At 41.5% G+C, this 288358-nt stretch overlaps 3 protein-coding genes across 7 annotated transcripts; all 3 read left to right on the top strand.

Moving 5' to 3' along the window:
- The first annotated feature begins 18229 nt into the window (after positions 1–18229).
- Positions 18230–19172, top strand: LOC126053227 (claudin-8-like). The gene has a single exon (XM_049835145.1). It carries the CDS (start codon positions 18246–18248, stop codon positions 18918–18920), a length of 675 nt encoding a protein of 224 aa, XP_049691102.1. The 5' UTR covers positions 18230–18245; the 3' UTR covers positions 18921–19172.
- An 18496-nt stretch (positions 19173–37668) lies between these two features.
- On the top strand, positions 37669–38664 carry LOC126053226 (claudin-8-like). Its single transcript, XM_049835144.1, is given in 3 exon segments — positions 37669–38255; positions 38551–38618; positions 38621–38664. Coding segments are annotated over 3 exon segments (699 nt in total).
- A 74391-nt stretch (positions 38665–113055) lies between these two features.
- GRIK1 (glutamate ionotropic receptor kainate type subunit 1) lies at positions 113056–285832 on the top strand. Of its 5 annotated transcripts, XM_049835115.1 has the most exons (18): positions 113056–113302; positions 207037–207204; positions 209606–209863; positions 217610–217791; positions 226734–226787; positions 228497–228670; positions 232741–232884; positions 248143–248250; positions 249007–249051; positions 252055–252168; positions 253350–253553; positions 254192–254415; positions 259682–259800; positions 264568–264785; positions 269950–270175; positions 274568–274818; positions 277212–277377; positions 285343–285454. In XM_049835115.1, exons 1-17 carry the CDS (start codon positions 113164–113166, stop codon positions 277359–277361), a joined length of 2778 nt encoding a protein of 925 aa, XP_049691072.1. In that variant the 5' UTR covers positions 113056–113163; the 3' UTR covers positions 277362–277377; positions 285343–285454. The 5 variants fall into 5 exon arrangements, with proteins under 5 accessions (XP_049691072.1, XP_049691071.1, XP_049691075.1 ...); XM_049835114.1 differs by lacking the exon at positions 277212–277377 and having other exon boundaries at positions 285343–285832; XM_049835118.1 differs by lacking the exon at positions 249007–249051.
- The last annotated feature ends 2526 nt before the right edge of the window (positions 285833–288358 follow it).

Here is a 288358-nt window from a genome sequence, read left to right as displayed (position 1 = left end):
TTCTGCTTCTGCTCTGAACGGCACACTGGTGAATCACCTCCAATGTTCAGACTTAGCTCTGAAAACCAGTTGCTTGTCCACCAGAAGAAACTCAAGTGGCAACAGAAAATGTGAAGTCTTGATTGTCTTATAAGGAATTTATGATTGAACACACGTTCTGTGGTATTTGGGGATAATGCGAATTAATATTCATCAACAATCTTAAATGAGGATTTGTAACAAAAAATAAAAGTGGTTTGAGATCTGTAATGATAATGTTCTTTCACAGCTGCTTTTGTGAGCAGGGAATAATTTAGCAACACTATAGCTGATGTTGACTTTCTAGTTTGTGGTGAAATTATAAAGTAAATGTTTCCCCCAAAGCACTCCAGAGCTGTTTATGGGAGCTAGAGGCACACTCTTGAGACAGCATGCTGGAATCTGATGCATTGCAATATTGTAAATTGGTGTAATTTCACTGCAATGCCCGCAGCGTGGCTTCATCCTATGGAAAATATCATTATAAGAAAAAAATTATGTGACTTGTCTTTACCTTTTAGGAAAATTAATTTGTGCTAAAAATGTCTATATCTTCCCGCCCCACCCCTGCCATATAATATTAGATCCTACATGCTTATTTACCCACAGAAATACTTATATTTTTTCCTACTCCTACTCTTAATGGGAAATTTCTGCAGAAAGAAAATCCTTAAATGTAAAAAAGCCAGAGGCTGGTACAAGCTAAACAGAAGAAGATTAAGATCAAATACAAAAACATGGTGTAAAAAAGATAACAGAAAACATAGTTTCAGAATAAAGTCTTTAGATAAGGTTTATTTGGGACACTGCAGAGGAGGGAAGAGAAAGGGTTAGAACTAAAGAGGTGTGCTTTTCATCACACTGAATTCTTCCCCATATTTCTCATTCCCCTTCATGTTTCTGTATCGCATTTGTTTGTTTAGTTGCCTTATAGCTACACATGGTGTCTGTCCGTTAATAAGGACAGTGCTGCAGAAGGTACCATTGCAAAGAATTCCGACCTGGCTTGTTTTTCACAAGAACAGAGTCATAATTGTACACTCCTTTCCGACAGGGGGAAAATTCTGGTTTAACAACCCGTGTTTCATACATTTATTGTAGAAATACAAAAACAAGATAGATGAGAATTTGCCATCAACACCACTGGGCACAGGCAGCTTTTAAAAATGTTTTTCAGCCATTATCTATTTCATCTTTAATTTCTGGATAGAAGCCAAGACTATTGATTTTGCCTAAGGTTTTTGGTCAAAAGGTACATAATTTTTTTTTTTTAACTGCTCAGGAAACTGATTTTAGGGGTAGTACTTTTTTTTAAATAATTTGAATGCAATTTGTTAGTCAGTGTTGCCAGACTAAGTAATCTTATCATTATTATTTGATAGTGAATTGCTCTAATATTTGAGATGTAACATTTCAAGGCATAGGAATTTTTACTTGTAAGAGACTAATCTGATGGTCAACTTAAAAGCTAATAGTAATTTTTACAGCTGCAGTATAACATCTTCCAAGAGCCCACCAAGAGCCCTGATACAAGATTTATTTTGTATTAAATGGTTGTGTATATATAGTACAAATGGGTGTAGTTATCAGAGGTTTTAGATGCAATCAACTATTATAAATTCAAAAAAACTGATGCAAAAATCTTGTTTAAACTGTCAGTCATAAATACACAATGTAGTTCAGTGGGTGTAGAGTGGACCCTTAAAGTATTTGCTCATGTTTTAAGCCAATCTTTCCCAAAGACACAGTGTCTGAACCTGGTAACTGAGTTACCTTTTTTTTTTTTTGCCAAGTTAATTATTTGTGCTGGCAAAGCAGTTCATTGCCACGGCCAGTAGCACTTTGCCTAATCAGGCCCTTAACCCCTGCAAGGTCCCAAGCCCCGTCAGCTGAGCCAAGCTAGCGCAGCCCTGAGCTGGTTGCCCTTGAGCACACCCGCATGTCACGCACCCTGGCACAGGGCAGCTCCTGGCTGCGCGTTAAGCGTGTCGGCGGGGAGGCCAGGAGGGCTGCCAGCGTGGGTTTTGCTGCCTGGCTGTGCAGGGGAAGAGCTCTAGAAATTTCGTCTGGAGGACAGATTTTGGGAGATCTGGTGGTGGCCGTCAGCAGGGTGGTGGTGGTGGGAATGGCCAAGTCCTCTGCGGTGACTCCAGCGGTGCCAGGTCGCAGAGCTGGAGGGAGCTGCTGGGGTCTTTGCCCGTGCCCGGAGGCAGCAGGAGCAGGCGTGCTCCCTCTCCAGGGCTTTTCTCATGGCTCTGCCCTTCATCTCACCCTGTCCCTTCCTTGGCAGGAGAGTCTCAGCTCCATCCTCATAGGCTTGAACTAACCCCTTCTGCCTTGGTAAGCGTAGCTCAGGCTGCAGCAGGATGCCAGGAACAGCTGTCAGTGACTGCACGAGCCCTTCTAGGCTCTTGTAGAGCGAAGGCAAAAAGTTAGCTTAAATCGCTGCTGCAGGGACACTGTTCAGTGTCCTGTCTTTGGGATTGTAAGGGAATGCTATTCTGTTTTAGGTAAAAGTAAAAAGTTATCTCTTTTCAAGATTAACTTCTCTAAATATCCAATGTGCAATGCTGCATTTTGCTGAAGCTGCTGGGTGCCTTGAAACAGTCAGAACAGGGGAGGTATTCAAAATCTGGAGACATTTCAGCATATGGTTCCTAAGACTTTTTTTCCCTTCCCCCCCCCCAAAATGAAGAAATAGAAACAAACAAAAAACCCCAACCCCCAAACCCCATAACGGATTCCACCAATGCGTTTTGTGCAGAAAGGCAGGAATCAAGTGATGCCTCTGATCTTGCCCTGAATAGTTTGGGTTACGCGACGCTTGCCCTGTTGGATGCCTTGTTCAAAAACAATTTGACTTACTGAAGTGCATGCCCCAGTGGATTACACTGCACATTTGCACGCTGACTTGTGTGCAGACTTTTTGGCCCATTAGTTTTCTTAAAAGTTACTAGCTATTGCCTCCAGACGTGTGCACTCCTGTTCTCTATGTGCACTTCCCATGCCCAGTCCATAAGGAGGGAGCTCAGCCACTCACTCTGGTTTACAGGCACCATGTAGCATTTTGAACCTGAATTAGCAGAAACTCTGAAGAGTAGCATGGTCCTTCTCCCTACTCCCGTGTATGGGCTTGGAAGTCTGTTTCACCAATGTGTTCAGAGACCAGGCAGCCAGTAAGCAATTTTTATATACTAATGGCTTCTAAATTGCTGATGATTTAACGGGAAGGGAAAACGAGCTGGAAATGCTGACAGTGCAGGTATGTATTTCAGGAAAGCACAGAAGAAAAGCTTTTCAGTTCTTGAAAAGGATGATAACCATGATGTAACAGAACACTGAAATTTTGAGGCGTGAACCACATACATCATTTTCTGATGGCTGGACAGCTGTAACTGCGTTAGTGTTTTTTTGTCACTGAACAGAGGTAACCGTACTGTACTTGGCAACCTACATCTGATGAGTATCGCAAAGACTAATTAATAAGAAATTAGAAAGGCAAAAGCTCAGCTAGAACTAAATCTGGCCACTATTGTAAGGGACAACAAAAAATGTTTTTTACAAATATGTTAACAGTAAAAAGAATTCCAAGGAGAATATCTACCCTTTAATGGATACAGAAGGGAACGTAGTCACCAGAGATGAGGAAAAGGCTGAGGTACTTAATGCCTTCTTTGCCTCAGTCTTTAATAGGGAGACCAGTCATCCTCAGGGTACTCCACCCCCTGAGCTGGAAGGTGAGGATGAAGAGCAGAATATACCCCCTTAATCCAGGAGGAAATAGTTAGTGACCTACTACGCCATCTGGACACTTGCAAATCTATGGGACCCGATGGGATCCATCCAAGAGTACTGAGGGAACTGGCGGAGGTCCTTGCCAAGCCACTCTCCATCATCTATCAGCCATCCTGGTCAACAGGGGAGGTCCCAGAGGACTGGAGGCTTGCCAATGTGACTCCCATTTACAAGAAGGGCCGGAGGGAGGATCTGGGGAACTACAGGCCTGTCAGCCTGACCTTGGTACTGGGGAAGATTACGGAACATTTTGTCTTGAGAGCACTCAGATGGCAAGTCCAGGATAAGCAGGGGATCAGGCCCAGTCAGCATGGGTTTACGAAAGGCAGGTCCTGCTTGACCAACCTGATCTCCTTCTATGACCAGGTGACCTGCCTAGTGGATGAGGGAAAGGCTGTGGATGTTATCTTCCTTGACTTCAGCAAGGCCTTTTGACACTGTCTCTCATTGCATACTCCTTGAGAAGCTGGTGTCTCATGGCTTGGACAAGTATACTCTTCGCTGGGTGAAAAACTGGCTGGATGGATGAGCCCAGAGGGTTGTGGTGAATGGGGTGAAATCCAGTTGGTGGCAGGTCACAATTGGTGTTCCCCAGGGCTCGGTGTTGGTCCCTATTCTGTTTAATATCTTTATCAATGATTTGGATGAGGGGATTGAGTTCACCCTCAGCAAGTTTGCAGATGACACCAAGTTGGGTGGGAATGTTGATCTGCTCGAGGGTAGGGAGGCTCTACAAAGAGATCTGGACAGGCTGGATCAATGGGCTGAGGCCAATTGTATGAAGTTCGACAAGGCCAAGTGCCAGGTCCTGCACTTCAGTCACGGTGACCCCATGCAGCGCTACCGGCTTGGGGAAGAGTGGCTGGAAAGCTGCCCGGCAGAGAAAGACCTGGGGATGCTGGTTGACAGCTGGCTGAATATGAGCCAGCAGCGTGCCCAGGTGGCCAAAAAGGCCAACGGCATCCTGGCCTGTATCAGAAATAGTGTGGCCAGCAGGAGCAGGGAGGTGATTGTTCCCTTGTACTTGGCACTGGTGAGGCTGCACCTTGAGTCCTGTGTTCAGTTTTGGGCCCCTCACTATGAGAAAGACATTGAGGTGCTGGAGCGGGTCCAGAGAAGGGCAACCAAGCTGGTGAGGGGCCTGAAGCACAAGTCTTATGAGAAGCGGCTGAGGGAACTGGGGCTGTTTAGTCTGGAGAAAAGGAGGCTGAGGGGAGACCTTATCGCTCGCTACAACTACGTGAAGGGGGGTTGTAGTGAAGTGGGTGCTGGTCTCTTCTGTCAGGTGGCTGGAGATAGGATGAGAGGAAATGGCCTCAAGTTGAGGCAAGGGAGATGTAGGTTGGATATTAGGAAAAATTTCTTTACTGAGAGGGTTGTCAGACATTGGAATAGGCTGCCCAGGGAGGTGGTTGAGTCACCATCCCTGGAGGTATTCAAAACATGCATAGACAAGGCACTTCAGGACATGGTTTAGTGGGCATGGATGATGGTTGGACTTGATGATCTTAAAGGTCTTTTCCAACCTAAATGATTCTATGACTTTATTCTATAATTGTAATGTGCTTACAAGCTGACATGGGCTGTTGACAAGTGCTAGGTATTGTCATGCTTAATTGAGGGGTATCTAACATTATAGCCATAAACTGGAAGATGCTTAGATGCTACTGAACTGAGAAACACGTGAAGCAGCTGGACAGATTGCTATCACTTAAATATTGCTGAACTGCACATTTAGGGGACCATTTATGTCTCTAATCTGTATTTTTCTCTTTTGATATTGATTAGAAGAGGTCACCTATTACTGACTGTAGACTTACACAGCTCCCTTGCCCTACATGTTTCCAAGCGTGGACTTAAGAATATGAGTATGAGAAATACTGTATTAATTAAATCCAGCAGTACTGCATGAGCTCTTCTGTTTATCTGTCAGTAGATATGAAGGGGTATGCACCTGAAGCATGTGCATAGCCCCCAGACTGACAGACCACATGGAGACAATTTTATGTGCTCAGCAGAGGAAGCAGCTGAGTCATAACAGAAATCAGCTCACCTGGAGCTGCTGGGACACTCAACCTAATTTGCAGCTCCATTGGCTCTGTGCTGTGGTATGTGAGTGGAGATATATCCTAACACTGGACCTTGGGTGATAATGTAAGGCCTCACCCTTGTATCCCTGGCTGGGAGGGGAGAGAAACAGCAGCTGACAGAGATGTAGTGAATCCAGGCAGGACTGAGGGCAGGAACGCTCCTGGGACAGCAACTGATGAATTCAGAAATCTTTTACCTTCATCTCCTGGGACATTGGTTGATATATGTCCATTCTATGAAAATTATATTGGTCAGGGGTGCATTCAGCCCTTTGGTTTCTATGTTGGTGTGAGCACCAGAATACCACTGTTCTGGGGCTGAAATAGCTTCTGTAGCTGCAAAGCTGCAGCTGCAGCTGGCTATCACCAACATCTACCTGTGGTGCTCCCCTCCAGCAGGGGAGCAGAGCACTTGCATATGTCATGGTGGCTTTCCTTTTCATCTGGAGGCATAGACACATCAAGCATCCACTAGGATGGCTCTTGGTATGGGTTCACCATCTATGCTGGAGGAAGCTCCTGCTTGCCCTGGCATTGTGCTGGAGGCCACTTCCACACAACCCTGTAGTCCCTGGGCATTCAAATGCAGGAGTCCAGGGGGCTGAAAAGGATGCAATGCCCCTCCGCTCCATCTGTGCTCCTGGGTGACAAAATTGCTGTGCTCTTTTCATGGGCTCACATGTCACTGTCATGCTTGTTTCCGTGGAGCTCCACAGTACCCAGGCAAGTTGTGCAACGACAAAAAATGATCCAGCCTGTCCTCTGGTCAGAACTTGAGAGGCTTCTTGTTTTACTTTCTTTGGAAATAAAGATTGCTTGTATTAAAACAGGGCAATGGGAGTTTTGCATATGTCTTCAAGAGGCATGGGAGCCAGACCCCATAGGGCACTTGGTATTGGGGAAATTTTGTAATAACTGATCAGTAACACAGTATTTGATACTCTAATTGAAACTCTATGCCTTATTCTCACTTGGGCTATTGCAGAGATAGACTGGACATATATTCAAAGCATTTATTTTTAATAGATTTTTTCCTCCTTTTGGTTTTATACATTAAGTATTAATGTTCAGAATAATCATAGAATCATAGAATGGTTTGGGTTGGAAGGGACCTTTAAAGGTCCTCTAGTCCAACCCCCCTGCAGTGAACAGGGACATCATCAACTAGATCAGGTTCCTCAGAGCCCCATCCAGCCTGACCTTGAATGTTTCCAGGGATGGGGGATCTACAACCTCTCTGAGCAACCTGTGCCAGTGTTTCGCCACCCTCATTGTAAAAAATGTCTTCCTTATATCTAGTCTAAATCTACCATCTTTTAGTTTAAAACCGTTACCCCTTGTCCTGTTGCAACAGGCCCTGCTAAAAACTTTGTCCCCATCTTTTTTGTAAGACCCCTTTCAGTATTGAAAGGCCTTAGTAAGGTGTCCCTGGAGCCTTCTCTTCTTCAGCCCCAACTCTCTCAGCCTTTCTTACTAGGAGAGGTGTTCCATCCCTCTGAGCATTTTTGTGGCCCTCCTCTGGACCCACTCCAACAGGACTGTGTCTTTCCTGTGCTGAGGACTCCAGAGCTGAACGCAGTACTCCAGGTGGGGTCTCCAGAGCGGATTAGAGGGGCAGAATCACCTCCCTTGACCTGCTGGCCACGCTTCTTTTGATGCAGCCCAGGATATGGTTGGCTTTCTGGGCTGCAAGTGCACATTGCTGGCTAATACCCAGCTTTTCATCCACCAGTACCCCCGAGTCCTTCTCTGCAGGGCTGCTCTCAATCCCTTCATCCCCCAGCCTGTACTGATACTGGGGGTTGCCCTAACCCAGGTGCAGGACCTTGCAATTGGCCTTGTTGAACCTTATGAAGTTCACATGGGCCCCCTTCTTGATGGCCAGGTCCCTTTCGATGGCATCCTGCCCCTCAGGTGTGTCAACAGCACCACTCAGCTTGGTGTCATCTGCAAACTTGCTGAGGGTGCACTTGATCCCACTGTCCATGTCATTGATGAAGATATTAAACAGTCAAGAGGTGTGGGAAGAAAGGTTGCCAGTGAAGACTGAGGCAAAAAAGTTGTTGAGTACCTCAGCCTCCTCCACATCTGTTGTTACCAGTTTCCCAGTCATGTTCATCAGGTGGGGTACACTTTCTTTGACCTTCCTTTTCTGGCTGACATACCTATAGAAGTCCTTGTTACTACTCTTTGCTTCTCTTGCCAAATTCAGCTCCAGCCACGTCTTGGCCTTCCTGACGCCACCCCCACGCAACTGGGCAATGTCCCTATACTTTTCCCAGGATATCTGACCCTGTTTCCACTGCCTGTGCATTTCCTTCTTGCCCTTTAGTTTGACCAGCAGATCTTGACTCATCCATGCTGGTGTCTTGCCTTCCTTTTCTGATTTCTTACACCTTAATACTGAAGAAAGAATATTCTGTGACTGCAGATGGCTCTGGGTGGCTGAAACCAAGCAAGGCTCAGTCTGTGTCTTCTCCACTTCCCTGTGCTGGGGGCAGGGCATAGTTAATGTTTTGGGTTTTGTTTTTTTTTTTTTCTTCTACTTAAAGCCCAGGACATGCATACACCTGCTGGAGGCTCAGAATTAGATAAATGGCCCATAGTTTCAGGCCTAAGGCAGTTGCTTTCTCACTCAGACCTGCTGCGCAAGGCAGGGACGTGTCTGTGGCCCTGTGTTACTGCTTTCTTCTTCCTTCAGCAGACATAACCAAGAGACAGCAGCTCTTACAGCCTGCCTTTCTAAAGGAAAAAACATGTGTGTGTGTGTATGTGTGAGAAGGGAGGAAAACACTGTGTGTGGCAAATTGCTTACATCTTTGGAAAAAAGGATAAGTATCTCTGGGAAATAGATGGAGAAATGTATTTTTAAAAATTACTTCCCTTTAAAAAGTTGTGGGTTTTTTTAATGGGAATTTTCATATAAAATTCAATTCAATAATACTTCTCTCAGTGTGCAGAGAGAAAGGTTTTGGCTTTTTAAATAGATCACATGGAGACAAATGGTGGATTTTTATTTAACAACTTTTTAACTTACTTTCACTGGTGACACTTCTAAATTAAATATTTAGAAATTCTGTCATTGTTTAAATATTTCATTTGGAAATTTCATCTGATAATGAGTTACATTGACAGAAAAGAACATTTGCTACAGCATATGTTGTTGTTAAAAGCCAAACCCTGCTTGAATTGAAAAATATTGTCCTTGAAAAAATTGCACCCGGCTCTTCTTGCATTCCATGTGTGCATCCCACTCTTGCACTCTGACAGAACAGGTCACAGAGCCGAACCAAGAAACACTGGAGAAAATTGAACATTTTCCCAATGAGGATAAATTTAACTTTTCAGAGGAGGTGCAGTGTCATAGCACTGATAATGTTGCAGGATGATTGCTGTATCTCCGAAAAGTATTTTTGTTCAGTACTTTCATGAAAGTAAGAGTGCATTGTGCCAGCTGAACATGTGCCATCTGATGGTTTACATTTTAATAGACCAAATTCAAATGTGAGTTTGCTGGCATAAGCTTTTAGCACAAATCTGGGGGAAGGTGGTGATCTAAAAGACACAGTTGGGAAGGCTGCAAACAAATATAAAAACCATCACCAAATGTGCAGACGCATTCCACATTGCTAAAGTGCTGTTCATAGATGCTCTGTAATATCATAGGTCTGACTCACACCAAGAAGAAACAAAGACAAATCTGGGCAGAGACTGTCACTTCAGGCAGAGTGTGCTTTCTACCTTGGTACACAGAGAGCAGCCAGATCAGGGAATGAGGGAGATGGGAAACTCTCAACATCGAGCAGTCAGTACACATATGCGGGATAGGGGGGCAACAGCTGTATATTGAAATACAAGTGAGGTGAATGACAGTTTGGGTACCTACCTGCAGTTGCTTGTAAGCAATCACCAAGAGGGTATCTCCCTAGAAGCCAATGATTTCCCCCTGTGGTTCAAGTAAGAAAACTAACAACCCAGCACACTTCAGTCTTCCCAGGTGCCTTCTTTTCCTTCTCTGTCTTTGTTTCCAGCTGTTCTGCTGGCCCCAAACTACATCTTTTTTTTTTTTTTTTTTTTTTTGTGAGCAAACCACTTTGCTTTGAAAATGGTGATCACTGTGGCTGAAATATCTTTCAGAAAATTTCTTTTATGTTTGATTAAATACTATGAATAGTACTGAAATGTCAAGAAAGTTCTTCCTTTTTCTTGCCTCCACTCATCTGTTTCATCTAGAGCTTGTTTCATTTAGTCATGTAGGTATTTCATGGTAAATTTGTAAAGATTTATTGTGCAGCACCCCAACTAATTTAATAGCATATTGGTCTGTGAATAACATTGCAGCTGGAACACTTTGCCTTGATCTTGAAGAGTTTTGGCATTGTAAGTGGGCTTGTATTGCTGTTACTCCACGAGTGGATCTCCTACAGGATTTGGGAGGGGTCCACCATGGGAAAACTTGGTATATGAAGAATATTGTCTTCTCCCGGCCCATGTTACTAATGGATGCAGCAGTGGAAAGCCAACAAACAAGGAGAATTTGCAATAAAGGAGAATGTTTTAATCCAGAAGCAAACTAGGGTGTATGGCTTCCCAGTCAGGTTGGAAAAGAAGTGGTTAAAGGAGAAAACATTGAAATCTCCCTTTATATGATATTTTGATCCTTCCTCCAGTTTTTAAAGGCTTCCCAGTTATATGTACCTGCTTTAGGTGCCTCTTCCTAGAGCGCCACTGACAATTACGATGTTTACAAGGAGAAAGCTTTGTCCCCTTTGAACTTTGCAAAGTGCCTTTGCGGGGGGTGTTGCACCCACATATAAAGAGTATTTAGAGTATGAGTCTAAGTTTGTTCCCCTAGGCCAGCACTCAGAGCAACCCTAGCTGTGCTCTCAAAGTGCCTAAGCCTCGATTCATGAGCTGGACTATTTCCCAACTGTGTTGTGTTCACGTAAAAGAAAGGAAATGGTTGCTGTCCTTTTATTATTGAAGTGATGAGTCCCTGTGTGTGGAAACAGCAGCTCCTTCCTTCCTGCCCCTGGAACGCGGGACCCCGGCCAGGGTAGGCGGTGAGTGGAAAATGTTTGCAAACAGCAGTTGCCTCCGTCATGTCTCTCATCCCAGAGTTCAGGGTGATTTCTGAGATGTGGCCAGTGAAAGATTGCAGCTAGCACACACTTCATAGCAGTGGAGTCCGTGCTCTGCAATGTTATTGCAGGCTCAAGGGGCTTTCTTTGTAAAATGACTTGCATATCTATGCCACCTTTCCTACCATCAAAAACACACCCTGGAGACTGAATAGGGTGTGGAAGGACTTATTAACACTAGAACACTGCCTGGCACCTGGGTGGGCTTAACACATAAGAAGAGGTAAGGTTTGGATATGAGTCGATGCTGCTGCATCCGAGGCTGAAGAGAGCTCAGGCACAGCTGCTGGGAGGAGCAGCAATGCCAACAGCGCCAGGCTGTGCTTCGAAAGATTTGTGGGAGCACTCCGAAAACCTGCCAGCTGCTGACTTCTGGCACAAAATGTCTATCACGTTACAGCGACTGCCATGCAAAGACTAAAACTCTAGAGCTTCTTTTGGCCTGCTTGAGGATATTTATTGTGTTACTGATTTGTCTGTTGTTTTTCCAGAAACCATGGCAGGCTGTGATGATCTGCTTTTGAAGGTGTTATTTTGCTCATCCACAAAAATCCACTAGTTCTAAAACCAGGTAAACTATTGCAGAGGCAAAAGCATGGTAGAAAACCTCTGGGGTACCAGCCTGGATTTTTTCTATCAATCAAGAATAGAAAAGGAAAGTCAAGAGAAAGAGTGGGGAAGCCTATCCAGAAGACAGAACACCACAAGCAGGAAATACACGCTGTTTGTATTTGTGTAAGCATTACTGCAGCATTACCTCTAAAGCATGCATGTGTTGATTCCATGGGTTGCAGATTAACAAACAACACTCTCCCTTCAGTCTTGTTCTAACTTCACACAGGATATATTTTGAATTTGTGGGTTTGCTTGTCTGAGTCCTCCTTTCATTCCTTCCCCTCAGGTAACTACAAATAACTGCAAGTTTACTGTTGTGCCTCAAAAATGCCAGACTGTTTCTACAATATATACATTATCACCACAATGATTTGATTACACCAAAAGATTAAACATTATTAACTGAATTGAAAACAATCTTCATCTCCTCTGAGCATTTACTCTGTTAAATTCTTAATATAGATTCTAGGTAAGCAGGTAAAATGGAAGTTTTGCTCTCATTTCCACCTGTGAAATCCTGCCACAATCATTGAGGCATCTGGGGTATAACAGAAGACAAGTATTGGCCAGTTGATCTTATCTTTAATGAACTATCATGTCACACTTGTGAAAGTCTTATGATTCAGGATGGGCAGCCCTTCACAGCAAGAATGTTAGGAATGCTAAAAATAAAAGCCTGGGGAACTTTTAGAAAAGAAAATTAAATGTAATATGATGATGCTTCAATGGGGTTGGAGCAGAAATGCCACAAATGATAGGTTTTGTTTGGAGATGTAAAACCTTTAATCAAATCCGCTTAGGCAACATTTCATTTTAAAGAAGGTCTGGCATCTGTAAATTGTGGGCTAATTGCAGGAGATGCTAGAGAATGTTACTGAGGCAACCACCTGAATGGAATAAACTGGCATTTAAATTTTCTTTCAAACACATCAATCACGGAACTTTTTCTAAAACAATGAAGAAATATATTAATCTCAGACCTTCATATTAGCAATCTCATCTCTTTCTCTGCGAAGAAAAAAGGAACTTTATACAAAATACTTCATGTTCCTACTCATTTCACAGCAGAGGGGTGATGGGTTTCAGTGAGTGTAAGCTAGGTATCCGAATTCAGAAGTCAGCTTCCTGATATGACCCTTTCTATCTTGCAGGGAGAACCTGCACAGCAAATGCTAAGAGTTTGGGGCCAGATATGTCCTATAGCCTCCCTAAGGTGAATCTGTCCTGGTGCAGAATGATTCCTTGACATCTGCCTATGAACTTTAGTCCGTTTTCCAAGCTGCCAAGTGGATAGCTTTCCACCCCTTCCTTTAGCATAGCATTGTCTGCTATTAATTCTTACAAAAATTCAGCAACATAATAGGTCAGTTCTTTGTATCCAACTCTTCATGAGGTTTCGGCTGTCTCTAAAGGTGTACAGAGGTAGATAGCATAGGAAGTTGCTGCCTCTGATGCTCTTCAGCCACTGGGTATGTTCAGAAATCCTATTTTTGAACTGTGTGTCCCTGTTCCAAGTTAGGCAAATTTTCTGCATTAGCATTTCATAAAACAAACAGAAGTTAAAAGCAGGGAAATTGAAATTTCTGCACCACATGTTAATCCAAGGGGAACATCATCACATTGTCATGGATTTTATATATGGGATTTAAAGCGTGGGGAGCAAGAGAAGCAAATGCATAAAGTTATTTGGGATATTAGGCAAAAAAGATTTTCTGCAATGCTGTTACTTTACTAGCCAAGTATTATTTTTTTTGCCTTTCTGTCATTGCCCCTTTTGCCATCTAGACAATGGTGTCTTGTTAGTGGTAATTGATGGACAGAGAAGGTACAGGAGTAAAAGCTACCTCAACTGAAAAGAAGTGGCTCTTCAGTGAAGCTGATAATGAATGTATATGACTCTTTTTGCTTGCACTAGATATGTTGAACTGGCTTTTCATGTTCTGCCACATTAGGTAAAAGATCCTGCAGAAAAATAAGGGCCAGGTTACAGTATACCTGGGGCAAGCCATAGAGCAGTGCACATCCACTGTCACAGTAATAATAGCCTTCCAAGAAAGAAAATGCTGAACAACTTGTCTAACATCAACACTCCTCTGTTTTTCCATAAAAGCATCAATAATCAGGATTCTTTTCAATGTGCTGCTGATGCAGGGTAAGATTTTTGGAGGTGTTGAGCAACCACTTCTTCCCCCTCTCCCCACCTCCCCCTCAGCATCAGTGATTGCTGTTAGCACTTCACAGCTCTGGAATTAAAAAAATGCTATATGCTCAGGAAGAGGAAGGACATTATGCTTAAAATGTATTTTCCTGGTGTATTTTATTCCAAAACACTTTTAGTGGCTGAAAATGAGTCACAACAGGGACTTGGGGGCTGTGGGTTCCTAGAGAAGCTGTGAGAAATGGTGCTAAGTGGCAGCTGAGCTAATCATGGGGTTACCATCTCCTCACTTCACCTCCTCCCCAAACTGTGAGCAACATTCAGAAGGAAAGCCATGTAACAAGGGTGAGAAATCCCTTCTTGCTCTCACACAAGGGGATTCATTGGAGAAAAGTGCTACCAAAGTGTCAAAGAGACAGGGAAGCAAAATGTCCTGACCGTGGGGTCCTGTTTGAAGCTAACAGGCAGACCAACCAAGCCCAGTCCTGAAATGTTACATATTTTCTGCTCAGGCAGTGTTGTAGTTTCTTTAGGTCCACATTATTCAAGAACACAGGACAACGGGTGCTTGCAACTGACTTACTCATCTGCTCTGGTGAGGAGAAAGGGGAGAAGGGCAGAGCTGGGAACGCCAAGCAGGAAAATACACAGGTCATGCAGAAAAGCTTGATACTGATTTTAAGGATATTAATTCCTTAGCATAATGGGAAAAGAAAAGAAAAAGAAAACAGAAAAGAAAAGAAAAGAAAAGAAAAGAAAAGAAAAGAAAAGAAAAGAAAAGAAAAGAAAAAAGAAAAAATGAAAAGAAAAGACAAAATTGGTTACATTATGTATGTGCATATTTGTTTTGTAACAAAATAATAGGATCTTGTGGCCAACCGTGAAATATGATTAGCTAGTCACAGGTATTTCTGATATTTTGCTATAATGAAATGGCATGTTTGAATACAGAGAAGAACAAATAATGAGATTCTTGACTTGCCCCCTTCCTGTGCTTTAATTGTAAACACGCAGATGCAATCCATAATGCTAAATAAGATTTTCCCACATTTCCTTCTGAAAATGGTTTTAAGCAAGATCAGGCACTAAAATTTAATCCTTCTAAGAATGTGCAAATACTGAATCCTTGGTGCAGACACAATCTTACCATGAATTTATATGGGAGCTTTAATGGTTTTGTAAATTAATCAATAACGTGGTTAAATTATATTTGCTCAGCTAATTATTTTCCATGTCCTGTAAATTAGAACTTCTGTAGTCTCTAAGAAAAATCAGTCCTGCTGCTTGTATCACACTTGTGTTTACTTACTGATATGTTATTAAAGCACTTGTTTATTTGTTCTGCTATAGACTGGTAGCTTTTTCTTTGCTGTTTGAGTGGCAACCATGGGGCTGCAAAGTCATGCAATGATAATTACGTTATTATATATTTGATATGCCAAATCCATTTCAGAAGAGGAATTCTGTGCATATATAGCCTTTCCTTAAAATCCTCCATGTCTCGCCCTTGGGGGAACAGGTTTTAACCACCCTCTTCCCCCAAGAAATCTTCGGGACTTTTTTTGATGGCTGAAATGGACCTTGATTGGATATTTAGCCTTGTGACTTTGAAGGGCACAGCTTCAAGCATGGGTTGGATCTGCTCCTTCTAGCTTGAATTACTCTGTGATTCCATGAATCCAGTCATCCAAGAAGTTTTCCCCGCTCAGTTTTCACAAAGTCCTGTACCCAGGCCCCCATCACTTACGGGTCTGTACGACAAGGCTAGTTTGCAGCATGCACAGCAGCAAATTGCAATTTCAGTTACACGGACTCTTTCAGGCTCTAGCAGTCTACACAGTTCCTACGCCAATACAGTAAGCGTTAGTGTGGCCTCTCCAAATTAATGCATTGGGAACGTATACATTCTGCCCAACAGAATCAAGTCCCCCTTTCTCGCTGGCCAGAAAATGACACCCTTCACAGGAGACCAGAGGCCGCAGCAGGAGGCGAGCTGTTACCCCCCAGCGCCCTTGCACCTGCGGCACACCTCACCTTTGGGGGGGGGCACTGCCCTCTCCCCCGCGCACGCAGGCCAGCAGAGGCAAGGAGCGCAGCAGGGCACCAGCGCATGGGGCTGCGGAGTGTAAAGCCCAGCCAGGGGCAGTCCAAAATGACACGGGCCTTCCGCTCGCATGGCCGCCGTGGTCCCTAACCCAGGAGGCCACAGGGCCCCCTCCTTGCCTTGCTCACAGGCGTGGCAGAAGGGGCTCGAGCTGCCAGGGGAGGCTGGCTGATGGCGAGCAGGAGCCAAACCGGCAGGTAAAAATGTGTGGCAGGAGAAATGCTGAGCAGGCAGCGTAGCTGTGGCGGGATCAGACACTGCTGAGCAGTAGAAGCAAACCCCAAAAACCAGACTCCTGCTTGGCTTCTCATCCCTTAAAATGCTTTTGGAGCTGCCATCGGACTAACTGTACTTTTCAGGGCAAGGCTCTCAGTGCCTTTGGATTAGGAAAGGCCTGCAGACAGCAGGTTTGATTTCAGAGATATAAACAAAGCCAAAAGGGCATAATGGAAACCTGCCTGGCCACAAAGCAGGGCTCAAGGGACCAGAAACAGAAGGAGAGGTTACCTGTCTTCATCATTTTAGCATGTCTTCATAAGCAGCACCCTGCTGCAGAGGTTGGAAAACCAGGTGGATATGAAAGCCAAACTGAATATGAAAAGATTTGTGGAGTGCTTCTTACTTTCCCTTGCCTCCTAACCATAGTTTTACGCACACACACAGAAACACGCTTAGGGAGCATTAAATATCACATGTAAGTGGGACTTCTATCTTTTCTCTATCTTTGATATGCCAACAAGACGGCATGTTTAGCACTGCATTGCTCTGTTTTTTTGCATTTGCTTTCTGTTTTTAAAGTTATATAAATGGCAAGAAAAAGAAAGAGAGGCAAGAAAGTACAAATAAATAGCAGGAGACTAGTATTTCAATATCTAGCTAATATCCTAAATTGATCTTTTATGGTGTAACAAATCAGTTCTTGTCTTAACATATGGAGAACTACTTTATAACAAAAGATCCTAGTTTATGCCTAATTTTTTATTTTCCATGTTAAGGCACATGCAGTGATCAGGTTGAATATTTCATGCATATATTTGTAGCTATATGAATTTATAAAAAGAATCCACTGTTACATGCCTGGTTTTTTTCCTAGGTTTTTGACTGTGATTTCTGTTGCTCTGACTTTCCCTAATTTCTTCACCTGACATTTTCCAGGATTGTCTGCTGGTCACATCACACAAGAGCTCTTGAATGAACAGTTCACCTGCTCCCCATACTTATTATGTTTGAACTGTTTTTTTAATTAAAATGATGTTTTTCTAAAGTATTTGTTTGTACATGGATAGCTCTAATAGGTCTTTACTTGGAGAGGCAATGTTTTCCATTTCACTAGACTACATCATAGGGTAATTGCTGGGTTCACTTTTGCACAGGAAAACAATTTGCTACATAGCTTAAATCACCATTCTGTAAACCTGATTGTGCAATCATTTAAGCATGTGGATATCTCCAGAAGCCTGCCTATTCCCATAACACTCGGTAGAGCAACAGAAATGTATAAAGCTCTATATTTGTACAGGTATTAGCAGGATTGAGGTCTGTTAATTGTTCCTTCTACCTCTTAAATGGTCTTTTGCAGCTTTGATTATCCTCTGCAGAACTGTTTCAGGTTCAGAATTACTTTATCTTTATTCTTTTGATTTGGTTTTTTCCTTGATCCTGTCACTGCAGTACTCTCCTTCAAGCTTCAGAACAAAAGTACTTTTGGGAGCAGAGGCCCTGTGGCAGGGAGCACGGCTCTGCTTTCCTCCTGGCAGTTTGCCACCGAGCCGAGCTGAGGCAGAATATTCTTGCTTATTCAGTGCAACAGCTTCAGTACAGGACCAGTGCATACCTAAGTCTCCCTATCGAGACCAGTCCATTTCCTTAGCACAGACAAACCTGTAGAGTTAAGCTAGAGTTAAGGGTAGGGCTTTCTTTTTTTATTATTTTTTAAATAAGAGACTTCAATGCAAAGCATTTTCCTCAGAAGGTGCATTTATCCTAAGTGGCTCTTGCTGGTTTACACACACCCTGTCCTTTCTCTTGCTTTGGAAAGTTGTTCCACTTGATTGCTCAGTTTGCCTCTTTGAGTCAGTGGTGGCAGGGGAATTATAAAGGCAATGAAGGAGCAGCCAAGTCCCAGGTAGTGTGTGCCAGATTTAAGCTGATTTAAAGTTGTGCAGACTGACTCTGAAACTTTCTTTGCACAAGGGACAACGACTTTCAGAAAAAGTTGCGCTTTTTTTTTTTTTTTTTTTTTTTTTTTTTTTTTTTTTTTGCCAGCAGTGTGCTTCTGGCTCAGGGAACCTGCTGAGGTGTGCTCACCTTGTTTCAAAGGCAGCATGGTCGGCGGTGCTTTGCAGATTGCTGGGCTGCTTGTTGGTGGTATTGGCATGATCGGGACGTTTGCTGTCACAGGCATGCCTCAGTGGAGGGTGTCTGCCTTCATCGAGAACAACATCATCGTGTTTGAGACCATTTGGGAAGGCCTGTGGATGCACTGCATCAGGCAAGCCAACATCAGGATGCAGTGCAAGGTCTACGACTCCGTGCTGGCGCTCTCACCGGACCTGCAGGCATCCAGAGGGTTGATGTGTGCTGGGTCAGTGCTCTCATTCCTCGCTTTCATGGTTGCCATTATTGGGATGAAGTGCATGCAGTGCGCGCAGAGCAGCTGGCAAGCCAAGGGCTACATTATTCTGGTGGCCGGGCTCCTCTTCATCCTCTCGGGTGCCGTTGAGCTCATTCCAGTCTGCTGGGTTGCCAGCACCATCATCCGTGACTTCTACAACCCCATGGTCAATGTTGCACAGAAAAGGGAGCTTGGAGAGGCCCTCTACCTGGGCTGGGTATCTGCCTTCTGCCTCATTGCTGCTGGAGCCATATTCTGTTGCTTTTGCCGCTGCTGCGAGAAAACCAGAAGCTATGGATATTCCACACCAACCCACTACCCCACTCACAGCCAGCATTTGTACAGGAAGACTGAAAGCTCGTACTCCAAAAGTCAGTATGTCTAGATGCCTCCTGCCTTCTCCTATTTTTGAAGCATTCAATTTGTCTGGATGGATTTCAGCTTCTGCACAAAAGGGCAGCTGGAAAGCTGCCTTTGCCTTCTGCCCTGTAACTGCTGCTGCTGGGGCTGCATTCTGGAGCTGCAGTTAGCCTGTGTGGGCTCTGCTGTGGCTAATGCTGCAGCAAGGACAATTGTAATGCACGGAAAGGTGAATGTTTAATATTATTTTAATAGTAACTTGGAATAGCTTTTGGCTTGTGTGGCTCTGCTCTGGGTTGCATTTTATGTGTAAAACAGTAATAAAAGCCTTAAAGTTCCACTGTAATATGAAATTCTGGCCTGTTGCAAAGAAGTGGGGAGTTCAGTAGCTGGGTTTTGGGTTTTTTTTCCCCACCTTGGAAAGAGGCAATAACAGTGAATAAGGATAAGACAATAATGGTTTAAAAGAACAGCATTCACTATGGGATTGTGTAGGTTTGTAAACTGTAGGTTTAATGGGAGGTTGCATGAAGAATTTATTCAGTAGAGGAAGGTAAGCTGAAATATATGAAAAATATCCCTTATTTCAGAGAATAAACATAGTTCTATGTTCATCCTAAATATCATCTTTTTGGTGAAAGTTAATATTCCTTTTGTAATCCATATAGGTCAAACTCATTCACATTCTTCTCTTTTAGAAGCAGCAGTATTCCTTTGCAAACTCCTCATGGCTTACAACGTTTTGCAATATTTCACGGATCACAAACACTGTGTTAGTTACTTGCAGCAGGACTCTGTGATAATATATATTTTTAAATAAGAGTATTTTGTACAATCAGGCTGATATTTTTGCTGAGACCCACTCACACCAGCATACTTTATATGCATAAAGAACATAAACAGTGATAGTATATTCTCCTAGTTCACATTAAAAGAAGCTAAACAATATTTTTAATAATAAGATCATGCACCCATGATAAGCAACAATGTAAAGAAGCCAAGTCTACTGAAAAATAAATAGTTCTATACAAATTAATCTAATAAATTACCCAAATTAATCAATAGTGGTAATATTTTAATAGAATTTTGTAACCAATGATTAAGTGGTAACTCCAGACCCACAGAAATCAATGGAATTTTGCCTTTGACTGAACTGGGAACACAATTCAATTTGTGGTTTAATGGAAAACAACATTCTTGTTCTAGACTTTGATTGACTTTTAAATATTTTATAGAAAGTTTATTATGTGATCTGTAGTTCTCTAGCAAATTCCTTGGACAATTACTAATTGAAAGTTTGGAAGCAAATTCTTCACTTCAGAAGATGCAACTCTGAACAAACTAGAAGAAACCAAAATCTGCTCTGGAACTCTTCACAGTGTTTGTAAGATGTGCTTGATTATGTAATTTTATTTTTCTTCCTTATTTTTAAGCAAATTATTTCTACATATGTATATGTGTAACGTGCATGAACTTTTTGTAATATAGCAGTATGTGGCTGTATTTCCTCTGTATTCCTTCATTAATGTTTATGCACCAGCTCAGTGTCTTTTTTGGATGGAAGAGAGTGGAGGAGAAAACCTGTTGTTAGTGGCATTTTGTGAATAACCTACGCAGAATTCATAGCTAGACACCAGGTCTTATAACAGTGTCTATAATAGTCACCTGCCTAGTTCAACCCTCTAAAAGGCAGGTACAAGATATTAGTCAGAAAACTACATGTATATGTACTAGTGCATTGTAGTTATCTCTGCTGTCAAAACACAGAGTGACTCATACAGTATTCTACAGGTCTGAGGCAAGCCTCAGTGAAAAGTGAGATAAGCCTGACATCTCTGAAAAAGCCTGTGTACATCGAACACTACAGCTACATTGGTAGTATTGTCTGTTCCTGGTAAAGCACACACTGATCTACTTGTACAAACAAAAGAAGATACAAGAAGACTATAAAAAAATCTTCCAAAACTATCCACAGGACTAACAGGAACACAAATCCAATGGACTGTGGATGGGACCCTGAATTTTTTGAAAATGTCCCTTACAGATCCTGTATATGCCGCAAACAGTTCACCTTATTGTAACATACACATATTCCCGCTTAAGTGCCTCCCATGCACAGCCAGCCATTTCCTTTAATTGTATCTCACTCATATACTGTATCTTGAAACGAACTGAAATGAAAGCTTCCATTTTAAACAGAACGGGGCTCCCCAGGTTTGTGCATTAAATAAACCCTGAGTCATCTGAGCAGAGGGTCCCATCTAGGGGTGTATATCCAAGCACAAAACAACTGCCTGAAGCAATAAACTTTCAAATATTGTATCCTGTAATTTAGAACTAATTTTTGTGCTTACAGACAAGAGACATTATTTGGGAAATAAGCAGTATTGCCTCCATAAATGAAACCAAGGGTGTCTAGCTTGTTCCCCTTTGCCCTGCACTTCGAGTGCTTGTATGCATTCCTGCAACGTAAAATGGATGTGGAGCCTTTCCAGGTCCACCTGGTGCCTTCTGTGCTGTGTAAATGAATAAACAACTGGCAGGTCAGAGGAGAGTAATGCTTGTTTAACTCAGATGAGTGAAGGTTCAAGATTTCTACCATTGCTCTGTTATTGAGCAACTGGGCTTTCATTTATAATGTGCCTCTTCTGAAGTTCTCCCACTGCTGCTGCAACTGTTGTGGAGGTCTTGAGTGTAGAGCTGCCACCGGCATTACTAGGCACTGCTCTCATTAGAGCTAGACAGTGAGGTGGTAAACATATGGGTGGCAGCAGAGCCGCAGTTCAGGAGCTGATTTGTGCAGGCAAGGCAGAGCCATAACAGAGCCTGAGTGTGTGTGAGCTCCTGTTTCGCAATTTTATATGCGAATGAATCATCTGACACATGAGGTTATCACACATCTGCAAATCCAGTAAGGTCAGCTGCATATAATGGATTTGTCTGTGTCTTTAAGGTGCAGTCCTGAACAGGTGTTGTACTCCCCCGTGTTTTTGAATATACATGGTGCCTATATGTGAGAGTTTATCTGTAGGCTGCTTGCTTTCTGTTCAGCTCTCAAACATGACTGGTAAAGAAAATGGAGCAGGGAGAGATTAGGAGAGGTCATATCTTGGGCCTCACAGCCAGGAAGGCTCATTACTGAAATACAAGAATGGCCTTACTGCGTCAGGCTGGAGATGTATGGAGATCCGCTGCTGCCACTGTCAGCGGCAGGTGCCTACAGAACGGCAGGAGACCAGGGCCAGTGGACAGTTGTGCTTGGAGGTACTGTCCCCACTTCCAGCCTCCTGTATTCAGGTTATCTTTGTGCTTAACAAATCAGCAGGCTTGTCGGTGGATCACACCAAGGGTCATACTCTGACCCCGCACAGTGGATATAGTGGGTTTGCTAAGCATAAGGCATGATGCCCACCTCTCCTTTCCTGCTGAGCTGGAAGAAGGGCAGTGCTGGCTAACTCCAGCCCTGTGAGGGTCCAGTACTTACAGTCCTGACACAGGCATGTCCACGACCCCAGTCTTGCCTTGCAGAGCAAGGTTGAGCCCCCAAACTGAGGCCCTCAACAAACACCCGCCTCCGTTCTGCATTTCGTATGCTTCTAGCCTTTGTACTCTGCCTGTGACTCTACCACGGATCAACCCTTTCTAACCATGCTGCCTCCCCACTCATCCCACTGCCCTGTGGAGCTGATGGCCACAATAATTTCCTGCAAAGTCTCAGCAAGGAACCAACACCTAAGGGATGTAGGCCATTGGCAGTCCTAAATATGTGTTGCTTGAGAAATTAGGAAAAGGCTGATGCCAAATAGTTTACCTGGGTACCATCAAGAGTCCCATCAGCACCATCAGTTCCTTTCACTAGTGGGAGGTCATCCATGTAGGGCCAAAGAGGACAAATAGGAGAAGATAGTGTGAGTGGAGTTCACTCCAGAAAAGGTGATATCCATTAACTACTCCCTTCGTCTTCTCAATGAACAAATACCCTAAAATTTTTCCTGAGAGATGTTTGTGCAATAAAATCTTCCAGAGGTGGCTATTCTGCAATGTCCTTAGCAATCTATCCCGGTACTTAATTATAATTTTCATTAAAAAAGGTTTTCATGAAGCTTAAACTAAATCTCCCACTGCAGGGTAAGGCTGCTCCATTATTTCTTGTCCCATCAACAGCAGGCATAGAAAACAGGCTACTGCTTTCCTTTAAAGCAGAGAGCCTTTTCCGTATGTCCTGGGTTCAGCTGGGATAGAGTTAATTTTTACAGGAACCTGGGAGGTGGGGGCATAGCCGGGGCAGCTGACCTGAACTAGCCAAGGAGCTATTCCATACCATGGGACATCCTGCCCAGTATATAAATGGGGAGCGGGCCGGGGGGTGGTCTCTGTTTTTTTCGGTGGGGGAAGTGGCGGAGCGTCGGGTCCCGGGTGGTGAGCAGTTGCACTGTGCATCACTCTTTTTTTTGTATACCTTTTTTCATTAGTGCCGTTGTTGTTGTTGTAATCTCTTTTGTGTTTGTCCCAGTAAACTGCCCTTATCTCAACCCTCGAGGTTCCAGTTTCTTTTCCTTTTCTCTCCTCCGTCTCCTCCCCATCCCACCGGAGGGGGGCGGAGGAGTGAGCGAGCGGCTGCGTGGTCCTTTGTTACCGGCCGGGCTGAAACCACGACAGTCCTTTTTGGCGCCCAACGTGGGGCAGAAGGGTTGAGATAACGACAGATCTGGCCAGAGCGTGTTGAAACAAATTTGCCAAACGCATTTCTTAGATATATAGATGTTAGTCACAATGTTGTTTCATTTGTTTACATGGTGGCGTTTTGTAAGCTCTTACATGCTCTATGTATTGCCTGTAGTTGCGTATCTCATCTCTGGGAGAGTGATTGGGATTATCATTTTGCTGTACTGGGCAATGTCGACTTATGAAATGATTACATCACTGGTCATGAGGTTAAGCTGGTATCTGTATGAGGCAGTGATATCATTTCCACACTTTGGGCGCCTTCTGTCGGATTTTATTGGTAATTACACCCAATCCATGGGGAAATTAGGGGGGGATACCTCCCCCCGTCCGTTCACCTCCCTCTTCTCCTTCCGACTAATTACAACAGCTTTTGAGAATTTTGAATATCCTTGGGATGCGCAAGCCAGTGTGCTGTTAGTGCTATGCCTCCTGAATATGTTTCAGGTCTTGTTTAGGGCTACAAAAACGCTCTTTAAGAGTACCACTCAGAGATCTCCCCCAAAGCTGGAGACTCATGGGTGGCACGGCATGTGGGAGCATATGGGCAAGTATCTAGAGAACTTCTCACCGCCAGTGACTTGGAAGTTCACTCCCGAACAACTACAGAACCCTTATGAAGTGACAGAATATTTGAAAGAAAAATGCTGTGGCTATTCCAAAGACATACAACTCGCTGCACTGTGCTGGGCTCTGGCCAATATCTACCAAACACTGCTTGATATTATGCAGCACCCTCGGGGGGAAAAGGGGGAAAAGATGGAAAACAGGACAACATGTACCGTGGCTACCCAAACCCTGACAACAGACACCGTGGCTGCCCCTACCCCGACAACAAGCACCGTGGCTGCCCCTACCACGACAACAGGTACCATGACTACCCCTACCCCGGTGACAGACACTGCAGCTGAACCAGAGAACCAGCCTGTGCCAGTATCAGTCGCCCCTGTACAGAAAAAGAAACACACAAAGAAATCAGTTCGCTTAGCGAGAGATGAAGATGAACCAGGGTCATCGCGAGAACAGGAGGTAGAGGCAGAACCTGAAATAATTACCCGATCTCTATCCATGAGTGAGTTGCGTGACATGCGAAAAGATTTTAGCCGCCACCCAGGTGAGCACATTGTTACCTGGCTGCTCCGATGCTGGGATAGCGGGGCTAGTAGTGTGGAATTAGAGGGTAAGGAGGCCAAGCAGCTGGGATCTCTGTCTAGGGAAGGGGGCATCGACAAGGCGATTGGGAGAAAAACACAAGTCCTCAGCCTCTGGAGGCGACTTTTGTTAGGTGTAAAGGAAAGATACCCCTTCAGGGATGAAGTTACATGTCACCAAGGCAAGTGGACCACCATGGAGAGAGGTATTCAGTACCTGAGAGAATTAGCCGTGCTGGAGGTGATTTACAATGATCCAGAAAATGCGCAGTCACCCACAGATCCAGATGAAGTCCAATGCACACAACCCATGTGGCGGAAGTTTCTACGAAGTGCACCACCAACCTATGCCAACTCATTGGCAGTAATGTCCTGGAGAGAAGGCTATGGACAAACGGTGGATGAATTGGCTGTCCAACTCCGGCAATACGAAGGGAGTCTCTCTTCCTCCCTACGGGCCTGTGTCTCAGCTGTGGAGGAGTTGTCCCGAGAGTTCCAGCAATTCAAAGTGGATCTGTCCTCCTCCTCACCTGTACAGGCCCGCATCGCAGTTATTGGGAGTAAGCGTTCCTCTGCCCAGGAGAGAGGAGAGAGAAAGTACACTCGACGGGCTAACCTGTGGTTTTACCTGCGTGACCATGGAGAGGACATGAGGAAGTGGGATGGAAAACCCACTTCAGTCTTGGATGCACGGGTACAGGAGTTGCGAGAAAAAGCAACCAGAAAAGAGAATTCTTGGAAAACTGCTGCTCCAGTTTCCCGTGAGCAGTCCCCCAGACGCAGTAGATGGGCTGATCTCATTTCCGATCCCCTTGAAGGGACTTCCGATTTACGTGTGCAGAAAGTGAGTAACGGATGTTCTAACCAGGATTAGAGGGGCCCTGCCTCCAGCCAGGTGGAGGAGAGGGACAACCGAGTCTACTGGACAGTGTGGATTCGATGGCCTGGCACATCAGACCCACAGGAATATAAGGCTCTAGTGGACACTGGTGCACAATGTACCCTAATGCCATCTAGTTATAAAGGGGCAGAACCCATCTGTATCTCTGGTGTGACAGGGGGATCCCAAGAGCTAACCGTATTGGAAGCTGAAATGAGTCTAACCGGGAATGAGTGGCATAAACACCCCATTGCGACTGGCCCAGAGGCCCCGTGCATCCTTGGTATAGATTATCTCAGGAGGGGGTATTTCAAGGACCCAAAAGGGTACCGTTGGGCCTTTGGTATAGCTGCATTGGAGACGGAGGAGATTGAACAGCTGTCTACCCTGCCGGGTCTCTCCCAAGACCCTTCGGTTGTGGGGTTGCTGAAGGTTGAAGAACAACAGGTGCCAATTGCTACCACGACGGTGCACCGGCGACAATATCGCACCAACCGAGACTCCCTGATCCCAATCCATAAGCTGATTTGCCAACTGGAGAGCCAAGGAGTGATCAGCAAGACTCACTCACCCTTTAATAGTCCCATATGGCCCGTGCAGAAATCCAATGGGGAATGGCGACTAACAGTAGATTATCGTGGGCTGAATGAAGTCACGCCACCGCTAAGCGCTGCTGTGCCAGATATGTTAGAGCTTCAATATGAACTGGAATCAAAGGCAGCTAAGTGGTATGCCACAATTGACATTGCTAATGCATTTTTCTCCATTCCCTTGGCAGCGGAGTGCAGGCCTCAGTTTGCTTTCACTTGGAGGGGCGTCCAGTACACCTGGAATCGACTGCCCCAGGGGTGGAAACACAACCCCACCATTTGTCATGGACTGATCCAGGCTGCACTAGAAAAAGGTGAAGCTCCAGAGCACCTGCAATATATTGATGACATCATCGTATGGGGCAACACGGCAGAAGAAGTTTTTGAGAAAGGGAAGAAAATAATCCAAATCCTTTTGAAGGCTGGTTTTGCCATAAAAGAAAGTAAGGTCAAGGGACCTGCGCAGGAGATCCAGTTCTTAGGAGTAAAATGGCAAGATGGGCGTCGTCAGATCCCTGTGGACGTCATCAACAAAATAGCAGCTATGTCCTCACCGACTAATAAAAAGGAAACACAGGCTTTCTTAGGTGTTGTGGGTTTTTGGAGAATGCATATTCCAAATTACAGTCAAATTGTAAGCCCTCTCTACCAAGTTACTCGGAAGAAGAACGATTTTAAATGGGGGCCTGAGCAACGACAAGCCTTTGAACAGATTAAGCAGGAGATTGTTCACGCAGTAGCTCTTGGGCCAGTCCGGACAGGACAAGATATTAAAAATATGCTCTACACTGCAGCTGGGGAGAATGGCCCTACCTGGAGCCTTTGGCAGAAAGCACCTGGGGAGACCCGTGGCCGACCTCTGGGGTTTTGGAGTCGGGGATATCGAGGATCCGAGGCTCGCTATACTCCAACTGAAAAAGAGATCTTGGCAGCATATGAAGGAGTTCGAGCCGCCTCAGAAGTGGTTGGTACTGAAACACAGCTCTTCTTAGCACCTCGACTGCCAGTGCTGGGCTGGATGTTCAAAGGGAAAGTTTCCTCTACGCATCACGCGACTGACGCCACGTGGAGTAAGTGGATCGCACTGATCACACAGCGAGCTCGCATAGGAAACCCCGGTCGCCCAGGAATGTTAGAAGTGATTACGGACTGGCCAGAAGGCAAAGATTTTGGAATGTCGCCAGAGAAAGAGGTGACACGGGCCGAAGAAGCCCCGCTGTATAATAAACTGCCAGAAAATGAGAGGCAATATGCCCTGTTCACTGATGGGTCCTGTCGCATTGTGGGAAAACATCGAAGGTGGAAGGCTGCTGTATGGAGTCCTACACGACTAGTCGCAGAAACTGCTGAAGGAGAAGGTGAATCGAGTCAGTTTGCAGAGGTGAAAGCCATCCAGCTAGCGTTAGACATTGCTGAAAGAGAAAAGTGGCCAGTGCTCTATCTCTATACTGACTCGTGGATGGTGGCAAATGCCCTATGGGGGTGGCTACAGCAATGGAAGAAGGGCAACTGGCAGCGCAGAGGTAGACCCATCTGGGCTGCCGCACTGTGGCAAGATATCGCTGTTCGGATAGAGAAGCTAGTGGTAAAAGTACGTCACGTAGATGCTCATGTACCCAAGAGTCGAGCCACTGAAGAACATCAAAACAACCACCAGGCAGATCAGGCCGCCAAGATTGAAGTGTCTCAGGTGGACCTGGACTGGCAACGTAGAGGTGAGCTATTTATGGCTCAGTGGGCCCACGATACCTCAGGCCATCAGGGAAGAGATGCAACATATAGATGGGCTCGAGATCGAGGGGTGGACTTGACCATGGACACTATCTCACAGGTCATCCATGAATGTGAAACATGTGCTGCAATTAAGCAAGCCAAGCGGCAAAAACCCCTGTCACATGGAGGACGATGGCTGAAATATAAACAGTGGGAGGCCTGGCAGATTGACTATATCACACTCCCACGAACACGCCAAGGCAAGTGCCATGTGCTTACAATGGTGGAAGCAACCACTGGGTGGCTGGAAACATACCCTGTGTCCCATGCCACTGCCCAGAACACTATCCTGGGCCTTGAAGAGAAAATTTTATGGCAACACGGCACCCCAGAAAGAATCGAGTCGGACAACGGGACTCACTTCCGAAACAACCTCGTAGACACCTGGGCCAAAGAACATGGCATTGAGTGGGTGTATCACATCCCTTATCACGCACCAGCCTCCGGAAAAATTGAACGGTACAATGGACTGCTGAAAACTACATTGAGAGCGATGGGGGGTGGAACTTTCAAGCATTGGGATACACATTTAACAAAAGCCACCTGGTTAGTTAATACTAGAGGATCCGCCAATCGGGCTGGCCCCGCCCAACCAAGAGATCCACATACTGTAGAAGGGGATAAAGTCCCTGTAGTGCGCATGAGGAGTATGTTAGGAAAGACAGTCTGGGTTAGTCCTCCCTCAAGCAGAAGCAAACCCATTCAAGGGGTTGTTTTTGCTCAAGGACCTGGGTACACCTGGTGGGTGATGCAGAAGGATGGGGAGGTTCGATGTGTACCTCAGGGAGATTTGATTTTGGGAGAGAATAGCCAGTGAATTGGGCTGTATGATATTTAACTGCTAAATAACCTGCCAATGCATGTCATTGTATCTATAGTGTCTATATGCCATATCAAGGGTATTATTGTGAGAATTATCCAAATGACTACAGGATGGACTTTTGAAACTGAGCCAAGTACAACAGCGATAGAACTTGAACTGGCACCCACCAATTTCCTCAAGATCAACATCTTCGACCTGCAGACCAGGGGCATGAGTTGCACCAAATGTACTAGCCACAAGTTCCAGAGGCAGCGTACAACAACCCAACATCTCACACCATCTCTCTCTTATCCTGAAGAACTGTTACAACAGATAGAGCCCCAAAATTGATGGACACATTAGAGGGATAGCCCATAGGCTAAAGGAACACCGTGTGTGTGTGTGCGAGGTCAGGGGGTGGAGTCCATATACTTATATATAAGACAAGGAAAGTTGTAGTGGTTGATTGGAAAAAAAAAAAAAAAATAAAAAAAAGTAAGATCTGGGCATGATGTAGATGGTATAGAATAAGGGGTGGATAATGTCCTGGGTTCAGCTGGGATAGAGTTAATTTTTACAGGAACCTGGGAGGTGGGGGCATAGCCGGGGCAGCTGACCTGAACTAGCCAAGGAGCTATTCCATACCATGGGACATCCTGCCCAGTATATAAATGGGGAGCGGGCCGGGGGGTGGTCTCTGTTTTTTTCGGTGGGGGAAGTGGCGGAGCGTCGGGTCCCGGGTGGTGAGCAGTTGCACTGTGCATCACTCTTTTTTTTGTATACCTTTTTTCATTAGTGCCGTTGTTGTTGTTGTAATCTCTTTTGTGTTTGTCCCAGTAAACTGCCCTTATCTCAACCCTCGAGGTTCCAGTTTCTTTTCCTTTTCTCTCCTCCGTCTCCTCCCCATCCCACCGGAGGGGGGCGGAGGAGTGAGCGAGCGGCTGCGTGGTCCTTTGTTACCGGCCGGGCTGAAACCACGACACCGTATTTCAAGACTGTTACATTCTGACCTCTTGAACCTCTCTTGCTTAGCTTAATCATCTCTAATTCTTTCCTCACTGGCATGCTTGTTAAATTTCTTCCCATACTTGTTTACCTCCTCTGGCTGTTTTTGACTGCTCCACCTCTTTCTTTAAGTTTGATGCCCAAAACTGGAGAAAGAATCCGAGAGGAAGCCTCACCACTGCTGAATACAACCATCACCACGCTGAATATACTTATTGCAGGTTGTCATAGCATGGGGTAAATGATTCACAAAACCAAGCAAATACCTTCTTTGAATATGTCAAACACATTGCATTTCTATTATTTCAGGTCTCAAGATCAAAATTTCCTGCACTGTGGGACTTAATCATTGACAGTACAATAACCAACGGGGTGTCTAATGCAAATTTCCTTGCTGCGGTTCCTCCTTTATTGCTAGATCTCTGAGGGTACTAAGATGAGACCCCAGAGAAATCCTTGGCTCCAACAGTGGCAGAAATCAATGCCTGGAAATAGGAACATGATAGTTTCCTTCCAATATATCCTTTTGTTATTGTACTCACTCATAGATTCTGCATCCACATTACATTATTTTTACTCTTCTCCATCCCTTCAATGTCTCTGTTAATTTCCCACTGGTGTCTCAGATGCTTTAATAAGGTCCAAATGGATTAGAGTTTCTCAACTTTTATTTTCTATAAAATGTTACCAAACAAAAAACGAAAGCTGCATTTTATTTAACCTTCCATTTACTTCTAGGTATTTATTCTTTTCTTCATAATGGATTTTAAATCATCTTATACCATTAGACTCTGACTAATGGGTTTCTAGTTGTGCACAGGGTTTTCCACTTCCCTCCTCATTCCCTTACTTTCATTGTTCTCCAGGCACAGAGTATCACTCCCAATGTGACACATATGCTAATGGTCCTTGTTACCAGATTTGGAAGGGCACATGCTGAATTTCCTACAGTAGAAATTACTCTCATTCTTCAGGTTGTACTCACAAAGATTTGGAGTTTTTTATCTACCTTGGATCAAGTCTTGTAATTCTGTCATGCTCTTCTTGTATATCCTTGTTGGTACTTAAATTCAAAGAAGAGGAGGGCTAACTACCTTTCTCAGACTCAAACTCACAGCCTAGCATGCCTCTTCTCTTGCTGTTCTGTATTATTTGTATGCCTCTAGCACCTTTTATTATTCTATTTTTTGAAAAGCCTAATTTGGATTGACTTTTATTGAGCCTCATTTTCCCCTTAAATTTTCTGACCTCTTAGATGTATTTTCTTTGAAGGTTCATTACCTTTTCTGTTCTTCTACCACATACCTTCTCTTTGGAGTTATTAATCTAGCTGAGTATCAACCTACAAGTCTCTCCTTTCCTTCCTAATGGGACTCACATTCCAGACACTTCCTAAGGAATTTTTAAGCCTCATCCACATTCACATCCCTAAGATGTTCAGTTTAATTAATAAAGAATAACATGATTAGGATCAGAGGAGTTGTTCTCCCTCAATTCTCCAGGCACTTTCACCTCATTGGCAATGGTCTTCTACAGAGGTACAGATCCCCTTATCTTAATGATCCTTCACATACCATTTACTGCCTCAGGATGTGAGCCCTGTTCCATTCCAACCCAAAAGCATCAGATTTGCTGACGCCTTTCCCACCTCCATTTTATACTTGTTTTTAAGTCAGTTTGCACATATCAGACTGTTTTCTATCTTTTTTCCCCTTCCCTTCCCTAACATCCAGCCCATTAACTCCCACCGTGTGGTTGGTAGAAATAGTTATTAGACATTCCTCCTTCTGAAGTATTGCACTCTGTGCTAAACTACACATTTCAGATCTGGAATGAAAGCACCCACTGCTTGATCGTGGACAAAGAAGTTCAAATTTTGACTGGCTGCACAGTATGCTGCAATTAGGAACAGCACTGGATTGTCCCTGAGGGGAAGCAGTGTGCCCACACTGGTGAATCATTTGTGCCCTTGCAGGCTATGGGCTGTCACTGTGCAGAGACACATCAGCCCCCAAACTACAGTGACAGTGGTGCGTCCTTGGGGCTGCTATGATTCACGATGCTGGAGAGGGTGTTCTGAGAGAAAGTGACAAAAATTAATTGCTTCCTGCAAAATACTCCTGCTTTGGTCTCTGTGCCAGCACAAATCCAAAGTGATTTATGACTTCCACGAAGAGGTTCTTTTGTGTAAGTGCAGGAACAGCTGGTTGGCTGGGCAGGGCTTCCCCTCTCCTCCGCATCTTCTCTCCCTCTGTTTGAAGGGGAACTGAGGTAAATCGGGAGATGAACTCTGCCAGCTACACAGGCCCAATGGGCAGGGGCTATGCTGCTGCTTCCTAGGGGACACCCAGCTTGGCAGCTGGGGAAAGTCAGCCAGGGTGTCCCAGGGAAGAGGTGAATCCCAGTCCTAAGGAGAGAGGAGTAATGGAACATCCTGGCCAGAAGCACAGAGGTTTGATAAAGGACTCTGGATTTGAGTACGGAGAGAAAGGTGAGAGTGGGGGGGTAGAGGGTGACCCTGGTGTCTGCTGAGATGACAGGTTTAGGGGTGTCATTGAGGGTAGTGGTGGTGGACCTCACGCTGCTAGGGTTTATTCTGGAGCTGGAAATGAAGACTGTAGTTAGTTACATTCAGGAGGTGGGGTTTGGGAGAGGACAAGAAGCGAGTGGGGCAGGACTGGACAGGGAGGAGCCCAAATTATAACTGGGAAAGATGGGAAAACCCCCCTCTTCTTCAGAGTTCGAGACTTACTTGTTTAGTTACCCACACTGCTTGGTTACTGGAAAGCTAGTTCAAGGGTGTACTGTTATGCTGTGCTCCAAAAGCCATCTTTCTTGGGATTCTGAGCCTAAGAACTTGTTTCTAACAGTATCAGGTAGTGTAATAAAAGCTATTACCTCCTTCTACAAACCTTGTCTCTCATCTATCTTTAGGCCACCACTGCCACAATATACCTTCTCCTCCTCTTTTATTCCATCATAGTAAATCATGTAAATAAAGGAGTTCCCCTGTGCTTCATCCAGTAATAGCCTAACTGTATACCCTGCTGCTAACTCTTATGAAAACAATCAATACTGCCTTGGGAATTTGCCACTGTTACACTTCCAACAGCTTAATGTGAGCTGCACAATCAAATTCCCCCAAGTATTTTCTAAAGGAATGCTTTGAGGTCCTGTCATTAAACAGCAAAGTAAGATAGCATATTTTCTGGCAGGTTCTATTTCTGTCAGGATGGCTGCTCCCTGTGCGCAAGGTATTGAGGTGACAAATACCTTGTAAAAGCCTGAAGCAGTTTAGATGGATTAAATACTCAAAGGAGTATTTAATATTTTATTACTGTAGGGTTTTATTACACTAAACTCGAGTTCATTCACAGTGTCCAGGAGACAGGCTTCCTCAGACATGGAATATCATTAAGAGTTTGGCAGTTTTGTCAGGCTGTGAATTTCAGGCATGCTGAGGAAGAAGGTGGAAGATAAATATTAGTTCTTTTCAATTCAACTGTCAGTCATGGGTTGCCTCAAAGCTAGAGTTAGAGGTCAGCACCCAAGTACAGTGCCTATCATGTGGCTGGTGGAAATCCTTTTCTAAGCTACACTGAGCAGATGTTCCCCTCATTCCAAAATATGCCACGCTTGAAGAGAGGGGGAAGGAGATGTGCCTTCATCTTTTAATATATGTGCAGGCAGCAGTATTGAAGTTCACACAAATAAAAAGGCCTCTGTTGGCTTCAGTCCATTTTCTCCTGAATTAAAACAGAATCAAAGTAACCTTTTGCTTCACCAATAGGCTCAAAATACAGTAGTCAATCAAAATATGATAGAAAGTAATGGAACCATTAACTCAACTTCATTGACCAGACCTTGTAAATAGTTGAAAACAAAGTTGTTACCCCAGCATGTAATGAATGGACTAGTGGAAGCCACAAGTAGGGAGGAACTGATGCCATTCACACGTGTTTCCAAACCAAATGATCTGCAGACAATCCTAACCCTATCTGTCGTACGCTTAAAGCAAATTTTACGTGTAGAGAATGATCTAGGTCTACCTAGGTCCCCAGAGCCTCTGCCCAAGGGGACAGCATACAGAGTGACTGCAGAGCCACAGCCTGCTGCACTCCACATTGCCAGACTTTGCAGGTGGTTAGGCAGCTTTGCAGCCTTACTGGAAAACTGCAGCCTCTGGGACATTTTGAGACTTAACCGTAACTCTTAGTAATCAGTAATCTAAAGTGTGCTTTTGATAAATCTGCATATTTGCCTGTTCCAAAAATGTTACAGAACCTTAAATTTAACTCATTAGCCTGTAGCATAACTAGCCTACCTATTCTCAACGAGAGCTCATAATGAACTGTGTACGTTATAGTTGTACATTTGTACAAGATTAAAGTCTATTTGTCTATATACAGGTGCATGTATATGTATAAGGACTCTAAAATTCCATGTACATAGAAGATATACAAAGAGGAATGAAACCTGCTTTCTGGGAGGCAATTAATTCTTTACATTATTGATGCCTGTAATTAAGTAAGCACTGGGGATCATTGACAGGTTCTGTTATCATATGGACTGGAGATGCTCTACTTCCCCCTTTTCAAGGGGCATCAACTTTTTAAAAGCTAGGCAGGGAACAGAAGATAATGCCCCAGGAAAAGATTCAAATGAACATCCTGATTTGAAGGGAAGAGAAAATGTAAATCTGAACAGAGATCAAGGTAAAGATTAGGTGTAATATGGTGCTTCTTCAGTTGCCAATTTTCCTCTTTGAAGGCAAATTTTGGGGTGGACATCTTTGCATAACAACTGGTATTCTCATCTTGAGGCAGGTAATCATCCAAATAGCATAACAGATGGATGATACACAGAATGAGGTGACTTCTAAAGTCTAGTCAGGTGTGCATTTGATTTTCCTTTTATTTCTTCTCACCTGACACTAAAGCCATTGTATCTGCTATGCCCACCATGTAAGCATGTATTTAATTTCTACTTTAAAAGCTGTCTGATGTTGAGTGATTTTGAAGTAACTCAGTCAACTAAGCATTTCTTTCTGAGAGGCGAGGTGAGCATTTAAATGGAAGTAGAGTTCTCTAGGGTATACAAGGGCATAAGAGCTCCCTCCAGGCTGATTCAAACATAGGAGTTTTCTGCAAAAGATAATTCTTCCAGTGATTAGCAAAGCCAGGGGTTCATTGGCATTTAAGAGGTTGATGAGATTTTCCAGTCCTCATGAGTTTCCAAGATGCTGGTAGTGTTTCTTGATTTATTTTTTTTTTTCCAGTCTGTGTCCTGTAGCTCATTTTTATTTCTGAAATTTATCTTCAAGTTTCAAAACTGCCATTTATTGTTTTTCCTTTCCTGCTTCCTTCCCCTCAGGTTTCAATAACAAGAACCATCCTGCCAGTGGACAGGACATGCAGCAGTGTAGCCTGGATGTTCCTCTCTTACGCCTACATCTACACTGGATGTCACTCACCATAGGTACTACTTCCAATTAAAGATCAAAAAATCACTCAACCATTTAGCACTCTCTGGATCTATTGCTACACAATCAGCATGTGATGCATTTTAATAGTATTTCTGCGAGCAGTTAATCTTCTATACAAACCTTGCCCTGGCTGTCACAGAGTGTAATTTTATGCATGACCTCAATGACTGACCCTCCCAGAGTCATGTAAGGAAAAATGATTTCAGGACAATCCTGCTAGATAAGGTAGTCGGACAAACAGATTCAGGGCATTAGGCATGGTCTGTTCTCCAGCTGTGTACACTGTCAAGAGCTGGCTGCCTGAAAATGTTGCACAAAGAGTTTTTCTGTTGAAAAAATGACATTTAAATGCTAGTTTTGAGAGGGCTTTGCCATAATAAATTGATTTCTTTTTTGAAGTTAAAATAACAAATCAAAAACCAGTTTTGAGAATTCAGAGGTAAAAAAGTCCTACAAGATGAATGGAGACTGTACTCAAATAGTACAGGTCTTGTGTGCAGTCTTCTAAGGGAACAGTCTCCTGCCAGAGAAAGGAGTTTCTTTTAGGCAGGTAACCATCTATGACTTCTGATTTTATCTCTACACCTCCTTCTTTGTGACATCTAGCAAAGTGCCTTAACTTTTCAGCATCATGGCATTCTTTTTTTATGTCTGCAGAAGAGTGATGTAATATTCATCTCTCTGTAAGAACAAATCTGATAATGTATTTAGTTTCTAAAGGTTACATTTCACATCTTAGCTGAAGACATTTTTTCTCTCCAGATTCCTGCTGGCAGCCTTGAAGGCAAAAATGAATTGCTCAGATCCCTTGGGAGTATTTTCCGCATGGACATGTAACATTATACTATATATATTGCATTATCTGGCACTCCTTCCTTGCAGTTAGTAACTGTAGGAAGGAAGGGATTTTGTGGGTTGTGAGTGGTTTAGATGGGCAATTCACTTTTCATGTGTTTTAGTGCTTACTTTGAATATGTTGTGTAGGCACCTAAAGCTGTAACTAAATTAATACCATCAAAGGCAATGTCTGATATTTCCAAACACACAGAGCCCACAACACTACAACCCACAAGTGACTGAAGAATACAACTTTCTTTGACAGCACTTCTAGAGGTCTTCATCATCTTTAGTAGGCCAATGTTGTTTTTTTTTACTAGCCCCATTGGTTCAAAGAGCTGGAGTAACCAGAAACGCATCAATTTCAACACCACCCATGAGTTGTCATCATATACTATTATCTCAAGGTAGGGAGAAGAAAGTAAAAAAAGCATAGTGCAGCAGTTATTCCTAACTTGCCCAAGGCAAATCAGACTTTGGCGTGCTTTTTTGTCCGGGCTTGTAGCTATCTGTGCAGGCTGAGATACGTGCTTGTGGGAGGGATCTCTGACTTCTTTCAAGGTGCATTGTATGCTGAAAGAAAAGCTTATCCTTTTCATATTAGACAATTACCCCCAAACCCTCCTAATGTTACCGGGAGAAGATTATTAATATGGAACATAATGACAACACTACCCTTCTAATGGGGAGAGAGTCTCATAGAGGATTATTTCCTAACAGTGACCTCACTTGTGGATTCAAAAGCAGAAGCTGTGAAACTCTGCCAGCTATTTCCTTTGTCATCCTTGTGAATTATGCAGCTGGTAGAGTAAAGCTTTGATGTTGATTGGAATACTTGACTTTCCTGTACCTGTCTAATATCATGATTATACTTTTGTATTTGATCAAAATGAGGAATCTACATTAAAGAGCTACACCAAGTACCTCCTAGCTTGATTTTTTAAAAATATCAGATGTTTTCCCAGGGCTGTGGCACTTAGAAAGTAAGTCCCACTCCAAGTCCAAGTTTAGCTTTTGTCGATAAGAACAACTGTAATAACGTATTTTACATAATATTTTAACAGATGGAAGTTCAGACTTTCTGTACTAAATTTCAACATAGCTGCAATCTTGTAGTTAAGAAGTTATTAGCCCTGCAATTAGGTTCCTTCAACTGAATCCCTGACACTTACTTAATTATAACATGACTACAGACAGACTATGAGAAGCAGTAAAATCAACTATGACACACACCTCCTAGTTTCCCATTGGCTGGAAACTTGTTAGGCTTGATGGGTAGGCACTGTAGTCAGAGAGGATTTCAAAGCAAATAAATAGCAAGTCCTTCTAGCCAGTCAGAAATGGATTTCCACCTGTCTGAACCTCAGGCTGGAGTGAGCTGCTTTTAAAACAACCCAACAACTTGCTGTATGAGGAAACTACTGGAGAAAATATTCCCTCTCATACTTTATATTTCTTCTATGAAAAAGTGATTTTGGAAGACTTTCTAGGCCACCTCACTTGAGGTGTCTTTTTCAGAAGAAGCATGGCTTGCTGTGTGTTACAAATCACTGGTCTAATATTTGGAGGTGTTGGCATGGTCGGGACTTTGGCAGCCACAGTTATGCCGCAGTGGAGAGTTTCTGCCTACATTGATGGCAACATCGTGGTGTTTGAGACCATCTGGGAAGGACTGTGGATGGACTGCATCAGTCAGCTGGGCATCAGGCTGCAGTGCAAATTCTACGACTCCATCCTGGCTCTCCCCCCACCCTTGGAGGTGTTCAGAGCCCTCATGTGCATTGCAGTGGTCCTGTCAATCATTTCCTTTTTGATGGCCATTGTTGGTGTGAAGTACACTCACAGGACCGAGGAGGATGCCCAGGGCATCAGTATCTTTATACTGGCAGCTGGAGTTGCCTTTCTCCTGACGGGCATCCTCGTCCTCATCCCTGTGTCCTGGACTGGAGGTAGCATCATTCACGACTTCTATGATCCAAAAGTTCCTGTGCCACTGAAACGAGAGCTAGGAGCTGCTCTCTATGTAGGCTGGGTGAGCACTGCACTTCTCATCACTGCAGGAGCAATGTACTGTAGCTTCTGGTGCTGGGCTGATACATCCTCAAAATCCAGGTATCCGTCACTTTCCTGTCACAGGTTGCACAAACCTGACTTTGCAGGAGGGCCGTCCCTAAGTGTGCATGCCTATGTGTAGTTGCTACATGTGATCTTTCTGCTTAGCATGTCGATATGTTCCGATTGACTTCAGTGTCTAATTAAACTCTGCATCTGTAATGGAGGAACAGTTTTGTTCATTTGCTATTTACTATTGACATATATATCTGCTCTCTAACGTGCTTACAGGAAATGTTATTACATGGGCATTATGTCTGAGCACAGTCAGAAGAAAAATCTCACCATTTTACAGGAATGAAGAATGGTATAGGAACACCAGCAGCCAAGAGTCTCTCAGAGAAGATGAACAGCATATGGTTGGGCTGGAAGGCAGCTGCTGTGCAATAGCACCATTGCCCTCCCCTAAACCCATGATGTGCAAAGAGAACAGGGCATTTTACTCTAAGGTAAAGTCTTCATAAGGACTGGTCTAGGACAGTGGTGAGAAGCATCAAGTTGGCAGCATGGCTGAAGCAGCTGCTGAATGAATGGAGAAACCTCCAGCACTCTGACTTCCAATATTGGCTCATAAATGTTCATGCTCTCCCATCAGAGGCCTCTATGATTGACTATGGATTTCGCTGATGCTTGTGGAATTGATGTATCCTTCTTACCTCTTCTGCAGGGCACAGAATCCAGCTCATGGAATAATAAAATTTTTAATCACTTCACCAGACTTTGTATTACATTTCCGTTGCTTGCTACCTCTTGTTTTTTTATGACTTCTCCTGTTTTACAGGTAGCACCTCCTCTTGTATGAAATTCAGGACAGACCATCTGTCTTTATGCACTTCAAAGCACCATGCTAATGTAAAGTATAAGTAAACAAGCCAGGCAATGTAAATGCGTAATCCCTACTTGCCTGTTGGAGGATCAAGAGTTCCTGCCTACATCTTCCATCACACCCACAAAAGCCAAGCCCTGATGTTGTTCTGACTGTTTTGTGTTCACAAGATTTATTTGAAAATGTAGACTGAGCAGCCTTATGCCTGTCTGTACTTTGTGCAGAATTCAACAATATTTGCAGCTGTGCATTTTTTTTTTTCACAGCTGAAAACTTGGAACTTGCTTTTGACAGCGTCCGTGTCACAACGTTGATAAGTGACCAGTTCAAAACATTCTTTCCAGTTCTTTACACAGTAGTAATGGATAGTATAATTTCATTGATAATTTAATGACACAGGCACTCAGTTTGATCCTTTTCTGTGTCTGCGACTGGTATCTAGAAAAAAAAGGGTGTAATGACTTTTTGCATTGAGCAGAATAATGCCTCTATGTATTCATTTGACTGTTCAATCTGAAGCAGAACGTGGAAAGCTGCATTTAATTAAACAAGCCTTTTATTGACTTCAGATGAACCTAAACAAAACAGTGCCGTTGAACACAGGTATTCATTGCATATATTAACTAATGTGCATTTACATTTAAGAGAACCAGCTCAGATCTTTTAGTGGGAATTTTCTAGTCACCAGAAAACAGGTTTAATGCATCTTGCTCATCACTTGAGCAGTCAAATCAGCACTTATTAATTCCAGATGAGCCTTTAAGAGAACATTTGTAAGTAGGTTTTCTAGTACTAAAACATATTTTTTATGTTGTCTTATAGCTGCCAATGTCTGTCACAGCAGCTGTCAATGGGTCAGACAACTCATTTCACTGGAGTCATTCTGTTGACTTTGGTAATAATTTATACTACCATGAGGACCTTCACCTATTATTTTATTGTATTTATGTCCTATTGCCTATTTTGTTTAATAAGGAACTATTTGGTGAGTAAGCTAGAATTGCATTTTTTGGGTTTATTCAGGTATGACATTTGTGATTAACAAAGCAGAGGATGAAGACATTTGCAATGCAAATATGATACATATTTATATGTGGGTAATGGATTTAAATGATGATGTATTCAGTGTAATGCAACTTTATGCAGATGTAAGTGCTGAAGAAGTAAGTGCAATTTTCTATAACATTAATTAAAGGATCCTGAACGCTTTCAATATCAGTGGTTTCATCTAGAAATCAAATTCGAACTGGGTGTGCCATTTACACCAGTAACTTTATTTTCAAAGTGTTAAAAGATAAAACTGCTTTATTTGAGCATTTAACATTCATTTGACAGAAAACCTAAGCTCTTTACATCTAACATTAACACCTGATGGCTGCATATTGCTCCATTTCTCTCTTTTACCAGTTGATCAGAAGATGAGCTCAAACAAAATCTCTAAGCTCAGACAACCTTGTGCTTGCATGTGGGTTTGGAATCTGACCTTGATTCCAAGCATACAGCTAGGCTGGGCTGCTGTTTGGATGTCTGGGGTTTTACTGACACAAACGGCAATTTCTGGTGATGTGATTTAGCACTTATAGAGTCACCCAAATATGTTTAAGAGTCTATGACATTAAAATATCTGAATTTGATGCAGGAACAAATTTCTCATAAGAAGCTAATCTGCAAGAGATGTAACACACTGATCAACCTTCTCCCTTTGAACAGAACAGAAATTCCCTTATTGTGGATTCTGGTGGGGAAAACCCCATAAAGATGATTACTAGACATTTTACCTCTGTATGCAAGGAATGCATTTGGGTGAGTAAACTGTATGGGTACATTTGCATCTGTTAAGGGAGACAGATTTTTTTCTTCTTCCTTTTCCCCTATTCAAAACCCGTGGTGCTCAGAACTGACTAGTTGGGAGCTGCAGTTTGGAGGTATGAGTAAGAAAAGGAAGTTGTAAGGGCTTTAAAGAAAAACTATGGTTGAGCTTTGAAATTAAACTGCTGCTGTTCGTAAGTTTTCTGAGGGTAACAGGAAGAGCTTGGCTTGAGGGGAGTGATGGAGGAGCTTGCACAGATCTCTAGTGCCCAAGTCTGCACCTTCTACCCTCTGTCTGCTGCTCCAGGAGAGCTCCTGCCCCTTCTGGGTTATATCCAGCCAGACCCCGTCTCAGGTAACCCCAAGTGTCTAAGGTGACTCTTGAAGTTTATTTAGGTGGCTGAACATGTCCTTCCCAAGTGAGATAGGTGAGGAGAGGATGCTCAGGAACACGTGTAATGAGGCAAAGACATTAGGGAAAGGGCCACCTCTTCAGGGCACAGGAGGGCTGTGGAAACAGAGCATTGGTTACACATTACATGATGGAGGACCAAGAGGAAGCAGGGTGTGAATAATCGCTATTGACCAGACTTTTATCTCAGAAGAAAAGGCCTAGCATGTGGGTGTCATTTGATGTGCGTGGGCCAGGGATTATTAAAATGTTGTGTCAGGTTTTTTGTGTACTGGAGCTCTGCTTTCATTGAGGAGTGGAGGCGGTAAACTTGCTTGAGTGATGTTATGTTCACATTAAACTTCAGGCCTGCTGTTTTTGTTAATAACAGCTGATTAAATATTATGGTTAAATATCAAGTTTAATATCCTGATGCTATCATATACTTTAATATTTTGTGATTGCAGGACAAAATTACTTTGGAAATAAATGTGAATAGCTGAGATTCTGTTGTGTATTTGAAATAAACGTATGAACCCTTTAGGTTTTTTTTTTACCATTGTATCACTGTTTCTTTTCTATATTAAAGTGAATGAATGTATTTCCCCATTGCCAGGGAAAGACAGCTTCAGTATTTTTATAATATCCTTTTCTGATTCAGTCTTGGTTTTTACATTATGCTTTGGGTTTTGCTAGATAATAAACAAAGTGGGTCTGATTCCGTGGGAAACAAAATACACAAAACTGATTTAGTGCTGACTACCAAGACTTGCTTATAAGAAGTTTCCTGAAGCAAATTGATATTTCAAAAGCTGGTCCCAAAATGTATATTCATCTCTGAGATGAAAAGAAAAGGTTCTGGAGCAAATAATCCACCACTAAGATGCAGCCAAGGGAATATATTTATGCCAGAAATGACAGCTTAGCAAAATATTTCATTATAACAGAAGCATGAATCAGACAGGTTTTGAGACAAATAAATACATGCAGTCATCAGTCCTGATATGCAGAGACAATGATCTGTGTGAAGGACATTAAGACTAAATGAGTTTATGGTAAAAAATGTTACAACTCTCCTGAAAATCAGTGTGAGGACTCACAAAGTCAGAAATGGGAGCTTGATTGTGTCCTTCTGATTGACGGTAACCACCCTTTTGGAAAAAGCACAAGAGATCTTTTCAGGGAAGTCCTACGTCATCTTTGAAAACTGGGACAGAGCTAACCCACCAAATAAACAATTCCTTTCCTTTGTATCTGGTATGGAAATGCTCTCTGACTTACTTACACGCTTTGCTGATTTAAGTCTCAGAGTCTAAGACTAACTTGACATTTTATGGCTACTTGAAGAAACAAAGAGCAAAAGAAAACAAGAAATACCCTGATAAGGGTAGGACATTTTCAGCTGAAAAGGTCTGTGTCAGTGCTTCTTGTGTTCAGTTACCACTCGTAGAAAATGTTCCAGCTGTCAATGAAGACAAACAAAAAATATTCAAAAGCACAAAGATTTTGGTTTTAGCAACATCAAGGAACAGAACCAGCTAGGGAAAGGGGTTGTGACAGCGGTATTAACAAGCCATGTACACCTGCAGAGTCAGCATCAGAGAGTTTGTTCAATTCCGGGGATCAGAATGGATTGAAGCCAGTGTGTCCTCAGTGACAAAACAACCAATTGCATAATTTTTAAAACAATTAAAGGAAAAAGAGAAAATACTATATTGAGCTCAGCTGTTTGTACCAGAAGAAAAGCAGAACACAAAAGGTTACCTGAGATTCTCATCCCTACACTTCCAGCCCATTAAAAATGAAAGTGAGCTAATTTTACCATTAGACTTTTTATTCTTTTATCTAGTCATTTGCCTGTCCCTCCAAAAAGGCTTCTCACTTGAATGTGTCATCACCTGAGCAGTGTGGAATTTTGAGGCATTATAGGAAAGTAAACTTTACTGTGCTTTAACTTTCTGTTATCAGCCAGTTCAAGCAGTGAGCCCAACGGTGTGCGTGTGCTGATGCAGAGATTCTGTATCAAAGTGATGCTGCTCTTCAAAGTGCCTCCTTCATGTGGGCCTTACAAACCAGAGCAAATCTTGCTGGTAAGATGAGTTTTAAGAAGAGGTGTCATTTTAATCAAGGATTGTGGATCTGTCTGTTATCCAGGAGCACTCACTGCTCAAGTTGTAATGATTGCTGCAGTGACAAGGGAAGCAAAGCTAGAGAATCTGGACGCAGTTCTCTGCTCTGAGGAGGGAACTGACAGAATTGCCCCAAGATGTTTGAACTAGTTATCATTCATCCTAATGCATGTACACTTCCCTTGCCCCAATAATTTCCAAGAAAACGCTACCTGTGTATCAATCACTAAAGATGAATTTATCATGCAGTTCCCTTTATCATCTCCTTTTTTTTTTATTTAAACGTCGGACTTATTTAAACAACAACAACAACAACAACAAAAGAGCTCACAGCAATTTAACTGACAAATCCAACACCTTTGTGCAAAAAACGCACTTCAAAAATAGAAACCACAAAACCATCAAGTTCTGTTCCCTGCATCAGCATCAGTCAAACTGAATAATACATTAAGCTTGCTAAATCTCTCTTGCCCACTTCTGCTATGGACCTTAATCTGTGGTCTTTGTCTCAGTTACCGTGAAGTAGTCCCTGATTGCCAAATGACAAAGATGATGAGTACATTAGCGTTTCAGCTTCTGTCTGATGGATGAGTGACTGACAGAATGATAAGCAATGTTTATTCATTCAGAGTTTCCACTGTAATGCCAGATGGTGCTGGGAGATAGAAAATAATCTCTAGACCCCAACAAACATTGCCTCGCATACTGTCACATTCATTCTGAATTTAGCAAAAATTGGCAACATAAACTCCACGTGTTGAAGAAAAGTATATTGTTAGCTAAGTACTTTTTGTGAGGCCAAGTTTCACAGGTTAGTCTGAGTCCTGGTCCCTCACCGCCACATCCGAAATGCTGACCGCAGGCTCTACTTACACCAACCTGGTGGCTGCTGCAGCCACACAATGGGAGATGCAGGGAAGACCAACGCTGGTGCTAGAGCTCCTGCCTGCAGCCCCAGGACAGAGGACACACAATGGCAGATCGCCTTTACAGGGGTGTAAAGGGAGACCATGCTCCTTCCCTCATCTGAACGTGCCCTTGTGGTGGGTTGGGTTGACCTTTGGCTGGCTGCCGGATGCCCACCCAGACGCTCTCTCACTTCCCCTCCTCACACTCTTCCCCTGCTCCAGCGTGGTCTCTCCAGGGGCTGCAGGGGATCCCTGCTGGGGTGACTGAAGCACCTTCTCCCCTCCTCCCCCTCTCCCCTCGGTGCCCACAGGGCTGTTTCTCACACTTTTCCCCTCACAGCCGGGCAGCGTTTTGCCCTTTCTTACACAGGCTTTCCCCATGGCTCTGCTGTGGTGGCTGTGGGGCTCAGCTGTGCCCTGCGGTGGGTGGGTCGGAGCCGGCTGGAACCGGCTGTGTCTGGCTCGGGGCAGCCCCAGCCTCTCCTCACAGAGGCCGCCCTGCAGCCCCTGCTTGCCAGCGCCTGGGCACCTACAGCCAGTACAGCCCCACTGAAAGTTTCCTCCTGGGGTGCAGCAGCGAAGGGTGGCTGCGGGGTCGTCAGGGCAGTGTGGTGCCCTCCCTCCCTCCCAGACCTCATCCCACAGCCTCCAGTGAGGTAAGCCGCTCTGGGCCGGTGATGGTGACTGGGGTTGGCCGCAGCCCAGCTATTACCAGGTGCCACTTGGCCCCAGTCCTGGCTGGGATGACAGCCCTCAGGGTGAGGGCAGCACTGGAGGGAGACAAGGCTGCAGCAGGCTGTGTGGCAGCACCATGTCAGAGCTGCCCATGGGCACTGGCAGCCAGACCCTGGGGGGAGTGGAAGATGTTGCCTCTTGGTGCACTGTCCAGACGTTTCCCACCAGTAACGGTCTAACCCAGGTGCCTCATGTTTGGGCCTGAAGACCTCCTGGAGTCCTCCTGCCCTCTGGCTCAGCCACAGCTGGCCAGGATGGGAGCAGTGAGTGGGATCGAGAGGTGTGCTGCTCTGCACAGCACCAGGTGGAAAGCTCTGATGAGATGACCAGCTCATGCCATGGATGCACGCAGCTGCCTCTCACACTGTCCCCTCTGTCTGCAGCAGAGGGACTGCATGGGTTTCCAGATGTCCGTGCTGCTGCACTGGGACATGCCTTCTTTCCAACAGTGTTTGCCCCACTTTCCAAGTCTACTTTTGTGCATGTTTCTTCAAGCAGGAAAATGCAGTGATTATCAAAGTAATTATCAAGAAATGGAGTTTGTAGAGTAAGCAACGCAATTTGCCAAGGGATGTGTACAAGGTGATGAAGTGTTGGCTAACAGAGGCAACAAAAAACACTGACCTGTCTCCAAGCAGAGCAGCAGTGACTTCCTCTCTCTGGACTCACCGCACCCATTTCCTGGTTTATGTGGTTTGTGTGCCACCCAGAAAGCTCTTTGACACCCCACAGTTTGGAAACACTCCACTGCCAAGAGCTAATTACATACTAATCTTTCTTTGAGTGGTGCCCATGACAAATTATCTTTCAATAGAGACTGAACATTCCCATGTCATGCACTGTTCATAAATCTATGGTTCACCTGGCCTTACGGTACAAGCATGTCATTTCAGACCAATACTATTTCACATGGAGAACTAAAACACCCTTAAAGCCTTTCAGGGTCAAACAAAGGTAAGGGATGAGAGTCTTCGGAGATAAATGTCCGAGTTGTTTTAGTACACTCATGAGTTAGGAGTGAGGGTACAGTGCAAAGTTTATTGAAGCCAATAGAAAGGTTCTTGTTATGACCCATAGATCTTTTATTCATCAGACATATTAGCATCAGTTATAGTTACTCAGAATCAGCTGTCAGTGGTCCTTGGAGATGCTTGTTCAGTTGCTCAGAGTTTCATATAGGGTTGGATAACATCCTGCAACTGCCTGCTGAAATTCGTTGTTGGGTGTTCTTTCCCCTTTGGTATTTCTGGAACAACCATCCCAACTCCTCATGTATGCAAATGCACATCCATGCACGCGCACACACACACACACAGCGGTAGACACATGATGGCCATATACACTGAAATTATTTTCCATAATTTAAAAAGTGTTTCCAGGTTACACAATCTGTTACATCATTGGTAGACTAAATGTTGCTAAACATGGAGATTTTCCAAAGATTAAAAGGACATACTAAAGTACAGTTTACTCACTATGTATTTACTTCCCTAATTAGCGTCTGAAATTCCACCACTCCCTTTGAGATACATTTTAGGATTTTTTAATTATGTTGTCCTGTCAGTGGGAGTTAATGAATCCAGGTTTCATCCAGGTTGGCTTACTATTCCCCTAACAGCAGCTTGCACTGTGGGGCAGATTGAAATTGACTGACAGATATTAGAGTTACTGGGGGAGCGGACAGACGGACAGAATAACTGCAGAAGACTAATTTTCATGAGAAGGAGAGATGAAAATGTATTTTTAATGAGGTTTGACAGTACCATATTTTCTTACGTTATTTATGTGGTATAATACATAGTTCCTAGCACTTCTATGAGAATAGTCCTAGTCAGTTAACATCAACCTCCAAACCAGCAGACAACAAAAAATAATCTTTTTCACAGGATCTAGATTAGTAATGGTTATTAGTGTGGTCTTTTCCTTTTCTAAATGATTTAACAAGAATGGATTCTTTTTTAATGCCAGAGTATTGTAGAAATCTTTTCAACAACATGATGTAAAACTCTCACATCTAAGTTTTTTTATCTTCCCATCACATTTTAAATAATATGTCAGTGTATTTATTATTAAACTTTCATTTTACATTGTGTGCCTGTGAGTGTATGCAGTTGGTTGCATAAAAAGTTATCAGCTGGCATCAGCAGAATAGAATAGTGGTATCTACCATAGTCCTGGTTTTGACTATGCAGCTTGCTTTACTAGCAGAGCATTGCTGCTCCAGGAAATCAATGCAGTAACACTTTAAAAAAGATTACCAATATTCTATATTAAGAGAAGGGAATACAGAAATAGAAATGGCCAGGTTTTTATTTTATTGGGCATGATCTCTTCAGGTGAAGAAAAAATTATGCCTTGATCAAAGTCATAAAGCCGATGATTTATGTAAGACTTGATGACCTAATAGTACCATCAAAGAAGAAAAAAAAAAAAAAAAAAGAAAGATCAAATGATCAGCTGGATTGGGCTAAAGACTGTTTAATAAAGTGATTCTAGAACAGCCGAAATACTGGATTTGTACTGCTCTAGAATATTTACTTTCCCCCCCAATTCTGTACAAAATGATTAATTGTTCTTTAATTAAGGGAGAAAGTAAGATGACTTGGGGGAAGGGCAGAAAAGCCAATCTCTTTTAAATATTCATAACATTCTACATGATAGTCAAACTATGAAATGCTCTTACCCTTTATAACAGGTAACCATTAAATTTTACTGGGACATAGTTGTTTTATTTTTCAAGCTAATTACAAGAACAGAGACCATATGTGTAGTTGAATGAATTCAAATTGCTATTTATTATTTCAGAAACATGTTTAGCAGTAGCAATAATGCAATTGCTAGCCACAGGAAGTGTATTGAGGTCTAAATCAATCAATCAATCTTAATAATGGCTGAAAAGAAAATTCAACTTTCAATATACTGGAGTTCTTGTTAAAAAAGATTAATTTCCTGCCCCTTTTCTAGCTAAAACCCCACACCCATGTTTTATTTATGCATTTGAATATTTATTTTTATATTTACTATTAGCATTAATTTTTAATACGTCTTGTCTCTCTGTTGTCAAGTCATAAAACTTAGGTCCCCCAAATTCCCAGTGCAACTTTTTATTCAGGAAAACCAAGTATTCTTAGATTACTCTGCACTTCTATTTTGTGATAGACCGGGTGATCAGATTAGTTGCACAGAACAATTCATTTCTGCAAAGCATCTTCTAACAGAAGTATTGTAGGATGCCTTAGACTTCCCTGAAATCCATACATAAAAATAAAAGCAGAGTTTGAAGGTAGGATATGTGATATGGATAGAAGCAATAATTATGAGTGGGGTAAGGACAGAGAAAGGCAAAAACCAATTTTAAAAGGATAATGACTGAGCAGAGGGAAGCTGGAAGGTTTTGAGAGTGCAGAAAAACAACACTGGTGGCATTTGGAACACTGTAATAAGAATTACAGTACTTGCACTTGAAATGTCAACACATACACAGTGTTTTCTAGCAAATAGCAGCCAGACTTCAGAAACACTGCAAGCACCTGAATTAGAAGAGTCTGTGCTAGGAAACACAACCATCCAGACCATACCAGCAGTACGGGGTGAGACTACTAGAAATTAGTGCTTAGTCATTGCTTTGTGTCTTTAAATCACTCTCCATGTATTATGTAAAGTAATTTCTGTGTTTTCTGTGAGACCAGGAAGATATGTGATTCTGATTTTGTAAATGGAGGAAATTTTAAGGCCCTCGTTATGCAATGCACACAAGCACATGCTTGCCTTTGCTAACTTCTTCCGTGCCTGACTAAACTGATGCCTTGGTGATTTCTTAGGTTTCAGCAGCTAGGAAGCATAACAATGTTAGCAGTTCCAGGGCCAGATTCCTCACATGCACGCTGTCAGCTCCATCAGCCCAGTGAAGCCTGAACGTTATGTACCACGCAGAGGACATGGCTAAGAAATACCTAGTTCTCAGCTATAAGATCAGACCACTCGGATATGCTCATAACAGGTAACTAGGAAGAAGAAACAGTATAAAAAACAAAGGTGTGAGAAGAGAAACATTTCTCTTGTATTTCCAACAAGGAGATAAGCTAATAGCATCTAACTAAGTTTTTGTTGGTGGCTGGGAAGCTGATGGGCTAGAGGAAATTGTGCAGCAGCAAAGTGGCTCACAAAAGTAGGAATGATTTAAAATATGCACATGTTTGCCTGGGATTTAAACACATATACAGATCAGTGAATGCTGTAGGACCTCAAAACTCCGGGAAGCCTATACACTCTGATAATATCTGTGGATGCTGCACAGAGTCTTCAGTTTCTCATGGGACTGTATGGGCTCTGTCAGCGTTGAAATGTCTTCATCAACATTTTGTATTTTACATCTTGACCAGCTGCCAATTCCTGATGGAGCTACATGTGAGTACATGTGAGAATAGGATATAACTACCTCTGTCAGCAGCTTTCTGTTGGTGACTTTATCAAATGCTTTTGAAAGACAGAAATAAATCATAAAGGATTGCCTTTCTCTTACATCTGTATTAGCTCAAAGAATTCTAATAAACTGGGAAGGCTGGGCATATGTTCACAGACTTACACAGGTTTGTCTCTGGCAGAGGACATTCTTGTTAAATAATGCAGTAGTGAAACAACAGTTTAAGAATATAGATGGAGAGATAAATAGATGTTTCATGACTCTCACCTTAATTACCTATACATCAAATATAACTGATCATGCAGAAATGCCACCTGGCTTGCAATATTCTGGATGAAGGAACACCGACTAATCTCCAGTCTGCAGGACTGGTAGCTCTCTTTAGTAACAGATTAAGTATTTCTGTTAATATTCCTGCTCCTTCATTCTTAATTTGCTGCAAAGCACTTTGATGAAATCTCTGGTCCTGGTGACTTGTTGCAGTGTAAAGGATCACTTCTGCTTTATGTCTTTTCCTGGGGCGCTCTGTCTCTGACAGTGCCTTACCCATGCTGCTGGCCAACAGTAGCTCTGAGGCAGGTATCTCCCCATTTGTTCTTCAGTAAGTCATTTATCTTTTGGAGGGCTTGTTTTTCCTTGAATTGGGCTGTTTATTTGCCAGTACTTTTACAGATTTTCAACTTCTGAGACGGATAAAGAACTCAACATTGCAGGTTTAGTGGCCATCTGTATATCCATTTTATCTTTCATATCTGCTTTGGTACAGTGTCTCAAATGGACAGCACATACTAGATGTCTATCTAATCTCTCTTTCTCTAAAGCCCTGCAATGGACACAAACCAATTCACTCTTCCTGTAGTATTATGTTATATACTGAAACTTGACTGACGATAATATTCTTTCAGAATATTCAGAGCTTGCTTTTTATATTTCATAGGATCCTTTCTCTTGCTGTAATGAATTCTCTGTATTTGGCCAAAGATTGCATTTGTTATCTCCCTGAGCATAAAAGGTCTATTAATATGTAAATTAGCAGGTTTTAGTTTTCTTGGAGCATAAGAACTTTTTAACATTTTAATGATAAGTTCACAATAGTGGTCCCTGTCTATGCTTCAAAAGTGTAAGTTTTGCTTAAATTTCACTACAGAATGCCAAAGTAAAAATCAGATTTCATTACAGCAGGAAGATTAATACTGGACAGCCTAGTTCTCGGCCAGTGGCTGTGGAGAGTTATCAGCAGAAGCAGGCATAAATGTGTTTGAAATGAATGAATTTAGGGAGTTAAATCCCAAACTCTGTGAAAAAAGAGCAACATGTGTAGTAGCAGTCAGAATGATCCAAGAAGACAGAGTCACCTGCCTTGGTTATATTATCTACAGAAGTTGGCTTTACATGTGCAGTTGTATCTGTTGTGGGTATCACACACACCACACACACCCCACCACCACCCCCTGCCCCAAATTGCTGGCAGAAGGCGTACAACCCACAGACTGAAAAAGAAAAATGCAGGCTCCATCCACACTGGGCATCTAGAGGATGTCTGTAGTTACCAGGAATATACATCAGTGCAGCTTTATGGAAGTTAGGGGAATTGAGCATATACCAGCCAAATGTCTGGCTCTTGGAGGGGACATTTTCATGAGCTGTGAAAGGATACTTTATGGATAAAAAGAGGTCTTTTCCTTTGACTGCTTCCAATATAATAGAAACTTTCAGGCTTATTATATAAGAAAAAAGCTGAAAATTCAAACAGACAGCAATGCTTAGCCTGGAAATCTGTTTCCTGGAAAGTGTTATAGTTTCTAAAAGGGTGTATTTAACCCTGCTGCATGGAGGCCCAAAAATGTGTGTGGCTGTGGTGCACCATCTTCTTTACCAGAACATGACGAAATGGGAAGTTAGGTTTCTACCTGAATACACGCTGTGAAGTTTCTTTTCTGGTAAGATTTCTATAACCCTGTAAAACCCCCGCCAATGGAGTATGGTTTGCACTGGTATCACTTCCTCCAGGTATGAGCTGGCACAATCCATGGAAACACTGGCCTGCTAGCAACAACATTAAAGAGGTACAAGGCTGCGCATGGCACACCTCCGCCTTGGCTCAGCAAAGGACCAAAAGCAAGGGCAGGGGCTGAATGGGGGCTCCCACTAGCAGTGGCAATTAGGGAGGCTGTCAGTGAGACAGCTTGCTAGCTCACTCTGTTGTCATCTATCTGGCAGGGGGGCACAAAGACTGAGAGAAATTTCTGTAAAGACAAGATCAGCAAATGTGATTATAATTGCAGAAGACACATTTTTTAACCTAAATTTGACGCATACCTGTTTAGGTAACCTTGCTACTTATATTCTAGGAAATTCAAAGGATAGATCCTTTTGCATGTACAGCAATTCTCAAAATCATTTTCCCATGTTTTAATATCTAGCCAAACTCATCCTCATGACTTTAAGATCTTGCCAAGACAGGAGAATTTGGCCCACTAGGAAAGTTATAATTTAGTAAGTTTAATCTAGGCTACAGACATATCCAGCTTTGTTCAGTCTTCATCATTTAGCTCGGAAGGTGATTGGGGCAGGATAACATAAATACTGTAGTTATTACAAGTGCTGTCAAGTGGAGACACAGGTTTCAGTCATGGATTAATAAACGATTTTTCTGAGTACTTCTGTATGATTAAATACACTTCCATCTGTTTTGTATGTTGCACAAAGAAATGTGTGCAGGACTCCATTTTCCTCGGGCTATTGTCTTCCTCAAAATACATTTTTCTAATCTTTAAGAAGTATTTTGCTCCACCTGTGCCAGAAGCCCCACTGACATGGTTGACAGTTAACTATTTCTCTGAGTCTTCTCTCTCCCTGCATGTTGAAGAAGCCATGGCAGCAGCACTGCCAGGGGAAATAAATAAAACTGAACACCACAATTCACAATTCTCCAACACGCTGAATAGGAGACTGTGTTGTAGTATCTGGTCTACCAACAAGGCTTGCGCTCAGCCGATCCTGTTATTCATTTTCTTTAATTTGACAGCTGTGACTTAGCAGTGCATGTCATGAGCCAAGGCAGCCCCACTAAAACAAATATTCAATAACCTTAGTTATAGAAATGCATCCTACTATGATGAAGGAATTTTTAGAGCAAAGTTTATGCCTTATGGCTCTACACTAAATAGCTCTAGATAGCACAAGCTTTGTGCTAGATGACTCTCCTCTAAAGACTCAGAAAACCTGTGGTATTCTGTACGCTTTGACTTCTGGAGTCTTGCTGCTGGCATTTTCCCTAGCTGTCTTCCCCTTTATTTCCCTCTCACCGTTTGATTTCTCCTCCCCCTCTGCCTTTCAGCCCTTCCTCAAATTTTGTTTTCCCATGATCAGAGATGGTGTGACACCTTACACCCCGCTGAGAACACTTGCTTTCTGAGAGATGGGGAATCCTAAAATATCTGTTTAATGTCACACGGTCTCTGGAGGCCCAGCAGTTAAGCATGTGCCCTATTTCTGTGTTGCAAGCCAGGCAGTTACCACTGGCTACTGAAAGATGATTCTGATTTTCCAGGCCCCTGTGATACCAGCTTGCCATTTGGTCCCTGCAGCTGCAACAGGATGCACTCTGCTATGTTTTGAATGCTCTGGAGTATGTGATGGGAAGCTATAGAAATGCATAAAGTGCCCTTTTGTCCTGTTTCTTGGTATGAAATACATTTGGTTTTTACCCAGTTGCCTTAAAAAGAATCGTAACTCAAATAGGGTAGGGGAAATGCAAACTAATGCATTTATTTATGACATATAGTAGGCAACAGTTGCAAATACTTATAAAGACCAACAAAAGAAAATAACATGCTCAAGGTGTGTTCTGATAACACAGATAAATCAGTCACATGACAAGGTGCCATCAAAAGCTCTTGTGTGGCCCCTGGTGAGCCTGTTCAGGAAGGTCATTGAGCTGAAAGCTAATGCTGAAGTTAATCCAGAAAAAAAAAAAAGTATCAGTTTTCAGCCAGATCAGCTGTCTGAAGTGGCTCACCCTGAGGTTAAATTCACATGAATTCTAGCCCAAGAGAAGGGTGGAGGGTTGGGAGAGACTGAACAGCCCAGATTTCATCATCCTAAGCCACTGAGAACTGCACCTGCATGTGTCCATGTCACTGCAAAACACCTGTGTCATTTTTACAAGTTTGTACAGGTAATGTAGTTAAATAAACATCAACATGGAGTAATAATACGTAGTTCATCACTAGCATTTCACTGGGGGAGGATACAGAAGTCATCTACTCTGGGATGACTATAGGTTTCAGGTGACCGAACCTCGAATTCTTTCTTTTGGGCATTCAGTATTGGAGAGATGCAGAGCAGTGTGTCAACTGAGTGCCTCACTTTGAAAGTTCTGACATTAAATTGAATTAAAGAAAATTGGTACCATTAAATATGGTAGTTTCTGAAGTCTGTGGATCAGAACCTGGGACCTGATACAAACTTGCCAACAACAAAATGTGTAGAATTATTTGCCACTGCCATGTAATTGTTCAAATTGGCTTAAAATCATATTTTAAAACAAAATGACTGATTTGGGTTTTTTGTATGTCTCTGGATCTCAAAGTCCTTAGGTTCTTCTGCATGAACTCTGCATTGAAATCATAAAAGCCAGAATTGTGTTTTAAGTCAGGAAGAACTTCAAAAGCTGGGATTCTTCCATAATCCATTGACTCAAGGGATTTTAAGAACATCAAACAAATCTAGACTTTCAACTAAATCCTAATAGCTGGCATACTAAATTCATATATATATATATATATATGCATATGTATTTGCATATAGGCGCATAACTACAATAAAAAGACTTATTCCCTTCCTTAAAGGAATTTACAGTTCTTATGAGTTTTAATTCCTGTAGGCCATGTATGCAATCTCTGGCATAAACAGTCCATGAATATTTGAAACAAGGTCCTTTGATTAGTTCTTGATATTTTGTTTATTTTCTTCAGGGTTCATTTGTCTTTTGTTGTTGTTGTTTTGTCTGACATTATTCCTGTCTAACCAAGAAAACAGGAGTTTTAATATTAGTTAATTCTGAAGTGGCTCTGGAGCTGAACAAGACTTCATGGAAGAGTAGATCTACAGCTGCTCTGGTGCCTGGAGAAAGAAAGATAGGAAAAGTTATTTCCCTTGTGGTTGCTCCTTGGACCTGGTTGGGCCTGTCAGGAAAATTTTTCTTAGTTGTTAATTCAGATGAAATGCCATATCATTAGTCTTAAATCACCTCAGGAAAGCAAGTAAGGAACAGCTATCTGTTGCTTGTGAAATGTGCAGCCACCTCGGTCCTTGCTGAGTTTTGGGAATGGAAATTCTTAGTCAAAGACCCATTTTAAACTTATTTCTACTGGCAACTTAAAATTTTCAAGTTCTGATATGAAAAGGTGAAATATTTGGAAAGCATTAAGAAGGTAGAAGGGCATGTACTAAACCTCAGGAGAAATGATAGCTGCACTTGACGCTTTTTCGTGTTATAGTGCTTGTTAATAACACTATTTTTACAGCTGAGAAGACATCCCTATTCTAAAGTTCTCACATTTCTTCAGATTGCAAGTATTTTCCTGTATTCTGCACGTGTACAGAATAGTCAGTTACTAGTTTCTAGCAGAGTTTAATTCTCCGTGAAAGTGTTGGCTGAAACTTGTGGCTAGGGACATGTTAACAACACAATGAAAATAAAAACCAGTTTTGCCTTCCTTAGTGACCTCCAAAAACCACTCGGTTCCTGCAAAACAGAAGGCTCTTTTTAGTCTGTGAGCTCTTTCATATGCACAAAGAATGTGAATGGTGGTATGAAATAAATAAATCTTCAGTCAAATCAGATTACTTAAGCTTAGTTGGAAAGCAGAATGTCATCTATGGTTTGGCACTAAGCTCACTTTATTAAAAACTGCTTTTTCCTTTTCAGTGTGTTGCCATAAAAATACATCATATTTGTGAGAAATAGTAATTTGTCAATATAAGATCTTGAGTCAAGTTTTCAGTCATGCCAAAGCAATGTGGAGAGCTGAACTCATTAACAAAAGTGATTTAGGAAAGATTTTCAAAGGTACAAATGACACTCAGGAGCTAGGTCTCAGACAGATGAGACCTAGGTCTGCCCAGGTCCTCTGCCACAAGTCGGTGCCTTTGGGATCAAGTCTGCAGATGGGAATGTGCATGCCCGTCTGGGGTACCTTAACTAGTTTGGCACCTTTGCTGAAACCAGCAGAACTGGGTTGACTGGGGCACTGGGGATCTGTAGTGCTATGGAGCCGTAATCTGCAAAAGAAATGCAGCAGCAACCAGGTGTGAGGAGGTAACATTGCACACTGCCCTGGAGCCGGCTGAGGCAGTAATGGGGGTCAGAGCCAGCCTCTCCCTGAAAATCAGTGGATAGGAATTTCTCTTCTAAGTGAGAACCTAAGAGTTTGAACCATTTCTGATCCCTGGCTCATTGCTCCTAGGGCAGTGGTGACGTCAGACTGAGATAGGCACCTGGTGAAGAAGCGATGGCTTGTAGTAGTGATGTTAAACCACAGCAAAACTGATTTCTAGACTCAGATTGTGGCGCTGTGGGACTCAATGTACATTTGCTTCAGGAAAGATGAACTGAAGCTTGCTTTGGTGCATCTGCTTGGATGAGTTCAGCTACTAGCCTTCCCTGGCACCTAAACATTTCAGTGTTGATACAATAAAATAAGAATAGGATATCACCAATTGAATAATTGCTTCCCATTGTGTTTAATAATTTCTGCAGGTAAATATAAGGGCTGAATCTAGCTAGAATGACAAAGTGATAAACAAGAAAAAAAAGCAAAACCTTTGTTCTAATTAGCAGTTCTGCAACCAAATATGGCTGCTGGGAATGAACAAAGAAAAGGACTGCTTAGCTAGAGTTTCATTTTGAGGCTGGGTGTCAAGAGAGGGTAATTTGATACATTCTGCCAACCTGACAGTAATTTGTCAGACATGTTGCAGACCTGTACTACTGTCTTTGTTTAAGACAAGATGTCCTACTTTCCTGATGAAAATGAACTCCTGATTTGCAATTCTGAACTAAGATAATTGCTTCAGCAGCATTCCAAACTGGGCTACAGTTATGGAGTGGGCATGCATTAACAGTAGTAATTTAATTTCTGTGTCCATTTGTTACACAAGTAAAGAGTCTTTCAGGCATTACTGTTAGTGATATTTTTGCCTCTAATACATATTGGAGGCCACATTCACAAGATATACTTTCATGAATAAAACATAGGAGAACCAATTCCTCTGTCTACTGAAACAAAGAAAACAAACATCGCCTTTGGGAAACCGTATACAAACAGAGATGCATTCAGGCTTGCACAGAACTGGCTTACCTAAGAAGGGGAGCAGAGCTGCCTGAGACAAGTATTTCATTTGGCTAGAACTGCCAGAATTCTGACAGAAAGTGGTCTCGAACATCAGCTAATTGAAATAAGCGCTAACCAGCTCAGTAGAGGAGCTTATAATTACCATCATAATGAAACTTGCACACTAGCCTTCCACCTTCCTCTCTCCCTCTGCTTCTTGTGCTTAAAGGAAAAAATGCCTTCAGTGGTCAATGACATCTATTTTTTTAAACAGATGGGGATTTTCAAAGGTGCTGAAGGGGATTTCTTGTTCACTTCTATGGAGAATTGCAGTGATGGGTGGGCATCTGTCTCCCAGAGACAAATGTAATGCCTGTTTCCCACAGACCACAACTTAACAAAACTCTTGCTCAATTTCTTCTGAGTATTCTAGTTCAAGTTGACTCGGGTTTTTATGATTTCTGAATTATATGTTTTTTTCACCCCCGAATGTATTCTGACATAGCTTTATGTATAGTGTTCCACAGAGATTTTATAATTGCTTGTTTCAGTGGTCTCATTTTCTGCTCTTCAGCCAGCAGATGCTATCCCAAACAGGCTGTGAATTCGGCCCTCTGTCATATTGATATTAATCTGAGATAATTCCCTTGGCTCTTAGCTATCTAGTTTGCCAAGCACCTAATCCAGTAGCTTCTGAATTCATTGGTAGTTTGGCATAAGAATAGGTCTTTGACTGGATCTTCTACCTTCATCTGATTCTGATGAAGGTAACGACTTTGGAGTCTAGGTTTTCCAGGGAAACTTCAGCTTAGAGGCAATAAAATAGCCAATGCGTTAATGACTGGCTAAATTCCCCACTCAAGTGCCTGAAGCAATGAGTCATTAACCCAACCATGTAATTAACTTGGACAAGGGATACATTGCCTTTAAACTGATTATGGAAAAAACCCCAACCAACATATGCCAAGTAATAAAAAACTTTCAAGGATCTAGGCAAGGACATGATATGAAATAAAGCAGAATGCAGTACATTTTACCCTGAAGGATACCTAAGTGCTTTGCAAGTGATATACAGGCAGTACTGTTGAAATAAATCCACCTTGAGGTGAGATGCAATATTCACCTAGCAAAAAGCACATGCTCTACAATATGGGGAAAAGACAGAAAAAATTATTTTAACTGTAGGATGCATGGAAAAATCTGCACTGTGAAAAGAACCCTTGGATCTTCAGAGTAGATAGGATCTCTGTTTTTTTGTGTCTTTCAGAACATCCCAATTAGAGTAAAGTATATAATACCCCATATTAAGGGATAGGAGTAGTGTTATTCCAAGCAATAGGGTCAGTGAAGGTGCCCATGCAGCAATACCAGAAAGGAAATTAGTTGCTGCTGACAGGACAAACACCAGCTGCCCTGCATTTCTTCTTGTCTTTGTTTCTAGCTCCACAGCTATAATTAGGGAGACTTATAATGCAGTGAAGTATTTCCTCTAGTGGAATACATTTACCTTTGTCAAATTCTTTCTATTTCCAAGGAAAGTACAGAGGGATAATATCTTCCCTCAGATCGGAAGCTTAGTTATGCATTTGCAGTAAGAGTGAGACAGTGTGTCAGCCTCTCATTACCTGGCTGTCATAAAGAAACTGCCTTTCTTATTCTAATTGGCCTTTGTGGATATGTGGATGGACCGGAATTGATAATTTCCTACTTTTCCATCATTTCTCATTGGAAGTCTCATATTGCAGAAGAGCATGATCTTCAGAGGACCATGCTGCTGGGAAGACTCTCCATTCCTCCTTGCTGGAGTTTTCTGTGGACGAGAGCCAGCTTGGACTCTGTAGGATGTCTCAGTCCAGACTCTTGGAAGCAGTAGGATAGTTTAACTAAGCTGGGCACATATTACCCACCAGGCACAATCTTCATGCCACATGAGCCCACGGGCTGAGCAGATGGGCACCTCTAATAGCTTCTGGATCTCCATGGCCCAGTGTCTGGTGGCAGCTCACCCTTTTGTGGTGCTCAGCCAGCTACCAGAGACCAGCTCCTTCTCTGTCTCCTCTGAGCACCCAGGAAAGGGACACTCCTTCCCACCTTCCCACCTAGGCATTATGCAAGTCCTTGGGTGAGCTGTGGAAGAGAAGACAGTGAATTCTGATGTCACTGTGCTGAACATCTTCTGGACTGGGGGATGTGAACAACTTGGTCAAGGTCCCACAGCACTGAGCTTCCAGGAAAGTGAGGGATGCAGCCACCATCTCATTTCTCAGTGCTGTGACTATAATGTAGGTTTTTTTCAGAACACCAGGAAGATAAAATGCCCCAGTGAAGTGCAATTTCTCTATTCCTGTTTCTAAAACTCACTGCATCACAACTTTTCCCAGTGGTAGGATAACTGGCTCAATTTCCCTTGTTGTGATATGCTATAAGCCTTTGGCTTTGTGATTTAGCCACTTTGAAACTGAATTACTGTCTCATTAAAGTGTAAGTATGAGCACTTAACAGAAGTACCAAAAATAAAAGTAGCCTTTATCAAAATGATCCCATTGGTTAACTGTAGCATTCTTCCCAGTACTTTCAAAATTAGCCAAAATAAAAAGAAGCTCAGTGGGATCCTGAGTCTTCTTCGACAGAAAATTCATCATAATCTTAAGAGTATATAAAGCAGATTTTGGGAAACATGGCAAAAGGAACTTTTTGGTAACTAAAAAAAATGAAGCAAAGTAAGAGTGGGATTCATGGACAAGGCTATATATAAATATAAGTGTTTATGTATTGTTGTGGTTTAACCTGGCAGGCTAAACACCACACAGCTATTCTCTCACTCCCCCTCTCCCCCAGTGGGTTGGGGAGAGAGTCAGAAAAAGAAAAAGGTAAAATTTGTGGCTTGAGATAAAGATAGTTTAATAGGACAGAAAAGGAAGGGAAAATAATAACAATAATAATAACAATAATATAATTAGAATATACAAAACAAGTGATGCACAATGCAATTGCTCACCACCCACTGACTGATGCCCAGCCAGCTCCCGAGCAGTGGCCCCTGGCCAGCTTTCTCCCCAGTTTATATATTGGGCATGACATCACATTGTATGGAATACCCCTTTGGCTAGTTTGGGCCAGCTGTCCTGGCTGTGTCTCCTCCCAACTTCTTGTGCCCCTCCAGCCTTCTTGCTGGCTGGGTATAAGAAGCTGAAAAATCCTTGACTTTTAGTGTAAACAGTACTTAGCAATAACTAAAAACATCAGCATGTTATTAACATTATTCTCATCCTAAATCCAAAACTTAACACTATACTAGCTACTGGGAAGAAAATTAACTCTATCCCAGCCAAAACCAGGACATGTATATATGTATATGTACTGCATTCAAAGGGAATTGGAGATGACAACTATGGAAGAAAAAAGTATGCATAGCTTGCAAATGCAGTCTGCTTTACAAAGTAAGCCAGAGTATTTTCTGTGCATTTGTGTTGGACAGTCATCTAAAAACCCACCTTAAGCACAACACTTTCAGGTTGATGTCTGAGGTTTACCACTACGTCCTAGCATCTGTGTTTTGAACAAGCTTCGGTGAGGGGGAGAGGAGATGGGCCAAAGCCTCCACAAAAGGCAAATTTCTGCCACAGGAATGACATTTATTTTCATTGTATCTATTTAAACCTGGTTGCATTCAGATCAGCAGCAAAACTGTCACTCATTTCTACATTGATCCTTGAGATTAAGTGGGGAGGTAAAATGGTGTCTGTTAGAATTACTGCCTCCAAATCCTAACCCACATACTACTCACCTTTCTCTACTGATGCATAACTGCTAGCACTTACCCTTATGGTCAAGGTCAGAATAAAACCCCTGTCAACATCCAAGGCTTTAGACTAAAGCACACACAGTTAAAATTGTATCATGCAAAGGGTGCCAATAAATTCTGCTCTTTGGAGCTATGGAGCAGGGCTGCAGTAAAAAAGTAAAGTAGAAGTTGTTGAGTATTGTTTTGATACTATCTATATAATTATTGTAAACCACGTGTTTTTCTAGTCATATTATGAAAATGAATGAAGAAGAGTAAAAATAAATTTGGAAGTCATGCCTGTTAAAATCACAGTCTGATTCTCAGAAAATTCTGGGAAAGCATGTATAATTGCAGTAGATGAAATAACAGACCTCTGCCAAAGAGCAACAACATTTTTAATTGCAACAGATAGATAATGACAATTCTTACTGGATTGTACTATATACCCCTGCACTATGTTTGGGTCATCAAAGCAACAATTAAAGATACCCTGGTTTCTAAATCCTAAGAATTACCAATTGTTGTACACAATGATCCAATGGTATCTTTACTGTGGTTGACCATCATGTAAGTTACATTTGCCTGATTGCCACAGGAGAAACCGAAGAACATTGCTTATGACTATTGGCAAACTCTAATTTGGACACACCCAGACACCAGGAAAAGACATATTTAGGAAATATTTATTAAGAAAACACCATACTAATTCAGAAACCACTTGCCTGATGCACTGGTGATCCATGCATCACTGTGTTACCAGGCCTCCGTTTTCCTAACCAAGATGAAATTTCCACACCCTCCTTGCAGAAATATTAGATTCATTTTCTATGATCTGCATTGTACTGAAATTGAGGTTATAACAAAAGATCCTGAAATAAAAGCTCAATTTTGAGGAAACAGGAGTGCAATGGGAGAAATGTTTTATTTTTTTTCTAGAATCACCTTGAACAGAAAATTCAAGCTGGAGCAGGCACAGTCCCTGCAAAACTCAGAGAAATCAGTCAAGATCTTGAAGGATATTGCCTTCCAATTTGTCACTGTGCCTTTCTCTATAGTACAGTGCTCTGGTCAGTGATGCCTTAGAATGAATTGGGATTTTGGGTGTGTTTCTTACGGCAAGACACCTAGTAGCATCACTTTTTGCTAGTGACCCAGTGTTATCCACCTCCAGACCATTAGTGGTGCCGCACTGATTTACAAATTGTATATAAACCCAAGCTATTGTGTAGTGTGAAGGTATGTTAGCTGGATCTTGAAACAGATACTCTGTCTGTAAAAAAAAATATGTGTGTTTATCAAATGTTGCTTAATGCTGGTTTGCCCAGTGCTTGTGTTTCTTTCTAGGAGTAGAAGAAAAGGTGGACAACCAGTTTAACACAGGAACTCTAAAAAATAGGTTTTTTCACTTCTAGCTTGCAAGAAAAATTGTGTTGCCTTTTTCCAGGATAAGAACCCCTTAATAAACCTGGAATTTGTCACCTCTGGGAATGGTTACTGTAATTCACTGTATTTCAAAGCTGAACAAGAAGACAATGCACATGCTGTGGGTTGGTCTGGAGGGCAGCTGTCTCCTCCTTCCATGGTCTGGGCTGCTGCTGGGATGTTGAGCCTCATTTGTCCCCCTTGTCTTGCTTTTTGTTGGAGTGTGATGCCAGTTTGCAGTCTTAATCTCCTAGTGTCGCTGGCATATATGTGCCAGCAATTGGAATTCAAAACACAGTAGATTTGGAAGGAAGGGGGATTAGCACTGGTATGTGCCTCTGGAGGAAACATCCAGCACTGCCCCATCAACTTCATGCCAAGGCAAGAACTTGCCTCTATGAGAACAGGCTCGCCCTGGGACCTGGTCACAGCTAGAGCTGGGAGTCCCAGCTGGAAGACATCGCCTGGAGGTGATTTCTCAGCTCTGTAAGAACATACCTACCTATTCAGGGTTCATAAAAGCAGTAATTACATATAAAAAAGTGGTCTGCCAGTGGTAATGCTGAATTTACTCCCTACAAAATGAGTAAGTGTGGATTAACAGACAAAGTGTCAGGTCCGTTAAAAAAGTGGATTTTTGATGCAAGAGTCATCACATAATCTGCAGGTAACTGGGAAAACACATGAAGACCAGGAGAAAATTTATGGCAGATGAGATGGAGTCTTCTCACTCCACCTGAAGGAAGTTCCCAAGGGAGAAACATTGGCTATCTTTAAGTAACACTGTACACTTTGCATTTTCCAAAATCTTCCCATTTTCTACTGTAGATATAACAAACCAAGTATTGGTGCCCTTCTGTTCCACCAGGAAAACTACAACTAACCTAAATCAAACACTCATCAGAAACAAAGAACACCGATCAACTATTTGCCTATATGAGAATGAAAATATGAAAAATAAACTCCCTCAATTTAGTCCAAAGTGAGCTTTTACCCAAAAGGTGAGAAGCGTTAGAGACTCAGGCTCATAAATTTATGAATTATTACTGTTGATTTGATGTAGGAGCTGCTAGAATGCAACAGTATTGTGTGGCAAAGTGAGACAAATATTGAAGGAAATGCTGTCATTCCAGACTTAAAAAATGACAGTAGTAAATTACTGGTTATATTCAATTTGCATGAAGTACCTTTGATAAAAATCTTCCCCAAACTACAGGCATCTCAAATAAAACCAAAAAGAAAGCAAGACTTTCAGAATGAGAAACCAGTAATCTCATCAATGGTTTTACCTTTCAGAATGAGTTTGACTTATTGCCATATCCCCATCAGAAGAAAAAGTCAAATTACTATTCCAAAAGCATACATGGTTATTGAGAGTTTAACATAGTCAGTCTTGCAAGCAATAACAGACATGCTAAAGGTACTCTAAGAAGCGCAACATTTTTGAAAGGTTTGGATGTGTAGCAAGCAATTATTGACTTTATTGAGTGGGCAATAACTAGAATACATTAGCAGTGAAAACTGGGTGAATATATGCTAAAGGCAAACACTCTTAACTTCTAAAAAAAAATGCTTGATACTTGTTTTCAGAAGGTCATATTAATCTACAGTGCAGGGATATATTATACCAGAATTGAGGCAAACAGTCCTAGCTGTCATCGAAATCAATATATTTTCACTGATCCCTGAAAGAGCTGCAGTTCAGAGGCTGGTGGAAGATGTGGGTTTCTGTGCTGAGTGAAATGGTAACCAGCGCTATGTGAATTAGCTGCTAAGCTGTTAATTCCAGCCAAGGAGTGGTGGCTGGGATTTGTGTGCTGGGCTGGTGAAACACAGGAACAAATCCTGTTCTAGCATAGGTGGCCCTCAAGTACGAATGTTTAAATCTTTAATTCTCCCAGACTACACTCCTATGGCTTTCCAGGGGCACATGACAAGACAAGAATAAATGAAATGCTCCTGTTGCCTTTTTCCAAAAGAAAAGCTTCTCTTGCTTTTTGTTGAAAAACAAAAGCACTCATTTATTTGAAATAGCTGTCATTTTATCTCCACTATTACTAGGAGAATAGAGGTGTGAAAGAAGACAAAAACCAACTGACTGGTTCATCAAAAGAGGCTGTAGACTGCATTAAAAAGAGAATAAGTGAAGGATCATGTTCTCTATCTGGAGAGGCAGATGGGATCTAGGCTGGCATAGAGGGAGACATCAGCTGTTGCTAATGGTTCTGAGGCCAGCTTATATGTTGTTCTATTGCTATATTACTAACATATTATGATTTCTTAGTTGGAATGATAAAAAGGTGCTTAGTCTTTTATAGAACAGTGAGCAGATAGTTAGAGTAATCAGAAACATTAGTAATTAGAAAAGCTTGTTCTAAAAAGAGCTCAGCAGCACTTCTGTCAACCAGCTGACAACCTCTGGAAGTTAACTAAATGGTGCTTCTTTAATGCTGCTTTCTCAAATCCTGCTTTGTTTCCTTCAGCCCTCTGCCTGACTGACAGTGCAGACTATTAAACCTTGATTAGACCAAAGATTGCCACTGTTTTTATCTTGGAAATCTGTCTTGCTAGTAGATGTAAAAACCCCAACATTGTTGCAGGTGTTCTGTTTCCTATAGTACCTCTTGAAATAACAATATTTTTTTCCAAGTACATTATATGTACTGGTTTCAAAGGCCACCTGAACAGCTGAAAAAGGTAACAGTAGAAAGCAAAATCAGAATCATGCTGCAAAGCAAAGGGAGGACCAGTTTCCTTAAGCTAAAGCAAAATTTCTGGAGTAGAGCTTGGAACAAGCATTCCTTTTCTACTGTGAGTCCACATACAACCCACGTTTTTGTAGGCATACTCTCTTTTTGACCAGAGACAAAGGGCCAATTTTCAGGAAGCATGTTTGCATACGCTGTGTGTTTAAATGAACTTTAAGCAGGCAGACAATATTAAATCTGACTGGAAAAAAAATAGTCATTGAACAGAACAGAAACATGTTCTGAAATTTCTCTTGGCTTTCTTTGACTGCTATTTCACAGCCAAAAGCTGTAATATTTTTGTTTACAACCCCCACCCCACTCCAAAAAAGCCCTTATCAGCATTCTTTGTAGGGAAATGAAATGCAAGCATAGGTTTCTCTCTTAGGCGTTTACTGTCTTTGTTGCTCCATTTAACTTTTTAAAGAAGCTATATACAGATTGTCAGCTTGTTTTTAATTCCATCTACTTCATCTGTTGGTTTACAATATAATTGTCTTCAGCACAAACATAGTAAATTTGATGTAAAATCAACCTTTCTGAGATCAGCTACACCATAGGAAAAATCACTGTGGTGCTATTAAGTACTTCAGGGGATGTCTTCTGCATACACAGTCAGAAAAATTAAGTCTCAGCAAGAAGCTGAAATGACATACAGTTGTAACCATCTTATGAATGACTTATGGCCCCATTTTGCCACAGATTTCATTTTTACTTACACAGAACTTATCAAACACAATGTACAAAACCAGCATTGAAATGAATGAGTCACAGAGCATTTGGGGAGGAACTTTCCCAATACCGCAGAAGTGATGAGCCTTTGTGTTTATTTTTTGTTTGTTTTACAGCAGTCTAAATACCACTGCCCATTTTTCTGCGGATGCTGAAAGTGTAACTAAGAGATAGTTTTAGCCCAAATTATTTACAGTTGGATATTCAGATGAGGAACACTGAATACAACAGAATGGGAGCACATGAGGTAGCAGGAAGGGAGCACATGAGGTAACAGAGACACTTGCGTAGAGCAGCAAAGTCAAAGCTGTCATGGTTCAAGGCACAACAGATGCCTAATCGTTATCTGTACCCTATGACCTGAAGGAGAGGTTAAAGGATGGCGAATGAGGGACGAAAGGCTATTGAGATGCAATTATCTTTACATTAGTTTTAATTTGCACACTTTAATCTGCATAGGCTTTCTATCTAAGTAGTCCTCCATCACCTCTTTGCAAGGCATAGCAACTGCAGGCAGGCTCAGACTTACTGGTTAGGTAACACAACTGAATTAGAGAAAAGGGACAGAGAGATTACACAGGAGCAAAGGCAGTGCCTTACCTCCACTGTCTCTGAGGTATGATTTTTTTCCCCTCTGCTCCTGAGGATCCTGTACCATGAGAAGGAGTGTTTGGAGCCCATGGGCAGCTGCAATGCACACTTGTCTGCAAGGGCAGAGGAACATCAAGGGAGGTCAAACACCAGTAAGTACTAGCCAGGGGAACCAGTGATCAGGCTGAAACCATTTCAGGCAGGTCAGGTGGAATGGCCAAAAGACACAACCGGGCACAGCTTTGCAGCAGACTGGAGGTGAGCTGGGTCCTGCGCATGGGCTGCTTTCTGAGATCAAGACATTTTTGTCTGGGCTTTCTGGATGCACAATGAAAACGTGACGTGGGAGGAGATTTCTATCTGTTGAAAACTGGTGTGGAGATACAGTTACCAGCTGCCATAGTTGCCACAGGACTCATCACTTATATTTTCTGTGTTGTCTCTTTGACAGATTCTGTTTTCTGCCTCCATTCGTACAGAAATTAGAACTATGCGGTTGTGCTATCCATATAAATGTATCTGTTAGTGCCCCCTAAAAATATTGAATCTATTAGCCAGTTTCAACCAAATTTGACAGAGGGGTTTTTTCCAAGTTTTTTAAACCTCAGTGGTTGGGTAGAGAGACAAAGTCTTATTAATCCTTTTTTGGGGGGGAGAAAGGCAGTAGCATAAGATCAATTATATTATTACACAATGAAGAATCCGTATTAAAAGAAGGGGCTTTATGAATATCCAGTTGCAGGAAGCTTTTTGATGAGAGCTGGTACTTTTAAGTCCTAGGAAATACTACTGCTTCACAGCAGTCCATCTGGAAGCAGGCTTCATTAAGTTGGCTGCTCATGGAACTACTTATTTTCTTCACTGACCCACTGGTGCTCATAAAATGAGAAGTGCTATGGTTTCAGAGTGCCCTAGGGCAGCAGAGAATGACCTCTGAAGACCTGGAAAGTCAAGAGCAAGACATATTAGGCATTCTGCAAAATTAACATAAACAGGACAGCCAGTGGCACACTGAATTGTGAAGTTGTGACCTGATCAGAAAAATAGAAAGGATTGTAAACTTTGCAGGTCACTTGTAAAAATGTCATAAGGAAGGCTAAAGAAGATCTTGAAGAATAACTTGCAAAAGCATGACATTTTTTTCAGCCACAGCAGTTGCAGGTTCAACAAGGCCAAGTGCAGTGTCCTGCACCTGTGTCGGTGCAGCCCCCAGTATCAGTACAGGCTGGGGGATGAAGGGATTGAGAGCAGCCCTGCAGAAAAGGACTTGGGGTACTGGTGGATGAAAAGCTGGGTATGAGCCAGCAACGTGCACTTGCAGCCCAGAAAGCCAACCGTATCCTGGGCTGCATCAAAAGAAGCGTGGCCAGCAGGTCAAGGGAGGTGATTCTGCCCCTCTAATCCACTCTGGAGACCCCACCTGGAGTACTGCGTTCAGCTCTGGAGTCCTCAGCACAGGAAAGACACAGTCCTGTTGGAGTGGGTCCAGAGGAGGGCCACAAAAATGCTCAGAGGGATGGAACACCTCTCCTAGTAAGAAAGGCTGAGAGAGTTGGGGCTGAAGAAGAGAAGGCTCCAGGGACACCTTACTAAGGCCTTTCAATACTGAAAGGGGTCTTACAAAAAAGATGGGGACAAAGTTTTTAGCAGGGCCTGTTGCAACAGGACAAGGGGTAACGGTTTTAAACTAAAAGATGGTAGATTTAGACTAGATATAAGGAAGACATTTTTTACAATGAGGGTGGCGAAACACTGGCACAGGTTGCTCAGAGAGGTTGTAGATCCCTCATCCCTGGAAACATTCAAGGTCAGGCTGGACGGGGCTCTGAGGAACCTGATCTAGTTGAAGATTTCCCTGCTCATTGCAGGGGGGTTGGACCAGATGACCTTTAAAGGTCCCTTCCAACCCAAACCATTCTATGATTCTATGACATCTGCCAGAAGCTGTGAAGACCTAACAGACAGCAAAGGCATAAAAGGAATGAATACTCAGATAAGATAAGGACAGAACAAAGAAGTGAAATTATCTTTCTGCATCTGTTTATCATTGAGAAGCTTGAGGCGTTTCCCATGCTGAAAGTCTTTGTGGGGGATGCACCAGAGGGTCTATCTCAAATAAGTGCATTGCACAAGATCAGAGGAAATGGATGAAAAGAGCAGACACAAATGTCTTGGACCAGGTGGAGTTTCTACCAAATTTTATGATGAAACTGGGATGTGAAACTGCTTGCATGAGACTGTCTCCATATCACAGAACTGCAGGGTGCTTAGCAAAACCCCGTGTGAGAGAGGAATGTGATCAGAAAGCCTGACACCTTGGCCAGGCAGCCTGGTCAAGCTAGACTAAAAAGAATCAGTGGATGAATAAATACACATGGGGTATTGTGAAAGCTCAGCAGAGCTTTGGCAAAGGAAAGCTAGGCCTTACAAACCTTTTGGATGGAGGCCTCAGAAGGAGCTGGTGAGCACGTACACCAGGAACAGCCTGCTGATGAGGCTGGCATGGATTTACAAAGGGAACAAGTTTCCTTGCCAGCAGCTCTTCAACAAGCCAAGCAGCCAGCAGATGGGAGGGGAAGTTTGCATGCCTGGAGATCCACTGAAAAATATAGGAAATGGAAGGTAGGAATAAGTGGCTGGTTTCACTCTAGCAGAAGGTCATCAGTGGAACCCTTCCTAAATGAGATGGAAAAGAAACAAATAGGGAGATGGCAAAAGTTGCTGATGCTAGTAGCTAGCTTTATACTAACGATACCAATATTTGCATCTCCTAGAAATCTGCTATGCCATATTCTCTCATAATTGCTAAGTTACTTTGGGTATCCTTAAATGTCCCAAGAAACAGAAGCCAAAACAAAGGCTTTTGAGGTACAGTATTTTGTCTTTTCCCCAAGGCACACCACAGTCTCACTCAGAGGAGGAGGATTATACAACAGGAGCTACGGAAGCATAATAAGTAGAGACCTAATGCTCCAGGGTCTAGAGAAGAAGAAACACTGATTTTTTGTATGTGAGAATCCTCAAGGTTATAACTTATTGTGAAGATGACTTTCAAATCATAGAATTTTAGGAAGCATAGGCTGGAAGATACCTCCAGAGACCGTCTAATCCGGCTTCCCGCTCAACACTGGATTGGGTCAGGTGGCTTTCTCTAACCACATCTTGAAAGATGGATATTCTACAGCTTCTCTGTTTCAGTGCTGTGCCACTTGTGTCAGGGAAAAAATAAAATTAAAAAAAAAAATGCCTGAATCAAGTTCTTTCTACTCACTTTTTGGATTCTGATCCTTGAAGGGTCTCATATTAAAGCATCTATTTGCAATGCTGAAGGCTAGAACCAGAATTCTTCTTCAGAAAAACACTTCAGCTATTCCTGCAGAGAGGTGACTTCAAAAGCTAAGCCTCTGAGAAGCACGCTTATGACCATGAGACTCGTGAAATGTTGCAAGACTTTGCAACCCCACTTCTATCAAATGTTATTTTTATTCATACTTAGTCGAAGCAATATAAGCCTGGCAGAAACCGCTGCTGTTCTGAAACAGTCTGAGCTAGAATTTCACCTCTACAGCCTCACCAGTCAGACAGATAATGAATGACTGACAGATATCTCATGTCACAAGTAACACACTGTCGGCATTGTATTAAAAGTCTTACGAATTTTAAAGAGCCTTTTCCAAGCATCAAGAGAGTGGTTTATAGCTAAAAATACATCAATACAAATTAAATATTTGCATGACAAGGGTGACTTTAATTAAAAACCTTTGATATAATTTAAATCACATCCATGAAAATAGTAATTGAAGAATGAAATGTCTTACAGCAATTGACTCTTACAGTTCAACATAATTGGAAGGGAATGTCTGGGGCATCACTCACTGCAGTGGTTTTATTTTATACCTCTGTGGAAAAGCTGATTGTAAGATTCTTTTAATAAACAGTAACATAGCTGAGACAAAACTGATATATAATTCTGAAAAGCAATAGATTTATATTTGCTTAAAATGAAAATTATTTCGATATGGTACCGATGGATTTTTTGCATGTCAAATAAAAATCCCTCGAGTGCAATGGAAGTTGCCATGTTCCCATGAGGTTCCCGGGATGTTCAGGAAATCAGCTGGATGAAACTCATGAATACTCACAAGTTCCCTTCTTTTCAATCACACTCCCAAAGGAAAAAGAATTCAAACATCTTGCATTTCCTAACTGTCTCTTCCAGTGTTATACCTTCTCTGCAATATTGCATTTATAGGTGATATGGTAATGCTTTGGTGTGTGCACTTCGCTTTTCCTTCCCAGAGCTAATCATGGTCTGTCAGACTTACTCGAGAATGTGAGCAGGGGCAACGATCCTAGATCACATTCAGGAGCTGACCTACACTTGTTTGCCATAATTCTGTTTTATAGCTAACAAATATCCTCTTGAGAGATAATATATATTCTCCTTTAAAGTTTGGGCCAAAGGCCTACATTTTTAAAGCTGGTTTTCTTCAGTATAATCCCCTACTGCCATCTGCAAAACCTTGGCAGTGAATGTGTGTGGAATTGAGTAACAGCCATGGAGCTGGTGGTGTTAAAATCATTATACACACAATTGTAGAATGTGTTAGAGATCTGAAAAGGCCCTGCTCAAGTTCAGTGTGTCTTGAGAATAAATTTAATGGCTATATATTCCTCAGCCAGTCATGAGGAGAATGTTATTTACCCTTTCCTCCTGTCTGACAAGCTACCGAATACTCAGGGAAAACCGGCTGTGGGAACCTGGACCATGTACCATCACTAAAAAGCGGTGGTTTCTCTTAATCTTCCTCTCTCCCCTGTGGCCACAGCATTATCTCCCCATCTCTGGCCTCCTATAGCTTGATAAGCTTTAAGACTTGAGCAGTGCATAATAGCTCAGAAGAACATGCACCCTGTCGCTGGTGATGACAATGTAGGAAACGCCGCAGTACACGGAGGTAGAAAACAAAGCAAAGCATGTTGCTGTATCCAACGGAATAACCCAGACTGTTCAGGATGCAAATCAGGGAAGAAAAGGACAATATGTTACTGTCAGTACTCTTTTGAAGAGTGTATGACTGCAAGAGATTATAATTATTTAACATTTTGATTCCAACTTTCCTCAAGTGGTAAAGCTCTTACTGTCTAACCAGCTGCTGCAGCTCCACAGCAGATTCAGTACAGCAAATTTCGACTCAGCAAAAGCTGAGAAGTCACATGGTTATCATAACTTTTATTAATCTGTTTGCAAGTCTCTGCATGCATTCAGGAATATGAGCGTATGGTTTGTGTGCAGACTGTTAACATACAAGTACATAGATAGCCCCATTTTCCAGTACAGGCAGAGCCCAAAATATCTACATTGATTTTCAAAGGTGAGGAGCAGTCCTGAATCCTGCTGAAGCTGATGGAAATGGCAGCCATTCAAGGCCTGGAGCAGAGGTCTGTCCTGCATGGGGGACAGCAGGCGCTCTTTAAGACAGCTGCTTTGGGGGTGGAGGAAAACATTCAGAGCCCCGGTTCTGCTGCTGAACTCCTGGGCAGTGTTAGGCAAGTTGCTAATGTCTACATCCACAAAAGGGTTCAAGCCCCTAACTTCAAGGGCAAGAGGAGGGCCTTGGTTTTGATTTTAGAAACGGGATGTTAGTACTATGAGGGTAAAGGCACTGAAGAATAGGAGGTGCTCAAGGACCGGTGTAACAAGGAAAGGATAAATACTTGAAATTGTCAGCATGCTGGTATCTGAAATGGGTATTGAGTCATCAAGCTCTAGTCTGCAACCCTTCTTGGAAAGCTGAAGGCAACCGTGTCTGATATTACATACAAATAAACACAAGTATTCTTCACATTTAATGAAAAAAGGGAACAGCATCAGCTATGAGAAGCCATGAGGCAAACAGGACATCCTAGAAATGAAGGTCCGTGCCCATATTAAGAATCAAAGAACCAGTCCAGTATGAACAACTCACAACTACACCATCCCAATTAGGCACTCATTTAGGAAGTTGTTCTAGAAAGCCTTACAGCAAAAGCTGGTTCATAGGACCTGTAATCTCTGCATTGGTCTACAGTGCAATCCCTGGCTTTGGCTGAGCTCTGCTCAGATGCAGTAACTGATGGGAGTGAGACGTAGGACCACTAAAATCCTATTTTCCAGGGCCACAGGTCAAATAGCCTGTCTGCCTCCTTCAGAAAGGGAAAAGTTGTGTTTCCCATTTCTAAGAGAGACATCTAATCACTCAGCTGGGGCAAACCTGGAGTGCATCTCAGTCTTTCTTGGTTTAGATTTTCCATTTTTTGATAAATAACTGCAATTTTAATTAGGACAGGAAGAGGGCCTTAGGTCTTCTGTCACAAATAGTTCCAGAGCCCTCATTGCTTTTCTGAGAGTACATGATCTGCCAAACGCAAGACATAAGACAGTTTTGCTAAGTTGTTTTAGAAGGCAAGATCATGTTGATAGGCCAGTGGTACCATAACAGATCTCAGCAGCTGAGGAGGACTCTGGCTGAACTGCATGTGTCCTTACAGCTAACCCCCTTTAACTTCTTCTGCTAGGCAATGCAGTGGCCCTAACTGCATTGGCAAGGAAGGGCTTAACTTCTGTTGTACCAGCAACTGCATCTAATGGTTTGTAGCTGAGTCCTAAAGGGGACCCCTGAAATCTTACAGGGGTGCCCCCAACCCTTGGACAGTCCAATGCCAATCCACATACTGACATTCTTTTTTATCTCCTTGTTAGTTGCACCTTCCATATAACCCAGGGAAAATGGAAAAACCACCAACACCCAAAACCCGGCAGCAAATGGAAAGCTTCTGCCTAATCCGAACTTTTTTCTTTCTTCTTTTCTTCCTTATTTTCCCTCCCTCCCTCCCTCCCTCCCTTCTTCCTTACCCTTCATATTTTTCTTTTCCCTACAACTAGTTAGGCTAGAAACACAGTTAAAAAGCAGAAAAATAATTGCATCTATTGCACCTTCAGTTACTAGCAGTATTAAGATGCCTGTTGGACTAGTCTCCCTTCACTAAGCTAATCGCCTGTCTTGGTACATGCATTTCTGTTGAGTTATGAGTACAGTCATACATCAGTACAAGATGCTGCTTGGTATAGTTACCTTTACACGGCGAGGTGGAAGGTTTTATTTTTCCTTCAAGAACTCAATTTGGTTTTCCTGGTGGATAAACAGTTTGTATGTGAGATTGTTTTTATTTATTTACATTTCTACAAGTCTCTCACATTCTTTTTAATAAAAAGGCAGTAAAACCTAAAAAAAGGTATCTTCCCGTCTGCATAGCTGTCAGCTCCCCCCCCCCCCCCTCCCCTCAGCTGCCTGTTGTTACCCACCAACCTTCCCTCCCTGCTCCCTCGAGTCTTTGGGCTGCCCCATTTTCTTCAGAGGAGGAATGAGTCGAAGCTGCCACACTTAACTTCAGGATGTGGCAAGGAGGAGACAGAAAATGAGCATGTGCTAAAAGCACTGGCTGTGAAGATGCCAGGAAAACAAATGCTGCTGGATTTTCTTGGAAGTGAACAAAGTGGACACATTTTTCAGTGAGCACTTCATAATCCCTTTCATTAAAACAAATTTCCTGCAATTGAAAACAAGGCTTTATGGAATGATTTTTACTGTTTTGTACCTTTACAGCACCCAGCAGATGGGCAACCTGAGCACCATCTGGGGGCACTGGGTGCTACTGTAACAGAGCCAGTAGCGTCATCACCAAGGTTTCTGTTGTCATGGTCGTAGTAAAAGCACAACCAATTGAATGGTTCAGGTCACAAAGCAAATTTTAGATCCTTTGAACAGGACAAAAAGCGGAAAATGTGACTATTACCACTTTATCATTTAGTTCTCTAAAAATGGTAGTTTGTAAGCTTATAAGGTTATCCCTTCATTTCCCCTAAGTGTCCTTCCATTTCTAAATGGACACCCTTATGCACGCCTTGCCCTGGCTGTCCTTGCTGGCCAGTAGAAAGCTTCAGATGTGGCTGCATTTCAGGATTCGGTGATTTATCACCTGTGTATCCTGTACAAACCTCACAGGCTTGCTGAAGACCTAATATTTTCAGAAGGAGGACAACATGCTTTTCAGTTTTGCTAAATGGTAGGGATCAGATTTGACATGTATCTTTTCTGAGGGAGTCGTTAGCCATTAGGAAAAATCAAATTTCTTCTCAGTGAAAAGCCATTACTTAAAAAAAGACCAATATAAATCCATATGCAGATTATGCATCAATTCTGCCCCAGGTTAGCTTCTGGATTTGCTGACCCAGCTGCCCACTTATTTTAAGTGACATCTAATAATTTAATTGATTAATATATACAATAATTTAATTGATTAATATGTAATATATGTAATAACTTAATTAATTCTATTTTCTTCTTGCATATGCATAGATGTGCTACAGTTCTGCAATCTTGTTTATGCGAAAAAGTAAATGCCTGCTTGTTAATGAAAAATGTTGCTAATTTTAGACTGAAAACTCTCGATATCTCCAGCATTAGCAATATCACACTAGTCCTGCCTGTCAGAAACAAACCACGAATATTACCATGAAGAACTGGGCGCTGTCTTGATCCAAAGGCATGACATGCAGCGAGTCCGTGGGGTTGGCACTCCCTATGTCATCAAAATCCAAACAAATACAGACATATCTACCGCGCACATGCTGACAAACTGCTTTGCCTCCCAGGCTGAGCTTAGTGACAAGCTACCTGAAACTAATAAACTGAAAGACCTTTAAGACCCAAGCGTTTTGCTGCCTGTTGGTGAGCTCGCCATTTTACTGGGGTCGTGCAGCTCAACACTGACATCCGATGGCTGGTCCTAATAACCCCAACCGTTCCCGCTCCCCAGAGGGACAGTGGTCTGCAGCTCCAGAACTGCTGAACAGCACACAGACAGCAAACGTCAGCACAGGTGACTTTCTTCTGTATGGATTACTATGGGGTAACTTTTCTGTTCTGGCTGCTATTTGAATAGGCCGTACTTGCTGCTGGGTCTACAGTTGCCCTAGGGTCTACAGTTACGACACTGGAAACTTCAGCCCCATTTAAACGAAGAGGACTTTTGCCACTGAAGGACTGAGACCAAGCAAACATCCTCCATTCCACCTTTCCAGTGTGGTTCTGCCCAGAGCTTGCAGCCGTGCAGGAACACGTTAACCAGTTTCTATCAGCATGGCCCAGGTCTCTCGGATAAGGGATTTGAAACAGAGGCTCAGGGATGCGTGGCTTGCAGAACAGATACATCTGTGAATATTTTGACAGTCGTGCAGATTGTTTCATGAAGATATTTCTTTTAAGTGCCACATGTAAGAATCTAAACAACAGATATAGAATTTTAAAGACCAATGTAGGCTGATCAAAGAGTGAGCGACGTAAAGCAGCTTTGAGAAAAAGTAATATCCCATCATGTTTTTCACCTCTGATTATAGCATATCAAAGGCTGAACTTACTTGAAATGGAGTAGGGCACTGTCCAACTTTTTGCTTCTTTTTTATGCAATCAGTTGCTTCCTTGTTTGGCTAAGGAATGCTGTACAAATATATAAGAGTAAAATGATAATGAGGGGATTTTAGAAAGAACGTAGATGCAGCTGTAAAAAAAAAATCATAGGCTAATTCAGAGTTTTGGGGAAAAAAGCTACTTTTTTTTTTATTATTATTATTAGTATGTCACATTTGCAAAAGAATTAGGAAAGTGAAAGGATCTGACAATAGACTGGAGGTCCTTATCAGCTATTAAGGCAGATTAACTCAATTTTTCCAGTTGTTAATTAAATATCTACAATTTCTTGTGCTAGGACAGAACTTTGACCCAAGAAATAAGGATGTAGTCTAAAGCAAACTCAATAAAATGGACATACAAGTCTGAAAAGAATCTATTCACATCCTAAAGAAGTTAGGAGACATTCAGACGTGGTATCTTGGGCTGATTTCAGGAATCAAATTTACAGCATTTAACCTAATTTACTAACTTCATATTTTCAACAGATTTATATAGGAAGTATTGAGGGCTTCTGGGCACTGAAGCGCCTGGGTCTTCCACTTTGATGCATATTGATAACATGTTAAAGCAACTGTAGAGTTTCAAGCAACAAGGCAGTGCACACAATTTGGGGATTCTGGTGAGATGTGATGTGTGATATTACTTGATATCCACTAATGGAATAACTACAGTGGACCTAGATCTCTCTCAGAATTGCACTCTGGTAATTTTTTTATCCAAGCCAGACCATAGCTGACATTTTCTGTTTGAAAGTCTGAGATGCAGTTACAAATATGATGTCCGACAAATCAGTGCTTCTCTGTTATTTTAGAAAAGAAGTAATATGATTATGACTGAGCAAGCAGCCCTTTTCACTGTAATGGAGATTACTTTACTTATACATCATATCTTGAAAGCAAAAAGTACAGCTGGTCCCATTGCTGGCACTCTTAGTGAGGAGGTATTATACCTAGTGGGACAAACACAGAAATTTTGCATTTCTCTCTCTCCTGTATCTTTTCAGATATGAAAAGCCAGATTTTCTGGAACATGGAGCTCCAGAATCCCAAAGTGGATTTTTTAATGTCTGAAAGTCACCTACTGTCAAGAGACTGTAACCACAAAACTGAGGTACCCTGTTTGGAAACCATGTTTGATGATAAGGGTCCTAAAATAGATTTTGATAACAGTACTTTCCATATCACATTTATTTTATGGATTAATGGAAGACTTTTGTCTTCAGGAACTTCTAGCTGACCAGAGTCAACAAGACATGGGTGCCCACTTCTCTCCTCCTTCATGAATTTCCACATTTTTGGTTTTTATGTACTTAATAATATCTATTATATAACACTGGTATGGCAGAAAGGATCAGGGGAAAATAAAGCATGCATGATCCAAAAAAGACCCCCAGAACTCTGCTATTTTTTCTCATAACAGCTGAAATAAAGGCTCTAAAAGCAACCATAAAAAACAGAAGGCAGGGATTTTTTTTTCATTTTACCTAAATCAAAATGATGGAAAAATCTAGAGGAGTTTGGCTATACTCAGGGTAAGCAATGCTTGAAAAAGAAATCTGAGCTGCCTAAATGACATTCAGGGCTGCCAAAAAGGAATTGATTGTGTTAACTACTTTGAACAAGTAAATTGATTCCTATGCGGTTTCACCTTGGACTGGTCAGGAACATGCAAGGTTGCCTTCTGCGGCAAGCTCTTCCCATGGGACGTACTTGTGTACAGGGAAGAGTACTGAAATTACTGATCTGAAGTTGTCTCACACCTATTTCCAAAGCTTACCCCTTGCTAACCTCAGCTTTTGTTCAGAGCCCCTGTGTCTACGAGACATCTCCTGGGCATGAACATGGGAAGCACCAATGGCTCCCTTCTAAGTGTGCTCGGGACCTTTCAGGATGAGCCTGCTCTTGTCCTTGATGCATTGACAGCTTGCATGAGACCCTTGAATCTTATTGCTGGCTACAAGACCAGTAAAATGCAGTAAAATGAATCTTCTGGAGTGCCTTTTCTTTTTTTTTTTGGTCGTACGATCTTTTTAGATCTAATTAGCACTGCATGGTTCATGCCAGAGAGGATTATCTATTCTACCTGAGTAAAAAGGAATTGAGATAATTTAAAAAACAACTTTAAATCAAAGTAAACATTGAGTCATTAAAATGCGACAATGAATTAAGAAATTGTTTGCTTAAATATATTGAATTTTGTGGTTTACTAAATCAAGAGTTGTTGTAGTGTCCTTGGAAAAACAAGCTCCATTTGTCGACCATTATATTTATGTGCAAAAATATTGGAAAGGAACCAAAACATTCTCTGCCTGTAATTCAAATTTTTCTCATTTTAACTTTTACAAATGAAATACATTATTTTGACACCTTTTGTATTTATTATGGTAATGAGTCCTGCAAATTCCTTATGCAGTCATAAATTCAGGATACAACAGCTAAAGGCAAATACATTTCAGGCATTTCAGACATTTTAGGCTCCTCAGACCTGAGACAAGCAAATACCTGTTCAGAAGAGACCATGCTTATGTCCATGGTCAAAGATACTGTCATCGTCAACCTGCTTTAGGAACTCTTGTTGAAGGAAGTCAATTTTTCTTTTTGGTGGACCTTCATAACAGACCTGCCTGACTCAAGAGGTGGCAAACCCCAAGGACCTTAAGCATACTCTTCCTCAGGAGCATGAGAGGTTTGGCAAGCTGCTCATGCATGCATGGAGGGACAACCCTGTTCTGCACTGCATAATCTCTTCACCAGCGTAACTCCTGCCGCAAAGGAATTTGGGCCGATGTCTCATTTTAAATCATTCCATCATCTTGAATACCAATTAGGACTTTTTTTTTTTTTTTTCCCCCCTTTTTTTCCTATTCTCCCTGTTCTTTTTATTTTTCTGTCTCGGTGCATGTATGACTATGTTTGTCATATCAAAGCTACTACAGAGGACTTCCTAAGGCAGGGCCTGGGGCTATTCCTTGAAGTTTGAGTCTGCAATCTGAAATAATGTTGCCTGCCTGCATGTACATATCAGTCTGCTCACAGGTATAGACTGTGTATTTCATAGCTTTATCCAACATAACCCTAAAATAAGCAGAGAGTCCTCTAGGGAAACAGAAAGACAGTTAGCACTGCTTTTCTTGTAATGTACTACACAGGGAAATATCCTTTAAACACAAAGTAAAAATGTGATCCAGACATTATTTCTATTTCAGGTTGCAATGTTCCTTTCTTCTTACACAGCTCTGGTCTCTGATGACTGGGGTTTTTTTTTCCTTCTGTTTGCTGTGGAGGCATATTGCATTCAACAGCAAGCATCAATGGAAGAATAACTTTAAACTGTCTAATGTGCTTGCTGAGAAATTGAATGGTTGCAAAGCCAGTCTATTCCTTCAATTGCCAAAGCGCATTTTCTTCTTACTGCTTTACCTATGGAGGCATTATTCTTCCTCGAAGGGGGACATTTCTCTAATCAGCATCAGTGATTTGTTCCATTGTAGGCTTAGTAATCAAAATAGACTTAGAAAGAAAAGAGGAAAAGGACGCGTGCCTACTTCCTGCTTTTAAAAGTATTGGAAGATTTTTTTGCACAGCTGGTGATGGCACTGTGATGTGGTGTCCGCGCAGATATGGCTAGCCACAAGTCAGTGGTGAAAATACGGAACTGAGAATGATTACATTGACGTCTTCTTTGGCACAAGGCCTGTCTTTTCCTGCACATGGATATTTGGCAACTAGTATGGAAGAGCTGTCTTTTTATAAATGATACTGTGTAATGTATTTCCTAAATAATGTGAGATAGAAGATAGAAAACACTGGGCTCAAAGTTCATTAAGTTTGGCTAATACTGTCAGGCTAACATGTTTCATACTTAAATTCTAATTTAATGCAGGAGCTTTGGGGAGGGATAGAGACATTTTAAGTTCAAAATCACATGCTACAACATTTGAAGCAGTAGAAGAAAGATGACAGTAGGAATGCTGCCTTAGGTAAGTGGAGATTGTGGAGACTGCAAGTGAATGGTGAACTAGAGATTTGAGGGGCTTATAAAGTCACCTGCAGCTCTTGAGATCTTGGCTGCAAATCTTTCAGGCTTTTTTCAGCCTCTGGTATGTCTGAATTTCTCCTCCTGATACAAACAACCCTACAAACCCCCAAATTCAAATCTCCAGACATCCAAATACAGAATCTCTGAAAAAGGATATTGGAAGAGTTAGGCTGTGGCTTTCAGGAGGCTGAAAGAAATAAAACCAGCCAATCACTTTAGAACTAGCTACGGGTGAAACAAGCCACGGCAAAAGCAGAAGAATTCTTTCAGGCATGTTAGTAAAAAACAGCTAACAGTCTTTCACCAATGATCAAAGTGAAATCAAAGTGTTGAATGTACTATTTTCACATTTGCCCACAACTTCCACTATAACAATGACTAAAACCCGTCATTAGGTTGTTTAGGTTGAGACTAAAAAAGCACATAATTGTGCTTGACATAAATTACAGAATGGCACTCCAGGGAAAACGTGTCATTCAGCACTCTGCGACAAAAACATTAGTATCGTTTGTAGCACTAATCGCAATTGAAGGTCTGTACCTGGTAGAAATAGTCAGGTTATTAATAAGAAAGGTGAAATCTGTTTCAGAACACAGGCTTTGCTATCTACTAGCCTTAAGGAATTTGGACATTGTGCATGAGAATACTTGAGTCAACGCATTTTTATTAATTGCAGCTTTTATATGAGCACTTAGACAATGCATTAAAATAATTACTTTCAGTGAAGCAGCATCTAACATACTTTTCACTGTTGTTTTTGTGCTAGAAAAGTCAAGCAGCTCACTAACAGCAAGTAATCAGAGCTCTTCATAGCATCATTTCCCTAAAAGCACGAAAAATAGTGGATGAAATTATTTTAAAAAGGGTAGTTAGAGGAGGAAACTATACCCATCTTTTGTGCTTTGAGGCCCACTTCAGCAAACATTTAACCACATGCTTAACTTTAAGTACATGCTTGCATGCATTACTGAGCAGGCACAGATTGCTTTTTGAGTGTGAAATGGAGCAGCCGGGCTCTCAGCTGGTGTAAATCAGTGCATCGCCACTGTCTGCCGTCAAGCTGAGAGCCCACCACAAGGTAGCTCACAGTGCAAGACTCTGCCAGCAAAACTCTGCCCATGGCCATTTAACAATATGATTCTCACCAACTTCAACAGGGCAAGAGTTTTGTCTGACGGGTCTAACTCCTGAAAGCCCCTTTTAGTCTCAGGGAGACTTCCTACTCAGAGCAATGAATAGTTTTGCCTGAGTGTCACTCATGGTAGTGAGACTTTCATGCTAATAAATGTATCATTAAACTATACAGATGAGATCAGACCTAGCTGCACACATATGAAAGGAATAATTACATTTGTCATGAGGCATTCAACCAAGTCAAGGAAGGTACCAAATGACATCTGAATGGAAAAAGCACAAAATACGTGCTCACACAAGCCTGCCAAGAAATTTGTCAGCTTCTTCATCAACTGGGAATTTCAAATCTTGATTTAAAACTCCAGACTATGAAGAAACAAGCTTTAGGGGCTCATATTTAATGAAACTCCAAATAGAAGGTAGTTTAGTTCATAAAAAAAAGTCAGCAGGAGCCCAGCTCTGCCTATTGCCATCCGGGATCTTGCAGGCAGTTTATTTTTTCTTCCCAAGGTTATTGTGTTCAGCTTGTGTTTTCTTCCTTGTTGAACTAGAAACTAATATTGGAACTAATTTGAACTTCATTACTAGTGAGCGATGCAGAGCCCTAGTGGGTCTGCTGCTTTATTGACAAGAAACAAATTGTGGTGGCAGCTGCAGTGCAGACTTTGGCTTGCAAATGGACACCCTGCCCATCAGAGACCACCATCTGGGTGTGTGTGGGGGTGGGAGCCAGCACACACGGCCCCTCCACACTGCTTCCCAAAAACAAGGCGCTGTCGTATTTGCAGTCCTTCACTGCTGGTACTATGGCGGATTTATTAAGCGAGTGCTTTTCAGCGACAACTGATTTGAGTCAGTTGCCGCCCCTCAGGCAAAGCAAGCCCTAAGGATGTGCTTGGAGGTGCAACTGCTCACCGGAGATATGGCATGAAGGGCAGAGGTGTAGCAGTAGAATACTTCTGAGGTTTCTCCAAAGTATGTTTGTGACCAGGCCTGTCTAACAGTAGGTAGATCCCAACGAGCATCATCACTCCAGCATTTTATGACTATTTTAACAGATTCTCCCAGCCTCATCCTGCTGATTCCCAACATCCCAAGTGAGGTTTCTGCCTCTCCAGCTGTGCAGAGGCATTGTCTCCTCTGCTTGTGTAGCTCTTTCATTTTTAACTGTTCCTCATTTCATTTCCCAGTTTGACTTCAGTAGTACCTTTCCAGGCAAAATTAACAGCTCCAGTTGGGACCTAGTATAATGGAAAAGCAGCTCAATTAATCTTTTATAGCCCAATTTTCTCATTTCCATACTGTGATACAGGTAACAGCTGAAAAAACAAAGCTGTATATATTTTTTAAACACATTGTAGGATTAAAGCTCCTTTTCTTTCCTTTTCCATGTACAAAATGTTTAGATGGAATATTTTATAAACTATAAAGGACCTAGCAGAGGAGAGGCATGACAGCCAAAAGAGAAGCGTTAGTGCCAGCAAGCTTACTGTTTCTGTGAATCTAAACAACTGCAAGCCCTTCTCAGCTCACAGGTGGCTAAAAATGTTTTAGTAACCAGATTTACTAGAAAAACTAAGGAGACTACAACCTTGTTTATCACCTCAGGGTCTTGCATCAAGGTAGTGTTTCTGTGGCTGGGTAAACTCACCTAAGTGGGTTAGTGAGGCAGTTTTGAGTACCCATAGAAAATTAATGTCAGCAACATGGCTGAAGTCCCAGCTGTGTTGAATTCAAAGGGCATATTGACTCCTATCAGGGGAAGGTACTGGTCAGTGTGTTCTTGCTAGCCTGAGTACAGCTGTGATTTTTCAAAGGATTTGATTTCAGAAAAGAGCAAATTAAAGAAATATTTAATATTTTCCCCTTTCCAAAAGCATTATGTTCACATCTTTTCGTATTCCCACATTTGTCTAAAGATGGCCGTAAAACTAGTCTTCATTTTAAAAACTACCTTGGGTTTTTCTGATTATTTCCTTTGGGTGTATCATGTTTGTTCTATTTCACTAACTTTTTAAAGCATATTTTTAACTAGGTGCAGGTACATAAAAAACATATGTTTTGAATAAATGGAAGGATAGCTCTTCATCCCTGAAATATTCAGGTGTGTTTTTCTAAATGCTCATGAATGAACAGAACTCCAGAATTACCAATGGGGTCTGAGGCATGTGCAACAGGTGCTAAGGTATGTTGCTCATACAGAGAAGTAGGTAGGATCTACTATTGCCTGATGACATGTGCATTGCTGGGGAGACCTTATAGCCTGCTCCAGTGGCAAATAGCTCCTCCACACTGGTAATGACTGGAAACTGTCACTCTCACATTGTGCCCAAGGATAGGCAGTGGGAGACCTACAGCTGGGGAAGACTGGTATACTTCTTTGAGGCTGATGGAGTTGTGCTAATCTACCAGCAAAGTATAGACATTTTTTCTGATAGGAGTATTCATTCCTTCAATCAATGTCCAAAGACTTTGCCATCATATATGATCACATAACATGCAAACCTAGCAGCCATAGCTGATATGAGCAACGATTAGCATAAATAACCCATGATCAAAGCCTCCAAAATAATGAGCAGAGTTGCTGCTACTGTGATTTTGGACTCCCTAAGCAGAGCAGAAAGGGAGATGGAAAGTGAAATGATGCCAACTGCTGAATGGGCAGAGACCAAAGTACTCTCTTACTCCCAGGTGTAATCGTGAGGACAGTCACTAAAATGACATGGAGTGACACCTCCTAAAGGGTCTTTCATATACCCTCTACTTCCTGCTCTATGACTATTTGTTCTGGTTTCGGCTGGGATAGAGTTAATTTTCTTTCTAGTAGCTGGTATAGCGTTATGTTTCAGGCTCAGTATGAGAAGAATGTTGATAACACGCTGATGTTTTCAGTTGTTGCTCAGTAGTGTTTAGACTAAGTCAAGGATTTTTCAGCTTCTCATGCCCAGCCAGTGAGAAGGCTGGAGGGGCACAAGAAGTTGGGAGGGGACACAGCCAGGACAGCTGACCCAAACTGGCCAAAGGGGTATTCCATACCATGGGATGTCATGCCCAGTATAGAAACTGAGGGGAGTTGGCCTGGGGGGATCGCTGCTCGGGAGCTAACTGGGCATCGGTTGGCAAGTGGTGAGCAATTGCATTGTGCATCACTTGTTTTGCATATTCCAATAATTTTATTATTATTGTCATTTTATTATTGGTTTTATTATTGTTTTTTTCCATTCTGTTATGTTAAACTGTTCTTATCTCAAGCTACCAGTTTTACCTTTTTCCTTCTGATTCCTCCCTTCAGGTACTATATACACGGATGAGATACCCCTGAGCCTTCTCTTCTCCAGGATTAACAGTCCCAGCTCTCCCAGCCTTTCCTCATACATGAGGTGCTCCAGTCCCTTCGTCATCTTTGTGGCCCTTTGTTGGGCTCTCTCCCCTACGTCCATGTCTTGTTTGTACTAGGGACCCCAAAACTGTTCCCAGCACTCCAGGTGGGGCCTCACCAGTGCTGAATAAAGGGGAAGGATCACCTCCCTCCGCCTACTGACAATGCTTTGTCAAATGCAGCCCAGGGTACCATTAGCCTTCTTTGCTGCAAGGGCACATTGCTGGCTCATGTTCGACTTTTTGGCCACCAAGACCCCCAGGTCCTTTTCTGAAAGCTGAAATGCTCCAGATCTGTTGAACTTCAGTATCGCCCTCCTGTTATTGTCAAACTACAATGCATCATAATTCCTCCTTGTTAAATCTAGGAATCCCTTCTTGCTCTATTATTGAAATATATAGTATTATGTAATATATTTTCAGTGTGTAGGATAACTGGTGCTTAGCATGTGGCTTCTCAGAATGCCCTCCACATTTGCATGTGCAATGGAAATATATCTATTGTTTGTGTGACTGCAACAAGAAATTAATCATGATTATATAAAACTCAGTTTCAGGTCAATGCTGAACCATTCCAGGAACACACTTTTGCTTTAGTTATTGCAAACAAGTCTACAGAATACTGTACCATCTTTCCTGTCCCATATTATGCCTTTTTTGTTGTTATTTATGGTTAGAAGTGGGTAGAACACATCATATTTCTCTTTGTCTCAACTGCATATCTGACAAATACATTTGGTAGTTGATTGCAAGTATGGTATAGTCTTAAATCACTTGGTTCAATCATGTAAAATTATGTCTACAGCAGTGGCATCTGCAAGGGAAATATTTACACACAGGATACTTCTTCCACCTAGAATATTAAAACTCATTTCCAGATGGAAAATATTTTTGTCATAAAAGCTATAATCCATACAAACAGTTAGAAGCTTGTTTACTACTTGTGTTTTCATAGAATAATACTGTAGTGTATATAGAAAGCAGTAAAAGGAAAACAATAAAACCCTAGTAAGTGCATTTGGCCAGCAGTGTAATAAAGAGATGCCAAGAGCTGAATCCTCTTTTTCAACATTCATTATTCTGAATAGCTACAATTTTAAAGGACCTTGTAAGAATAACTGTATTGCATCAGACCAAAAATCTTCTGCCCCTTCTTCTGCTTCTGAGGTGACCAGAAGTACATACTCAAGGGAAGAGTATCATAGCAAACGTAGAGTAATATATCCCACAGTTTGCTCTCCCCATTTCCAGCAATCTGCATTTTAGGGATTTCTTTAGCCAGAGGTTGTAATTGGAGCCTCATGTTTTCTCCTCAGAGAGGAGCTGCTGCTTCCTCTCTGCATTTGCCTAGTCAAAACCTGTGAATGAGCTGCACAGTATGGGTGCTTTGTGAAAAAGTGCTTCTTTTTGCTTGTCATAACATGCCACCTGATGATTTCCTTTGGTGAGTGCTAGTTTTTGTGCGTACAGAAGTAGGGAATAATTATCCCTTATTTACCTTCTCCCTGCTTTTCATGATTTCTGATCCCTTTGCTATTGCCTTTTTTCCAAACTAAAATGTCCCACTCCGTTCAGTCTCTCCTTCTTCAGAAGTCCTTCCCTGCTCCACCTCATTTCCCTTCATCTGAACTTGCCTAGTCCTGTTACAGGAGTGACAAGGTTGACAGGAGCGGCACACGATATTCAAGGCCTCAGGTGAGTGGCTTATTTTCACGGTGACACAATGATGTCATCTATTTTCTTCTCTCTGCCTTTTAAAATAGTTCCTAAAGACCACAGCTGAGCAGTAAATTGACTTTTTCAGTACATTTCACACAGTGATTCCAAGATGATTTCCCAGTGCATTCGGAACTGAGAACCCTGTGTACCTGTGTGTGCAGCCTTATAGGCATAGAAAAGCATATGGAAAGAAAGAGAGCACATCTGTTAAAGCTGCTTTTACTTTGCATTTTCCTTGTTGTTACTGTCATATACCTTTTCAGCATTTGGTCAATAACATGAAAGGTTCCAATTATCTGACATATAAATATCTAGTCTTGTGATCACTATAATGGCACTTAGATGAAGAGAAGACCTGCTCTGGCCTGTCAGGTGTAAAAGTGGCAGACCTCATGAAGCACATAAATGATCTCTTCAAAAACGATAAGGATAAATGTCAACAACATTGTCATGTATGTTGTGGAGATGAAATCTATGCATAGGCAGGAAGAGAAGCTCAGGCTTACCAGACCTACACACGGCAGCAGATGGAGAGGCAGAGACTCAGTGCTTCATTGAAAACACAGTGCAGGGAAGGACAGCTGAGATTTATTACTATCTGGGGAGGAGAGGGTCTGTATTATCCAAAATTGCACCTGGTAACTGAGAATTAAAACGAAAAAGTTAAAGGGGAATTTTTAAGCTAAGACTGAGGGAAAGTCAAGACACGCGAAAGAGCACATACTACAAGATAGTGTGTCTCACAGGGTTAAAGTACAAAACCGCTATATCCTCAAATAAAGGACAGGTTGGAAACATAAAATGCAGCAAAGCAACAGCAAAGCGCAGCTTAACAAGTAAATCCCCATTTCAGCACATATGTAAAAATTGGCAAGCAGACTAAGACTGAATATATGTGCCTGTTTGTACTAGTGCTAGAACTCTGAACTACACTAAGGACAGAGAAACTGGAATGTCTGGTTTAAAATTGACATAATGAATAAATTAGTATCTCAGAAACTTGGTAGAAGAGACATCATCAGACCAGTTCTGATTTCAGGGAGTAAAATAATAATCTAAGGAGTGTCTGGAATCAAAAAAAGGTGAATATTCTAATTCTGTGTACTGGTCTTGGCTGGGCTGGAGTTCATTTTCTTCATAGTAGCTGGTAAGGGGCTACATTTTGGATTTGTGCTGAAAACAGTGTTGATAACACAGGGATGTTTTCATTATTGCTGAGCAGTGCTTACACAGACCCAAGACCTTTTCTCCTTCTCACCCCACCCCACCAGCGAGGAGGCTGGCAGTGCACAAGGAGTTGGGAGGTGACGCAGCTGGGACACTCACCCCAGCTGACCAAAGGGATGTTCCATACCATACGATGTCATGCTCAGCAATAAAACCTACGGGAAGAAGGAGAAAGGGAGGGGATGTTTGGAGTTACGGTGTTTTGTCTTCCCAAGTAAGTGTTAGGCATGATGGAGCCCTGCTTTCCTGGAGATGGCTGAACACCTGCCTGCCACAAGTAACACAGGTAATCACAATAGTAATAGGAGACTTCATCTCTTCCAGATAGACTTGATACCCATCATGACAGGGTCTGTTGCAGACAATACTATTTTAAACACTGTAAAGGATTGCTTTTTCAATTAATTGGTCAGAAAATCCACAAAGAAAAAGCCATTCTTGATTTAGTTTCAAGCAGAGCATGTGACCTGTTTCAATATGCGGCCACTGAAGTTCTCGGTAAAAGAGGCCATCAAGTATTCAAATTTGACCTTCTTGTAGGCTGAAAAGTCAAAACACAAATCCACGGTAATAACATTTAACTTAAGAAGTGGAACTATAATCAGGTAAAGAATTTTATTGAGAGGACATTAAAAGGAACACTAAGGTAAAATGTTTGCATTTAGGTAACCTAAAGACCGCTTCAGGACATCATCATATTCCAGGCTGAGAATAAAACTTTTAAATGGTTTTCAGAGGGGGAAAAAAACCCACCAAACAAAACATCCCAAGCAAGAGTGATTTAACAGTTCAGTGAAAGAGTAAAAAAAAATTGTTTTCAGAAGTGGGAGTTGTATTAGTATTTGGGAAGTAGACCAATTAATTCTTGGCATCCAGCATTACATATTCTAGAGAAGCTTTCAGAGTTCTGCAACCTTTCCATGAGGGCCACTGTGTGAGCAGTCTGAGGCAGTAAAGGGCTTCAGCTATGAGAAAAAGATGCTAAAGGCGTTGAGATATGCAGCTGCTAACCTGCTAGCTCTGGCTGGTAACCTGTTCCCTAAAGCAGCCTTGAGGCCAGTGGAAGAGAGAGTGATACACATAAATGCAATTTTTTTTAAAAAAGATTCCTGGACAGGAGAAATTCAGGAATTACAAAAAAGTAACTCCAATTTCTGCATTGGTAAATTAGTCAGAACAAGAGTAAACCCCAAGTTTGTACATACATAAATAGATGATGGGCATGTATCCACATGACTTCTGCAGAGGGAGGAAATGCCTTGTGAATCTGTTAGATTCTTCTCAAATTAGCAATGAGTCTAATACCTGATGATAAAGACTGATGACTTTTTGTCATCTTTTTTTTTTAAAAAAAATTTGCTTTCAGAGAAGTTGAATGTATGTATATCTCTGATTTAATTTGGAACTGTTTCTAAAACAGCTCAGCATTTTAGAACTGCCCCAGAGTATATCAAGTTGGCAACAAAAACCTGACACATCACAAGTGAACATATGTCTTCTCTGAAAAACTGTGTTTGAGTGTCTAGATACAGCCTACATCTTCTAAAATGCAGCACTGAAGTGATGTTAATGTCTATTGGGAAACACAAAGAATAAAAAATACACTTCAGTACTTTCAATTTTTGAAGATTTTTTAGTGATAAACTTAGAATTCATCACGATTTCAACCTTTTTTTTTTCACCAACTATATCTAATGGTTCATTTGTACTATCTTGTACTGTAGACTTTTATTTTATTTTCTTTGTATGTCTGAAACTATCTTCTGGCTTTTGTTTAGACCAGGACTTTGAAAAATTCCCTTCGTCGCTGAACTTCCCTGAAGTTGTTTTTTTCCATCTCCCCAAGAAGACTACAGACTGTTACTCATTGTTTTAATCTGCAGTTCTTGTAATTGCAAATCAAACCTAACTAGACTATTTCATCAAGGAAAAACAAGAACATTACTCAAAAAGTAAAAAGAATAATGGCAAAAGCAACAAATTGTTTCGTAAGGGGCTTTAAATGTTTATTCCAATGTATGCTGATTGTGCCTAGGAGCAGCAAAATGTAAATTAAATTAGTACTCATGCTTATCATTAGGAAACAAGCCTTTTTTTAAAAAAAAAGGAGAAAACCCCCTAAATTAAGCCCAATGTGGGTTAGGCCCACCTGTTACATAAGCCACTAATCCACATCAAAACCCTTTTAGTAACATATGGGCCATAATAATTTCCGGTGCTCTTTACTTCTTAAGCATAACAAGCTGTTAACTGAGAGGGACTTATATTTGCATTGGTAGTTACTAAAGAGATCAAAACTGGAATTTTCCCATGAGGATCATTACAGCCCATTAAGACATCTGAGATTCATGATTATCGATATTAGTTAGCAAAGAGTAGTGTTAAGGTGTCAGGAATAAGCAATCCAAATCACAGTCCCCAATGGAAATGTGATGGCAGAAGCACAGTTTGTGCGCAGGATGTTTTGAGGGCCCTTGAAAAATACATGCAGGCTGTCTGCGTTAACGTCTTTCTAAGAAGTTCAGCAGTGTATTTCCCTCCTCTTTTTTTTTTTTTTAAATGAGAACACATTACCTGAGAGTATTTTTGGAGCATCTAATAACAAGTTTAGATTTATTTTCTCTAGAAAACAACCTTTGTATTACAAACAATACTTAAAGATAGAGTATCCAATTAATTGCTAGCATTATATGCATACAGTGTATAATGAATTTACATGAGTGTAGAAAAACAAAGCAATATTCATCCTTAGTGTAATCCCACTGATTATGGATGTATGTTTCAGTTTTCATCTCTTCCATTATTCAGAGCACCAGTTCTTCCATTCATTCTTTTGCATCTCTCAAACCTTCCTCTGTGGCCATGCTGCCCCTTAAAAATAGCTTCTCATTAAGACATAACTAATCTTGTAGGCCAGATGAATGAAGTAAACACTATTCTTCATGAATGCCTAGGATTTACTTTAAATTGTGAGATATTTGCAACTACAGTTTGAACAAGTGACTTTTTTCTCAAGCTGTTCAGGGAAATAGAGGGACGTCACTGAAACATATAATATATCTCTGCAGGAAAGAGAGCCCATGGTTGCCTCTTTGCTCTGCATACTATAATACTGGTCTGAAAATACAAAAGTGGAGCTTTAAACTTAAATGTTAAGCTCTGCAGAGAAGAACATGGTCTTTTTATTTGCCTGCAAAGGGCCATGCCCACCTACAGGGCTGCAGAAACCAGAATAATAGTCGTGCTTTAAAAAAAGTAGATATAGGCCAAAACCTGGCATTAACTAAACTGTAATAGCTGTTACCTTGACTGCAATCCAGACAAAAAAGATGATAACTAGTCACCCTAGTGAGGAAGGGGAGAGGACCACCAAGTACAAAGCTGATTTTTGCCCTTTATTGCTATTTAGCTCATTTAAAGGTAAGCTGAAGATTTAAACCACCCCCCTCCCCCCAACAATATGTTCTAATCTTTTTCACTTTAAGTGAGAACATGGTGAGAAATCGGGAAAAACTTGTGGCAATGACTTTCCTGAATGGAAAGGAAACATCAAACAGGATTTCTCCTGCATCCACATGTGCTACAGAGAGGTGGTGGATCAGCTTCTCTGCCCTTCCCGAGCAGAAGGAGCAAGAAACTCTTAAGTGACAGCCTTGGCCACATCCTCCCAGGACCTGCTGGGTTCCTCTAGCATCATCTTGAGCAGGGAGCTTCTCTTCCTCCTTTCCAAAGTATAAACAAACCCCAGTCGATTTATAATTCTGGCTAGAGGGTCTTCTTTTTCTTTATCAGATAGAAGTTGCACACACAAAAAAGGCCTTTTTGCTTTATATTTCACCTCTAATTTGGAGTACCCAGTATCCTTCTTACCTTCCTTTGTCACCGTAGAACTCCCATATGGGAACCACAGCACTGTCTATATAAATATCAGCACAGTACAGTGTGGAAATTCAGAAAGAAAAAAAAAAGTTATGTGCAGTCAGAAAGCACACCCACTTTAAAACTCCACTTAGTTCAGCCAGGTGTTGTCAGTAACATTTATTTCCTATGAATTCCCCCATGGCTCCTGTCCTCTCTTCCAAGGCAGTGCTTGTTCTTGAAGAAAGCAAATCAAACATTAAAGACTCTTCTTGGAGTCATTTCTCAGAGCAGGCAGCATCCTTCTGCAGTCAGAAAGTGTGAAGATTGATGCCTGGACTGAACTAGTTCCTGCAGAGCTGATGGATAGGATCTCCACGGTCCTTTCACAGATTCTGTCATTGGCATCAGACAATGCATATTTTATGCAAAAGAGGAGGAGCCTGGGGGAGGGAGAAGAAACTGCTTGGCCTGCAGAAACTAAAATCAATAGTGGTGAAACTCACTGTTTTAATGTACAGGACTTACAGCACAGTAATTAAACTTTACAGTTTCACAGAATGAGCTCTGTCCATTAGGAGCACGACCTTCCTTTCTAGGAGTAAGATTACTTAATGCAACAGTCCACAAAAACTAAGCAGAATGAACACTTTGTTGAGAGAAGATGAGCCAGTGTCTACCCATGAAAGGCTAAGCAAGTAGTATGAGGTTACTGAAGCTGTTATTTGGAAATTTAAGAGTGGCATTCTCTCTCTAGATTTTGCACAAAACTAAGAGAAGTTCGCCTTGCAGAGACAGATCTAACAGAGATGCTGCTAGCCTTGTTGTGACTTTTTAGGCCAGAGGTGCAGCAGTTGCATACTCTGTAAAAACTCTGTTCTACTTTTCCTTCTACCTCTGCTGGTGTCTGAAAGAAACTCTGAGAGATCTAAACAGAAGGGAGCAGAGTTTTGCCACCGCATGGCCAAGTGATGATCAGCTGCTACAGAAATAAGACATCTGAATACAAGTAGGATAAATAACCATATACAGTCTTAAGCATGAAAAGTCTTTTAGGGGGATAAAAGAAGCTTTATCTCGCTCTGAAGTGGTTTATAAGAGCAGCCTTTAGACCTGTAAGCTCCAAAACAGATAAACTATGTAGGAAATACTTAATTCTGAAGAAAACTAATAAAAATCAAGCTCTCTGACAAGTATATTCTCCCAGGAGAAGCCAATCCCAAACAGCCAGTTACTCTCCATTTTGGAAGCTATTTATTGAGCACTGCTAAGTCTTCCTCTCGTATATGCTCTCTCAGCATACGAGGAAAAGAAACTATATGATTTACCAATATCATCTGTTCTCTGAATACACACAGCCAGGGAAGCAAGATTCCTAGGCTCGTGTACCTCGCTGTCTGGCTCAGGATCGTAGTCATCCAGAAGACTTTTGAGCCTGGAAGATTCACAGGAAGACATGAACAGGTCAAGAACCGTGTTCGTATCTCAGTTATATAAAAATTTGCAATCAGGTCTTCATCCAAGCAGATGCATTATCACTACTCGGGGAATACTGCTGCTCTCTGCAATGTATCTTAACAAATTAACACTTGCCAAGTGCTTTGAAAAGAGCTCTTGCACAAGGACTGCCTTGTTGTTTCTTGCCGCTGACACGCCTTATGACCAACCTCAGGAAAAAATGGGGAGGAGCAGTGTCACCTTCCCCTTGTGACTTTAGTTCTCGGCTTCACAGCCCCGTTTTTGCCATCCAGGAACACTGCAGGACAGAAGGTTGGATGGCACAGGTCCAGCTTGTATGGGAGCTCTCTTTCAATGGCAGTGGTGCTGTGCTGGTCAGATGGTTAACCCTCTCTCTGCAATGTACGTTTTCAATCCACTTGCCTGCAGCTACCAACATATTATCTTGGCCTATATACCCTCTTCTCAAATTGCTTTGGAGTGAATGAATGAAACAGCAGGCTGTAAGTGCCCATGGTACATTGGGAGCCACACATATTGGTAAACGATTTTTCAATACATTGGCTTGTGATCGTGCCCTAAAAAGTACATAATTATTAAACCAAAGTGACTTCATTTGCTATAGACTCCTGCATAATTCAAAGTCTGACTGGCCTATTAAGCAGAAGGTTTTCATTGCTTCCAGCTAGCTATTTAAAGATTATATATTGATACTATCTAGGTATATTGATGATATCTTCTTCATTTGGAAGAGTGACTGCATCAGCAAACAGTTAGCACAACTTGATCACACATCGTAAAATTATTCAGTTAAAGGGTACACAGTCATGCATCCCAGCAGACATAGCTAACTGAGCACCATACAGACCTACAAGAAGTCAACAGAACCAGTTTCATTACAAGCTTGTTTGGATTTCTGTCAAAGTCACAAGCCTAATACTGCACAGGGCACAACTGCCATTTTAATAGATCAAAAAGATATAATTGAAATGAAAGTAAGTAATTATGACATGCAGATAAAATTTATTTTAATGCATGCAAATCTACTGAAGTTCAATTTTAATGTATGTCATTGACTGAAACAAATTCTGGCAATATCTATCTGTAACATTATTCCCTTCTGCCCTTTCCCTCTGTCTACCACTCTTCCCTTCCCTCGTACACTTCAAATTGAGATAACTATAATGACTAAAATACACCAAATCATTGCGATAATGTGGTTCAGCAGGAGTAGGATATTTCATTGATTTTTCTGCTTGCACGGTAAGAACCACTGTGTTCAAGAATTCAGAGGAGCAGAAAACTGAAGGACATATAATGCGATTTTCATGTACTTCAGTCACTTAGTGCATTTGCATCCTCATAACAAAATTAAATGACCCCTCTTACCCCACTGTTATTCCTCAGCACAGCATTTAACATTTTTCAGTCATTGTAAAAATGTCTGGTTTCTTTCTTAACAACAAAGATGTCGAAGTTATAACAGTGATGTTACTAACAATTTACTCTTTTTTCCAGAGAAATTCTGTTCATCACCTTATGCCTGAAAAGCTTTAAAAGTTTTTGAAAGTTGTTTTAAGGGTGGACTTTGAAAAAGCTGCTACTGTAAATCATATATTTTGAGGATAGAGACGTATGATATGACAATGAACAGTGCTGAGGCCAGAGGTATTTGCCTCCCCAAATTAAAGAAGACTATGCAGTGTTTAAGAAAAGTCACTAACATGACACCAGCTAGTCAAGTGCAAGAGAAAGAGTTAAATCACCAATATGCATTCAGGACATTTTTGGTTTGGATTTTGGTTTTGCTGTTGGGTTCCTTCCAATTTGATGCTGGGCATATATACTTAATCACTGTGTGCTTTATATTCTGCTATATAAAACTAAAATAATAGTACTTTCTGCCATGATATATCTTTTTTGTCCTGCTCTGTAAACTCTTTCAGACAGGTACTGTCTCTTATTATACATTTGTGTGGTGCCTGAACATGGGGCTCTGAATGTGACTGACGGATCTTAGTAATAATAGAATAACACTTTCTACCAATGCTTCTCTAGAAGGTGCTCCTGGCAATAAGATCTGAGGACTTAGTCAATTCATCCTAATTTATGTCATTCTCTGAGGTATTAGCTTAACATCTTGCAGTGGATTACTTTAAATAAACATGTTCAGAGGCATTAGAATGCATGCATATTATCTTGAACACTGACTCCCACAAGGAGAGATGAACATCATGTATGCACAGTGAAGAGGAATAGGTAAGTTTAATTTGCAACTCTGGCTCTTTCGTGTAAAACAGAGCTTAGGGCTGATGAAGATCCACTGGACCAGGAGTGCGTGGCTGTGCCTTGTGCAGCTGTTGTTTCTTCTGAATGTCATTTTGATGATGGTCTAAAGTAAAATTAATGGCTTAACTTAAATTGGTGGGCATGCTTCGTGGCTGCTTGTTGACTAACTTTAGGTGCCTAATTACTAAGCTCATCTCCTAGGCTCCTTCTGTGGTGAGAAAGGGGCATCTCAAAGGACCTGAAACAGACTCCTGCTTTGAACTGTCCCCTGGAAGAGCATGCTTCTGTTGATTAACTACAGAGGGAACCTACTTCCTAGTTTAGGCATTTTAAGGTCAATGCCACAAATTATTCAGTGTGAAAGCTACGATCCTGCCTCAAATCCATGGCTGACTTTGTTTTGTTTTGTTCTGTTCTGTATCAGTCCAAAAATTCATTTGCAGCCAAAAATCATGACAATGGTAAATTAAATTCTCATTAATCTGAGTATGAAACATGGCAATATTTATTAAAAGACTCAAATACCAGGAGGCTTAATTAGGACAACTTTTTTTTTTTTTTTTCAATTGAAGTGTGGCACCAACCTTTCCAGTGTGCTACAGCCATTTTGTGCCAAACAAATGATGTTAAATGGCAAGTATTCCTGCACAGCCAGCTGGAGGTGGCAGGAAAGTGACACTGAGCACAGCTGGCATCCTGAGGAGCACATTAGTGACTTGAAGCCATCCCTATCCTCTATTCTGTCATGGCCCTTCAGCCAAAGTCAAGGTTGACAGGTAGTGTTTACAAGACTTGAGTTCTTAAGTTACCATAAATATGTAGCTGCTATTGTGGCTGCTGCTCTCTCATTACTCTTTCTTTCTCAGTGGGACCATTCTGATACCATTGTTCCTGTAGAATACTACCTTCAGCCAGGATGGTTTTCTGGCTTTCAGCAAGGCCATTTTGTGAGTAACATGCTCTGTGGCACAGGCACAACTGTTGACATCTGCACCTCTTCATCCAATAGTCTTCTTATATTTTATATTTTTCAAGATTATTATTAATTTCACTAAACATCAATATAGATTCAGTTCCATTTTGGAAGCATTGTTAGAAGGGCCTAAGGCTATCTGAACATAATTCATTATTATAAATGACCACATTATAAATGGCCAAAGTCTCCCAATAAAGAAAGTGGAGAATAAATTGCAGAATACAACATTTTACTGAGGTTATAGGGTAAATGGCAAAGTTTCTTCATTGTCTTCATTTCTTGCAATGCCAGCTGCCACTGACATCTAAGTACTCCAAAATAAATACTCTAACATAGTATTTTGAGCCTTTTTTCTGTGTGATGGGAAGTTCACTTGGCTGACAAAGCATGAATTAACTCTCATCTCTAATACTTCTATGGCATATAGCTAGTGATCACTTTTGAGAAAGAAAATATTTCTTTTGACATTTTAGATGAAAGTAATGCATTCTCTTTGGTCCTACAGGTATTTCACGTAAGGACAAAGTACTGTTATATTCACAAAAACAGAGCTCACTGGGGGTTTGCAAGTACATTTTGTACCTGTGAAGACAACTACTCTATTGCAATAGCATCCAGATTCAGAGAACAGTCTTTCTGCCATAAGCAAGACTTAGATTATTTTTGTGTCAGCAGAAAGCTTTGCTTTCTTACATACTTTAGGATTAAAATAGGCTTACTTATTTTAAAAGTCACAAATTATTTTTGTTGGCAGGTTGTTCAGATAAAAACAGTAAGTATCCTGTAGTGTTTTCACTAGAGAAGGGAAAGGGCTAGTTTTTGAGACAAGACGATGGATTTACCACCCTAAACTTCCCTTAAGATGGACCAAGAGAGTGAGGAATGGGGTTTACAAATTCATCGAAGGAGGAGCTTCTAACTCCAGTGCCAATAAAAGCAGCTCTTGGGGTGTTACGTGTGTATATAATAAGCTTGATACAAGTTAAACTAAAACTCCAGGCATGCTTAGCTTCCTTGCATTAAAAAGTCAGGCTGCAAATAATGTTTGACTAGTCATAAGGCCATGTCAAAAACAGTAGCTGCCTTGGGGGCAAATATGAAAACATTGTCTGGGTGATGCTTCAAAAAAGTGATAGCAAAAAATATGAAATCTGGGCACACATTCTGCTGCTCAGTTTGACAAAATTGTCACCAAACTGTGAGACTGGGAGTAGATTAGGATATCAGAACAGTTGGAATTTAAGAAAGGAGATTAAACAGTAATACTTTCTGTTAAGAACACTGTAGCAAGATGTAAATACTCCTAGCAACCAGGTCCAGAAAAGTCACATATACTGCAACAGCGCAGCTAAGGATAGGAGTTGGGGTGGTCCCACAACATGATGAACAGGGAATGGCATAGTCTATTAATACATTTACTTGAACTTTGCATTCAGCCAGGCTGCCATATAAGTAGGCATTGATGCGTAGGTACGTAACTTTACAACAGTAAATGCCTAACAGGGTAATACTGAATGGCTGCTGTCTGTGAGCAATAAATGGTAGAATAGGGGAAACTGTTAAACTCAGAAAACTGGTTTATTAGTTAAGTAAGCAGCAGATACTTAATGCTTCCCACACACTGCTGTCAGACACCATGTGCAGAGCAAGTGAGGCAGAAGACGGAACTTCATACTTTCCTCAAGGACTGTGGTTGACCTGGGAAAGCGGGGATAGGATTTAAAACAGAGTGGCATCAAATTTAATTCATCTTTTGGATGCAGTGTGCTTTGTGCTGTTTATGATATAGAAAAAAGCTTCTTGAACAGCCCTGACAAGAGCCCTGATCCTTAGATATCTACAGGAGTCAGAGAAACCAACAACATCTTCAGTCAGTGGAGAGACGTCTGATCTGTGATAACTAAAATATACCAGACTACAGCAATGATATCTAGTTTAAAATGTTCTCTTTTCTCCTATCAGAGGAAAAAATGTACATATTTAAATCAGTGGCCCATTTATGTAGACAAATATAGAACTTTTTCGTAAGAAAAAGTGTTTCCAACTGCCCAGCAATTTTGGAGGTCCATTTCTCTTCTGCTGGTCACCTTAGAGTAGCCCAACATTTTTTTATTCTATTTTAGTATTAAAATACTCCCCCTCCCCAAACTTAAGTTATTCTTCCAGTTATATGCAACTTGTTAGTGAAACAGTGACCATTCATATTCTTAAGGCTTGGCCAAAGGTATTTCATCTTGAGGTCATGGACATTACAGGTCTGCATGCGAAATTAGTGCCTTCCCTCTTTCTCCAGAAAGTCAGTATGGGTAGAAAGATGATACTAAGTTTTATTCTCAGTGCTGCAAAATCGGTGCTCTGAAATGTGAATGAGCTCTTCTAAGAAATGTTTGTTTTATAATCTTGGGAAAATATATACTTTTTTTCTCCTGGAAGTTGCCAGGCTGCTTCTTGCTGACTTTTCAAGAAAGTTGAAAGAAAAAAGCAAATTTAGTCAAGTCCTAAGAAATTACATTTAGGGTTTTGTCAGTATCACTACTAGACCATCATTAGTAACAAAATAAATCTTCAGTGCTTGCTGAATTCCTGTTAAACCTATGAAAATCTGTTTAAAAAATAAAGGCTAAAATATGCATAGGTACTATATAATAAATAACATATTTGAAAAGAGATATGCAAAGGCAGGAATCTAAGCAATAATTTTTATCTTTTCCTTAATTTAAGACAGAGAATCACCACACTACAATGAGTTTTATACATCACACCTCTGCCTGGAAAACTTTAACTACAATTACTATAATTAGAAAAGATTAAAGGATATAATTTTTCGTTCACTTATTTTTCGCATTCTACACTGTTGCACAGAGTGAATTTCTTTGCTGTGTGTGTTAACCGATTGTTTTTTTACCCGACTCCTTGTCAACCAGTCTGTTTTTCCATTTCATGTGCTTATAAGGAGGGGACGTAAGCCTTACGCACCATGAGAAGTACTCTCCACTCTCAGATTGTTCCACTGAGGCCAGTTGTCTCCACTACATACAACAAATGAAGAGATTCTGAGATTTGCTAGAAATACACTGCATTTATTTGGTATCACCAATGTTTTTTCTGGAACTAGAGTATTAAAATTATGTTTTAAGGCTATATACAACATTCTGACAGTCTACTCCCCCAAGGCAGAAAGATGTTTTTCACGCCTAGATTTTTTTTCTAGAAAATGTCATAACCCTTGAAGCCTTCCTTGACCTGTTTCTGTAGCTGCACTGTGGAACATGTAACATATCTATGTGTAGCATATATATATATATATATATGGACTATGTCAGAGAGTGGGCTTCACATTGGATTAAATCATCCCAACTCCACTGAAAATGGCATTGATGCTCTGAGAAGTCTCTGTGCCACAGATGGGAAGAGCTGGGATGGGGGGTGGGGGAAAGTACCAGACAACATCTTCTTCTCTTATACTTCTTCTCACACTCCTCCCTTACAGACCTGGTCTTGCTGGAGACAGGGTACAAGGTTCATGAACCTTCAGTCCAACCCTTGGCTGCTGTTCCCATAATTGTTTCCTTAGTGTGACTTCAAGAGCATGTCAAACTCTTTTGTGTCCACATTGAAAGTCTCTGAATTTTTCTCAGAATACCTTTGGGACAGGGAATTTCTGTTTCTTGTACTTCTCTCTAGTTAACAGCTAGAGGAATGGGGATTCCTAAAAGTCAAATTTTACACAGGATGCTTGTTCTGTAAAGACAGGAATAGCCATCATTCCAGCTTTGGTCTTTAAATATAAATGCTTTCTGCAATGTTGTGTGGTTTTTTTCCCCTGTCAAACCAAAAGTAATAACCATTCAATAGCAATTAATGTTGATACTTAAGAAAATCATAGAGAATGAACCATTTATGAGATGCAAGCAAAGGTTTTGAGCTCAACAAACAAGTGCATATGTAGGTCACCTCTTGTGTGGCTCACGCTTTTCCTGCTGAATTAAGTAAGAAACTGAACATTTTTTTTCTCTACTTTGCTGTTGCACAGAGGAAATTCTTAAAATATCTAGAAGATTTTGTAGCACAAACCCTTTGCCCCATTATTAATGTGGCTTCAGATGGCTTCTCACTTGGGGTCTGACTTCTGAACATACAAAAATATGTTTTTACTGTAAGGGTCATCAAATACTGGCACAGGTTGCCCAGAGGAGTCTCTATCCTGGGAGATACCCAAAACCAGACTGGATGTGACCCTGAGCAACCTAGTTTGGATGGCCCTGCTTGAGCAGGGGGGGGTTGAACCAGGCGATTTCAAGAGATGCCTTCTAGCCTCAGCCATTCTGTGATTCAGAGAGAGAGATGTTGCTTGGTTTTGAATGTGGAACACACATCCTAGAATTTATTGCAAACTTTTATTAATTATGCAATTAAAAATAAATGTTTTTAAAAGTCAGATGGAAACACAAACATGGAAACACAGAACTAAGATGATATGTTCTTTAAGTATTTCTTTTCAATTTATTATATTCACTAACATTCCTTTGAAGGAAAGTTCTCAATTAAAAGCTCTGAAAGTTCCACATGTGGAAAAGAAAACACTGATCTACTTTTATGTGGTAAAAGGGTACCTAGGACACAAGCAATCTTAATGATGACGATCTGACATCTGTACATATTTGCTTATGTCCTAGGAACACTGGAGAACTTGCAAATGCTTTCCTGGGGAGGAAATGCCTCAGGGACCGAAAGGTCTCCAACAGTTTCAGGAACCAACCATGTCCTGCGCTTTGATTCCTAGGATGACCACAAGCAGAGGGGTTAGCCTTGATCTATCATCCTGACCCAGCCTTCCCAAAGCAGCTTCTTCTCCTCCAAAAAATTCCAGGTGATCTTCAGAAGTGGACACTTGGAAGACGTGCTAGCTAGAATATCTTTAAAATGCCATGCCTTTCATTCCTTTTTGTTGATGTTTTCAATCAGTAATTTTCCATAAAATATTTACACATGAAGATGGCCCAGCAAATTTATCAGAAAATTGGTGAAGCTAATAAAAAGCTTCATGCTGGACCTAATGCAACCATAAGCAGTATGTGCTTATGGGTTTATGTGCACATTAATCAGCAGCTCTCAGAATAAAACCAGCTCCTCTGATGTTGAAATTACTTTAGTGGACACCAGCTGAGGATCTTGATCATAAAAATATCAGAAGAATAAGTGAAGATTTTTGGCCTCTACATGCTTTCTGTACTATATCTAATCTGAGAAAAAAATGAGATTTTTGGAGTCCAGTGTCAGCAATTTAATCCCAAATCCATGAAGGCAAATACCTCATTGATATTGGTGTATGTGGTGGGTTGACCCTGGCTGGATGCCAGGTGCCCACCAAAGCTGTTCTATCACTCCCCCTCCTCAGCTGGACAGGGGAGAGAAAATATAACAAAGGGCTCACGGGTTGAGATAAGGACAGGAGAGATCACTCAACCAATTACTGTAATGGGCAAAACAGACTCAGCTTGTGGAAAATTAACTCAATTTATTACCAATCAACCAGAGTAGGGTAAGGAGAAATAACCCCAAATCTCAGAACACCTTCCTTCCACACATCTTCCCCGCCCCCCCCCCCCCCCCGGGGCCTTCTTCCTGGGCACAACTTCACTCCCAGATTCTCTACCTACCTCCCCCAGAGGCACAGGGGGACAGGGAATGGGGTTTACAGTCTATTCATCACACGTTATTTCTGTGGCTTCATCCTCCTCAGGGGCAGGACTCATCACACTCTTCCCCTGCTCCAGCGTGGGGTCCCTCCCACGGGAGACAGTCCTCCACGGACTTCTCCAGCATGGGTCCTTCCCACGGGCTGCAGTCCTTCAGGAGCACACTGCTCCAGCGTGGGTCTCCCACGGGGTCACAAGTCCTGCCAGAAAACCTCCTCCAGCGTGGGCTCCTCTCTCCACAGATTCACAGGTCCAGGAGCCTGCTCCAGCGCGGGCTTCCCATGGGGTCACAGCCTCCTTCAGGAACCCACCTGCTCCGGTGTGGGGTCCTCCACGGGCTGCAGGTGGAGATCTGCTCCACCGTGGAGCTCCCTGGGCTGCAGGGGGACAGCCTGCCTCACCAGGGTCTTCACCACGGGCTGCAGGGGAATCTCTGCTCTGGCGCCTGGAGCATCTCCTCCCCCTCCTTCTTCACTGACCTGGGGGTCTGCAGGGCTGTTTCTCGTACGTGTTCTCAATCCTCTCTCTGGCTGCCATCTTTTTTTTCTGTCCCAGCAACTTTTTTTCCTTCTTAAAAATGTTATCACAGAGGCGTTACCACTATCACTGATTGATTGGCTCAGCCTTGGCTGGCAGCAGGTCCGTCTTAGAGCCGGCTGGTATAGGCTTTGTGGGACATAAGAGAAGCTTCCAGCAGCTTCTCACAGAAGCCACCCCTGTAAGCGTCGCCGTGTGTGTGTGTCCCGCTACCAAAACCTTGCCACACAAAGCCAATACAATGTAAGATGTATTTACTCAGGGTATTTTTTTGCTCCACAGATACTTCAGCTAAACTTTCATATTATATTAAGAAGCCTGAAAATACGCTTCACTGCAACAAGGACTAACACCAGCTCAGTATTTTTAATGGCACTCCTCCAGTGAGAGAGGTTGGAATTTTGGGTCCTGGGAGTATATTGCAGTTCAGGATAAGAATCTGATCGATTTCACATCATTATGTCTGGATTTCAAGTTGTTTTGGCTTATAACACTGAAGTCTTAAAATCAAATGGGAAAACTCCATCAATTGGAAGATTGAATATTCCCTTGCTGTCATTAATACAGCTTGAGGTACACTCCGTTTTAAAATGTGTTAGGGTTGTAGCCCAAAAGGGGCTGTGCCCTTAGTAGCATAAACTGGCATAGGTCCATCAAAGACAAATGGAGCTATACCAAATTATCTTGCCCTAAGTTCTATGTGTGATTTTAACACTGTCAGTATGGATAATCAGGGAGACTTGCAATTATATCCACTTACAGGCACAGAATAAGTAAACTTTCTCTGGTGGTTTTTTTCAATATTTTGTTTATAGTGGTGAAATACCTTTCCATTCTTCTTTCCTCCTTGGTCAAACACATAAAGGCAGAAGTAACTGGAAAAAAAAAAATCTATTTATCATGGTGAGAAAATCAGCATTGTATAGATTACATAACTAGGAAAGAATCAGGAATTAGTGTTGTGAAGGAAGAGTTAAGTAATCCAAAGCAGTAAAAATAAGTGTGCTGATTAAATTCTCAGCTTGTGAAAGCATCTTATTCATTCTTAAAAGACACTGCACTAAGTATCATAGTCACAGGTGCAGAAGTTGCCCTACATCATCCTGATTGTTTCAATTAACCTGTACTTCAAGCTAGTTAAGAATCACAAGTCAAAAGAGATGTAGGAAGGCTGGCAGTGGATTTTTCAATTACAACCTCATTGTTTCAGATATGATCGTCTTCTCCCGACCCTGTCTTTGATTTACATAACAAGCTATCAGTGTCATGGCTAGAGAGGAAAAAGATACTTACAGCCAGTTTGAGTCTTGTTAGATATAGTTCTTTTTCCAAAGGGGCATTTTATCAACTGGTGATGCCAGCCCTAATTTTTTGACACAACACAGAAGAATGAGGGATTTTGGCTGAGATGTATTATCCTCTTCTGCTTCCTACAGAAAAGGCAGAACAGTGCTTCTGCTGGGTCAAATAATAGGATAGTCATCAGCTAGTTGCAGAGAGCATTCATACAGCAACACAATAGAGTGGACAGAATGTGAATTAGTCAGCAGTCAGGACAGAACAAAAACCTAGGCGGGAATGGAGAATATGGGGAATGTGACTGTTTTCAACTCACAACATAAGGCTAATAGTGAGGTCTTCAGCATTGTTAGCTATATGAGAGGTAAAAAGCAAAACATGCAAGAAATTGGTTTACAGATGCAATAGAGCATCTTAAGTTTAATTTGAACACTGCAGAGGAGAGTCACTTTAAAAATATATACAAGTTGCTTACAGAAATGCAGTTTGTGTAGGCTTTGGGTTATTAAAACAACCATAAAAGAATACCATATCAAGGCATAGGGTTTAGGATAACACAATTTGTTTGTACAAAGGAACTTCAGGCTAACCCTGAAAGAACATTTCTCCTTAACTTGATTGCTTTTAATACTGGAATTGTTTTCATGTATAATTCCTTTTGTAATTATAGGAAGTATATTAGATGAGAAGCTTTCTTCAAATATCAGAATATTAAAGAACTTGATCCAAACCCCAAAGTCAATGGAATGGGCAGCCCCCCAAGGAGCCGAACACAGCTGGAAATGAAATGTTCAATCTCAGTCCCAGCAAGACCAACATGATGTTAGCTGCAAGGGGAGGACCATCTAAGAGCAAACTCCAGACATTGTCTGTTCAACTTGTTATTAGACTTAGCATAAATATCTGCACTGCACAATCTACCAACGTTTAGACACATGGCATGAGCAGGAGCTCATGCACCTCATTATCAGACATGTGAACAGAAGGTACTGGACATACTGCAGTGCCCCAGCCTTTATGCACTACTAAGAGATAGAGGAAATTAGCCTGAGCAGAGCACTGTGTTAGTGACGCTAGACATTGGAGTGACACAGAGGTCTTTACATGGCATGGCCATGGTGACAGAGGAGCCACAGTGGCCTGTTATCCTGCTTTTCCCACTCATCTCGCTTGGCATTGTGTCATTCCCATGGGGCTCTGCGCCTCCATCTCTCTCTGGGGGAGATCTGTGTAATGCCGAGGGTTGAGAAGTAGGAGCTGTGTGCAGGGCTGGCTTGTATGGACCAAAGGCAGCACCAGGTGGCTGGATGATGTTGTTCTTGTACTTTGCATATATAAAAGTACACGTACACAAGTACATACTGATGACCCTTGTCTGAAAAAGGAGGAATCCAGAAAAAGAAATTTCTCCAAGTCCACCCAAGACTCAGTGTTGTTGCAGCGCTGCTGCCGCCAATCTATAGGCACTTGTCTCAATGTTGAGATCTGGCCTTGCTGAAAATCCAGCAGTAGGCATGGGTTATTTATCAATACTAATGAAGCTGTCAAGAGCCATAGCACAGGGAGAGGCCCAGGTGGGTCTTCACGTTTCACCACAAGTAGCACTGTGGAAAGTACAGATGGGATTGCTATTGAAAGCTCCTTCTTCATCCTCCAAGGAATAAAATCCTTCCCCTTCCTCTCTGCCATATGCCAGCCTCTGTGCACTTAGTTCAGGGACTATTTGAGTTGCAGCCACAAGAGCATGCTGTTTCCGAGATATATGAACTCCAAATAATTTCTGTCTCCTTCTTAGTGCCTCCACTCCAGCTCTACTTGCCTGTCTTCTTTCTTCATCTTTCCTTCTCAGACTCCCATTTCTCCACTCCATCCTTCATTCTTAATAGGCTTCCTTTTACTTCTTTCCTTTCCTTGACACTTGTATCCTAATTTACTCCTCTAGCATTCATGCTAACTCTTAATAAAAATTAAAAATGACCAACATTAAGAAAAAATGGAAGGCACAAACTGCTTTTCCAGGTTCTCCTTGACTGTGTGGGTGAAGTATGGTGACTGCTTTGCTGCTCATCCATCCACTTTTTCTAATATAAACTTTTCATAGAGGGGAGAGGGTCTCCCTGTGGCTAGTGACTAAAGAGGGGAAGAAGCACAAGCAATCCTGCATTCAACCAATTCCTTTCACCCATAAAGAGAGGAGATGAAAGTGTGCTAATAGATGATTGTAGAGTTCTAGGCAGGGTTGGTATGACGCAGCAATGCATACTGCTTCATTTCCAGCACTGTCTGCATGTGTGCCTGTGACAATGGAACCCCTGTCTGGCCTGGAAGTGGTATGCATTGCCACAGAAGAAGCAATAAATAAAAATAAATAAGCATCAGTAACTCAGATGATTAAAAATACACATATATATAATATATACATACATTATATTATATATATATGCAAGTATGTAATATACAGATATTAAAATCTTCTAAGTAGCTTTTTAAATTATGTGCTGATAAGTATATATTTAAACCTGTTTATCTATACATATAGTCAAAATCCCATTTTTTTATCACTGATGGCATGTATTTTATTATTTGTGATATATATAAAATATATATAAATAAAGTAGATCATGCAAATCCCAAGTGAAAGACAAAACATTCACAGAGCAAAGACAGTTTCTGTGATCCTTAGAATGCAGAGATTTAAAAACAAAAACTACAGCTGTCTGTGAATTTAATTTTGCCAGGTGCTATATAAATGATGATGTGAGCTATCAAAATATAAATCATACATGTTTAAAATGAAACATTCATTGTTATGAGCAAACTTATAGTCTTTCTTAAGCAGTGGAAGATTTTTTCCAAAATCCTGATTCATGTCTTGGATGAGTGGAAAAAGGCCTACAAATGCCAGAGCTGCTCTTGGCACTCTTGCTACTAGTCCAGCTGCCCTGGGAGCAGGGGCATTTCAGTCTGGGAGGGACTGAGCTGCACAACACAAAGGACGAGTTGGAGAAAGAAGCAGGGCGCTTTTGAGGCACCTCCAAAGTCTGCAGTAACTCCTGGGATCTGCTGAAGCAGGGAGGTACCTACCACCCCAAAGCTGCTCCAGCTGGTGGTAAGAGGTGAACTATCTGCTGGAGTCCTTGAGAAGACAAGCAGAAGCTCTCCCGTCTCTTCCTGCATTGCTGACTGCATCAGAACAGGAAAAAATAGATTTCTGGAGAGTCAAGGGAACTAATTCCCCTGCTTTTGTTGATCCAAGAACAGGGCAGAAAATAACAGGTTCATAATACCCTTTCTCCCCCAGATCCCACTCGATTTCGTCAGTGCTGAGGTACTACAAAAATAAAGTGAAATACTCTCTTTTTGACATTTAAGTCACTCTTTTGAAATAAGTGTGGAAGGAGAAAAATTAGTTAGGACACATTTAAATAATGCTGGGTAGAGATTTTGAACAGTCATTAATTTACCCCACCAGCTTACTCATAATTAACAGTAACTCAGTGGCAGAAAAGAGAAATATACACTGGGGAAACAGTGCAGTTTAATAAAAAATAGTATTAATCCTTCTCCCCTCTGCATTATCTGCTAAAAGGTTTGATTTTTGGTTTTGGGTTGTTTTTTTTGTTCTGTAAAAAGGAAATATGACAAGAGCTTCTCAGGGCAGAAGCATTGCTCTTGGTCAAATGTTGGAAGCTCACATTGACCCCATTCATTTTAGTGGAACTTTCTAGATTTCTATTAATGTGACTAAGCAGAAATTGATAAAATTCCCTTCTTCAATGGAGGATGTGCCAGGATGTTCTATGTATATACAGCAGAAGTTTTCTTTTTCAAAAAGTCTCTAGTGTATCATATATTGCAGAAAAAATGTAATAGGTCTTTGCTGAGAAAGGTTGCATTTGAGTTGCAGGTTATTTATGTCTTTTAGCTACATAGTATGGTGGAAGAAAGTATGTACTGCTCAGCGAAAAGCAGTTTTGCAGATTAATGCTAGACCGGTTCAATGGAGTGGATCAATGTTAGTTTGTTAAGAGATTTGCTGTAGTATTTTTAGTGAAACGAGTTTGGAAAGGGGAGAACTGCATTTATGGGTTTGGGAACATAAATAAAGAGAGCACTTGAACCAAAAAGAGCTTTTCAAAATGGGATGTTTAAACCTGCTGTAATCATGGTGCTATTTTCATTGGGAAATAATTTATATTTACTTTCCCACCTATTACGATGCTTCAGTAAAAATACTTGTGTCTTAACATTTTAAAACTTAAAAACTAATTTAAACTCCTCTCATGAAATTCAGTGGTGTTTTGGTAACATGCTGTTAAAGAGAGATGGAAAAAATTATAAAAATAATCTTTGGCTTTGACTAAAGCAAAATTGAAGGTATGTCAGGGGAATCTGGAGTAATTCCACTCAAAGAGCTCTCTCCTCTCTCTCCTGCCAACACCAGCACAGCACTCCATCACTCGCATCCACCAGCTCTGCTCTACCGACCAGATTCCTTGTCTCGTCACGTTGCCTTCCACAGACCTCTGTAGCGGCTCTGCCAGGGCAGCTGCTCTTCACAGGTAGTGGCACCCTCAGAGGCATAAAGGTTATTTGTGTTCCTGCTGGCTGCAGGGGTGCTTGGGGCTTGCTCCTTCTATGTTCCCAGGCAGTTAAGTGGAGGACAAATTTCCTTCCTCTCCTCTCCTCTCCTCTCCTCTCCTCTCCCCTGCACAGGATTTCCTTCTCAAGCACAGTGATGTGGTGTCAGGACCAGAGGCAAGACATGTGGAGACCCAGAAATTAATTTTGCAGGGGGGAAATGGGGAGAGTTAACAGCAAGGAAGTAAGGGAGTAACAGCAGAAAGCACTGAAGAGGTCAGTGGATAGATGACACAAGTGGAGGGTGGGAGATACCTCGGCATTTCGTTGGTCTGAGGGGGAGAGAGTGGTCGAGAGGGGGAATCTGAGCTATTGTGCTGTCTTCAAAAAGTTCATCAGATGAACAGATCCTGTCTCCAGCAGTGCCAGAATTTTTCAGGGACGTGGGACAGGTTCACTGGGATGACGGTGCTGGGTGAGACAAGGTCTCTGTGGAGGGGCAGCACGACGGTGAGGCACCGCAGAAGGTGTGAGGGGGCAGGACACGCGGGGGAAGTCCGAGTGCTGATGGAGCAGTCAAACCCAAGCCTGCAACCAAAGGAGCCGCAACGGATGCCGCAGCTCAGGAGATGAAGGAAGCGACAAATCATTTGGGCTTTTGGTTCCTATCTCCTTTGGAGTGATACTTATTTTGCAAATGATCTTGAAAGAAAATGTTTGAGCAAGTGGAAAGAGAAAATAACGAGAAAAGGATGTTTTTGTCTCTTCTTTTACTCCTCAGTTTCTTTTAGCTTTTTTCCAAGGTACATTCAGAGTGAAAGATTTTTTTGAAGATCCCAACTATTTGTTGGAAGAGCAGAACACTGATTTGGTGTGTTCATTTTTAGATGATGCTATCAATTTCTGTGTTATCAGGTGTTGCACGTAGGTTATGAGAGACCTGGGGAAGTCTGATTTATTATGTTTCCATTTGGAGCTTTTACTACTGTGATATTCTACAATCTATTGCTGAACCTTGTACTGCATGATGGTAGAAGGCTATTGGGAGAGAAATGTGGAAAACACAGCCTTCTCAAATAAATGCTAACTGCAGCCTGTGGTCTCAACTCAGTAAGAAAGTAGCTTAGACTGGATAAGGTCTGGTTAAAGTCCTGAGAGCAACACAACTCAGCTAAAATTTCTCAGAACTTGACCAAGAAATTGAGAAATTTTCCAGGTTTTCTAGAAACTTCCAGTTTTTCCTACACGTTTGCATACACTTGACCTTCTGATATTTCGACCACATCCAAACGCAAAACCAGAATTCTGAAATGGATGCAAAATGTGAGGGAGGAGGTTTACACCCCCAGACTCAGCCATGAGGCCCTGATATCAGACAAGTTTTTAGCTATTAGCCTCATAGTATTACTTAGGCTACAAATTGCATAATAATTGCACATTATATCTAACTGGAATTTGATGTTGTGAAACAAGACTAAAGACTCCAAATTCCTGTGTAAAGGACCCTGCGTTACTATTTGAAATATTAATGTGCTATGTGATAAGAACAGACTTTGATTACACACACTACCTTTCATTCTCAAGGTATTTCAACACATCCTACTAATAAATTCATCTAAATATTGGCAATGCAGTGACTGAGTAAGCAAACGTGGCAGCCAGTATGAGCTGAACAACAGCTCACATGTTAAGGCTCTGGGCATTCAAACCTGCTTAACTGGGAGAAAAAAGATTGGCAAGAGACCTGGGCTTTTTCCGTACTCTTTCTGAATGAATTCCAAAAGGAGATTAAAGATTCGAGAATATCGATAACTGGAGACCAGCAAGATGAACTGTATTGAGACTTCTCATTTTAAAATATCAGCCAGAAATAAACCACCACTCCCTATAAAGCACGCCATGATTTTGTGGGATAGATTTTACTGGGTAATTTACTATGTTGCAAACAACAAAAGAGCCATATGGATTAGTGCTTATTGTAAAATTAGAAACCTGGAAGATACTTCCAGGGAAATTTCAGTCAGTTTTTTCTGTCCTTTTGTGCTTCAAAACAATCACTTTCTAATTCAAAAACTTTTTTTTTTTAAACTATTTTGAGAAGAGGAAATGTTTTAAATCTCAAAGTGTGCAGTTTAAAAAACTTCTCCTTCTCCCCCAGTTTTCCTGTGAAGAATTGTGAAAACACAACCTTCCACTTCATGTCTGCTCTGACCAGTACAGGACACAGGGGTCATATACACAAATAAAACCAGAAAAACTGGGCAAAAAAGATCTTTCACAGTAGCAAAAGGACTATTTTTCATTTTAAAATTTGGCCAATCTTTGCAGCATTAGAACCAATGTCAATTTTTCCATAACTGTTTGTAGTTTTTTAAAAGCCATTGTTCTTTATGTACGGAGCTGTGGAATACAACTTAGGTAACACTTAGCTACACCCTGGAGCAGAAGCTAGTACCTCTTTCAAGTTTCCTATGCGCCACTCCTGCCACAAGGGGTTAGCAGAGTTTGAGCCGTTCAGGGTTCTACTACTGGTAGCAAAGTGTCCACAGACCTCTGCCACCCTCTCGCAGTCATTACTGAGCTCTTAGTTCTCCCATTCTGTTCAGTCCATGTTCTTAAGGGCTTCAAAGAAGCAGAAGACTAAACCCAGTGGTATTTTCAAAAGGATATAGTTCTGGTCAACTTCTTATCTCGCTGAAACGAATGCTGAGGTGTCTTTGACCTTTTTTAGGAGCCCATTTACGCTGAGGACAAGTGATTCTGAAAGTATCAGTAGGTGTATTTTCCTGATGAAATATTTTCCTTTTTTTCCTTCAAAATAGTACCATTTCTCAGTCAGGTGGAACTAACATGACTTCCCTTTGGAAACCGGTATTTGCTGGTTTACCACTGTTATTTGCCATGCCAGCGTGACTGTGAAAATGAAACTTGCCAGCCCAGTCAGAGCTACTTGTGCTGCAGTTTTGTACAGTGGATGAACGTGTACCTGAGGGGTAGCTGTTATTAGCCATTGCTTGGTGGCTGAGATTTTCCCAGGTTAGGAGATGTACGCCTTCTCTCACATACAGCGATTTGAAAGGCAGTGACAGATTATAAAATTGTGCCAGAGTTACCGACCCAGTCCAGTCCAGGGTGGCCTGACAGATCCCTTTTCTGCCTCCTACACGAGAGCGTATGCTGTCATTATTACCATGCGAGTGATTTAATGTAATTGTCACCTTTAGCCGGTGTGATGTGCGTGAGACAGGCGAGGAGGGTGCAGGCTAAGCCTGTCTGTCACCCTCTGTTAGGGGACATGCCGCAGGAGCAGGAGATGGGGGCGGCTGGTCACGCAGAGCTGTGGAAGGGGGTGCAGGGCCGGAGCAGCGATGCCGACAACCGCGGCAGACGCCGGGAGCTGCGGGGCAGCGGTGGCCCCAGAGGCCCCAGAGGAGGCATGAGCTGAGCTACGGGCTGGCGCCGTGGCAGGGAGCAGGAGACGAGGCATGAAAGCTAACGGGGAAGGTAGCTGCCTCACCCTGGGGGCTGGCGAGGAGGTTGTGCCTGCCGGTGGATTTAGCTCTGCTCCTAAGGAAAGGATGTCTCGGAGGTAAACAAGCAAAATATGAACATCATGGGCAAAAGTTCTCTGAGATGCAGGTAAAACGTGCCGTAAGAAACGTAGACTGGGGCACTAACTAGTAACCCGGCTGGGAATCTCGTTCGTGAGAACTCCTCAACAGCCTGAATTGCTCTGTAGACGGCAGAGGCAGGCTTTTCAGGAAACGTGTGAGACTGACTGGGAGATGTAATGTAGACTCCTGCATTTCCATTGCACTACAGCATGGGCTGCAACTGCTCCGAGGAGTTAATTTCTGGAACAATAGTTAGACTGGAGAGGAATACAAAATAAACAAATTTAAATTATTTCAATTTTGGATCTCAGCTATGCAATTTTAGTTCTGTTGCTAGGTGGGAGTCTTTCTCCTATTACGTTTTTTCTTTTTTTCAGATCAGCTCAGGACCCATATGTTTACTTTACAGTGAAGCATTTTGAGTTTCACTGAACCTTTAAAACTGGGATTTTAAAAATAATATGACAACATCAAGTCACAGGGAAAAAGCGATCAGCTGGCCAAGTCAAGGACGGGGAGTGTTATGGTCCCTGTGCCCAACGGTTCAAAACTGGCCTTAAGTTTTCATCACTTGAACTTGGTGAACTCCTGATCCCAGGTGAGCAGCCCCGCGGTCCCCCTGCTGAGGGTCCTGCCACATCTGGGGAGATGCACCGTGGGGACACGTCTCCTTTCCCTCACCAGGTTGCAGAGGTCCAGGGTAGCAAACACATTGCAGAAAGTGCTGCCTTTCTTCCACCTTGTCCCCACGGGTGTCCCTCAGCCTCCAGATATTGGGCACTATCGCCTTCTTCCATGCCTGGCCCCCCCCAGCAGGGAGCTGCGCAAACACAGACACCCCCCACCCCCCACCCCCCCCAGCTTCGCCTCTTGTCTGTATTTCAACCCCCCCTTACAACCAGGGGGTAAAAAAGCAGAAGTTGTGGGGCTGATGGGCACGGGGCGGGGGGGTTGTGTGGGAAAGCTTCACCCAGGCCAAAGAGGGGCCTCCAGCCTTGCGGGGAGAGACCCGCCGGGGCCGGAACAGCACCTAGCGCAACGCGGGGCCAGTGGGCCGGCGGGACCGGCCGTGGGGAGCATCGCTGCCCCCCCCTCTGCCTGCCCCTGTCCCTGCCCCGGCCGTGGGGAGCATCGCTGCCCCCCCTCTGCCTGCCCCTGTCCCTGCCCCGGCCGTGGGGAGCATCGCTGCCCCCCCCTCTGCCTGCCCCTGTCCCTGCCCCGGCCGTGGGGAGCATCGCTGCCCCCCCTCTGCCTGCCCCTGTCCCTGCCCCGGCCCCTGCCCCCGCCCAGCGCGGGCCCGGCCGCCCCGGGGAGCGGCAGGACAGTTTCGCGTCCTTGCGTGCGTGCCTGCGTGCGTGTGTGTGTGCGCTTGTGTCTCCCCGTGTGCGTGGTGCCCCGCCACGCCGCCCGTCCCGCTCGGCCGCCGCAGCCGCCTCGCCCCGCCCGGGGCCGCCCCGCGGGAGGAGCCGCCCCCTCCCGTCCCCTCCCTCCCTCCCCTCCCGCCGGCGGCCGCGGCGGGGGGCGAGGGCAGCGGGGCCGCGGGAGCCGCGGGCGGCGGCGCAGCGCGGCGCGGCAGCGGCGGCGGCGGCGGCGGCGGCGGCGGCGGCGGCGGGAGCGCGGGCGGCGGGCGCGGAGCCCCCCGCCATGGGCGGGCGGCGCGGAGCGGCGGCGCGCAGCCGGCCCCGCCGGGGGTAGCCGCCCGCGCCCCGCACCCGCGGAGCCCGGCATGAACTGAGGCGGGCGCGGACGATGGCGAGCGCCCTCGGCCCGCGGTGGCCCCTGCGCCCGGCGCCGGGCGGCGGCGGCGGCGGCGGCGGGGGGCTCCTCTTCGTGCTGCTCTGCGCCTCGGCCGGCCTGCCCCGGAGCGGCCAGCAAGTGCTGCGGATCGGTGAGTGCCGCCCGCGGGCCCTGCCCGCTCCGCTCCGCTCCGCAGGCGCGGCCGGCTCCCGCCGCCGGGGGCTTCTCGCTCCGGGTCTCTCCCCCTCCCGGCTGCCCCGGGCGCTGCGCGGCTGCTGGCTTGTGCCGGGGCGGCGGGACCCGCGCACCTCCCGCGGGGCTCGGCGCGACCCGCGGGGAGCCGCCGCGCCGGGGCTTGGGGCTGCGGGCGACGCCGGCCGGGCTGCCCCCCCCCCTCCCCGCCTCGCCGGCCCGTGGGTTTCCTCGGCGGGGCTTTCGGCCGGGGAGCGGGGCGCAGCCCGCCCCGTTTGCTCCGCTGCCGGGCTCTGCGGGGCTCCGCGGGTGACGCTCCCGAAAGTTTGCGCCGGCGCGCGGCGGCGGGACGCGGGGAAGTTGGGTGCGGGGATCCCGGCGGAGCGGGGCCGGGGAACGGGGCCGGGGGCCGGGGATGGAGCCGGGGCCGGGGGCCGGTGCCGTGGCCGGGGCGAGCATCCCGGTAGCCGGCGGGGGCTGGCCGCGGGCGAGGAGGGTGTCACCCGGCCGCCCCCCACCGCCGAAGCGCTCCGCGGCGGCGGGGGTACAGTGCGCCGGAGCCCGGTCGAACACCGCTGTCCCCGCCGCGCCGGGGCGGCCGCGGGAATGGTTCGGTGACCTTAAAACGCGTGCCGAAAAGTGCTGAGCTTTCCCGGGTCGGACCGGAGCGCAAGCAGCCGTAGCAAGCGAAGGGTGACCTTTTGGGATGGGGGATGCGTTTGCCCTCCTTCGACCTCGGCCCCCAACCCTGGGCTGGGGCGAGCTCCCCCAGCGCGGTACGTACGTGTAGCCCCAGAAAACAGGAATTTATTTTTGAGCAGAAAACTCTGCACCATGGAAACGGGGCTCAGTTCACAGGAAGCCGCTCTCCCTACAGTGGGTTTCTTGTGTCAGTCAAGTGAGACGGTGAATACAAAGTATCAAAAGAGTTAGGGGTTAGGAAAAACTGTGGAAAAGACGTAGGCAGAATCTGTCACACTTCTGTTTCTCTGCCTATCCCTCTTTTGCTTGACAAACACTGAACTTGAAGCAAAAAAAAAAAAAAAGAGAAGAGAAGCTGCTTGTGCCACCCGGGGAGATGCATTCCTAAAGGCATGTTCCTGTATGGAGTAAAAGATTGATGCCTCTTGACCTGGCAAGCGTTAAGCCCGCTCCGCCTTCCTCACATGAGTGCTCCTTTAAACACCGGGTGGAAGGCTCCTCATATGCCTAGAGAGCAAAGGACCCGATGACTGAAACATTTAAATAAATTAAGGGGTGCAGTCCCTCAAAGTGCTGAGCAAAGGCGAGGGAGGGGGGAAGAAAAGCCGAAAGGCACTCGGCACCTTGCAGCTGAAAATCTAGAATAAGTTCATAACTGTCCATATTCAGTGTCTGCTCACTTCTTCCGCACGGGATGTAGGTGAAGTTTGCTGTTTCTCTGCTCGCCACCGCCACAGTGTAGCCGTGCCCCGTTTGGAGCCGAGGGGAATGTCTGTGCACATGCACAGCGCACATGAAACACAAAGCTTTGTGCTCTCGCGGGCGGGTAAATTCAGGGCCACCGAAACTTGTGGAAGAAAGTAAACCGTGTTCAAACAACTTAGCCACGTGCTACAGCAGGATGCTTTGAAAACACACAAGCATCATCGCTGCTACTAGGCAGCCTTAACTTGCTTGCCTCTAATGGGAACAGCCTCTGAAGGGAAAAAGGAGCGTGCCAGAGTTTAAAGGGAAATATATTTCCTCAAAAGTAGTCTAAATGCTTGGCTCTGTGCAGGATGAAGCCTCGGCTTCACAGCTGGCATCAGCATTGCAGGGACCCAGGCAGAGGTTTAGGGTACGCGCTCCTCCCTCTGCCAACGTCCCCACTGCATAACTTGCTTTGCCGCTTATGTTTGGTCTAGCGAGGAGGCTCCCAGGCAGTTGCCCACGTTGCTTTTCCCTAAAATTGCTCTGCGTGGTTTGTAGACTCTCTGCTGCAAGATCTGTGTGCCTCTCTGGTTTGGATTCACTCCATCAGTGCGTGCAGTGATGGTACCCTAATACTGATTTGACTCTGTTACTTCCACTACAATATAAACAATGATAAGCGTGACAAACTGCTCAGCTTTCAGTCGCAGCAACTACGTACGCTTCCAAAGAGATGCTGCCGGAGAATAAATGCTCCTTGTGTGTTACATAGTTGTGAATGCATAAAATATTAAATGTATTCTTATTGCTATAGTTATCCTGCCTATAAAGTAATGATGTTATAAAATATTAATCCTTCACATCCGTTAACAGCAGCAAGTTTCTCTGTGGAATTTGTCACTCTTGGAGGTGACAAACAGAAGTAATGGCAATAACTCCTCCAACACTCTTTGTCATAACATAATAAAATCATCCCAAAGCAATTCTGACAGTGAAGAAAATGCTACTAAGCCATCAGATTTTCTTCTGCAGGTTTTAGTTAATTAAGGAAAGGAAAGCACTGCTATACAATGGTGCAGCAGCGTGCACCTGAATTAATACATTAGTAGTTTAATTGCATTTTCCACTGTTAGGCAGCTTTTGGATTTATTTTTTTATTTTTCTAGCTTATAATACAAATTAATGGATTCTCTTGCTGGTATTTAATTGGTTGAGAAAGGACATGCGAGCGATAGAAATTCTAGCTATTTCTCAGCATCTAGCTAATGACTACTTTTCTAGCCCTCTAAACAGGAAAATGAGAGATGGCAATATGACTGGTGAAACTAACTCATTAAGATAAAAATAATGGATTTTGAGATAAGTTACGGTTTTCAGTTTCAGGTAATACAATACTTAAATTTTAGTGTCTTACTGAGTATTTCTTCCATGTTCATGTTAAAAAGCTTCTCCCTTGATATATGAACTAATAGAGCTGTCCAAGGAAATACCATCTTTATCTACACATAACCCACTAGACTATATTATATAAAGGTATATTTAAAGTTCATGACCCTAATATTTTTGATTTAATATCAAGGAATTTCTAGTTTTTACACTGAGTCAACCTAACCTCCTTATTTATCCTACTTGTACCACTTGTATCAAATAAATGAACTCAAATAATAGAAGGAAGAATATAAGTTAAGACAAGCAGGTGCTAAGTTGCAGAAACTGCTTCCAAAGCACTGAAAAACTCAGCGGCAACAAATTTATTCGTTAATACTGGATGCAGAGCTTTCTTATTTCTTACTGTATGTCCTTCAGGCCATTACAACTTCTGACTAGGTTATAAGAATATACTTCAGTGATATTACATGAAAATTTATAAATGGTAGTCACTCAAGCTACACTCTGGATTAGAATTAACCAATAGTTAAGAAACTATGCAAGTTATTAACATATCACTGGAGTTAATTAAAAAGAGAATGTGGCAGTTTTCAACAAGTACCTGTAGGAAGTAATACTTGGATGAATCTTGGAATTAATCTCTAAAATGAACAACTCCTGAAAATGAGCAAATGAGTAATTTTTAGGTTTCATGGAAATTGCTTTAGGTGATGAAATAGATACCCTTCAGTTCATACCAGAAGTAATTTTCAGTAATTTGTGTGTTTCTGTAGTTAAGTGGAATATTTAAGTACAGGGTCGTACTCTGCAGTGATTTATTCCTTACTTAAGGAAAATTCCCAATGGTTTAGTGAATTGTGTTTTCAAATATGCAGGATTAGGCCCATAATATTTCTCTCCAATTGAGAAATATAGATTTAAACCAGACACACATATATCAACCTAACCTGCAAAATATTATTTTCTAATACGTTGAAATTTTCAATATAGATTTCAAAATACATGTCTATATTTCCCCAAGCAGGGCTAGACCTGTGAGGTTTTTTTCCTGTGTGATATTACCATTCCCACACTGTGAGAATGATAAAGACAAAAACCTAGTTCATTTCACTGCAAATTTGCTACTTTTTGTCAACTCTTTTTGAGATTTTTTTTGTGAAAGGAATGATATTAATACAATTCAATTTCATTAGTGTGGCATGGCAAAAAATGTATTTCAAAAGTCTCTATCATATTTGCACATTAAAAATGTTAATCTTCAAAAGTATTTCTTACTAGGTGTCTACAAGTTACTCTATTCCATAATATTGTAGGAAGTGGGTCTGCATTTTCTATGATTAGATGATGAAGCACTAACTACATTTTGTTCACCAGATCCTGAATGTTGTGGCTTATCATTTCACTGTAATACAATTTGCATAAATTTCTTCATTCTACACTTAACAGAAAACTATTTCACTACAAATATTTCTAAAGGATTGCTACCAAAAGGCCCAAACATTAATTTTTATGCATCTCCCTCCTCATTGGGTTTGACAGCACTTTACAAGTGTGAGACTGCAACGTTTGGCTTGTATGCTTTACATGGTTAATCAAGTTAAAAATACCCTATAAAAGGCAGATGAAAAGTGTATTACCGGCACCTTAGCAGGGCACTCCAGCGAGTCTATACTTGTGCAGTGAAAGATCAGTGGAGCTGAGTGGCCTCAATGCACATAGGGAGCTCAGGGAAAACACTTGTCAGTGTAATGACCTGCATGGTTTCACCCTAAATCATTAAAATCCAAATCTCATCGGTGATTTCTTTGTGTTCTGCCATTTAGGCTTGATGACTCAGAGGGGTGGATTACTTCAGGTTCCATACCATTTTATTTCCAGGCTTTTATGCCGTGGAAGGCTCTACTGGGTTGCTCCATTGGGGAATATTAAAAAGACGTGAAGCCGGCGCTCAGCTGATGTAAATGGGCATCCTTTTACTGAACTCAAGGGAGCTATGCCGGTTTAAATTGCCTGAAGAGCTGCCTGGACATACTTAATATATTGAGAATGATGAAACTGTTGTAATTCCCCTGACTGATCTATCTACTTACCACCCTTCCTAATGATGGGTAGGGTCCAACAAAATCAGGTCCTGTGCATCTTTAGCTCTTGTTTTGCGCAAGGGCACTCTACAGAGCGCTTCGGGAGCTTGCTCCCGAGGCTGAGCAATGGTGGTCATGGAGTGCACGAAGCTTGCCAGCGTTGCGGTGACCCGCTGCACCGTCAGCTCTTGGTGCCTCACTAAGGGTGTTTGCCGAGTGGCTGTGCAGTGGCCAGAACATCCTTATTGCTGGGGCGGTGTAAAGTGCTGCTCAGGATTTGAAGAAACTATAGAGGACACCTTCACTTTCCAGAAAATTGGTGGTTTGCATCTCTGTTGTCAGAATATACCTGCGTCCTAAATATCTGCTTTAGCATGAAATAGATGAGCTGTGAAAGTGAGTGATAGTCTTCAAATAGTCCATAATACTGTGGCTTGATGATTATGCAGCAGGCAGCCAGCCGCTCAGGGCTGTATTAACAGAAACACTGAGCTTGACTTGCTTCTGTCCTGGACCACTTTCAGTAAAGGTTGGTGGAGAGCAACAAAGAAAAGGTCCTGAGACCAGAAAATGAACACTGAGGAAGCAAGGCTGGATTTTCCTAGCTTGGACCAGAGCTAGAATGGTTTAGATAGTACCAAGGGAGATTAAAATGTTTAAAAAAATACATCATGAAGATATGTTATTCCTGCATTTCACATCTTGAAAGATATGTAGTTAACTATGGCAAATTTCACATAGCTATCTTGGTAAAAAGTCAAGTGGGTTATAGGGAAATGAAATGGAAGACAAGCCAGGGTATCGATGTCTGTGCTGTAGTATTTTATTATTTTCTCTTAACTCATGCAAGGTGTATCCAAATGTGCCCCTGTGCAAAATAGGTCCATAGTGCTGCAGTGAGCTCCAGGTGGGCAGATAAATAGGACATCCTGCTGTGGTTCACCGAGGCTTCAAATGCATTTACGTAACACATGTGCATCAGTTCAGGCAGTTAAGATTTTGGTAAAATACAAGATGAAATCTTCAAAACAATGAAATGGATGAAATTTTGCCGAAGGGTAAGAATTTCTCGTCAACTATTTTGTTTACACAAAATAGTTGATACTTAACCTAGTACTTTTTCAATTAACAATTTATTGCAGAGTACAGTGATCACTGCAGGAGGAACAATCCTTATAACTAAAATAAAACTAAATTTCTCTGAATTCCGTTTCTTGCTTAATAGCCTATTTGTAGTGTTCAGGTGTAATAATTTTTTCAAAATTCCTGCGACTTTCCCGTAACACCTAATTTTACTTAATTAAAGGGCATTTGCCTCAACATCAGTTCTTTCTGTAACTATAAGCTCCTCCATATGGCCCTGTCTTCGCTTAACATTTTCCATTCAGACCGCAAGTACAATCTCAATACTTTTTTTTCATTACAGTCTGTTTTGTATATCCTGGTCAGTAATAAAGCTTAAATCCTGCCCCCCTCCCCAATATTTTAAACAACTGCCTCTAATCCTCTTTTCTCAGAAAGGCTTGATTTGACCAACTAGACTATAGATTGTACTGCAGTAAAAAAAAAAAAAAAAAAAAAAAAAAAAAATCCTATCCAAGAACTGATTAGTTTTACTCCACAGCTTTGGATCTGTAACCTGCCAGCCCAGTATGTCCTAGTTTTTGGTTGACTTTGGATTTTAGTTTGCAGTAATGAATTTATGATTTTGGGAAAGCTTTGCAGTGGGAATGTTACTACACTTTCCTCTCTCTTTCTCTTTCTGCTGAAGGTGATCCAGTATTATCTAGAAAATGATTAGCTTTCAAATGATGAATTTGCTTTCACTGAGCAAAATCAAAATTCAAAATTCAAACTGTTTCATTATTCCAAATAGGCATCTTTTTTATTTCAGCTAGAGGGCTGATAGAGTATCTTTTTTTTTTTTTTTTTTTTTTTTTTTTTTTTTTTTTTGTTCCTCTGGCAGTGCAGAAGGTTCCTTATATTATCTTTACAGCTTCATCTGTACTGAGGCACTAAATTAGGGTGGCACAAACACTGGGCAATGTGAGTCAGTTATATGGCCCAGCAGTATGGACAAAGAGTTAGAAGTGGTCTCAAAGGCTCAGTTTTGAGCTTCTTTTCTTGGGTCCATCTGTCTCTTTACAATTACACCTTCTAATTGTTTTTTCCTTTGGGCTTTCATACTGCACAACCACAAGTTTAAAAGAGGAGCGTTACAAATTCTGTTAGCATTTAAATTGTTCCCACATTCTGCCATTGACTCTGCACATGCAAACTTGGTCTATTTCAAGGAAAATTGTATTTACAGCACATTGATTCTGGCTGGGGTTCAAGACCAGCCGTCCTTCCATATTGTGAAATGGCATGAAGGTCCTGGTGCAATGCTGAGTAGGTGGAAGTGACAGTCAGAGTACAGAATTACCTCCAGAAATATGAGTTTGTTTTGAGTGAGCAAGTGTACGAAACTCATTGTTCTACCTACATATGCAGGAGCAGCGAAACTTCCCACAGCCGTTATGTCCAAGTGACATTTCTGCTAGAAGCATTACCACAGATGCTGAGGCTTTGCTTTGGCTCTCAGATGGAGAAGGAACAGAGCCCTCCCTGAATTCAGTGGTACACCACTGAAACCTTAAAATCAGTGTGGTTTTGCATGCTCTTCTACAGAGAGAAAAAAAACCCACAACAAACCAAAACCAACAAAAACCCAACACTTTTTTTTTTTTAAAGATCAAGCATGCTAAAATATAGTAAGAGCTAGTCACTACACTGTCAGTAATACAGGCTTTTCAGTTCTAAATGTTTTGGACAGAATAAGCAGGAAAAACCACTAGTGTATGCTGTGGATCAAAGGGTTTGGAAAAAAATTGCTGTTTTAAAAGAATAACATAAGGTAGCTATAAGAAAAGAAGAAAAAATGTTTGAAGATACAAGTTTATTCTCCCCTTCCCCTGGGATGATCGATGGAGCAGAGTCCTGCCAGGATGTTTGTATGGCGCTTGCTGCCACTCACTTCTGCTAAAGATCACCTCCCCTTCCCTTCCCAGGGAGAGATGTGTCATTAATGTCCTCAGCATGCAAGCCAGATCCCCAGGTGAGTAATTAGGCTTGCCTAATCTGCCACTGCTGTTTCTGCAGTTAATGGCAGTCTGTATGTCAGCCCAACATATCCTAAGTATTACTTTAGTTGCTTACCTCTTTAATGCTAAGTGTCTTCTGCTGCCTGAGAGCTTTGGCCTTCATGGTCCATGAGAGCGCACACGGAAGCCAGTAGGTTTCTAACTCTCTGCTTTCCTGCAGTGAATAGCAAGAGCAACCCACGCATCTGGGCTTACAGCTATGTCTCTAAACAGGTAAATCAAAGGATGCTACTTCTCTTTACAAGCCTTGCCTCTATAGCTTTGCCTAGCTATAGTAACACTACTATTGTATGTTGTAATGCAGTAGAACAATTAAACAGTGAACAACTACGATGAATTGTGCTATCTTTAGGGGAAGCTGTATTATATAAATTGGTTTTAGCATAATTCTGCAAGACAGTACTGAGAAGAAAAGCTGTATGTACTTTTTTATTCTTGGATCATATCATTAGAAGGCAAATCCGTGGAAATTGGTGCTTTTAGGGTCTACCATGTGATGAAAGGTTGTATTGAACTCGTTTCCTTACTGCTTTGTCTCATGTAGTATGAACTGCGTCATATTTTAACAAGAATTGTAATGAATAATAACAACATTGAGCTCTTTAGAAGCAGCAGAGCTCAGACTACTTCACAAAGCTCATACAATTAGTTTTATTTTACAACTGGGGAAGCCAAGGCCAGGTAACTGAAGTGTTTTGCTGGCAATCTTGTGGCAAAGCTGGGAGTGACTCCAGGTTTCTCAAGTGCCATCACCCTAGACCTCCGTCCACTGCATCACAACTTTGATATTTTCTTATAGTTTGTATATTAGGTGAAGATTTGCATAGATCCTTTGGAAATCAGTAGTATGAAGTGCTAAGTGTTGTTGCTACAGAGGCCCAAATGTGTTTAACTAAACAATTTATAAGTGGGTATTTTATGGCCTGAACAGTTTGCACCCGCTTGGAGCTCAGCCCTGGCTGTGCAGTGCAAAGCAGACAGTGCCGAAGATTTTCCCTGACACTGGAGGGTTCTCTGAAGAAGCAGAGCATGTGCCTTCCTCTCCCAATTTGGGTAGTGGCCAAGTATTAGGTGCTGTATCTGACCTTAGCCAGAAGCCCCTCAGAGGCCATCAACATCCATGGCCCTTGGAAGTGCTTTTTCACTGGTCAGATTTCTTCTAAGCATCTTTTCAGCATGGTTTGCCATGTCCTCCAGCCTCCGGCTTCACATCTGCTTGGCAGAATGGTGTGCTGCTGAAGATCATTGTGGTAAATCTTAGCAAGGGATGGACACATTTAGGGTACAGAAGAATTTCAAATTTTTTTGCCCATTTTGGCACTCCCATGGACTGCTCCGCTATGGCACACATGCCCTCTGTAATTATATATATTTTGAATACAGAAACATTTTATTATTTATGCCCTTTCTAGAAGGGTATTAGGTACATTGGCAAGGTGGTTAAGTGTTTTACTAGGCTGTAACTCCCAGGCAAATACAGCACCCCATGTGAATTGGCCTGACTCGTTCTTTTGCATCGTGTTTGTTCTAGCATGTTTCCCTCTTCTCTCCCAAGAAATGGTCTAAGCAGTCGGAAAGAGGCTTTCAGAGCATTGAAGCCATGTGCAGTGATGTAGACTGTCCTATCAAAACTGTTGAAGTCTTCATCAAATATTCAGGTGTCCTTATAAAATTCTACAGCCATGCTAGCTAGGAATTAACTCTGGCTTCAGGAAGTACACATCTCAGTGCTTACAATCCTTTGCTTTCGCTCTCTCAGTTCTCATCCCTGATGAAGATACGGAGAAATGAAAATTAGATGCACTGAGATGTAAACATCTGAAGGAAAAAACCCCCCAAAATACAACTTTTGCTTTCACAAAAATAACCTTTTCTCTGCTTACATTCAAGAAAAAATACAAGAGAAGCCAAAGCCATTTTAATCCTCCTTCCCGCTGTGCAAACGGCTTTCTCCTAAATGTCTTGGGGGCCCTGTGCCAACCCAGTCATTTCTATAAAGGTTATGAATAGGAAGCTCAGGCCTGATGGAATGTGAAAACTAGTTTACGTGAAATAGTTACTTCATTTTCGAGGAAATGCAAATTAATCTCGATATCTCTGGAATGGTCCCAAGAGGTTAATCTCAAGACATCTGAGTCCATGTCAAGCTGAGAGGCTCCCTATCAGTAGTCAGAGGAGAGGAGGCCAGGTTGCTGTGGCAACAGCGTGACATATGTAAAACTCTGTCTGATTATGGCAGTATCACAGAGAAAGCTGTTTAAAAGTTAGGTCAGGTTTTTTAGCTGTACTATACTTTTCCGGAGACTGTCAGTCACTGTCAGATTGGCCAATGAGTCAAAATGCATGATGAATAACTTTAGCAATCTCATGTGGATAGTAAGTTAGCTGTCCACGTAAAATAATGTAGTAATAAGCTACTGAGAACTATTAAAGAAACTACTAGTAAGCCACTGAAGAATTCTTCCCTGCAATTTGGAGACAAATAAAATTACAATTTCTGATTAAAATATTTTCATGTTTTGTTTTTGATGCTTTTATTTATCTTAGGATTCAGAAAGAGCATAGGAAATGACTTAAAAATCAAACAGATTTTCTTTGATAGTCTGTTGGATTGGGAGGTGAATGAGTAAATATCTTGTACAGGGTGCAAGAAGGACATGGAGTCACTCCTGTACTATTTTCCCTTATGATTGTTCAAATGCATTTTGTATGATAAACTGTGCTCAGGCTAAACAAAATAGCTTTGTTAATAGAATGCTATAATGCCAATTTTTTGTCCACACTTAAAAATATTAAATGCAAAAGACTATAGTAAAAGAATGCAGTAAATGAGGCAGAAATCCTGAAGAATAATGTATGTAGTTAGGTAACAAAAGATGGGATTTTGAAGTTGCTTGGTCAGCATTAGTTTGATATTTCCATCTTCTGGTGTTTCACTTTTTAATCTTATATGTTCATATAAAAAGCTTTTGGTATAATTCTCTATCACTGTGTAAAAACCAATCAGAAACCCCGGGAACGTTCCCCTTAGGCCCTTATGGACCGGCAAGGATTGCTAGCGCAATGCAGGATGGAGACCTGTGCCACCCATCACCAGTAGATGTGGCTGTTCTCCCTATGGACCTGGCCCTAGAGAAGGACGAGACACACTTCTGCCGGTGTTTTTCCAGAGGAGTTTGGTGACGGGAAGCTGGCTGACAGCACAGCAAAGGGGCAGTGCAGGCTCCTGGCTCATACTGCTGCAGGCACCAAACCAGGCAAGGGACAGCCTTGTTTCTGCAGCTCTGGACAACATGTGCATCGTACAAACGGGTATGGGAGGTACTTACCTGGCCATCGGTAAAAAGCTGTCACTGACTGCATTCACAGCACCAGGCCATCGAATTTTAAGTCCCTGCATGAAGATATTCTGGGTGAAAACATTCTTGGTGAAAAGATTATCAGAATGTTTGTAGTTTGGGAAAAAAAATGTGTTGGTTATTCTCAGGAAAAGCTAAAACCTCCTGTGTTCAGTCTGAGACAGCTACAGGTTAGGGGAAATGTTGCTTTAGATGGCTAATATTTGACAGAGTTATAAGCAGCTAAAGGCAACGTTGCGTAGTGGACAATGTCTAGAGTTCTTTCTTATTACCAGCTGCTGCAAGGTCTTACTGACACTGCTTACAAAAGATGAGGTGGAGCTCCCCTGTGGGAAAGCTCTTTTGCCTTTGCCGGCGTGAAGCACTTTTAGCGCCTAAGTCATCAGCCAGCATGAGCCTTGCCAGCCTTGTAGGTCTGATCCGGGTGGTCCAAGTTTGAGGTCCATTGTCTGGTGAAGGGTGACGGAAACTCGAGGTACAGTGACAGGGTGGTGGCAGTGCTGACAGCGCTGACAGCAGGGCAGTCTGGCTCGTCTGAATCCCGCCGGCTAGGACAAGCCAACACGGGCTGTTCTTCTCCTTACCTGTTGTGCAGTGAAGGACTACAATCCTTACAGTGATGTGCTCTTTCCTTCACTGGAGCTCTGTCTGCTTAAATAAACCCATTAAAGATGGGCATTTGTTCTTTCCTGAACAAGTTTCCATTTGTTTGCTAATGGCCAAGTCGTGCAGAAAGAAGTACAAGGTTTCCTGCTTCTCCATTCGGAAACAGTTTGGTGAAGGTCCCTGTGAGGACACGCGGCACTCTTGTCTGTAACGCACGTTCCCTAAGCCCCGTGCAGGGGTCTGGGCAGAGAGGGGGCTTGCTGCAGAGAAAGGCTTAGTATCCAGTGCATATAAGCCAGCATGGGGGTGGGGCTTCGAAAAGAGACAGCTCAGCTTGTGACTGTGCTGAAATTCACTGGGGGTGACTTACCAGTCTGTGATCTGCCGCGAAGCCGTCGCGGTGGTGGTGTCGGGATGACCTCGGCGCTCACCCACAGCTCGCTGCTGCGCACAAAGCCCCGCGGAGCCAAGCGGACACCGTCGAATGCAAAGTTCAACGTGCACGTGACTGAAGATTTTGCCCACAAAGCCAAAGGAGTCCGTGGTTATAAGGAAGCCGAATGTCAATGCAGCTCAATGCATTGAGTGGATTGCTTCTCTGTGCAGGAACCTTTAAGCTCCCCAGCCTTGTCCCCTCTGTTTCTGCTTCCCCTCTCTCTGAGTGTGGAGATCCTCAGCTCACCCGGCCACATGCTCTGGCGTACAATTCAATTCTGCCACCAAGGCCGCTTTCAGAATTTCGATGTAGAAATGATGTCTTTCTTCTTGCTATCTCTGATCCAACAACTCGTACACAAAAAGCTTTTTATTCTTCCAAAGCTGCTTCCTTTCAACTATGCCAAACCACCCCAAAAACTTACCAGTGGGGCACCGCAGCTGAAGTCTAATATGAGCTGATGCTTTTCGAACTGTAACTATCTTGAAAATTTTCATTTCACGTCCAAATTGTTTACTTATCTGCTAGAAACATATGATAAGAGAAGTTAAGGCTCTGTTGCCCAAGGTGCATTTTAATACAGGGGAAGAACTGCTTCAGATATTTCACATTACATCTTCTAGCTTTATCTGGTGCTGTAAATTATAAAGCTGCTCCATTGAACTGAATGAAGATTAAATTTTTGAACACTGTTTTCTGAAGAATGCAGATTTTTCTCTTTGAAATGAAGAATCTGTCCTGCATCAGTGTGGCTCCCTGCATACTTTGCTGCCCAAGCCTCTCTTTTTTTCTAGTAGGGTGCCAGGCTGTTCCCTGGGGACCACATCCTGTCGTTGATCCACGCACTGACATTAAAAAGCATCTGCAGATGGAGTGAGTGTCAGATGTGCCCTGAACAGCAAGTGGTCTGGGAAACTGTAATCCTTATGCTGTCATCTTGAAATCAGAGCTGTCGTGAAGGAAACTAGTAAGAAACTTTTATCTTATCTTCTCATCTGCGTAGACCTTCTCCTGTAGATGCCCGATGTATGTATGATACACGGATGTGTTTTAAAAAAACAATTGCTTGCAGCATCCAAGTGAAATACTTACGCACTGCTGTTTTACTCAGATGCATGCTTCTGTCAGGCTGAATTCCTGGCTTCCAGCCCTCTTCTCTTAGCTCTCCCAATGTGGGGAGATGTCATCTGTGTTTGTTTCCTTCTGTGCCTAACACAGGCCCCTGGGAGGAAGCTGAGTGGGTGCCTCCTTTAAAGCAACATAGTACCAATAGGATACTGAGTGTTGCAAACAGTTCTGTTGCCTCTGTATAGAAGGATGAATTTAGTCCCGTTTCCTCTTACGAATTGTCTCCCACGTACGCACACACGCACACAAAAGCCAGGCGCTACAGCTGCCCCAAACGCTGCTTGCTCAAAATTCCAACACGACTATCTGGTGCAGATGCTTCACAGGGCCGGAGGATGTTAACCAACGCGGGAAGAGCACCAGCGCTGAGGTTCCCCACGGCCTCTTCTCTGTGTGGTCCTCATCACATTCATGGGGGGAGCGAAGGGGGAGACACGGTAGCATGGCACCTCATTTCCTCCCCCCTTCAGGAGCAGTGCATGGAGGAGCAACAGCATCTCCTTTGCGCTGAAGAGAAAGCAGTGCTGGCAAGCGTGGCTGGGACTGCTGCAGGCAGCGTTTTTCTGGGTGAGTGGGTCGAGGCTACATCCACCCTGTCAGGTTCTCCATCAGCAGAGACACTTGGGGCGTGCAGCATACGTCTCCACCTTTCCAGGAGCGCTGGGGTTAGCACAAAATCAGAGGAAGGGAAAGAAAATGTTTTCTACTAATTAGATGGCTATATACTTTATGCCCTCTGGTTCTTTGCTTTAAATGGGAACGTTTCTGTGTGTAAGCAGATTACTTCTGTGTTAATCAGGGTGTTTCATAGCCTATTTGATGTAGGCAAAAGTTAGTCCAGTTTTCCATAGTGTATTGAAATACTTTACACAGCAAGATAATGAGAAAGGCTGATGAGGGAAAAGATAATTGTTCTTTATAAATCCAGAAAATTAATATGACAACTACTGTTTTAAGATGACTTGTGTACTGATTTATTTCTACAAGTCCATAAGCAAAAGGATGATGAGATCCCACCTTTTCTTCCTGCTCATAAAGGTAATTTCAGGAAGCCGTTATATGAACCTCTGTCCTGAGCATTTCTGTGAGCGCTAGATTGTTGTTACGCGTTGTTGGTAAACAGGTGAATCTTGTTTCTGGGCAGCTGTACTTATCCTTAGCATTTTCCCTCTTTTCTGAGAGAAACTTCATCAGAGTCAGTCTTGATCTGTTTTCTGGGTTACGTATTGCTTTACAAGTATCATGTGCAAGAAGACAAAAACTTTGGAAATAATGCTTATGACTTACTGAAACTGCTCCCGGAAACAAACACAAGACACTGCCCGGCAGCGAGGAGTGAGGGAAAAAGCATGAGAAACAGCCCTGCGGGCACCGAGGGGAGAGGGGGAGGAGGGGAGGAGGTGCCCCAGTCACCCCAGCAGGGATCCCCTGCAGCCCCTGCAGAGACCACGCTGGAGCAGGTACCCACACTGCAGCCGTGGAGGCCCCCAGGCTCGAGCAGGTGGGTATGCCCTGAAGGGACTGTGGCCCGTGGACGGCCTACACTAGGGCAGGTTTATCCTGGAAGAGTGCAGCATGGAGAGGACCCATGCTGAAGCAGGGCAAAAATGTGAGGAGGAAGGAGCGGCAGAGAGGAGCTGCTATGGAATGACCTCAGCCCCCCAGTCCCCATCACCTCTGTACCGCTCGGGAGGGAGGAGGTAGAGGAGTTGGGACTGAAAGAGCGAAGTTGCACCTGGGGTAAGGGGGAAAGGTGGCACTTTAATTTGTTTCTCACTATCCAAATCTATTTTCATTGGCAAGAAATTAATTTTCCCCAAGTTGAGTCTCTTTTGCCCATGACAGTAACTGTTAAGCAATCTCCCTGCCTTTACGTTGACCCATGAGCTTTTTCATCTTAATTTTCTCCCTCTCTCCTGTTGAGGAGGGGGAGTGAGAGAGCATCTGGATGGACATCTGGCAGCCAGCCAAGGTCAACTCACCTCAGCTAGAATGTGGAAAAATTGAGAAGTATTATTTACATGGCATTTATATTGGAATTGCTCTTTTTTAGCAACTTCTAGTAAGAATCGTGTGACGCTGTGTCCTCGTTTTGGCTGGGATAGAGTTAATTGTCTTTCCAGTAGCTGGTATAGTGCTATGTTTTAGGCTCAGTATGAGAAGAAAGTTGATAACACACTGATGTTTTCAGTTGTTGCTAAGTAGTGTTTAGACTAAGAAGTCAAGGATTTTTCAGCTTCTCATGCCCAGCCAGCGAGAAGGCTGGAGGGGCACAAGAAGTTGGGAGGGGACACAGCCAGGGCACCTGACCCAAACTGGCCAAAGGGGTATTCCATACCATGGAACGGCATGCCCAGTATAGAAACTGGGGGGTTGGATGACTGCTCAGGAACTAACTGGGCATCGGTTGGCGAGTAATTGCATTGTGCATCACTTGCTTTGTATATGCCAATTCTTTTATGATTATTATTATTGTCATTTTTATTATGATTATTATCATTAGTATTATTTTCTTCCTTTTTGTCCTATTAAACTGTCTTTATCTCAACCCGTAACTTTCACTTTTTTTCCCTCTGATTCTCTCCCCCATCCCACTGCATGGGGGGTGGGAGTAATTGAGCAGCTGCATGATGCTTAGCTGGGGTTAAACCACAACAAACTACTTCTCTCCAATGGCTTTTAACTGCTGTTGTAAGGGCTGGAGTTTCTCAGGTGGGAGACTGAGCTGCTCAGTGATACCAGCTGACTATGCATTTGCACAGTAAGAAACAGAATTTTAAAATAATTTAAATAACTAAGGTAGTTTAGAAGATGCATGGCAAACTTTGCTGGGGAGCTTTAATTCATGCTAGAATTCCTGGCTTTTATATTTACAACTTAGCTATTTGCCATACCAAGAGCACATTTTATTACAATTCTTAGAATGATGCAATGATTAATGGTATTTTATAATGAAGTAATATGGATGTAAATTTATATTAGTAAACTCTCTTCATTGATTACTTGACCCAGAATTCCAAATGCCCAGGAAAAACCTGAATGAAATGTAGTTATATTGCTCATGCTAAATTGTCAGTTTTTATATCTTGTTATCAATGCTGCATTAATCCATATTGGAGAATTAACAAGAATCAAAGAAGCATTTTAAAAGGAATATCCAACATATTTAATTCCACATTTTATAATTTTAATACACACAACTCTGTTCCTTCAGTACTCCTCTAAGTTAAAAGAGAGACAGGTGGGATACAAAGAGGTGATGGTCAGCCATACTTCTGATTTAACCCCTTGAAAGTATGGCTTGTAATTAAAACATTGATTCCTATTAAGTAAAGTAGTGCTGGCAATCTCCTTCAGCATACATCATATTTAAAATCACTTCCTACTTATGGCAGGGCTGAAGGAAGTGGGCACAAAGATTCAAAACTTGGTCCTCCTTCCATAGTAGTCAATTTGTTATTGTTTTATATTTGCAGAACAATATTTGCCTGTTCATTGGCAACAGGTAAAGTCCAGTGACTGCACATACAGCTTCTCCAGGAAGTTTGACTGACATGAGTTTGAAACTGCCTATCTTCAGCAGATTTAGCTGCAAAACTTCTTTGAAAACCAAGCCCTCGCTCTTATCTGTGAGTTCTTACAGAAAATCTGTGAGAAAATGGGGTACAAAATCATCTCTTCTGATTCTCTGTCCTTTGTTTTAAGTGACAGACCACTTTTTCTCAGGGTAAAAAAAAAAAAAAAAAAAAAGACCTAAAGGCTACTTCAGCTCTGCCTCTCCCAGAGTCAATGGAGCCATAGCAGTTTATAGTGATGAGGTTCTGGCAAGTGTATTATTCTGACAGAAGACAACAGTTGGGCAATTTACTGGAGCTCATTCAAACTGCAAATGAAGGTTCTGGATTCCATTAGTTTGGGGAAATCAATGGTAAAAGGCCTCCTCCTATTTCCTTTTTCTCCAGCTGCTGATTTAGCAAGGTCTCCCACTTTTGCGAAGCTTTCCTTCTCTGCCCTGCTTGTTCTCACCAAAGCAGAGGCACGGGAAGAATGCCAAAATTCACTAGTTTATAGTAAGAACAGATGCTATCAGGTGTAAGTTATTCCAGTTACTGATGATGCTGTAAACAGGCTTGAACAGGAGAGCTGGAATGTCTTCTAGCCACACCTTCTAGAAACAGCATTATTGTTTACATATGATCACGCGGTTGGAGCTAGCACAGCAAACACTAAAAGCACAAACCTCTATATAGAAGAATGTCTTGTTAGGAAAGAATCTTCCCTTGCTTTGTGCAGCTTAGCACGGAGCTTCTGATTCAGTACACGAATATATCAAATAAGGTCAAGTATGATACAATTTTGGTGTCACGCTGAATTCATGGTAGAGCTAATATTGTTACAGTCCTGTTGTGACTGACATAAACCTGTCACATTTTCAATAGGGTGATTCATGAAGGATACAGAGGAATCAATGGAGATAAAAATAGGTAATGCAATAACAGCATCCATCTCATCATAATTTTGTTTGTATTATACTGAGTAACCTGATTAAAAGAGTCATATTTAAATGTAATCTGGCAAAACAGCTTATAAAAATGAGAGTGAGAGAGAAGGAACCCAAACTGGTGAGCTTTGCAGGTAAGCCAGGGATTAATGCATCAGTCTCCACAGGGGACACAGCCCCTGTCACCAGCAGCAAGCTCCCTGAATGAAGGGGGGCAGCAGGCAGCTCCCACCATTTGTGAAACCTGCTCTCAACTGGAGAACTGCAAGCAAGCCGGCACATTTCTACGTGATGAGAGCCAAAGCGAAATAAAAAGGCCCTGAATGGTATGCTACAAAGTAAAAAATATCCTTTGTATTCACACCTAGGATGGTGCAGGGGTCTCTGTGTCCACATGGCCTGTGATTCTGCCTCAATATTCTGAGGTCATTCAATCACTCCTATAGCTAGTAGGAATGGTGCTTTCTGTATTTTAGGATGGATTAGCTTCTGCCATTCTTCATGACATACTGGATGGATTCAGGAGTGTGTTACTCAAAGAAAGGAAAGACAGCTGTGAACATATAAAACCCAGCTCTATGACTTAGGTACAATTTATTAATTTAAATTTTCCCCCCACATTATCGATCTCTAAGTACACAGGAATACTTTGTGTGAGGTCTGATATAAATCTGAAGTGCTCCCTGACCTCCAAAGAGCCATATGAACTTACATTATCCAAGGATCAGGATCTGTTCAGTTTGTTTGTACTGTATCCTAAAAAATAAAACATTACTCCTCGATCCCTTTTGCTGGATAATAATGCTGCATTTATTCTGAGACATACTAATGCTTATATTGCAAGTAAAGAAAAGAAAGAAGGAAGGGAAGAAAAAAAGAAAGAAAGGTCCAAGAAACAAACTATTTGCCGAAGAGCTGACCTAATGAAGCCCAGACGTGTCTTCTGCTTCTCCCCATCCTAAAGTTACTGTAACCACAGCTGTCTTTCTGGTTCTTTCTTGACCTCCTCCCCACAGCAGCACCTGTGGTTTTCCTCTTTCTCCAAAGTCCTGTTGCCTGTCCTCAAATGACAAGCGGCAAGAGGCAAGAGACACACAGCCAGCAGACCAAACCTGCAGGTAACTTGAGCTTTTCCTTCAACGAGGCCATTTACTACGTTCCTCAAACTGGTTTTCACAAAATTTGTAGGAGTTGCATGACTTTGAGACCTCTACCATTTGCCGAACTTGGCTAAAGGTGGCCAGTGGTTAAATTATTGGTGCTAACAGGACTGAGTTGATCAGATAGCATGATTTTGCAAACCTTGTTTCCTTAGAAAATCTGGCTGAAAGCGGGACTTAAAGTTTTTGGCTAAAGAAATCAGATGTGTTTGTTACCCACAAACTAGGTTATATCTGGGATAGCCAAAATACAGGTTCTCCCATTCCCCCATTCTACACTCTGTGAAGATGTATAATCAAAATCAAAGTGTTGCTTCTTTTGCCATGAAGCTTGTGCTTTTGTGAAAGGTTAGATCTGGGGAGATTTGTGTTCCTTGTGGGGCAAGAGCGAATTAAGAGGGGATGCTACTTTCATTTAAGCCATACAGCATTATGCCAGCAATATCTGTCCTTCCCCTCCAGCCTGAGAGACAGTGCAATCAGGACGTAGGCAGACTTCAAAGGGAAAAGCTTTGACAGCAATTTCTGGAATATCGGGCCCATCAGTGTAGCTCAGCTTTCTCTTCATTACAGGGAAACATGTTTGAAGAAATCAAGGAGCATAGGAAGTTCAGAAGTACACTGATGTTTGTTATTCAAAATGTGTGATCTACATCCTTCACGCATCTCAAAATTTACACTGCTCTGTTATGTTGTGGATGATAAGTAAACCACAAAATTAAAGAGAGAATTTTTCATCTTACTGTAAAAGCCCTTTACAACACAGAATATTCATCATAGACATCTATGTTTGAATTAGAAGGAAGAAAAAAAACCCTCACAAAGACAGGAGAGAGCTGCTGAGGGAGATGATGTCCTCTGCTACTTAAAGTAGTGGAAGAGGAGCTGGGAGTTGAGTGTTGTTTTCTCAGTGACTCAGACTGCTGCAATATCAGGAAAGGACATGGAGATATTAGGAAAGCAGATGATACCTGCATTTGGTGACACAGCTTGTATAGATGGACCACATACGGTAACAGGAATGTCAGTCCTTCTGAAGCAGTACTGTACTGTTTGGCTGTAGTCTTTTGCTGACATATTAAGGTAGGTTACGGTCCTCCAGAGTCCTGCCTGTCACCATTTTTCAATCTGTGCTCCTTTCCCCTGCCCTCATAGCCGTAAAAATTGGAGCTAGAGGCTGCTGCTGAAGCCTGCAGGCTTGCCTTATAAAGGTGATCATTTTTATGAGTTTCAGAGATTGGAGTTCTGCTACAATAGCTCTTTACTGCAGTCTTGCTATCTCCTGTCATCATAAGCTCAAGCACCGGTACACAAAGAAGATAAAGAAAAGGAAATGGAATGAAAAAATCTTAGATAAGAGCGAATTGGCAGGTTGATGATAATCTTAAGTATGTGGAACTGTGTTTATGCATGTTTTCTAGTTAAACTCAAGTGCTTTTCAGCATGCAACATGCTTAAGAGATGACAGAGTGTAGGATTTATTGCAACAACTGTCATGAAATTCTCCAATATACTTCTCTCATCCTGGCATATTGCATTGTGCCCCAAACTTGAAAGAACACTGCAGTGTGAACTCAAGACATCTCACAAGTCACATGAATGTGCTTTTAAAACTACCGAGACAGTGTAAGAATGTATTTGCAGCTAATGGGGAATAAAGGATTTATTCATTTTCCTTTCAGTGGGATGCCTTTGCATTAAGATTCAAAGATGTTCAGTATTTCTGCCAGGATGAGAAAAATAAATGACCAAATTGTAAGAAAAGCAACAAGTTTCCTGGCTTTGTAAGTCTTAAAAATTCAAATAACTGGCAGTGACAAACCAATGACAACTCTGACTGCTGCTGACAGTCTGTTACTTTTACAGTCACCTTCCAGAGCTTTATTGCTTATCATCAGATAGAACAGTTGGCCCCAATGGAAAAGACGGGTTGCTACAGATGACAGGATCTTTACAATGGGCAATCATGATGGCATTAGTGTTTATCCACTGCAGTAAGTGTATAAATCACAGCAAATGGGCTTCCCCTTGGAGTCGGAATCTGTTGTGTTATTTTTGCCCAGCCACAAATATTTATCCACCAAATGGTGAAATTGCCAGACACACTTTATGCCTAGTCCAGTGAGCAGTTAGAGATTACTGTCCATAGATCACAAACCTGATATTAGAATGCCACTTGGAGACACAGATGTTAAATTAAAGGTAGATTGTGTACTTACTGGAGAGTTTTCCCTACTCTCTGTGAGCTAGAGGTGTTTTGTAATTTGTCAGTGTAAATGAATACAAGGTTTAAATGGGTTCTCTTCCCTTTGTGAGGTCTTTGGTGGGAGAGCGAGATAACATATTATGGACACGGGTCTGCATACTGTCCCCAGTTCACATATGAAACTCACTGTTTTACACCAGAAAATGTTACATAAATCAGAGGAATTAAATATAAGCATCCTCTGGAGCTTTTTCATTCCAGTTTTCAATGTCAGACAGTGTCCAGTGTTAGAGATCTGAAAGGAAGAAATTAGAAAGCCTGTAATGGAGTATTATGGAAAGATACCCCTCAAGAAAGCTCTTTCTCAGCTTCTTACCCTCTGGTGTTTTGCCTATTACTAACATGCATGAATTCTGCATTTCATCTTATCTGATGTAATCGTAGCTGTTTTCATTGTCCCTGTAAGTGTCTCATCTTTTCTTGAATCCCACTGAACTCTCAGTTCTCAGTATCACCTTATAGCAACATGTTCCCCAGGTTAATTATTCTTTGTATCAAACTGCATTTTCTTTTATCCGTTTCAAATTTGGTGCTTTCCTATTTCACTGAGTATCTGCATGTATCCATACAAATGAAAAGGATAAACTGGAGAGGATAATCTTCTGCATGTATCCCTCTTGCTATTTTCTGTATCTGCATCACGTTTTCTCTGCTCGGTTCCATCTGTTGGCTGCTCCATCCCCAAAGGCAGAGCCTGAGTTGAGAGCTAGCCTTCATTCCCTCTAGTATTAACAGTCAAATCCAAATTTTAGTTATGGTTAAACAAGGTGCTGTTTTATTGAGAGGAAAGGAAAGAAACAGCTAAGAGAATGGAGGGTGATTACTGTTCCCTCTGGAGGCATCCTAATGGGAAATTTGGTTCTGAGAGGAAAATTCCAAAGTTAAACAACAGTAGCAGAAATTTCACAGCTTGGAGCATGCATCTGTGCTTTCTCTTCCGCTCTCTCTCTTCCCTTTGTCAAAAAAGGATGCCCTGAGAGAAGCAGCATCTTCTGATCTCCCAAAAAAGCCATCCCATTTCCCAAACTGCCCTGCAGAGGTGAGCTCTCTCCTGTAAAACCCTGCTGTGGCATTGTCGTTTTTTTGACATGGCACTCTGAGGTCACCAAAACGTGCTTTTTATAGCACTCCTCCTTCTGCCTGTGGAGGAAACTTTCTTGTACAGAACAAAGCTTAACTTCTTTCATATAGAAAGCCTATGATGTTAGCCTCCAGAGATACAGCTACAGATAGGTATTGACTCCTGTGTAGGCACTGATGTAAAGGAAGTGGTAATTTTCCATATGTAAATTATAACATTAGGTATAACATCAGGCCTTCCATCCAACATAAAGTTAACTTTTCTGAAAGTGTGTTGTCCCACCTGCTAGACAAGATTTCCTTTGAAAACAACCTCCCACCTTTTATTCAACACCCTATTTTCTGGAGCTATCTCAATTGTCCTGTTCTGTAGGGTTTTGGTCACTTTATGAGAAAAAAAAGTTAGAATCTTGCTAGCTGTATTTGTCTACCCATAATGCTCTAATACATATTTTATGCAACAGCAAGATAAGCACCCATATAAAAAAGACCCAGGGGCATCCTCCCTGATCTTGTCTGGAAAGGCTAGGATGCTTCCCTGGGGCCAAGTTCGGATCTGGAAGTAAAACATGCAGTGATCTAAATGGTCCTGTGGGGTTTTAATAGAGACATGCCTTACCACACAAAGAATAAGAACGCTGGTTTTCTTTAAGTTGAGCAGTTGTGTGTGTGTACGAGTCAAAGGCGGGCACGAGCAATCACAAAGGTCTGAGTCCATTGTCTTATTCAAAAAGATGAAAGCTGTCTATGAAATCGAGCGTCCTCTTGGCGTCTTATGCTTGTCATCTGATTTTAGTACTATAAAAACCAGGAGTCTAGTTATTTGTGTCCACATTACTGTCACCCTCTTCTGTTCCCATTTGTGCTATGTATCTCATCCCTATGAAATGGGCTCCTACTTGCAGCAGCAACTGTTTTCGGCTTTTTCTTTAAAACAGGTGTTATTATTTGTCTTATTATAAACCAGGGAGCTACTCTGGTAGGCATGCTGTAACCAAATGTTGTGGTTTAATCCCAGCCAGCAACTAAGCACCATGCAGCCACTCATTCATTTCCCCCCCACCCAGTGGGATGGGGAAGAGAATCAGAAGGAAAAAGGTAAAACTTGTGGGTTGAGATAAGAACAGTTTAAGAAAACAGAAAGGAAGACACTAATAATGATTATAATAACAATAATAAAATGACAATAATAATAAAAGGATTGGAATATGCAAAACAAGTGATGCGCAATGCAATTGCTCACCACTTGCCAACCAATGCCCAGTTAGTTCCCCAGCAGCAACCCCCCAGGCCAACTCCCCTCAGTTTCTATACTGGGCATGACATCACATGGTATGGAATACCCCTTTGGCCAGTTTGGGTCAGCTGTCCTGGCTGTGTCCCCTCCCAACTTCTTGTGCCCCTCCAGCCTTCTCGCTGGCTGGGCATGAGAAGCTGAAAAATCCTTGACTATAGTCTAAACACTGCTGAGCACCAACTGAAAACATCAGTGTTATCAACATTCTTCTCATACTGAATCCAAGACATAACACTATACCAGCTACTAGGAAAAAAATTAGCTCTATCCCAGCCAAAACCAGGACACTAAATACTTGTATTTTCAGTGTGGGATTTACAAAAGTGCTGTAATCCATCTTGCTGGCACCAAATGTTCTTGATGGTAAAACTTTAGACTTCATTGGAGTAGGGTTAGGCCAATGTCAAGCACTTCTAGACATTTTTCTGCTAGTTTTCTGTCCTCAGTACATCGATAGATGCAAAACAAGACTGTACTCGTAAAGTGAGTTTTTCCAGGTATGTGTTACTGCAAAGGAATAAAGATATTTATAATGATCCATATCCAACTATAATGATGCATATCCAACTAGGTGCTTGGAAACATGCCAGAAGTTTTTTGTGGTTGTCCAGCCCTAATGGTGTATACAGTAACAGTAATACATGCTAATCCCATTGCTTTTACTTCCCATGCAGGAATTCTGGCAACTGTAGAATTGCTGAGAATCCATTTTTGATAAAAATGGAAGAGCAATTCTTTAAATACATAAATTTACTGAAAGACATGTCAGGAAGAGCTACTTGAATTTGTTCTGTTTTGTGTTTTTGGGTTTTTTTTTTTTTTGCGAGGGGTGGGGAGGTGGGAGGTTAATAACAGGAAGGAACAACTTAAACTGAAGTACTCCTGAGATCATGACAATAGATTACATGCCTACTCCCAAAGGAGAACCACCCCTGCAGCGGTGGAGTGTCTTTTTAAAAGGCACTTAAGAGCCCCAAGGACCCTGCCAGTACTCCTTCTTTCTTTTCTTAAAAAGAAAAGGAAAAAGAAAACAACTAGTCATAGTTAGGCACCAGGAGCTGAGTAAGTGGTATTTCCTTTTTTCCCCAGGGTAAGAGTTACACATTTCACCAAGTAGCAACCCTGAGGAATACAAACATACTGGATAAATTCACTATTGTCTGTCATAGAACCATAGAACCATAGAATCACAGAACCATTTAGGTTGGAAAAGACCTTTAAGATCATTGAGTCCAACCGTAAACCTAACACTGCCAAGTCCACCACTAAACCATGTGTGATTGCTTGAGTAAAATCACCTTCACTTTTCCTGCTTTTCACTTTCCAGAAAAATCTAGTTTTTCTGAACTCTGAGAGATATGAAGTATACAATATTTACCCATGTAAGTCCCCAGAGGATTGTAAGGACATACTTGCTTGGAAGTGTGCAGGCAGACACCGCCAGCTCAGTCCAAAGTATCAGTGAATCATTGCAGAACCCAGCCTGGGCTAGCGTGCTGTGTCAATGGAGCACTAGTGTGGCTCCATGGTTCTGACTCCAGTTCTTGCTTTTATTCACCCACCTTGGGATACTGATAGAGATGCTTAATATCTGTGTAGGCATGCCCTAAAAGGATGTCTGCTGTGCAAGGTGCTATACAAACACATTTCCCAAAGAAGCAAATGTGAAATGTAATTTGAAATAGGAGTGAAATCCTACAGCGTCAAGTTTATATCCACTTAATAGTCTAAAAATTGCAAATCAATAGAAATAGAGAGGCTCACTCTCATTAAGTGGCCTTGATCCGTGCTATCACAGAGTAATTTGTTATAGAGGGAACATTGTGAGGTTGCTTAATTTAGACCTGTAGTAAATAAAAATAACCCTTTACTGCCTAGGTCAAACACCACATCCTCCTACTGTTTCTGCAGTGAGCATCTTGTACTTATAATCAGGTGAAAATAATACAGGCCTGAGAACATAGACATTTTAGTGCTGAGCAGCTACCCCTCTTCAGTTATGGTGTCTTTAGACATGTCTGGGCATGAGGGCCTCCCTGCATTAGCAGAAGGTGCTGTAGACCCATCCACCAAAACAGGTGACAGCTCCACTGGAGTGGCTGCAGCCATTTATGGTGGCTGAGCTCTGCTGTGCTCTCACGAGATGCTGGCTGGTGGTAGGCTTGCGTTAGGTTACACTTCTGGAGCACATCTTCCCGTTTAGCTTCATCCAGATGTGAAGTAGCTTGTGTGCCCCGAGACTGCTCCAGGATGCAAGCAGAAGTCTGATAACTGGGAGTGATCGGCAGATTAACTTCAAAAACACGCTCTGAGCTTTGGCTGAGCTAAAATGCTACATGTACCTGCTCCGTAAGGAGCTTTTCACTCAACACCTAACAGCAACAGCAGCACCGTCGCTACTGAGCAAACTATGTATATACACACTGTGTGCCCTGTATCTTAAAAAGGGTATGCTATAGGTTTGTGCGCTCCAAATTTTCGCTTCTTACTGGATCTGTCACTCACAGACTTGTGTGCCAAACATTTTATTTGGCAGCTGTTCTTCTTTGGTAATCCAACAAACCCTGGTTGTGCTAATAACAGACCAAGACCTCTGTCAATTGTGACATTTCAAATGGCAGCTTTTAATGAAAGCATGGACATATCTTTATAGGAGTGCAAACATCATCAGCATTATCCTAGCAGCCGGTCCTGCTGAGGAGGATGTGTGACTGTAAATTGGGGACATTGACAAAAGTGACGGTAAGAGCAGTCAAAGGAAGTGTGAAAAATTGCACACTCTCTGTGATAAAATTAGATAAGGAAACTGGCAAATGAAAAAGCAGATATACTGTCAGAAGAGTCACGTTGTACACAGTGAAAAACTGTAGCTGCCAAAAAGCAGGGATGGGATGGACCCCCAGGAAAAGAATCCCTGGGGGACTGCAGGTTAATTTAGTAGGTAGGATTTAAGCTTAGTTCAGCTTTGTCTGTTATAAAGGGAACCAGTAACAATAAACACTAATTTCTTAGAAGTTTCTGTCCAGTTTCGGAGGAGCTACATGAAGGCTGAAAGGGAAAAAAGACATTTTTTGTATTTTTATTTTAGATTCCTTGAGTCAAATGTGATACTACGTAGCAGAAGAATAGTAAGCCAGGGACCAGTCTCCAAATCCAGTATAGCTCTCCTTTCTTGAAAAGAAATATAAGAGATTTATCATAAATGAGTCGAAAGAGAAAGAAATGTGTAACAGCTTCAGAAGCAAGCTGGTCCTTAACAATGGTTACTTAATCATCAGACTCTGAATATAAGCTCTATCAGTAACAATTATATGTTTGGCTGTGGACAGGAAACATAAAGAAAAAAGAAATTCCTGAGCAGAGTACACATCCCTAAAGATGACAATGAAAACACCGGATTCGCTCTCTGAGCTCACTTGTTGAAGCAAGTGCAACACCAGACTGCCCCAGGGTGGGCAGAGCTCTCACACTCAGTCCCTCTGAAATGGGAGATTTCTTGGGAATTTGCAGCCAAACAGGAGGAACCTGGAGCCCGGCATGCCCTGTGGTTCGGCTGCTGTTTGGTAGTTAACCACATGTCAGGGCAGTTGCAGCAGAGTGTATATTAGAGCAACCATGCCGCCATACAACTTCAAATTAATTTCTCCTCCAACATGTTCCTACAGGGAGCACTTGGAGGAAGGGAGAATATGAACCAGTCCACCTTCATTCATGCCACTGGCCCGAGGAGCTTTCCATAGGTTTTTCAAGTTTAGGGGATTATAAAAAGTCCTCCTTTGTCTTTTTTTTTTTTTCTTGTCACAATGTAAGACACCGTTTTGAACACTTTGTGCTTCCTTACTTTATATATTTCCTAAAATAAGTTCAGAAACAGCTAACTCTCACGTATTGGAAATCTAGTGAAATGTTAATACCAGGGCAGTTTTTCCCCAGGTGATGTGATCTTAGTTGTCCCAGGAAGCCTACTTTAAATACCATCTGCTGACATGCCGATTGCTGCTCCCTATCTGTTTGCTTTGGTTTAGCCATACAGAAGCTGAAGAAATGATCTAGTTGGAAGTTTTATTCATGCCTAGAAGATTAAACCTCTATTTATATATTTCAATCCTGTGAACTATAAAGCTCTTTTTGGCTTTTTTTTCTTAGCAGCTTTGTTTTTATTCTGTTTTGTGGTGGCAAGCACAAAGGTTTTTATGACGTGTCAGTTGTTCAGGTTTGGGAAGATGTGCGGGAGTTGTTTGGTGTACAAATGAGACTGTTGTGGGGAAACTGTGAGATAAGAAACTTCAGACAGAAGCGCACTACCAGTGCTTTTGCAATATGCGAACACATTTCCCCCCCAAACCTGTCTATATATAAAGCAACAAAATAATAAGTAAATAAATGAATTAAAAAACAAACAGGCAAATAAAATATTTAGTGAGCCTATAGAGAATATCCTTCTAGTGAACCCTGCACTGGAGTGCTCAGTACCACCTGGCCTGACATATTTTTTAAGTACTGAAATGTCACTTATTTTTTGAAGTTTAATAATTTTTCAAAGAAAAGTTCTGTGGCACAGAAAGAAGGATGAGCTCACACAAGTGCTGTGTGCGAGTCAGGTAATTTGGTGACTATGGTCCCTGTTAATGGGACTGGGGTAAGGAAAAAGTGGATCCCAAAACAAACTCTGCCTGTATCCCACTCTTAGCTGTCTATTTTAAAAAAGTTCCTCTAGGAGCTATGAATGACTGTTTGTGCCTTGTTTATAAGAGGGAACAGTGGGACATGGTAATTTTCCTGAGAAATGACAACCAAGGTGGGTTGATAACTGAGATGTTGCCAACTGCCTCAATGCTAGTGTCTGTGTGGTTACAACAATTCACCCTACTAGGTGGATTTTTTTCCTTTTTGTGTGTGTGCTTAGAGATGAACATAAGTCTACTGTCCTCACATTAAAACAGTTTTTTTCATAAATACAAGTACTCTGCCATGGGGCTATTCATCTGCTAAAAGCAGAGGTTTTTATGTGTTTTATTTACATGGGAATAAATAGTATATTTAATCGTTTGGTTTCCATTTGATCTGATACCTGATCTTTTTGATTCTTGAATCAAAGGAAATTGAAGGATAAACTACAGTTGATCTGATGGGGGTAACCATGATCTGATGAGGCATTTTCCTAAAGACTTGATCAGCCTCAAGAGCTAAACTGATCACAGAGGAAGTTTATGGGAAAAAAAGCCAATTTGACAGGATTCATTTGTCAAGATCAATGGTGTGCAACCCTGATGAAAAAGTAGTAACTGCATATTGTCCATATGGAATTGTAGTAATTTTTTCTACTGCGCTCATAAGAAATATGAAGAGTGCCACTAGTACCTGTCCAGGCTGAGAGTTATTTTAAGTGGCAAATAAAACTTAATTGTCTGAAGAAGTTTTTGTTGTGAGTCTATATTTGACTTAATAGCTAGAACATTGGAAGATGACTTCAAATTGTGTTTCAAGCTTTTATTCCAGTCCAGATTTTTCTAAACAGATGTGGCATTCAAGCAAAAATTAATCTGTTTACTCTTTACTCTGTTTATTTTTTGTTGTTGCCTTTTGGATACATACACTCTTACACAGAACTGGCATTTTTAAAATGGTTGCAACTTCTTTTCAGGTACACAGCGAGGTAGACACTTCACTCCAAGCAAACCTCAGAGCAGACTCAGCAGGGAGGGGGGGGAAATCAGCCTCTGGCACAAGAATTTTTTACTTCTCTTTTTGGGTGAACTGAACGTCATAGGAAAGGGAATCTGGTAACATTGTTGGTTTCTAGAGTTGTTCACATTTGGAAGAGCCAAATCTCATCTGAAATAAACTGAGTTGGCCATAATGGGCCCTTCGATATCCTGAGCACTTCAGGGATGTTGGTTGTTCCTGGAGTCTCCTCTGCCAGCTGCACTTGCACCGTCTCTGGAAAGGACGTGTCTGACATGTGGGAGGAATGAGTCCCTTGGAAGTGTTGCCTAAGCAAAAGCAATGAAGTAATCTTGTGGATTACTACCACAACACTCTTGAGACACATGGCATGCATAGTAGCTGTTGGGTGTTCGTGGCGTGCTCACACACGGCAACGTATGATGAAGACATTTATTTATTTATTTATTAAACAGGAATAATATATTTTGTGGCTACATTTGAAGCTGCCAAACATGTGCTGCTGTGGGAGATGAAATTTTCTAATTTGGGATTTAAATGGCCTTGGCATCATGATGGGATTTCAAAGGGATGTATGGTTTTGCTTGGGGTTACCTGCTTCTGCTTGCAGCTCTCCAGCTGATCCATAGATAGATGCTCCCAAATAGTTTTATTTCCTTTGTATGAGTCTCATATTTCACATTATGAAAGCTTCAGGCTTCCCTGTGTAGGCAGCAAACCCAAGTAGAATATTCTGCAAAATTGTATCTATGTATAAATAGGACACAAGAGAAGTTATCAACACTGCATTAAAATATCGGTTGTCTTCAGTAAGAGAGCTGCTCTGCGGGACTATGCAAGGAGCCCAGACTGTTGAGGAAATTCGGTAACTTCCTAGCTGAATAACTTCCTAGATACATCAAAGCCACCTCAGTAGCGTGCCCCCCTTTTTCCTTGCCTCAGCACTCCTAGACACAACAGTATTTTATATCTGCAATGTTATTTAATATATTCTTATCCTCAATTTCTATACCATTTTGGTTTTGTCTCAGAGAACTGTATAATAAGTTTGGCTGTATTTTCCTAACCTTTTCTTTTCCTCAGGCACAACGTCTTTGTAAAACTGGCAGTTTACTTAACTAGCAGTGGGGGTAATGGCATCATTGACATATCCTGTGATGTGTGTCCAGTTCTTTCCAAAGGTGCAATCTATTTTAAGGAATTCATTTTCCTTTGGGATAGTCAGTAGATTTTTAGTGTTATTTAATTACACCCACTTGCCTTTTAGACAGTGCTCTCTGATCTCCCTAACACCATCCTTTGTATGAGAATTAGATGTGCTGCTTTGAGAAAGAATTTAATATCCTTTTCCCAACTTCACTTCTGTGTTTTCCTTGCTTTTGTTTCTTCTATCTCGCCTATCATGACACTTTCATTACACTGGCTCTTCTTTGCTATTGTACCCATATGATCGTTTTCCGATTTTTGCTGAATTTTACTTCCTCTGGTACAATCGTATTGCTCTCCCCTTCTGCCTACTACAGATCCATTTCTCCCTGTTGAGTTTGTTGGCATCCAAGTGCCATTTAATAAAGTTCTGACCCCCGCGCTAAGTGCTTGAGACAATAAATTTCCTTTACCTGCCAAAACAGTCAGTGCAGAGAAGAGCGGTAGAGATGAAAAAGATGCGCTAAGCCTTACAGCTGCAGGCCTCCTGCCCTGCACCGCCACCTCTCCAGAGCTCAGATCTGGACTGCCCTTTGCGCAAGCGACCCCTCAGGTATAACACAGAGGAGAAGGGAGCTGCCAGAGGGGCTGCGCCACCCCCGTCCTTTGCCGGTGCATAAAGGCAAGACTTAGCGGGCTGACATCCCTCTCATCAGGGAGCAAAGCATTTTTCCAATGGTATTTTCTATCATCTAGTAGTTATCAGTATGAAGCTGGTGAACAACTGGGAAGAAGCTTGAATGCAGAATATAATTATATAGATGAATATCTAACATAAAAAAAGGAGCCCTTCTGAGAAATCAGACTTTTCTTCAATAACAGCGTGCATGCTTGCAAAAACATGAAAATTAGTGTATTAAACACATGAAGACACATAAAACATCTCTTAGTTTTCTTCCCAGAGATGTAATATTATTGATTCAGGGAAAATTGGAATAATAGCATAGCTAAGAAATAATTATGCAGTGCTAAGATCCCTGCTCATCTGTCTTTCTACATTGTACAAACTTCTTTCAAAATGGGCTCTCCTTCCTGTTCCTGAATTTCTTCCGAGTCCAAATTCAGGGAAATGTGCTTAATCCTATAATCCAACCCCCCTTTAGGGTGACCCCACGCACTTCTGCCGCTGGGTTGCTTTGAGCTTTGTGCCCTGGCAGGAGCAAAAGTGTAGGAAATAGTAGCGCTCAGGGCTTCCCCTCAACTGGGCCATAGTTATGTCATTAGTGGCAAGGCAAGGTGTATATCTCTGTGTTGCCCACCAAATGCATTTGAAGGGACTGTCTGGCTGTGCATCTGTGGGAGATGCCCTCCAAAATGTGGATGGACCACGTGCTGCCTGCAGGCTCAGACTCAGCAAAGCAAAAACACGCGCAGGATCTCTCCGGGAAATGTGAGGGTCACGGTGTACGCATCCTACATACCTTTTTTGGACTAAACTCACCATCTTCCTGTGACAAATTGGGATTTGATTACACTGCTGCATCTCACTGGAAAAATATTCCATGGAACAGTTTTGACCAGCTCTACCTGCAAGGCAGAATTGAAAATGTAATCCTTTTGGTAGGCATCATTCATTTATTCAGTAGCACCGCTGCCTCTGTTTTAAATGATGAATGCTACAGAAAACATTAATAAAATGAAAAATTATTATAACTGTTTCTTAACATGTTATCCTGTAGTATTTTGCCTTCATTGCTGCCTTAGAGAGCTGGAATATTCAAACTAGTTAACTTTGCGCACCTAACTTTGGTGCCTTGATTAGGAACCCAAGGGACACATTGCCAATGGAGACATTTCTCCATAAGGTACTTCCCTGCTATTCACTTAGGTACCTACCTCTTTCCATTGACTTTATTAGACTGCTAATTTAAACACCTTAATTAGATGTCTAAAATGCAGTGCTGTGAATTCTCCACTTGCTTGATGTGATCCTATTTCTACATCTACCAATTCAGCTGATACTTTGCTGTTCTGATCTGGTTTAGTGAAGTCTACAGGCAGAAATATAAAATCACAGGGTACTTGCTCTGTAAATTTTTGAAGGAAAATGAAAATAGTGACCAAAAGATTATTTTTCTCACACATTCTTCTTATCTGATTTTACTCCTTTCTCTAAGGAACATGAAAAAAATTGATAAGCCATAAATTCAATCTCTTTCTTATGTTCTTATCACAGAGATCTCGATGTGGTTTGTTTTTTCTCACCTCGTGTTTACTATAAAGCTGGAAAATTGAAAAGTACAAGTATCAGATCTGTTGATACTAAAAAATTCTGTTGACCCCCAAAATACAAATTTAACCTAAAAAATGGATTATTTGCTGTCATGGCAAGATACAGATTTTTTTTTTTGTACCATAAATCCATGATTTTACATCATACTTAATAATAAAACAAAATAAAAACCAATTTCTAAATTAGCAGAATTAATTAAAATATAATTATGTATGAGCTACCCTGAACTGATGTTCCTGATGAGCTGAGCTAATCCTGCACCACTTTCGACCTGAATGGAATTGAAATGTAAAAGTCAGAACTATAGGAAGCTGAATAATTGGGGAATTTTGAGTACATGCAAACACCGAAATGATGAAACATTTCCTGGAGTGTTATAGGCCTAACCAAAAGGCCACAGAAATCTTTATGCCTCATAAACCCAATATAGCTTTTGAACACTTAAAAATGAAAATAATTTTTGTTCCAAAACTATGTGACTTTGTTAGGTGGTATACTTCAGGACTTGGGTATGGATCTGAGCTCTTGCTGTGGAATCATCACTATGTTTCCACGGACAATTCTCCGAGGGATAGGAGTTGGTCATTACTCTTTGCATCCTTTCCTGGTGCTTGCAAAAGTGTCTGTGGACAGAGGATATATAGAATATAAATTCTGTTTCTAGAATTAGTTTGTTTTTTCCTCACAATCCTGGAATGAATAGGAGAGGTAAAGGTCAGAGTCCAGGCCAAGCTAACTAGTGATACCCTTAAAAAATGATGGATTGATATCCTAAAATAGAGGCTGATTTTTCCCTCCCTTTGTGTAGGAAGTCCCTTTTAAATCTTTGTGTTTCTTTATCCAGATTGTCAGACAGCTCCACTTTTAGGTGTCTTGATAGAAGAAAATTGATCATTAATCCTGGCTTAACATCTCATTCAGGTGTTTGTGCCAGCATGCCTGATGATACGTATTTTGGATCCTCTCTTGAGTGTGGAGGTGAAGACAAGCTGAGAGATGTAACATCCTCAGGCAAAAAAAAATGGGCAAATTATTTTTCAGTGTCTATTCTTCTCTGAAAAACAATGCACCGTCTTACAGGCACATAATGACACTGCTGATATTCAACATTTCTGTTCTGATTAATTTACTGCATGGATGAGATCATTCTGTATTGCAAGATGTCTTAAATGATGGTTCTGAATGTTTGGCAGGGCTATTATAAAACATTATTCTGGAAAACAGTATATTCAAAATTCACAACATTTTTTTTTTTCACTCTTGCTAGACCATATGCAAGTAGACAGTTTGCATCAGGCCCCTGGTGTCTACTTCTGAATTACTGCCTAAATAGAGAATATTTTGATAAAAGCAAAACGCTTTCTGATGGCATTTCATGCCCCATTAGAAACTCAAGGACCAATCACTAATAAGGTTATACCAAATGTGTACTTATTCATGTTCTTTTTTCTCACCATGCAAACGTTTCCAGCCTTCACCCATTATGAATGTTACAGTGTATGATGTGCGAATCAATCCTATCTGTGCAGACACAGCAGAATGAAAGGTATAATGATGTGGGAGTGAAGTGTCAATTCATAATTTATATCTGACAGCGCACTCTGTGGAGTGCTATCCGGCTGCCTTCCATGGCAGAGACGTCCTCACGCGCCTGGGAAATTCATCTGCATCAGCTCATTGTGTTTCTGCTTGGGTGGCAAGCTCATCATTTAGGATGAGTGAAATGCCATTCAGAGGCACTGCTATAGTGGAGAATAAGGCCAACGTAGTTCTGCGCTACCCTGTTGAGACCTTTTAGCCCAGAAAACTGATCTGGTGGAGTCTCTCCTCTAGCTCAGAAAACCCCACCTCCAGCAAAGATTTGAACCCCTTCGACACAGTAATTTAGTTTTACCAAATTACAGTATAGAATAGAGTATTTCAGTTGGAAGACACCTACAGTGATGATCACCTAGACCAACTGCCTGACCAATTCAGGGCTGGCCAAAAGTTAAGGCGTGTTATTAAGGGCATTGCCCAAATGCCTCTTAAACGCTGCCAGCCATGGGGCATTGACCACCTCTCTAGGAAGCCTGTTCCAGTGTTTGACCACCCTCTCAGTAAAGAATTGCTTTCCTAATGCCATGTCTGAAAACATCCTATGAACTGGTAAACACCCTCGCAGCTCCATCCTGCAAGCGGTAGCACCCTGACCTACTGGAGTCAAAGGGGCTACCGCCGTGAGGACGTGCAGTTAGCTCTGTAGGTGGTTGCTGTCTGCAAGCTGCAGCAAAGCAGAAAACTCGTGAGCTGAAGTTCTTTCCTCAGGTCACCTGAGCGTGTTTATATATTATAAAACTTAGGACCATCTGTTTATCAGCACATTTAAATCAACACCGGGGACTGAAAGCTAGTGGAGCTGTGCCAATTTACACCTCAGAGGTGATCTCCTGGTCATTATGTATTGGCTAAGATAAGGACCCAGAGCTTGGTCTCGCACTAGGAGGCAGTGGGAACAGATCCTGGTTTTGACCCAAAAGATTCAGTTGCATCTGAGTGCACTTTGTGAGTCTCTTTGAGTTTGAATTTTCATTTTATCTATGGGCTTTTTTTTTTAAATTTCACTTTTCTGAATGAATGCTTTTGTGTACCATGCTTAGTGATTCCTTGCTATCCCAGGATCATAATAACAAGGTTTATTATGTTCTAACCCAGCGTGTTGTGACCATATTGCAAAATTATTGCTTTGTTTCTCCTAAACTCAAGGTTTTTTGTAACAGTAATAATAATAAAAGACATATAGGCTGATGAATTATATACCATCTCAGACTGCAGCACAATGGAATCTGAAATAGCCGAGAAAGTGAAACTAGAAAATATCTCAATTTACAAGTGAAACACTAACAAACAGTAAACTTTTGCTGCAGTATTCTTCATCTGATTTTTAGTTTTGTCTTTGCAAGCGGACAAGACTCATGCTGCTCAGGTGATGAATTTTAAGCAGATTGTAGGGATATTCAGCGCAGGCTCTCTCTGGCATGCATAAATTGCTTTCTTTGTGCAGAATCAGGCTCAGAGAAAAGCAGTACTTTTCAGTCTGGTAAAAGATGTATTTCCAAACAAATAAATAATCACTATTGGTGCACAGCTAGATAATAGCTAACTTCTTGTATAATATATCAGGTAGAATAATTTGAAATGAAATTGCTACTGCTGACTACGTGCAGTCACCATTTTTCAATATATAATTCTTGCGAGATGTACAACTTCAGCCACGGGATTTGGGGTAGCTATAATTTGTTTCGATTTACACCAGTGGTTAGCTGGATCATCTGAAGGCATAGCAAGAAATGTACACTAGTGTCTGTTTTTCAGCTAAGTTAAAGCTTGTCTCATCCTGAAATCGTAGGAAGGAGGAACAGGAACAGTGGTGTGGCAGAGAGGTACAGTGCTCTGAGCCTGGACCTGCTCTGGTTTTCATAGATGGGAATGCTGCCACATCTAATCTACTGTGGCCTCTGTTGAGGGAAATTCCCTACCTGGCCTCCCAATACTTCTTGGGCAGGAAGCCCAGCTGTTCTGGGATTTTTGTAAGCAGAAACTGTCAGCTGTGCGGTTTTGAGGGATGGCTAGCCTCAAACCCTTGATATCCTTCCTACTAGTGAGATGATTTAAATCTGAGTCTTCATCTCAGCCCCTGTGGTATAGTGCATCATCCGCCTTCCCCCTCTGAAATAAAATTCTCGTGAACATGAGGAGCATGGGTAAGTAACAGTTATTTGAAGAAATTCCTAGGTAAAGGTAGCGATATTAATTTTCTGTCACTGTAGCAAATATTTATGTCTTACAGAAGGTTGTATCTATTCTGGGAGATAGAGCATGCTATTTAACATCTGTTAAGCCTGCTGAACTACTTTGTATTAAACTCCACACACCCTTTAAATTTCACCAGTTCTAGGGCATGTTAAAGATACAATGCTTTATCTGCCCTGGGTTTGGGGGCAGTTGGCACATTTGGGCATGCTGCGCTACTTGAAATTATGTTCACAACAAAACATGAAGCCTCAAAATAGGACCCTGGTGGGATTTTAGATGTGTGTATGCCCTTCACTGGCCCTCTGTGTGGAGGTGACCTGCAAGCAAAGCCCGGACTGGTGGTTACCTGCCTCTCAGTTCCTCATGAGCCAGTGTGCCAACAGATTGGGCTTTTAATACTAAGCTCTGATTTCCATTTCAGGAAGCAAATATACAGAGAATAGCATTAAGTACCCTGTAAGTGAAAAAGAAATTGTTCCCAGGATTGTTCCATTTTTTCAGAGAAGTGTTGCACTGCTTAAGATTTGAGATGTTCTGTAAAGTCTTTTAGTTTTGTTATTCACCTTTGTCTAGTCAGGCTGCAAGTTTTGGGGGCAGAAGCCATTTCTCTGCATGCACTTATACAACATAAAGGAAATACTGATTTTTTCCTACCTTCTATTGCCCAAACTACTTGACTGATTTAAGTGAGAAAAATCTGTTCATGGGAAACTAGTAAAAAAGGAGACTGAGTGAGGGTAAAGGTGCCTCAGATGTCAGACTGTGGTGCAGGACCTCTGAGCTAGAGAAGTAGTTTTTGAGGAGCTGGTGCTAAATAATGATCAAAGCTCTTTGCAGCATCTCAAACTGTCTTCTAAGGAATGATGCAGATCACCAGGTTGTGCCACCTATGTACACTGGAAACTTAAAAAGGGAAGGGCCGGGGAGAGCAGTGTTACATACCTGTGAGAGCAGGTCTTACGGGAGAAACCCCATAAGAGTGACCGCTAGTCACCTTGATGGGTGTCAGTGTCTAGATGGCAAGCAGTATTGATAAGGTGCCCATAAAATCATAAATACTATTTTGAAGGAAGTTAAAATGTACACTGTTGTACATAGTACTCACCTGGTATGCTTTCTGAGGAGTATATGCCTGGAGATAGTGAGCAACTCGGCTCCGCTAGCCTTTCTGGGACCATCACCATCTGGGGAGGTGGCTGCCACTAGTTTGCATCAGGCAAAGTAAAGGAAGAAAGAGGAGCATTAAACAGGACAGGAAAATGACAGCAAGGTTGGTTAAGGGACATTTAAAGAACCAGCCCCACACCCCTGCCCATACATAAATAACTTATGCAAATCTGTTTGCCTTTCCTTACTATGAATCTGCCATATGCTCTGTATCCTCGTTGGATTCTTTTCATGCTTTCCTGTGTGCAGAATTAACGTGAATCCTCACTTTGTACTGCAAAATTGTGAAGACAATTTAGCTTTGATTAATTCTAGTTGCAAGTGAATGTGAAACGTGTGAGGGACAGTTACCCTTTAATCTCTGTTAAATCCCAAAGTTCCTAGTATGAAAATATTAATCATTATCTTCCCAATTGCATATGATAAAATGCAGCACCAGCTGATTATGGGGGAAATCATTTTATCAGTTGCAATTGGGAAAGTAATGCTTGATGTTATTACACTGAGGATGTCTAGAATGAAAAGGTACTTTTCTGTGCAAACACCCTTGAGGAATGTAAGAGAAAAAGGCCAGGAAAACCTACAGGATTTTTATTCCATTCATCCCCTCCTCTTTCCAGCTCATTTGGTGTCACAGAAGGCTGTGGAGAGGTGGTATCTTTGATTACCTGATACTCCTGGAAAAAAATGGTCAAGCTCTTTGATGTATAGTCCCTTCCACATGATTTCATAGTGTGAACATCTAAGTTAGAGCAATAAGGTGCCCTGCCAGTGGGTTTCTTTCCTTAATAAAGATTAGTGCAGTTAATTTGATTATGAATTAAAATGTCATTAATTCTCTGATAACGTAAGTAGATTCAAAATGAAGCTTTGCTCAAAGAAGATGTGATGAAGAGTCATTGCAGGGATCCATACTTATTGTCCCCCCTTAATTCTGTATCAGATTTACCCAGAATAAAACAGCATTTTCGTGTCCTAACCTCCAGGTTCTCTGCGGATTCTGAGGCTCAAGGGGGTTTCTTTCCTCTCACTCATCATCATTATAAGTAGCCAAATTATGCCCTCAGGTCACTTTGTGCAACCCTATTACCTTCAAAGTGAACCCAGTGATGTACAGCCTCATTAGATTTGAGGGAGTTTGCATAGGTTTCTCCAAAGGCACAGTCTGAAAGTAATGGAGTTATAGAATATTACATTAGCTGCAGAATGTCTTTCTGCTGATGCTCAGAAGGACCCAGCTATACTGGCAAAGCCTTGGTTGAACTTTCAAGGGGAAAGAAAATATTTAGAAGAAAAATGTAATATGAAGTAAGTAGGACATGTTAATTACATGTTTTTGGTCCATTTTTACAGCCCATTTGAAGCTGATTCACATTTTCTAACCATCATTTCTATTAAGCTAAGGTTTCAGTAAAATAAGGCTTTGAGTTTCTAGAGCTTCTGGTGATTTACATTTGCATGGTGCCTCTTTTATACATCTCTACTAAAGAAGGCATTTTGAGGCACAGCATCCCAAATGATTCAGGCATCAGATTAAAGAGCTATTCAGAAGCGCTAAGCAAAAGTAAACATCAGAAATTGCGTGTCACAGTCAGAGGAAAATGAAGGATATATTAAAGGCAGCTTACTTTTTAATAAGAGTTCTAATTACTTTTTCTTATGTTATGTCAACGCTACCATAGGAAATCAAATGCCTCATCACCTTAAGTGTCCTTTTAAAAAGTGCACTTTTTGCTTTGTCTTTTCAAACATTTTCTGGAAGGTAAATGCTCAGTACGTTCCTCAAGCTGGCAGTGCTGTCATCACATTACATGACGTCAATTTGAGCATGTTTTGAGGAGGTCCACTTACGACTTTGTGGCTATGAGGTCCAGTGGAACTGGGCACTGGTCAGTGTCTCAGGAGAATAACATCCATGCCAAGCTGACTGAAACACCATTTGATGTTGGTAATGTCTTTGGTCTTCAGGTTTTCATTCTGTGCCATACCTTCTACTTTTTCTCTGACTAGATGGTAAATTCTTTAGTTCCTCTCACATGGATTGTGCAGTGCCTGGTGCAGGGAGCCTCGAAGCTTGGCTGAAGCAGTAAGGTAATAGTCATCTTCACTTCAGAGACAAACACTGGCAAAGTTTGGACTCAACCATAGTTTTGCAAATTTAAACTTTTAGTAAACACTTAACCAGCTTTAAATTTTAGTGAACACTCAAGTTTATTCAACTTCATCTAATTTCTATGTAGAATTTAAATACGCATATCAATTCATTTTTGTCACTTTTTTGATGGAGAGATGCAAAATATGGTGTGAAGAAAAGACAGTAATAGCCTGATAGCTGTGTCTCAGATTCAGGCCATGTGCAATTTAAAAAAAAAAGCTACGAAGAATCATTCTTCTCTTCTGTAAGAATGAAGTAAATACTGATCAAGTTCAGTAAAACTTGTCTCTACAGAGTGAAATAATTTCTCCAAATGGCTCTATAAATTAAAATATTTGCTCTGTGTTGAGCACCAGGGGAAGACAGATTGTAGCACATTCACCATAAAAGGTCAGCAGACCCGAATGAAAATGCAGAAACATCAATTGTTTCCATTCACTAATCATATATAATTGGTCTGGCTCACCTGAACTAGAACACATTTGTTATTATAATGCATAATTAAAGTTCTTTTCATTTTGCTGCTTTCCAGTTGCAATTATCTTTCTTTTAACAAATGTATGAAAAGAAAACTTCTTGTAAAAATGAAGATACATTTGACAAATTAGTATAATTAAGAAAATGTCCCTGAAAGAGGAAAAAATTTGTAAGTATGAACATTTTCAATTCCAAATTACTTATCGACTGTCCTCTGTGAATTCCATGAGACAGAAGAAATTCCGATTTTGTCTCCTGTGGATGCATTCAATTTTCTGTTTAATTTTAACATGCAGTCAGGCATATTGGGGGTTCAACATCCTGAATGGAATCATTAAAGGACAGGGCTAATTCTGATTTTGACTGAGAAGTTTAGCCTATGACATCTAAAGACAGCAATAAACAGTATAAAGACATAATTCCCTTGAGTAACTTGAGGAGATATCATAAAGCAGCTGAGCACTAAATGTTTTTGTGTTCAACAGCATTAAGGAGGTCTATTACATAATGTGCCATGAATAGGAAGTTTTATGTTGTCCATTGCTGTGCAATATCTTTTTGAAGCTATACATCTTCTCTTAGTAGGAAGATTACAGAGCTCCTTTGCTGGACCTTGCCCAGTTGTCTTTTTTTTTTCCCCCCCAGCAGATAATTGTGAGAATTAAAACTTTTCTGTGGTTCCACTTGCACAGCAGAGTGACAAAATTGCAGGTGAAGGATGAAATTGTACAAATCAGAATGGCTGACACACGTACATCTTCGTTTTGCTTTTCACTTCTAAATCTTCTCATGCTTTGGTTTTGCTTTTAGAAAAATAGATTTTTTCCCCTTCTTCTCCCCATTCCTCTTTAACCAGAAGGCTCCTCAACCACACAGTGTCCCCTACCTCTTCTGAATTTTCCCAGTCCCACATCCTCCTTTCCAGTTCTGTGACCGAGCTGTGTGCTCAGTGTCAGGGGCTCTCTTATACATCATACCTAGGCAAAGTGGATTAAAGTAAAACATGAGGTAATGCACTTTGGAAAACCAGAAGGAAAAAAAATATCGTTACAAATTGAACCTCCAAAGTGAGATAACATCTTAAGGCAAAGCTAAATGTATTGCTTTCAGGAGGGGTGTAGTGCCAGCGAGAGATACTGAATTTTAGCCTCGGAGACACAACTCTTCAGAGCAGTCCCAGCCCACCATAACATTGCACACTCCCCAGCATACCTCTGGGCTGCCTTGCACTTCAGGATTAAGAAGATTAGGGCAGCCAGTGTTACAGCTTTGAATCTGGCTTTCAAAAGCAGGTGAGGCTGGTCAGCATCACCTCTTACTAACAGCTTTTAAGCATGCTCAATGTGGGCTAGGCTTTAAGTGCTGAACCAAAGGCTCTTGATTCAAATCAAATACCCCAGGCTATTTAGCTCCTCTGCAGAAGTAGCATTCTGGAGACTCGTGCATGTGTTGGATATGATAGATTTAATACTCTCTCAAATATATAAATTTGAGCCCATGGGTGCAGATGAGCCAGATCAAGCCACTGAACCTCTATCACTGCAGTGCTCCTCTAGTGAGATAGAGTGAGATCTGGAATGAAATTCTGAAAATAAGATCTTCCAAAAGGCACTTGTTTATCAAAGGTAGAAGGAAGCTCAGCTGTGTCCCTGTGAAAGCAAGTAGTTGAGGGGAACGGGAATATGGTCACTCCTCTCCAAAACCTGACCGTGAAGTGAAGACCAAAGGTGAAGATTTCTGACTTACTCAGGCCTTGCTAGTCTCAGTCTGTGAGAAACAACTAATAACTGGTACTCCCGTATGCACCATCCCGTACTCCTTGTGCTATTTCGGTCCTATCCCTTCCAGGCATGAATGAAGAAATCCCACCCTCAAAATGATGCCCACATGCCGATCACAAACTCTGGCATCACTTGAACAAAGTTTCTGCCTGAAGTCTTATTCCACCTACTTTATTTGTTTGTTACCACGGCAAGCTTCTTTCAAGGCCGTGTTTTCTGCAAATGTGAAGTGATGACATGGCACTAACTGCTACCTGAGTCTGCCAAGCCCATCTCCAGAGAAGAATAAGCTAAATTTGAACAAAGCAGCCTCTTTTAAGCTAAATCAAAGAAAGAAATCACTGCAGCTGGTCCCAGTTAACCATGAATGCCACACAGACACTCTGTTAACGCAAAAGTTGAAGTGAAATCTCCCATTCTGAATGATCTGTATTTTGTCTTTTTCTGGTGTATAGCAATTTCCTGTAATTTAAAGCTAAATATAAAATTTTAGAAGTTATTATAATTTTAAGTAATGATGTTAAAGTCAGTGGTGGTTTAGAGAATTATTAGTATCTTTGGGAATCTAAGATTAAAGATTAAAATATTAAGAAAATGTATGCAGTAATTAATGTAATTTTGAAGTGTAAAGCCTGTCTAATCTAGTTTACTATCCTACAGCATGATATATAATTTCACTAATTAAATGTCTCTAATCTTTTTGCAAGTTTAAGCTTCAATTAACCAATATTTACTTTATTAGGATAACATTAGATACCTCAGTTTCCAAGAAAAATCTTTACAAAGTCTAGCATCCCAATGTCAGTTGAAGCAATGCAGTGCAGGGGTACCGGAAGCCATTTTAGAGAATCAAAATGCGTTCAATGATTGAGTACAGCTTTTACGTAAGGAGGACTATTAAAGTAGTAAAATGAATTTAATAGAATGTTATAAGTGCAACACTGTGGCAGCAGTGTTTTCCAGAATTTAGGAGGTAGAAACAGAAAATTACTTTATTCTTGTCTGTTTGTGCAGCACATAATGTAAGGCAGGTCTAAGCTCATCAGCAATATGCTTTAAGGTTCACCTTCCATAGGTTTTCACTGCAAAACAAAATGGGTAATAACTATTTCTGTGTGCAAAAGAGGATACACTGCAGAAAGAAAATGCAGCATGACTGGAGGGCAATTTATTAAAATCCTCAATGCTGTTAAGTGTAGAATGAAAGCTGCATTTACAAACCATGGAATGCACCAGGCAAGACAAGATATAATAATGATAAACAAACTAGAAAGCAGAAAACTTCTTAGCAGAAACAAGCGGAGGCATCACAGCAAAGCACTGCTTAAAAATGTGTCTGCTATCAGATATTTCATGCAGCACAGCAGCAATTCATATTTAAGGCTTGTCAAATATACCTATTCTCTGTATAATAAAATACCCCCAAACCAACACAAACAGTTTTTAAACAGTCACCAAAAGGAGAGGCAAGAGCCTGGAAATCATTGCCTGTCATTTCCAGCTGAATGATGAGACCATATAAATGCAGTTTCTCTTCCCCTGAAGAGTGGCTGGGAATCCTGAGCAGTCACTCCTTTCTGCTCCCTCTCTCCCTCATCCCTATCTTAACCACCACCATTTTTTTAGGAAGGGGAGGAAAAGAGTTTTGGAGGTTTTTTCCCCACTCCACTCTGAGAACTTGTCTTTTAATCTGTGAACAAGAGAGAGCCTGTCGGGATGGGAGGCTGCTCCAGAACCTCATTTTCATTACTGTCTTTGATTTATTCATGACTACTTCATATCCATGTCTCCATGTGCTGCTTGTGTCCTTCAGCCTTTCCCTCCCTATATATCAGACCCCTCCATGCCACCAAACAATGGTTTTAGAAAGAGAAACCTTGTTCTCTTGCAGGCTTTATTTAGCTCTGTGATCCAGCCTTTCTCATCTATTCCCCATTCATAAGATGGATTTTCCACCTCCTGAGCATCTGGCAGGCCAACTCTGCACACCTTTTTGGAATATATAGGTGATGAGGATTGTGCGCTGTCCTCCTGGTGATGTCTCACCAATACCTAGTGCAATTGCACCAGTATTTTACTCTTTCTAGGGGACAGAGCTTAACAGAGGCATCCAAAGATTTCATTTGCCTTGCTCGTGGGAGCACAGTCAAATAAGAAAATAAATTTCTCCATAAACACCAGTCTACTGCAATTTTGCCACTTTATTGTGAGCCCCAGAAACTGCTCTTCATTCAAAAGGGAACATTCCCTTTCAGTAGCAGCTGTGGAAGTTCAGTATCACTCCGAGGTAAATCAGGCTGCTTCTTGTCCAGTCACCATCTGGCTACTGATTGCATAAAACAGAATCGGAGGTTCATTTTGAAAGAGCTACAGACAAAAGACAAGCTTGTCAGGAGGAACGGAAGGAGGATGACTCACTTATTCATTGAAAAACAAGATTTCAGAAAAGCCAAAATTGTTAGTGCGTTCAGGTCTATGGGTTTGAAGAGCGTTCATTTTAGTGTTTTCAAAATGGGGGTAGATTCACAAAGTATGACCCCGCTGACAGAAGAGGAAGGCAAGTGTCCCAGCTCTGCCCCCGAGGGCAGGTCTCGCCGCCTTCTGCCCCGTCCTGCCTCCGCAGCTCCGCCAGAGCCGCTCCGGAGCATGCCGGAACAGTGGCACCTGATTCTTGTACACCTCCTCTTAAAAACCAAAGAAACAAACACTTCTGGTCTATCAGTCGGATCCTAGGTTTCCAAAGACACTTTGCTTTTGTTTTAAAAGTGCTTGAAAGTGCTCCAGACGATTTTTTGTTTGTTTGTTTAAAAGGTATTTGATTTCAAATCTGCCCTGCCAGTATTTGTTTTGCTTTGGTGTTGTTTGCAGGCAGTCCTAGCCCCAAAAGATGTATTGTGAGAAGCATTTAAATACAACCTATATATATAAACTCCCTTTCAAAACCTATTATGGAATAACACTTTGTGTTTTTTTTAAAGCTTACTAATATTATGTATTCCTTACAATTTTGACTTACAAACCAAAGTCAGGCTATGAAGCACAGAACAAGTACAAACAAAACATAAGGAATATTTTTTAACTTGAAAATAGTGTGGTTTAAAAGCATTTTCTTAACACTTCACAGTGTGAAATGTACCATTTCACGTGTGTTTACAATAATTGCCTTTATTTGGATGCCTGATTTAGTAAGGTGTAACAAATGGTAACATGAAGTAGTAGACTGCCTGTTTTGATCACTGCTGTGGAACATAAATGATCAAATTAAATGGATATGATTGCACTTAATAATACTGTGATGGAAATAGAAGTTAGAGCAATTATCATAAAATGAAATGAAACCAGGAATAGAATAATTTCTTTAGCACAATTACAAGAAAGATTTCCATAAAGTAACCCAGACCTTGCACAGTACTTGTGCATCACTTGCAATGGCTGTACCTGACTTTAAAAATGTTGTTTTCACTCCAAAGCACTTTGTAAGAAGAAATGTCTTTGTTCATTGCTGAGTTAAAGCAATACCTGTCATAATATACACGAATTTTTAACAGTGGCTTGGGCTGGGGAGAGAGAAAAGATGCTGTATCTAATAGAAATGACACAGGAAGGTGTGGCTGGAGACAAAACCTCTCCCATGAATTGGAGCTGGCCATGGCTTTGGGTGTAATACTCTTTCACTGAAAAGAAGTGACAAATGGCCTTTATTTTCCGTGAACAGTCAGAAGTACTGTTATTTTCTGTTTTATCCAAGAACTAGCACTACAGAAAATTGATTCAGGGCTGAGTGAAAACAATGCCAGTTCCTGAGTCACCACCACCTTCTGGTAGACCAAAAGTTTCCTCTGGGTAGACGTCTTACAGAAAACATACTATTGCTGATGAAGCATACATTTGGGGGAATTATCACTTCCTAGTAACAATGCATGAAGAAATAGGTTTGTGTATCATAATGGTAGGGATATTTATAAATATATTTAAAAAGCAGGAGGGGAAATAGCAGGCAATTTTGCTTCCAGAACATAAGTCAAGTGTGTATTATTAAGCCTAAATAGACTGGATTAATCAAATGTCATACTGGCACTTCTAATAATGATTTTACATTGCAAATTCCATTACCTAGCTTTACCAGCCAGGAGAAAAGTTACAGAAGATCAATTAAACAAACAGGAAATTACCTTTTTTCTTTATAGTCCATGACTTCCAGCACTTACAGTGGTGCCAAGATCTCTGAAAATTAAACAGGCATTTGCATAAGATTAATAACTCACTTGCTTTCTACCTGAGTCACCGTAGCTTATTTAGGACCCCAGAGTTATCTAATGTCTACTAGAGAGGATGGAGATGATGAGAGCGAATTAAAAATGGCTTAATATGTCAGAAAGGACCGCAGCATTTTAACACGGGGCTCTTACAGTAATAAATGCACCTGCAGCATCCCAGAGATTAATGAGTAAGATCTCAGCAGAATCAGTTTAAGTAGGACGCTGCCTACGCGTGTTCACCGGTAGGTACACTTTCCTGCCCTGGAGCCGGCCATGAGCTCCTGCCAATGTGTGGGAAGGATCTCTCTGGAGGCAGACACCCTGCTTGTGAGGAAGGAGCCTTAAATTTGGCCCCGGGGCCACATCTGATTTGAGGAGGAACTAGAGACTTGCTGAGTTTAGGGAGAACATACCCTGCCCTGTCAGCAGGGAGCTCCTGTTTGAAGCCCAAGCAGCCAAGCCAAGTTAGCTGGTACATCTTGAAGTAGGACTCATTTTCCTTGTTGTATTAGGAGTACGTTTTAAAGGATGCTGTTTAGAAGGATTTCTTCTCCCCCCTAGAAGGAAGCGTGGGGTGCATTTTCGCACCCCCAGCTTTGCCTGCCTTCCCCCCCTTGGTGCGGAGGCCAGGCTGGGGTTTCTTGCCACCAGCCGTGCGGCACAGGAGGTGGCACCGGGGCTCGGTACGTCTGAGGTCACACAGCTTGGAGTTTGGATGAGGCTGGGTGGGGAGTAATTTTGGGGACCTCAGGTGGTCTCCTTGCTCCACCGCTGCATCTGTCTAGTGACCGGCTCTATTCATCTGGGCGGCTTACAGATCCTTGCACTTGGAGAGAGACGGTGTCAGGCGGCACGAAACTGGTGCTGTCACAGGCACAGGGTCGCTTTTGTGATCACTGGGCTCGTGAACACTAACTAATAATAATCACTATAGGGAAAAAAAAAAAAAAATAGAAAATAGGCTGGCTTGACAATTGGAGGGGAGGGGAATAAACATTTCTTGTCACTTATTTGACAGCCCGAGCTGCACGTCCACGCCCCAGATGGGGCCGGGGATCTTGCTGGACCCAGGTTCACACAGACCGAATAAATGATGTGGTTGTTACTACTTGAGCTGCTTAGCAACGGTTTGGGGGAAGAGAGTACTTCCTCCTCCTTTCAGTGGCTGGCTCCTAACAGGATGTTTAGCCAGATGGTGTACATAAGATTACTGGAAAATGATTTTCAGATAAATCATGAGCCTGAACAAACTAATGTAGTTCCAGGTGCGTTATCTGGTAATCCATAGCAGAAGATCATTTCAGAGGAAAGCGCTACTGAATCTGTCCCTGAAAAATCTGCAAGTTGCTTTGTGTGTATCTACCTATCTATCTGTATACAGAGACCCAGCAGCAATCTTACTTCTTTAAAAAGTGAGTACGGAGGGGGCTGGAAGGAGGCAAAAGTTTCCTTTAGTGGCAGTTCTTTGAAAAGAGGCACAGAATGTGGGAAGACAGGATATGTGGGGATGAGGGGATGAGGGCAGCAATCCTCTTTATCCAATCTGAATGAAAATTAAGTTTCAGTTAGGGTGAAGAATTGTGGGTAGCTTCATCAAAAAAAAGAAAAAACGCTATCATTCCTCGTTTCAGTACATGAAATGAATATAGTTTAAAATAAAAAAAAACAACAAACAAATAATAAAAAAAAGGAAACAGGATTTGGCAGTTAATTCCTCCATGATTGAAGAATGCAGAAACATATGAGGCAAAAAACAGCTTTTGAGGGTGATTAAATGCTGAAATGAATCCAAAGGCATTTGATAACTGCAGAAGCAATTTACTCAGAATATTCCTTCTATTTTTGACAGCAGCCATAGTCTTCATTGGAGGAAAATAGTTTGAAGAAAACACAAAGCACAGACTATATATACATACATATATATAGTACTTATAAAAGTAGAGTTTAAAAGTCTGTATCACTGCTGGGGTTTGTTTTTGGTTTGTTTGTATTCTGCATGTTTGCCACACTGAGATCAGGCTCAGCTGAGTATTTATTTGACTGGAGCTCACCAAATGGGTAACCCTTGAGAGCAGGATTAAAAGCCAAATAACATTCAGAGAGCGATGTTGGAAATGCGCAAGCAACTGTATTGGCAAGCTGCATTTACAAAGGTCATTTGATCCCAGCATGTGCAGAATGTATGCACATACTAATTGAGAGGCATATCTGAAAATATGACAGCCTGTTATTTGTGAGAGCATTGCTTGTATTTTCAGGAATATGAGAGGTTCAGACGAGGGCAATAAAAATAGCTTGAAGCATGACAGGAAAGTGTATAGAGCTGGCATGCAAAGATGGTAACGCTGAGACAGAGGGCTGTGAAATCACCAAGGCGGTGGAGAAGGTGAATCGGGAGCGAGCTTTCCTTGCCTTTCTGAACACAAGGACTAAGGGGCATGCAGTGAAACTAGCAAAGGCCAAATTTGCAAGAGTGATGTAAAGTGGTTCCTCACACAGCTTGCAGTTAAACTGTGAAACTCCTTGTCACAGGGCACCGAGGAAGCTAATGGCCTTTCACAGGTTCAAAAAGGCATTGGAAAAATCCTGGTAAAATAATCCAGTGAAGACTACTAAATGCCTAGACAGCACCTCTGGCTCTGGAGCTGGGCGAGCTACAGACACCCAGATGCAGACTACTCAGGGGAAAAAGTGTTACATGCTTCCCTGATACTCATGCTGTTTCCTAAACATCCACAGTTTGCCACTGTCGGAGCCAAGAGAGCAGGAGAGCCTGCCCTCGGTCTGAGCCAGCACAGCTGCCCCGTGTTCCTCTCCTCTAGATTGCTCTTGTCAGCAATCGACTAACGACCACGAGAGTATTGCCAGAGTATCAGCACGACTGACTGCAACAAAACCAGATCTCACTCCTGAACTGGACAGGTCCCGTTCATGTGCCCCAGTCACAGGAGAGGAGAGCCAGAGGGCCCTCGGGTGGGCCGCTGTCAGCCTCCATGGAGGCATCCAGAGCCAACCAGCACGGACCCGGAGAAGGGAGAGGCAGGCTACGAAGGTGAAAGGCCAAATCGGAAGCGTCTCTGCTTGGAGGGGAGCAATGGTGTCTTCAGTGGAAATAAAACTGTCCTTCTTTTGCTGAAGCTGGGGATAAGCTCGGTGGTGGTAGGGACGCCTATACCCACTGGGAGCGAGTGAGTTACTCACTCCCTCATCGGATGATGCACTGAGCATCAGGTGAATGGGGCCTAAAGATACTTGAAGCAACTTAGTAGCAAAGAGAGGTCAGGCAGGGGAAGAAAGTGTCTAAAATAATTAAGAGGAGGAAGACCAGTGCAGAGTCCCCATTCATCCTGTTGCGTAAAATTCCTTTAATTTATCATGCCATTGACCAGATCCCAGTGTTAAGTCACAAAACAAAGATGCTGCAGGGTCAGCCAGTCTGGTGTATGTGTAATCTACATAGTGAGGGAGGAGGGTCAGAATCGTACTGTATTTCACCAGTAGCTTTCTTAAGGCCAGATTCTCTCCTTGCATTAGATTCTCTTCTTGCATTAGTTGTTCTGTGATTTCCATCTATGCTGGAGGATATGTAGGATAATATAACATTGTACCTCTGTACAGAAGCCATGTTTTTCATAGTCAATTGCATTTTAAAGCTCCCCTACTTTCCTCTGAACCATTTGACATTGGTTCATGTTTGCAAAGGGTTTCAGTGCAGGCTAACGGCTCATCTTTTTTGAAATACATTATTACTAATAAAATTGTGCCTTCTCTCTCTAAAACAGTTTATACTTATGTTTGTGCATCTATTCTACACAGAACATGCACACTTGAACAGAAACCGTTCAGGTTACCACTGATTTTATAAAAGAAAACTTTAAATACATGGATTTTACTTTGCAAAGACTGACTGCAGCAGCAGAACAGTTCAGTTCAGCATTGCCACTCGTGGAGCCCTTGATGCTTCTGCTCTTGTGGCAAAGGAAGTTGTCAACTGCAGGTAGTTCTGTAGTACACAGCCTACCTATGACCCACCAGCACACTTCATGTAAACCTGTGAAAAGCTGTTGGTGGCAGAGCCTCTAATAATGTGATCTGAATCTCAATAGTTTCTTGATCCATACATGGAATTACTTTATCCCAATGTATTTCTTTTCCTTCTGTAGGTCTGGGTGTATGAGAGGTATTTCACCATACACATTGTGAATGTACTTACATTTTTAGGGTTGTTATTTTGCTTGGAAAAACTTAATGTTATTTTTGAGCTATACAAGAATCAACAAGCAAAAAAACCCAAAGACATTTATGACAACATATACAAGTGATGCAGAGTTTAACCAAAAAGCTTTATCGAGCTACAGTTACCCTGAATAATATCTGCTTATGGGACAGCCCTGTGCTGGTAGACCAGAACAGATTCTTCATATGTATATTAGGCACAGTGTGCAAACACTCTGCACACTCTCAAAGCAATCCAGGAGCATATCGACTACTACCCTGGCAAATTAACTAATAAAATAGCAATATACACATAGGTACTCAAGGGCTTAAGGGGAAATCTTAGTTTGATTGTTCACAGAAGAAGAGTGCATTCGCTAACAAATTTTTAGAAAATGAGCTGAATACATTCTAGGATATTTTGTTGAAGTCTAAATCCACTTGGAAATGAGAGAGACCAGGTTCCAATTACTCAGGTGTACCTCATAGCTATAAATTACTGTTCGCAGACTCTATAGAGTGGTAGCTTATATTTAGATAGGAAGCTGAGAGGAACTATAACTCATAATCCTTTCTTGCTTTGGTAGACGGAGAATGAAAAGACAGCAAAAAAGCCCCACAAACCGCAATCCCCAAACCCCTAAACCCAAACTCAGCAAGACTGATAAATTTCCTTTGAGCTTAATTTTGGCAAGTAATTTGAACACTTGGCATCTGCATAAGCTTGCCTCCTTGAGCTTACTCTCCATCAGTTACTGAAAGAGTAGAGATTACATTGCACACCCTCACCAAAGAAAGCTACACAGAGCTGAGATCTGATGCAGATCTTGTGTATCAGTACCAGTAACATACAAAACCAGGTATTATATAACATATAAGAACAACTTTACAGGGGTTCAGACTTCCACTGGTACTAAGCATTTGAAACCTACTGTATTCAGAATTGAAAATGCATTCCAAATGAATCTAAAAATGTTCATATTTTGAAATATTCAGTTAAGTCATTCTAATTAACATCTAGTCTGTTTTTAAATTAATGATATGTACGCACAACTTTTATGCCATCTTAATATGCTTTTGTCCTAGCATCTCCTTGGTTTTATTAAAATTTTAATAACTTTTTAAGCAAGGGAATTATGTCTGATGCTGACTAAGTTATCGCTAGATTAGAAACAAGTAGTTTACATCAACAGCTGAAATTATGCCCCCTTGAAATGTGATAGTTTGTTTAAGTCACAGTTCCACTCTAGATTCTCACAAAATCTTTGCTCTCCTTAAAGGTTATAAATCTATTTTTAGACTAGAATATGTATCTGTAGTTGATTTTTAAAATAATATCAAGTAAGAATGCCATCCCATTCCAGTTGTGGTTAGATTTTCAAGATCTAACACAAGCCCCTAGAAAGAAGATATAAAACTACCGACATATCTGCAAGTGTAGCATGGGGATAGTGGTGCTGCAGTAATTTTAAAGTTATTATTAGTAAACATTCCTAAAAAAATCCAAACAATGTATTGTTGATAGTAAAGACACCTGTATTATCTTTGAAATCTCTCAGTGCTATCAGTTTTGACACAGTATTCCTTTTATATAATCTTTACATCTTCATGTGAAAGCCTGAGGCAATTAAGCTTGAAAAACAGTTCTTGATGGCAGCATTGATAGAGGTGTAGTCATTTAGCTTCTGATGACCAGCTCATACCAAACTATGTTAGTCCCACATCTGAAGGAATACTGTGATGGGAGCAAATATTTAGCTGCAATGCTCTCCATGCTGCAGTTCCCATCCCGGGTGCCTTCTAGTTGACCTGAGAGTTTTCTTTATTGGGCAGCAGTCATTTAGTTTTAGTCTGAGACCAAATCAATGCATTTGCTTCCTTGTCACCTAGCAAAATCAAATGAGCTTCTCCATAAGTGAGAGACAATTACTGATGGATGTAGGGAAGAAAACAACCGATTACTGCAGTTTTGTTTTCCATGTTGGGCTGTGGTTTCACACATGCTGGTAGGTATTGGTGAAGCCATTCTAAACCACAGAGTGCCCTCTTCACCCGCAGAAGCTGCTCCTGCCCCCAGTCTGGCACACTTGTTTGTGTGGCTCCATGCCGAATCAGGTGGGGAACTGTTCTGTCTGAAAGGAGCTCAGTTTGAAGAAATAGTTTTTTCAGCTGGATCTGTTCCCTTATCTGACTCACCATGTGCCTGCACACCCAGATGTGCCGGGCACAGGGCAGTCTGCAAGTGGAAACAAGCAGCAAGGGGCAGGGCTTGCTTAGGCACTGAAAATTGGAGTGAGCACAGTATCTTGGACAAATAAGTTCCCTGGTTTGAATCAGCATTTCCCACAGAATTCAGAATTTCCAGAAATAGTTGTTTATCTTAATTTGGAACTGTCAATTTTCAGCTGTCTGTGCAGAGGCCATCTAGAGGGGAGGTCATAAAAGATAGAGGAGGAAAGGTGTGAAAGATGAAATAAATGCTAATAAAGATCGAATCTCTTATCTCTATACTATCATCCAGTCTCGAGCATCTACTGCTTTTGGATACTGTGATAAGGATCTCTTCACCGGTGTCAAAACCTAACTGTACCAGGAAAGACATAGCCAGCACAGGAGAACAAATTAATGGGTTCTCATGAGAAAGGAGGGCGAGAGAGGTGGGACTGCAACGGGGCCTAAGTTGGTTAGAAAATAAAAGAATTGTTGCATGGCTGAGTAATAGAAACTTAAGGGGAAAAGTAGCTCATGGGGAAAATCAAAGACGAGGAGGTGAAAGTGAAATAAAAAGTGAGAGGGAAGGGATGATAGCAGAAGGATGATGTGAATTAGAAGCCAAGACGAGGAACAAAATAGCTGAATAAGGGTTTGAGAGGAAAGATCATGGCAGTTATTACCATCTTTGGGGAAAATGGGCTTTTTAGTAGAGAAAACCCAGTTTTATGCAAGAATAAAAAATAAAATATAAGACTCAAAGTGCTGATTAATATTGGTTGGGATTGGCTGAAAAAGGGAATAAAGTAATTTAGGAAGGAAAATACTGGCAAGGAAAGTAAATACTGGTGCAGTATAAGAGAATAGAAGTGCGAATGCTCCTCATGGAGAATGAATAAAAGTAGGGATGAGAAACAAACTGTTGCACAGAAGGAAACAAAATGGCTTGTCTTGAAAACAGGGACTACACCACTGGCAGAAAGGAATGAGAACACCATGGGAAAGGAAGCAAAACTAATGACCACAGATTCAGATATTATTTTGGTAGATACTGAAAAAGAAGTGACGGGATGGAAGGAAGACCAAAGAAGAGTGAGAAGCAGATCAGAGGAGGAGAGGTTTGAAAGGAACCTACATTCAGCTTCACCAATCCTGGTGATGTTAAGGGCAGGGGAGAGGTGCCTGTGATGTTGCTTAAAGACAGCTACTAAATTCCTGCAAGCACTTGGCTTCCTCCTGCCTCCTTCCTGAGGAGGACTTCATTCTGAAGACGCTTACCTGGGAAGAGAAGGGCTATACAAGGAAACCCAGAGAGGGAAAACATCTACCTCAGGGAACACACAGCATGGGAGAGGAATATTGTCACTACTTAAACATACCCAAGAGACAGCCTGAGGTCCATACAAGCTCACTACCTAATGAAAAGTAGTATCTCATGATATATCATGTAGAAGATGCATCTACGACTCAACTCATTTTATGGCTGCCAAACTCCCAGTAGGTGGAAACCATTTTCAGCCCTTGCAAGGCAAGGCATGATCACACATGTGATTTCTCAGGAAAGGTTCAACAGCTCATTACCTACATACGTGCTTATTTCATACTTTTGGGAATAAGGTTTCTTTTTCTTTTCCAGAAAGATAAGGCTGTTAAATAAGCTTCCGACCACCTTGAGGCTTACACAGACAAGATTATCTAATGCCTGGAAGCAGGCATACAGAGGAAATCCTGATCTGCCACATCTTGTAGAAGACACAACTCCCATGAAATACAACTAGCACATTTTGGTCCATGCACAAGTTCACACAAGTGTTTTTCAAGATGCAACATCCACAAACTCTTCTAAGATTCCAGCACCGAACTTTTGTGTTTTCTTTCTCTTCATAACACTGTAAGTCATACGTGAAACTTTAAGGTGTGAATCTCTCTCAGACTCATGAGGCAAACTTTCTTCCGCGTACATTACATGGGTAAACTGAAGGAAGTGAGCTTTGATCCATTACGAGCACTACCCAGTAAAGGTAGATGGAGCACGTTTATTCCAACATTTGTCCGTAGGCTGCAGGACATCTTTCTTACTTTCTCCTTCTGTCTATGAAAGCAGCCCATGGACAAGGCAGAATGTGCAGTCAAATATACTAGCACTAATTTGATCCCTCTCTCTGTAAAAGCATGAGCCTCTATCACTTATGCTCAGGATGAGGAGATGTTAGTGTGACCAGTCAAACTGTGTGGCATAGTTCCTGGAGTGACACAGCGTTTCATTCTGTTCAAGCAGCTTACACAGACTTGGTGTTGGCCTTACATACTACAAGAGCAGATGAGACCTTACCCTCTTATATTTCAGCTGTCCTCCCAGCTCTGCTGAATTGATCTTTTCCATGATTTTAGAACATGTCCATGTTCAGGTGTGGAGATCCCTCCACGCAAAGCTTGCTCCCTGTTGCACATTGCACTTGTCACTGCTGATATGTTTCAGTAAATATTAATCAAGGGTTAAACTAATTTAGGGGAGAGATTTTATTTATAATTTTGTCATTTCTACTGATACTCTGCTGACAGTCTAGTGGTGTAAGTGGTGTTTACTGGATTGCTGCCTCCTTGGGACAGGGATGTCTGTGTGTTTGAAGAATGTCTGGAAAATGGAAGAGGGGACCAGACTAAGAAAGAACTAACCAGGACACTGTTAGTTTTCCTGGTTTTAGCATAGGAACCTCTCTCTGATAAAGGGGACTAAGAGCAATGTTTGTGAGAAAGTAACCAGCATAACCAGTTATAGTGGAAAGTGCTCAGCAGAATGTCATTACTCTTCTGCATTTAGACATTGATATAAAACAGTATTACTCAGTTTCACTGTAATTATATAACACAGACCCTGCACTATGGCTAGAACAACAACAACAACAAGCTTCAATTTCCTTCAATTTTTGTTACTAGAATTTTACTGTTTGTTGATACACCACAGTTTTCTTCATGTACTTTTCCCGTAACTACAACAGCTGCCCTGTCAGGGAGTGAAAAGCAAGCAACGATTACGTGACAGCTTTAGGGTATTTGCAAAAATAAAATTTTTTATAGATGCTTTTATGACCTTTGCAGGGAAAGGCTGAAGTCACAAGCATAAAACCTGCTGTTAAAAGCCTTACCCCTTCTGTACTTCACAGCAGAAAGCTAGCACCTCCACTCAGCATGCTAAGGCTGTGTAGAAAATAGAGCAGCAGCCTCATAGCAGAAAGACATATGCCTGCCACAAGGATATTATGGCCATAGAGACAATCTGACAGAGTAAAAATGTGGAAACCTTCACCTAGAAACCTGAAAGATCTCATTCCCCAGATACTTCCAACCAGCTGTTTTGCCTTGTATTGGCTCCAACAGGTAGAGTGCTGGAGAGACAGAAGAAGGAGTTTATTTTTGGCTGTTCCCAACCACCTACCTTCTTGTCCCTCACATAGCTGGGAATGGCTTCCGGACAGATTTGCTCCATAACCTTCCCAGGGACTAAGGTGAGGCTGACCAGCTCATAGTTACCCAGATCCTCTTTCTTGCCCTTCTCAGAGACAGGTGTGACATCTACCTTCTTCTCTTCCACTGGAAACTGTCCCAGTCACCACAACCTTTTAAAGATAACAGAAAGAGGCCTTGCAATAGCATTGCCCAGCTTGCCTAGCACCCTTGAACACATCCCATCTGGGTTCATGGGCTTCTGCATGCCCCATTGGCCTAAGCAATGCTTACCTCCTTCTTCCCTTGCAAAGGGTGATGCTACACTCCCATGTTCTCCGCGTAGGCTCAGGAAACTGGGAGATGAGATGGCAGGTCTTACCACTGAAAACGGAGGCAAAGCAAAGCATCAGGTACCTCAGCTTTTTTCTTGTCCTTTGTCACAAGGTCCATCCACCAGGATGCCAGCTAATAAATACCTCTGCAATTTCCCTATATGCAGCTGAGGATGCCAACAATGCATCCTTGTATCCCCAAATGTTGGCAGAGCTAATTTGAATGTCAAGGAAGAAGAAGTTCCTTTTCCTGGCTGCATCTTCCCTCTTCCCCTGCCCCTAGTCTTGCAATGCTCTTAGCCAAGGCCTGGTGCAGGAGCCAGGCTGCCAAGGTCACCCTGATGGGTAGTTAGGCTGGACGTGAGCTCAGAGGAGGGAAGCCGCAGTCAGAAGGACAGATCAGAGAGACCACGCAAGAAAAGGGTGGCTACAATTTTTGCGAGGGATACGTGGTAGATTACTGCCTTGGCCTCGTCTTGTCTTCTGATCTACCCCTGCTTCTGGGGGAATTAGAGAGTATGCCCTATCCCCTTTTCTCCTACCACCTCCAAAGGCAATCTCATGCAGATTTAGTCTTATCACCTTTAGAAATAGGATGGAGCATCCTGCCACTACACAGGCCAATGGGACGTGACTAAGTGCAACAGTTCATGAGTTGCCTCTGTGAGATTGCCACGTGCTGCTTGCTGAGTGATCTCAGTATTGCTCTTTTTAAGTGCTTTATAGCTTTTTTTTGTCAATAACTGTCAAGTTTCAAGACACACTGCTTGTTATGGTGCTTCATCTCATTACAGTACCAAGAGGCAGATCCCTGCTTTCTTTGGGCACTCAGAACTCAGCCTGCCTTTGGGGGAGGTTTGGGTGAAAGTGTACAAAATTAGATCCAACATGAATTTGTGAAAAACTGAATTTCAAAGCAAAGGTTCACATATGCCTAGCAGAACTCTTTTCTTTTTCTCATCTTCTGTCCAGCCTAAATTCAGAATAGCTAAAAGAAGAGTATTAATTTATATTTAACTAGCTGAATGCAAGTCTGGCATGAGAGCTGCTTTCCCCCAGGACAAACGCTTGTATGACCATATCACCTCTGTAGGGTTGTCAGTTTTTACCTTCATTAGCGACAGAGAGACAGAGTTCATAGCCATCAAAAAGCCTAAAGACATTATCTGTCAGTCATCGCCTACTGAAGTCAGATTTTCTTCATCTTTTCAAAAGATGGCAATGGTGCTTCTGGACCACAGTGGAAGATTATTATCTTGCTCACAAGAGTAGGCAACACTGCAGAAGGAACTGTAACCTTCACTATATTTGCATATTTCCATACATCCTTTCCATTTATGTTCTCAGTCAGTGTGAGTTTTCTGGAACCTTAACTTTGAAGAAAGTTTAGCCTGTGGTTTACAGTGATTTTTTTAAAAGTTTGAATAAAACATTAATTCCCTCTCCTTTCTGGATGGAATTCCTACTTATTTCACACATTTTTTATTGATTTCAGAACTGTTTCCCAGAAGTTTCTCCTGTCTGACATTCTCTAGAAGTACCAAATGGAAGACATGGTGAAAAATGTTAGCAAAGTCCCCCTCCAAGTATTTCCATTGAGATTACAGTTAGAATCCATCCACTAAATCCTGCCCTGTGATAACTTGTCCTAGAAAATGCATGGTATATTTATGGTATGTGCCATTATGCAAGCTTGTGTATATGTGTATTACAATCTCTTTATCAGTACCATGACACTTCCATTAAATTTCATGGTAGCTACAACCTTCTCTAGAAAAATAAAGTCACGCAATTCGAAAGCAAAGATGGGACCAAGTTTCGGAATTGAAGCTCAGTAGGAAATAAAATTCTTATTTTCATAAATTAATTAGTCCATAAAGCTGGTCCCTTGTCATTACAAGTAGTTTGCAGATGTCAGTAAAGGGAATCTGTCAGAAAATAGGAGGCGATTTTGACCAGAGAACATTTTTCTACATCTGAATGAATGCTGCATCACTTAGTGTTGGGAATATCTCTGCTCTTCAGTGTTTATTAGGAAGCATCCTTTGCTACCTTCGTAACTCACTGTCTGCATACATACTCACCTGAATGATTAAGAATGTAATAATTTACATTTTTAAAAATCACCTTTTATTTTTCTCCAAGAGAATTAACAGCCCTGACGAGTTTTTCCAGCTATATGGTGGCTCCATTAGCTCCATATTTCAGTTTCCTGACTCCTTTGCATATTAAACACTGCTGCTGTGAAGGAGGTGCAGTCTGTCTCTCCTCCTATGCAGAAAGAAGACATGAGCATTTGCAGGCGAGCAACACGGTCACAGCTGCAGGTACTAAAACTGGTTGGCCCACAAGATAGGGTGGGAGGTCTGGTTGCCATAACCACTTACCTGCGACCATCTAAGGTTACAAATACAGCCTGCCGTGAAATATCCTTTACCTACTGCCAAAACCACCCAAACACAAAGGACTTATCAATGAATAGAAGAACTGGGAGTAGCCTTGGTCCAATGAGTCATGACCGAGAAATCTGAAACTTTTTATTTCTTGAATTGCCAGCTGGTCATAATTTTGGAGGCAGTGATAAATGGTCTGTGTCAGACGTTCTTGACAAAACCTTTCCTTGTGAAACTTTATGACAAAACTGGCATCAGCAGGAGCATTTGCTAGGGGAGTGGGGGAAACCCAGGCTGGAGGCCCTGCTCCATCTGCCTAAGACGCTGCAGCCTCACTCTCCTGGTGAATGAGAGTCTCTGTCAAACTGATGTTTTTTCATTGGCACAGAGGAACATTTTCACTAGGATTGGCTTTAGATGGCATGTCAGAGGAACACACTAGGTTCACAGGCTTTATGCTGCCTAGGTGTGTGTGTGGCTGCTGAGGTAGAATTAGGCACTCTTTCTTGCAGCAGATATTTAACTTCCAGTTCTAGATGGAAAAATTTCCTCACCAAAATCGTTAGAAATCTGACCAGAACTCAAAATTGCAGCCGTGGGCTTCTGGAACAAAGATCAAGAAACCACACGCTTTTTCTAAGGAGCCAGAGGGAGAGATAGCACACTAAGACAGTAATAGATAGTAAAAATTATTTACAGATTTTTATATATAAAACTCTCAGCTTTATTAGTTCATCAACTGTTCTACAACATACCCAAGTCTGACTGCAATATCTCAGTTCAGCTGCTGACACCCACATGCCCACTGCTTCCAGAGGGCACACTGCTTTAGCAATGGCTCAGTGTAAGCAGGAATTTGGAATTAATCTAAATAACCTCTTCACCCTAACACTCACGATATTTAGATGTAAGCTGTCTCAAGCCCATGGAAAAGAGTGGAAATTAAGCCTTATAAAACCCCTGATGCTTTGCCTCCTTTAACATCATTCCTTTTTTTTCTTTTTTCTTTTTTTTTTTTTTTTTTTTTTTACTTAATGGTAGCCCTATTTACTTTTTGTAAGTCTACTGCTTTAAAAATATTATAATACATATACACTATGCTTCATAAATCCAAATGCTGGGACATGAAAATAGGTTTTATAACAACATTAAGGAAGATCTATCTTTCTTATGTGTACCAAAGGCATCACACTGACATTTTTAGGTGATGGGCCATAAGTTTGCCAGTGCAGCAGACCCCAGGGAAATGATGATAACAATAAAGTACATATTCAAAGAAAGATTTTTAAGATTTTTAAAGCTGTGTTCCACAAAGATATACAGTAATTGTATAATTACTTTTTAACTTTGGGTTTTTGAGAGGACTTCAACTCAGGCTCCAATTTCATGGAAGCAATTTGCCAGAGACAGATTACTCTGGGAACATTTTATAGCACATAGCCATCTTTTTGTGGGATAATCAGGTAGGCAGAGGTCTACATATCAAAAAATGCCCTTGCATCTATTTGCTGTGAATCGTACCTGTAATTATTTGCAGGCACAGAATTGGAGGATAATTCTGAAAACTGGGGCCTTAATATCATGAATAATTTATAGCAAAAGGGTTTGGGTAATTTGCAAGTTGTAAAGCATCATAAAATCTAAGGCATTTCCTATATCCATCTGGCATATTGGTTAGTATGGGCCAACTTAGTCCGGGTGTAGTGTAAATGCAATTTCAACACCGGAGAGGCAACGGGGCTTTTTCCTATTTGTATCAAAGCCACACCAAGTCCCCTAAGCCTGCTTTTCTCTGGCACTTGATATCTATAGCATTTAACTATTGTAATAACGGATGACATGCATAAACATTATTGAAGGTTAGTTCCTGCTTTGTGCCTAAAATGATTCCCTTGATGCCACATACAGCTTCAGTTTCACCATTATTCTTGTCAGTCAGTCATATATGGTGGCATTTCAGATACAGTGGCTTATTAATAACAGAGAAAATTCTGTACATATGCACACAGTACCAGGACAGACAGCTACCCAGCATTTTTAAGGAGTTTAATGGTAATGAGTTTCAGTCATCAATATTTACGTGCAACTGTAGGCCCTCCGGTGGAACACAAACTGGTGTGTATTGGCAATGCTTTAAATACATAATGGAGAATTAGCCATGAATAGACATGAACTGGCTGTGAATAGTTTTATGTAGGATAGGAGGAAAAGACCTTGGAGGGCTTCTGGAACACGTACAATGAGGCTGAGCCTGGGCAGGCTGTCTGCAGTATACAGATGCACCATCGGAGCTGATCCAGGACAGTTTGTTGCTATAAAAGCTCAGTTTAGCAACAGCATGATTTTTATCTCACCATTGCATGGCACAGCAAGGCAAGCCTGCCTTACACATGCAGTTGCACACACAGTCAGTCTGTATCTTGGCAGCCACATCCCTCACCCTTATAGAAACAAACCCCAGCTACTCTAATTCCCCATACAGAGCTGCTTGCTTTCCCTCCTCCAAGTCGGAGCGGTGCCTACAACTCAACCCAAATACTCATAACCTTTTCATTTGCTGTCTGCTCTAGCAGGTTACTTTCCCTATTCCCAAGAAGCTAATGCCTCCCTGCCCTCCTCCCCATGCTCAGGGAGGAGGGCAGGGAGGCATCAGTGTGCTGATGCTCAAACCAGCATCAAAGCACAAATCACTTCCACACACCCAGGGCAAGGGCTTATATGGCTCCTGATCACCCGTCACAAGCTGAAATGAAGCATTTGGTCAAATAGTGAGAATATCCATGGCTAGACCATGAATTACTTGCAGTTAAGTACTTTACAGTGTACTGTTTAAAGGGTCTGGCACTACAAGGCAGCACTGTCCATCTTGGTTTGCTACATTTTTATCATTAACTGTCCTGAAACAGAAGCAACTGTTAAGTCTTGTATGTCATGCTATTTGACACAATTTTCTGTAACCTGTATGACTGTGCAGAACAACAACAAAAGAGGTTCTTCTGAGAAAAGATAATATGCTAGAGGCACGTAACAGCTACTCTTCCAGGAGGTGTTACAGTGAATTACCTGCCAGGTACTTCTACCCTCTGTAGTTACCTGTCATAGGCAGGAGCTGGGAATTCCAAAGATCTTTTCTTCCTTATGCCATGAAGGTGGCAACATCGACTTAAGTGCAAAGCTCACAACTTCTCTCCAAAAATGCAATGCAAATGTCTGGAACAGACAGATATGGAGGTTAATATTTGAATCTGTAAATGGAAATGAGTCGCTGCAGTTCTGCCCTCTTTCCTACATCCTTCCTGACATTACAAAGGGGAATACAAGCCTTCGTGAAAATCAAAAGCTAGCCACAATGCAAAAGAAAAAGATGGAATAAATAAAATACGTAAAATACATATTCCCTTTTCAGAACTGAACTGTGCATTGAGATAGATCCCTGAAGAACACATCTGCAAGTAACTAATCTGCAGAAACTATTCTGCTCTTTCTGTTTACTCCTTGCTACCAGTCATGGGGAGGAGGTGCTGGATACTGCAGGGAATTGCAAAGCCAGATTCTCAGCACGGAGCAGCCAAAATTTGATATAAATGTTCTCATATTAAGAGATCAATCAAACCAGCACTGTAGTTGCTCTGAACCACCGAAGTAGTGTAGAAGGATGTGTCTGCATGCAAAAAAAAAAATGGGAGAAGAGCCTATGCAATAGACTGGAAGGGAACATCATCTGTATTCTTTCAGCTAAAGGCCACTTTCCCAAACTGTGCTGGCTAGCTTCTCTCCCAGAAAAGCTATCTAGCTGTTAGTAGGACAGTAGGATAATTCAGGCTGGAAGGGACCTCAGGAGGTCTCCAGTCCAACCTTCTGCCCAAAGCAGGGCCAGCTCTGGGATCAGACCAGGCTGCTCAGAGCGTTCTCCAGGCAGGTCTTGAAAACCTCCGAGGACAGAAGTTGGATGCTTCTCCCGCAGATACACAGTGCTAGCCCACAGGCAAGAGTGGTAGCTGTGGCCATTGCGTCCCCACGGCTGCCACAGGACAGCTAGGCACTGGGTGGGCCACTTAGGTCCACCAGAGACAAGCTGGGTCTTCATCCACCTGCCCCAAACCTTGTGGAACCTCATTCCTCTGACACATGGGCTGAGAGGCTGGTGAAAAGTCCTAGCAGGACTGTGGCAGGACTCGCCATCTTTTTGCATGAGGATTATTCAGATTGGATCCCATCATCCCAGGTAGAAAGAATGCAAAGCCTTGACAGTCTGATTTCTTCTTTGTTTCAAATGCTTCTCCCAAACATGCTGCTGGATGTTGAATAAGCAAGTAGCAAATCCTGGAACACTTAAGAATAAATGGGTTTATATTTATAGCAGAGTCTGAAATGTAGGTCTGCTCCTCATAAGTGAGACTGATTTTTCTCTCCTTTTCTGCCCAGTTTTCTGAAGGAGAACGCAAAAACAATCTTCTGAGGAGAATTTCTGAATGCTGCTTTGCAGCAAGTTTTAACTTCAATATAATCCTCATAATCATACCTAGAGGTTTTCATGAAACTGGGTCTATTTTCATGAAACTGTTCTATTTGCTGCTGTAAACATTCTACCATAGAACAGAGCTTGTCCTTCTGCATGTCTCTGTACTTACTGGAGCTCGAGAGTCGCTTTTAATGTTTAAAAATAAGTAGGAAATAGAAGTATTAATCTTTGTGTCTACCTTAGCAAAGCCTGTTGAAGACTTGCCAGATTCCTGCATGCTGTTAACTTCTCCCACCATGCTTAATACAGTATTGCCTAAGGCCTGTTTCTGTGACTTTTTCAAAAAAGTCCTTCTCCCACCTCTCATCTATAAACTTTGAATGATTTTAGCCCTGTTGTGCAATAAATACTCTAAGATAGTTATCAGAGGACAGCAGTGGCAATCAGCCACCACTACCTATTAAGATCTGCTGAACACAGAAGGCCTCCTGCTGCCACATCCCACCCACAGATCCTTGCAGGAAGGGGCAAGGGGACCTCGGCGTGCGGTGCACTGTGTCTCTAAGCCACTTCAGTACAAGGGAAATTTTGCACAATGTGTGCTATTCTGGATGCAGAAATTTTGCAGTTAACTACCACCATGTCTGAATAATGCAAAAGAATCACTTTCATAACAAAAGTCCTCACATGGGGAAAAACTTTCTTTCTTTAAAAAAAAAATCTTTAATCAAGAAAACCCAGTTGCTTCTAGCAGATGATTTAGATACAAGAAACCATCTCCAACACATGCATGATTCAAATACTCTTTTCAAAGCAAGTCTTTTGATGAAATAAGGGAATTAAACATCAAACCCAATGTCTATCAATTGCAAAAGACAGCCCTTGGTGTGACAGCTGGTCAGCCGAGGAGCAGAGAGCTGACAGCTCTATTACTCAGTTCATTATCCAAATGTTTCAGAACGTGAGATAATTTTATTAAAATAGTGATGTCAAAGAGTTATTAAGAAAACCAGCAGAAAATGGTCCTTGAAAGAGAAAAGAAAACACCACAAATGTGTTTATCAGTTTGGATGGAGCCACATAGCTGCTAGCTGAGCTTCACCACCAGCCCACAGGAGCAAAAAGCATCGCCCAGGCACAGTGGTGAACCTCGAAGTACTTTTCGTAGATGTCCTCCCAGGCATTGTCCTGTGAGCAGAAACCTGGCTACCTGCAGCTTCCTGCAGGTTTCTGAAACCCAGTTACCTAATGAAACCCCGTTAACTGCAGACATGCAGCAGATTTCTCTCAAAGCCCTCCTTTCCCTCAGTCCCCACTTCAATATCCTCTGCTCCGGCAGGGCTCCCCAGTGGCCCTGCCCACAGTGGGGCTGCTGCTCTTCTCTCCCCACTGGCTGCTCCTGACAAAATCCACAGGAGAGGAATTAGCTTTGAGAAAGCTGCTGTTTATTTGTGAGGACAGACAGGAAATGACTTGACAGATGGACAGAGGGCTTGTTCGAGTCTTCTTGTCCTCAGAGAAGCTAAAAAGTCTTGGTTTCATGTGGCATGTGCGAAGGATATAACGGCAAATGGCATGCTGGTGGGACTGGCACAGCTGTGTGAATTTATACCGACAGGGCATACTGCTTTTACCTATTTACTGTACCTTGTGGCGGCATGTATTGCATTAGGTGCCAGGCAGACAGGGGGTTAAAGCTGCATCAGCAGAGCTCTCCCTGGGTAAGGTCTGAGGAAGGCTAAGCTTCTTCATCCTTCACCCGCTGTTAATGTTTGCAGTATTTTGTGTCTTGCACATTTCTGAAAGCTTTCACGCCACACTAGCAGCAGCAAAACCAGGGGCGGGAAAAATGGATGCAGCGCGATCTATCAGCAAGATGGTCATGGTTCGGCGGTCAGGCCCACAGACTGGTTTCTTCCTTTTTTACATGTGAGCAGTCTGTAGTTGCCCCATCAGCAAAAGATGAGGTTTATTTATTTGTTTGTTTGTTTTAAATTGTGGTAAATTGAGTAGGGTTGCATCTCAATTTGTAAATGTTTTTGTGTACCTTTTTAAACCCCAACTGCGCAACCCACTCCCCCGCCCTCCAAGACACAGCCCATTTTCACCACACCGGCTTTTCAGGCCCTTGGGTTGCCAGCAGACGGGAAGCTTTACAAGTCTCTCTGGAAAGGAGAGAGTCCACGTGCGCAGCAGGAGCAGGCGGTGCGCTGCCGCTTGCTTCCCCAGCTGCAGGTTTGCATCCTGCAAAGGGGGCTCCGGCCCCCTGGGAAGGAGGTTGAAGAGCCCCCCCCCGGAGTGTGTGGTGGCCATTGCCCCTGTGGTGAGCTGGCAGAGCCTTCCTGCATTTTGCTCACTCCGGCCATGCAGTAGTTGCAGGGGAAGGTCCCAGGGGCATTTCCAACTGGAATGACCTCGCTAGCTCTTGAGACCGTTTAAGGAGTGGGAAATCAGACACAGGGGAAGGCCTCTGCCACAAATGCCAATCAGTTATTTTCCAGGCCGTTGAGTGACCTTCCTTTGCTATTTGGGTAGGAAGCCTGAACAGAAGCGTGCTCTGCTTAAGAAGAGCACACTGCGTGGGATGCGCCAGCCACCCTCTGAGCCGAGCAGATGCGAATGCACGGGGAGAAGGAAGCACGAAGAGCGAGGAAAGGAGGGTGGGAAAGGCATTTTAATTAAAACCTCAAAACAAGGGGTCAGGGAACTCTGCCTGCATGACTTTGGATCATCACATAAAGACATATTTGTGCCCCACGGTGCAGTAGAGTTCAGCACGCAAAGCCTGCGCTAGTGCCACAAAGCTGGCCTCTGGGACCAGGTGCAGCAGAGCCGTGTCGGTGGGGTGCTGCCGAGCCGGCACGCGTGCTGGGGTGCGTGTGCTATGGCTGGGAGCCAGAGAGCCAGAGCTGGGGTGCTGCCCAGCTCCTGGCCACCTCTGCAGAGCGGCAAACAGAGCAAAAATCTAACAGAGCTAAGGAAGCAGGCCTTTACGGTGTTTCTCAGTTTCTTACCTCCATAAAGTGGAGTTCATCCAGACCTATCTGCACTTTCTCTGTTTTGTTGTGGTTTGGTTTTTTTTTTCTAGTGCCAATAATATAATTTCATGTGCTAAGGGGAGAAAACAGTCTCACTAATAGGACATCAAAGCAAATCCAGGCCATGCTGTGTTTTAAATAAAAAGATAAAACAGTAGTTTCTCCAGGTCATTTTCCTCTTTGCTGTGAATCTGGAAACCTGGAAAACCCTATTTTGGCAAATAACCATATTGTTGCTGTAATGTTAAATTTTGCAGCTGGAAAATGTAAGACCCTCAAGGAGACTGAGTCCCTACCTGCGGTCCCAGCAGTGTTACCCTGCAGTCACAGCAAGAAACGCAGTGCATCCATGGAAAGGTGACATACCCCTTAAAAGCCCCCTATGGTTTACCTCGGTGTAAACCTACTTCCTTAGTGCTCTACCTGGTTTTGCTTTTTAAAGATCTTAATGGTGCAGTCGCCTTCTTCAGTGAAATGAGCTCCTATTTTGTAGAGGGCCCTTTGATCATTGAGGCATCAAGAGAGCATGCACAGTCAAAAAAAAAAAAAAAAATTGCTTGTAGTATTAAAAGCTTTGCTATAATTTAAACATGGAAAAAAACAACCAAGCCAATGTCCAGCCTCTCTGCCTTTTCTTCCGGGCAGCAGTGACCCAAAACCAAGACTCTGGGCAAAGCGTAGAGAGTAAATTGAATTTCACATGCACGTCAAAGAGGACTGTCTCCAGTCAAACCTATCACCATGTTTTCAGATGTATTTGCAACCCTTCTTGCTCAGGTATTGTCTTTATTTGAGATACCTAGAGTATAGTAACTTCAACCTCTTCTTGTCTCTTTCTGGTTCTCTTTTTCTATTTAGAATGAAGTAATTGTTTTCTTTATCAGTCTCCTTCCTAATCTCAAGTCTACAGTCAGTGCTCTGCAAAGTATCATCTCCTGCAGTAAGACCGTAGTTAGGTCTAACTTTCTGAGCTCTCACTTTTTAAGGTAGATTGTTATTTCCATTGAACTGGGAGCTTTATCAGGCTCTTGTAATAGCCCTTTATAAAGATTTTCTCAGGCACAGACCTGAAAAAAGTGAGAAAACTGTCCTTCTTCTATATAGAAAAAAAAGTGGCTGATTTTACACACACATATAACTTCCGAGGTTTGGAGACCCACGCTGTGCATCCATCTGCATAAAATCTTTTTTACTGAGATGAGAATATTTTAGCTCTGTAACACCTACCATGCAAAGAAGTATGCACTGGCTTAGGTTTAACTTTAGTCCCATTGAGCTCAGTAGGAGCAGTCATGTGCATAAGTTTAGACATACAGGTCTTAGCATAATGAGAGACAAAGAAAACATTTTTTCAGAAACCACGTATGACATTTTTACTCATTTGGATGTCAATAACAAAACCTCCATGAGCCAGGACTTCAACCATGACTGCTGTGTAAAGTGTGATTCAGGCTTATTCTGCAAGTAATTTATAAATATGTCATCTTTCTTGTCTTACTAAGAATTAAATCTGATAACATGAAACATGTATCCCACTGTTTTTCAGATAGATCTCACGTCTTCATTTTCAGTGGAAAAAAAAAGAAAAAAAAGAATTAACTTGTGTTTATGTTCCTTTTGTGCACAAACCTGATTTTTAATTTTGAATTTGATGAATGTCATAGAGAAATTTAGGTAAAATTCATGTCACGATTTCCTAAATTCATTTGGCTTTATGTAGGGCATATGGCAAGATTCCTCCAAGACAAAAACATAATGAAATTAATTTTTACATGTTTTTGTAAAAATGCACAACCTCCACACTAAAACATTTACAAACATTACATGGGGCTTTCAGAGAAAGAGATTAATTTCTATATTTTTTTTAATTGCCAGAAAATGCCTTAAACAAGCAAGCTGTTCATTCAGTAAGTACACATGGAAGAGTTAAAAAAGATCACTGCTGAAATAAAGCATTTGCCACATTAGGCAAGGAGAAATAGGTTTTCTCACATCCTGATGAGATGGACATGATTAAACATGTGGACTCCACACACAGCTTTCAAGAGGAGGCATTTGCAGTAATAAGAACTCTTAGGCAGCACAATTTATACCCAAAAATGCAAAAGAGGGATCGTGCAGCTTTGTTCTTCTCGGAAAAAGATTCCTGAGGACTCCTTGTCCCCTGACATGCTGCCTCCTCCTTGATCATTGCTCTTGAGGGAAACCCATCCAAGTGTCTCAGCTGGGAGCGCAGCTGGCCTACAGCTAATGCAGTGACTTACAATGCTGCTCCTTTTCCCTTTGCTTTTTTCCTGTTCTTTTTTCCTTTGTTCATTTTTTTTTTTTTTTCCCTTTTCCTGTTCCTTTTCCTTTTCATAGCATCATAGAATCATAGAATGGTTTGGGGTGGAAGGGACCTTTAAAGGTCATCTCGTTGAACCCCCCTGCAATCAGCAGGGACATCTTCAACTACACCAGGTTGCTCAGAGCCCCGTCCAGCCTGACTTTGAATGTTTCCAGAGATGGGGCATCTACAACCTCTCTGGGCAACCTGTGCCAGTGTTTCACCACCCTCATCATAAACCCTTTCACCACCCTTTTCCCCTTTTCATTTTCTTTTGCTCCTCTTCTTCCTCTTCCTCTTCCTCTTCTTCCTTTTTTTCCCTTCCCACTGCCTTTGGGAGAAGGCATGGCAGTAGGAGGTGTGGCTGCTCCTGGCTGTCACCAGCTGGCAGAAATTACTGCAGCCCCCTGAGGCTGGCACATGATACAGAGCAGGAGCCGGTGTCACACCAGGTGCAGCCACATGCGCTTCCCTGGTTTCCCTCACCTGCATCTTACCCCAGCAGAAGGGATATGGGGCAGAATAAAAGCAACCTCCAACATAGTAAGAACCTGATTTTCAAAGCCAAGCGAGGGTTTGTTATCAATTTCCAGGTCTGTTTGACAAGCGTGTGGAGGGACTCTGCCAAATAAGGAGAAACTTTGATTTGGGGGTACTGGTGGAAGAAAAGTTGGACATGACCTGGCAATGTGCGCTTGCAGCCCAGAAAGCCAACCGTATCCTGGGCTGCATCAAAAGAAGTGTGACCAGCAGGTTGAGGGAGGTGATTCTCCCCCTTTGCTCCTCTCTGGTGAGACCCCACCTGGAGTACTGCATCCAGCTCTGGGGCCCCCAACATAAGAAGGACATGGACCTGTTGGAGCGAGTCCAGAGGAGGGCCACAAAGATGGTCAGAGGGCTGGAGCACCTCTCCTATGAAAAGGGGCTGAGAGAGTTGGGATTGTTTAGCCTGGAGAGGAGAAGGCCCTGGGGAGACCTTATAGCAGCCTTCCAGTACTTAAAGAGAGCCTACAGGAAAGATGGTGAGGGACTTTTTAACAGGGACTGTAGTGATAGGACAAGGGGTAACAGATTTAAACTGAAAAAGGGTTAGATTTGATGAAAGGAAGAAATTCTTTACTGTGAGGGTGGTGAGACACAGGAACAGGTTGCCCAGGGAAGCTGCCCAATGCCATATTGGATGAGGCTTTGAGCATGGCAGGGGGGTTGGAACTAGATGATCTTTAAGGTCCCCTCCAACCCAAACCATTCCATGATTCTATGATTTCTTGCTGCTAAGAGCAGGGCCTGCGGCATGGCAGCCGAGCACGCAGTATACTTCTGGCCATGGCAAGACACGTGTACCGGCAAGCACAGTAGCATCAGGGGCTTCGTTTGTCCTCTGCATATGGACGACAGGAAAGCTGTTAGGTTGGAGCTGGTGTCCTGAAATGCACGGCTGCAAAACTCTCTGCTAAGGAAGTGAGTGTCCCCACTAAGGAGCAGAAGTGCTGCTACTCTCGTTCTGGGTCTGCCCCAGGTGGCTGGAGTGGGTGTCCTGTGGAAAGGCAGTCCGTGGTGCCAAGCAGGCTGTAGGGCTGGCCTCTGCTGCTCCAAGTCAAAACAGGGCTTCCCTCTGGTAACGATGCGCAAAATTGGGCTTTATATACCATGGCAGCCAGAGGGATCTGTCATTGTTTTAATTCATCTAAAAAGACAGGGACCAAGGTGTGAATTTGTGCCTTGCTATGAGAGTGTTGTCCTGGTCTGTATTGCTTCCCTAAAACTCTCAATCCTATTTGCCTTTTTGACTTTTGCTGCATGCTGCACCAATATTTTCAAGAGAGTATTCACAGTAGCTTTGAGGTGTCTTTTCTGAATAGCAAGACTTAATGTAATTAGTTTAATTTTAAAATCAATCATTAAATAGATATATATCAGGTTATTTGCTAGTGATTCTCCACATCAGTCCCAAGCACCTTTTTCAGGAAACTAGTACAACTGTGTTTGCTACCTCTGAGTCTTTTAATGATGCCTACACTAATGAGAAACTGCGCATTTTGTTAGCAGCTCAGCTACTTCACTTTTCTGCTGGATTTTCCCCCCAGACTTCTTGAATACGTGCCATGTGGGATCATTTACTATTTAAAAAGTGTCTAGTTACCACAGAAGATTTTAAAGATATACACACCTTTGAAAAGATCTAAATTATGCTCTATAAGCTGACCAGCTAGCACTTGAAAAAATAAACAAAATATTAAGGAAACAGGAATTTGTCAGTCAGAAATTTTTTTATGACCTTTTTCTTTTGAATTTTCTTCTCGTTTCTCCTGCTTTTTATTTTTGCAAATTCTCACACAACGAATGAAATGTAACAAGGATCAACTGCAATTTCTTATATTAATAAGCTTATTCAGCTTACTGCTGAAGCTTTATTGAACTAAAATGAATTCTAAATGCCTAATAATACATTTTTACTGCGTTTTCTAGAATTCAAACCTTCAGTCTACCTTCTCTCACAAAATAATGTGTACAACAAAAATTTAGCCACAATAGAGAAAAAACCTGTCAGAGTTCACAAAGGACAAATTTCATACAATCATAGTATCGTTTAGGTTAGAAAAGACCTTTTAAGATCATCAAGACCAACCATTAACCTAGCACTGCCAAGTCCACTACTAAACCATGTCCCTAAGTGCCACATCTACATGTCTTTTCAATACCTCCAGGGTTGGTGACTCAACCACTTCCCTGGGCAGCCTGTTTCAGTGCTTGACAACCCTTTCAGTGATGAAATTTTTTCCTAATATCCAACCTAAACCTCCCCTGGCCCAGCCTGATGGTATTTCTTCTTGTCCTATCACTTGCTACTTGGGAGAAGAGACCAGCACCCACCTTACTGCAACCCCCCTTCAGGTAGTTGTAGAGAGTGATAAGGTCTCCCCTCAGCCTCCTTTTCTCCAGACTAAACAGCCCCTGTTCCCTCAGCTGCTCCTCATAAGACCCAGGCCCCTCACCAGCTTGGTTGCTCTTCTCTGGACACGCTCCAGCACCTCAATGTCTTTCCTGTAGTGAGGGGCCCAAAATTGAACACAGGCCTCGAGGTGCGGCCTCACCAGTGCCAAGTACAGGGGGACACTCACCTCCCTGCTCCTGCTGGCCACACCATTTCTGATACAGGCCAGGATGCCGTTGGCCTTCCTGGCCACCTTGGGCACACTGCTGGCTCATATTCAGCCAGCTGTCAGCCAGCACCCCCTGGTCTTTCTCTACCGGGCAGCTTTCCAGCCACTCTTCCCCAAGCCTGTAGCACTGCATGGGGTTGTTGTGACCCAAGTGCAGGACCCAGCACTTGGCCTTTTTGAATCTCACGCAATTGGCCTTGGCCCATCAATCCAGCCTGTCCATATCCCTCTGTAGAGCCTTCATACCCTCAAGCAGATCAACATTCCACCCAACTTGGTGTCGTCTGCAAACTTGCTGAGGGAGCACTCGATCCCCTTGTCTGGATTGTTGATAAAGATATTAAACACAACTGGCCCCAATACTGAGCCCTGGGGAGCACCACTTGTGATCAGCTGCCAACTGGATTTCATTCCATTCATGACAGCTCTTTGGACCCGGCTATCCAGCCAGGTTTTTTTACCAGCAAAGTGTACGCTCATCCAAGCCATGAGCAGCCAGTTTCTCCAGGAGAATGCTGTGGGAAATGGTGTCAAAGGCTTTACTAAAGTCTAGGTAGACAACATCCACAGCATTTCCCTCATCCACTAAGCAAGTCACCTTGTCACAGAAGGAGATCAGGTTAGTCAAGAAGGACCTGCCTTTCAGAAACCCATGCTGACCGGGCCTGATCACCCAGTTGCCCTGTATGTGCTGTGTGATGGCACTCAGGGCTCCATAACCCTCCCCAGCACTGAGGTCAGACTGACAGGCCTGTAGTTCCCTGCATCCTCCTTCTGGCCCTTCTTGTACATGGGCGTCATATTTGCTAAGTTCCAGTCAGGTGGGACCTCCCCAGTTAAGCCAGGACTGCTGATAAATGATGTAAAGTGGCTTGGTGAGCACTTCTGCCAGCTCCCTCAGCACCCTTAGGTGTACCCCATCCAGCCCCACAGACTTGTGTGTGTCTAAGTGGTGTAGCAGGTCACTAATCCCCTTGGATTATGGGGGCTTCATTCTGCTCCCCATCCCTGTCTTCCAGCTCAGGGGGCTGGGTACCTGGAGAACAACTGGTCTTACTACCAAAGACTGAAGCAAAGAAGGCATTAAGTACCTCAGCCTTTTCCTCAGCCTTTGTCACTATGTTTCCCCCAGCACCCAATAAAGGATGGAGATTCTTTTTAGCCCTCCTTTTGTTGCTAATGTATTTATAGAAGCATTTTTTATCATCTTTTACGGCAGTAGCCAGATTAAGTTCTAGCTGGGCTTTGGCCCTTCTAATTTTCTCCATGCATAACCTCACAACATCTCATGTCCTTCTGAGTTGCCTGCTCCTTCTTCCAAAGGTCATAAATTCTGCTTTTTTTTCTGAGTTCGAAAAATTATTTAAATTATTTAAGAAATAATTTCTTGGCACACTAAAACCACATGTTGAAATCCTGTCAAGATCAACTGGTATTATTTCTGGCAGGATTAACCATATGAAGGCAGAGATTAAAAAGTAGAATATCCCATGATTATGGACAATGTATGTGCTATCTGAAAGAACAAGGAATACGACTGAATTCCTGACATGGCAATTTTATATGTTGTTGTCCTTCATATAGCAAACAATCTGAAGAGGAGAAATGATTTAAAAAATATATTTTTTGTAAAAGAAGAGTTATAACCATGGCTTTATATCTTCTTTTCAGTCCACCTCTATGCTCAAATCTGGAGTTGTAGCTGAACCCTACTTCTCAGCAAGTCAAAAGTCAGAACTCCAGTATAAATGGGAACAGTAAGATTCAGATTTTCATACCCACAATCTCACCCAAACCTCTTGTCTATAGTTGGGGTTTGGTTGATTTTAGGGAGCTGGATTTTGGATCCAGCATTTCTGATTTGCATAAATTTTTAATAATATTCTGAAGGCTAGTATGATTGTGGTTTATGTATTCAGCAAAATGATCTGAGAAAGATATATTTTTATTTTAATAGAATAATTTATTATACACTCACTATTTATATGCAATTGACCCTTCAGTTATGCCAATTCTCAGTATTATTTCCTGAGGCTCCTATTTTCTTGATGCTCATTGAAAGTCAGTGGCTATCCCCAGAATTGCAAGTTACTTTTCCAGGACCAGGACTTAGCAGAGTATCACCTAAAGAGGTGCCTCCAAACTCTCCAGCAGGAATGCTTCTGCCAGTGACTGTCCAAGAGGTGCCATATTATAATAACTTCAATTTCTTTTAATTGATAGTTAATACCATAAAACTATAGGCTGTATTTAAACTGTCTGAAACAATTTTATATTTCAAAGATTGTATTTGCTACAGTGAACATAAAGTCAAAGCTGTGTCCCAGAAAACACCCCGTATTTTGTGAAAGGGAAATGTAATAATCATTAGGGAGCAAAACAAAATCAAAATGAAGGTTTACAAGATATCCACACACTGAAAAGTGTGAAATTTCACATGCAGTGTGTGAAAACTGTTCTAACTATTTTTCCTTAAAAATGCTTAGTGCTTGTTCTCCTCTCAAACTCATTTAGCTAATTCCTTTTTAATGCTCTTTTAAATCACAGGCAGATTCCTCTTAGGGTTTCACTGAGCATTCAATGTGTATTTTACATCTGCTTTAGCTGGACATATCTGCACTGCCTGCAAGAAATGTAAAATACCCAGAAGACATGTATAATTAGCTTCAAGTCAGCTGAGGGGACATCCTGGTTCTGAGTCAGAGCATTTATTGGTACATGGACTCGGATCGCCACGATAGCTCTAGTGATGGGAATGGCAATTCTCTGCAATGGGGAGGTGCCATTCCTACATGCTACCTGTAGAGGGTTTCTGTGATGCACAAAGCTTAAGCTAGCTTGCTTCCCCCTGAGGAAAAAGTGCTTTCAGAAAGTTTCTAGGCTAGTAAGGAGTGCAAGTCTTCTCTGTACAGGCTGGATTTTAAAAAGAAAAGGGTCATTGGCACAAAAAATATGATTTAGAGGCAAAGTTCTCCAAGTTTCGTGGTCACTATTTGGTCAAGACTATGCAGTGCAGCAGTTTGAGTTTCTGTGTTGCACGCTTGCCCAATGCCATCACCCTGCCACAACCGCTACCAGTTTCTTCGAATACAAGCAGCCAACAGCTGGATGTTTTTTCCCCACATGCATTAAGGGACTAATTAACATGCACAAGTGCCTGTAGTCCCCTTTAGACATTTGGAGAGCCTGTGCTAACAGTCCTGCAAGAGTAACCCGCTCCTTCACAGAACTGGGAACCAGAACAGAATAGCAAACTACCTGGCAAATCTGACGAGCACCATCAACCATCCAGTATTCAAACAATAATAAAATAACCGTTGCTTCAGTCGCCCTCAGTCTTTTCCAAGCCAGCTGGCATTGTGCTACAGGGAAATTACACATTCATTTTGATTATGTACTCTCATCTGCACTCTGTATTCCCCACCCTCCCCCTGGATTTAACAATCATTACTGTTAATAAGGGCCAGACCAGTGAATGCTGAGGGGCCAATCCAAAGGCCAAAAAAGTTAATGGAAGACTTTTACATATGGGATCAAAATCACACTTTCACACTCAAACACTCAGTGAAAGCTATGCACTCAGCTCCTGTGTCATTCCAGGAAGACACGTGCATGTGTGCATCTGCAGATGTTTTATGGAGAGCATATGGATGCAAAACAATACTTAGTGGAGTTTATCAACATGGGGAGATAATATCACAGGGAAGGTTACTGGTAGCTGCATACGTCAGATTAAGTTTAAGTTGCTACCAAATTTGATGGTGACACTTCTGAATCCACAGGTTCCTACAATCAGCAGTTCATTGATGAGCAATGATAGAGATAGACAGAAAAGTAGAGAGTTTAAAAGCGTCTTGAGGGGCTGGATGACTAGTTCTTCCTAATATTAATGGGAACTAGATATCTAAAACCTGCTGCCAAGGGAAATAGATGAGGAGGCCTTAAAAACTGCAGACCTAACACTTAAATAAATGAAAATCAAATACAAGAATACAGCAATTTTGTTCTCACATCTGATTTTACAACAATGGCTGATTGTGCTGGAAACTGGTGAAACAATATGTATGGAGAGAGAAAACTATGGCAAAAGCCCACAGTTTAGATCCTGCAAGAGATAAATGAAATGTACTCAGCGGATGATCCTTAGCTGAACACAAGCTGCAGGGTAAAACATAAGCTTCAATCAACTCCTGCAAATAATTTGAGCCCAATGCCATAAGTGCCTTAAATTAAATCCCTCTCAACAGGAGCCAATCTAAATCATTAAACATATGTCACATAGAGAGCTATAATCACTAGAAGTGTTGTCTGCACAGCATTTAATTTACATAGAAAATGTATTGTGGTTGTTAATTTGACCATTTTTCAATGTTCAGTATCTCACAGAAAACATACATAGTTAGAAGCAATGCTTGTTTTGTCACCAAGTGAAAACCACATGTGACATAATTCTGTTACTCAGTTTGTTGTGACATGTATAACTGTGGAAGAAAGCTTTCCTGCCACATATCCCTCCTCTTGTTTGAGATCTCAGGTATGATTTATTACTGTCTTTAGAATTTCATAACGTTTCGGGCCTGGTAGGATCATTAGAGGATCCGCACCTATCTTCCATCATAAACAAACAGCAGAATCCCATCCCCTTACCTCAAAGCTGAGACCAATAACTTCTATGTGACTGTGGCACATCTTTCAGAAAGGCACTCAGGGTTGATTTGAATAAATGACAACCTGTCAAGGAGTAGCGTTCTGGCTTATAGTCTTTAAAACTGTCTCTGTTTTTTGAAATCATACAGCACTCTGTTAAGTCTCACCTCCTTGGGAAAAAAACCCTCCCTCTGTCTATGTGATTCATGTCGTATGAAACTTTCACCAATCTATGGGCACCCGGGTGTTTGGAGGCTTGTCCATCCCAGGTGGCACATGCATTGGTGATGTTCCAGGTTTGCGTGTTAGGGAAAGTTAGAACTGGAGACATCTCTATGCTTGCTATGCTTCCTGCACTGAGAGCATCTTTTAATACAATAATCAACCAGCCTGGCTCACTTGTTATCTTTAGTGTATGTTGAAAGTAAGTCACCTAGGACGGTGAATAGAGGTAGCCTGAGAAACTTCAGTGATACTAAGATCAGAGTCATGCTCAGCAGGTATCAGCATTTTGTAGGCACAAAATAACTAAGCAAAACATAAAGGGAAGAAAGAATGTGTTAACACAGTAAACCCGAGCAGCCACTTTGCCACATCTGCACTACTCAGCAAGTGTTTGAATAGCAGGGTTTCACTGTAATAGCTTATTTCTTGACTTACTGGAACCAATATGATAATACTAAAGAATGTGCATATGGGGTTAAATACTAATTTTGTTGAATAAAGGGCAAAAAGTTGCATTCACATCATGGGGACAAGAATCACAAACTCTGAGAGAGATAGTCTGTTTCCTCCTACAAGTGCCTGCCTGAATCTGAAGAGTTTATATGATAATCTGCAAGACAAGGATGCCCCACTTTAGAAGACCTTTTAGTCACCCACTCTTTTACACCCTGCTTTCCTCGAGCTCTTCCGCATTCCCCTCAGAAGGCCTTCTTAAGTGACCTTGGGCATCTAAAAACCTCAGTCCGATATCTCTCTTAGAGTTGCAATTCATTCCTGACGTGAGCTCGTGAAGTCACTCAGGCAGTTCTTTTTCTTCAGTCTCCACAGCTGCAAAATGCAACAGCTTCAACAACCTGAAACAATCTCCACCCTCTTGTTATGGTAACGCACCCTGAGGTTTTCAAATGTCTAAACATGAGGAGCTCAATTCAAGCTCTCTTTGATTTTCAGGGGAAGACCAGCCTTGGTGTCACTTTGAAACAGACTTAATATATAGCTTCCAAAAAATGTAAGCCTGTTCAAATGTAGAAAATGTCAAGAAAATTCAAACTAACACAATATATAGGAAATTTTACACGCAGAAAGGAAAAGTGAGTCACGGAGCAAGGAAAAATAATCTAATGTCTCATGAGCTGAATTTTTAATTTTATTTTGAAATTTAAGTTTTTCTCTCCTGATTGATGGTAACACATTGAAATTATGGCCATTATGGCCATAATTTATTCCATAAATTATGGAATTATTTAATTGAATTAAAGCCATACTTTACACACTGTACTAATTATGAGTAATTACAGTCTCCTCTTCATGGCAAGGTTATTTTATGGGCTTTTGATTGAAATTTCTGACAATGAAGCTATGAGGCTAAAACCCCCAAAATAATAGCCATACCTAGTAGCATCAGCTTTTCTATTTTAGAAATCTGAGGAATGACTGAGTAACTCACATATTCACCTCCTGGAGCCTAAAGATGTTGTATCCAGTTTTTTAGAGAATTGTCTTTTTCTTTCTTTAATTTTTTTCTTATTCTTTTAATACTATGCCACAGTTTCAACCCATTTGTTAAATTTTCCACAATCAAATTTTCCTGCTTTTAAAAAAAGAAGTACATATCTAACTTTCCTATCAATAGCTATGATAATTACAACCAAGGATAACTATAATATAATAAATAAGTGTAATATCTATAACTAACATCTCTAACTAGCATTAATAATTCCTGATGAAGCTGTTCCCCCTGAAGCTGTTTGAGTGATTAGCCATGAGGAGATAGAGTATCTAATGCTGTACCACATGCTGTAAGAATTTTTCTTGCAATATTTGGGCTTGATCCATGGCTCACAGAAGTCAATTGGAAGACACAGGCTTCAATCACAATGATTGCCTATAACAGATAAGGCTAGATCAGGGAAAAAAAAATAAAAAGGAAGAAAATAGTCCTGCAGAGACAGAATGTTGGATGAAACAACCAAAGAGATCTAAAATCTAAAAGTGTATTTTCAGTGCAGCACAATTTTAAGCATGCATTGTGAAAGTGTGCACAACTGCTAACATACTGATTGCACATAACAAATCTTTTCAAGAATGTGAAATTTGCATATGTACGACATCTTTGCACAAGAAACGGATAATGGCCAGTGCACTTTGCACATCTTCATGTTGTTTCAGCCAAATCACTGCTACTGAAATCTTTGCTAATGCAAGAACAGACTACCTAGGCTTTGTGGTAAAAATCCAAGGATCCTTGTGTACAGTCATGCCACCATAATTTTATTTGCAACCAAATATAAACTAGGATACATGTTGATTTTTCAGTTAATGCTTGTTGATAAGCAGGGCTGTATGCACATATGAGGGCTTTTGTTAGTTTTAAAGAATTTTGTGAGTCTTTCACAGATCCCATTCAGACAAATCACATCTGTTGCATGAAGCTCTTAGAACACAGAAAAAAGTGCTATCTGCAAAAACACTCTGGAGAAGAAAAAAAGAAGAAAACCAGATGTAGCTACTATAGGCTTTTCTACTCAGTTTTATATTGAATTAATTCCTGAGAATTGGATAGTAAGTCCCAGCACCAGAATGCCTCAATCTGAGTATGATTGCTGGTGAAAGACATTTCTATGTATGCATCAGTTAGGAGTGTTAAACATTTCATGTCTGGGTTTTATCTGGTTATAACATTTCTGGCTGAGGTATCCTGAAATTTGCCTACACAGCATGAAAGGGGCTTACCTAAAAGATACCGCTTTTACAGGTTTAATGAGTGATTTGAATAGGAGCCTCTCAAGTCCCCAGATTCACATGCAAATGGAAACTTGGCTAAAATGAACCCCTAGGGATATTCAGCATTAAGAAAAGTGATGATACAACCTGGGAAGTTACCCCAAAGCAAGAATTTCTGGAGTTAAGTCTCTTACATCCCCTTTAACTTAGACTCCAATATGCATAGGAATTTCAACACCATATGCTTTTCCATCAGATGGTTTAACACTACTGAGAAGTCTTGGTTTCCTCTGCGCATTCTATGTATTTTCAAATCAGTCTTGCTAGAATATGAGTTTTTGAAGAATGTATGTTCTTTTTGGGGGGGGACGGGGGGGACGGGGGGGATGGGACGGGGGGGCGGAGCACATTACAAAAAACCTGTTCCTGTAGTTGTTTGGGTTTCTACTCCAAATTTCTATTGAAGTTGTATAATTTAACACTTCATGTAAAGTTGTGATTAGGTGCAGATGTATTCTGTTTACTCTTGTTACTTTAACATTTGCAAATGTAGATGTGAATAAGATATTTTTCAGACACAAAAGGCCCTCAGTAGATTGGGGAATAGAAATGTTCCAGATTGATAATTACCAAGAAAGCTTTAAATTGCAGACACCTCAACTAAGTGTCTTTTTAAGAGCCAACCATTATTATTATAATGAAATATGGGAACTCAAAATGCAGGTGCTGATTAAACATTACTTGTAAGAGTGGATTGGTTATAAAATCTGCAACCCCCACCCTTAAAAGCATAATCCTAGATAAGCCTACTTAGACATTATACCTTTCAAGACTGAAAATGTATCCTGGTATTTTTCTTTAAAGCACCTGCTATGCTGAGGCTGCAATATAAATAATACCTTGTTTAGAAAAATGTCAGCTCATTTTCTATGTGTTCCTTTTTGATGCTTGAGGATTTAAGGAGGAAACTATGTTAATGCTAGTAAGAGAGGGACAGAATAATCCAGCAGGATGGAAGAAAATATATTTCTATAAAGTTTAAAGAATAATAGGTAAATCCTGAGCAAAACCTGCCAATTTCCTCGCATCTCACAAACTGTGGGGGACCGTCAGTGAAGTGCCCCATCCCAATGGTGTGCTTGGAGTTTCAGGAGAGTCAAAATAATTGATCCAGTGGGAAACCTGGTAACATTTGGTTTTATATCCTTCCTCTATACCAATAAAAGATAAAGGTGAGGGGATTTATCTATTTTAATGAAAATCAATTAAATCACTTACGTCTTTTTAAGTTTCTGTTTTTAAACTTCAGGTATCTACTTCCCTAATTACATACCTGACATGATCTGAGTGGCTTGTGGCACTCTTACCTGTATTTTGTCACTCTTCTAGAAGTCTGCAAGTCCTTCTGTCATATTGCAACAGGCTCAGCTGTGCAAAAGAGCAGTAAGAGGCTTGGGAAAATCTTCCACTAGGTTAACTGCAGCATGAACATACTCTGTTCACAGAGGGGTTATATGGGGTGCTGGTCCTTAGCTTTTTTTTTTTGTCAGAGGAGGTCAAAGGCTTCTTCCAAAGAATAATCTTTTCCTAATAGACATGTTACATAGTTTCCCTGTAAGCCAAGACAAGCTCGGCAAGCAATATGTCAAGCTGGCTATGTTTTAATAACGCATGTCTTCTGGGTTCTGAGCATCCACCTTTATCTAATAGCTGATGCTCCCCTTTGCTGAGATGTTACAAGAAATGCCATCATTTCAGTCTGACGAGGACTGAAGCACACTTGGCTCAATGGTCTATTTCAGTAACAGCCGTGTTTAAATGGCTGTTGGGCCAAACCCAGTTTGCATCTAAATGAAGCTGAGCAGACCTGAGAAGAAGAAAGGCAGCAAGGCTGGGGCTGCACCTTGAGAAGGTGCAAGTGAAAGGGGATGCTGAGGAAGGAGGAGTGGGGAATAACAGCATCCCTACACTGATCCCCTTCCTCTGTGCTCTTCTGGGGGTCTACATCTCCCAGGGTTAGAGGTGTGGACAGCAGTGGAAGGTGCCAAGAAGTTCCCAAGTGTTGTATCTGGTGTACTTCTGAAGCTGAATCAGGAAGATTTCTGATTCGCTTACTCGGTGTTAAGAGTACAGGATGTTGTCTCATGCAGGAGAGAGGCATTTTCACAGAAACAGATCCATACTGTCACCATTTGACAAAGTTTTCTGGGGCATGGGCTGGCATTTCCCAGTGAGGCTGGAGAGAGGGGCTGCATATCTCAGGCCACTGTCCTAGCCCCCGGTTTATTGGCTGCCCTGTGCTACACAAGTCTCTCATATTGCCTTAACAAACAAAAAAAAGGTATGAGAGGTCTCATTTTCCCCTCTGATGAGAAGGGTAAGGACACGAGAACTGAGGCAGGTTTCTTGTTTTCTGGCTAGTCTTACACCACTGACTGCATTTACTGCCTGTACCAGTGGGGCAGAGGTTCCAGCCATGAGCCGAGACTTTGGCAGGGTTAGTGAAGAGCCCTGGGGGAGCTCCAGCCACCGTGGGAGAAGGAAGGGTGGTGACAGTCACAGGTTAGAGTCCTCTCCATTTTAGCTGAATGATTTTAAGCCTTTCCTCCAGGGTGAGAGGACCAACTTCAGACTCAGAGAAATCTACCATAAACTGTTGTTGCATATTTGAAGGAAAGCAAAGTCAAAATTCACTATTACTTCATGCACACTGTGTGACAGCAAAAGCTAATGTAACCTTTGTATCCTTAATGTTTAAACTCTTGATTAGGACACTATTTTTTGAATGCTTAAAAATGCAACGTGTCCATAGTAATTTATAAATTAAGATCTCTGCTGTAGCTTGCTAGCTGTGAGCTTCTTGGCATCCCCCATGTCAATCATTTCTGGATTGATAGGTAGCATTGCCTTTAGGGGAATTGTGACAGCTGGATTTCAGAAAGAAAAGAGCGATTGACTAAAGTTTGAGTTTAAAATGTCCTCCCCTACCAACTTTAACCTCCCTCCAGCACAACCTCCTCTCTGGAAAGGATGTACTTTTGGATAGTCTGTGATCTGAGTTTATCCACGCTTTTTCAGGATAAGCTCAGATTTCTTCAGCTTTAATAAAGACCTTATGTTCCTAAGCATCTTACAGATAATAGTGCTTAATGGGCACTCATGAAAAGAAGGAGTATATAATTTTTAAAGATATAACCCTCATGTTTATGCATAAAAATGCTGTTTACTGAATAACACACATTTCAAAGTGTAGTCTAGGATTTTGAAATGTCTTTCTATTTCTGTGTAACAGCTTGAGAAAAATGGCTAATCCTGAAGTAGTTTCATTGCATATTCAAAGTAACAATTGCTTTATAGTAAGGCTATATTCTAACACCTCAGGATCACTCTCCAGAGGAACCTTTTGAAGATTTCAGTCGAATGAATCTATACATCTTTCTATGGGTCCTCTGCTGTCACAGTGCAGAAAAAGTAGTAAAATGGCTCCACATACTGTATTGGTTGCTACTTTCTGGTAAGTGTAATATCTTGTAGCCACTGCAAAGGAAGGTGGTAAAGCACTTTTTGCACAGATATACCTCCTGTTTTAACCGGGTGCCTACATAAATGCAGGTGTTGAAATGCCTCTTAATTCAATTTTCCTTGCTATTCTTTTAGATAGGGTCTCTATTGTTCTGTTTGGGTCAAGGTTTCCTCAAATGTAAGGTACAATTACTTTGGATCTGCAACAAATCTTACTATATTTTTTAAGCAATCTAATATTTTTGAGATGGAGCCAGATAAAAATCAGTAAATAAAACTTCCAGCAAGTTCCACAGCTCAATGCCATCAGTCTTTTAGTCTTCATTCAACCAGTTTTCTCTCCATTCTCCTCATCTACTTTTTATATCTGTGAAATTCTTTTTCCCTTCCCTTATTCCTTAATATAAATATTGGCATTTTTCTGTGATTGTTCCTTCCTCTCTACTTTTCATGTTGCCTTTCCATCCCTTTCAATTTTCTGAAGCACCTTGTAGTCCAGCACATGATCAGCAATTAATATGTCAAGATGTCTGGATGTCTCAGAGAGACATCCTCTGACTTAGACAGATATGTAGGAAAAACGTATCTGTGAAGTAGTGCTCTGAAAGATTGAAAAAGACACCAGAAAGTAAGTTTCTCTTCCAGTGGGACTATTTAAGTTGTTAAAACATGGTGGGAGAAATGCTCAGCCATGAAAGAATTTTATCAAAACCTGTTGAAATCAGTAGAAACATTTATCTCCTTCAGTAAAGTCTTATTTCTTCTGAACAAGATGATGGGGAGGGAAGTTTAAAAGCTTGTTACTTTGTTGCTGGGAGCCTTAAAAAAAAGGGAATGAAACCACTGTTTCACTGGGCTACTGGGGAGCTCTGGAGAAAGCAGCTCCATTAGTACCACACATCCTGATTAGAACGTGGTTCTGTTGAAGGAGAAGGCTTGATCTGCCATGTCCTTTTGCAAAGAACAGCATACAAGCCGTGCTCTGCAAAGTGGGCCAGATAGTATGTGAGGGAAAGTGGGGTGCCAAAACTCTGTGTATGCTGCTTTAGCCAGTGCCTTGCTCCTGGGGAGAACATCCCACACAAAATCTAACCCTGGTCTCTGCAAGGCTCATCTGCCTTATTCTAGCTGCAAGAAGAGAAGGGAAACAATTCTTATTCCCTTCTCCTTGCTGCATGGCCAGAAATAGCAACTGATGGGACCCAGTGTTACATGTGTAACTGGGTAATTAGAACGAATTTTCTCCCTCTCCTGTTTTTGTCTTGTTTGAAATTAATGCTGCAATGCATGGATAGCTAGTTTGCCCAAGTAGGTATGGTTATGTGGGGGGAAGAACAGCAAACAATATAAATAACATATGTATTATTCTGCATTTTCAGTACTTCCTGACTAGCCTGTGCATCAAGTGAAAACAATAAAATAAAGACAGCAAGGAAATAGTTTTTAAAATTTCTATTAAATCGAGAGTTTGCACCTCTAAAATGATCCTTTAGTTTCCAGCTAGTACTGCTACTGTATTGCAAGAGATACCTGAATCAGGTCAACCATTTTTTTCCTTGTTAAAAAAAGAAAAAGTTCATTACTTCGAAATTCTATAACATGAATCATGCCAGTTGAGCCTTTGGGAAATATCGCCAAACTCACAAGCTGAACTCAACTAAATCCCAATTGAAAAAGCACATCTTTGTGTCTTAATAAGCTCAAGTTTTTATATATGTACATACACACATACATATTTTTATCCCTCTGCTTTCCACTGAATAAAAGCATTGCTGGATGCAGTACCTTGCTAGAATGCAGATTATTATAAAACCCCAGCTCTGACTCTCATAGAGGTTTTGGATAGGGAGGTGCTTTAACATTTTCTATTTAAGATCCTTTCCCTCTTTTGTAATCTTCATCTCAATCTTTAACTAGGCCTTGTTTGCTGTGAGTTATGCATTCAGACCTGGTATAAGGGGTTGCAGCTCTTCAGCAGTCACAGAACTTGCACCTGCCTGCATGAGGGCTGAAACCAAAATGTGATTTCTGCCAGTTTCATCGCTGTGTAATTAAGCACTAACCATGTTGCATGAAAATAACAGAAAGGCTGAGTCCCTGTGAGAGTTCAGTCTAAATCAAGAGAATTCTAAATCAGACTGCAAAGCCTGACAAACCGTACCTCACCTCTTATTAAAGCTGAGAGCAGAATCTTCACAGAAGCTACGGGGATACAATCACATCCTAAAGCCATGCCCAGAGGTGGATTTCAGATGTGCAGTTTCGAACCTAGGAGATACTCAATTTGTCAAATATTCAGTGACCTTTCTAAAAACAAATCTAAAGTTAAAGAAAAAAATCCTCACATTTGCTGAATTTGACACGTGAGTTGCACCCCCTTCCATCTTTCTTTGTTGGGTTTCAGGTCATGAACCTGTCCCAGATTTCAACTTCCCAAGCCTACCACGCAGTCATGGAAAGGAAAATGTAACCATCACTCCAACCCCACAAAGCCAGCCTTGCTCCAAATTATTGTCTGGTTGCAAATTTCTTGCAGTCCGGAGAAGCTTGCAGTCTGCAGAGACAGCAGAGGAAACAAATGCAGAGATGGGGATGAGGGAGGCAGGAAATCCAGATGAGCATGAGAGCAAGATACTTGCCTTTCTATGCTCACCATCTCATCTTTTATTTTAGATTCAGATGGCTGAAAACAATGAAGATAGAGTGTAGAAAGAGGAAGGGTATGGGCTTCGAGTTTCGTTTGGAGTGCATCCTAAAAGGAGGAGCCCACAGACAGATGATGGGTTACAAACGGAAAAGGATCCAGACCCAGGATCTGGCATAGGCAAGGAAATGGCAGTGACATTTGGCAGGGTATAGCAATGAGGAACAAGATTAAAGGCATACTGGACAGGAACGAGGCTGGGTGAATGCAAAGATGGTGAATGCTGAGGTAAGAACAGGGGCTTGAAAAAGGGCGGGAATAGGCTGAAACAGAGCACAATGTATGGAAGGTTTCCAAAACAGCTTTTGAACAGATTGAAGAGGGAGTGATGGTAGAAAAGTCGCTCAAGCTCTCAGTTTCACTGTCTGTAAAATGAAGATGATAATAGCTACCTAATTCAGAGGTCCCTGTTGCAAGGCTAAATTCACCCGTGCAAAGAATGCTAATGTGTTCAGTTTGCATTCTGTGAGCCAAATGCAAACCCCATGCATCTAATTCCACAAAAACCTAGGGGAGCAAACCCACTTTGGTCTGGATTTGTAAATGTAAAATGCAATTACTGTTTGTTGTAGGATTGTGATCGTTAATGATTCTTCATGAGAAACTTTTTTTTTTCATATGCACAAACACATAACAGTAGTTTTTAGGTCATGTATAAATTAGAAATAATAGCCAATTTCTGGACTAATCTTACACAGTCAGTGAGCTAACTTTAAAAAGAAAGATACTGTTAAACTGTCTGCTAAAGGTAAGCCTTTAAGTAACAACTTATTTGATTATTCTTTTCCAGTCAGCTTAATGCCCAGACTTAGCTCTGTAATGAGTGCAATTGCACCAGCTCTCAGACTCCTCATTGCACAGGAGAATATGTCCTCTGGTCAGAGGCAAAGATGGAGAAAAATGCTTGGGGGGGATTTCTTGTAGTGAGTGGTTTCAGTCCAAGTGGCACACTCTTTAACTCTGTAAGTGGACATTATCTGCAGAAAAAAACTTCATAAACACTGTTTTGCTCTGCCCTGTTCCTCTTTGGGCTAGCAGGTCTACCCCTACCACTCTGCTAGCCCTGCTATGTTTGAGAGGTGTGTGTGAGTCCATAGCCATCCCACCAGCAGAGCGGTGTGAGTCCATATCTATATTGACAGAGAGCAAGGGCAAACTGCATGCTAATTTGGCTTTATGAATCTCCTACATTAACTTGGCATCAGCAACAGCTTCTCTTTTGGGAAACCAGTGACACATAGCTGCACAGTCATTAGGATTTTAAGTCTCATTTCTCTTCAGTGACTGACAGATGGGTTTTAATGAGGTCTCATGGACCTCCTGGTGTTCAGACGGTGCTATGGAAAGGAGGGGAGGCTTCTCAGAGCATAAATCCCTCCAGGAGATAGATGTTCAGATGTTTCTGGAAATCCTGCTAGCAAATCACCTGCATGTCGTGGCACTGGATTGCCTTTGAAAGCTGTTGGTGGCTCAAGCTCTGGGATGGAGCAATGACATCCAGTGGGCCCCGTGCTTCCACATTGCTTATTCAGTGTGTCATCCTGTGCAACAAACACCTCGCCAGGAGGAGAGACTATGAAATTAGGAAATCCTTGGAGCAAGAAAAGAAAACCTGGACATCAGCCTTGTAGAAGTAAAGTTTTATCCTTAACTGGAAACAGCTGTAAGCTTCAGAAAGTCCTCTTTTTGTCTAGTAAAGGGAAAAATACCTATGTCTTTATAAGGAAAATCTTAATTGTAATCTTAACTATATTTTGCCTCCACTATCCTTCTTAGTCTGTATGTTTCAACATTTCAAACATTTTTTACTGCATAGTCAGCATGTTTGTTTTCAGACAGCATTCTTTTGAAGGTAGAACCTGAATAAGAATGTAAACAACATACAGCTTTCAGGTTTTTTAGCACCTGTTTCTCACTTTAATTTCTGTCGAAATATCAAAATACTTGATGCTGGTATTAATATGGCTACTCCTGGAGTCATATGCCTATATGAATAGCTGAGCTATCGTCTTTAAGTTGCTGGGACTGCTGGCTGTATGAAACAGATGGTATGCTGGGGGATGAAAATCTGGCAGCAAATAAAAATCCCAGCAATATATCTTTTAAATCTCATTGTATCTGGTGGTTTGACTTATGGTCCTTGAATACTGTATCTAGTATTCAGCAACACTTTTCTCTATTTTAACAGTACAAGCAAATTACTTCCCTACACTGCCAGCATTTTCCACTGGTCAAAAGCGGAGAGAATGATGTAAGTGATAACATATATTATTAAAAAATGTCTGGAGGACAGTTCAATAGGTGATACACAGTGGATTCCTGGTGTGAAAGGGAGGTTGACTGCTGGTCTGGTGTGTAAGCATGCACATGGACCTACCACAGAGCTGCCTCACACAGCCACCAGTGAGCTGGAGAGACTTTTAACAAATTTAATTGGGAAATTTGAAATTTATCCACCAAGATAATGAACACAGGCATGTCCCAGAGCAAGATCTACCTCTGAAAAATAACTGCTTTTTTTGGCATGTCTATGGTGACCACTAGGTCTCAGGCTGGCTTAAGAGCAGAACATGTTTTTTCTCTTTTAGTCTCCTTTAGGTGTCAGAAGAAAATATAGACCACACTCAAAAAGCATGGCATTTTCACACCTCTTTTTGCAGGCTATCAGTACTGTCTTTGTAAGACTACCTCCATTTCATCTGGCTTTATGTAGTATTTTAATAGGAAGTAGCAAATAACAAAAAACCCCCAATGCCGTAAGATGCTGTTCTTAAGTTTGCTATGGAGTAGGTCAGGAAAATCTCTCTGCAAGCAGGATATGACTTTTAAAAATATTTTGAAAAGTTAGCATTTTACTTTGAAAACATCAAAGTGATACTACTGACTGAAATCACAGAAATTCCTTCAAGGCTCTCAGGCACTTCTATGTATACATGGCTTAAAAAAATATACTACATCCACTGTATTGGGACTAAAATATATTAGTGAGATATTTTGCATTGAGGAAACCTGACCAAAGAAGCCCAGGGAGACAGGTCGATAACTGCCATCAGAAAGGGCGTCAATTTTTAGCTGTTGCTGTTTATGACTGGCTTTAAAACAGAGACAGAGAATTTTTCCAATAATAAGCTTCTAGCTCCGCCTTGTCTTGAAGCAAAATGTTGAGACCCTTTGAGAGGTATGGAAATTGATGCAGCCATGACCTTTTCTGAAACTCTCTCAGTCCATGATGGCCCCTTTAAATGGAAACATTTGCTTGCTCAGAAGGACTGGAGGCTGCTTTTTCAGGTGTGCCTACTGAGGTGTGCTTTTATATTTTTGACATTTTACTTGCTGTAGAATTTTTTTATCTTCAGAGGATGAATGGGGCTGATGCTTTGCCACAGTGGTCAGTTTGACTAGCACTTCTCAATCCTCTCTGCTGAGCAGTCACTCGTGTGGCTCAGCCCTCATTTCTGTCAGAGCAACATTAGCCAGGTAGTCATTTTCCTCTTACTTTCCACAGCTAAATTAAAAGTAGGGGCAGATACAGCTTTTTCCTTCATGCTTGCAGGCATCGCTTTATAAATTAAATGCTTAAAGTGAAAGGTTTCCTCACACACATGAGCCGAAGGAGGGTTATTGGTTAAGTTGACATGAATGTGGGCTTATCCCACTGATGTGCTCACATGTGGCTGGTGGAGAGTTACTCCCTGTGTGCAGTAGGATGGGGTAACCTACATCTGGCATTGCTCCCCAGCTGTAACTGGTGAAACAACTCTGGGAGGTGTTGACATCCACGTGAAGCAGAGCAACCCCTATAGCTCTGGCACTTACCTGGTTTGGGGTGGGCGGCTTCCCGCTGACTCAGGCAGCCGATCCCACTCATAATGGGGGCAGATGTAGTGCCTGTGCAGAAGAAAGGTCAGGTTTGCCACTAACCAGGACTAGGCAGCTTTTGGTCAGCCGAAGCTGCTGCAGCAGATTCACTATCTGGCTGAGTAAGTGGGCAGGAGGGGAGAAAGATGAAAGGGAGGACCCAAAAATTTAAGCTTTGTCCCTTGTATGTGCTACCAGCAGCCTACCTTGAAAGGCAGTGCTTGTTTTTGTGCTTAGCAATAATAGCCTCATTTCTGGAGCATTATTTATATCTTGAGTTAATATTGATTTTTTTCCTTCCCTTGTAGAATCCTGTAGTTAATTTGTTTTTAAAATGTTGTACAGTAATTACTTTGTTTAAATGAATCATCTGACAAAACAGTTCTTCATCAAACTTGTCACTTACTCTGCTATTTCTTTTTTAACCTGGACCTTAGAATAAATTCTAAGCTTGACTGTAAGTCATCAGCAGGACACGGGGGAAGAGGAACTATTTACTAAATTGCTAGATTTCATTAAGGATACATGGATGAAAATACAACAGCACAGAACAGCCAGATTTTATCTGCTGGCTTGTTTGTGATGCAAATTTATAGACTGATTCAACTCTTTTTTGCACACATAGGTCCCAACAGAAAAGTCAAGCTCAAATAGGTAGCAGTTCAAGCTTTTCACAGTGCAACTATCCCAAACTTCATTCACAGGAAGCAAAACTTCCTCCATAAACTATCTCGTTTACTTTGTTCGTGGGCAGCAGGGCATGGCTCTTTGTGCTTACTTTAGGGTTTAATCAGGAGAACATTCATTCAGTCAAGTAAATGTTTACTGACTTGGAAGAATGACTTTTGTGGTCTCAAAACTTCCCCATCCTAGCAAGGAGAGGGAGCACTACTTCTCAGAGACTTTAAATGGCCCCCTATTCAGCATCTCCAGTTCAGCTGAACTAAATTTTCTGTGTAAGATTATGAACCTCTTGACTAGCTGTCCTGTTCTTACACCAGACCTATCCAGAGTATCTCACCAGCAATTGAAAGCATGTAACCAAAGTCGTCTGTGCTTTACTGCTATGTTAACACGTACAAAAGGAACCTGGAAAATATGTTGAGGGGGTACCAACGTACTGGTTATACAGCTGACATTCAGAGAGACCTATCTGAATATATTTGATGTGTATGTGATAGTACATATGCAGTTTTGATTAGTTTGCTTAGGAAATGCATCCATGCAATGCTTTCCCTCTTTCCATCACTCCTCCTTTCCCTCCACTCCTTCCCTCTGCCCAGTGAACTTCTAATCTTTTTTAAAAGGGACCAAGCAAAAATTCTGCAAAATTCTGCTAATGAAGTATAAATAGTTCACGGATATACATCAATTAATATTAATCTCCATTTAATAGGCAACTGATTAGAGGTCTAGAAAAAGTTCTAGTCCTAAAACATGAAAGTGCTTGTGTATGTACAGGTATGAAGGTTACCTCAAGGGTGGTTGAAAGAAGTTGTTCTAATTTGAAAAAAAAAGAAAAAAAGAGAAAAAAAAAAAGAAGAGAAAAAGAAATTAATACAAGCCCAGCACAATAATTGTTTCCAAGATGGTAGTCTCCCTGTCTTATTAGAAAATTCTCTCAGGCTGTCCATTATACTCAGTGACTTCCACCTTGCCTTACAAAACAATGTTCTGCTAATTCTAGTAAGGGTCCAAGCAAAATACAACAGTTGTATCTTGCTGTCCCAACCCCAAGCTGGCATTATAGCTAACCAAAAATACTTGTCTGCCTCAGGGAAAGCAAATTTTATTTTTTAACTAGAAAAGTAGTAAACTTGTTGGTGTCATCATTGGGATGAGGAATTATGAGATCTGAATGAACAGGCATTAGATTTTTTTCCTTCTGCTAATCCTATAGTTTGCAAATCTGGAAAATCCTGCTGACTCTCAACATTCCACATGAGGTTTTACATTTGATTCCAAAACCAGCATTTCAACTTTTTTTTCAGCTATTTCTCTGTGTCACAGTCTCCTGTAATCACTTGTATATTTTATGATGGAGGGGAAAAAAACCAACCAGAAAGTCTTTAAGGTTTTAATACATGCATATAGTAAATGAGAAGTAGATACAGTGAACAAGAAAATTGCTTAAGTTGGCAAAATTGCCTAAGTCATGTTAAGGTATTGTTATATATGGGTTTGACAGATAATATAATGCTGTGTATTCAAGAGTAGCTAGAGATTACATTGCCAACTTGGGATTGATAGCCACCAGTGTTTTCATTGCTGAGTTAAAATTCGAAACAGGTTTTAATTCCACTGTGTCCCCATTTCCTGATTGTCAACTAACCACTGCACTATTCCTACACTGGTGACATCAAAATTGCAAGAGATTGCAGCGCATTAGCTGAATACATTCTGATGCTCAGAAAATATAAAGTGAATATCTAGGGCTCAGATTTCACATGGGGAAATGCGAAAATATGTAACTGAGAAATCCAAAGTATTCTCTAGTGACTTGCACTAAATGAGTAAATTATACTTGCAAAATCAAGTACTGAAGCTGGAGATTGCTGTTTAAAGGAGCTCTTTTTTTTTTTTCAAATTAGCTGTGTTTGTTATGCATTCATCAAATCCCAGTGCTCCTAGACAGCCTGAATGTGTTGTTGGCATAATAAAGTCTCTAGAGGCTAGAGGGAGTAGACATCCCCATATAAGTGGGACAGCCTGTTGTTGGCTTGAAACATAGCCACCTTCCCCATCTCCGAGTATATGCCAAAACATTCAGAATGCTTCCAAAATTCAGATTGGTTATTTACAGGTCCTCTTCTGGAAAACTTGCTTCCAGGTTAAAGAAAAGCTCAGATTCACCTCATTTGTTTTAAAAAAGAACAGGAAGTGTATACAATTTCAGTTTGAAATGTAGAGAAAATTCTGACAAATCAAGCAGCACTCAAAAAGCAGTTGCCCAGCTGGGATTGCACAGAATGGGTTGGGACATGTCTTTGTTCAAATAGTTCAAAATAGATGTTGGAAGAAGAGTATAGAGGATGATAGGAAGTTGAGAGCAATTGTGCTAGATTCAGCACTGTCCTTGGAAGAAGACTTTTAAACTAGCGTCATCATGATACCCGTAGATGCTACACCACTGGAGAGATCACTCGACACTTTGGCACAGAGGTGAAACCTGTGGGAGCAGTGTGTGTTTCAGTTATGTTCTATATCAACAAATTCAGTTCATTCAGCAACGAGCTTTGAAAAAGTAAAAATACTCACCTGTCCCTGAGCAAACTGAGAAATGGCCAACAATGTTGCCTAAGTTTTATAAAAAACCAAAGCCCTACTAAAACACCAGCCTCGAGTGGAAACTTTCAGTCCATTTCTACTTAAACTCCTAAGTCACTTCTGAATGTGGATCTTGTACTGCCAAGATTTGCAGAAACACTTCAGAAAACATCTCCAACACATCCAAGTTTCATCTCTAAACATGGATTAGATTGGAGCAGGGGGAACAAGACCTAAGAATATCACTACTTTCATTAGTTGGGAATTTGATAGAAGTTTTCACAGGCATTTAAAAATTTTATTTTGAAAATCCTGAATAATAAATATGCATCATCTTTCACAGATGTTTGTCTAAGCAGCATTCATGATATTGAGTTAACCTACAGTGACACTGTAGATAAAAACTAATGATCCAATAAGTTTTTGCTGTAGTGCTTTTAACGATTTTAACTGTTTTCCTTTATGAACACTCAGATTATTACTGCTCATAATTTATTTTTCTCTTTTTATGTACAGTGATGAAGAAGTGAATAATACTTCTCATTTATCTCTGTTTCAACAGGAGGGATATTTGAAACTGTGGAAAATGAACCTGTTAATATTGAAGAATTGGCTTTCAAGTTTGCAGTCACCAACATTAATAGAAACAGAACACTGATGCCTAATACCACATTAACCTATGACATCCAGAGAATTAACCTTTTTGATAGTTTTGAAGCCTCCAGAAGAGGTAATTATCTCAATTACTGTGTCAGTAACACACATGTTCTGTACTACCTTTCCCCAGCCTAGTCTCCTTTTTTGCTCCAATTGTAACATGTATATGTGAATGGTAACATAAAATTCATCTTCCAAAGTTATTTGAACTAAGAATGAAGCTGGACTTGGACTTGTCATCTAGTTTCTGATAAAACACCTACATACTGTCTGCATGCTAAGAGTCCCAGATGGAAGGTGGCAAGTCCAACCCATTTTTCTTTCCAAAAGATAGATTTGCCACCTGGAATTCTGCAGAGTATGATCACGGACTAACAGGGAGCACAGTGGGATGTCACAACGCACACACACACACACACAGATATCCATTATTCATAACAAATTATTTCTATTGTACTTTTAAGAACAGAGGCCAATAGTCTCCCTGTCCTGAAATATTAATGCTTCAGAGGGTTAGACATAGAAGTAAGTTTCTCTGTGATAAACAACTACAAGAATTAGAGTGGACAAGTTTGGAATTTTTTTGCCTATTCTTTTATTATTCTCAGAGGGAAAATTATGATCCAATTTACTTGTGTCTAATTTACTTGCAGACCAAAACAGAAAGGGGAAAAAAGTCACAACTCTCCTCAAGCACAGTGTAGCTCTTCACCTCTAGGAGGCAACCTTGAAGTTTGCTAAAATTTTATGTACAGCAATCTGGTTCCTGGAATTACATGGTGTGCACACAATCTTATGCAAACAAGTCTGAAGAAAGACTCATAAGTCCCTAAGACTTTGCAGATGGGCTTTGCACTTCACTATAACATCTATCACTGTAAATGGTACAAGATATGCTTGCTATAAGGCAAAAGATGTGTCTGCTATAAGGCAAATGAAGGCCGGAAAATAAACGTCACAAATCATGCTAGAATGCTGGTAAACTGTCACCTTCCAAACATCTAAGCTACTAAATTCTCCTCATGGTACTCTAGTTTCTTACTAAAGACTGGAAAAAAGGAGATTGCTTTCAAAGAACATGAAAAATAGCTTTAAATTCTCTTTATTGCATTCTTTTTCAAGTATCAGCTATATGCTGGAACTATATGCTATGAAAAATCAAGTATGCTGGATTTATAATCCATATAATCCAGAGAGGCAGGATTTTAGATTCCCTGTAGTGTGAGAATCTCTTCTGTGACTGTTGTGAAAGTACCTTCTCCATTTGATCTGTAGGAGGGAGCTCATTATAAATATTTTTACATACAAGGAATACATTCAGACAGTAGTAATTTCTTCTCATCATGAATTATTGATATTATTTATGCAATTTGCACATTAAAACCTGTGATCCTTTACAAAGCCTTCTGAATTAAACCTTGGAAACCTGTGCATTTTATGCTGTCTGTAAAGCACTCATTTGTAGACTGAAAACAGAAAACAATTGATTTTCTGTCATAGTCTATTACTATCAGAGAGCTAAATATTAATTTAAAAAATCTCAGCTCATTGTGGATGTTTGTGTACTTAGTATTTCATCCAATCACTGTAATTTCTAAATTTTCCACAGAGAACTACCTTACAAAGAGTACAGCACTGCAACTCAGTGCAGGGCTTTGTCACAGTCAATAAAGACCTTATTAGAAACATTTGCAGTAAATTTTACTAGTGGACAAAAGTAATTAATATTACTTCATCTTCTGTCTGTTAGCCTGAAAAGACATGGGAGGGAAAGAAAAATGAAAAGACACCTACAGGAGGGATTCTTTTGCCTGAGATATAGGCACAAGGAGAAAGAAACCTTTGTTGATACTAGCATTTGACTGATTTGGAAAGGTATTAAAATGTCAGTGTCTGTTGGTTCTTTATTTCCCTGTGTCATTACTAAGGGCTTTAGGCTTTACTGCCTGTTTTGTAAACACAGATTATGGAGAGCCATGAATCATAGTGCCCTTTACTGTTTATATTCCTTCAGTAGCCTGAAATTAAAGCAACTCACATGGGTAGAAGCTTGCCAGTCATGGAGGGAATCTGTAAAGTCTCTGTTGTAACTCCATGAACATATTTCCTGTTATGCTGCCATGAAACTTAATTCATATGACGGCCTTTTGGCAAGTCCATAGCCAGAGAGCTCCTGGTTTCTCCAGGATAATGCCATTCTGAGAAAGGCAATTTAGGAATCAATGTGATCTGAAGGTAATGAGCAGAGAAGCTGTTTTGGTTTTTATTTGTAGCAAGCAGGTTCTAGGATATAACGCTAATCAGTAAAGCCATTTTCAGGAACTATTTGCAAATCTCTCAGTGGGTTTGGGAGCAACATGGTTACCCATTCTTACTTTGAAATGATAGGGATGGATGGAGAATAAATATTCTCAGTAAACATCACACAAGTTACTTGCTTTTGCCAGCTAAAAGCTTCTTCCTCTCCCCCTCAGCATGCGACCAGCTTGCTCTTGGTGTAGCTGCTCTGTTCGGACCTTCCCACAGCTCCTCCGTCAGCGCAGTGCAGTCCATTTGCAATGCGCTTGAAGTCCCGCATATTCAGACCCGATGGAAGCACCCTACAGTGGATAACAAAGACGCATTTTATATCAACCTCTATCCAGACTATGCAGCCATCAGCAGAGCAGTTTTGGATCTTGTACTATACTACAACTGGAAAATAGTAACAGTAGTATATGAAGACAGCACAGGTAAGTAGTACTGGTGCACTGCAGATCATGTACTTCTGTTAATGTACATACATGAACAAATTCTGTGAGAGAGAGTGCCTGTGATAGTTCGGTTTGGCATACTTACAGCAGTTTTTCCCAGAATATAGAAGAAAAATATCTCTGATGGTTCAGCTATTCTTCTGCTGCTATGGCTTTTGGAAAGCTGTTCATTTCATCAGACCTTAAGAAGTCACCAGCAGGTAGCTCCTGGATTTTGAATACTCAGTCATGTTTTGCTTCCTATTTGTGGAACAACTAACACAGCTTCAAACTGATAAATACTGTAGTGTGGGACTGATTAGGGATTCCCCCTTTCAACGAGGGGTTGATCTTAAAAGGGATGCATCTACAACCCAAAAGTTCAAGCTGCAGCATTTTTAACGTAGAGGCTACCTTGTTCCTTGAAACGCTCAGAAAGTCAACTCACTTGTCAGCTGGGTACTGAAGACTGAATCTGAAAGTTGCAATTTGTGTAAATGTGTCATAGTTTAACCCCAGCTGGCACTAAGCACCACACAGCTGCTTGCTCACTCCTCCCCCTGGTGTGATGGGGAGAGAATTGGAAGAGTAAAACTGAGAAAACTTGTGGGTTGAGATAAAGACAGTTTAATAAGTAAAGCAAAAGCCACACATGCAGGCAAAGCAAAACAAGGAATTCATTCACCACTTCCCATCGGCAGGCAGGTGTTCAGCCATCTCCAGGAAAGCAGGGCTCTGTCATGTGTAACAGTTACTTGGGAAGACAAATGCCATCAGGCTGAATATCCCCCCCTCTTTCTTCTTCTTCCCTCAGCTTTATATGCTGAACATGACATCATATGGTGTAGAATATCCCTTTGGTCAGCTGGGGTCAGCTGTCCAGCTGTGTCCCCTCCCAACTCCTTGTGCATCCCCAGCCTCCTCGCTGGTGGGATGGGATGAGAAGCAGAAAAGGCCTTGACTCTGTGTAAGCAATAACAAAAACATTCCTGTATTGTCAACACTGTTTTCAGCACAAATCCAAACCATAGCCCCCTTCTAGCTACTGTGAAGAAAATTAACTCTATCCCAGCCAAAAGCAGCACAAGATGTTTCCAGCCTGGGACTCTTAACTCACAGCAGATCATTAATTCTTTATGACAAGAACCTCCCCCTGGGGCACACAGTAGTCATAGCTGTCCAGTAACATACCATGGACAATCAGTATCAGTAACATGTGCCTTTTTATTCACAGGTTAAAAATAGAAAAAAAGAGAATAACAAACTCATTCCTGGGAACAAGTGAATTAAAAGCTTATCAGAGACTAGGACTTTTTTTTTAATGCACAGAGACTGTGGAAGGGTGTCAATGTATAAGGGAGTCCAAGCCACTGTTGCATGTCTTTACGTGTATAGGCTTTACTACCCCTGTAGCTGATACCATATACTGTACTGTATTTGTTTCTGAGCAATGTATTAGCTGCTCTGGTCATTGAGAAGACTACATACCTAAACTGCTCTCAGAAGGAGTCCTGTCCAGCAGGATTACACAGGAAAATTTGTTCAAGCATGACTGCAGGGAACGTTCTCTCTCCTACAGTGTAGACTCAGTCATGGATCAAGGGTCCATAACCTGGCTTCACAAGAAAAGGTGTGCATGTAAACAAACCGTTAAGAGCTCAGAGAGGTCTACAGCTCTCCCATCACCACATAGGAAGCACTAAGCAGGGCTTGCTAACTGATTGTTTTTTGCAGGGCACAAAGTTACAGATAAGGGCACATTCCATGCAGCAGAAAAGATTTTCTTGGAGACATCATAACTGTAGAGATGAAGAAAGTAAAGCCAACCAAATAAGACTTACACTGACAGTTTTTCCGCTGTAAACCCTCACCACCATCCTTCAACACTTATGGTAAAGGGGTAGCTGAACCATATGCATTTCTGAAAAATCCTGTTGTGCCTTAGTGGTCAGTGGTGCAAACTAAGCACTTCTCTGTCAACCCCACTCTGAGACTTGCATTCCCCTTTCTCTTCCCATTGCCCACAGAAGTATAACAACTTCTAGAGCTCTACGGATGTGCAAGTAACATTTAAATTGATTCTTTGATAATGGCATAAAACAAACCTGGATGAGCCATGAGCTCAGGCATCTGCTTAAGTCTTTAAAGGGAGTATGCAAAAAAAAAGCATGTATATTAAAATCATGTTGTAAAAACATGTCTGAAAGACAGAATTCTGCTTAAAAAAAAGCCAAACCTCAATTTTAAGGCTAAAAATGTTGTATCTCTTTCTGCACTGTTGACAGCACAAAAGAAGCACATGTTTCCTCCTGGATCCAAGAGGCAGATCTTAGTGCCAATATTCTGCTCACCTTGGACTCAGAGAGTACACCAGAGGGTTGGAGGTAGAAGAGAAAGACAGTCAGGCTGGGCTTACTGCAGCAGTCTTCTTGCATTTCCATTATGATGGTCTAGCTCAGCAGGATTTCTGCTGGGCTCCTAGCACTGTATACCAAAATATACTCATGGATAAACAAGTAGAGGTCTTTTTCAGCCTACTCCATTAGCAAATTAACCTTCCAAAACACTAAGTGTTGTGTACGTGTTCAGCTACAAAAATGACTGATATTGAAGAGACTTCATTTGCAGAGATATTTAGAAAGTAAATTAATCATCAATCATCTTATTAACTTGGAGTCAGGAAAGTAAACAGGTCAGCTTTGTTCAATATAAGTAACCTTTGGATTTTGAGCTAGAGTGACACCATTTAACTCAAACTCTTTTTATTTCTCATCTCTCATGTTTGACATTGTTACACTACAAGAAGAAAAAACATATTAACCTTTTTTTTCTTAGAGACTAATTGTATGTGAAGATTAGCTTCATTCCTAAACAAACAATGAACTCATAGCTGTAACAGTAAATTTCCAGTGATCCATACCCAGATTATTCAGTTTGAGATTAGCCTTGCTCCAGATTAACAGACTATTTTGAGGATTAAGTGTGGAAAATCCTGCTTTCATCCTTTACACTACAGCACTGCTGCAAGCTTATGTGCCGTCATGGCCAGCTCCAGCACAGAGGCCACATACTGTGCCAGTTTGCCGAGCTCTAGCTGTTCACCTCCTGTAGTTACGGTTTTCACTGCTGCATGGACACATCCATCAATGGAAATGGAAATGGAAATGCAGAGTCTGGACTAAGCAATGTTAAAAACCCCAGTTCATCTGAGTGAGCTCATGTTTCCAAATGATCCAAATCCCTTGTGCCTACCCTCCTTATCACAAACACTATTTACCATACTGCCAGTTTTTGTCATCCAAATGCTTTTCAGCCATAACTTTTTTCCAGTCAATGATTTAGGGGTGCATGCAGAGAAAAGAGCACTACAAATGTCTGACTGGCTTAGCACCAGCTTTCACAGACCTCCACTGTTTAATAAGGCTTTCTCGTTGACATCTGCTTTTTGAGACCTAGCAAATGATTATTTTATAGTCCCACATTTTTCATGAACAAGTTGTATCACATATGAAGATGGACACCTCCCAGGGACAAGCGCTTTACATCTAGGGAGCTATCTGTGTCAACAGAACTTGTAACACCAAAGGCACTTGGTGTGATACAGAGCTATCTCCCCTTGCCAGCATAACATCTCTCATAATTATAGTCCCATGTTTTCATTCTTCAGCCTTTTACCACCATACCAGCTTTACTCTTAGCTTGTCCAGTGCTTACACTGGGGTAAGCCGTTCTGTGTTATCTCACATACCCTTTCTGATATTGACAAAATATTAACATTTTTTTCCAATCTTCTAGAATTGACTCAAGGCTCCAATATTTATCACATTAGTTGTTGAGTGTTAGTAATCTACTGAGTGGACTCTATAGGACTGCCAATGATAAGCAAATTTGATATAAGCAGGTCTAGAAAACCTGCAACCTGTAGTGCTAAAAATTACATTTGTAATAGGAAGTACTTACTCATCCTGCTTTCTTATCAAATATCATGTTAAATGATACCAAATGCACCATGTTAAACAACTTTACTGTCTCCTCCAAAGGGACCTACAGCAGTTATAAAGCTTGTATTTTGTTCCTAAAATACATTTGCAAAATTCCTTCATGTTTCCTCAGTTGAGCTGATCAGGTTTTTTACCCTCTCTCTTAAACTTCAATATAAGTAAGAATAGAAAAGTGCACTACAGCTGAGTTTTATTATTAATTGCTGTCCTTACTGTGCCATTGAAAGATGGACTTTCATCCAAAGTCATCTTTCTTAATAATAAATTAATGGCTTCTGGCTATAGAGTAAATATTTATTTAAACATCTTATAGTGTTCTCTTTCTGAAATTCTCGTCCGTCTCATTAATGCCTATAGCTTTCCAATGCTAGGGAAAAATAAGACTCCTAAGCAAATGTATTTATTTTTCAGGTTGAGACTGTGCTCCTTTTTTCCATATTAAGCATAATTCATGTTATGTTCAGAGTCCCCAGGCCATAATCCGCCTTCATTCTGATTATTAATTCCTGTTTATTTTTCATCAAGGTATTGAAAAAGACTTAGTTTATATCAAGTGCAATGTCTTTGTGTAAGGCAAAAAATTGTCTTCTGAAGTTTAAAAATGATCTAATGAAAACTTGCAGTGGACTGAATGATACATTGAGCATGCATTTCCCAAACTTACGTTCCATAAATTGTGGTTTATCTTTTCACATGCTAGAACTGGGTAGACATAATGTTTTCTGGTTTAATTTAGTGGTTTGTAACAGAACCCTTCCAATATCCCACTTTTGCACTTTGTTATTTGGCATATTGATCTGTAACAGACACATGACTCTGTCTCAGTTATCAACAACTCAAACAAAAGGAATAACACTGCCTTCTGTCAGTGCAGGTTTGGCTCCGTTTTTGATCTATTTTCCCTGAATTCAATAATTTTAACGTACCAGGTGCTGAGAAGGGCAAATGCATCAAATTCCTCATCTTCTGTAAGAATCCCTGACTTTCCCCACTTGTTAGCCTGCTGCCCCAGCATTTGTTTAAGGCTGAGGGGAACTAAATCTTTTTGTCACATCAGTTCAATTAATTTGTACAGGGCACAATTTGAGTTCTTACTGAATTTTCTTTCTTTGAACTTGCAGTTACAAGAGGCATCTAACTTTGCTAACCCTAACACAGTGTTCTAATAAAAGGAGTACTTTGTCCCAAAGTAGTAAAAACATTTATTCAATTTTAAGTCTGGCTGAATTAACTGTACATTTTTTTAATTAAAAAAAAAGCGGGGGGGGAAATGGGGAGGTGAACACTTTCTAACAACACACACTACCATGCTTACTGCCAATGTGTGTGATTATTTGCCTGTTGGAACACTGTGTTTATGTTAGGCATGTTTCAACTCCTAAATACATCACACACAACTTGCAATAGTTCTAGACATCATGAAATGATATTAAATATTCAAAGACACTCACGTATTTTAATATTTTACTCAACTGTTAGAGCAAACCATTTCTCTTGATCAGACCACTAATTGTGGTAGGAAATCCAACCCCAAGGCTTACTGAATCCATTAATGTTACAGACCACAAGATACTTTATCAACAATACAGGAAGTTCCCAACCCTGTTTCCGAAGGAAAAAAAGAAAGTGTTTACATGTCTGAGTAAAAGGCAGCAGAATACAGACAGTAGGCCAGGAAAGTTACTGAAACAAATCTGGTTTCCATCCTTACAGATTCCCTTCTGAAGCCCCAAACTGAGCCTTTCTTTCAGTAGGACTGGCTAACACTCTCTTCAGGCCCTCCACAGTTCATGCTCAGTCACCGCAGCTTCCACCTGGCCAGACTCTACAACATCTTTCCTATCCATGTTCCTTCTCCAGCTCAGTTCTGTGTCTTTCTTCAGGTCACATCACCCAATTTTCAGATAGGGGGCTGATGCCCAGAATATGTGATTTTTTACCCCTTGCTAGCGTGGCCGCTACTTCCTTTCCAGCTTCGTGGGCAGTCCGCGATGCCTCCTGCCTGTCGTAGGCTGAGCTCCAGATGGTCTTACCAAGCGAGAGAAAAGCAACTGCCCTAAGCACTGCACTTGTCCAGGCCGTCCCCACTCCCGCCAGGAGTCAGACTAAGCACTTCAAATTTAAGCTTTGTCCCAAATCAAGACATGGTGGTATCATGTCCAAGGGTTTGGACTTGTTGACGGGGGAGGAAGAGGAAGGAGAGTGCTGATGGTTATTCCCCTGTGCTATCAATTATGCTGGCACTCAGTTGATTCAGGCTTTTGCCTGGTCCTCCAGAAAAATAACAGTGTTGGAAGTGTGTGCCCCATTCTCATAATAATGAGCTCAAATTATTTCATATTTACACAGGCTGGCTTCCAGCCAGGCTCTGATCTCACAGCGTGTGCAGTAATTTACATTTGAATACTCATGATGCTTAATATTCTATATTGATTGTTGATACTTGAAAACCTACAAAGAACAGACCCAGCATTGCAGGCGGAGGGAAAGTTTTTTTTTTCAAAACACTTTGCCAGTGCTTGAGTGAAAGCCAACAGTTCTCAACATAGCAATCACTCACCAACCTCAGTAAAACAGCGATGCTTCATCTGCCTTATATATACTATTGGACCATTCAACCAAGGACATTCACGCACAAGACAAATATATACCCACTCCCAGCAGGAGAGCAATGAGTGTTTTCATATTAACAGTTTGTTCAGTTTTTGTTCCAGAAGTGCTTCTTGCCTGCATTCTCTCTCTCTTTACACATATTTTTAAGGCAGCCTTTTACTTTCACTCAGCAGGAGATCATGAGTTTTTTGTGGGTAAATTACATTCATGGATAATGAGAAAGAGACTGTAATCACACACCTCAAAGAACTCCTAACTATCTTTCTTAGGTTTTGGAGGCAGTACAAATTACATAGGAGTGCTGAATTAGCTAGTAGAATTGCACTGTGTTTAAATACTTGGAGACATCTTCAACCGGCTGAGCTCCACTAACTTCAAATAAGCCATGTAGATTTGTACCAGCTGAAGACATAGACTTAGAAATCATGTATTCTTGTATTTACAGATGTTGAGTTGGATCTCAGAATATTTCAGTTCTTTATAAGATCTTAGACTTGCTGAGTGACCTTACGCAAGTCACTATGCCTTCAGGCTTTTTATCTCTAAACTGATGGTAAGAAAAATTTAAGGCTTCTTCTCCAGGGTATTGCAATGTATGCTGAAATGAGGACAGTGAGAGCCATACGGATGGCTATTAAGAATAATTATTGATAAGTGCCACTCAGGCTAACCACTGGCTTCTAAGTGAGCTACAGTGGAGGTGCTGGCCATTGAACATTTTTCTCCCTCTAACACCCCTCACCTGCTCATGCTTGACATTAGGTAGGAAAGTTAGTAAGGAGGTTTCTTCAACTCTATGTTCTTGTTGTTTAATAACAAAATAATTATTAGGTACCAGGGAAGAAACATTATATCCTTTTTGCAGTAAATCGTAGCAATATAGCATCAGTACAAACATATCCTATAGTCAACCAATTAAAAATACATTTCAGAATATTTAGATGTTGAAGCCAAGTATAACCATGAAAAGGAAAAGCTAAGACAATATTAGTTAGGAGGTGGCAAATATGAGACTAACAACTACCCTTAGGGTATGTGAAATACATTGGGACTGATAAGAGACCCTGTTTAAGTGACAACAACTACTCATTGCACAGAATGGTTAGTTGTATAACTGCATATAATTTTTCAGGTCTAATTCGCCTGCAAGAGCTCATCAAAGCCCCTTCTAGATACAACATTAAAATCAAAATCCGCCAGCTGCCCTCTGGGAATAAAGATGCCAGGCCTTTACTCAAGGAGATGAAGAAGGGCAAGGAGTTCTATGTGATATTTGATTGCTCACATGAAACAGCAGCGGAAATCCTTAAGCAGGTAAGGGGAAGGGGGGTGAAAAAGCACGACATTCATTTTGTATCCTGAAAGTTGTCAGCCTCTCTGGTTTTCATTTTCTGGGAAACACAAAAAATGAATGCTTTCATCAATTAGGACATAGGCTTGTTAATACCAGGGACAGAAGTTGTTACAGAACATGCAGCAGCATCTGAGCACTCCACAAGACTTAAGGGCTTCACAGAGCCATAAGTACCAGCAGCTGTATTGCTGTCTGAAGAGAAGCCCATAGATATCCCGCAGAAGGAAATATGCATTTCTTTTTTTAATACTTCAGGTTCTGCTTGACTAGGAAGATTGTTGCATTTATTTTAGCTTGTCCTGGTTTAATCAATATGGTTTTTTATGTCTTCTCCCACAAAAAAAGAAAGGGCTCATTTTGGAGTGCTTGGGGAGCGGCTCACATTGAGCTATTGCCTCCACAGAAGTTGCACATCAGATTCAACGCTGACTACAGTAACAACAGGGCATTAATCCACTTCAGACAAGAGCATAACTCTGCATTCACTTCCCTGTAACAAAGAAGGATTTGGTCTGCTGGCACTACCTAATTACATTTTAAACTCTGGTACAGCAAGAAGATGGAACAAAGGAAGTGTCAGAAGAAAAAAAAATGGGAAAAGAGGCTATTGTGCAAGGGTTGACATAACCCTGACCTAAGCGTGAGAGTTGGACAGCCACACAAGGCAAGGACAAATGCCACAAAGCCTGATGTTGATGGGCTGGGACATTATCAGGACCACAAACAGAGTAGTGTGAATTAGAATTTACTGTTGTCACTTACTATGTATTTCTAGACAATCAAAGTCTAAAGCACTGGCCCCTGCAATTCATTGACCTATAGACAGTAATACCAAGCAAGTAATGCATTGTGAATGGTATTTTCCTTTTTGCTGCAATTGTAGATATGAGGGGTTGTTGGTTTTACTGGCAGTTGGTCTAATGGGTAACACTGATCCCTGAAGACCATCAGAGAGATTCCACTGATCTCAGTGTACAGATATGGGCTGTCCCATAAAGGTTAAAACCTATGCTTCCAACCTAGAATGTTTTGCTGAAATGTTTAATTACGCAGAGCGGATTCTGTACCAAAGTAAGACAGACAACTTACTGGTTGCATTAGTCTGAGGAGCCTGAAACCATCCTCCCCAGACTGGATAATCTTGATCCTGTGAACACAGACGTGCAGGATGGTGTCCTACATCAGATGCAACACAGCTGAGAACAGCATACAAGTTCCCATGAGCTGGTTGAGTTAGATTTATTGCTGTCAGGAAAGTTGGCTTGTACTAAATGTTAGGGTTTTCTTGGTGCAAGTTATGTATTTAAGCTATAGCAGGGACAGATGCAGGCATGATGTTGGGAGTGTGAGGGAAGAGCGAGGGAAGGGTGCACAAACATGCAACTGCTCTCTCATGCATGGGGAGCACACTGTAGCAAGCAGCATTAATTGGGAAGGGGGGTGGAGAGGAGAGCTGCTGTCCCCCCACTCTGCTCCCTGTAGGGCTGTGCAAAAACATTAAAACATGACAGCAGGAACAAGCTGCTCCAAAATGAGATATGTGGGGGAAGAGTTAGACTGACAATACGAATTTTCAAGGAAGTACAAGAAGAAAAGTGCAGATGTCTGGCACGCTGCAGGAGGCACAAAGCTTCAAAAAACCAAGGCTGAGTATGGAAAAAAAAAAAAAAAAGAAAAATAACCTTAGTGTCAAAAGAAGAAGAGGAAGTGCTAAAAGATGCACTAAGGCAGGGCAAAGTGGCAGAACGGTTTGTGTGGGAAATGGATCAGGGAGACAACTGACAGGCTGCAGATACAGATAATGCTCCCCAATGCCTTAAGAACTCAGAGAAGGATGGTGAATGGCAGTGTGGAAGAAAACAGGAAAATTAAGAGAGGTACACCTGTGGGTCAGAGCTGCAGGAAAGGAAGCAACATAAATATAGGCTAGAAAGAAAGGGAAAATGGCTTTTATATGAGAGTGTTCTCATGAGAGATGCTGGCAGCAGTAACTCAGGTGTTGAAGTTTCTCACTGTCAAAGGCAGCTGTGAAATGAGAAGGTGTGGAGGGCTCTGAATTCACGTGTGACTCATCTGATTGTAGGTTAACTACATGAAGTACCATGGTTCATATTCTCATCACTGCACACAGAAACCCCTATATAATTTTACGCTGATTGAAAACAAGATATGCAGGAGGATATTATAGAAATTATTTTAAGGAAACTCTGCAACGTTAGTAGAGAATATTTTTTACTTTGTAAATCATCCAATAGATATTACAGGAAAAATACATAGTATTGTTAAATTATGTAAGATTTCTAATAGGAGTAGGAATCAGAGCCAGCAGTCACTTAAACCTGTTCCCAAAGCAACAATTTCTTGTCTGCCTACTGTATTTACGATAATGTTTAGTAGCCCATGCAGGAGAAGATAAATAAAGGAAGAGGAGATTTGTAGAGGGTTGGGTGTTGGAGGTTATTTTACCGATTAAAACTGCAGCAGGGTCACAGAGGCACATACCCACCATTGCTTATGCTCAGTTCCTGTGTCCTTCTCACCCTCTGAGCCTGCACAGGTCCCCCCCCAAAAGCTTTACACAGGGGTGTGCATTTCCCCCCTTCCAAGCCCAAGGTGCCCCCTCTGCACCAGGATCTGCTCCATCTCCTTTGGACAATCCCCAGCCAAAGTGGGCAGCATCCCTCACCTCCTCCAAGCCTCTGGGAGAGAGAGGCAAGAGGCCACCTCTCACCTGCTGCAGCCACATTTCCCTGCTACGGGGCAGCGAGACAGACCACCAGCAGCACTTGTGCTGCCAGCCACCAGCCTGCCTCCGAGCTGAAGGCACAGGCGGGGAAGAAAAGCAGCTGCTCTGCTCCCAGCGGTGCCCGTGCTGCCGGGGTTGGCAGCGGCAGCGCTGGCTCTGCAAGCGGGGGCTGCTCGCACCAGTGCTCGGGGGGCACCGGCTGTGGCACAGCTCGTTTCCCAGGAAGGGAGGGCGAGGGATGCCTCAGAGCTCTTTCTGAGAGCAAAAGGATTATGAAATTGCGAAATTCTGTCCTCAAAGAGTCAGCATATGGAGCTGGTTTGGGGAGTGTGGAGCCACCTGAGCCAGCTGCATTACCGGGCTGTGGGACTAGGGGAGGTGACCTATTCACTTGCCTCCTTTAACCTTGTGTTGTTTATAAAACAGCACAAAAGACAGATTTCTTCTCTTAAATGAGACTATCTTTTGCTTATTTATAGCTTCAACTAAAATACCATTGAGCCACGCTTCTTCCTTGTGCACAACAAGAACAGGTGAATCAATAACCTAATTTAAACAAAATACAAAGTCTGCACACAGCTGAATAACCTATTCCCTAAACTCACACATTTTCCCCAACCAGCTTAATAAGGCCTGGCTCTCTCCTCACCCAGATCTGGAAGGAGCAAGAGGAAATTGTGATTATTAATTGCCACCTTTTCCAATAGTCACTTTGACTTTTCTCTCCATATTCCCTCACGAGGGTCAGTAACCTCATGTGACTGGTACGTGGCAGCTGAAGGTGTTTTCCAGCTCTGTTGCCTGTACCAGGTAACCACCCAAACTGGCAGCTCTGCTGCCTGAAGTGACCAGCTCCACAGGGATCAGGATATTCTGAAATTACTTGAACCAGAAGGTTATGCCAGCAGGGTTTTGAAACAAGATGTACTACACCAGCAGAGCTGATGGAAGAAGTTGCAGCTGGTCTGACGCTCCCATAGTCTACTTGAAAATCTTGTCTGCTGGAGTTTTAAAACTCATGAAGTCTGGACAAATTTTCTGACAAGGAGAGAGATCTAGTAAAGAACTGGAAGCCAAAAGCAGAAGCTAAGTGCAATTGTGGTTTCTTAGGGTAAAAATGTGATCTCCAAAGTCCCCAGGGTGAGAAGCAGATAGATACTCAGCTCATTGGTTCTCCTCTCTCCTACTCATTTTATAAAGGGGTTTTGCTGGGGAGACTTCCTCTTCTGGCCACCTAGTTTCTGCTGAATGGCATCAGATGGCAAGAGCCATAGGTGAAGACCATGGGCATGTGTCAGGGGTAATTCACCCTGAAATTTTGCAGCGCACTTCAGTTCCTAAATCTAACTGTAGGTGTCCATAGAAGTAAATGCAGCCATTGCCTCAGAAACTTTATTCTGAGCTTGGAAGATACAGCAGCAGAGGCTCTTAGTCAGAGTACCATCTTTTGGGGTCCTGTCTGTGTAGCATCATAGCTGCGCTATGCTGAGTCCTCTGCTTTGCTGTTCCTGTTAGCTGTGCTGTCAAGATGAAAGCTAAACTAGTTACATAAGCTTGCTCTTGTAGTTGTTCCTCCCTTCCTTGGAAGATTCACTGCATGGTGCAAATGCAAGCACACTTCCAAACTAAAAGAGTGCTTTCAGTCTTGGTACTGTGAGATGATGTCCATGCTGGAGTTTGAAACATAATGCTGCTGCCCAAGCTCCCTGGTATCTCTTCAGGAAACAGAAGGAGCCAACCACAGCTGACTGGGGCCCTGGGCCAACACAGTCATCCTGCCCTATTGCTATGGCCCATGTTCCCAGCTGGACTCCAGTACTAGCAAAGCATTTACGGAATATATCTTGTTTCTTGATATGGCTCATGTCCATGTTGGAGGAGCTGTATACCACTCCAGCTGGACCACTGCTGTGACTGACTGGGATGCAGATTTCCAGGGAGTTAAGTCATGTCCAAGTAAAGCTGTCTACATAGAGTCCAGGGAAGCACTGGAAACACAGTATAAACCTTTTATTTCAAACACTTGAGAGGCAAGGAGGCAGAGGGGCTATTATTCATTATGGTGCATCTTGCTAATCTTAGAAAACAGTGGTGGTACTAATTAATTGGATAATGAAATGCATTCATTTAATGGTCATGAAATTAAATAATAGCATGAGTGAGGAAAATGCGAAGTGAAAGCAAGCAAAGTATTTGATGCAGTTCCTGCTAATATGCTTCAGCACCGTTCTGGTTTCAGCCCACCTCGAAGAAAGACTGACACTAGCTCTAAATGAGGTGGTGATTTTTTTACAGGATGAAGAATCATAGGCTGGAGCTGGGATATGATGCGAGCCAGGAACAGGGCACCCAAAGAGATTTACAGACATAAGAAAGAATATTTTTATCCAGTCTCTATCCACTTGCCATATATATTTTGACCACTGGTACTTGTTCAGATTCACATTGCAGTTCATGACCCATAGCTGAAAGTATAGGTCTGCAAAAGACAAGGCCCAAACATCTGATCTGAAATGGATAATTAGAGATGGAAGTCTCTTATCACACTTGCCAGGATAATCCATAACCAACCAATATCTAAGTTTGGCTGAAGAACAGATTTTATACAGGACAGGAAGGGTAGGAGATATGCAAGGAGAATGCAGAATATTTTAGCCTGCTTTCACTAGTTTACATTCATCGAAGTTCCATATTAACTAAAAGCTGTTATTATTTAAATAGGACATTTATATCAGATGCATAATTATTTAAATAATTACATGCAAAGTTATTTAAATAGGAAAGTGTAATGAAATCTCATTTTAGTTTCTTATGGGCAGCTATATACACATAAACCAACCTTGTTGCCTTCCCTTCTCTCTTCTGGGCTGCTCTGCTCATTTTCTGTAGGACACTTGCTCTGTGGGAAGAGCCTGTGCAGCTGCTTTCAAGGTACTTCAGAGGTGTCCCAACCTGCAAGGAGTCTTTGCTCCTACCATGCTTTTATTATTGTCTCACTCCTGGTAGTTCCTAGAAGCTGCAGTCCCTGTATCTGCTGTGTTGCAAAAACACGACTTCTTGCTGCTGAGAACACACAAGTGCAACTCTCCTATTTACACAAGTAGGAGCATCTGAGTCATTAAGGCTCGGAAGTCATTAATGCTTTGGGGGCTTCAGCATTCCTCTTGCTTTTGATTTAACTTGTCTTCACCTCCTGTTTTTCTAATGCCATCCTCCTGAGTGGGCATTTGGTACTGTCATCACATCTTCCTTCATTGGGAATTTTACTTAGTGACCATGTTACCCTAAACAATAAATAAGTTATTACAAAGTCTTTACAATCCATGAATAAAAAGCTCCCTATTCAGGTCAATCTACAGATCTAATATGTCATAGCAATATCTAAGTGCTATATAACTGTCAACTAATTGCCTTAATGATTGTTAGAAGGGAGGACAACCAGTTAAGGCTGATCCCGTGACCAATGCTAAGGGAGAGGGCAGAGCTCAGTGGCAGATCAGGGCCCAGCCTGGGACAGATCCAGCATCAACTCTTATTCTTTAACCAGACAAGAACATTAGTAATGTGTGTGTGACACTTACAAGCTCTCCTCCAGATGCCTGTAGCTGGTATCTTAAATAAGTAATCGTTAATAGAGAAACCACAAAAGCAACATGTTGATTAAGCTTTCCTGGGCTGCTGCAATACTTTCTGTGGGAGAATTTCAATGAGCGTCTGTCATTGAGCCCTTGGGTGCAGGGTCCTTGGCAAATCCATGGCACACCTCCAGCAATTGTCATCGTGAACCTGTTTCTTGGTTGTGGCAGGTAACATTGCTGGATGAACCTTGCTTTTTACATGCAACTGCCTTTAGTTTTCCGGGGTCTTGGTTCTGTTTTGTTTTCAAAGACAATCCTGTAGCATGACTTTTGAAATCATTATTATTCCCAGGTATATGTGTGTCCTGCCAGCTCTGTTTATAGCACATTACTTGGGAATCAATATTCTCGTAAAAAGTTTTAATCAAAAACGTGTTCAAGACGCAAACACTCCTTGCAGGCCACTGCCTTTGGATTTGTGAGGAAAGCAATAACGGGGCTACCTTGGGTTAACTAGCTGGATAATCAGTAGCAGTGTAGCTGCAGCAGCACAGCTAGGTGATGCTTCCCAAACATCCAGGCTACACACTTCATAATCATTCTACTTAATCTATCTTTCTAGTTAATGTAAAATTGTATTTTAAGTCATTATATGGCTTAGCATTATCCTGGTTCTCCATTGTCTTACTATTTCTACACAGGCAGATTGCAATTTATATCTTCTGATAACAGAAGTGCAATGACATGATGTCAGGACTTCTATCTAAGCTAGAATTAAAACTGTAATGAATCAATAATCTGGGTATTTGGATCCTCCTATTTACATTTATTAGTATGATCTTGTGTTCATGCTAATGTAACACCATGGACCAACTGCAAAATTCCTGTGGAGGACCAAATAAATTTAGACATACAGAGGTTTACCTGGGCTCAAACCACATTTGTATAACCTAGTGACTGGTCTGTGCCCCATATGAAGTAATTGGGTTATTTCAACACAGTTTCAGCTCAAGAGAGGCCTGCATCATAAAAATCCCAGCTGGCGTCTCCTTCCCATAGCAGGGACCTTAGACACAGAAATCCAGTGGCTACAGGGAGCACAGCTGAATCCAGCCGGGTCAGCTGGGAAACACAGCACACAAAAGTTTCCATTGATGCTACCATATATTATTTTATGTGGGTAAATAGGGAATGAACATCAGTCTCCAGGATTGCTAGATTGCTCATTTCTACAGGTAATGAAATAACGCTAAGAAATGGAATAGAAGAGGATTAAAAAAAAAAGAAATAAAAAAGGCAATTTTGACATGTAAATTCAGTTGAGCAGTTCAATAAAATACTTGCCTTCTGGCTTGATTTTTAGTGGCTGGAAATGGATTGGTTGTTTGTGATTAACACTGAGCTGTTTTCATTGTCTACTGCAGCTTAGAAAGTTCAGGTTCTTTCCTTTTTTTTTTTTTTAATGTGAGGAATTGCCATACACAATCACAGAACTGAGTTTCAGAGGCTTTTGCCATGAAAGAGGATTTTGGCAAGCCAAATCACTCTATTTTTCCTTGTCTTTCAAACAGCTATTCAGGCACTGCTAAAAGTGTCCTAAAATACTATTAATAGCAGATGCTTACATTCCTGTGATCAAGACTGAAAAACATTTAACCATTGTCTGTGTTACTGTCATGATAATGAGTTCTTCAGTAGTTTCCTAGCTCATAATTCCTCCTCCTCTTCACAAGATCCCAGAGAGGGCAAAATGCTTGCATCATGTAATAGCGTGCATGGACGCAGCAACAAGTGTAGGTGATACTGGTCTGAAACTGTATAGCATCCTGTTATACACCATCAGAGGTTTTTTACTTAAGCATTCCCAATGATTTTTGGAAAGGGTTTGAGGGAAAAAATGCATCCATCTAGAAGTTTCCTGCAACAAGAGGGCTGAGAAGAAAAACTTCATCCTCTTCTGCCTGCGGTGGCCAGTCAGTATGCATTTAAATGCCATCCTTACCTTGCAGACCTCCAAAAGGTCTGACTCTGGAAAATTAATCCAGACCAGAAATCCTTTTGTACCAGTTGTTTTGACAGCTTCCTGCAGACCTGCATTCCCCAGGTGGAACAAAAGGCATTTATAGAAGCTTTCTTCTTTTTGTTTTTCTTGTTTACTTCAGTGAGCACTCATCAAGTGTCTTGTTCTCACATGGTAACACAGAATAAAAAAACCTGCACCTAAGCACTTTTCCCTACAAATTCTGTTGTCTGCTAGCAAATTCCTTTTTAACACTTCTAAACTGCAGACTAAAGAATTTCATTTTTAAAAAATCAGCTTCTTGTTATCACTAGTAATTTTTCTTGTCCTAGAATTTTTGCAATCTTTAATCTCTTTCCAGAGCAGAGGTGATAAAAACATAATTTAAATACAATAGGGTATTTTTTGCTCCTGAAGAAAAATGTAGGTTGTATTGTAATCAAGTTTTCATGACCTGTAACATATTGTTCCAGATTAACCCATGCTTTTCAAAAGATAGTGCAGTACACTAAAAGCTTCCAAAGTAAAGTACATTCACCTTTTAATCTCTTTCAACAGATTCTCTCCATGGGAATGATGACTGAATACTACCACTACTTTTTTACAACACTGGTAAGGAACACTAAAGATTTGGGGGTGAATTTTCTCTGTTGCAGAAAAGACAACTAAAGATTTCCACTTTTTCTAGATCTTGGTTGCCATTATTCAAGGAAACCCCTGGAAAATGAGTACTAACACTCCTTAGGAATATCAGGAGTCACAATTTTGTAAGGAAGATGTTTTGCAGTGTCTGTGGGGCTGGCTAACAACTTAATACAATGAAAATTTATTGCAGTAGTGTGCTTAAGGAGGAGCCATTGGTGCAGGTGGATCAGAGTGAAGCAAAATAATGATGCAGCGGAGCCGAGGTCAAGCACTGCAGCTGGTGCTGCCCATTGCTAAAATGTTTATTTTACTTATAAAAACAAAAAATCACCTATGTATAAAATAACTTGGGAAATTTTATAGTAAAAGAAAACCCCTAAACTTTCTTTCATGGTATATATCTATGAATACTTTTTTTCAGAACATTTTTCCTATATTTTGACTTATATGCTATATAACTCAATCCATACTTAAGGTCCATTTGCATTGTAGACTAGAAAGACAGCAAAGAACCATTACTGCTAGAACAGTCCTAGAGGGCTGGATTATATCATGTGCATCAGCTTATTCTTTATTTCCTTTCCATATAAATTTTTATGTGGAAGTGAAAAATCATTTTGGATCCAATAGTCAATTCATTAGTCAGAAATTACTCTCTAGTTGTTTGGAACTTGAAGTAGTAGCTTGAAATAGTTCTCTTCCCTTTGAGGCCATTTTAACATAAAGAAAAATGTGAAAAATTAGGATTTACTGTGGAACTTACAGTTTTATACAATAAACAATACAATAAACAGTCTAACATAAAATAGTAACCACCAACAACAATATGCATGAGATGGTACAGAACACATATTAGAACAAGCAGTAAGCAGTGCTGGTGGTATCTTGGCATTGTGGTATTGTAAATGTTGATATTTTGATGGCTACTGTGGTATTAAACCATGACCAACACATTTGTCATTTTACTGACCTGCCGGGATCAGTAAAAAGTTGTTTTGAAAACCAGCTTTCAGGCTTTGAGAAGCAGTTATCATATTCCCACTGCCTGATAAATACAGCTGTGGAGTGTGCCACACAATTATATCACTTAGAATACCCATTATTTTCCTGCCCTGTAAACACAAAGCACTGAAGTGCATGGACTTACTGTGCACTGGCCTGACACGTCCATTAGACATAGTGGCAGCAAGTCACCTGAAGGAGGCAAGGCAGGAGAAAAATAGGCTTTATAAGTAGTAAAAGTGTATCGCTCTCGACATGTCTTGGAATTTTCCTTCCCTGAGTTGAGAAATCAGCTTGACATTGGCCAGCTAATTCCTCCTGTTGGTTTGTCAGAGCTGTAACACTGTTAGAGCACTGCTATAAATTAAAATTAGATACAGCTGTGCAGGCTGGTTGCAAAATAGTGGTGTTGTGGGGAACTGATTTTTTTATGTTCCAAAAAGCAGATATGTGGTTTGTCATAAATTTTACACAAATTTGGTTTATTCAGATTTATAACTGAAGTGGTCATGACTAGGATTTGAGGGCAAGCAGAGCATTCACAGGCAAAAAAACCCAGCACTTGAGCTTTGGATTGAAAAATCAAATACAGTTTTGGCCTAATTGTACCTTCTGAACACTTTGCTTTAAAAATACTACATCTGGTTTTGTTTGTTTTCTTAATGGTGATTTAGGATCTATTTGCATTAGACCTGGAACCCTACAGATACAGCGGAGTAAATATGACAGGGTTTCGCCTGCTCAACGTCGAGAACCCGCAAGTTTCATCTGTCATTGAGAAATGGTCAATGGAGCGTCTACAGGCGCCACCGAAACCAGAGACTGGCCTCCTCGATGGCATGATGACAGTAAGTGAACAACCACAATGATACAGGGCCTTCTACAGCACGCTTCGCAATGCTGTTCTAGCAGATGTGAACCAATCCCATTACTGCTTTATTTCACAATGCAAATGCTAAAGCAGCATCCCCAAAACAGACTTCCTTCTACCCACTTCTACACAGAAGTGCATTTGCCCCATGAACCAATGTTGTACTCATCCGTGTGACAAACCACTCCCGGGCAGCTCTAGAGATGAGTGACAATTCTCCGTCATGATGCCATCCAACTAACATCATTCATCTTATTGTTGTCAAATGTACATAATGCTGCGTCATTTCTCTAATAACGTTCTGCGTGGAGTAAAGAACATAACAGGAAATAAAAACTTTCAGAGCAGGTATACAATTTATAACCTGCAGGGAAAGATATTGTACATGTGGACAGGTAATAGCATTTTTAAATTGGAAAAATGCCCTTTTCTTAATTTCCATCATCTACAGCAACTCTGGCTTTTAAGATGTAATTTAAAGATAAATGAAAGGTATCATCAAGCCAGGAAATTAGTATTTCCTCCCTACCAATCCCCCCAGAAGCAAAGGGAAGAATAGGAGCAATTACATGGACAGTGTGACTCCATTCAGTTTTGCAGAGTGAAGGGTTGCCATCCTTTGCAATATAAGATAATGTATATTATGTACTGCGTGGAGTTTGAAGTGATATGAAATAGGCTTTATTGCAGATGATTGCAAGGAAAATTTTGACACATCCTAACATCCTGAAGAGAAATGCATTCTGTATGCTATCTCTAGCATTTCCAAAAAATGTTGCTTGTTTGGGCAGTGCCATTGTGCTCACTCATATGCAAACCAGGGGAGAAAGCTGTCCCTGGGAACTTCTGATGTGAATACACAAGACCTGCTAGGGTAGCTATTCATACATAGCTATTCACCTGCATTCACCCAACTGTAAAACTAGGAAAAATAAAGTTCTTACCAGACTCTTATGCTCTCCTTTGTATCTCTATAATCTCTTAGTGTCCTTGATGCTCTGAAACAGCATGAGCACCAAGGAAAGCATCTTCCTAGTTGGCTGTGATCATTTAAATATTCATAGCAAATTCTGCTTATTCAGTTTGATAGAGAGCTGCAATACTGCTATATTTCATTAGACAATAAGGCTATGACAAGCTGTACAGTATAAGGAGATCAGGATTACATGTCCTATTGTTAACTCAGGATTTCTGCCTTCTGGTTCATGCTATATTGTTTGCCCTGATGTCAGCTTGTGGGAAGTTAGCAGGGCATGACCAAGACAGTTTTGAGTTCACATCCCACTTTATGCCCAGATTGCACACAGAGGCATAGTTGTTCTAATGAGATCTTTGAGTTTCTTTGCAATAATTTAAATAGAATACAAAAACCAGAACAACAAGTTCCAGGACTAACTCTTAGTCCCTTTCTTCTTATGCACAAGTACAGACATCAATATAAGGCAGTTTGCTTCAGAAAATGAGGTGACCTTTTGTTCCTCTGTGCAACCCCAAGCCCTAAACCAGAACAATATGAGGGGAGAAATAAAAGGCTAAGGGAGGTAATATAACCTCCCAGTTGCTGCACAGCAGGATGGGTCAGTAACAAGTTACACAAGCACGAGATTCAAGCAGCCAAGTCTGCTGCCAACGTGCAAACACTGCGGGATGCACCATATTATTGTCCTGGTTTCAGCTGGGATAGAGTTAACTGTCTTCCTAGTAGCTGGTACAGTGCTGTGTTTTGAGTTCAGCATGCGAAGAATGTTGATAACACTGATGTTTTCAGTTGTTGCTCAGTATTGTTTAGACTATAGTCAAGGATTTTTCAGCTTCTCATGGCCAGCCAGGGCACAAGAAGTTGGCACAGGACACAACCAAGGCACCTGACCCAAACTGGCCAACGGTGTATTCCATACCATGGGACGTCCCATCTAGTTTAGGAACTGGGAAGGGGGGGGGGGGCAGGGAATCGCTGCTCGGGGACTGGCGGGGTGTCGGTCGGCGGGTGGTGAGCAATTGCCCTGCGCATCATTTGTACATTCCAATCCTTTTATTACTACTGTTGTCATTTTATTAGTGTTATCATTATCATTATAATTTCTTCTTTTCTGCTCTATTAAATCATTCTTATCTCAACCCAGAAGTTTTACCTTTTTTTCCCCGAGTTCCTCCCCCATCCAGTGGGATGGGGGAAGTGAGTGAGCGGCTGCGTGGTACTTAGTTGCTGGCTGGAGTTAAACCACGACAATTATCAAGTAAAAGCATCGGTGGTCCCAGATAGGAGTGCAAAGTGAGGTGCACTGAAGCATTTTCACCAAGTATCTCCAGAGTCTCTAGGCCTGGGGCACAGGCAGACTGGAACTCCAGTGCTCAAGTAAAATTCAATCCTGAATGCATGTGTCCCCAGTCTAATGTAAAAACCAATCTGAAGTCTATTAACATTGATGGGAATCTTTTTATTGATTTTAAGGGATTTTGGATCAGGCCTTCAGTCTCTGAGTCCACTTGGAACAAGTATCTGTTTTAAGTCACTTGACACTGAGAACAGCTGTTATTGTCTCCTCCTGCTTACCTCACCATTTATAATGTTTTCAATTTGCTCTGATTGTGGGAACATTGTTTTGCGCAGATCCTGATTAGTGTGTCAAGAGCGATTCCTCATCTGCAGTATGTTAAGATTAGTTGATAAATTCAGATCACATTTGATTGCCAGCAAAAACCTCCAATGCTGTAAGACTGATGCTGTTGTAATTTACTTAGGTAAATGAAACAGACAAAGAATCAAATCTATTAATTTCCCAAAGGAATTGCATGGCAAAGGAATAAAAAATGGATTAGCTTTGCAGTTCATATAGATGAGTCCAGTTTCTCATCTGCAGAGTTAGTACTTTTTTTTAAGGCCCCTACTTAATTATTCAGTAGCTTTACAAGAAAGGTAAGCACTTCATTTTTATAGCAACCCTGTGCATTAAGTGAAACATGGCTGTTCCTACCTCACACAGTGAGAGCACTGAAGCACAGTGAAGGTGAAAGCGAGATTTTTCTAAAACTTCCTTATGATAAGGGGTGACAGGGTGTGTGATCTCAGTTTGAGGCTTACTGGGCATGTTTTTAAACCAATAAAGCCATTCTCAAAAGAAACGCAGATGCACAACCAACATCCAGTAATTTTAGTAATATTTAGGTGTCCAAGGGCTGTATTCATCTGTCCTGCCTCAGACAACTAGAAGTTAAATGTGTAAGTCCAACTTAACCATCAAAAAAGGCACCTCAAAAGGACAGTTCACCTCTCTCTCTAAGACGGTGTGGGAGGTATGGCAGGGGAACATCCCTGGCTAAATCTCATTGGGGCCATTTCACACATTTGTGCCAAAAGCCAAAACCCTTGAGGGCAGTAGACACTTAGAGACCGTAGATAACCCTGCAGTGGGATACCCACCAGGTGCTCCGTGGGATTAATTTCCCTGGCAAGCAGGGCCTGACCACCCCTCGGGGAAGAAAGCAATCCCACCAGAAGAGCGGCAATAGGGAGCTAGTGCAAGTCCCACACGGGCAGCCCTCCCACATGGCCCCACACCACGCCACCGTGCCACACCAACCTGCAGGCTGGGCAGAGACTGGCTGGAGCACCTGCATGGTGCTTTTGACTGACACACCTTGAGGTGCTGAGAGTCTTTGGCAAATCCCATGAGGAAACTATAGAAGACTGAGTACTGCAAAGTGCGTGGCCCTGAGACATGCCTGGAGGATGAGACCTGAGCTGCTGTAACACCTGAGGCTTCTTAAAACTCCTCTCCATGCCACAGAGCTACCCATGCGCTCCTTCCTGCACTGGACACACCGACCCCTCTCTTCCTGGAGCTACCCAATGTAGTTTTCTTCCCAACACTCACCTGAAAATTCTCTGAAATTAGTTGATTTGTTTTGCATCTCAGATTTCCGTGGAGAGCCCAGTAGGGACCTTTTCCATAACAGTACTCTTAGGGAACGGTTCTCAGTAGAGAAAAGCAGGGACTGGGCACAAAGATATATATTAAAGAAAGCCTTTCTGTTTTTTTCACGCAGACCGAAGCAGCTCTGATGTACGATGCTGTTTACATGGTAGCAGTGGCCTCCCAGCGTGCATCCCAAATGACTGTCAGCTCCCTGCAGTGCCACAGACATAAGCCGTGGCGTTTTGGGCCCAGATTTATGAATCTGATAAAAGAGGCGAGTATAGACCATCTGCTTATGGTCAGCATAATCCTTTCTTTCTTCTTTACTGCACTGGCTTGTGTTGTTGTTCCCTGATCTTTGTCATATGCTATGCTCTGGTTTCTGGCACTTGGACGCCCAATTCCTCCTCACCTTCCTAGCAGGCAAATGTTGATTCAGATACAAGGCTGTGGCCTGCGTTCTGGTAGAGAGTTTACCGGGTCTCTGAAAAAAAGAAACTGCTAAACCGTAGGTGTGATAATATCTCAGACTAACACACCGTAAGACTGCCCATATTTTTTGTTTGGTTAATGTTATGGTTATGATATTATTGTATATAACAGTTTTATATAATTTCTAAAAATACGTGGTAACTAACAACAGTCATTCTAGAAATTGAAAGAAAAGCAAGTCTGTAGCTCTGTCCTTGTTTCACCACTTAATTCCAATTGTTTTGCAGATTGTTTGATCAGTAATCAATATCCAGAAAATATTTCAGCCAGTATTTCTAAAGAATTAAACTGCTTCATGAAGTCATGCACTATCTATCTCATAAGAATGCATCGCTGAGCTAGTTTGATCCACAGATGTTCTGAAAAATACACGTTAGCTGAAATGTCTTTACTCTTCCAAAAAAGTTCAGTTTTTATTATGGATTTCAAATGGAAAGTTTTCCTTTAGGGAAACGTGTGAAATGAAAATTGGAAATTATGTGGAGTTTCCTATGTATATTTCATCTTTTCCCCCAGTTTTTGTCCATGACAGTGTGATTCCTATCAAAACCACATTCATTAACACTTGTGTAGGTGGAACAGGACCTGTAGGCTGAGGTTGTACCTCAGTAAGCGGTGGCAGCACATTTGGGCATACACCTGAATCCAGAAATATAGTAGGAGCAAACTGAAAGACAAGACATGTGGTGGTTACAGAACATGTAGAAGAGCTGTCATCACCTTCTCCAAACCTTTCTAAGCAAATTTTTTAGAATTGCCATAGGCAATATACGACATGGTGATTCACCTACACAGAAAGCATTGAAAGTTACTGAAACAGTACCCTCCACACAGGTTGTTTTATGAATTTTAAGGTTTCCTTATAAGCTTCTCTCTTTGAAAGTATAAAAAAAAGCCAAGAGTTACCCCAGTACTCAGGGACCTAACTTAAGAATTAAGGAAGCTTTGAGATACTTTCCTCACTGCAACACAATCATGGGAACATCCAGAGGAATCACAGAAGCAGTACTGGTAAAGGTTATTTCTCTCACCCTGACATCAAACATGCCGCATCCAGCTCCCCCACTGGGGAGGAGGTGGGAAGACTGTAGCAGGAAGAGTAAAAGACAGGAGAAAATTGTCTCAGAAGTGTCTGTAATAAAGATGAACTTCTCCCTCCCTCCCTTCTAATTTGATCTAAGTGGGAACCTTTGCTCTTCTACTTCTCAACCTCAAACTAAATGAGGTAGCATTGCTATTCATGTGATTTCTGGTGCATTTTAAAATAATTATAATGAAATTGAAAGTTAGCAAAAGACTTTGTATCAGTGAGAGCACCTGCATAATTATACAGTGGTGACCTACTTATTTTGGGTGATGCTAAGTATATAGCATAAGGAACCTGAATCCTAAGCCAGAAGAAGTACTTTGACCAAGACTGCCAGATGTACCTCAGCAGATGCACTTCAAAGCTTAAACAGTTATACAGTTCACATTTATCATGTACAGCTAGCTTCTCTTGCATGGAGTCAGATATGTGAGCTAATCTGATTGTTTTGCAGATAGTGTCTTTCATGGTCAGTAAAACACCGATTTAAATACTCTGAGAGTCTTATCTTCCTGTTTCTGTTGTAACAAAAAAAAAAGATGGTTTTTAAAAGTAGAGGATAAGGTTTAATAAGACAGCATTACATTTCCTGAAAAGGCTATAACAGGTGTTGGAAACTAAATAGCAAATACATTTGGACCTCCCTAGTTCATGTTAGGATCTGGTTTGCTCAACAAGGATAAATGAACTTTATAAATCAGGAATCAAGTGAATAGGTATGAAGAAAAAAAGTCAAGCAGGCAGAACGATAGTTCAGGCCCACATAAATACAATTTACTATTTTGTGATATCGTACTCACAGTCTGTGAAGGCGTTTTACAGACTGGTCTGAAGATGAATTTTCTGTACTGCAGTCTAAATAAACAACTTTCAGACAAAGAGGTTGCCTGCGATGAGTCGATGAGTGGTGTAGGTGCTAGAGCTTAGAAAGTACTTCAGTGGCTCCATGGTGGGTTTTTTGCATTGTGCTTTAGATAGAACTGGTGATAAGAACTGCAGTCATCTCATTTGCTTTGTGGGCCAATGCTGTAAAACACCAGGCTGATGGTAATAGAAAGGACCTCAGAACCTGCGTGGAGGTGAGGAGAGGTTAAGGTGGAAAGCCTCTGCCTTGTATAGCAGCTCATAGGCTGCTTCTCTCTTCACTCAGCAGATGGCAAAATAATTTTTTTCAGCCTGTCACTGTCCTGTTGGGAAGTCAAGGTTCAGGCAATATCTGGTCCTCAGATATACACAAGTTAACTTCTTCCTGAAAGCAACAGAAAAGTGGACATCTTAGGGCAAAATACTGCCTTTTGATTCATGCTGATCTGAATGCATGTGCATTGGAGTCAGTTTCTGAATTTTCAGAGTACACAAAAACAAAGGATGGCTAGTTTAATGTGAGAATACTCCTCTCTCGACCTTAGGATGTCAGGTAAGTGTATCAGGTAACAGCAGCAGAAGATCCACTGCCTATTTTTCTTAATGAACACGACTTGAAGTGCTACCAGCAAGACTATAGGAGAAAAGCACTAACAAAAATGTCTGAGGCTATGGAATAATCAATCACAGCAACAAAAAGAGTAATCTGCTATGCTCTAAAGATCTCAAAAGCTAATGCTGATTGTAGGAAGCATTTGGGAATTTGCAGAGAAAAGCAAACCTGACCAAAGCCCCCCAGCCCTGAGAATGGCTTTGAGGTCAGAGTTATCATCAGCCAGTTCCTGCAAAGGAGGATATTAGATAAAATACACTGTCAGGGATCAAGAGTCTTCTACAATAGCTCATTAAGATCTTTTTAATGAAAAGTAAATCCTTGTCAGAAGCTTTTAGTCTCTCAGTGACCTAATGTCATTCATATCTAAATGATATTTTAATCTTTTGGCCTGTATGGAAGCATTTGCAGAGAGTACATCTTACCTGTGCCCAGAAAGGAAAAGGAGGTCATCGTCTCTCTTCAGAGAGGGAATAGAGGGAGAAAGAATGACTCCACCTTTCCTAAAAGGAAAATGTGTGTAAACATGAAGCAGGTGTTTATAACTGAATGATCAAATTCCCTGGTCATATGCCCTTTAAAGCATGAGATAAGCCCCAAAATAATGATTGTCTGTTATTCAATTATCATCTAAACCAGTGTGAGCTCCCCTCACTCAAATCTAGTAACAATTAAAGAACGACTACACAGTGAAGTATTTCAGAAGATAGAGATGCAGACTTTATCTCAAGATTTATTAAATCCCCTCAAACAAAATCACACACACAAATCTCAAAGACTAAAAGAAATCTGAAGCATTTACATCTATATTTCAATTTATTTCAGCCTTCCTTTTGTGGTGTGGCATTAAAAGCTCTCAAGAATCCCCTGAGCTAAACCAATTCTTTGTGTAGGCTAAGGTAATGACCACGGAAAGCAACAAGATAAGTGGGCTTGGTCATTCAGGCACTACCATGTCCGTAAAATTTTCAAGCCTCTGTCTCAACTTATTTGTAACAATTCTTCTGAGTGAAGATGTCCCAGTTAGACTGGAAAGCCAACTTTGTTCAAATGCCTTCAAGCTCAAGAAACTCTTTCCTTAGAATTTATAAAGGGTTTTCCATCCCTCCACTAGCTGATTCTCGTTTCTACAAGTAATAAGTGGTATGCCTCATAGAATGTCTCCAGCCTGTAACAAAGACAAGGATTAGTACATCAAGTCCCTTAAGAAGCCTGCTTGAATTCTCATATAATTTTTCATTGTTAAAGATTAAAATGAGACCTGAATTTAGCTTATTTGTATACAGGAAGAGTACTGTAAATGTTGAACACATTCTACAGTTTTTAAAACACCTAGCACTGTGTGACTATGGTCTGTGGATGACACTCTGCTTCAAGAGTAAAATTAATAAAAAAAAAAAGACACATCCAGTCCTTCCCTGTACAAGAGGACAACAACTGACTCAGCATCAAGAAATGAAATTATGCAGCAAGGCCATCTTTATTATCTTAGGTTATTATTTTGCCTGCTTTTTGAAACTGTGATGATAATTCATAGTGTGGTACTCTGTGTTTTGATTACATTGGCTACAAATTTTTTTATTTCATGTTTCTTCTTTACAAAAAGAAAAGAAAAAAAAAAACCCCAACACCCTTATCCAATATACAGGAGAATGTAACTCCTGAAATCTTTTCTTCCAAACTCAAGGCATTTAAGCAAATAATAGTCTTGCTCTGTACAGAAAGAGGCCTCTCCATCAGCATAATTGGAAGGCAGGGAAACAGGGAGGCATTATAATTTCCAGTCACCACAAAAAGAAGAAAGGAAGACCTGCACCACAGGGAAAAAAGTCTTGACAATCCTCTGAGTTGAACCACTTCTTCCTGTAAACTAATGACCACAGAAAGCAACAAGACGGGTGGACTTGGTCAGACAGGGACTACTATGACTGCATATCTCTGGCTCAACTTATTTATAATAATTCTTCTGAGTGAAGATGATTCAGTGTGTTGGTCACTTGCTAACCCATATGTGCCCCCAAAACCACTGCATGTCTGCCTCACCTGTGCTGAGTGTACAAATGACTTAGAAACTCCTGTCTGTCCTGAGGTATCTGCTACATACAAGCTTATTCCAGACCTGGCTGATCTACAAAAAGAAAGTAGTAGGTTTCTCTGTTTTCTCACATTTTTTGGTGCTGTTTTGCAGCTCTCAGATATTGGGGTTTTTTCAGCAAGTAAATGCTTAAAAGTTTATATCCTTTAAATCTCTGAACTGTTTGACATAAACCCAGCACTTCAGATGGATGTCAAGTTCCTACTCTCTCATTCTGATCCACCAGTGCAGGTAAGATCCCACCAGTTCATTTTTCTCTTTGCATAGAGGAAGCAAGCAACCTTCCTCAGGACTGCTAGATTTCCTGGGAAGCTCCAGTGCAAGGAACAGAAGACAGAATTATTGAGTTGACGATGGCACGACCACATCCAGATTGATTTTGTCCAAATTTGATGAGCTGACTAACATTTTGGGAAAGGGACAGGAATGCACAGAGTCTTGATTAAGTGGTATGAAATCACAGGATGTAATTTTCAGGGGATTCTTGATAATAACTAACTAAATCTAAAACAAACATAGAACATCATTGGAAGAAGAAAGAACGGAAGATTTTTCATTACAGAAAAAGTACAAATTTAAAATTAGATAGAAGAGAAAGCAATCCATCTGGGGAGATATTCATCAATTCTTTTAGGTTAAAAATGGCAGCATCTCCAAACAAAGGAGTACAAAACATCTTGCAAAAGAACAGAACATTTTTTTTGTTTCATGGTCTTTTAATACTACCAAAGTCAACATGTAAGAGTATTTTCATGGGACTAAAAATTTACAGAATGAAACAAAAAAAGAAGTGAGCAGTACAAGATTCTGGATGTTAGAAGACCCAAGAACTCGCCAGATCCCCTGCTGTCTGAGGAAGGATCTGTGTGTCAGTCACCCAATGTATCTGCTGCACAGAAATCTCTCTGCACATGACTGGGGAAAGATGACAATATTTCAGCTCCAAAACATAAAATAGCATCTCTTCTGCTGCATCTTTGTCATTGTATTTTAGTGTTGAGTCAATTACAGCATCTATGGATACTGTCTGCAGTTATTCTCTGGGCTCTGATACTGCAAAATTTAGTTAATTCAAAGAAAAGCAGTTATTTACTTTAGTAGGACTTCTCTCACCAGATAATTTGATATTAGGATTTGATCCACCCTCATTAAAACAAACATTTTTCTTTGTTTTACTTTTTAAAAACTCACTTCTTATGCATGAAGTAATGGACAGATTTCTGGTATAAGTCTACAACTGTCTGTTACTTTGAACTGAAAACTGTTAATTAAAAGAGCAAACAAAACAACTGCTAGGCTTGCATCCCATTATGATTTATTAAGAAATAAAGGTCAGCTTTCCAAGAAGATAATGCATGGATAAGGTTAATGCCAATAGGGATTTATTCTGAAATCAAATTTCAAGTGGAAAATCACTTTATTTATGGAATGATCTATGCACAGATTGCAAAATAATGGCCCTAGAACTTGCATACTAAGAATAAATACATATTGAATTGATAAAAAACTATCTGCAAGGTTCTAATACTATGATATCTAAAATCAAAACAAGAAATCTGACAAAAATATTATATATATTTTCTTCCATTCCATTTTCAATTTCTTAACTATTACCTGGAAAGTAGATTTGTTTATTAAAAAATGAGCAAGAATTACTATAACGTGATTTCATCTGAATATATGGAGGATATTTTGATATTTGCTACACAAAACCTTTTTTCAGAACATATTTTACATGTCCTGGGCTACTAAAAGTGCTCATCATTTACTGCACACTGATATTTTGATTTAAGTGTTAGTGCATGGCCTACATTGGGTGATACTTATTTGTACTGGAAAAGCTCCCAGGAGCCCTAGTCACATCACCATTGAGCCACTCACTGTGCACAGTCTTTGCTGCAAAGAGTTTACAAGATAACTGTTAAATGCAGATGATTTAGGTTTTGGAGCAGTGTACTCCCATTGAAACAATCTGTTCCTCAACCACACAGCCTCCTACTCACTCATTCACAGATTTGCCAGCACTTGGGTCCCATTATCTCAGGTGAAAACGACACAGCGAAGCACCACATGAAGCCCTGACAGGCCTCTTGTAATCCATGTTGTTCAAGGGGTCGATGTCACTGTAATAGGACAACAGCTCATTTGGGGAGAACATTTCCCATTCGGGATGATGGGTGGGAATGCCAGAGCTTTGGCTTTGGCTCCTGGCTCTGCCACGGACTCTATGCGGCCATGAGCAAATCACTACAGGACAGCTCCAAAACCTGTGCCGTGGTTACCTGATAAGGCAAAACTGGTCATTGCTTGGTAGGCACTTCCAACATGCTGACATGACCAGGCTGTTCACCATCCATGCTTGTAGGTACCACATTACTCCAAAACAAAAGCAGTAGGACCTGAAATCTAGGTGAAGAAGTCCTGTAGCTGGAAATGCTGTGATTTCCATCTGTAAAAGACGGATGACAGCTTTTGTGTAGTTAGTGTATTTAGTCTGTTAGCTATATGGAACAGGATTTCTCTACATACTATCTCACCTATGCAAGCGGTATCTCTTACAATGGGATCTCGATCCCCATTAACGCCGTAGTGTAAATTTATGGTTTCCAAGTTCATAGTCAACAATAATCCCACCCAGACACTTCAATGACAGTCATGTTCGTGCATGGTAGGATAGATTCTGCTCTTAGGAGGAAGAATAACTGGCAAAGTTTGACCTTCCCTTCTGATTCTTCATGCCCACTCCCTCATCTCTGGTATTGATATAAAGCAATCTGGTAGGTGTAAGCTTTACAGGAACTCAAAGGCTTTTCAAACATATGCTCTGAAATGAATTCACCTAAGCCGTCATCCTCAAGTATTCAGGGTTCATTTGTCAAATTTGTCACACCAAACCCCTTTCATATCACTACCCCTGAATGTCACTAAGCTCAGCCACTGCTCTGGAAATGAGTGTTCTGAGTGGCTCACAGAACAGCCTGTGACTTTCCTCAGAAATCCTCCTTCTCTATTTACCCACCATTTCTCTCTCTTGTTTCAAGGCAGGGGTGTTCTCAGTCTTATAACAGCTGCCTAAACACCTTCCCAAGAGCAAGCCTCCCTCACACCTTCTCTTTTCCATTCCAGTGCTGCTTAGTAAAAGCCTAGGACTGGAACAGTCCTGGATCTCTTCTGAGTACAGAGACTATGAAGCATCATGATTTTCAGTGGGGTAGATAAAACCCTGTAATGGTGAATGCTGAAATTCTTTTTATTACATCTGTTATGCTAGATTTGGACCAGGATAATGGAAAAGTCATACCCTAACTCACTATATTGCATAATCCTTGAGGATCTCTTTTAATAAGAGGATTAATTGTAAGAGCTGATAAGTTGATGTGTAGCTCAGAGCACATTATGATTTCCACTGTAACTAGAAGCAGTATCTCTATCACTTAAATCTATCAGCTATCTCTGCAACTCTAATAAAGCAGGAGCTTTCTCTTCCAAAAGGAAAGAAAACCAAAGGAAAAGTAAAGTAACCTTTTCCGTAGTCATTACGATTTTGGTTAGTATACAGTGGTAATGTTATTTACAGTGTTGGAAGACTTTGTTGTAGAAAAGTGATTTATGGTATTCTAGGCATGTGGCCACAGTAGGTTTACGTATGCCTATGTTTTATAAATCTTTCAGATATCTGATTTTGTAGTCAAGAAGCAAAAGTCTGGAGTAGGGAAAAAAAAACAAACCAAAACAAAACATGAGAAAAAGAGTTCACTCGCTGCCTTGTCCCTTGCCATCAAGCAACATAATTGATGTCCTTTGTATATGTGCTTTAATCATTGTCCATAATGCTGTAACCATCAGAGTTCTGCTCTGTAATAAGTCTAAGACCCCATGGAGGAGATACATCACCCACCTCTGCATTTGGATGTCAGTGAGCACCACAGCCCTCATCAGAAATTTTGGATTATCAGTTCAAAACTAAATTGTTCACCTTCTTTATAAGCATGTAATGCTGACTAAACAGAACAGGTCTGTCACTCTTGTACACCTGATATGCCATTTGAGATCCCCATACGTACTCATCTGCCACCTTTTCTTAAAAGCTGAAGGATGCCGTACCTGAAGTGGCATGGAGACACTAGCACTGGTGGAGGTTGCTTTGCTGTCATTCACTCTAGGTTGCTAATGTTTAGCTGAAGTAAAATGTTCTAGTGAGACGGTGGCTAAAGGAAATTATAATGTAAAGTCTCTCTTCAGGACAAGACTGGTTTCCTTTCAAGTTGCTCATTTTGGTAGACCAGCATAGAAGTGGAATGAATTTCCTAATCTCAGTCCAAACACATAATGCATTCATTTTAGAAGATCTATAGGTCCAAAAAGACTATGATGTTAGCATTTCTCTGCCACTGTGCAATGGTAAATGAGCAAACATAATTTGGGAAGTTGAATACTAATGCTTCCTGAATTCCAGGTCAGATGATTGCCAATAATTTTTTTCTATTGTTTCATTCATCATTAAAAAAAGAAAGAAAAACAATGGCATGATGGTGATGTAAGTTAATACCTTTTAATTCACAACTGTGGTTAATTAGAATTACACATTAAATCAATAACTGATGTTCAGTTTTGCCTAGTAAATTCTGATAATAAATAAACAGATTATAACACCAAGAATTAAAAATACAAATATACTTGGCCTATATAACCATCATAAAAAAAAAAAAAAAGAAAGAAAAAAATCAGCCCAATTACTTGCCTTTATAGGTTACCTTTAACATGCCTGGGAAAGCAACCTACCAAAGGTCAAGATAATCCCATTGCCAAAACTGAGTAGACAGGAAAATGTTTTTATCTTCAATTAGACTTCACTCTAGCTTCTGAATGTACTTCTCCCATACTGAAGAGTCCACTTAACCAATTTCTGTTCCAAGCTCCCATTAAATCTGAAAAAAACCTCTGCTGACTGCATGCCTTTAGGATAAGGTTTCAAAATGTTCACGTTACACATAAAGAGCAAGAGAAAGAAAAAAAAAAAAAACCAAAGAGAGAGAAATAAAAAATGCAGAGACTGTTTTACAAAATAAATAACTAAATATGGCCCATCATCTACTCTGGGAATTTCTCAAGTCAATTGCAGTAGGGGGTTTTTTGTGTCCCAACATGCATTTGTAAGGCTTTTGAATGAAGACGAGTGTCATTTAGCATTGCACTTACATCCAAGAATAGTCTTCACACGAGATGTTGTTTATCATCAATTTATGATACTTTAATATTAAACAATAGTTCAGGCTTCAGTGGCAGATGCAAAGTGTCTGAATATCTTGCACAAAGTCAGGCTTGAACTTGGTTTTGTGCAGGGTTTTGGAGCCTAACAACAGAACAGTTCATTTTCTGCCACAATACAGTGCTAAAATAGCTTTTCTTCTTGGCTTTTCACTCAGAAGTTTTATCAACTCCTTTTGTCTATATATTTTAAAAATTTGTTAAGAGTTATGACAGTTTCTCATTATACTGTTTAAAGCAGATTCAATATGTACACATATTTTGTAAGTGATATAGTGACATTTTTTTTTCATTTGGGGGTGCATATTTGTGTCTCAGATGTTTTCTTCTAACATTAGCTCTGACACGTTCAAAATGGGTGGGTCATTTTTTGAACAGTGGGAACAATAAAAGGTTAAAACTTGAGTTTGAAACTCTAAAGAGATTGCTTGATTAATTACAAGTGAAGGTCTAAAGAACAGGTTCAGAAAAACTGTTTTATTTCACAGGTTATTGGAGTAAGTGGAATATCAATAGAAGAGCAGAAATGTCTGCACATTATGAAACATTATTAAACATAATAGTTTAAAAAGTGTAAATCAGATTATGCCTTTGCATTTTTGAATTGCCAGGGCACTTTGAACAGTTTAAAAAGGACCTTGAAAAATTTAAAGTTTTCTAATCTGAAACATGGCTATCCAGTATCTGTCATTGCAACACTGGACTCAAAAAGAGAAAATACACCATAGGCAGATAAACAGTTAACTAAAATATTTGGATAAACTTATATGGAGTAAGAAAAAACAGATACATAATAAAACCATAATCAATTTGTCTGAGAAAGATTGATACTTTTGTGTGCCATAGCGCAATACAGTATCTACAAAATTGGCTATATTCCATTGAGTCTATGTCATAAAGCTGAATATTTACTCAGTCAATGCAGTATATATACTATGCATTATGATTTCTTGATCTAGTTATATCTTGCTAATACAAATCTGGAAATACAAGTGAGGTCTAGTAGAGACAAAAGAAACAGAATATGAAAGGTACCTGTTGTTTTACCTTAATAAGTCCGATAGCAGCTGAACTAATTGATTCTGTGATTAAACTGTTGATTGGTCTTGGCTGAAAGCAAGGCTGCTATAGTAATTGATTCAAGATGATGAAGTGGAAATTGGTATAGAGACCCTATGATGGTCATGTGAGCTGATAGCAAGCTTCTGGAGTGTGAGCTCTTAGAAGCTGTCAGCTACATTTCTAGTTGTTATAATTTTGCATCAATATATTTATATGTAAATATATATTGTAATTTGAATATTTAATGCCAGATTTCAGTTTGTAGTTTACCCACAATCTTAATTTTATGAAGTAGAAAAAATAGAGAGCGTCACAATTTTAATTAGGTTGCTTTGGATATTTTTGTCGTGTCAGGTACCTGACAGCCTTCAGAGATGACTGAAGGCTTATCTGTAATCTGTTCTATCTACTACCTTCTCAACACTTAGTAAGAAAGGGTCTGAGTAGCTGCTGGTCCTGTGTGGTTTGCTTCTCAACTACCAGTTGAAACCAACATATTGGGTTAATTCCCCTTTTTGTTTAATAAACAGGAGAAAGTTATCAAATGTTTACAACTTTGAAGTAGGAGCAATAATTATCTGATAAAACACAGTACTGAAGAATGTGAGACCTTATTTTGAACCTCAGATGAACACTGTGTTGGCTACTGCTGCAAACCAAACTCACGAAAGAACAGCATTTCACAGTTCTGTTGTCAGAGGCAGCCTGCAACCTTGCATAAATGAGATCTAAGATAAGCAAAGGACCTTACAAACAGAAGCCACTGAAAATCACATTTTTTAATTAAGCTTCAAGCTCTACTCAAAATTATACAAACAAAATTGAAAATACATTCTTTCCCTAAGAGCTTCAAATTGTGCCCTTAGTTTCTCTAATATTAAAGCAAGGACAGAGTGCAAAAAAGCAATTTCTTTTGATGAATTACATGATTAGGTTCTGATTCAACTTTTATTATATCCTGTAACATTTAACACAAGTGTCACTAGAAACATTAAAATTGCTATAAATGTTGCATATAAAAGCATGAAATCTCATTGCTGTGTTATCACGTGGTTTCTGACTATTCACAAAGTTCTGCTTCATTTCTGTTCATTAATTGCGTTTAAGAACTGTGCAACTGCTGCCTATTCTGTTTGCCTGAACACAGCGCCCAGTAGGCGCTCGCATCCTTGATCTACCTGACAGGCATCTAGAAGTGGTGGTATACAGTATGATTTCGGAGCAATGGTACTTTTCGCTGTCTTTGCATGCAGCAGGCCATTGTGCTTTAGGACTCAAGTCATATTAAAAGCTTGGAAGTTTTACCACAGATTTCAGAAGGCCTGGGGTGGACCGTAGGTTCCTAGCTCATCCCTCGCTTTGTTTCTTAAGGAAAATTTTTGTTTCTGATCAGGAAAGAAACATCACCTGTCTGTCTAGACATGCTGCACACACAGGAGCCACAACTATCTTGAAGTCAGAAATAAAATTATGCTCACTGGACTCAAACCCAAATGTTTTATTTTTATTTAGAACAAATGAAACAAATCAAATAAAAATCAGAAATTAAGCTTAGAATTCAAATGGTATTTGAAGTGTGTCCCTCACAATTAGGGTCTGAAAAACCCCTTCAACATTTAAGTTTAACTATTCTGAGAAATACTCCCTGACTCCTGTTTATAATTTAAGTCACTTTGGGGTCATTATTAGATGGTCTAAGTGGAACTGAAGTTAGACAAAAGCTATATGCACTTCTCTGCTACCTTGAAATTTAGGCATACACCTATGCACCTTGTAACGTCTTTTCCTTCCTTTTTCTTTTAGAGTAGGGGTAGAAGGACCAATGCCTATTGAGCTAGCATTCCACCATGAAAATCTTTTTTACAAGAATGGAGATGTAGGCTCCTGATACCATTTCCAAATATAACATATTAGTTCCTTTATTCAAGATCATATCACATTAGCAGAGAAGCTGAGCATCTGATATATAATCAATAAATGTGAGAATTTCACAGAAGCAAATTGCCCTCTGAGGAGGAATTGATCTCTAAAGATCATATTTTTTAAAATGTTCCATCTTTATGAATAAGAGATGGAGGTCATGTCAGCGTAATAAAAAGACAGACTGGAAAAGATATGTTATGTAATGAAATGCATTCGTATGTGTCTCCTCCTGCTATCTTAATTATATCAGCATACAAAACCACAAGCATTTCACTGTTTACAGCTGAGATTTTTGTATGTTCCTGTGTCATTAAGATGGAAAGTCTCATAGCAAGTTTGTTGCCTTTGTGCCTGTCCATTCTTATTTTACTTAAGCATGCTTCAAAATCCATCTATATTTTCACAAAATCCTAGATGCACCACATTTGTCTGAGACACATGATAACACCCCAGCATCTGAGACTAAGTCCTGCAGATTCAGAGCTAGAATTTAGATTTAACAGAAAGGGGAGACACCATTCTGTAAGTCTGCTGATTTTTAATGCAGCTTTCCTAATGTCATCCGTCTACAACAAATTAAATGAAGCAAATAACAATGTGCAGTAGAAAAGCTTGTAATTTAAGAATTATACACACATGAAGAAACTATGCCATCATTTATCATCAGCCTTTCTTGTGTCTTTGAAGAATTTAATCTAATGTGGGAGGTCCCAAAAACAGATTATAAAAACCAACTGCAGTTTGAAATCCATCAAATACTGTCTTTTATAGATAAGCTTCAGCTTTGGGGACAAAATGGGGGCTATATGTGAGACAGATGAATCTCATTTAAAAGAAAGTGAGCTTGCTGGGAAGCTTACAAGATACAGAAAAGTTAAACTGTGGAGAAAGTTAGTTCTGGACATTGATCCTGCTGTACCGAAGAAGCATTCCCCAGCACAGGGAATCATCATGGCTATACAGACTGATGTACAAAGTCCACCGCTTTAACTTACTCCTGATGCTAACGTTTAAAACAGCGGAAATGTGATTTCACTTAATTATAACAGAACAGTAAAATTCTTGGACCAAAACCAATCCTATGCAACTTGTGTGCTGTACTTCAAACGCATATGTAAGACTTGCATGTACCTTATACTACAAAGTTTTTTTTAGGTTTCTGTGACTGGGTGAATTTTTCCTGAAAGCCTGCTTTCAGAGCCGTCATCATCGTGCCATCAACACCTGTGAGCACAGGCAGTGGCAGTGCTCTTATTAGGGATGATACACCTTGTTTGCTTACTTGGAAACTTGTGTTTTCTTCCTTGGCGATGCAAACTGAGTAGGGATTAGTGAAACAATTCAACAAAGTCCAGGACATTAGGAGTCCAGTGCTGGTGGGGGACATTTAACCACAACCTGACCAGGAAATCAAGCAAGAATGACAAAAGTCCTTCTCTATCTCTTCCTGGAAAAAAATCTGCATTTCTGAGCCTTGAGTAGCAGAGGCAGTGTCTACCACACAAGACTAGGAAATGCACAGCTAAAGTGTTGAGAAAGCTTTGGTGATTTGGGATAGTTAGCTACCTTCCCTCCCCAAGGACCTTCTGGGGATTCCCATTCAACACTGATTGCTATTTGTTACCCATTTGCCCTGGAGAACTTAAAAGGTCCTGGGCTGGGGTAAAGAGGATCACTCCAGCAAGGCTGGTAGATTTAGGCTGTTGTACTCCAAGTTTCAGACCCAAAGCTTGGACAAAGCAGGCTTCTTTTTTAATTTCTTAGTGAATTCTTATGCAGTGCAAAGCTGCCCTGTCTTTGGGGATGTGTAATACATTGTAATACATATTTTATTCTCTCTTCAGTATATCTTTTTTTTTTAATACAGTATTAGACATATGTAAATCAATATATATAAACTGTCAGAAACTTGTGCCTGATTGTAAAATACCAAACATATTGAAGAGAAACTAAATAACAAAAAAAGTTGAAGAAAGTGTTTTTTATCAAAGTAACAAGCCACATATGTTTAAAAAAACTACTTGGAAGTGATTCAATGCCATGGTTAATCTAAAATACAATATTTGTTATGACCTCAGAGTAGTTCCTACTAATCATTACAGGGAAGAGTGTTTTTCTGTTCACACAGGCACGGTGGGATGGCCTGACAGGGCGCATAACCTTCAACAAAACAGATGGCTTACGGAAAGATTTTGATTTGGACATTATTAGCCTCAAGGAGGAAGGAACAGAAAAGGTAACCGGATCTTTCATAAAACAATGACGAAAAGCTAATTTGACAGGGGCATAGGAAAGTCCATTCTCCTCAGCTTGAATCTCCTGTGCTTGGGGTAGAAAACGCTATACTCAAGATTATTTAAGTCAAAGTTAAAACAGAGCTACTAAGATTATTTTATTATTTTATAACACATACCTTGCATTTTGAGGTATGGAATAGGAATTTGGGACTGACAATGATTATCTGGATGGAAATAATTATTTTAAGTGCACATTATCTTCAGTTATTGCAGCTGGAACTTGGTGTGGTACATTCATATATAGATAGAAAGATAAAACCTAGACTTATCTTACACGTACTGCTTTTAATAAATGTGACATGAGGGAGAGGAAAGAAGTTGCTTGAGTAATAACCTCAACAAGAGTTGAGATGTTAAAAATTCTTCATGATTTTGAGACTAGATTAGTTCTTCTTCCCTTGCCCCAGCCCTCAGCCAGCAAACATGGGCTCCCAACGGGCACCGCAGGGCTTCCTCCACTGCCGCCTGGGAGGTGGCTGCTATGGGTGTCCAAAAATCCCTAATACAGGTAACACCACCAGCTCATGTCAGCTGGAGACAGCGCTGTCCCTTGCTCTGCGTACACTGGCTTGAGTCTGAATGGTAATTGCTGATGGGTTAATTGAGACTTTAAATGTAATTGGTCCCACACAGCTCTCCAGACTGGTTCTCTTTTCATTTTTAATGAAGCACTGTTTATTTTTCTCTATACCAAGGCTGCTGGCGAGGTTTCTAATCATTTATATAAAGTGTGGAAGAAGGTTTGTACACAGACAGGTGATGCAAAAAACCTTTGGGCTGGGTCTTCAGACTCATCCTTTGGGTTTTGATAGTGACTTTCATATTGCAGTTTAGAGACAACAGTCTACCTGAGAGTATAAATTTTTCTGGTAGAGTAAGTTTCATCCCAACTTGAGACACTGTAATTCCAAACACTAAAAAGATCTTGGCAGGATTCAGCTTCTTCACCAAAATCTTTTTTTTTTAATTATTATTTTATTTATAGGGAGCCATGCTTTCCCCCTCTTTAAGGAGAGGCTCTTGGCTGCAGCAAAAGCAGTTCTTTTCTCAGCTCTTACCCTTCCTGATTCACCTAAGATTCACCATGAGTGGTAAATGTACATCATTTCGAATGTGTATTTGCATCAGCAACAAGGACTGCTTTAACTTGCAGGGTTGGGGGTTTTTTGCCTCCCACAAAATGCATACTCTGCAGGCAACATTCAAGCATTGTAGACTCAAAATTTTGACGAGTGTGTTATTAGCTCCTTAGAGAAAATAATATAGATGATTAAGTGTGTGCTGTCATGCACTAACATACTGAAATTGTAAGCTTGTTCATAAAAGATCTAAATAACCCCAGGAATCTCATCCCTCTTTTAATGTAAGGTGCCTCTGCCTGGTGGAAGAGGCACCAAAGTGGGAGTCAGAGATCATCTCCGTGCGCTGCTCCCTACTGGAGGTACAACCCACGGTTGCCATTCTGTAAGGAGAAGGTAACAACTGCATTCACCACTTTTAAAGTGTTCTGGAGTCACAAGATAAAAATTTCGTACAACAATTAGAATTATATTTTGTACATATTTCACACAGATCTTATTATTTCCAACCTCTCCCACATACACAGTTAAGAAAGGTTTTGGCTTTGTGTTGTTTTGGGAGGGATTTTAATGCTACAGAGTAGACAAGTGTAAAGCTTCCTGTAGCACTCTTTTCATGTTCTTATAAAACACATACTTAATAACCTTGTTTTAATCTTCAGTGAATCAGGCTAAGGCACAAAGGCCCCCATTTCCCTCATTACTGGTGAATAGATCATCCTACCTGACATGCAGAACGCTATTGAACCAATCTTGCTTTTGACTCTAGGCATTTCATGTTATGCTGAATTGATTTAAACCAAATTACAATTGGTTCAGAGCACAGGCTTGCTGAGAAGGGCATATGACACCTCTCAAACTTGTCACTAAACTGCAATAAATTCCCCGGATTCACCATAGTGATGTACTACCTTGACCTCATTCTTCCAGTGCCCCTCCGACCTCCTCCATCGCTCTAATCAAGGTTGACCTGCAGTGTCATTCTTTTATCCAGATGTAGAGTGGGCTCCTGGTGTATTTTGTATGCACTGTGACTGTGTCGCTCCATGTTCTTCATGGTTGTTCTCCTCTTCCCTGCTGCCAGCCAATAAAAGCATATCAAGTCAGTAACAACGAGCAGAACGGCTTTTGATTCACTCAGCCACCCTGATGCAAATTCAAGAACACTGGGTATTTACTATATTCCTGGCATATGCTATCATAATATCCAACATTTTATTTCCTGTGTACTTTCCAGATCAGTTTCCCAACCTGATCTGCTTTTGGAAACAAAGGGAATGACTGATAAATGCTTGAAAAAATAATTTTTAAAAATGGCATGACTATTCCCATTAAGCATACTTTGGAAAAAAGTTTGTGAAAGGAAAAAGCAATGGTATCCAGGGTCACAAACCCAAAGTTTGTGTGAGGTGATACAGTCACTACCCCAAACCCACACCCAGCAGGCACGAACTAATCTGCTGGGTTTGGCACAAAGGCAACGCCTTCCCTGCCTTAGTTAACAACCAAAGAAAAAGAGTCCAGCCTGGGTCTGAAATGGCTGAGCAAGAATCTGACAGCAGATACAGACCTTCAGTACACAGGGCAAGTCAGTGGGCTTTGTCTTGGACTTACTTGGCAGCTTTGCTGGCAATCCCAGCAGGGAGGATCTGAAAGCAGATCCCTCCTGGGTAGAGCTGAAACATGCTGGCAGAGCGGCACAGCGATGCAAAGGGCTCTGTGGATGGCCAATGTCGGTCCCCCAAGCCATCCGTCTGGTGCTCTCCACAAATATCCAATACAAGCCAAACTGCCTGAGCCAGCTCCTTGCCTGGAGTTTTCTCGCATCAGCCATCAGCTATGCTGTGTATGTGAATCCAAAGGCAAAAAAACCTGAAAATGCTTTCAGACTGTGTTTATATTAAGTAAATATTTATCTGAATAAATCAACATGGTTATAATTTCTGCCCTCATAAAGTGGAGATCCAAATCCACTGAAATCGTGAAGATCTTTCCCTTGAGCCTTTAGATTGAGCATTAAATACTGGAATTCTTCCCTATCTCTGGGACTGGAAAGGCATTTGCCTCTGGCCACTTATATTTACTGAACAAATACTGATCAGTGCATGCACCTTGCTAGCTCTGGCATATATAGTAGTCAAGAAATGACAGAATAATCTTTGCTACACCTGCTGAAGGCACAGCAGAAGCAAAAGGCCAGTGCATCCATCAATCTGCTTCAACGTATTTATTCATGCTTTTAATCTGTTGTATTGGAAGAGAGAGGTCTTGCCAGATGTTTCAACTCTACCATTTACAAAATTAAAAAAAAAATCCTCAAAATAGACATTTGACATTTTTTAGCAGGAAACAAAGTCAACATGTTCCACTTTGTAGCAAATTGGCTAATACACCACTGTATTGAAATGCCTTCTACTCTTATGGCTTATTCATTTCCACCTGCTTTTGAAAGGGCGGTATGTTCCCTGTGTTTTCTAAATCAGCCATTTGATGTTGCTGCCTTACTCAGACCTACAGCTGTTTCCCTTCTCTAGCATTTTATACTGCCGGTGTCTCTTTCTGTGGTGACTAGAGCCAGTACACTCTTCCTAGGCGGTGAGCATTTAGGGAAATATTTCGGCTCGCTGCGGCCAGGCAGCCGCTCACCCGCTCTCTTCTGTGCAGATTGGGGTTTGGAACTCATACAGTGGCCTTAACATGACGGACAGCAATAAGGACCGATCGACCAACATCACGGATTCCTTGGCTAACCGGACACTTATCGTCACCACCATTTTGGTAAGTCTCACTGGGCGGAGGCGGCACCATCAGCTGTGCTGTGGGATGTCGGCATTGCTGACGGTGGGTTGCGGGGCTCTCCGCAGTCGCCTTTGCTGCTTCAGCCCTGCGCTCCATGGCCTTTCCTCCACACTAAACAATGTTTTGCTAAACTAGCCTGTTTTCAAGCAACTTTTTTTATTTAGACTCAGAATGAACGTACACATTCATCTATCCAGAAGATTGATTCAAAAATACCCCACTGCCAATGAAAGACTCTTGGGAACCTCTGCCTCCAAAATTGTTTCGCTTGCTTCAATATTTCAGAGACGAACCCTGTGTACTTTTCTTCCCAGAAGAACTGACACACGCAAATACTCAGCTTTGTAGTCAGTGCTTATACCTCCTTCCTTTCTACTGAAAATAAGATGAAGAGGACTGAAAGAAAGTAGCAAACAGTGGATAGACAGTTATGTCCTTACTATGACAAATGGAAAATATGCAGCTGGGTATTCACAAGTTTTTCTGCCAGGCCAGTAATGCCACTTTTTTCAGTTATTCTGCCTAATTCCTCAGGAGGAGGAAAAGAGCTCAAAGGCTCCCTCTACACTCCTTTGCCAGAGTTGCCAGAGGCTTTTTGCCACATTAAACTGCAGAAACCTGCTTGCCCAGACCTTCTATCCAAAATCCTTTAAAAAGAAAAGCAACAAGGTGCTTTGCAATCTACCTTTGCTGCTCTCCATTCTTTCATGTGAATACCTCACCGCTATTTTGTACATTTGAAGATTTCTTTCAATAAAGAGTTATTTCTCACAGAATATAAAATTTTAGGTTCCCCTTCTGATTCTTTTTCTCTTATTTAGGCTTCTCTCTCCTTCAGTATCCCTTCCTGCCCCTTAGGGTGGGACAATGGTGGTACAGATGTTGGGTCTGATTTTGGAGCTGCTAAGCACTACTTTAATTAAAGCTCCTGGGAGCTATGAATAGTCTGTTCCAGTGAAAATTAGGGCCCTTATGCTTATCACTAATTGATTCAGTCAATTTGTTAACACACCTAAATCAGCTTTTAATGGACACGGTAAATTACTGGTTTCCATCTAATTGCAATCCATTTATAAAATATTAATGTAATTTGGAGAAACTGATGTAATATGAAACAAACCTCATTTCTGTTGCTACATGTCTACTGTCTTTTTCTGCAGGAAGATCCCTATGTTATGTACAAGAAGTCTGACAAGCCCTTGTACGGAAATGACAGATTCGAGGGTTATTGCCTAGACTTATTAAAGGAGCTGTCAAATATTTTAGGCTTCATCTATGAGGTCAAACTAGTTTCTGATGGTAAATATGGAGCCCAGAATGACAAAGGAGAGTGGAACGGGATGGTCAAAGAACTCATAGATCATGTAAGATTGAATCCCTCTCTCTTTATTCTCCTTCCACCTGTGGTATTTTATATGAAGCCACCCCAAATGCAATGTTTGCTTTAGTTTTCATTTTTTTACAGCCACTGGTCTGTCTTTACTTCCACTTGTCAGAGTAGGAAGTCACGTCAGTACGTCTGAACCTACAGTTTGCAGGTGTGGGGAGGAACCTCCCCTGCTGCAGTGGGGCAGCAGGCACTGCGCTAGCATGGGTCCTGCCCACCCCTTGGCTACAGGCTCCAATGGCAAAGGCTGAGCTTCCAGCTCACCGCTGCCCTGCGGCAGCCTCTGGCATAGTCCCCGTGGACATAGTCCCTGCCCAGACGCTCTGGCAGTCCTCGCCCGCCGTCTGCCCTGTGGCACTGGACCGAGCCCCGTGTCCCTGGTCATACCTCTCCTACTCACGTGAAAGTCACAAATGTCCCTCTGCCCGCAAAAAAGAGGAAACGGAGTGTCGTTTACCCAATACTACCCTAACAATGTTAAATTTTGTCGCACGCTTCAGCTTCATAGTCAAATTTGGTTTAGTTTTTAATGCTTGGGGGGAAAAAATTGGAAGGAATAGTAGCGCGTTTGCTGACCATGAAAAAGAATGACTATTTTCCCATTTGTGTTTTCAGAAAGCTGATCTGGCCGTTGCTCCTCTCACTATTACCTATGTAAGAGAGAAAGTAATTGATTTTTCCAAGCCCTTCATGACGCTGGGAATCAGTATCTTGTACCGGAAGCCCAATGGGACAAACCCTGGTGTTTTCTCCTTTTTAAACCCTCTTTCTCCTGATATTTGGATGTATGTTCTCCTAGCCTGCCTTGGAGTCAGCTGTGTCCTCTTTGTCATTGCAAGGTAAGTCGAAGACGTAGTTTTAGATGCATCCACATTAACTACCTCTCCTCCCATAGGTGTTGCATGGGCTCTGCAAAGTATATACCGTGTAATACTATCCTAAGGGTTTTATCCAGTCCTAAAACATTATGTTCTAGAAAGCCTCTTAGTATTTTCACATCAACACTGCTATCACTTTTATATATTGCGATGTGATGAGATTTTACTTTCCTTAAGGGCTGAATGGAGAGAGATATCCAATGAAATGTGTCAGCCTTTCTTTGTCAGTACACACCACCTCAGCAGACTACGTGTTGAAAAGCAGTTTATATTACTTGCATGTAAGCGCTTCTCTTTTCCACTAACAGTGCATATAGTTAAAATGTGTGAAAGAGGATGTGAACATATTTTTGCTGAAGGATGTTAATTAGCTCAGCTAATTTCCCCTTGAAAATACAAGATAATGGGACTGGGAACCTGAGGGGACAATCTGCAAGGTGAAATATGCCCAAGGCTCTCTCCCAGCGCTGTCCTGAGGTGCACCCTGCCTGTCAGTGGCAGGGTCCCAGTGATATTCCTTATTCAAAACCAACAGGAAATAAGCACGTACACACTGCTTTTCCAAATTAAGCCGAAGCTCATCGAGTTCTCAAAGACAGGTGTGCCACAAAGTTTCTGGACCAGTGGACCACAGTCACTTCTCCAGAGGGCCAGCAGAGCACTCTATACCCTTATCATTGAACTTTACCTTAAAAAAATCGAGACAGCTGATATAGTTTCACAAACTGGGTGCAAGCTGCTAATCGTGTCCTCAGAGATCCTGGACCACAGTCTGGGAGTCAGTTGCTCCAGGGCTTTGAACAAGAGCAAACCAAGCATGAAAGAAAATGAACTTAGAAACTTGTCAGAGGAAATTGGTCATTTGAGGCATACTTTTTTCTATACTCCTGAATAAACCTGGACTCTGAAGTGGCATAGTTATTGTCCTTTTCTTCAGATAGTAGCCTTGGAATTTTATTTCCAACCCTGTTTATTTGATCTCATCCTATCCTTCATTTTTTCTTTTTTTTATAATTTAAAACATAAATATTTTTATTAATGCTTCACAGAGATTCATGCTTTGGTTCTTTTTGCTGAGGATCCCTAATTAAGCCTTTCCCCACTTCTGTTATGTATTGTTTTGCATATACAACAATATATTCCACATTAATAAAGTAAATGGAAAATAGCCTGAGAAAACTTTTATACTATGAAATATAAGAACTGAAGTGATGTATCATTGGAAGTCCGCACATTCACATCACAGCAAAAGTAACAGAAATGCTGCAGTTTTTATTGCAAATGATAGCATTCAACTTTAAAGAAGTCAGCAATAATGTATATATTCCAATGTATACATACATATACCTCATTCAAAGGTCGTAAAATAATTGTAATCTGCATCATTATTTCCGATAATATAGCACATTGTGCCTGACTTCCACTTCTGTGTGAGCCAGGTCAAATCAAGCTCTTGCTGCTCTTCCTCCAATTCACTGTTCTCTTTTAATCAAAAGGCACGGCCCTGCAAAACCTTTACTCACACAAGCAGTTCTGCTGAGAGTGACTGGCCTTGGACACACATTTCTGCATGGTCCACTGAACAACCCTTGTTCCAGGTGGACAACCTATGTGAATGCTTTGCTTGTTGGCATGTTTCTATACTGGTACCAAAGTACAGAAATATGTGGGATTTGTTTTTTTCCTTTAAATTGCTGAGAATGTGAAGAAGGAGGAGGGAATTAGAGGAGGAGAGGTCATGGGTTAACTTATTAGTGTTGGCCCTAGGTAACAGAAAGAGTTTATCCATCCCTGGCAGCTATGGGACTGTATACAATTAGTCATGACTTCCCACAAGCTCTTGCAGCGGCTCACTGTACCATAAATAATAACTGTTACTGTACGCAAATCATGATCTCATTCATGACTAATATTAAATCTGCCTGACTGTGACAGATTGACTTTTCTGCAGTTGCGTGCCAAGACTAAAAACATCCCACAGTCCTCTCCACCTCAGAACAAGCGGAAGGGAAAACAAAGCCCAAGTTATCCTTGGTGCTTCTATTTTTCAAAATAACAGCATCAAGTTTGCAAAAATAAATAAGCATCAGGGTCCTCTGTCTGCTCGCAGAGCTGCCTACACGCAGATGCGTGGCCAGGAGCAAACCAAAGGGAAACGCACAGTGCTCACAAATCATCAGCTGTGAAACCTGTTTGCTTTTCTTGGCTGTTAAATATTGCTCCAAATACACAGTGTAGCCTTTGGGTAAATCCATAAGTTCGCCCTGTGTAACTGTGTTATGTTTTATTTCCGAAATCTTTCTAAAAAGCAGTAGTTCTGGGAGCAGCGTAACTAATGAAGCCCGATTTCCCTACAGATTTGTGTCTCATGGTGGACTGTGATGCAAACTGAAGTTTGTTTGTCTGTTTGTTTGCTTTCCCTGCAGCTGAAGGACTTGTAGGCGATCTTTCCTATGCGGATTAACTGATACGTAACGAGTTGTGAGCTCATCCTGAAGCTTCTTTCCTAGTGGGGCTACTAGTGCAATGCTTCACAACACTTGCAGGAGCATAATAACCCCTAAGGCCTCTATCTATTTGTCAAATGTGCTAAAATTAGGTAAAAGGCTTATATGTCATTAGAGGTATAGACCCCCCCACATTCATAACACACAGCACAAAACCTGACACAAAAAAATATCAAGTTTGCATATCATTCTCACAACCCACCTATTTTAGGAAAAGAGGAAATGAGTGTACTAGTTTAGCAAAACAGTTAATATAATTTTCTGAATGTTTATTTTTTTCTCACACAAATGCTTTTTTTGAACTGATGCCTAAAAGCAGCGCCTAATTAGATCACAACTACATACGTTGAAGTACACAAAATTGTGTTTACATGTCATCTTGATTTACTCTAGACTGTATAAATTTTAATTCAGTCCAAGATGCTAAGCCATTCTTACAGTCCACATCTAGACCTGTTCACATATCCAAATACATCAAGATTTCTGTAAGATTTGCCAAGTGTTTCAGCAAATACTGCTTAGATTGGTTTTAAGAAGCTCAGAAGCATCCACTTTTTAACGCTGCCACAGTAAATTAGACGGTTAACAGTATTTTGACATCAGTTCATGGAAGACAAATACTTGGGAATAATTTTCATAGACTGGGATAATCATCCTGTTATTTCTTCAGACTTTTCAGCAGCTGAATAATTTCTCATTTGTCTTCGAGCCTTATGTATAGCCCTGACATTGTTATATTAATTTTTAAACTCAAACCCTGAAGTTTTTATCGCCGTGAAGGGTTACAGACTGACAAAGCTCTTTTCCTAAGCACACCAGCAGTGAATGAACAAGGTGTTTTCTGCCAAGATTACCCTTTACTGCTAATGCCATATCAGCTGTGCTGTTGATGGTAGAGCTAGGTAGCTGAGGTAACCACCCGTGGTGAATAATGCCATACTGAGCCTATATAAAAGGGTGCTTAGATGACCTTGAGCATCTCATCTTTATCAGAAACCTCAGCATAGCTACTGCTGAGGGCCCAAAGAGGGAGAAAAGCAGGGGAAAACAGCCAGGAGAACAGAAGGCCTGAGCAATGAAATAGAGCGGAATTGTAACCCAGCCTCTTCTTAGAGCTCAGCACAGCAACAGAAGCACAAGAAGAAAATAGGCTTTTGTTTCAAAGTGAAAAAGAAATATATACCCTAGTAACACATTAAAATATATACCCAGAGGTATAAAAATCTTTCCAGTCCGGCAGAAAGAGTTTTGCTGACAGAATTTCATTGCCACTTCCTAGCAATCGCTGCTTTGCTCTTTCGGTGATGGGGACATTTGTGTCCAACCTACTGAATGTGGCTGTTGTCTGAAACAATGCAAGATCCCAGCCTTGGGCTTCCCAGTCGGGTCAGGCAGAGTTATTTGTACGTCTTCTTACCGTCCTGTGTTAACACTCTGGGACCCTGTGGGTGAATGCTCAGCATGGGTCCTCTTCACTTCTATGGCGATTGGCAGCTCAGACAACCTACAGGTCCTAATTGTGGGTCTCTTGTTGAGGATGTGTTTCCACTGTGTCTGCACGAACCAAGTTGGGCACAATGTCATTACTACAGAACAGTTGCTTCCATTATTCTAGCACAAATTTGAAACATATAACTTGGTGATCACTTTTCTTTTACCTGGTGTATGCAGAACTGTTGTATCTTGAATCTGAAAACTGCGTCTTTTGTTACAATTTTTAATACTGTCATACTAGTTATGATAATATTGTGCAGCTAATGGCATCCTAAGCTACATACTGTTTCAATTAGTGGGTTCATTATTATCAGAGTTCATTACTTCAGCTAAGCAAGGCACTCTGCTTGCAACTGCACATAAATTCAACACTTAATTGTATTGTTGAAACAGTAATTAAAATGTATTGGCATGACATTGTCAATGAAAGCTATATTCATAAACTTCATGAGAAAGTACACAGCAAGCCACGCAGCAGTGGGAAGCAACAGCAAGCAAGGTACCCTGGGGAGAAACGGTCCTCCAGGTAGCTCTGCCAAGTGGTGCGCGGAGCAGAAGGGGCACGGTTTGCAGTTGCAGGACGGTGGGTGGCGAATAGAGCAGAGTTCTCCTGCTAAAGGCAATCCTCTGCGTAATTCTCTCCCAGCAATGCCAACAACGTGGCCCTAGGGCTTTCAGGCGCTGCGATTGCACCCGAAGGCCTTCAGACGATCGGCAGCCTTTGCTGCCGCTGCGCTGCCGCCGCGGCCTCGCGCAGGGAGAGCACGTTCAGCATCCAGCATCTCAGCCACAGACAGCTAACGAGGGTTGCCTTTGGAGGGCTGCTTCTCCTCCACTGTGTTCTCAGTGCTTTACCAAGGAGCAGCCACGTGGCTTCCAGTTGTCCCCCTGCCCCTGCAAATGCCTGCCCGCCTGTCTGTCTGTCCGTCAGTGGTGCGGGCAGGGAAGCTGCGGGGCGTTGCGGCAGCCTCGGCCTCCAGCGCGGGAGGAGAAGGGGAGCAGCCCTGTGCTAGGTGCCGGACTGTGAAAGCAGCTCCTGGCATTGCAGCGCTGCTCCGCAGCTCGCACCAGGCAGCTGCGAGACGTCCCGTGGACAGCCTTTCAGCTGAGGTTTTCTTTTTCTTGTTTCCTTCGTTAAGTCCTCACTTGTGCGTCGTTCAGCAGGTTTGCTGCCGCTGTGTGTACTCTATTTGATGTTTACAGATTGTTTCTGTTAACTGCCACAGGTTTACACCATATGAATGGTATAACCCCCACCCGTGCAACCCAGACTCAGATGTGGTGGAAAACAATTTTACTTTACTAAATAGTTTCTGGTTTGGAGTTGGAGCTCTCATGCAGCAAGGTACACCGGTTACACTTCGTTATCGCACACGTCCCACAGTCTGCTCAAGGGCTTCTGTGCTGGTAAACTCCACCCTCTGTAAATACAACGTGTACTGTAAAACCTGATCTCAGAAACTAAGCAAGAGAAGAAAGGAAGAAAACGACGTGCCACTGCAACCGGGAGCAGGCAGAGGAGGGGAACCTGTGAAACCCAGAATAGGGCTGCAGCCAGAGGAAGGAGGGGAAGCAGTTGAGAGAAAGGCAAGCAGGCAGGGCCACACGGCACTTTCTGGAGCTGAAACGTAAAATAGTCACAAGAGGGATACGAAGTGCTTCATGCTGAAGTTGAGTTTATTAGTATAAGAGGTTTGGCAACAGGAAAATGTTGGGCTCCATCCCAACGGAAACAGTAACAGCCTTAGCTACCCTAGAAAAACCGTTACAACTGCCAAACAAAAAAAGATGCTCTTTCTTCAGAAGGGTTGTTAAATTTGTTGGCACTTGTCAAACACCTTGTCTAAAACCAAAACCAAACCTTTTTTTTTATGGCTTTTCTGCAGGTATGAGTCCCATCCTTCTGTAAACGCATCCAACCCTAGAAGCATTAACTTAACCCAGTCACAAGTCCCTGTTGCTGATGATTTTGGAAACAGCTGACTTTTTACTCATTTGACAAGGGCAGTGAAGCTTACTCCATATGGGAAGTCAAACAGATATGTGTACTAAACACATTTGTTTATGGTGTGTATGTTCTAAGGTTTCCAATTAAATCACTATTCACCAAAACTGGGGTCCACTGAAAAGAATGGAAATATTTTCTGACAAATATTTCAAGTTGAATCAAAGCTGACCAATAAAACCCCACCCCATGACAACAACCAAAAAGGCAATCCAGAGGAAAGCCCAGCAGAACCTTGGTATTAAATTCCTAAACATTTAAGTAAGGAAAATAAAACCATCTCTGCATTCATCCAGGTACAGTTTATTCTTCCCTCTTCAACAGACGTGATGAGTAGCAGTAAAAAAAAAAAAAAAAAGAGGAAGATTTTTTTCCTAGATATGGTAGAGAACAAAGTTCAATTTGTACCTAAGATGCACTTGCTTTTATTGGTGCACTAATGTATTGACAGGATATAGAGTTTCCTCATAGAAATTACTTTGAAGGAGGTTGCATGAAGGAGGAGCCGTTCTGTTTTGGTTTTTTGTTTTGTTTTCCTTCCAATTTATCAGTAAAACACAGGCTGAGGTTTTACGGTATCAGGCAGGTGTGTGTATATAACTGTGATTGCCCTGTGTGTGAAGTGCCCCAGGATTTTGTGTTTCTATGTACTGCCTTTTTTGGAGTTTACCATCATCCACAGCAAACTGTGGGATGCAGTGTCTGCTCGTTACCACTACCTTGGGTACATGACAGTCAGCCCCAACCAGACTCTGCTTGTCTTTCAAGAAGGTTAAAAACAAAACAAAACAAAACAAAACAAAGAAAGAAAGAAAGAAAAGAAAGAAAGAAAGAACATTTGTAAGGCAACACAAATGTTTCCATGTACAAACTTGTGGTGCGTGTGATTGTAAGTGCATCATTGTTAATGTGAAGAGTTTAAACATGATGTGAATGGTTGTGAAACCCTGCAACTAGTGTTACGCTCTTTCTTGTTGGCAGCAGCTGCTTGTTATGCTTGATTGGAAGACACTTGTTATTAAATTTTAAAATGTGATGATCAGACTTTCTCTTTTCTACAGAGCGTGAGCAAAGTCTGGATCAGGATTGGCTGTCATGTCTGCCATAAAAAGGCACTAGAGAGACTTCAGCAAGTATTGTCTCTGACCCCGAGTCCTGCTAGCAACATTTTTATTTAGATGTTATTTCCCCTGTTTTTCCCCTGAAAGTCTCAGATGTGTTATGCATACTCTGAAAGCATCCAAACAGGGCACATTTCATCCAATTCATTCCAAGAAACTATCACTCTCAGAAAGGAAAGCTATATGTCAGAGCCCCGGTTCAGCTGGGCAATGGGTCAGACCAGGAGTATCTGGTTAAGGAGAACACGCAGGGCGAAGCTAGTGAGCATGGAGCATATATGAATGTTTTTTGCTGGAATCAAGGCCCTTGAAAAGGTGAACATTGAAATAATTGTGGGAGTGATCAAAAGAGATGCTGGGCCCTCTTGGTTCAGCTGGGAGCAGAGCGTGCTCAGCACCTCACAAAAGCAAAACAGTAGCTCACTGCATAATTAATAGATTGTGGCATTTTGAGCTTAATTGAACTGAATGTATTCTGCTGCTTTTTCACAAACAACTTCTTGCTAGGGGAAATCGCAGGAGACTTGGCATCTCACCCCACAAATTCAGCACACAGAGCTTCTACGCCTACTCCCTCGTGCTGCCATAAGGCTGTGCTGACAGATTTCATGGTTGCTTGTTAAGATATCTACAAGGTATCTGGCTATTATGGATTACTGGGATGTATATGTCAGAGCTAGGTATTGCATCAGAGTCCAAGTGTAGAAATTATATTTGTCTAAGCTGTCTAAGCTTAAAAAAAATAATACCTTCAGGATGACCTGAATCAGCACTCCTAGAAGCCAGCTTTTGCAGGTCAACCCCAGCTTAGAAATATACACACACTTTTCCTGAGGGCAACAATACAAAAAAGAAAAAAGATTTTATTGATTTTATTGCATTAAAAAAAAATCTAATCTGAAAAGCAAGAAAGTATAACAGACCACAAACATAAACCCAGAAAGAGCTACAGCTCTCGAAACAAGTTGTCATGGTTTTACGCCAGCCAGCAACTAAGCACCACACAGCTGCTCACTCACTCCCCCCACCCAGTGGGATGGGGGAGAGATTTGGAAGGAAAAAGGTAAAAACTCATGGTTTGAGATAAGATCAGTTTAACAGAACAGAAAGGAAGAAACTAATAATGATAATAATAACAATAATAAAATGACAATAATAATAAAAGGATTGGAATATGCAAAACAAGTGATGCACAATGCAATTGCTCTCCACTGGTCGAACGATGCCCAGTTAGTTCCTGAGCAGCGATCCCCCCAGCCCCCCTCCCCCCAGTTTATATACTGGGCACGATGTCACACAGTATGGAATACCTCGTTGGCCAGTTTGGGTCAGCTGTCCTGGCTGTGTCCCCTCCCAGCTTCTTGTGCCCCTCCAGCCTTCTCGCTGGCAGGGCATGAGAAGCTGAAAAATCCTTGACTTAGTCTAAACACTACTGAGCAACAACTGAAAACATCAGTGTGTTATCAACATTCTTCTCCTACTGAATCCAAGATGTAACACTATACCAACTACTAGAAAGAAAATTAACTCTATCCCAGCTGAAACCAGGACACAAGTACTTTTGGACTCGAAAATTTCAAGTGAGATTTTTTGCTTTTAGACTGCTGGCTTAATTTGAAATCCACGCAGCACCAGGGCTGCTCAGGCAGAGCATCTGCTCTCGCAGTTTGGCAATCCTGTCAACCTACTCAAACCCTTAGGCTATGCTTAGATTTGACCTTTAAGAGACGTGTCTATATGTTTACAAAGCTAAAAGTTAAATGTGTTTGCTGGTTGTTTGGAAAGTTTTTGCCCTTTCAGTCTTTGGCCCAAAAGTCACATTCAGAGTTTTTGCAAAGTCTGAAAATATCCTCTGTAAGATGTTTAAATTTCTTACAGAAATCATTAAAGAGCTGGGGAGAGATGATATGTCAACATGTTTTTCCAATAATAGAAATATGTTTGTCACATCAAAAGCTTTACATGCTGAGATCTCCATTCACAGGCACTTAGTACTTTCTTAAGTCCATCCTTCATCAACAAAATAATTATGCAAAGACTTGACTTTGAAGTCAAAACTACTCCAGTGGCTGTCTAAGTGCTTTGCTGAACCAGATCATTGAATCCCACATAATGAGCTAGGTTCAGTGGGGACGCCTCTAGAAAAAACAGCACAAAACTTGCATCAGAAGTCTTAGAAATATGAGTACCTGTGTGACTTAAATACAGTTTATCTGAGCTGTTTAGAAGCTGTTTCAGTGCACTTAATACCCACACGTGCTGTTCTGTGGTGTTTTATGACAATGACAGATCACTTTTTGCTATTTTTTGGTGTGACATGCAGGCAGATCTGCTAAAACCTTTTCAGCGATTATGAATGTTAAATACACTGTCCAAAACTTTGCATTGCCCTGTAGGTCCAAAGGATATGTCCATTCACCCTCAGAATTTTCAAATGTAAACCGTATGTTTGTAATAAGACATGTTCTGAGTTTTGAGCTCAGGTTCACACAGGCCAATGAGTTCACTGGAACCGTATTGATCACCCTGTTTCTGCTTAAGGTCTGTCGACAAGATGCACAGGGCAGGTTTCTCTTGTAAGGTACTTCTGCCAGGTAGCTTGTAAGCAGAATAGCGTTCTGCTAAAGATCTCTGGTTAAAAAATTGATTACAGTACACTGGCAAAAAGGGATACAGGAAATGGACAAAAATACTAGTATAGCTTGCTGGGGATGTAAGAGTGTAATATCACAATGAACATTAGCTCAGAGATGTAATGGGGCTTAGACCCAAGGATAATTCCATTTGTCATGTATCACAGCATACATCACCTTCACAGTGTGTTACCATTATAAATGTTAGCTGTGCATCTGTGAGGTTACTGTTTAAATCATTTTCTCATACTACGGCTCATAAAAGCATTCTGTGCCAAAAAACAGTCTGTAGTATCAGGAAAGGCATCTTTCAGCATCATTTTAATATGATTGTTTTGATGATGTTGTAACAGGATCAGAGCTGATGCCCAAAGCTCTTTCTACCAGAATAGTTGGAGGAATATGGTGGTTTTTCACCTTAATCATAATCTCATCTTATACTGCCAACCTGGCTGCCTTCCTGACTGTGGAGAGGATGGAATCCCCCATCGATTCAGCAGACGATTTGGCAAAGCAAACCAAGATAGAGTATGGGGCTGTTAGAGACGGATCCACAATGACCTTCTTCAAGGTAAGATGGCATCAGCCAGCTCTGTATGGTCAGACTGACTCATGGCCCTCCAGTGATAAATGGTGAGGCAGAATCACAACATTTGAAAGGATTAGCGTAATAGGTAAATACATCATTTTCCCAAATCCATAGAGGTTCCTTCAGCAATATTAGTGTAAAAGATGGGAGATTTTCCCTCAAGACATATGGAGAAACAATCTGATGCTGTACTGCTGTGAGGGGCAAACCCATGCCTTTGATGTGAGGATCTGAAGGGAACCAGGGCATGGACCTGGGCACATTCTCCTCCAGGTTGCTCCTCGGGGTGGAATCTCAGCTTCTTCCAGCTATTTGGCTAAGATCACTTCTGAAGGTCACATTTGCACCACAATAATACTGCAGGCAGTCAAAATGCAAGTTTGTTTGTCCCTTTTTTAAAAATGGTCCATGGATAATATTACACACACTAATAATATACGGGCCACATACACACATGAACACATCTGTAAGTAAAAGATCATTTTCTGTGGCTAATTAGTTTGTAGATAACGGCATTCTTTTTTTTTTTTTTTTTTCCACTGTTAGTATTAATTACATACAAAATGGGTTAATATCTCATAAAATGTCAACATAAAAGCCAACAAGCTGTAAATATAGGATATACGCACAAAAATCCTGTGATGATTAGAATTAATTAGCAGCTTCGTTGGTAGTCTCAGCAGGGAAGTTAAGCACTGTATGAACCCGTGTCATGCTTTTCACTGTAGCATCTAAGAATGGTGTTTATAGACAGTTAAATATACAGTGCCTTTGAAGAGGGTGAGACACTGTGGGGAAGCAGCATGTGGGGCAAAATCACACTCGTGCCATGCACGAGCCTTCTCCCCTGCTGCTCCAGCCCGAGGCCCCTGCCCTGCTTTAACCACAAGCCCTTATGCTTCCACATGAGGCAAAATGCTTACACACAAAAAGGATCTTGGCTAAAGCATTTGGGTCATCTCTCAAAACGAATAATGCTCATCAAGGATGTTTCAATCATGTAATGGATCTGATGGTAGGCTATCCCTGCTGGAGCTGTCAAGGGTGAACTGCCCTTGTAATGGCTCTCCTGAGGCTGAATAGAAATGTTTCTGTGCTGAAAGAGATGCACAAACTACAGTATTTTTCAAAGCCTCATTATAGTCATTTCTTGAAAAGATGAGCTGAAATTTCCATTAAGATATGCTGGGAAACCCATCTGGAGATATTCCTGGAAACTGCATAAGGCAAGTACTGGACTCTCATCAGGAATATAAGGCAGGAGGAAGCAGCTGTGCCACCTTCTGAAGGGCTTTGGGAAACTCCCTTGGTCTAAGAGCTCTTCAGTGCCCAAAGATGGTCACTGCCATTGCTATTCCGATTCAAATTTCAGCATCGGAAAGAAAACTTCAAAACCTGTTGCTTCCGTGTTCTTTAGAGGAAATAGCTTCTGCATTTCAACATGAGAAGTTCAGAACAAATTTCCAGAGCTGTTTCCATCTTTACACTGACTTTTTTGCACCATTAATCCCTGAGGTTAAAATCTGTGGGCTTAAAAGAATGTAAGCCTTTAAAAAAAAAATAATCAGACAAGTTGATTAAGTATTTATATGCTATACATGCTAGCTTACTTATGCTTGAAATACACGTGTACACAAACACAAGTGGAAGGACAGTAGGTTTTGTACAGAATAGAGATGGATTCTCTGGCAGAGTGAAGGTGACATAGTGAAAGTTGCATGAAAAATACAATTTATCACACTTGTAAACCAGTGAGACACAGTGGTATATAAAAGGTGTTATTATTTTTATTACGCAGCCCTTCAAAATCCTCACAAGATTAGGATTTCTTTATGCTGTCCAAAACTTAAAAATAAATCACAGAGTAGGTCTCTGTACAATAAATACGATAGATACTTATGTATGCAAAAGGAAGACTAGGTGCTCTGTGAGGGCATGACTTTGCCTCCCTTGGAGTGTAAAATACTGCACATACTTCTTGAGCTAAGTAAACACACACACACCCCCCGCAGTGAGAGACCCGGGAATTAGGAGAAGGCAGGGGTAAGGGTTTCTGGGCAGCAGTTACTCCTGTTCCTGTGCTTCCCGTGTATTACAGTATAGTTTAAGAAAAAGCACCTTTGCCATAACGGCTCTAGAGAAGACACTTGAAATAACTCTGCCTCTTTTTGGGGAGCTCTGAAGCCCTGCCCTGGCCTGGACAGTTTCCCCTGGGCTGCCCCATGCCGTGATGGACTCTGGGAGCCCAATGCCCAGGGGTACCCCCCAACAGCCATGCCCCTGTGATTTGAGGGCAGCAGGACCTGAGCTGGAGTGATAGATGCTTTTCACAATAGGCAGCCTGTGCTGCAGAGACAGTCCTGCTACCTGGGAGTGCTGATGTGATGGGGACAGGGAGAGGGAAAGTTGGAATCAGCACGACCAGGTGCAGCAGCAGTAAAAATGTCCTGCAGGAGTGTAGGGCAGGGCTGGGTTGCACTAAGGAAGGGTCATTATTTCAAGTGCTTCCTGTCTTGCAAGATTTGATTTACCTAAGGGCTACGCCCAGGACTTAAACCAAGAAAAAACAAGAGAAACAGCAGACTCTTTCAGACCAACATTTTTTTAGAGCAAAACCATGACACTTTGGGTGTTCCTTGCTATGAAGGAGAGAGGAACAAGAGAGTGCCTGACATGTAGGACACGAGATGCAAAGACCAGCTGAGTCTGATTTTCAGTACTATAAGAGACATACATGGCAAAAGGATTTCCGAAGACTTCAAGTGCAGAAAAAGATCCTGGCATGAAGCAAACTCTGAAGACTTTGGTTTAGGACTTTGTGCTTAAAGTAGCAGCAGGAAGCCCCTGAAAGATGATATTACACAATGTACCTGCTGGATGACATGCAGTTTGGGCACCATATGAGAAAAGCAAGGTACTTGCACTGCTTTTCTGAAAACTCTACTTGGATTTATTCAAACTTGCATCACTTTTTATTTAGTCTTGTTTATAATGCATATACTAACAGTTGTGTTTTTCCACTGATTTTGAATGCCTTCCACTAGTATCCCTGTTGTAATAGTGTCCCCAGAAAAACTATTGCTAAAGAGCCAATATTTTCAAGAAAATTTCTGCAGTGACTGTGCCTTCTAGCCAGGTAGTGGGAGGAATGAAAACAAAAGCAATTGAAATTATTTGGGGAAAAAATGGAGTTCTGACTTTGAAGGAACCCCAGAGTCAGCCTCCTCCCTGTACGCAGATCCTGGATCTGGCCATACCAGATGAAAACCCCCAGAAAACAGGGTCTGGACAGTTAAGGAGTGCTCCAGTGAGGGCATGGGGTTCTAGGCAGGTGAGCCAGCACGATCTCAGGCAGCATTCACCATCTGTGTTCATGTCCAAATTTGGGGAAAGTCCAACTGAAGGCAAGATGTTTCACATCTACAAATTGTGACACACACATATTTCTCCAGACTGCCATCCTGCTCTGTTTCCAACATGTCTATAAATCTTCCATTGCTTTCTTGCTCCTACCTTCTGATGTGCAGACATGTTTCCACTGAAATCAATGAGAATTCAAAGCCCAGAATTTGGCATATCATCTATCCTGAAAAAAAGGGCGTTGGCAAGTCAAAAAGCTAAGATCTTTCTTTCAAACTCATCTGAATAAGGAATACATCCTTCCAGTAAATTCAATATCAGACTCAATCTACTGACTAAACTTATCATCGGTTTCAAAAAATATTCCCAACTGAGCAGTAAAAATAGCTTCTACTAGCAAAGAGCCACTTAACCATCTTCAAAGTTTAGTGGTATATCCTGTGTCTTACCAAACTTAGGTGGAATTTAGGTAATGTTCACAGGTATTGAATTTACAGGTGAAGCAAACTCTAAGAACCAGAAAATCAACTTCTCACAGAAATCCCCCAGACACTGGTGTTTAACAAGCACATATGGTCTCCACATAGTGACCCTAAAATCAGCTATGATGGCTATAAACCAAAGGTAGGGCCCATGAAGTAAGTGAGGATATACTGCCCCAGAACTGGGGAAACCTAAGTGTGTGGAGGACCTTCAACTCATACCTACACTAAAAAGCTGGTTTGTGTGTGCCTGGCTCGTGCTAGGCTGCAGCACAGAGCAGTTTGGCAATGGTTGGCTTTGCCATCTTGAGACAAAATTGTTTCCATTGACAGTTTCTAAGGGTCCTGCTGTCTGTAGGTCTACCCTGATATTCAATCCAAAAGCAGCATTGTGTCCTCAGTGTTGTTTAAGAGCATACAAGGAAGAGAGAGGTTTAATCATGTTAGTACTGCACAAGTGCTTGAAGGTTTTTTGGTTTGTAGGTAGCACATCTTGAGGGTAGCAGGCATGTCCGTGAGCAGGTTCAGTTTTCCTTTTCATATCCTCCAACAAAGGCAGAAGTGTGAACAAGGCACTTGCACTGCCTTTCCCTGCAGGATGCCTGGGTCCCTCACAGGCTCCCACAGCACAGGGAAAGGAGCAGGGAGGGAGGGATGTTCAACACTGTACAGAGGTGTCTGGGACTTCTGGCATCCCTCTTCCCTGGGCAGCTGGGCATTGGCACAGGACACGCACACAGTCCTCCTGGCAAACTCCCCCTTAACTTCAGCAGGAGAAGGATGAAGTCCTTAAGTCTGATTGCAATGGAAAGCAGAAAGCAGAAATTTGCGTAGAAGCCGCTTTGGGTTTGTTTCTCAAGCTTTATCCTTGAAGTACATGACTTCTAGGCAAGTGATAGCGATACAAAAGAGCCAGTACTTTATTCATCATCAGGCTTTTGGAGTAGTGTGTTTGCCCTGACAGGGAGAAGCACTGCCACTGAGTGCAAGAGTATCCAGCTGCACTAATTTAGCTGGGTTATGTGCTGTAATCCATGTAACAGCATTAGCCCAAAAAACTTCAAAGCACTTCACAGTTGTGCCAGTAATGAAGTTCCTGGCACTGCAAACAAAGTGAAAAAAAAAGAGATTCCTCAGCATAAAGCACAGTAAGAGAGAAAGGCTGCAGGAAGGAAAACCCTGCTACCAATTCTCTTTCTTTCAAGATGTGCTATTGGCATTGGACACAACAAAAGGCTGAGGAATATTTTACAAGTGTAATTTGGGTACTGGTGTGATTCTGTGCCCTCGTTTTCCCTCCTTAGAAATCAAAAATATCAACGTATGAGAAGATGTGGGCATTCATGAGCAGCAGGCAGCAAACAGCGCTGGTGAAGAACAATGACGAGGGAATCCAGCGTGTGCTCACAACGGACTACGCACTGCTAATGGAGTCGACCAGCATAGAGTATGTGACTCAGAGAAACTGCAATCTCACCCAGATCGGGGGGCTCATTGATTCAAAAGGCTACGGCGTGGGAACCCCTATTGGTAAGATACTTTCCAGCACAGGTGGTGTGGAGCACTCCCAGCAATGTCCCCTTCAGAAGTTTAGATGGCCATTTGAATTGTGTCCTAGTCTTCCTCATCAAACAGACCCTGGGAGCCTCCTTTTAGGCAAAACATCTACTCTTGCCCTAATCATCTGCAAGCCGTATCTGCAAGCAAGAGGGAATATAGCAGTGCAGGGTACATTTGCAGAATGAGGTCGAGTGACCTGCTTGCCTTCTGGAGCATCCCATTCATAGCAAACTGGGTATCCTCTGTGCCACTCGAGGTGCAAGTCGCTCTACTGAAATTCAGTTTAGTTTGAGAAATCAAGTAGTGTCTCTGGGAAAATGGAAGTGGGCAGGATAAATGTGATGTCCAATGTATGCATCCCAAAGAAAGCTGCATGAAAGGAGATGAATTTCTGATCTATTTTATGACCTCAGAGCAACACATAAGAACAGCGAGAAGCAATTGCAAAGTTCTGCATCAGGGATTTCAGTGTTTTGAGCTAAGCAGAGTCTTAAGACTCCCAATCTCTGTGAACTCTTTCCACTAGACCTTTTTTAGCATATCCAGTGTCCTTTTCAAGATTTTCTGATTGTAGGGGATTAGAAAGTGTGTAAGTTTTTTGTGCTTTGCTTTTCTGAATTATCAGCACTGGGCAGCCAGGTCTTTTTCTTGTATAAAATATTTCTCCATACTGCTCACATATGCATTTACCATGCCACGTTCAGTTAATAGCTATGCAATTTTATTGTTTTCAGGGGAATTATTCAAGGCAATATCAGTTTACACAGATATAAGAGGTGAAGCATTTGGTCCATTGGTTTCTTGGTATACCAGATATAAATAAGGGAGAAACTCCACTGCACTTTGAACTGTGATTATCTATGCTACTGAGTGCCTCAGACAGATTGTCATATAGATAACATTTTAAGTATACTTTTCCACTGGCTATGTGAGAACAACCATCTTACCCTGAGGACAATGATACAAAAGCTAAAATCCTGAATAAAGATAAATGTATGGCAAGAGTTTCATTTCAGTTATAAAGCTGCCACACTTTGAAACAAGAACAATGAAGGAATAATTGAAACAGATGGTAATCTTCAGAGAGTGCATCCATTGGAAATACAGATGTGAAATATATTTATAAGATGTTTCTTGTATGATAAATATTCCTTAATTTTTTTCTTAAGGAAAACTAGCAAGATTCAGGGGAATAGATATCTCCAAGCACTGTGGAATAATTCAGTGTGATCAGGCATCTGAAATTTTTAAAAGATTGATTTCATAAATAAGATAAGCTGTGGAGATCCTTCAACTATTCAGATGGACCCCAAAGGCTCGTCGTTTTTCTCATAGCATTCAAGACTATTGATTGCAGAAGCTGTAAAAAAAAAAAAAAAAAAAAAAAAAGATTACTTGTTTGTGACCTTCAACACCAAAGTTTCAGCAGGTCTTAACTGGTCTGCATTCATTCCTTCAGGAGAAGCCACAACCACACAGCTAGGTTTTGCAGCAGCAAAAGTATGCCTCAAGCTCCAAAATTTCCAGTGAATTACCTGAATACCATCACCATTCAGCTCCCAAAGAAACAGGAAGAAGAATTTTTGAAAGTTCTTCTAGGAATCCAGGAAATGTACTATTGTATTTATCAGAGCACCTTCTGCAAGTAAAAGATTACAGATATAGGCCGTCTTCCTACTTCTTTGTGCTGAGTTAGGTTAAAGGACATTTAGGCATATCAGCAAACATCTCAATTTACATTTATTACGGAGCTGATGGGTCACAAAGAGGAGGGTTTTCAGCAGATTCTTGGCAAAAACCATTACTAATGAGAAATCTGCAGCAGCCGGTGGTGAACTGACTGCACTCTGGAAGTACTGCTGTAGCAAAAGCACCGGGGTGCAAAATGTCACCCTGGGAGGAATCCAGTTGAAGAAAGCAACGTTATTATAGGTGTCAGGACAGGTATTAATTCCAGTATCCCTGCCAGTGCTGATGCTAGTAATTCTAACACTAATGCTATTACCAGTTACTTGGGAAACTGCTAAGAATGTAGATAGATGCATTTCTTGGCCTGAAAGGTAGGTTGTTAATAGCTCAGAGGCCATAAATGCTATGCTGAATATTCAAAGAGGTGTTGAGATGGATTTGTGTGCGGTTTTAGTGCTCACCAATAAAACATTACCAATCCAACACTCCACGCACACTTGACAAACTTTAAAAGCACGCGTAGAAATATAGAGGTACCTGTTACCCTCAAGATGAATTGTGATAATCCTGCTGGCAACATAAACATCACAAGAAAGAATGAACATCCCCACAAATCCTGCGTTGTGACTCAGGCTGCTTCACTTCACCTAACAGCTACGTTCTTCCAGACAAGGGAAAATAGATGAGTCCTACAACCTAAAAGTCTCCAGCTATCAGGGTGACAAACCTCTCCTAAGGTAGAAGCAATTCTGCTCTTTCTTCTGAGAGGTGCTGCTGTTTTCAGTGGCAATAATTCTCTTCTCCGTGTAAAGACAGTTTTGAAGGTGTTTTGGTTTTGTTTTCTGTTGTGCTTATTTTTGGTTCATTAATAGCATGCATAGAAATCATCTATTCTTAGAGCAGGCGTACTTTCCTTTCAAAGCTGGCTACCTCAAGCAGTGGCTGCTGATTGCTGGCTTCCCAGATGGACTTTGTACAATCTGACACATGTCTCTTGGCATCTGTGGTCACAGCATGTCCTAGTGCTGGCAGTAAGATACACTGAAAAATAGCTGAGTGTTGGCACAACAAACGAAGAACTGCAATGTTTTTCACACTGATTCTCCTCAGACAATGCTGCGGGCCAACGGAAATGGAAAGCAGAGGGAGGAACTTGTATTCATGGTACAATTATTTTTAATAATATCCTGCATGGCAACATAAGAAAGAAAACTGACGCTGTGAGGCCAAATTTCCAAGGCTATTTAGATGCATTAAGACATAAAAGTGGTGCCTAGTGAGATTTTTCTTAAGTGTCCATGTCTATGTGTACCACACTATCACTGAAATTGTGGCACACATTCTGCCTTAAAAGTTTGTTTACCTTGATCGGATTGAGAATTGCGGCTGCTTTAATTTGCAGCAAAATGTGACTTTTGGTGAAATGACAGCTTAAGAAAATAGTCTTATTAATGTGCTAAAGGAGAGGAAAGGGTGGATGGTAGTTAGCTACATGGACAAAGGACTGGTGACACTGTATGTCAGCCCAGACACTGAATGATTCCAATTGTAGGAAGTCCAACATGGCAGGATTTGGGGGCACATAATATGCCTTTAGAGCCAAAGAGTCTTTCTTGTAACTCTCTCCTGCTTGCTATCATAAAGTCTTTTCTCCATAAAGAAAAGTCTCTCTCGCAATGCCAAAACCAACTTCCACGTATCTATTATAATTAACACCAGGGTTTCTGCTATTATTGTTGATAACTTCAGCTTCTGGCAACGTGGGAAAAGATAACTGATAGCAATTTTCTTTAACTAGGCACTGCTCCAAAAGTGGGGCGAGGGGCATACCTCTCCCTTGTCCCCCTTTAGGGCTACAGACTTCTGCTTCGGCAACAGCACAAGTTGGCTGAAGGGACTTACGGGCAGCAGAGATTTTGGAAGATGGAGAGCCAGAGCAGACTGCGTGAGAGGCAAACCTAAACAGATTGAACTGCCCAACGTGACCCCGCTGTTTGCCAGATACTGTACGTGCCCATTAATGCTGCTGAGCCTGAAGACACATCATTTAGCAAGCTGTTGGCCTGCAAATAAAAAGCAAAAAATAGTTGCTATTTTCAGTTTGCAGTGCCAATATAGTTGCAAGTCACGGAAAAAAAGTCTTGGATGCCTTGTGTTCTTATAAGCTGTGAGGTAGCTGAAGTGGAGTTGTGGGCTTATGCAGGTATAAATGAGAAGAGGATGCATCTGACTGACTGTGGGCTTTTCTTAGACAGCTACTCATTTTACATGCAGTAGGAAAAATAAACAGATGTTGAAGTAAATAGAAGAGATGCAAAGCCGAAGGTCTCAAAGGATGCTTAAAGCAATATTCGAACATGATATGAAGGAATTACTTAGGAAGAAAACCCACTGCCAAAGCTTAAATAAACCTCGGTAGGAGACTCTAGAAATTATAATGAATTTTCAAACAAGTAATGGGACCGAAGGAGCTTTCTGCTTTCCAGTCCCCAGGGCAGACACCAATAGATAGTCCTCCTCCCCCTTCCAGCTGAAGAGAAACCAAGACTTTCTAGATGGAATAACGAATCATGTGAGAAGGGAGCACTTTTGCTTCAGGTGGCAGCAGCTTGCTCCCTCCCTGCCTTCTCTTTGCTGCAACTGGCACTGATGGGCCTTGCTCTCACCTTGCAGGGTCTCCTTACCGAGACAAGATCACCATCGCCATCCTCCAGCTCCAGGAGGAGGGAAAGCTGCACATGATGAAGGAAAAGTGGTGGCGAGGCAATGGCTGCCCCGAGGAGGACAGCAAAGAAGCCAGTGCTCTCGGGGTGGAGAATATCGGGGGCATCTTCATAGTGCTCGCTGCAGGGCTTGTTCTTTCAGTGTTTGTAGCCATTGGTGAATTTATATATAAATCAAGGAAAAACAGCGATATTGAGCAGGTGAGTCATCCATTTCCAGCTTGCTTATGTTTCGGGGAGGCTGAGGGTTGTGGATGTGGAGGTGACTGCATTACATGTCTCTTCGCTGGCATGCAGATTTTGTATTGCTGAACTTTCACCATGCGACTCTGGCACTAAAGACAAATAATTTATTAAAAAGAACAGAGAAGCACCTCATCCACAGTCCAATTAGTGCTGCTTAGTATGGCAGTGCAGAACAAGAGCAACTAATTTCTCACACAGTTTCTGCTTGATCTTTAAGACTTCAGGTATAAATTATGTTGGAAAGGAATAAAACACAACTGGATTTTTTTTTTTTTTATATGGCATTAGCATCAGCCCTTTGAGTAACAACAAGAATGTACTTCCAAATCTGCAAGTGTAATTTTTCTCTTGCTCTAGAAAGCATTTTTTTCACAGCCAGGCACTTACACACTGTGCTGAAGCATGCGCTTCAAAGCAGGGACACCTACTGAAAGGTGATGGATGCCACAGTAAAGTAAGATTATGGAGCCAAAGAAATTCTGGTAATAGCTCCACTGAAGCATAATAAGCAATATAAAAGGGCAGAGGGAAAACAAAGGAAATGCTGTGTGTAAATCATGCCTTGAGTATTACAGCAGTTTGTGAGATAGAATCAATCATGAAAATAGAGTGTAAACACCTGTTTACTGAACCATCAGCCGCTGTAAAAGAAACAAGGCATAAGCAGCAACTTGGAGTCTGTTCTTGAATTTGTCTGCCAACCCTCTTACTCTGGCTGCCTTCCCTGGTGCTGGCCATGTCCTAGACCCTGATGTGGCCCTGTTTGCCTCAACTGCTATAGCTGCCCTGATCCTCTTCACTTCAGCAGGACTTAGCGTAGGGACGAGGGTCACATTGCACTGCAGGATCAGTGGCCCCTGATGCAATCACCAAGAGGAGGGTTCCTATCACCTCACTTCAGGCTTCTAGACATGAGGCATCTACTTTGAAGTGAGTTGTTTAAGCTCGCTTTGCACTTTTATATGGGAAAGGCAATTCATCCTCTTCATCCATGGTGTAGTTCTGCAAGGCTGATGACGTAAATGCCAGAAATTACTACTGAGAAAAATAACCTTAACAAAGGCAGCAGGGATGAGTGGGAGGAGAAGAGCATTTTTGCACTTGGTCTCAGAGATGCAGTTTACACTGCGTGCAGCAGTGGTGCTGGGACGTGAGAGGGATTGACACCTGAGTAAAAACAAGCAGCCAGGGCTGAGGGCATCACGAGGACAACATCTGGTTTTGGATAGGATAAATCACCTGTATCTCCTTGCTGCCGGTAAGGGATCGCCATAAGCTAAGGCTACACACCTGCTGTACAGACAGCTGAAAAGAAGTGAGCTGAATCCTACCATGCATCTTCATTTTCCAGATGGCACTTGGTATTATTTTGGGTCCATGACAACCTAATGTCAGTGGACTTGGTCCTCACAGTATCCTGCAGGAGAGGGCAGCTCCTGACCGTGCAGACGTCTCCATGTGTGCCTGAGCAAGCCCTATTAAAGGCAATGGCACTGTCTACAAACAACAGACGCAGTTCCAGTAGAGCAATATTGCAGGAGATATTAATCAAAGTATCCCTCTCTTGGAATAAATCAGACGTAAAAGATGAAAGTATTTTGCACATATTGCAGCTTTCTGATTAGTATTTTAACCCTGTAGAACAGTTTTAGCACAAAATGTATAATGAATGCATCCATGTCTTTGTTTCATTCATGTCTCAGGAGATCTTTCATTCAAATATGTTTTGGAGAACAGTTGCAGCTAATTAAAATGTTTAGTATAAATGCTAATATGGTGCAGAATATCCTGGAAACTCTTCAGGAGTCTGGGAAAGGCAATGCATTCCTGGAGTGATAATTAAAGTAGACCTAAAACTTTACATCATGAGGGAGTGTTAATTTACTTAGCAATATGTTGGGTGAATAACAGAGTATTTAGGGATACATATATACATATAACATTTCTGAAACTGTGCTACTGCTTCACAGCAATGTGTTGCTTATTACAGGCAGTCTCTTAATAATTAAAATCTTTAAAGTGAGTTAATGTGGCAACATCATACTTCTCCAGAAGTAATTTTACAGACAGTAGAACACCAGCGATTCCAGTGTTACTTTTTGATTTCTCTCAGCTTGTTTTATTTTTATTCTGGTGAAATAAGAAGCTTAGATGGAAAATGCTATACCATGTATATTATCACTAAGCTAATCCAAAGCATGAGCTGAATACAATCTATGACTTTTCTGTTTTCCTTAAATGGAATCTCCTTTGATTTGAATAGCTTTTGAATCTCATTCTCATGTTTGATTTTAATTTTACTTCTTTCATTTATTTATTTAATCCATTTTTCTTTTCTTGCATGCAAGGCCTTTTGTTTCTTTTATGGACTACAGTGTAAGCAAACCCATCCGTCCAACTCCACCTCTGGCACCACCTTATCTACGGAGTTAGACTGTGGCAAGCTAATCCGAGAGGAGCGAGGGATTCGAACACAGCCCTCGATTCACACTGTATAGTCAGGAAAGAAAAAAGGTGTGTCTGATGGAAAGCATTAAACTTAAACAGTGCACATAATGGCAAAAGTTGTACTCACCAACACATAGTTAATGACTTCAAAGTGCCTCTTGCTTCAGCAGGAGATAGGTTTATGTAACACAAATTGTTGAAGTCCTGGAAATTTGGGCAGTTTAAATGCATATCACAGAAAATAATTACACCCACAGTGAAGAGTGAGTGCAATAGACTAATAGATTTTAAGAATTATCAGTCTCTATGTACAGTTGTCATCTTGTGATTACATGGGGTAATTCACCTTTTTCAGGTAAGAAAAATTATTTACCTCCTTTTCATCTCCTACCAAACCTGAGTAAACCAATGGCAGTCTCATTACTAAAAGCATGGAGAAATATTTTGCTTGGTCTCTTCTGAAGCATTCTGCAAGTGGGCCAGGCCATTCTTTATAAATCTCAGAAAATAACCTGCAGGGCTCCATTAACTTTCTGAACCCCTGTTATAAGCAGCCAGAGATTTTTTAGCTGGCATATCTTATTCCCAGTGTCAATATTTAATGAATTTTAATTCAACCATTTAAAATTCATTAGCCAAAGCCTCCAAGTAACTATCATAGCACAAAATCATATCTATCTGTTAAATTTTATGCCATGTAACCATTAACATTTAAGAACATATTCGACAAAAGCACCCTCAGGCACTCCCAGTATATACCTTTCACAGAATAAATCCATTGACTTGGCTTGAGCAATTCATGATGTTCACTATTGTAAGGCTTTGTAACGTAGAAAACTCCTTTATGGCAAAATCAGGATATCAATTTATATCAAACAGTGAAGCCTTGGCATTGCTTTGCATATTGAAATGCACAAGGAAACTTCTGTGTAGGAGGCTGGCACTGGATGTTTCTTGTACCCTGGAAGGATAACAGTTTGATTTCCTCTAATCCTCAGCTAGTCTGCAGACTGACAGGGCAGGAGACAATGGACTGGATCTGTTGTTGCCACCAAAAACCATATGATGACAATCTGAGATACACGAAATGTATAGAAATGCCAGCTCGTAGGATGTCATGAACCACAGCAAACCACCATGTTTTCAAAACCTGATTACCTTTTACCTGTATTTCATTATATCCCAGCTTACCACCAGTTTCTCGAATTCGTTTCCCACCCCTCACACCTAATTTATGTTTTCTTGCCCGCTGCAGTTCCTCCTCATCAAACAAGTTAATGATCTGTTTTATTGAGGGGCCATTTCTGGACTCTACTGCAATTAGAAAACTTGTTCGAGTGGATGCCTTCACACTCAGTCGCTGAAGTGCTGCAGCGAAACTCTGCTCTGCTCTTGAATTGTTTCTCTCATACCCGGCTCCTGAGAAAAGCCAGACTATACAGTGACCTGTGTTTTCCTTCTATTCACGTTACAATTTTTGATCAGCATTATTTATGCTGGCAGTAAGCTTAACTATTTTTTGCAACGAAGATGAACTGCTCGTAGCTAGGCTATACCAATTCTTCTCTGCCAGTGCTTATCCGTGTACGTGAGTGTTTGTGCTCTGCTCCAGGTGCTGCAAGAAATTGTCTTGCTCAAAATGGCATTTTAACTTGTTTGAATAAGGCCTTGAAAGCTTTGGTTCTTCATAAAATGAGCCATCTTACCAGCAAAGACCTGAATTAGATCTTCTGTATCCCTGATTTAAGAAAGCACTTTTGTTCGCAGTTTCCCAGTAGAAGAGACTTAAATCTAATTAAATTCAGCTTCTCTCAACACTCAGAGGAGAAGGAAAATTCCTTATGTGTTTATCTCCATCATTGCTCTACGCAAGAAGTCCTCTGGGTTGCAGCTTCAACCAGTTTTCTAATCACTTTTCAGAGGAATGCAGAATCCAGAAATTTTCTGTCACTTTTTAGGTAAACATTTTCATATCTGTCAAGGAAACAGTCACATTGTTAGTAACAGTCATCGGTTCTCTGTGTCTAGCTGTCCCCACAGACAACCTCACAGATTTTGGCTTGCCTGTGGGAATTACAAAGCAGCTTCTCCTTTCTGTAACAAAGATTCATACCTAGCTACAAAAAGTTATTAAAAAGCCTTACTTGCTCCTTAGCAGCTGCGCCAGCAGCTGAGGCGGTGAAGAGCTGGCATGCCGCCCTAGCACTAACAAATCCATGCTTCTAAAGGCAGTTTTTGCAAGGTTTGCCATGGCTTCAGGAAAAAGCAGGTGCCTTCAGGTTAACAGTGAGATTTGAGGAAGGCACAGCCCACAGCATCTCCCATGAAGTGCATGGCACCTGGAAGGACTCCTGCATAGACACACAAGCTTCAAGAAAAGGTGTTAAAGCATTCAAAGATTTTCCATTTATCATCACTCTAAGCTTCTATGACCACTGTACTTTGAAATTTGGCCACAAAAAAATAATCTGTTCACAAATACAGATGGTCACCATTGCATCTTCCTAACTTGCAGCCTTGCAACTGCATCCAGGACCCAATAATCAAACTGGATCCTTTCTCAGGTGTGTGTCAGCGCAGGGACCTTGCTGTGCAATCAGCACAGAGCCAACAACTCTGCCTGTGATGGATGAGCCGCAACAGACTCCATCAGGACTGGTTCTGTGGTACCAGTAAAGCATAGCCAGAGCTATGTGGGGAGAAAAATGGCTATAAGCATACCTTTATGTTATTTTATACTAATTTTTGTTTTGCTGTTGCTGCATTTTAATCAGAACTCCCTAAATATTCAAATTAATAAGTCTTTGCAAAAAATGGCATATGATTTGACACAAAGAAGCCACCTACCATTGAGAGCAAAGGCACTGTGAATAAGCTAGTCCCAAGCCATTGCCAGGTTTATTTGGCTGCGGCCAGTGTGCCTACTTTTATTTAGTGGCAGTTCCTGCCCTCATCAAACAGTCTGCAAACCAATTAGGCAAAGATGCAGGGGAAAGGAGGGAGAAAGGACAAGAGAAGAATGAGAGGAACAAAGGCAATACGATCACCATTTCAGAAAGCCAGAAGGAGGATGGATTAAGACCACGCCTGCACTGCAGAACTAGACCAAGCACAGCAATAATGCTCTCTGTAACTAAATTGATATTTCCTCAAAGTACTGCCATGGTATTGTGTGCTTGTGTCACCTCTCTTGGATCAACGCCTTGAAGCTTCACAGCTTTAGTTCTTTGGAAACAAAGGAGGAGGAGAAGGGGGAGAAGGAAGAAATCTCCTCAGTGAGGTTCTTGCAAAACAGAATTTTCTGTGAAGTTGTCAGGTCTGCAAATCCCCCCTCATCAATGAACATCAGCTTGAGCCCCTCCATTTTCAGGCCATAACCACACCTCCAAACACAACTGTGGCCATCTATGCCTTCACCTAGCAGTCCCATTTGTGTTTAGATGGTTTGGGAGACCATCAAGTAGCTTTACTGATTTTTTTTTCTTGTAAAGAAGAAACCGAGAAACAGTTTATATAACTGAGGAAGAGATAAAATAATCCACAGGTTACCATCATACTGTTTTGGCAATCACTGTTCAATAGACTCTGACAGTTTAAAAGACTTAATTTAGTGATCTACTTATGCAATTAGCCATCAGTGACAGAATGCTCAAACAGATTCTTAATGTGCCGCAACAGCAGTTTGCTCACTAGGAGAAACTATTTTGGATATTTTTCCTTTGGTGCACTAGGCACAAACAAATCACTTTTCTTTCAACAGAAGACATATGTCAGTGTCCCAGCTATGGGTCCTTCACAGTGAGGAGGGCATGGCAGAAGAAAAATCCTGACTTCTGCACATCCTTCTCTGTGCCTGAGCTGGTCAGGTGTTGTTCCAGAACAAAATCTGGCCAACTTCCTTTGATTTTCATAGTTCCCAGTTCTCCAACACAGTGCACTAGGTTTGGGTTGTCTTTTTTTTTTTTTTTTTGGTATTTGCTTGGTTTTGCAACATATTAATAAATCCAATTGAAAAGTCTTGTCCCCAGCAGTAGCCCAGCAGCATAAGCAGCAGATCAATAAATCCTGACTACAGATTCTTTTTTTTTTTCAGTCTTGTTTCTACTTTATTTTATGTTATTTTCTAAATTCTGAATCTATAATTATCCTAAAGCTTAACACAGTCTTCTGTATGGGAGTGTAAGGCAGGATTTGGGAGCTTCATGACCAAGTTTTATAGCCTGCTGAAATGACTAAAGGGCAAAGAGAAAGTCTCACATCACAAGGAGAGCAAAATCTATCCTGTTTTTAAAGGATGACATTTCCTTTTAGCCTCACATACCATGTCCTGCAGCATTTTGACACTGCTAGAATGAGAAAGTTGAACTGACTGAAAGCAAAATGTTAAACTCATTACTCTGATGTTAAATGTATTGCTCTGTGCCTGCTCTGCTCTCATTCTGGGCAAGACCTCAAAAGTGGACTTAACAGCATGTAAAAAAATAGGTTTTTAAAGAAACCCTTTCAGTCTGGCTATCTGAATATGAGACTAAAAGAACAGTATATTACCCTTTTAAATGGAATTTTAATGTCACCATCCTCTTTTTAAAGGCTACTGTAATTATGCTACAGACATGGTGCTGTTCAGAGGGCTGTCTTGGGAGTCCCCACTGAATGTGTTCCTTGTCCGTGATTTTCCTGTAAATCCTACAGCATTCTGGCTGAGTTTGTACTCATTCTGCACCACAGTTTTCTACTGCTTGAAAAGTTCAGGGCAATTCCAGTTTTCAGACATCTGTTCAGTTTCCTAATCGCACACACAAGCTTGGAGATAAATAGGATTTTGAGCTATGCTTCCTGGGGCTTAAAAGAAAGTTCACATGTAACTGTCCTTCTGAATGATTAACCAAACCCCTGAAAGTTCAAAGTATCATCTCAGGTTGCTCTTTTAGACCATCTGAAGCTCTGTGTGAAGGCAAAGGGACAGAGAAAGACCTGTGTCTCCCCTGTTTTAATGCTTTTTGCCACCTCCCACTGGTTTTCTCAAAGGTGGTAGGATCTCAGACACAGGAATATGCACAAAATCAATGAGAGGCGTAGTTATGTCCATAACCATTGGAATATCTTTGAAATTTTAGTCCAGGGTCTATGAATCTACATTTAATTCATTGCTTCATGTTGACAAAACTCATACCAATGGTTTTTAAGTCCCTCAAAACTAAGTGCAAAGTAAACATAAAAGTAAAACTGCTTTTGTGCTTTCACAAAGCCAGGAGCTGGAGCTTCACAGTGTAAGACCCTGGAAGCTATCACTGTAAACCCTCCTCCTGTCTCTCTCCCAACCCACCCTCTCTGTAGGATGGCCAAGCCCATTCCCATGCGTGTTGAGCATGTGTGCTCCGACCTCTATCGTGGGTAATCAACCCATTAGGGCCTTGCACTGCCAGGATGGGATAAGAGAGTCTCGATAAGGCAGAGCCCTTTCATATTTTAAATGTCCTACTTCCATACTTTGTGGGTGGATAAACGTGATCAGTTTACAGAGATCATCGACAAGAACAGTAGTGCTTTTATATTCCATTTTAGATGCAACCGCTATTGATGAACAATTAGGCAAAAGTTTAATTCTTAGACAAGACCTAATCATAAGAGCCATTCTGAAGAATAGCTTGAAGTCTTTCTGATAATATTGATTTTAAAATTCAAAACAGAGTTGGAAGTGGAACCAGTGGGCACTTCACAAATCATGTAGTCAGTTATTAAAATCCTCACATACTTAATGTCAGCAATATGTTTTCAATATCTATCTGCAGATGTGAAATGATCTTCATGGGACTATTTTGTTGATATGAAATTGAAAGGCATTATGATAATTGCATAGTCTGAATCACTTTGGAAAATTAAAATACACGGCAGTATTAACAAGGCAGTAGAATGTACTGTTTCATCTGCAGAAATCATCCCTGTATGCACATTGCAGAGACTGATGGCTATTATTGAATACACACATAACATATAGGTTAGTAAGAACAACAGGGAAATAAAAATAAAAATAAACCTGATCAATCCTACAAATTGATAATATGATCCTTTCCTTATTTGCCATGGAGTTCTGGAATCTCTCTGTAATCTAGATTTTGAAAGCTCAATTAAAACTAAGATAGTAGAGAGAAATTATCTGTGCTAAGTCAGCCACTTAGAGCATACAGTTTTATTATTTTGGAAATAAGTGGTGCTGCTCTTTATAAAACCCTGAAGCGATATAGAAATAGTGTCTGTGTTAGGATGATACCTGTCACCCACTGCTTCCAGAGGGCATGGGGCTGCAGTGGACACCTTTAACTCTAACTCCTGTAGTTCTAGGATTCCTGTATTACATTGGCAAAGAGGATATTTAAATGATAATTGCACCAGTAAATTCCTGGCTGTTACCAGAGAGTAATTTGAAAAACAGAGCAGTACACTGCCCTGGCCCATGTCTACTACATTTGGGGGCTGGCATGAATTAATAGTAGCTTAATTTATATATAGTTAAGAATTTTAGATGAAAAAAAATCAAGTATCTCAAAGAAAGAGCATATTAAACTATAGATTTAACATACTATGAGATCTTAGCCTGTGTGCAGCCCATCCCACAAATGGACGTGATGACATATGCAAGATCATACACATTTAAAATACACACACACACTGATGCACTGATGCCTTGAGCTCATTTAAAGAACCAGGGTTATGCACGATATAGGGAGGGTTTATACTGGAGAGGAAGAAGCACGGTGTGGGGGACTCACTTCTCTGGGATTCCTTTGCTACTGTAAACAAATTATTTAGTCTTGATCCAGGTTACCATCATACTCTCTTTTGCATTTGAAAATATTCCTCTAGAATAGCTGGCTACTAGGAAAGCTTGGGCTTTCTCCTTTTCAAATAATACATCTGTTTTTTTCTTTTTTTTAGCACTGTATAACTTAGATCCCTATTGGATTATTACTGGTTAAGAACTGGACATTGCTTACCTTGCATTGGTATCACTCTAGAAGGGAAATTGTATTTGATATAGAGAACCATATCTGTGTGCTATTGCTGTCATTTTACAAGAACTGTAGTTTTAACCAGTTGTTTTAAAGCTGGTCAGTTCTGCTGTTCTAGAAAGGGTTTGGTAGGAAGGATTTAATCAACTTGATGAAGGTAAGGTAGTTAAAGATTTGTTTCACACTGCTACCATCACTTCATTTTATATATAAATAATGTATTTATATATATTTTCATAGAACTTTTTTCTGTATTGCTAGATACTTCCACGTAAAGCCTCTTCTGTGGGTTCGGTTTTTTTTAGCGTTACATGTAATTATTCCAGCTGTAGATTTTAAAGGATATTTCCACTTACCTGAAATGTCTTTGTTAATGTTGTGATGGTGGGAAGAACAAAAGATTTCTGCTTTCTTTATAAACTATTCAGCTACCTTATACTTGTGGTATTTTTCTCCTTCAATACACAATATTTGAAAAAGATTCTTTCCAAAGGAAGAAGAGGATTGAAGATTGTGCTATAATTTAGAAATGTCTGTTAATTTTGTAAGGAGAAAATAACTAAACCACAAAGAAATCTTCAGAAATGGCGTTCTTTGTTTTCTCTAGTATGCCCATTTTTTGTGGCTAAGGTACTTGTGATTTAAAAAAGATTACCTTTTTTCTTTTAAGATCAGGAGGAAGTTTATCTACTGAAAAAGGGTAAGTTTTATGACATGAAGCCACAAAAACATCACAAATGTGTCTGTGTAGAATGTCGGAAACTTTCATAATCAGCTTTTGTTAAGCTAAAGTTAAATTAAATTCGGAGGAAACCAAGTTAGGCAAAACACATGGCTTATACAGACTCACCTATTATACCTTAAAGGCTATTCAAAACTGGCAGAACTCAGCAGAGAAGCTTTCTGAGCCCGCCAGTAAGGGCTCAGATCCTTGCTTCTAAAAGCCACCATTTATGCAAAGGGTATGCTCGAACTCTGCCTTTGATGAGAAGTATTTAATGCCATTTCCATCTTCCACCAGTGTCTTTCTTTCAATGCGATAATGGAGGAGCTTGGAATTTCACTCAAGCATCAGAAGAAGTTAAAGAAAAGGTCGAGAACTAAGGGGAAATCTTCATTCACAAGTATCCTTACTTGTCACCAGAGGCGGACACTGAGGAAAGAAACCATAGCATGAGCAAGAGAGACCCCTTTGAGGAACTATCAGGAGCAAAAAACAAAACAAAACGTTGCTGCCTACAAGTTGATTGTGGTGGGATTTCTGAAATATAGACATTTACCTTGTTCTTCAGAAATTCTATGTGATTTCTTTTTTTAATCTAGAGGTACAACAGTTTAAATGCTCACATAGACTGATGTACTACTAATCATCTGGGAAGTGACTCACTATTTCTTTTGAGATGGATTTGTATGCTCACCCGTTTTGCACCTCTCTTCCCCTCCCCATGCATTGCTGTATGTGCTTTCTAAATAAATAAATAAACAAGAGACAGGGTTCTTTTTTCCAATAATCTGGGAGTGGAACTTTTTTTTTCCCTTTTGAAGAAAAGACTGCAGTTCTACTGAGCACAATTGTTTAGAAACCAGGACCCACACAACTAAAGTAAAAATTCATACAATTAACTCTTACTACAAAAATATACTAAATACAGAAGTTTCCAACAATGAGTTATTTTTTCTGATATCATAAGGAACACTCTTCAGGTTCTTTGCTATGAGAAATTGTTTTTCCTTATCTTTTCTCTTTTTCATTTTTTTAAAAATACAATTATTAGGTAATGCTATAGCTCCAGGTGCTAGATGTTCAAAAAGAAAAAACAAAAACACAGGGGAAGGCAACATTGACTTTGTCACACTGCCATATTCTCCAGCTCCTGACACCAGTAGAACAATTCTTAACTTCAAAATGAAAATCCCTTAGAAATTAGAGCCAAGAATACTCAATTTATAACAAATCTTGACCACAAAGATAACAACATCTCACAGGAATATAGCCAATGCTCGGGAATTGAAAGCTTTTCTTGCAACTACTGCAGGCACCAACAAAATGTTTTAACAGTGAAAGAAAGAGAAATTAAACCTTTTCTGTGAAGAAACCTATGTCTGAAAAACCCCAGTGATGCATTATAGCCACAGATTTCCCACCCCATCCTTCCCCCCCAAAACTCTACCTTTATAGTGCAGTGAGGTGAAGCACATTTATATTTATTACTATGTTGTCTCTATGATTAATTCTGTTGTTTCTGGGGCTTTTATTGGTGCCAGCTGGTTAGGTCTGAGGATGCCTGTGGAAGGAAATGGGTGAAATGCAGGCACATCCACACCTCAAGGGATGAGGGTGGGTGCAGGAGATGGGTGCCCCTTGCACCCAGCAGTTGGGAGCTGTTCCCCTGCCTCCCTACATGCTGGGCTATATACAAAGACCTGGTCTGTCTAGGGTTATCCCACCACTATGACCACCTCTAATCCTACGGCTGGAAAAAGGGACCCAGAGGACTGGAGCCACGGATTGCTTTTCTGTGCAGCACATGGAGCCAGGCGAGCCTGAGTAATATCAACAGTATTTGCTTCAGCTTGTGGCAATGTTCATTACCCAGGTGCTTCAACTAAGTGTTAAGTTTTATTGCCCTTATATTTCCCCAGGGACCTTAGTGCTTACCATTGATTACTTTTCCCTTGTACGAAAAGGCATTTCCTCTGCAAAAAGTGAAAGCCTTTGAGTGGAGAAATCTCTCCTTCACCTGACACCATCGCTCCCTGCAGCCCCCTGTGAGCTTTTATGCTATGCTGCGTGGTAAGGTCAGTTTGCAATGAACAGTATTGCTTGCAAAAGCCCTGCTTTCAGAAGTGATACATTTTGATATTATTATAGACTAGAAGACACCTCTGTTCATTTAGCCTTTCCACACAGTTCAAGGTTTCTAAACTTCTCACCATTACCACTGCTTTCCCCAAGGCCCTCTGTAATTACTCCATATCCTTCCCAAAACACAATGCCCCAAACTAGATCTGCTTTTCCACCCATGTTGAGTTGGGCAGAAAAACATCTTCTTGTGTCTCAAAGGCCATACTGCTGCTCACACACCTTGTGAGGAGATCTCCTTGCCCTAACTGGGTAAGGGGGTGACCCCCCCCCCCCGCCATGATACAGGCAATGATAATTTCAGCCTGAGGTTAGGGATGTCACCATGTGGAATTGCACATTTTTGTGGTGGGTTCTTTTTTTACCAAACTGTTTCTCCAGTTTGTCAAGATCGGTTTGTCCCCAGCCATGCTGGTTGCCTGAACCAGCTTGGCAGTACCTGCAAATTTAGCAAATGTACTCACTAAAAACCATCCATAAAGGAGACCCAGGTGGTGGACAGACCCCTGTAGATCCCCCCAGTTTTGACAGTGAAGCTCTGAGAGTTAATAGGACAGTTAATAGCACTTTTGGCTACCGTACAGTATATGTCATCTGGTCATTACCATACTTCTTTATGAAAATGCCATGAGGGCAGGATCAAAGGCTTATTAAGGAACCCCGCCCTCACTCACAGGGCCTGTTAAGCTGTTGAAGGAAATTCATCAGATTAAGAAGACCTGTTTTTGATGGATTCATATTAACTCTCGCTCATTTCCTACCAGTTACTTACAAAATAGTTATTTCATGCAAGTGTTTGCTGGGCAACTGAAGTTAAGCTGGCCAGCCCAAAAGTCCCTGGATTCTTCCTTTCCTTCTCTTGAAGATAGGAATTATTATTGCTGTTTTCCAGCATTTCTTCTGGGCTGTGTCTATCCTCCAGGAGTTTCCCTCAGGAGGTTCAGAGCAGTCAGCCTCTGGGAAAGGAAGGAGAAGGGTCTCTTTTGAAGTACTGCGGTAGGAAGCTTTAACATCAGTGCTTGCTTTTGGGAAGTTTCGTCTGCTGTATGCTGCAGAGACACATTGGGCTGATAAGCAATAGTTAAGAAAACCAGCTCCTGGCTGTGAGAGCTCATAGAGGATCTTATAAGGTGCTTTTGTACTTCCAAAGGTAGTTTTATTTCTTTGTGTCATC

This window comes from Accipiter gentilis, chromosome 32, assembly GCF_929443795.1.
Source record: "Accipiter gentilis chromosome 32, bAccGen1.1, whole genome shotgun sequence".
In the NCBI taxonomy this organism is placed as follows: domain Eukaryota; kingdom Metazoa; phylum Chordata; class Aves; order Accipitriformes; family Accipitridae; genus Astur; species Astur gentilis.
This window is presented reverse-complemented; position numbering and strand designations above follow the sequence as displayed.

Coding starts and splice junctions, on each gene's coding strand:
- LOC126053227 (XM_049835145.1), top strand. CDS start 18,246: ATGGTCGGCGGTGCTTTGCAGATTGCTGGGCTGCTTGTTGGTGGTATT.
- GRIK1 (XM_049835114.1), top strand. CDS start 113,164: ATGGCGAGCGCCCTCGGCCCGCGGTGGCCCCTGCGCCCGGCGCCGGGC. Junction 217,792..226,733: donor CAGCGGAAATCCTTAAGCAG/GTAAGGGGAAGG, acceptor CTCTTTCAACAG/ATTCTCTCCATGGGAATGAT. Junction 249,052..252,054: donor TATATAAAGTGTGGAAGAAG/GTTTGTACACAG, acceptor TCTTCTGTGCAG/ATTGGGGTTTGGAACTCATA.